This window comes from Acanthopagrus latus, chromosome 4 (assembly GCF_904848185.1).
Source record: "Acanthopagrus latus isolate v.2019 chromosome 4, fAcaLat1.1, whole genome shotgun sequence".
In the NCBI taxonomy this organism is placed as follows: domain Eukaryota; kingdom Metazoa; phylum Chordata; class Actinopteri; order Spariformes; family Sparidae; genus Acanthopagrus; species Acanthopagrus latus.
The window spans coordinates 15,437,257-15,713,857 of NC_051042.1; the positions used below are offsets into that span (position 1 = coordinate 15,437,257).

The 276,601-nt window shown below is 41.7% G+C and overlaps 10 protein-coding genes, 2 long non-coding RNA genes and 2 other non-coding genes across 35 annotated transcripts; 10 read left to right on the top strand and 4 right to left on the bottom strand.

Moving 5' to 3' along the window:
* Positions 1 to 6,435: 6,435 nt before the first annotated feature.
* On the top strand, positions 6,436 to 76,829 carry baz2ba (bromodomain adjacent to zinc finger domain, 2Ba). 11 transcript variants are annotated; one of them, XM_037094880.1, is made up of 38 exons: positions 6,436 to 6,707; positions 20,385 to 20,427; positions 43,572 to 43,757; positions 48,165 to 48,356; positions 48,445 to 48,606; positions 49,219 to 49,415; positions 49,602 to 49,802; positions 50,662 to 51,267; positions 53,241 to 54,006; positions 54,431 to 54,700; positions 55,913 to 55,973; positions 56,136 to 56,244; positions 57,009 to 57,110; positions 57,678 to 57,900; positions 58,914 to 59,006; positions 60,322 to 60,383; positions 60,662 to 60,727; positions 61,428 to 61,493; positions 61,755 to 61,799; positions 62,139 to 62,171; positions 64,054 to 64,119; positions 64,459 to 64,599; positions 65,245 to 65,499; positions 66,198 to 66,421; positions 66,926 to 67,000; positions 67,078 to 67,309; positions 67,395 to 67,457; positions 68,047 to 68,191; positions 68,517 to 69,319; positions 69,442 to 69,694; positions 69,940 to 70,095; positions 70,302 to 70,462; positions 71,059 to 71,291; positions 71,992 to 72,127; positions 73,161 to 73,307; positions 73,951 to 74,252; positions 75,047 to 75,190; positions 75,387 to 76,829. In XM_037094880.1, the coding sequence occupies exons 3-38, from the start codon at positions 43,574 to 43,576 to the stop codon at positions 75,541 to 75,543; spliced, it is 7,131 nt and encodes a 2,376-aa protein (XP_036950775.1). In that variant the 5' UTR covers positions 6,436 to 6,707; positions 20,385 to 20,427; positions 43,572 to 43,573; the 3' UTR covers positions 75,544 to 76,829. The 11 variants fall into 11 exon arrangements, with proteins under 11 accessions (XP_036950775.1, XP_036950771.1, XP_036950781.1 ...); XM_037094876.1 differs by having other exon boundaries at positions 62,139 to 62,165; positions 71,059 to 71,396; XM_037094886.1 differs by having other exon boundaries at positions 62,139 to 62,165.
* Positions 76,830 to 78,200: 1,371 nt separating this feature from the next.
* On the top strand, positions 78,201 to 90,170 carry wdsub1 (WD repeat, sterile alpha motif and U-box domain containing 1). Of its 4 annotated transcripts, none has more exons than XM_037095069.1 (13): positions 78,201 to 78,303; positions 79,848 to 80,260; positions 80,626 to 80,813; positions 81,820 to 81,906; positions 82,278 to 82,371; positions 83,170 to 83,203; positions 83,348 to 83,388; positions 86,986 to 87,092; positions 87,217 to 87,234; positions 87,727 to 87,786; positions 88,175 to 88,354; positions 89,725 to 89,859; positions 89,947 to 90,170. In XM_037095069.1, exons 2-13 carry the CDS (start codon positions 79,863 to 79,865, stop codon positions 90,096 to 90,098), a joined length of 1,494 nt encoding a protein of 497 aa, XP_036950964.1. In that variant the 5' UTR covers positions 78,201 to 78,303; positions 79,848 to 79,862; the 3' UTR covers positions 90,099 to 90,170. The 4 variants fall into 4 exon arrangements, with proteins under 4 accessions (XP_036950964.1, XP_036950968.1, XP_036950969.1 ...); XM_037095073.1 differs by having other exon boundaries at positions 87,727 to 87,753; XM_037095072.1 differs by having other exon boundaries at positions 78,237 to 78,303; positions 79,787 to 80,260.
* A 1,317-nt stretch (positions 90,171 to 91,487) lies between these two features.
* LOC119017906 (protein TANC1-like) lies at positions 91,488 to 132,128 on the bottom strand. Of its 4 annotated transcripts, none has more exons than XM_037095067.1 (29): positions 131,997 to 132,128; positions 131,650 to 131,765; positions 130,032 to 130,235; positions 127,520 to 127,612; positions 125,819 to 125,949; positions 121,492 to 121,792; positions 120,268 to 120,549; positions 113,884 to 114,000; positions 113,426 to 113,716; positions 112,431 to 112,558; positions 109,003 to 109,234; positions 107,988 to 108,154; positions 104,808 to 105,116; positions 101,486 to 101,686; positions 101,208 to 101,311; positions 100,995 to 101,103; positions 100,460 to 100,582; positions 99,257 to 99,493; positions 98,792 to 99,001; positions 98,479 to 98,560; positions 97,078 to 97,211; positions 96,866 to 96,989; positions 96,600 to 96,775; positions 95,861 to 95,993; positions 95,418 to 95,447; positions 95,243 to 95,334; positions 95,003 to 95,149; positions 93,845 to 93,945; positions 91,488 to 93,692 (listed from the first exon to the last, which is right to left on the bottom strand). In XM_037095067.1, exons 2-29 carry the CDS (start codon positions 131,723 to 131,725, stop codon positions 92,333 to 92,335), a joined length of 5,694 nt encoding a protein of 1,897 aa, XP_036950962.1. In that variant the 5' UTR covers positions 131,726 to 131,765; positions 131,997 to 132,128; the 3' UTR covers positions 91,488 to 92,332. The 4 variants fall into 4 exon arrangements, 3 of the variants coding, with proteins under 3 accessions (XP_036950962.1, XP_036950961.1, XP_036950963.1); XM_037095066.1 differs by having other exon boundaries at positions 130,032 to 130,280; XR_005074596.1 differs by lacking the exons at positions 91,488 to 93,692; positions 93,845 to 93,945 and adding exons at positions 94,507 to 94,523; positions 94,737 to 94,802 and having other exon boundaries at positions 130,032 to 130,280.
* A 1,816-nt stretch (positions 132,129 to 133,944) lies between these two features.
* LOC119018139 lies at positions 133,945 to 136,273 on the top strand. Its single transcript, XR_005074658.1, has 4 exons — positions 133,945 to 134,100; positions 135,002 to 135,209; positions 135,552 to 135,631; positions 136,061 to 136,273. It is a non-coding gene; the product is annotated as an uncharacterized LOC119018139 (long non-coding RNA).
* LOC119018839 lies at positions 135,275 to 135,408 on the top strand. The gene has a single exon (XR_005074874.1). It is a non-coding gene; the product is annotated as a small nucleolar RNA SNORA31 (small nucleolar RNA).
* Positions 135,666 to 135,798, top strand: LOC119018847. The gene has a single exon (XR_005074881.1). It is a non-coding gene; the product is annotated as a small nucleolar RNA SNORA31 (small nucleolar RNA).
* A 438-nt stretch (positions 136,274 to 136,711) lies between the features above and the next one.
* On the bottom strand, positions 136,712 to 143,912 carry LOC119018138 (general transcription factor IIF subunit 2-like). 2 transcript variants are annotated; one of them, XM_037095584.1, is made up of 9 exons: positions 143,761 to 143,912; positions 143,128 to 143,201; positions 142,860 to 142,884; positions 142,070 to 142,208; positions 140,436 to 140,495; positions 139,217 to 139,298; positions 138,310 to 138,409; positions 137,824 to 137,967; positions 136,712 to 137,655 (listed from the first exon to the last, which is right to left on the bottom strand). In XM_037095584.1, the coding sequence occupies exons 1-9, from the start codon at positions 143,824 to 143,826 to the stop codon at positions 137,533 to 137,535; spliced, it is 813 nt and encodes a 270-aa protein (XP_036951479.1). In that variant the 5' UTR covers positions 143,827 to 143,912; the 3' UTR covers positions 136,712 to 137,532. The 2 variants fall into 2 exon arrangements, with proteins under 2 accessions (XP_036951479.1, XP_036951481.1); XM_037095586.1 differs by lacking the exon at positions 140,436 to 140,495.
* Positions 143,913 to 144,004: 92 nt separating this feature from the next.
* Positions 144,005 to 146,653, bottom strand: gpalpp1 (GPALPP motifs containing 1). Its single transcript, XM_037095583.1, has 7 exons — positions 146,410 to 146,653; positions 146,153 to 146,282; positions 145,984 to 146,073; positions 145,628 to 145,883; positions 145,365 to 145,529; positions 145,164 to 145,265; positions 144,005 to 145,028 (listed from the first exon to the last, which is right to left on the bottom strand). Exons 1-7 carry the CDS (start codon positions 146,495 to 146,497, stop codon positions 144,810 to 144,812), a joined length of 1,050 nt encoding a protein of 349 aa, XP_036951478.1. The 5' UTR covers positions 146,498 to 146,653; the 3' UTR covers positions 144,005 to 144,809.
* A 557-nt stretch (positions 146,654 to 147,210) lies between these two features.
* On the top strand, positions 147,211 to 154,731 carry ercc3 (excision repair cross-complementation group 3). The gene is made up of 15 exons (XM_037095984.1): positions 147,211 to 147,364; positions 147,940 to 148,139; positions 148,271 to 148,507; positions 148,622 to 148,671; positions 148,770 to 148,905; positions 149,904 to 150,074; positions 150,382 to 150,586; positions 150,862 to 151,176; positions 151,322 to 151,506; positions 151,874 to 152,076; positions 152,183 to 152,279; positions 152,620 to 152,737; positions 152,863 to 152,981; positions 153,815 to 153,964; positions 154,069 to 154,731. Exons 1-15 carry the CDS (start codon positions 147,337 to 147,339, stop codon positions 154,204 to 154,206), a joined length of 2,352 nt encoding a protein of 783 aa, XP_036951879.1. The 5' UTR covers positions 147,211 to 147,336; the 3' UTR covers positions 154,207 to 154,731.
* Positions 154,732 to 156,283: 1,552 nt separating this feature from the next.
* Positions 156,284 to 167,014, top strand: LOC119018381 (cytochrome P450 27C1). Its single transcript, XM_037095985.1, has 9 exons — positions 156,284 to 156,814; positions 158,117 to 158,307; positions 158,631 to 158,830; positions 159,161 to 159,370; positions 161,305 to 161,468; positions 163,659 to 163,825; positions 164,101 to 164,179; positions 164,391 to 164,594; positions 165,474 to 167,014. The coding sequence occupies exons 1-9, from the start codon at positions 156,524 to 156,526 to the stop codon at positions 165,591 to 165,593; spliced, it is 1,626 nt and encodes a 541-aa protein (XP_036951880.1). The 5' UTR covers positions 156,284 to 156,523; the 3' UTR covers positions 165,594 to 167,014.
* Positions 167,015 to 167,507: 493 nt separating this feature from the next.
* rbm26 (RNA binding motif protein 26) lies at positions 167,508 to 178,785 on the top strand. Of its 4 annotated transcripts, none has more exons than XM_037096027.1 (22): positions 167,508 to 168,003; positions 168,219 to 168,337; positions 168,457 to 168,575; positions 168,688 to 168,779; positions 168,869 to 169,140; positions 169,725 to 169,997; positions 170,106 to 170,348; positions 171,306 to 171,455; positions 171,562 to 171,702; positions 171,959 to 172,067; positions 172,213 to 172,369; positions 173,512 to 173,709; positions 174,760 to 174,861; positions 174,956 to 175,024; positions 175,126 to 175,224; positions 175,312 to 175,386; positions 175,796 to 175,963; positions 176,234 to 176,338; positions 176,542 to 176,745; positions 177,343 to 177,429; positions 177,552 to 177,665; positions 178,055 to 178,785. In XM_037096027.1, the coding sequence occupies exons 1-22, from the start codon at positions 167,945 to 167,947 to the stop codon at positions 178,142 to 178,144; spliced, it is 3,045 nt and encodes a 1,014-aa protein (XP_036951922.1). In that variant the 5' UTR covers positions 167,508 to 167,944; the 3' UTR covers positions 178,145 to 178,785. The 4 variants fall into 4 exon arrangements, with proteins under 4 accessions (XP_036951922.1, XP_036951923.1, XP_036951924.1 ...); XM_037096028.1 differs by having other exon boundaries at positions 174,763 to 174,861; XM_037096029.1 differs by having other exon boundaries at positions 167,509 to 168,003; positions 171,306 to 171,446.
* Positions 178,786 to 194,873: 16,088 nt separating this feature from the next.
* LOC119018497 lies at positions 194,874 to 228,156 on the bottom strand. Its single transcript, XR_005074772.1, has 6 exons — positions 228,087 to 228,156; positions 222,181 to 222,317; positions 221,289 to 221,606; positions 206,451 to 206,539; positions 196,848 to 196,896; positions 194,874 to 195,657 (listed from the first exon to the last, which is right to left on the bottom strand). It is a non-coding gene; the product is annotated as an uncharacterized LOC119018497 (long non-coding RNA).
* Positions 228,157 to 228,191: 35 nt separating this feature from the next.
* On the top strand, positions 228,192 to 233,572 carry obi1 (ORC ubiquitin ligase 1). Of its 2 annotated transcripts, none has more exons than XM_037096199.1 (6): positions 228,192 to 228,406; positions 228,630 to 228,765; positions 230,494 to 230,585; positions 230,839 to 231,060; positions 231,613 to 231,701; positions 232,170 to 233,572. In XM_037096199.1, exons 1-6 carry the CDS (start codon positions 228,335 to 228,337, stop codon positions 233,503 to 233,505), a joined length of 1,947 nt encoding a protein of 648 aa, XP_036952094.1. In that variant the 5' UTR covers positions 228,192 to 228,334; the 3' UTR covers positions 233,506 to 233,572. The 2 variants fall into 2 exon arrangements, with proteins under 2 accessions (XP_036952094.1, XP_036952095.1); XM_037096200.1 differs by having other exon boundaries at positions 228,391 to 228,523.
* A 1,660-nt stretch (positions 233,573 to 235,232) lies between these two features.
* Positions 235,233 to 238,449, top strand: pou4f1 (POU class 4 homeobox 1). The gene is made up of 2 exons (XM_037095763.1): positions 235,233 to 235,555; positions 236,056 to 238,449. The coding sequence occupies exons 1-2, from the start codon at positions 235,433 to 235,435 to the stop codon at positions 237,040 to 237,042; spliced, it is 1,110 nt and encodes a 369-aa protein (XP_036951658.1). The 5' UTR covers positions 235,233 to 235,432; the 3' UTR covers positions 237,043 to 238,449.
* The last annotated feature ends 38,152 nt before the right edge of the window (positions 238,450 to 276,601 follow it).

Here is a 276,601-nt window from a genome sequence, read left to right on the forward strand (position 1 = left end):
CAAACAATCCATTATGGTGCAAAACTCACACCTTTTTCTCAATGCAGCAAACTTTCATAAAAATATGTGTCCCAGTGTTCAGCAACTAACTGTCCCAAACATTTGCTCTCATTTCATGCATTCGCTGATTAAAAAGAGTAGGCCAGCCTGCATTATGCGACGTTATATCTGCAGCGGGGGGCTTTTTTTCATACATTTTATAATAGCTCTTAGGGGTTTATGCGCAGTTCAAACACACCTCGAGAATGAATATGAAAGCTTGTTCAATAGATGGATTTTTGATGGCCTCGACTCTGAAAATAGCTCATGTGGTATGCGCGGACATTTTTTTTTCTCCTCCACATTCAAATGAGACTTTAAGGTCTATAATTAGACCATAAGTAGCATTTTGATATCTTAGCATCAAATTTACCTTGGATTTGTTTTTATGTTTCTTGTTTTGTTGGTGGGGGAAAAAAAAACATCTGTGAGAATCAACATGGTGGACAAACCAGAGCCTGATTGAAATACATATATGCTCTCAAAGGTTTTTTTTTTTTAATTTATGGCGTCTGCATTGAGATGCACACAGGTACTTTATGTTAAGTAAGCTATGCTTCACATGTGGTCACGTGTGGGCGTTGAAACCACTCGTATTTCAGGCAGCTCTTACCATTATTTATGTATGTGGCAACAATGATATTTTTTCTTATATAAGAGCGGAACAGTATCTTGACATGTCGTCAGATTATAGTTGAACACTGACATTCAAATCAAATGAAACAAGCTCGTGTTGTTCTCACTCAACCTTTCAGACGCACAATTTAATTATCCTTTTTATGCTGTCAAATAACTAATTCTCACACACAAACACTTTTCTCTTGAGTTCTTTTTTTTTAATCTTATCTAATTAAGTTTCAAAATAAGATGTTCCCAAAATGAGAGAGGTTCTTTGCTTCATAAATACTCGTTGGTTTCTTCAGTAGAACGGGAACTGATGCATTTCTCAATTTTTTAAAGTTAGCAATTTCAACATGACTCCAGCAAACTGTTCTTTTTTCATATTAGATGATTCACTTAGTTGCTTAGAGTTGTTGCATAATGAGGCCCGGTGTCCCTTCAATAAAGGTGCCAAATTCGCGCTCATATGTGTTTGTTGTGTCCCTAAAAAAGGTTGGTGTTCACACTAAATGCTGGTTGTGTATGACACAAGGCACATCTAATTTGAGATTAGTTACGAATTCCACTTTCAGCACACTGCGGTGTAAATAGCAGTATTCCTTTTCACCGCTTTGATCCAAATTTTCAGGGAACTCTCTGCCAAATCAAACTTGTCAAAGTCATCGCTTCAAAAGAAGAAGAGCGCTTTCCGCTTGCAGAGACTGAACACTGTTAAGTCTCTAATGACTGATTTTGCCAACAGTGATGTCTGTCAATATGAGTTGAGAGCCTCCTGTGGATTAGCATTTGAGTGGAATCCCATAAAAGGTAGCTTACCTTTGCATTACAAATCACTAGTGGTGACTTAAGAGAAGTAGGTCTGGTCTCCGTGGAATTACAATAATGTTTCTTATTTTACGGGGTAATGACCATGCGTTATTCAAGTAATATGAGTGTGTTTATGTATAATAGACCGTGTAAACTGAAAGAAAAATAAAACAAACTGGCTGGTGTTATACCTGCACTTTACTGTGGTCTGATATCATGCTTTTTTTATGTGGGTCAGAGAGGAGAGAAGAAAACAGACAAACCTCCGTAATGATGATAGAAAAAGTACATATATATCAAAGTATGCCTCATTGTCAGAGATGTGTGCTGGCTACAGTGGACAGAAATCAAAGCTAGTTATATGCAAACTATGATAAAGCAAGGCACTGAAGCTTGAAATTCAACTGTGAAAGTCATTTCCCGTGAAAAATCCCCTCAGCCTCATGTGTCTCAAAATGCAGAATAAGAGAAATGGTATAGTCACGCAGGATATAAGTAATGTCAGTTTGGGTGTGTTTTTCTTCTTCCTTTCTAAGTGTCGGCTTCATAAGTAAGGAAAATTTCACGCTATTTTAAATTGATTAAATTATAAGTAAGTAACTGTAGTTAGCTGTATTTAACAGCAGGGTTCCTCCAGGGTGATATTCAGGACTTGCAGGAAAATACTAGGTCGATTACCTGTGCTTAAACCCCTGCACTTAGGCACAGATTTAGCAAATGGAAAATGTGCTGACATTTTGTGCGGCGTGTGTACACACTGACGTGGGTAAGAGATGTGTTTTTATTTGATTCAAGGTCATTTGGCTTCGCTCAGGTTGGGGTGACATTTGCTTGTGATCTAATTCTTCACGGAGGGATGCATCACTGTGGGGCCGGGACTTGTTTCTCCACTTTCCTGGCACAAATGACTCCTCATTCCCAGAAAAGGAACATGCTAATGCTCTCTCTCTCACTCACTCTCTCTCTGTCTGTCTCTCTCTCTCTCTCTGTCTCTCCCTCTCTATCGGTCACACACTTACAACATGTGCACACAGACTGCATCTGCTCATTGAATGACAGTGTGAATGTACCTCATCAACGAATGAGTCACTCTACTACTCTGCTATTATAATGATTTCTCCCTTCTGTGTATTACATCATGCAACAGAGTGTTCTGCTCAGCTACATTCACCACAGTAAACAGCCTCCGAGTGCACTCATTTAGACCGTGCAGGGGTTTATTAGTCAACCTCGCATTGGAAAACATTATTCGGTGGATCTTCCAAATCACTTGTTATATAGTTAAATTTGTACCGAAAAATGTTTTTTTTTTTTTTTTTTACAAGCTGGCAGTTAATCACGATGCTCTAAAACATTTGTGTCACGGAAACACTCAACGTAACATCCCTGAACCTGCTTCCTGTAGATGTCTCCGGGGTTAAAGGTCAAGGATTAATGCATATGTCACTGTCAGATGGATTCTCATATGCCATTAGACGTAGTTTCGGCTTTCGGAATATTTGCGATTGGGTCCGCGCACTTGAGGCCATTACATTTATTGCAAACCTTTTTTCAGAAAGAGATGGCCGGATAGCAATCAATAACCGCGTTCATCCGGCATAATTGCTGAATTTCATGTCAGCGAGAGAATATGAGGGCTACTTGAGGCACACCGATATTCTACATATAGCAGCCGCAAATTGGTCCCTTGTGCTTTAATCACACAGGCAATTCGAATCATTGACTTTGCAAATCATTACATCTCACAAGACATTGTGTTCAAGACTACTGATGTATTGAAGGGATGCAACAAAGAGAAGATACTACATGCATGGGAAGAATAATTAGAGTCCAGTTGCGGGTTTTTTACAGTAATCCAAAACAAAAGATTAAATTAAACTCAACATTTATGGCGGTGTAAGACGTCAGCGGCAGAGACGAACAATAGAGCTCTTCTCGTTCTAAACAGCAGAACATTGTCTTAATTCAATTTATTGTGAGTGTTTATTTAATAGTTATTATGTAGGACACAACAATAAGTGAGGACTAATTCAATTGCATAAAAAAGGCATCCTTAGGCCACTTTTCTTGTGTGCGAACACTATTTTAAGCTCCATTTATGGTGTTCAAATTAAACATCTCGGAGTTGCTGGAAGCTTCTTGTGTTAATGGAATCCCACACAGCGGACTGTGCTGGGGAGGAGAGCAGATGAATCTGTATTCCCTGAATGTGTCTGGGCGAAAATCAATAAATGCAAGCACAGCTCCTCGCTTCTGACGGCTGTCCCTGTCTTTGCATGGTGGACTAATAGAAAAATAATAATTAAATCCAAATCACCAGATTAATTTGTTTTCCATCAGTCTCAGGAGAGATCTTCTTTTTTTCCTGTTTCTTTAGTGGCTCATTATACTTTCTAATCAAGAAAAAAAAAAGTCCCTCTTTTAGACAGACATGCTGTCTCCCTTCCCCCTTCCCTTCCCTGTGGTGTGCTTTCTCGCATTGCAGTCATTGTGCTGGCACTTATTATGTTACAAATGACCGAGGTACGGCAGGCATTCTCAGTGTGCATGCAAAGAGGGCCCACCCTTCTATGCTGCTAGTGCCTTCTCCTAATGACGATGCTCAGAGTGCCCCCCGACGCCTCCCCATGCAGCCCTCTCCCCCATTTCCCGCCCCCATGTGCTCTCTTTAATGAAGATTCTCCAATGCAATTAAAAATCCTTGCTTCTTGCTGCTACTGTATGACAAACAGAGCCACTGTCATTCCTCATGGCCTGTCATTCCTGCTCCAAGAGGCGGAGGAGATGGAGAAATACACCAGGGTGCCAGTGGCTAGAGAGACTGATATAGGGGATTGTGTACGTGTGTGTGTGTGTTTGTGTTTGTGTGTGTGGGCGTTGTGTGTGTGTGTTTGAAGAAGAGCAAAACCCCCTCATCTCAACAGGTAATGGAAAGGGGCAGAGAAGAAAATCAATGGCCAAAGAACATGGAGAGTGAGCTCATAAAATGGCTTTGACTGCACGCCACGAGCTGAATAAGGGGTTTCTGTGTCCATCCTCCAAAACGCGGGTGATCATGAATGTTTTATCAAACCCCCACCCTGCCACTAACACCGCCACCTTTTTTTTCCTTTCTTTCTTTTTTTTTTTTGCATTTATTTTTACATGTGAAAATGACTGACTTCTGAGCAACATCTTTGCAATTCTTGCAATAGCATAAAAAAAAATGTTCCGGTGACACTTTTGGATGTTGTGACATAACAGCAGCGAGACGCGGAGCGAGAGAGACAGGGAGAGAAAGAGTGAGAGAGAGAGAAGGAGAAGAAAATCAAGGATACATTTATGGTCATTTATAATGTTTATGAAGCATTAATATGAATGTGCCTGTAAAGCAACACTCCATCAAGCTGCTAACAATGAGTTCATTGTTTGCGCTTGATTTATGAGGTGTCTATAAACTAACAGTGAACAGTTTGTTAATCCGCTATAATACCTGTTAAAATGGATACAAGCAGGGCTGATGTGACGTGCAGACACACACCAGTTGGCTCAGGCTCTGTGACCCATCCTCATCCTCGTCATGGGTGGGGCATATAAGAACAGTTGCCCACTCCATCTGCAAAAAAAAAAAAAAACAAAAAACTCCCCTGCACCCCTCCACCCCCCTTGTTGTTTTCCAGTTGAATGAAATAATCTTCCTCCGTCTGGAAACCCAGTCTGGGTCAGAGGGCCTGCGTTCAGCCTGTTGCTTATTGTGTGTTCAGAAGAGGAGGTAAAGCATACAATTAGGCACAGATGGCTGTCTTTGCCAGGCAATGTATTGATCCCATCCTGAGGAAGAGCTGTCCCATTTCTGTTTTTGTTTCAGCAAACGCCTTCTAATTTGGAGCCCGTGTGGAACCCATTTGTATTTGTTTGATCGTGTATCATCTTCTGAGGGATGATCATTTGGTCAACTAACAGTGAGACAAGAGGAATTTTAGATAGATAGATAGATAGATAGATAGATAGATAGATAGATAGATAGATAGATAGATAGATAGATAGATAGATAGATAGATAGATGAGGTAATAATACAAACTCATAAGTACTTATTTTTGGCAGGGTCCGCCACACATAAACAAAGTAAAACAGTATGGAACTGTGTTGTCCTCTATGATCAGTTTGATCTTTCAGTCATGAAAACAAAAGGAGTTTATTCATTTAATCAGTCAATGAAGCTGTTTCTCTTATTAAAATGTCTTCCCCAAAGCTACATAGTGTACCTTTAATGTGTGTATCATAAGGTTACATTCATTCAAAAGTGATTTAATCACCTCAGACAAGCATCAACTTACAGTAATCGATTGGTCGATCGACGGGAAATGTATTAATCACTGTTTCGATTTAATCATTTAAGTCATTTAAAAAGTAAAAATGCCAAATTCTCTCAGTTCCAAGCTGTGATAATAATGAGCGCAACTTGTCTTATGTAGCACTTTTCAAAAATAAATCCATGAAGAAAACAAAAATCAAGTGTTTCTGTCTAAAATATGAAGAGGACTGTGCAACTTTCCTTTCCCCTGCGACCTGCAAAATCTCTGCACTCACGTATAATCTGATGTATTTTAGTAAAAAAATGCCTTTTTAATCAAAAAGAACGAAAAAAAATCCACACGATAATAATTAATCAAACTGATCAAAGTTGAATAAAAGTTGCGACTTTTCGATGAGCAATCACAAATTAATGTTGTTATTGTTATTATTTTTTCAACGCAGCCGATCTGCATTATTGTGTTATTTGTTTACACCGGTGGCCGATCGTCGCCATAAGGTCCGTGCGGTTTCAAAGATGCCACAAAACAAACAGCAGTAAATAAAGTTGCCGCTACGTCTCTGCAGGAGCCGCGGAGCTAAATGACAATGTCGCATTTAAAGTAATAACGGTCAGCGACTGTATCCTTCCTTTACTACAGCCGCTGCACAAATAATAAGTTTTCTTTGTGTGGCAGTAGTGAGCTGACGTCAGGTCGGTTCCTTGAAGTGGAGCTGAATAAACCTTGAGAAGAGTCTCCTTCAATCTGCTGTTAGTAACTAACACACACACTCACACACCGAGACTCAATTACTGCCCAATTCCCTTCTTTATCATTCGTCCCCGACCTCTTTCATAACCAAAACCGACCAAGGAAAAAAAGAGGCGAGAAGAAGACCACGCCGAAGTGTTAGTTGAACTAAAAACCCACGCTGGAAATAAGTAAAGTGTCGAAACTAAAAAAAGGTAAGTGTTTTATTTCACTGACGCTGTTTTGCCTTCACATCACAGAACAAGCGGTGAGCTGCGTAGAGCTGGCTCCGTTTCTAGTTTCTTAGCTTCTCTCTCTCTCTTTCTTTTTTTTTTACCCCTCAGCTTTGGCTAAACTGCTTTATAGATAGTTTCTTGTTTGGCTGTTACGCTTTAATTCATTCACCGAGTTTCTTCCGCGGCGGTACATTTGCTCGAATCCGTAAAGTTTCGTCTTGTTAATGTAGAAAAACGAAGTGTTTTTTTTCTCTTCCTCTTCTGTTCTGAGTGGTGACCTGATAGTGGGAATCGTCTTTGTGTCCCTCTCTCCGTTTTCTCTTTCCACTCGCGGCTATTGTATTTGATAACTCGTCTTTTATCGTGGGGATATTTAACTTTTTTTTTTATCGGTTAATAGTGTTGTCTGTCGTGCTTTTGGCAATCGTGTGGATGTGCTGTGCTCGGTTTTGGGTGCGTATTTTCGGTGCTGGATGTTGAAAACCGTCAACACGTAAAAGGGGGTAAACTACGAGGCGACCGGACTGCCGTTGGTCCGTCCGTTGAAAAGGAATCCATCCAGCTTAACAGTCCCTCGACGCGAAAATGAAACAATTAGCGACAAATACATAAATATCCCCTTCGGTTCGGATTAACTTTGACGTGTAATATTCATTTCTTTTCCCCACAGCGGGTCAGAGTTTGAGCTTTTCGTGTCGCTAGTCGTACTGCTGGCCAGCACTGCCTTGCCTGCCGGGGGGAGCTGCTATCGCGGTCGCTTCCTCAAACCGAGAGGCACGCAAGGCAAGCTAGCAGCCGCTTGGCCGAGTTGTTGAAATGTATCCCTTTGTGTATATTACAATATCCTCCATTTTTTTCTGCCCCTTCCAAAACAACAAGCCTCTCGCCATCTTGGTTATTTTAAAAATTCGCCCCCCTCCCTCAAAGTGCCCCCCCCCCGCCACAAACCTCTTGTCTCTCTCTCTCTCTCTCTCTCTCTCTCTCTCTCAACACACACACAAACACACGGGCTACTTTAAAAGGAAATGGATCCACGTTGTTTTTTTTTTCTTTCGCAAGTTTTTTTTTTTTTCACCAAAGTTTTAAAAGACTTAAATGAGGCAGCGGATCGCGCACTGCTCTGTGGTTTCAGGATGAAAATAAACGTGGTTAACAGATTGTCAGAGATGGGCTGAAGCCAATTTTTGTGTGTTTTTTTTTTTCATCTCCTCGAGAGGACAGTTTGTGTTCGTGCCCGAGACGTTTGCTTTAAAAAGCAGTTATAAGGTGACGTAGTGTTATATGTCAGGATGCTGGGCTCTTGTGTTTTTTTTTTTTTTTGGTTTGTTTTTTTCCGGAGAGGCAGGTGGACATGGCGGTATTTTTGTACAGCCACATCTAAATAAAAGTATTAATGCTATTTTGAACCCAGTGTGTTGTTCAATGTGATTTGTAAGTTTACTCAGTCCATGCAGGCATGAATGAATAAATGAAGGAGGGAGAGAAGGAAGAACGTAAGGAAGGAAGGAAGGATATTAATTACCAAGAATCCTATGAAGGGAAGATGAAGAGTCAAAATGAAATTTAACTGGATGCAACTGCCAAATATCAGTGATTAGACCGCCTTTGAATTACACAGGTGTTTGAAATAATTGTGTGATTAAAAAGGTGTCTGTTGGCGAATTAGTGTAATGTTGTTTACACAAAGGTGAATTGATGTATGGCTGGTAGATTTGCCAGATTGACACACATGCATCTGTTGTCATCATTACGCACACACACAGTTTGAATCACCCCCGACTGAGCTGTTGTACTGGTTTGCAACATTTAAGACAAGGAGACTCCTCGCAGCAAGAAACGGTGACCTTATTCCTGTCATCCATTTTACGAAAGGTGTTATTTCAGCACATGCGTTCGCTCTGTCCCTCAGAGTTAAAACTTGGGTCTCACTTTTTCTTCGCCGTGTCCTGTAAGCAGTTTAAAAGCAGGGGGGTTGGGGGGAGACAACCCGAACAAATGCTTTGAAATGGAAAATCTGATCATTTCACCTCCCACCTCTTTTGTTTGCCCGTTTATTGCTGCAAAGCTGGAGTGCAGAGGAGCAGATGTTTAGCCAAACATGAAGGCGCGGTGCCTCTGTCCTTATGGGGATGGCTCTCCCTCCTCTCACTGCTGATGCATCGACATGACAGCTGCTTGATTTCATGGAGCTGCTAAGAAGCCATTAGCGGTATCAGTGAATTGAGACGGAACAGTGTCTCTTATTCTATCACTATTACAACTGTCTACTGTTAGCATCATTTTGCGCAGATTGGTTTGAATGTGTGTGTGTGTGTGCATGCGTGTGTGCTCGTGTGTGTGCAAGTGCTGCAGCTGAACATACAAACCAACAAGAAGTACTAATATATTTGTGCAGTGTGTTTTCCCATAATTTGAGAGAGAGAGCAAGAGCAAAAGTGAAAAAAGGGGAACAAATCTGTCAGAGTTTGTTTGCCATGTTGGTTTGAAATGAAAGCACACTGTGCTACCTCAAGCACACTCAAATCAGAGATGTCTCTCCTTGCCAGGCCGAGAAAAAACATCAACTCTCGGCTGGAGTTTTATTCTCCCTCTCTCTGTCTTCCTCTCTCTGCTTCTCTTCCTCTCTCGCAAATTGGAACTGTTGTTTTTGAAGAGATAAAGGAGGACTTCCGCTTGACTTGAACATTCAGGAATTAAGGATAGACATAGTTAAGCCCTATTTGCATGTCTACCAAAGTCACAGCAAACGGTTGCTATTGACTAAGCTGATTAGGTGAAATTAGGTTCACGAGCTCTGTGTCTGGGGGTGCTGAATCTGACAGAACTTGGACAGCTTTTGAGCAGACAATCCCATGTGCACACATGGCTGTATTCTCCATAATCCCTTACTATTGAATATGGGGCTATCTTTTTAATTTTTTTTTTTTTTTTAAGGAAACACATCGTGTGCGTTTTGTGGAAAATGAAGTGAAGTGGGATTTATTAGGTGTGCATGATATATCGATCAAGTCAGTAAAAATATGATACAGTATGAGTTCATATCAGAATGATGTCCGATCTGCTGGCATGTGGATGATTCATCTGTTACTAAGTGAGCACTTAAACTTATTGTCGCCAGATCACACTCGTTCCGTTAAGTGTGACAACTGCTTGGCTTTCAATTCTACTTTTCTTGTGTGTCTGGAAACTTTTGTAATGAAGAGTTGTGAGGACAGCTCACTTGTGGCAACAGTTTAACAGGCAATAGTTAAAGGTCCATCAGCTGTAGGTATAAAAAGTAAAGACTAAACAAAATATATAAAAAGTGTCCTCATCTCCTTTAACCTTGAAACAGCTACATCTTAAATCTAGAGATGAAGTAGCCATGTAGTGATTTGAGGAGTTAAAATGTAATCTGATATTGATTATTCAATTTAGAGACGTAAAAATGGCAACAGAAATGGTCAGTTATCAGAAATTGTAGTAAATATATCAATATGATTGATCCCAGTGGGATTTTCGGTAACCCAGTCTATCACTGATTGTTATGGCTCTACCCTGTTAATATTCTGTATTCTTTAATATTCTCTAGAAGATGTATGATAATGTAAACAATGTGTGCTTTAGGAATGATAACGGAAAACTAAACTTTTGATGAGAGACAAATATATAGATAGATAGATAGATAGATAGATAGATAGATAGATAGATAGATATATAGATATAGATATATAGCTTAAGAGCCAGTCTCTGGATAACTCACAGCCCAAATATTTCAAGGAACTGATGTCAGTATTTTGAATTAATTAGACCTAAAAACAGTATATTGATAAAGGCCACCTGGGAGCCCTGTCAAATCTCTGCGCGTTAGAGCTACTGACACAGAGCTGTGAATGTTTGAGAGGAAGTGGAGATCTGCTCTGTGTTAACCAAAAGATTGAAGAACTAATGTTAGACAGAGACCCGATCATATTTCCTCCTCCCTCCCTCCCTCCCCATCGTTCAGCAATTTATATCTGAATGTTTATGCATGCACACAGAAAACAATAATGACAAATGAAATAATGTTCCAAGAAGCTCAGGACTTTAAACATGTTTTTGAAGGAGACATTAATCCTATAAGGACTAATGGTCCTTTGAGGAAAAAGCCATGTTTTAGTGAAAGCCCTAAAAGCTTCTCGGCATTAGATTGATTATGCTTTGTATTGTTCCAGATCAAACTGAGGCTGCTGTGTGTCTGTCTTGATGTGCTGTATTGTGCTGTGTGTTGCAGGACCATGCAGGCAGCTTGCTTATTGATACGTGTTTACACGGCCTGGCAGGTTAATGTCCTCTCAGCTGGAAAGTTGGTTAGCTCTCAGATGATCTACCTAACCTTGTGTTACCTTGCTATTTTGGTAACGTTGCATGTTCACTGGATGTCCTGATACTCATCAGGGTACACAAATAATTGTCTAAAGTGCAAGCTCAGTGACAGGCACTTTTAACATGAGCTGTGTCAAATATTCCGGCTGTCTTTGAACATAAATGTCTGCCTGAGTCTGGATAATGAGAAATGAATCTATATTGTGAAAACTAAGCTAATGAGATAGGGCACATATGCCCGCTGTTGTACAAACAAATGAACAATCTCAACTGTTAATTAGGACTAAACAACTCAACACCCATTTTAGTTTTCTCTACATTTCTGTGTGGATTACATATGGTGGATTAATTACCAAACAATAAGCAGTGTAAAGTGCAAGTGGGTCACCCCGTGTTGACTTTCAGGAGACAGAAGACAGAGCAGCCAAATTTGGGAGGGAAAGGCGATAAGCTTCTTCTTTGCTGTTCGTCCCCTGGGCCTCTATTTATCATTCAATGTGAGAATTTCCTTGATGAAAGTCAAGGTTGTTTGTGCATGCTCTGTCTCGTTGGGATGCCTGTTTTTCCACCAGCAAGGTGAAAAGGTTGATTTCCCCCTCCAAAGAGATGCCTTGTTTGGAAAGTCCAGGCTAGTTTCTTTTAATGAAGTCTCAAAAGGTCCTGATGATTTTTCCACTTCAGGGCTGTTTTTGTCTTGTACATTAGTGAGGGGGTGAAAATACAGATGTACTTCTTGTTTTGTGGAGCCATAGAGCTGATGCAAAAACCAGTCCTCATAATTTGTATCCATCGCACATTCATGTGGTAAGGACGCGGTGAAGAAGGTTATCACTTTATGTGAGCTGAAAGCACCCATTTAATGTGGTCTTTCTAAAACATCAGAGTGACAAAAAAAAAAACAAAAAACAGAAAGACATGGCAGCATTACGAACACTTTTCTTTGCTTTAAAAGAAATCACATCCGTGTTTTTTGGCTTCATGAAACACAGCCATTCAGAGTCTCTTAACATTAGCTGAACTGTGCTGAATTGGAACCGCCTAATGATGATGTTAGTGGATTTTGTTTTCTGAAGAAAACCAAACAAGATGTTTTCTGTCATTCTTCTCTCCTTCCTGTCTCGTCTAGTTGCCCGTCATTTTGTCTCAGGAGGAACTTGATAATGGAGATGGCGATGAGGTCTTGAAAAACCTGCTATTTAGTTTGATGTTTACCACACCTTGACATTCTCAATCTATAGCGGGGGGCTGTATTTACACTTCTCTCTAGCATCCACCCATGCTGGCTGCGCTCAGATGGGAAAAGGATACTGGGAATGGAAAAGAAATGGGAAGAAGGTTTTCGGAAGTGGCAATGGGAATGATATTGGTTTCTCTATTGGTGTGCCTCCTGGGTCAGTGGGGTTCCTGATGATACTATAGAATAGCTTGTAGCAGGCAGGGGAGCTGTGAGCCTTGGTGGGTTAAGATGCACGTAGACATGTACACACACAAGCATCCTCACACACACACACAGTTGCTGTCAGAGCACAGGCATTACGCATAGGGACAGGACAGACACGCATGCACACACACACAAATGCATGAGATTGCGCCTCGACAGCCCCCATTTATTGATCTTCTTCAGCATTTAAAATCTGGTCACTGCTGCCACAAAGGCTTTTTATTTTAGCTGTGCTGGCAAAGCCTGCTCCAAGCTAAGCCAGAATTTTAAATATTTAACTCCTACAGAACGCCATGAGAAATGACAAGGATAGTGAAAAACAAACAGGAGAGCAGTTTTGAGCCTCGCAATAGCTATATGTGTATTAGTTCAGAACCGTGTTTTATGTAAACTGCATTGGTACAATAAGATGTCAGTGTGTCCACGGTGTAAGCACTACAGTCTGGAGTGAAAATCTGCATATACAGCACCCTTTTTCCCTCATGAAGTTTTTATCTGGAATTCAGACGCATCTTTTATTCCTCGCCAGAAAAAAGTTATAGAAACAAAATACGCATTCACTCTGCATTTAGCTTTACTCACTGCTGACCTACACGGCCTTACCTTGTTAGTAGTGCAGGCTGAAATGCTAGCAGTCATTGGATTAGTCATTACTGGACTTGGGACATGCTGTTTTTAGCATTTTAAGGTTAAAAATGGATGCTTGTCTTTGAGGAGGCGACTTATCTAATCCGCAGAAGCCCTATAGCACAAAGTCTTGCAGGCATTACCATCTCTTTCCCTGAGAATGGTGTGTTTCTCTTTCTCGGTTTACACTGGACACAAAACAAGGTATTTAAAAAATGAATTTCCTCTTTTTCTTCTTAGGAAATCGTCAGAGTGTTCAGTTAGTCCCAGGTGGTGCAGAGGAAATGATCTGACTAGCTGTGTTCACACTACATTTCGAAATAATTTGTCTTGAAAAGGTCACAGCACGTTTAAGTGATTTCAAAATGCTTCCGCATTGTAGTGAAAATGTATGTTGCGTTAACATCTCTTATTAAAAGACACCAGCAGGCAGCCAAGCCACAAGGTTTCTACATCTAGTTCAACCTGCTGCTGTTGTTTTCCTCTTGTCCAGCTATGAAAGCCCAGTCCCGCTCTGTCTGTGGCATTGTCCCGCTTTCCCCCTCTCTCTCTGTCTGTCTCTCTCTCCCTCTATCTGTCTGTCTCTCTCTCCTGCTTGTGCTCTCTCTTTCTGAACGATGACACTGAGAGACAGCTGTAACGTGAGACGCCTCTCGATCCTGGCAGGGGCTTCGAAAGCCGAAGCAGAAGGGAGGGAGAGGGCCTTTATCTGAGACTGGGGGCGCTGACCTCCCTCGTTCCCCTTCTCTTTTTCTCCTGCTTTCTCTCCCTGTCTCTGCATCTGCGAGCATATCCTATCCTCCCCCCACCAACAGAAGCCGAGACTGCACTCCTATAAAAGTCTCCCATTAGCACAAACCGAATGAATGAAATAGTGTGGGTTGTTGGTTGAGGTTCTGGCATCTTTTTTCTTAGTTAGATGGATGCAACTAATTATTTTGTATCGTCTGTAGTGTTTACAGAATATAGTGAGTATTATTTGAGTGACATATGGTAGGATCTCTAGAAGGACACTTTTTGAGTGTGTGTGCGTGCGTGCGTGTGTGCTTGGATGTAGATGGAAACATCCACACACTCCCTGGACTGTAGGCTATGGCTGCTAAATCCTCTGTGAGAGCTCCCGTGTGTAATCCAAACATTTAGAGCTAATTTAAGCATGCAGGCAGGAGCAGCATCCTTTAGGAAACAACAGCTCTCTCTCTCTCTCTCTAGCTGTTGGTCTCTCCATCCTCCACTGTGTGTGTATGAGTGTGTGTGTGTGTGTGTGTGTGTGTGTGTGTGTGTGTGTGTGTGTGTGTGCGGTGTATGTGTTTGTGTGTGCGTGTCTTGTTGTCGCTGGAGGGAAATGAAAGCACTCAATCACTCACCTGTCAGAGTACTTCAAATTCTGTCCATAACACACACACACACACACACACACACACGCACACGGACATGGACACACATACGGACACATATGTGCATACACACTTACCCCTGAGGGTTTGACAGGACTGGCCCTTTATTGACTCCCTTGATCAAGGAGACAGCAGATCCATTTAATAGAAGCTTTGCACACACACAGGCATTGAAATCAAAGTGGATTCACATCTGCTCTCCACACAGCACTGCTGTAGCTTTTTCCTCTTATACAACAGAGCCGGTAGTCATTTAAAACTGTTGCTATACTGGGTGTTTAATTAAATTTTGAAAGCCAATACTGATAGACATAAGAGTGGAGAATCGCACAGTATCTCATGATATGAAACTATCAAGATACGTTGGACGTGATTAACAGTGGGCTCACAATATAGCGACAATGTCACAATGTCTTTGTAGCTTAAGAAAAAAAATACCCCTAACAAGTCGAAAAGAAGAAATTATGCATGGTAAATGCTAAATGGACTTGCAGTTATATAGTGTTTTTCCAGTCTACTGACCACTCAAAGTGCTTTACAACACGTGTCTTAAGCTGGGTATTCTAACCAGCGACCTTCCGATTACTGGACGACAACCGTCCAGTATTTATTCACTGCACTGCGGTGTCAATTTACCACAATTTGAAAAGTGAAAAAAAGCAGTAGACACACACACACACACACACACACACACACACACACACACACACACACACACACACACACACACACACACACACACACACACACACACACACACACACACTGACTGCAACTTGTCTACGTTTGTGTGCCGTTATTCCAATGTAAAATAGTCACAAACAGGAAAAAGATCATTTAACAGAGCATACGGACAGAATAAAACATTTAAAAAATGAATTTATGATATCAAGAGAGTTTGTGGAAACAATTGTGTTCAGGTTATTTCAAAGACGTCTATGTACCGTGTTGCAGACACACCTACCACTGACGCTAGAATGCTAAGCAGCTAGCCATGATCTGTCCTGTTGTGTAATACCACTTCATCAAGAGGTGACAGTTCAACAGTTTCAGCTAAGAGATGTAAAAGCAGCAAGTTCCCCAGACATTCCAATTAGTTAACAAAATAAACTCACAATTTGTCAGGAAAATAGATATTTCTTACTAAACAGAAAAATAAATTCTTACTACTTCGGAATTCAAGTTTTCCTCTTTTACTGAACTAGGACAAGCCTAATTGCCTCAGAACACACTTCTTCAAATTGACATGAATGAAATAAAACTGTCCACAATCACCTCTGGTTCTTCTCTGTCTCTCCTCTGCAGCTTCACGCTTCTTCTGTTCCCATCTGTATTGTTTTCTCTCCGTTCTTCTGTCCGTCTCAGAGGCTGTGTTTGATCCCAATGAGTAGCAAGTCCGGTTAAGTGAGTAGAAGTCATTTTACATGAAATAGCCCTAAACTGGAAAAAAAACAACCAAACTAACAGGAAACAAAACATTTAACATGTTTTTAGAATGTTTGAATAGAGCATCCAACTACGCCAAACCAAAATCTGTATAAATTCAATCAATGTAAATGAACTTCAGATAAGTTTACCTCACAAGTCATTCATGTTTTAGTAAAAATATCATAGTTGGCACCAGTGGTGAGACAGTATGTCGATTCCCCCTAGCGCCTTATGTGTTTTGTCCTACACCATGATGTTTTTTTATTGTGAGGAATACCAACAGTTTCCTTGTCAGATTTGCAATGTCATTAAACCGCTCAACAGCTCTGATTTGTCCCTTCACTACATCTAGTTGTATGGAGGGTAATCACGTCATGTTATGAGCCCAGCCTGGGCTATAGGCATGTTCTGTTGGCCTTGGCCCCTGCGCTCCCCAGTTGGTCGTGTTTTGTGCTGAGTGTTTTGGAAGGCCAGTTAGCCAAAAGGGTGCTGGGAGGATATGTGACAGCTGTGTTGGTCATGGCTACACTGACCTTCACACGTCATCTTGATGGATCATCAAGGCTGTAACGATACACCAAACCTGTTGTGTGGGCCTGTGCTAGCCTGATTATCCACTGGTGATGATCCGGTCACATACTGTACTGATATCATTGTTCCAACTGTGGACAGTCACCAGCAAGGCCAGCTTGACTGCATTTGTGAATGAGATTCTTGCAAAGAGAAGCGAGAAAAGGAAGTGAATTGGTTAATGCAGCAATGGGCTCTGTGCCATAAAGAGAAGAGTTATCATGGCAACACAAAACACGCATACGTACACGGACAAAAAAAAAAAAAAAAAAAGATGTGCACAATCCAGCCTGGTATTTCATATACCTCGTACAAATGGATCGCGCTAATGTTCTGAGCTTCTCGCCAGTCTCAAAGCGCTTTACTTTGTGTGTGTGCGGTGTAACCCGTTCCCTTGAGATGGCACTTGCTCCATCAAGTCAAGGAAGAAACCATTTAGTGGAATGACAAACACACACATATACTCGCACACGCACATGTACACAGCACCGGGAGGCTGGGAGGATTTGAATTGCACTTAGACAAACGTTTCTCACACACAAGTTCTTTATTCCTCCAACGGCTCCCTACTTTGCCCTGAACGTACACTTACACACATACAAAGGTACACGCACAGAGATTCCATTTTGTCAGCTTTCAGCCCCAGATCATGTAACAATAAAAGATGCTGCCCTGCAGTTAAACACTGCCAGTAAATCACAGGGCAAAGAAAGCTAGGAGAAGCACTTATTTTTAAGCAGCATGAGAGACCACACTGGGGGGGGAAGGGGTTGAGACAGATAGGGTAAGACAGAGGGAGAGGGGGAGAGAGAGAGAGGGGAAGAGAGAGCTTCTTTGTGCACTGTGTACTGGCATTGTGTGTGATGAAGAGATGAATCACTGCTATTTAGGGATTGGTTTCCTGCAACTGATTGTGTGACGACTCGGTGGCGGACAGACTGTCAAGACTTGCCTGTTTTGTTCTGGGGGCTTCAGGAAAATGTCTGCGGCCAAGTCTTACTAGCTCACTCCCACAGGGCCCGGTGTGCCAGAGATCAACAGAGACAACAGAGACAAACACCTCACCAGTGTTGCTCCTCTAACAAGGCATCAAATATTAAAAAGCAAGGGATTTTAGGCCAATCTCAATATGTGTATTTTCAGAGTACACTTGTTTTCCATGCTCAAATACCAACATTGTTTTTTGTGAAGAGGGCGCACATGAAACATGATGTGACCTTACTTTTTGTTTGTTTCTTTTCTTTTCTTTCTTTCGTTCTTTCTTTTCTTTCTTTCTTTCTTTCTTTCTTTCTTTCTTTCTTTCTTTCTTTCTTTCTTTCTTTCTTTCTGTCTTTCTTTCTGTCTTTCTTTCTTTCTGTCTTTCTTTCTTTCATTCTCTGTGTCTTGTCTGAGCACTGCTGTATGAATCCTAAAGTAAAGTCAACATATGTGTGGCTGAGGCAAGGCGGGTAGATTAGGGAAGCCAAACAAGACAATTCAGAGAGACATCATAACAGTGAGGTTTTACACTGTCCATGTGCATGCATGCCTGGAGTCTAAATGCAGGTAATTATAACTGCAGACAGTTCCTGTTTTTCCGTTTCTTCTTCTTCTTTTTTTTTTTTTTTAAAAGTAATAATGATCATTATAAAAATGACATTTGATTGTTACAAGTTCACTGACAACCTTTGGCAGTAATTGTTGTATCACTCTGCTGTTATAAGATATAACAAATAGCTTTGTGTAACTTCTTTACTCTCTCACATTAATGTTGTGCTGAGGCAAATCATTTCCCTTCTGTGATTAAAATAGTAAAATCTTTGTAATTATGTCAATTTTCATGCTATTTCTGTGCTATTATTTGACCATCCTGTAATCAGTCCAAACTATTGATGAAACATTTTAGTCATTTCTCAAAAAAAAAAAAGTCCCCCTTTTCTAGCTTCTCAGTTAAGATGCTTTCCTGACATTTTTTTTTCTTTTTTGATAGTAAACTAAATGTTTTAAGGTTCTGATTGTCAGTTGAGCAAAAAGAGCAATTTGATGATATATTGGGCTTTTAAAGATTTTAAATTGGCATTTTGTACTACTACTACATTTTATACACCTAATGAATAACTGATTAAATGAAAAAGTAATCTTCAGATTAATTGAAAATGAAAATAACTGTTAGTTGCAGTGATGTCATGTGGGAACGTGTACTGACATGATTTATGAGGACACTGCAGTTGAAGAAGGCGTCTTCAGAAAAAAAGGGATATTTTTGATATATTTTATCCATCTGCCATTGATGTAAAACTAGGAAGATCTTACAGTAAAATGAGGTTAATAGACTAACAGCCTGATTCTCAGTCAGGCAAATGATGGCAGACAGCACTGGCTTTCTTATCCAGCGTAATTCACCTGCCTCGTGGCTGGCAAATCATTTTCTGTGCTGAAACCCTATGAGCAGAGATCCTTTAATCATCCACTAATAGGCCTTTATGAAAAAGCTGAAGATGAATTCAGCCTACCTGGCTCTCTGTTATCATTATCACTGCGATGAGTTATCAAAGTATTTGTGTGTCTGTAGTCTGTGTGTGTGTGTGTATTTGTGTGTCTGTCTGTGTAAGAGGGTAGATAATGAACCATTTCAGTTCAGTGAGTATGGTTATTATCAACACCTTCAGTCGAGGTGATTTCTGGTCAGTGATAGATCGAGCTGTAATGACAGATGTGCATTGTATTATTTGCCACAGACTTTGGCTTATGTACATGAATATTCCCAGTTTCCTTTTTACCATGGCTGCGATTAAAACAAGTGACATTAACAGGAATTGCTAAAAAAAAAAAAAAAACAGCAGTAAAAGAACAGCAGTAAAAATGCTCTTTTGAACCCTGTCTCTAAAATAAGAAGTACAAATATAAGAGTTGGTCACATCTCGTGCTGATGAAGCGTCCACCAGACTTGGTTCTGTTGCTGTTGACCAGATGGATGTGTTTACTGTCAACAAAACCTTGTTAGATAGCTGCCCACACACGCTTTAACACTGTTTGTGTGTTGGTGTCTGTGTGTGTGTCTGAAAAAGTCTACAAAAGCCTGCTTTCCTGTATCTGTGTGCACGTGTGTGAGGAGGTTTCAAGTTTGTTTGAACTGTTTTTTGATACCATCTAATCATGCGAACACAGGTTATGACCGACAGTGTTAACACTGTAGCTGAAAACTCTTCTAGAGGATCAAAAGTGCAAGAATATGTTAAATGTCTATGTAAGTGGCATAAGTAAATGTTGTTAAATCTGAGGTATGATATACTGTGTGTAGCAGGGTGGCGTCTGTTTTGGTGAACTCCTCAGATTAGGCTCAGGCTGTAAGAGCACAGGAGGGCCTCAGAGACAATGCATGAGAGATGGGCGTGAGAACGCTCGTAAGGCTTGGTTCTCTACAAGAACTGTCTTGTGTTTGGGGAAAATATCCACACAGTCAAAGCTCCAGTGTCTAGATCCATTTCTAACAAACAGGTTTTGCAAGAAAAGGCTCGGGGAGAAAAAGACTTCTTGTGTGTGTGAATATCTTTCTCTGTGTGTGCATGTGTGTGCAGCCATGGCTGCAATTCAGACGTCACTGTATGTTCTTTTTGATGTTTTCGAAAGCCCTAAAATACTAAGCTGTGTTACTGGAACTTTGATACCCAGGTAGTTTTATTCATCTCCTTTGGGCTCTTAAAAGGAACGCTTTCAGACTTATCATAATGCTGTATATAATCTAAACATTTTATTATCTTATAAATCAGCCCATACTGGGGAAAAAAACCCAAAACATTTAATACCTATGACTCAGAACTTATTTTTAACCTGAGCCACAATCATCTTTTGTTTCTGCTTTTTCTCCAGGTGTTACAGCAGTTATGTCAAAGAGCTGAAGACATCTCTAACAGTGAGTACACAGTCAATCCTCTTGCTTTCCCTCCTGTGCCTCTGATATATGGTTGTGTGTTACAAAAGAGTCGATGCATGACTTTTTAAAATATATAGTCACCCACTTCTGCATTTTTTTTTTCATGGCACGCCAGAACAAACTTGCAGACTCCTCCAGTTTCAGGCCTAATTTGATTTTCATTCATTCAGTGAAAGAGGATGTTTTTTTTTTCTCCCCCAATTAAATTTAACAAGAGCCCCTTGAAAAGCAGTTGTTATGATTACATTACAAATTCGGGGTTCATTCAGTGAATCAAGCAATTAATTAGATTTCTCCCATTCTAATCAGAATATTTGTCTGAAACGTACGCGCCTAATAAACATCCTTTGAGTTCGCTATCTGTTCAGAGCCAACACTGAATGTAAATGGTTGTTAACTGTGCCCTACGGTGCTTTTAGGTTAGGATCATGGATGGGGATCCGTTGTTTATGTGGATTGCTACATACAGCAGTAATCTCTTCCCCTCTCTGTCCCTTCCTGTCGTTCTTTCTTCCATTTTCTCACTATCTCTCTCTTGGTGTGAGAGCTAGCTGTACTCAGGGGCGCGGCTGCCTCCTCAAGGCTTCATTTCACACACACCAAGGTGGCAGTTTGTTGTTCCACACACAGACAATGACTTGCACTTTTCTCTCCTGCCTGACTTGATGGCCTTGTGCCTGTGAGTGTGTCACTAGCTGAAATGGGATCTTTTCTAAGAAGGTTTTTCACTGAATGAAGAGTGCAGGGAAATACCTGTTTTGTTTATGACTGGCCTTTTTAGCGTTGTGTGTTAGCCGTTACTGCTTCATCTCTGGCTGTGAATGATACATGACATCCCCCGCAGGTTGGTGCGAGCCGGTTGTATCATTTATGATAAGTATTGATGAGTCCTCCCTTGGGGAATCAATTTCTCGGGGGTGTAGCCTTGTAGCTCATCCCCCACCGCTGGCGGTTCCTGACTGGTGTCTTGGCTTCCCGACTTTTCCTGCAGCCCCACAGAGAGCAAGCACAGCAGAGCACAGGGAAAGATGGAGCCCATCCAAACAGCTATGGTGTAATTAGCTGACATTTGTTGCTTGGAAGACAAGAGAAGGAAAAAGGAAAGAGCTGCTCAACTCAAACACCCAAAGGAATATGCAAATGTTGAGACTAGTGAGAGAAAATAAAAGAAAGACAGAAATGTGTCTAATGGCACGTAGATATAATTATATTACATTCACGTATGTGTCAATGTGTGTGTGGGTGTGTGTGTGTGTGTGTGTCTGTTTGTGTCAGTGTAATTGTGTGTGCTATGAACCCAGTGAACTTTGTGCTTGTATTTTTGTCAGTGTTTTACCGCTAGAGCATGAACTGCTGGTCTCCAGAAAAGGATAAAAAAATATACAAGGATAAGAACGACTAACTGGGAGATGATACCTCTGTCTGGTGTTTAGCGCTCTTACTTTGTAGAGCATGTCTTCAAGGTATTCAACTACATCAGATCGGCATTACACCACAGAGCTACACAGTACCCACGCGAATCAGCCATCCACAACCGGGCTGATTCTCCAGTTCCAGGAGGGTTGTGCGTGTGCATGGCGTGTGTTCACATGTGTGTTTGTGTGCATGGATTTTTCCGGGGAGAGCGCTACCTGTAATGCATGTGGACTATCTGTACTTAAGCCAAGGTGCTGCGCGAAGGAGCAGCAATGCTTACACAGCCCCATCTGCTTGATCCAAGCTTGAAATGCAATGCCTTTTAATGACAAAATACTGAGTGGCTGGGAGGTGTGCAGAAAAGAATGTGTGTGTGTGTGTGTGTGTATGTGTGAGTGAGGGTGTGTATCTGTGTGTGTGTTGTACCGAGTGTGAAATAGAGAGGAATAAAGGGAGAGGGAGAAGGAGAGAGAAAAACATCTCGAAGGTCAGGAGCAGCGGGCGGCCGTAGGGGAGAGACACGTGAGACAGAGATAGTCTTGCGTCAGCCCCACAGCAGTCCGCTCTTTATGTGCGCGCGCGTGTGTGTGTGTGTGTGTGTGTGTGTGTGTGTGTGTGTGTGTGTGTGTGTGTGTGTGTGTGTGTGTGTGTGTGTGTGTGTGTGTGTGTCCTATGGGGCCAGCATTTCCATCCGCATCCCACCGTGTGTTACAACGGAGAAGCATGCTAGTGTTACTATTCTGAGCGTCTCAATCCGCAAGAAGGATAGATAGATAGATAGATAGATAGATAGATAGATAGATAGATAGATAGATAGATAGATAGATACATGGATTTGTGCATACATGTTGTACATTACAAATGACTCTGAAGCAGTCAGTCATTGAGCTACAGATAATTTTTTACATGGCTCTTGTGACAGTGGAAGGGGAAATTACACCTTCTAGCCTGAGGGGAAAGAATTTGTGTGCCTCTCTGCCTGTCACAAAAACCTGAATAGGGTTTCATCAATCCCAGCAACTACTATCATTTTTCAGCTCTTATTCATGAGCCCTCTTTGTTTCCAACAGCGTCTTTTTCCCAGTGCCCTTTAAACTGGTGCTCTGTTAGATCGGGGAAGTGTTAGAGATAACGCCTAAACATTCAGTACTTTGTACTTGCCTCGGAGCTAAGATTGTTAAAAAGCTGCTGCGAGATTGTCCTCGGGATAGGGAGCAGTGTAGATTCAACAGACACACTCCAGCATTAGTTTGGGGCTTACCCATCCATGTCTCTCTTCTGTCTCCTTCACTCTGGCTCCCGCTCTTTCTCTACACACACACACACACACACACACACACACACACACACACACACACACACACACACACACACACACACACACTGACCGTTCCCCCTCTGCCTCAGCCCGCATGATCTCAACAGGGTTCAGTCCTCTAGCCAGACTTTTGATTCACCCCCATTGCCAAACAGCCCCTGCTCTCCTTGTCCCTATGAAGGGCTTCAGCGTGGGGCGAGGCTGCTCTTTTACAGACCCTTGTGCCATGAATCACTGCTCGCACCCAGGGAGCCTCAGTCCACTCGGGGGCTGCCTGCCCGGACGATAATGTGCATGGTCATGAGGGGGCCATTTTGAATGGAGGGCCAGACAAAACAGGAGCTAAAGAAACCAAGCTGTGAGCTTTCCCAGAGAGGGCAACAATGGGAGCAGGCTGTGTGTGTGAGTGTGTGTGTTAATGTGTTTGTTATAGCAGAGGGGAGATGTTGGACACACATTGCTGAGTTTTGGGTGTCATAATGTAACATAATTGCATGCCAGTAATTTATGAAACATTAGGAGTGGACCTTCAAACCCCATACATCACAAACCTTTTAGCCCCCACACAAACGGGATTGCAATTTGAGCTCCTTGGACTCAGCCCTAATGCCTGTTTCCCTGCTAGGTTTGAAAACAAGAGATGACCAAGCCCTTGCCCTCACTTGCACTTACCTATCAACCTACCAATTATGAAATACAGAATTGTTGATGTCTTAAGAAACATGTGATTTTGTCTAAAATAAAGTTGGCTACTCAACATACATTTGTAATAATGAAACTGTCACATGGTTTATTGAGCTCAAAGGTTAAAACCAGCTCGTATGCAATCACATTCTATGTTTTGTTGCTGGGTCCTAGCTGTTTTTATTGTCTCGTTCATTGAATATCTACATCTTGATTTACTTTTAACTAAATTTATTAACATGCGTGTTAGTGGGCCTAATTGGTTATTAGTAAAATATAGAGTATTATTTTCTGTTCTTAGTTCGAACATGCATGTAAGTATATTTTATAGAGATAATTAAGCAAACCACACACACACACACACACACTCATCGTTCTCTCTCTCTCTCTCTCTCTCTCTCTCACACACACACACACACACGCGCGCATGCACAATCCATGCTCACCCGATGCCAGCTGTTGCCCTATGAGAGCCTTCAGGTTTATTGGGTCTATCTGCTGGTTTATGGCCAAACCACATATCTTCAACTGTCTTTATGCCTTGCTCTCTGTCTCTACTGTGGCCTCTTGTCTTCTGACATCCTCTACAGCTTCCTGCCCCCTAACCCCCTTCCCCAGCTCTTCTTTCCTCCTTCTTCACTTCAAACACCCACACACTAAACACATAGTCCACTATGTTTCTGTTTTTTTGACTACAACATGTGCCTGTGGCTGCGAATAGTTTGTCCCTTCTGGGCCTGCCGGCCAGGCCAGGTTGTAACCTGGATACAGCTGCAGTCCAGAGGAGCCATTAGCAGTGCCAGGAGGCCCCCAGATCCCAGCGAGGGCTCATTACTGTATTTGTGCAGTCACACTTCTCCTATGAAACACAGCAGTGTTCCTGGTGAAACTAGCCTGGACATTGAGCCTCGGGGAAACCATTACGGCTCCATTTGGAGTTCTGAGAGAGTGAGAGAAAGAGACAGAGAGAGGGAAAGAGAGCAAGGTCTCATCGAAAGAGGAGAACGAATACTAAGAATTATATTAATCATTAAACACCCCCAGCTTTCCCTGTACTTAACTGTAAGAGTGTGAGTAGCTGTGTTTATTGGATTTCATTTGCTCTTTGTTCAGTGTGTGTGTGTGCATGTGTTTGTGTGCTCTCTGAGGCCCAGTTCAGCTGTCTGGTCTGGTGTGCAGATGGCCGAGTTGGGGCCTGCTGAACGAGATACCCCCTTTTCTTTCCTGTCTTTTTTTCTGTCTCTTTATCGTTCCTTGTTTCCTTTCCTCCCTTCTTTTCTACTCTCCTCTCCTCTTCAGCCTTTTCTGCTGGGTTTCATTTACCAGTTACATCCCTGGCTGCCTCCTCTCTTTCATCACTGCATCTGCTGAGGGCCATCTTGGGCAGAGGAGAGTTTTCCACTGCTCTATTTTCTCTCTCGCTCCTTCTTTATGTGCCTCTCAGGGCTCAGTGCGGCAGCTATACGCGGTGGCTTTGGAATGAAATGTCTCTTAACCGAGCCATGTGCCCCGGAGCTACGGTAATTGCAGGTGAAATTCAGCTTCCTCTTTAAAATGCCATCTCTCATTTCCAGTTACCGGCCCCCTCCGTATCTCTCTCTCTCTCTTTCTCTGCCTCCCTCCCCTCCTGCCCCCCCTCCCTCCCTCTGGCTGTCTTTCAGAGGCGTGTGAATCCCTCAGCCCCTGTCGCGTCTCTCTGCCCCAACAGACACTCCCACAATGCACAGCGCTGATGGTTGCACAGTGATATCAGCCATGCAGAGGAGAGGGAGGGCCGCTGCCTAGATGCATACACACTCAATATATGTGTGTGTGTCTGTGTGTATGAGAGCGAGAGAGAAAGTGCAAAGATAGCATGACAGTAACTGAAAGTGTGTGTTTGTTTGTGAGTGGCAGACAATGAGAATATATGCGTATACGGGAGGAAAAGGAATGTGTTGCTGTGCGCTTGAGAGTGTGTGTGTGTGTGTGTGTGTGTGTGTGTGTGTGTGTGTGTGTGTGTGTGTGTGTGTGTGTACAGCGTCAGCAAGGCGTGAGCCGTGTAGAGGTGACATCAAGGTGAACACGGCGTGCAGAATGCTCTGCCGACTCGGGAGGCAGCAAATGGCTCTGTGGCAGATGGAGTCTTTGTCAGGGAAGAAAAATGGCAGCTCAAGAGCGTCAGAGAGACCCCCCCCTACCCCCCCGTACCCCCCCACACACACACACACACACACACACACACACACACACCACCACCACTTTCTGTCCGTCTCTACCTCTGTCTTTTTTTTTGCACAGTTGGTCACACACACTCACACATGCATACATGCAATACATGCATGTACACACACACACAAACACACAACACATACACACACTCATATTGACACACATACATCCCCCTCTCGCTCACTCTCTCTGCTCCCCCCCTCCTTAGCGAGCTGGGCTGGCGGGCGGTGACCTTCCCCTGCTCGGAGGGTTCCCTGGCTGTTTGATCAATTATCCCTCTCCCATTGTTTACCAGGAAGCAGGAGTAGAGAGGAGAGAGAAGGCTCAAAATGGCCACTGTCAGGTGGAGGGATCCATTTCCCTGCCAGCGTGGGGGTGGGGGTTAGGGAGAGAGAGGGAGAGAAAGAGAGACCAGAGCTGTGAAGCATGTTTAGAGGGAAGGGAGGAGCGTCGCTCCCTGGCAGCTGGGATGATATGACATTATACTGAAGGTATAGCTCTGACAGTGGTTATGGTTTGTGATGCTGAATGTCATCTGTTAAAAGGTGAGAGTTAGATACCTAAACTCTGGATAATCAAACGTGTGTTGTCATATTTAAATCTCGAGAGAGAGTCTATTTTTCCTGCTCTTAAGGGCATGAATCAATCCTGAAATTTATTGTCATGTCTGTGCGAAGTTGCATACACACACGCATGTATGCATAATGCCACAGTACTGCAGGTACACTTCCTATTTTTAGCATGGAGAAGTGAAGGAGGGGGTACATACTCTAAAGGTCAGGTGGCAGAGAGGAAAAAAACGAGTGGGAACAAATGATGCACTAAGCGAATGACACTCTGAGGTCCTGCTTTAATATGTATGTATCGCAGGTTGATGGCTGATTTCATTAGCGCCTCTCATTGTTATGCATAGATTGTCCTCCTGCAGCAAAATGAATATTGTATTCACACACGCGTGCACACACACACACACACAGACACACACACACTGAGACTCATACACACACACAAAACAAACGGCGTTTTCCAGGGAATACTGTACGTTTGGATCTTGTAGAGGGCTTGAAGAAAAGGTTGATGTTTCCACAGGCTGTTATCTGTGTCGGCTATAATTAAAACAATTTACAGCGCTGTCATTTTAACACAGATTTTTGGCACTGCTGTGAACAATTCCTGTCAGGTAGCTGTTGTGATTATTTAGGTGTCCTTGTTGATATAAGAGTAAATTATTTCTAAAGCGGCAAAGAAAAGGCTATCTTCGTTTGAATGACTTGAGTGGAATAAGTCGTGCCGTGTCTGAGGGTTCAGATTACGTCACTTCAATTTACCTAAATCTGTGTGTGTGTGTGAGAGCGAGAGCAAGAGAGAGGAGGAGAGAGAGAGAAAGATGAGTGCAAAGCCATTAGTGACTATATGTGTTTGTGCGACGATATGCTCATCCGTACACACAGAGAATACATATGGAGAGTGCGTGAAAAAGCCTGACTGCCTCTTTCTAATCTTCTGAGATGACTGTGTTTCAGCAGGAATTCCAGTCCTTAGTGGGACATGAGCAAATGTTCAGTGTGAGATATTAATAGCTATTGTGGGCGGAAAAGGAAAAAAAAGCTTCTGCATTTTTCCATATGTTTTGTAAGGAAACAGTCCAGATGGATTATCTCTTGGTCTGGAGCTTTCTGTTGCCTCAACCAGCTCAAATCCAAGTGGCATTGGACTTGCCAGACTCTCACACAAACACACACATGCGCACGCGGGTGCACGCGCGCACACACACACACACACACACACACACACACACACACACACACACACACACACACACACACACACACACACACACCAATGTGCTCACACTCCTCCTGTCTGAAGTACAACAGGCTATTACTGATTAACATGTCTAAACTCAGTCAGTTCAAAAAGCCACTCTAATTCCTTTTCCATCTTGCTCTGGTATGAATCATGGGTGACATGACGGCCTTTCTTCCTAACATACCTCACGTTCCTCGCAGTCACAGAGATATGTTTGTCGCCTTTCTATTTGTTGCCTGAGAAACCATGTTGGCTTGTCTTCTCACATTTCACACTTGGTTTCATCCCCTTAACCCCTAATGCTCAGCATGGATGGGCTGCCTGACCTCTTGAGTCATGGATGTTAGACTCATCGACATCACAAGGGCCAGAGTTGGGCTTTATTTTGCCCAGTAATTGTGAGCACAGACGGGAGCAAACTTTCTTGGATCAAAGATTAAAAAAAAAAAAAAAAACAATGAATAAATGCCCGCACTCTTTGTCATGTCTCTGTTGCAGATTTTCATTTCAAAGCAGTGTGTTTGCTGCTTCTTTGATTGGCTCTTTGGATCTGGACAAGATAATTTCATAGTCCTTGTGTGAGCGTCAAGGTCTCTAGTATTTGAAGATGTATCAAGTTGTAAGACCTAAACATTCACACTTGGCTTTGTGCCTTTAATGCAGGAAGACAAAGCTAAACACCCACACTCACTCCTTTCCTGAGTTAGCACACGCACGCACACACATATACACATAGACACATTATGTGGTGTGACACGACGTCACATACTCGGAGATTCACAGCAGGCTGGCATTCCAGGACAGCAAAGAAGAGATAATGTCAGTGCACTGCTGGTTAACTCACTGTTTTATCCTGTTTCTGGGCCACAAAGCGTGAAGGGTGTCTGTTTATGACTCACACACACGCCTCACATGCACACGGTGCACGCGCGCACACACACAGCTCACATGCACACCGTGCGCACACACACACACACACACACACACACACACACACACACACACACCATTTCACAGACCACTTTGCCTCTCTCAGCCTGTTAGACGACAAAGGCTAAAAACAACCCACAAGTGACAAAAGATGCCCATAGACACGGCTGCCAGCATAGACAAAAGCTGTGTGTGTTGTGTGGATGCATCTGAGTTTTTCTGGAACCAGGAAGTGTGCCACAGTGACTGACAGGATGTAGGATGATGTTCGCGTTGGTGTTTGAATTGTGCTTTTAGAGGTCACAGTCCCCTAAAATAGCTTTTTGAGTATATTATTGTGCAACACATCTACTTAAAGAGCAGGCTTTGTGAGTGTGTTGATCCTCCACAACCCAGTGCAGCTATATTTAAATGAAGAAATCATGAAATTCACCTAGTCAGCAGCGGAAAAAAGAGCTTCCTCTCCTAACCGCCCACACTGCTTTCAGCCTTGTTGTGACTTGTTTGCCTGTCGTTTGAGGATTTCGGCTTCTTCCTGAACAATTGCACTTAAAAACCCTCAGCTCCTGAGGAGTTGGTTACACAGCAACGGAACAGAGCTAAAAACACAAAAATGCAAGAGGAGACTGTGAGACGGAAACTGGAAAGTACTCCCTTTCTGTGTGCATGTCAGGTGCATGCATGCTATTGTTGCTTTCATTACTGGTGTGTGTGTTGTCATGTGCAGCTGTTTGCTCTCCAGTAAGTGTACTGTGTGGTGAGATAGTGGAGATACAGCCGTGTGGAGCTTCTCTTCAGCGTAAGCTTCTCTCTGATTTATTCTTAACATCTGTCTTTGGCAGGTGTGTGGAACCACAAGGTCCTCTCTCTGAGCCTGTGATGTAGCTATCATTGCGTGCAGTGTGTGTGTGTGTGTGTGTGTGTGTGTGTGTGTGTGTGTGTGTGTGTGTGTGTGTGTGTGTGTGTGTGTGTGTGTGTGTGTGTGTGCGTGCGTGCGTGCGTGTGTGTGTGCGCACGCACATTTGTACAAAACAACAGACAGGGCCTTCCTCCACCCCCTCTCGTTGGGATGAGTCATATTTGAGCCCTGTGTAATCCAAGCCCGTGTTTCATGTGTGTGAACAGACAGACCCTGAGCAGTGGTCTTGGTCCTGACTCCCTCTGGGGCAGTGAGTGGGTGAGACACGGCTATCAACAACAGGCCCAGGCAGCTTTGGTTTCATCCTTGCCACACAAGAAATCCACTCGTCGTGACATATGCACAGACACACACACCAGACACAAGCATACATTCACATCAAGCCAGAGCTATTATTCTTTTCCCAGCTTGGCTCCTCCTTAAATGATATCAGGTAACAGAAGAGGCCTGATGGCGAGCTTTGTGATTGGTTCAACTATGAGGAAGTGTTAGGATCCAGAGGATGGGCCAGTGGATATAGTTTCACTTGAAAAGATAGTGTAACACGTTGGTGACGCTCAGTCTAACTCTGTGTGTGTGTGTGTGTGTGTGTGTGTGTGTGTGTGTGTTTTTGTCACGTGTGTATCCACCTGTGCGAGTGTGATTGCAAAGCAGTAATGTCAAGGCTGGGTTTGACACAGTCAACAATGGAGGCTCAAATATTTTGACTTTTTCTATGAAATCATGCGGGGGAAGTGTGGTGACACAGGAAATAGGGCCATGTCACAGGAAAAAAAAGGGAGCTCTATTTTGTGGATATTCGGCACAGCATTTCAAAGCACCCCATAGCTGGTGTGACCAACTCTTTTAAAGGCACAGCTGGACTTTTAAAAGGGTCTTCTACATTTGCCCCCAGGGGGGAGAAAAAGTGTCCTGGATAGAGCAGCAGAAAGGTGATACTGGCAAAATGGTAGAGCGAAGCTGTTTCCCATTATGACACCCGTTTATTATCTTTATATTCTGCATGTAAGGGCAAAAGTATCATATTTTGTTATACATTGGGCTACGGAGATACAATTAATGTAAATTATTTAGCTGAGATTTAAGTTTCCTGATTTATTGCCACTATTTTGTCATTTGACAATGATAAACGAGGGAGACATAAACATGAAACGAAACTGGACCGAGAAGTTTTCACAGGATGTTTATGGACCAGCTTTTTTCAGAAGTGCATTGAATCAGAAGTCACAATATCAGAGCAGAAAGAAAGAACAAACTGTGTGAAAGTAACTTTATGCATGCCTTGAGGCAAACTGCGGTGACCACCATGTTGTACAGCTCTGGTCTCAATCTCAGCTTGCTGAATTGTTGGTTTCCATGACTTGGTCTCATTTTAAGCCTCTCTCTCACACACAGTGGTCATGGATTTGCATCATATGATTACATTTCTTGTCATTTTTGTAGCACTTATTAAATTTTCACATTTTACAGTTATTTGTTTCAATTCACCACACTTTCATATGTTTCCTATTTCTGGCACTATTGAAATCCAAAAAGCCTGTTCAACATGTAACAACTGCATGGATTAGTGGAGCTCAATAGTGGACTGTTTATCATTTTTGATGCACGCTGAATTGACGTTATGCTTTAATTTACTGCCTAAATGTTTGGAAACACATGTGTGAAAGTGTCTGTGCTCTAGTTTCATCCTTGCCAGCATTTTGGCAGGTGACATAACCATTGCAACACTGTCATAAAAACTGAAAAAAACGCTTTCAACAAGAGATTTTATTAACGCAGTTACAGGCTTATGAGGGAAATGTTTCATATGAGGTGTCCAGATGACCCAGACAAAGTATTCACGACATCGCTGGTCTAATTCTGACTGGGGATCTTTGCTGCATGTCACTCACTCCAAAAGACATTTTATGTCATAAGTTTTGTTGTCTTGTAAATCCACACAAAGCAGTGTTTAGTCTGTGATTATAGACCACTTTCATTATGTGGGGAAGCAAAAGTCATTACAAGGCTTCGTGTCAGTGAAGTCAGTAAGCATCTCAGTGCTCAGAGCCTAGATGAGAAACGTCTTTTGGATACAAAACTAAAACCAAAATATGCAATGTGTTATGCAAAGCATAATTCTAAGTCGATATATTCAAATACTCACCTTGCAGGACTTCATATACTGTTTACATTTACACATCACGTTAACAGTGTATGTCGATTAGTTTCAAGTGATTATACATCAGTGAAAACAATACACATAAGGAATATTAAATCCCATTTCTGCCCTTTTATCCTACACACTGGACCTTTTAATAACTGGACCTGTGTAGGTTTGTATCGTGTTAACCTGGAAACACAGAAGAGGCACATTCGTCTGTCAATACCATTATTTGATGTTATCTCACCATTAGTTAAAATCCAACATTTCAGCTTTATCTTCAGGTCCTAATTTCAATGACTCACACAAACAGCAGTTAAAGTAATCAAGCCATTGGTCAGGCCCTAATGCCACTTTGTTCAATTTGGAAATGTGCAGCTCGATATAGACTTAATGAAAACCTTACAGTCACTTACCCAACAAATCAACATGTAGATGCTTGCCAGGAGTGCTGTGGGGTCTGAAAAAGGGACAGGTCAGCTTAATACAAGCAATTGTTTTGTTGAAGAGGAAACAAGGAGTGTCGTCACACATCGCCTGAGCGTCGAGTCGTGGAGTACCACGGGCGTGTATTGGCAAGTTTTTTTTTGTTTTTTTTAAGTGTTGAGATAGTTGAAGATTAGCTCTTGACACTGTCTTCCTCCCTTACTCTCTGTCTGCAGTGGCAGAGTGGGAGTGAATGCCAGGCTTTATTTGTCTGCTCAGTTCATCAGTAAAGGTTGAACAGATTTACCAACTGTCACAGATAGTTTACAGAGACTAAGCTGAGATATTTCATTTTAAAACCTACGCAAATACTGTTTCCCCTATTTTGTGTTTTGGTGGCATTTTGTCATTCTTGTGTAATATGGATGTAAATCAGTGCCTGATATTCCGCCTTATGCGCTTGTGTGTGTTTGTGTTTGCCTGTGTATTTGTGAATCTGTCTCTGAGTGCGTGGGCATGTGCGTGCATGTTTATGTGTGTTTTTTGTATCAGTACAAAGATGTCCCAAGGGTTTTTTCCCCTTTTCTCATTACAAATGCTAATGTCACATTAATGAAATCGGCTTAGTTTAAGGTTTATAGCGTAGCCTACACTCAGAGATTTGGCCTCAACACTTCCCACATATTTCAAGTTGAATCACATTTTTTCCTGTGGGCATACTATTCTGAGTTACTCTAAAATGTACCGGCCCTGAGTCAAACTTTGGGGGAAAAGTTTAGAGCACGGTTGCCAAGCTCTGTCATCGTTGTAAATTGTCGGGCCACAGGCTGTCGGCTGCCTGGTTCCCGAAGACGACTGTTAGCTTAGCTCCAGCAGTAATGGCTTCAATGAGAGGGTGGCTAATCTAAACATTGTGTTAATGTGCTAGCAGTGGTTTGTAGAGTCACTAGCTGTTAATCATTGCTCAACAGAGAGCTTGTCAGGCACAACAACATGCCTGAGAGTTAATCGTGGATATAGATCCCTGTTTTTCTGTGTGGAGGACATATTTAACAGCTGGGTTTCTAATTAATAGGCCTATCCAGTAAGTAATATCAGCCACCATGATTCCAAGGTTTAAATAAAGGTGTGAGAAAATGACAGCTTTCATGCGTAAAAAAAAGTGTTGAACATTTACTAGATTGCTGATTCATAATGTCAAATCAGAAAGAAAATACTCTTTCAGAAAAACCTGCAATTTAAACTATGATTTTCATGCCACCTATACCATTAATCTCATTCATTTCTCTCTTGAGGCAGAATGGCATTTTCTAACCTCTCACCAGTGTTTTACTTCTGGCCTCAGTTTGCTTTTTTTTTTTTCAAAAAATTAAAGACATTTAAAGCATTAACACAGAGTAAGAAGAAGAGATTGTTCTTTGTAATTAAAAGCCAATTTTGTAAAATTGATTAGATTATGCTAATCACGAGAGATTGTATCTTAAAAGCAGTGTGAGGGAGGGAGATAGAGGGAGTGTGAAGAGTGGAAAGGAGTGACAGTCCAGCCGCCATTACAAGCTGCTGATTTCTGCAGAGTGCTTCATAAAATGTCAGAGCGCTTCTCCCTGAGCAAGACACTGAAAAATGGCAGCGCTGTGATGTGCTGGCACCTCACCTGCTGCACTGTGTGTGTGTGTGTGTGTGTCTGTGTGTGTGAGCAAGTGCGCGCATGTGTGTGTCAGAGAGAGAGGGAGCGTGAGAGGAAGAGAGAGAATCAGCGTGTGTGCATTTGTGCAAGTGTGTGCTTGCCCGTGTGTACATGCCTGTATGTGTGTTTTACATCTGTGTTTGTGTATGCGTGTGTGTGTGTGTGTGTGTGTGTGTGTGTGTGTGTGTGTGTGTGTGTGTGTGTGTGTGTGTGTGTGTCCACGCTGGCCTCCCTCCCATGTTGCAGTGAAGCAGAACAGAGTGGCTGACTGCCCGCTGCTTTGCCTCCCTCTCTGTCAATACAACACTATTCTCTTCCAGCCAGTCATTTTCACATGTTTAACATTAAGTAAAGCAGCCGTTTGAACAGAGGAATACAAGTGATTGACATATTGAGTTTATTGCTGGTGGATTTTCTCTCGTCACTTTGCCATATCGTTCTTGTGAAACCGCTCAATAGCTTTTAAAACCTTAATTTGATTGATTTATGTATTCGTACACACACGTAACACTTTGGATTATGTGCCATTGAACATATTTTTTGTTTACCAGCGGCTGATGTTACGCACATGTTTACCTTCATTTAGCATTTGTCTGTTTGCACTGGAACAGAAAGCCAGGCTCCTATAATGAAGCCATTATGGTGAAGGTGTTATTAATGATGATTCTAACAAAAGACTAGAAAGGGTAAAAAGCAGAACAAGAGAGGAGAGGCTGGAGAGGTGTGAAGGTGGGGGGGGGAGGGGTCACAGAAGAGATAATAAACACAGCATCAAGCCACAGATGTGAACAGCCTTTTTTTCAGCAACTGTTGTATGCAAGTTATATGCATTTTATTTGTGTTTAGTACAACTGGAAGGATGTGACTGTGCCTAGACTGTGTATGGCGTTGATTTCAGGCTTTGCTGTGATATTGGGTATTGCAAAACAAACAAAAAAAAGTCAACAATTTCAAGATCATGTGTAAGGATGTTGTTTTGCATTAACTAACTGATAATTAGCCAAGGCCTTTGGACATTTTATGGTTGATATTAGGGCTGGAGCTGCAGTTTTTTATTCACGATTATCTGAAAGTTATTTCCCTGATTAAGCATTTAATCTATAAATGTCAGAAAGTGATGCCTGTAATTGCAAGATGACAGATTATGATTACACATAATAATAACAATTATTAATATGATTTACATCTTCTTTTCACTTTTTACACTTTTTGATGAACCATGTATTATGTTTAGTGTATTAGGTGTTATAATCCTCAGTCACAACTTTATAGGAAACAATTTCTTAATTAATGTTTTATAAAGCATTTCATTGTAACTAAATTAAGTATAGTTAACTCTAAATCTAATGACGGTTATTATGACTGATTGTGTTTAACATTTCTGTTTTTTGTGATGGCAACAGCTGGAAAAAGATAGAAAAGGGAGGGAAAGAGTGAGAGAGTGAGAGAGTGAGAGGGGATGACATGCAGCAAAGGGCATTAAGCTGAAATCAAACTCTACCTAGGTAGGCAACCAGTGCGCCCTGGAGATATTGAGCTTGATATACTTAATATTGTAAAACAAAGCAATGCTGGAGCAAAGTCATGATGGCTTTCTTGCTTGAAAACTAGCTCACAACATCTTTCAGTTACCAAAGTAGATGCTGATAAGTTATGGTTTGATCGACTTGTCATTCATTGTTAAACGAAAAGCTGTTATTTTTGTCATTTTTGTCACATACGTTTGTAAACAAAGCCTGCCCACGGTAAGGCGTTCATGATAGGTAGTTAACCCTCTGTGTTATTTTGCAGAGGTTACATTTGTACACAGATTAATTGTTCTGATCTATTAAAGTAAAGAAAAAAGATGAAACATGTTTTGTGTTGTCCACAACCTTAATATATCCAGTTTGCTCATATAGAAGAGTGAAGAAACCAGAGAAAAATGTCATTTAAGAGGCTGGAATCAGAGAATTTGAACTTTTCTTTCTTAAAAAATATTCAAAACCGATAGATTTTCAATGATATCGCTGGTTAATTTACTAGTTGACAACTAGTCATCGTATCTCTCTACAGTGCAGCTCTCTAGACAAGTGGCAGTTTACCCAGCGAAGAAGAAACATGACTATTGAAGCTCCGTGTGGTTGAGGGAGCAGTAAAAATTGGGCTCTGTGACTGTTCAACCTATTCCTCCAGACAACACGTGCACCAGAGCCAGTATTCATCCAGGCTCTTGTTACTGGTAGTCATGAATAAGCTATTTCTGCCATCACACCACTTATCTGAATTCTGTCACATTTACACAGCGATCTCACCTATCTCCTACAAGTAAAGTTTCAGCAGGACAGAACTGACTCTAAATGGTCTCTTCCCATGGAAATGGACAGAAGGGACTCCAACAACTGCACAAGCAAGGCTTGCCGCTCTCTGGCTATTCCATTGTTCTGTCACTGTCAGTTTGTTTTGCCATTTGACATGCATGTCATTTGCATTATGCATATCTGGAGTACTGCGCTCATTCTCCCGCCGCCCCCCCCCCCCCCCCCCCCCCCCCCCCCCCCCTTTCCTTGATATTCCCTGATAACTGATGCTATTTCCTGTTATTCAGTTTTATGTATTTTTGTATTTCCTGCATTTATTTCAATATGTGCAGCTCACAGAATGGGGGATATCTTATTCAGATTTAAAGAGGAAATCACTCTCAACAGTGATAATCCGTATAAGAAAGTTTGTGAAATGTTATATGACTGCTTTCGGTATGAGCTCAGAAATCACACAGTTTAAATAAGATAGCACATCTTTTAAAACGTAATTTTTTTTTGGATTATTATTATTTTGGGTTTTCTGGTCACAGTCACCTTCAAAAGTCCAAAACCCAAAGACTCTTCTTTTAGTATTGTGCACATAAAAAGAAAAGCAGCAACCTCTTACATTTATGAAGTGTTTGACATTGAAACATCTACTATCAAACCAAACGATTAATCTTCTAATCGTCTAAACCAAAACAGCTCAAACACATTAAGTGATTGTTGCTTTAAAGCTTTTGTTTGCTGTAGCTCGCCTGTGCTGCTCAAATCACAAGTACTGGTTTTACAGTCACTGGAAATTATAAGACACAATAAAAAATGCATTTGAAGTTGATTTAGTTCTGCGGGATTTTGCAAACGTCTGCAAGTGTCTTGTTAAATACTGGAGAATTTTAGCAACTGTGTTGAATATGTGGGATGTATTTTGTGAAGCGAGTTGCACACCTAATATCTAAGCTCAACGTTTGAGGCCTCGGGGTGCATTTTTTGCAAATCATCAGGTTTGCTCTTTGCACTGAGTTTCATGCAGTGACGCTTGGTTCTGAAAATCGGAGTGGAGCAAATGTAAAATACTGCAGTCTGTAATTTAAATGGTAAATAACCTCAACAGGCATTGATTTACCACTCACCTTGCCTCCAATGCATGGGGCGAGTGTGTGTGCGCACATGAATGTATGTGTGTATTCTCTGAGGCATTCAGATGGTGTTATTCTGCGCTTCCAAACTGCTCCAAAGTCATTATGGACTCTTGTAGACACATGCAGCCAGTGGCGAGCAGATCTGGTTCAGTCTGCAGAAAAACTGTAATGAGCAGTGAGACTGGCAGATGAGTGTGAGTGGCTAGCAGAGGGAGAAGGGCAGATTCATCAGGGATGATTGCCTGATGCACACTTCTGGTTTTTTGATGTGAAGACCCTGCTAGGTTACCATGGGGAGAATAATTAGCTTTGGCTGGATGCAGATGCGAATGAGCATAAGAGATGGGAATTTTCTTATTGAGCTTACTTTATGATACTCAGAATGGCGCATATGGGTGTGCTTGTGTGCGCACAGATACACATGTGCGCAGATAGTCTTTCTCAAACACACGCACAACACAGACACACACTCACTACCGGCTCATTCTCTTCTATTTATGGCTAGGAAATGGGAGTAGTGCTATGTCTGGTTGAGCTGAGTAACACTATTCTGTCACACATAGGTTTGACATCAAACACAAGTGACAAGCCTATCCTATTCCTCTCCACCAAGTCATCACCATGTCCCAAAATCACATTATTGTCACTGGGAACCCAGCAGAGACGGATGGTGAGTAGGGGTGTTGATTCCAGCCTTTGGCATCTACAGTATGCTTGAAAAGGCAAATAAAGCCATTTGGCAAGAGCTGATTTCTTGTCATTTCAAAAATATACAGAATGCGTGTGGCATGCCATTTGGTTTTATATTTTATCTAAAGCCTCTTAGAGCGACATGGATACGCATGTGGTTTTTTTTTTTTTTTTTAAAGCCAGGAATACTAAGGCTGGAAACTCTTCAATGCTATGCCATGCTCCACCATTCGCGACACACAGGACCATATCATTACCTTTTTTCCCTGGCAGGCAGTAAGCAGCTCTAGCGTGGTAAGCTCCAGTGTTACATGGAGGCAGGCAGGCAGGCAGTGGTGTGGCTGTAATAAGACCTGTGGCCAGCACCGCTGCCAAGGCTAGCTGAGGCGGGGTGAGAGATGGTGCCCATCCCCTACATGCCCTGCTCTGCCATCTGTCACTGGGCAGGAGTAGAGCCGAGGGAGGGGTCTGAGTCACTCTAGTTGTTGTCACCTAGACAGGCCACTCTGGGGCATGCTGTCTCTTTGTACTCCTTTCAGGCCTTGGCTCTGTCCTTTGTCAGTTTTCGAGCCACTTATGCAGTCCTACAAATATCCCATTTGATATCTTGATTCAGTATGGATTTTTTTATTTCATGAATTTAAAATGTACTTCATTAAGCTCTTTCCTCCAAAGTGTCATGAAGTGCTGCAGTGATATAACACAAGCAGCACAGGCCATTACACCACCACTAAAATAGAGCTGGAACGATCAGGCAATTAATAAAGTCATTTTCAATTAAAGATACCAAACATTTCCCGGTTCTAGCCTCTCAGTTTGGAAGATTTGCTGTTTTAAAACTTGCTTTCTTTGGGTTTTTGACAAAATAACCATGACATCACCTTGAGCAATTTTCACTTATTTATGGAGCAAATGATCAAACCACAGCTAGGATCAATCATACTCCTGCTGTTATGACCTTCAAGACTTTATAACCACTGGGTTTAGCATGATATCACTCAGGACATGCTGTCTCTTTAAATGTTCTCTGAGTTGGTGTTTGACTCTGGACAAAGGTTGTCACTTAATTTTTTGCCAAGACGCCTGGTTATGTCATTTCCTGGCTGACGGTGTGTGTGTGCAGGGACGGGGGTGGGGGTGGGTGAAGAGAGGAGAAAAGGGGTCAAGCGAGCTTGTGCGTGCACTCTGCTATAAGCAAGATGATCTTGCTCAGTTAGTGTTCATTGCCAACAAGCATGCAAAGTACAAACATCCACATCCATATGCACATGTCGTGCCTGCAAAGACAGCCAGCCACACGAACATAACGCAAACATAGGGAGAGAGATGAGCGGTCCAAACAATGTGCAGTGTGCAGAAATACAAGATGCTGCTGCTGATTCAGAATGAATGATCTCACTTTTACAATCACAAGGGCAACAGAAAGTACCTTTCTACGTGTGTCTGTGTTTGTGTATGTATGTTTGTGTGTGCATGTGTAGTGCCTCAGAGGGGTTTTCTTGAGAACTGACTGACAGTTGGCCACGTGCTAACCACCACTTGTGGATATTATCAGTTCTCAGAAAGTACTTCTTTATTTGCTGGAAATGTTAATATAAAAACAACTCAGTATGTTTGTTTCCAGTTATTCAGAGAAAAAACTGAGTGTGATTTAACAAGAAGTGCTAATGGTGGATTACTCATTCCGATCCTCTTCCTCACCAGCAACCTTCATCGTGACACACTTGCTATGTTGACATTTCTCTCGTTAGCTGCTCGGAGCAGGACACAGTTAAATAGAGGTCTGCGCTTGACACAGTTGCAGATCACAATAAAAGGCGGGGAGCGAGGGATCCAGAGGAGAGAGTGAATGTTGCAGAAGCAGCGATGAGACAGTCTTTGTCGGCTGCGGTACGGAGAAAAAAGTAAGAGTGCTGGGAGCCACCGTGTGTCTTTGAATGGGGTCAGGGCATCATGGGGAATAATGCATTTCCCTTCTCTTGCGCCAGGCGCTCCTTCCATTACGGCTGGAGAAGAGACATTGTGTCCACACTCTGATTACCACTGATCCATGCTGATGACTCTGTTGGCGGATTATCTCAGTTAGTATCAGCCATCTGTTACTGTGTGTGTGTGCGCGTGTGTGTGTGTGTGTGTGTTTTTTGTGTTTGTGCGTGTGTGTGTGTTGAAGGGGCGAGGAGGAAAAGGGGCAGGAGTGAGACACACAGGGGGTTGAATAGTTTGAGGCTGTGACACACACACACACACACACACACACACACACACACACACACACACCACGCACACACACACACACACACACACACACACACACACACACACACACACACACACACTTCTATAGGCACATGTATTGGCAGGCGTTTGTAAAACTGCAGCACGCGTAACCGAGCACCATTACATACACGCAACACAGACATACAACGCCACAAAACAAATGCGTGATGTAAGGCCACATACCAGGCAGCACAGGCCATTACACCACCACTGCCACCAAATGCACGCACTCCATCTCTCCTTTATACAATTCTGCTCTCCTTTCAGATGATCCTGACATGTGAAGGCTCCTATATGAAGGCCACATGCAATCATAAAACCGCAGAGCTGTTTATAGCTACACTATCTCCTGAAGGGCTGTTGCATCCAGCCACTATTAGCTGCATGCGTTGACAGCTGGGCGCTGTGGTGTATTTGTGGACGTGACTCTGAATCCGGCGCTGGAACACATCTTATAAATCATAGTTCAGTCATTAGCATAAATTCTCCCTCTCCTTGCATCTGCGGGACCTGCTGTTTCTGGTTGCACCGCTCCGTGTTGATTGGTTGGTGTTGTTCAAGTCAAATTGATTTAGCCGTTCACGGAGATTATAATGCTTGCCTTATACCGCCACTGTGGTGTGCCGTTAATTACCTATAAAATCAAGCTAATTCTGATGCTAAATCCATTTTAATTTCTCATAATTAAGTCAGGATTGGATCCTTAAATACCTTGGCGCTCCATTATTGTTGCAATCACTGTTGTGGCTGTGCATTTGGTGGTACATTGCTGAGCTCAATCTTATTATTGTTATTAGATTTAATTGCTCTAAGTGATCAGTTTGTAGGTGTCGGAAGAAGATGGACTTGCCTCGCAGTCGTTTTTTCCCCCGCTGTCCTTTCTCTCTACATCTCTCATCCCAGAAAGAGGCCCTTTGAGAGATTGTGAGAGATGAGAGGAGATGAGGGGGAGGGTAGCTCTGCTTTACACCTCTGCAAAGGAGGGATTGCGTTTTTGTTGTTTGTTAGAGGGGAAATCAATTCTGTTCACATCATCACGTTTTGACAAGGCGAGACATTAAGTGCAGATATTGAGAAACGACAGGAATGGTTTACAGCCTGTCCTTCATCTTCTCTACTTTTTTTTTTCGTTCTTCTGTCTTTTTCTTCACAACAAAATCAGAGCGCATTGTCTTGCTTATCCCTTTTCCCCCGTCTAAATCTCTCTCTTTTTCTCTCCTCTCTTCCTCTGTTTTTCCTTCCCCATGAAAAGGTAGGGAATGATCCGCTTCACTTACCAGCTGACACCACATAAGCTTGCTCGTCCTCGGAGACACGAGCCTTTTGTTTTCACGTGCATTATGATAATTATGAAGGGCCACAGCTCCTCTCCATTTTCATCACACGTCTAATGATACTTGCATTTTTTGTCAGGAGTAACCACGGAAAAACAACTCTTGTGAAAGACTTTATTCGTGTTTGTTTTTCACCCTAACCTGACATTTAAAGGGTGACAGGCGATGTGAAAGGAGCACCAAGTGTGACAGCCATTCATGCAACAAAAAGTGGCAGAGAGGCAACAGTTTTTCTTTAAGATTGCAATGAAACTCCTCATCTTCACTCAGCCAGAAAATGTTTAGCTGACATATAATGTTCATTTATTTGTTATTCGGGTTGATAATTTGGCTCTTTAACCCACATCTTGTCACCTCGCATGAGAGGCCGCTCGAAGGACCTTTGACCTTGCTCATAATTACACAACCACCGTCTTTTCACTGCAGCAATGGCAGTCATGGCTGCCCAAGTCCGATGGCACACCAGCCTCCTCCCCGTGGACTGCAGCAGGTTTTCTTGTCATCCTCGCCTCTCGCTCTCCCTCTCTCCCTCTCCCCCTCTCCCACTCTCCCTCTCTCTTGTCAGTGTTGCTCCTGGCGAAAGGCTGATACTTGATATTCAGAGGATAGCAGCTTTTGTCTCAGAGATTTAATCAGTGGCTCTGCTCCCACTGCAGAGGAGAGAGGGAGGGAGGGTGGCGGAGGGGTGGCAGGAGAGAGGGAAGGAAAGAGAGATGGAGGCAGAGACTGTTTATGTGTAATGACACAATAACAAAGCCTGCCTGTAAAACACAATCTGCAAACTGTGCTTTTGAAGGGGATTTTCAGTCCAGGATTAGTGTCAGGCAGAGGGATATGGAAAAGGAGAAGAGAGAAAAAGAGTCAGGTTGATGTGATAGACAGGGGAGGTGATTTTGTGTATGTGTGTGTGCAGTGGGGGTTGAATTGTGCGAAGTGTGCGTTCACGCGTGTGTGTACAAATTCATGTGTTTCGAGACTGTTTTGTATTTATTTAGCTGCACAAGTTAGCAGCAGTGTGGGCACAGGCACATTGTGTCCTCATTTGTAAGCAAAATGGGTTTAAAGTTGAAAAATGCAAGTGAAATATTCGGCTGCCAAATGACCAAATGTTTCTTGTGAGGGTTTATGTTGTTGGTTGGTTGATAATGGCTGGCATGATGACTGTGTGAGACTGATAATGGAGAGCTACAGTGTTGGTTAATGCACCCATCATCTAAAAGCCTCTCCATTTAGTTCTACTTCTGACTGTTAGGACTCCGGGAGCAATGTTGTCTTTAAAGGCCTCAAAGAGCTCTTAAATTTAAATGACAGTCTTTTTTATCAAGGGCGTGTAAAAGGATCTTAGTTGTCAAACACAGGTGTGCGTGTGTATTTGTGTGTGTGTGTTTGTTTGTACATGCACACCCCCGTGTTTGTCTGAGGGAGGGAGAATGACAGAAAAGTGAAAAATGTGTTATTTGTCCATTTGGTGTCTGACTTCTTTTGCTAACCTCTGTCAGTCCTAACATCCCACTTCAACACTTTACTGAGAAGGACTCCGGTAAAAAAGTGACTATCCCGTCTAAGCATTGGTATGTTTAATACTAGCTTTGTTGTCTTCTATCAGAGAAGATGCCATCCTCCTCCCGACCCCATATAGAATCAATGGAGGCTGGGAACCAGTGAGCATGGCTAAATAGAAATATTGTTCAGGGGAAGTGAGATGTGAAAGGAAAAGTGTCAGGAGATGTGTGTGTGCTGTGTAGGTGCGACAGTACGCATTGGTGTGTGTGTGTGTCTAAGTGCGTGTGTTTGCAAGTGTACGGGCGTGTGTGCTTTGCTATTGTAACCCTGCTGATTGGATTGTGTTTGACAGATATGGAGTCTGGAGAGCGGCTGGCCTCCCCTGCGCCCACCCTGTCTGCTGCTCGCACCTCCTCCCCTGCGGCCTCTTCCTCCTCCTCCTCCTCCTCTTCTTCCTCTTCGTCATCCCCTGCTCCCCACTCCAAGAGCAGCCTGGCCCCGAGCCCCTCAGCACTGGGATCCACCCTCAGCACCTCTGGTAAGAAACACTTTTTTTCTCCTTCTGTCAATCTTCTGTCTCCAGACCAGAAAAATACCAGAACACACTGCAAACAGTCTCTATGTAACCATAAAAACATGTCAAATATGGTCACCTTCATGTCTTGATAGCATTCACACTCCTCCTCATTTCTTTACCATGAAGAATGAGTTTCCTCCGGTATTAATTATACAGTTATTTTGCAGCCTGTGTGAATACACCTCTCTCCCAGCTACAAAGATTTTTTTTTTCCTGACAGCTTGGGTTGCAATTGAAAAGCTGCTGCATTAATGAATCCCAAACAATTAGGGGGCTCTTTTGTGTGAGAAACACACACATGCTTCGCCATGTCTCCTGACAACCTTCAGCTCTCTGGCTCCAGCTGCCTCAGAGTCAGGCTCAGCACGACACTGTGCATGCTTGTGTGTGTGTGTGTGTGTGTGTGTGTGTGTGTGTGTGTGTGTGTGTGTGTGTGTGAGAGAGAGAGAGAGAGAGAGAGAAAGAGAGAGAGCGAGAGAGAGAGACTCTGCCTGCATGATTTAACATTTGTCAGCCACTCAGTGTCTAGTCAGCCCTGTCCGGCATCCAGACTCCTTTCTATGTATTGGTCAAAGCCATTAGGCAAAGAGAAGTGTGTGTATATTTGGTGTTAGTGTGTGTGTATGTGTGTGTGTGTGTGTGTGTGTGTGTGTGTGTGTTTGCATCTATGTGTGTTTCTCAAATATCCCTTGTGAGAGTGAGTGAATCATTTGCTCATACTCTTTCTCCTCATTTCTTAATGTCTTGCCGTTTTTTCATAGGCCAACTACACACACGCACACCAACATACACACATACACAAATAAGCACACACATAAACCAAGTTTGCACAGAGGAGGGAATAACGTATCCAGCTTTTTCTTTTTTCTGTTACGAGAAGAGGAAGAGAGCAAAATAAAGCCCCTTGTTTTGTCCTCCATCTCCTCGGTGTTGCCCCAAAGAAGAAGCCATTAGGAGCATCTCCTCCTTATGCATTATACATCCCTCTTATCCCTCTGTGCCATTACGTGTGCTCAGATTTTCTAGATAAGCGATTTTGGACTGAACGTCAAATGAAATGCTGAGAGGCAGGCTGTTAGCGCTGAACTTCTGCCGCGCTTCGTGGGAATCAAGCGAGCCAATTCTTATTCATTTCATGCAATGTCTTGTACATTGTATGGGTTGTATGTCAAACAAGTATACATACGCACAAAAAAGCCAGAAGAGTTCAAGTCTTCGGTGTCGCTTTCCCACGGCCAAGAATCATAATTAAAAGAAAAGACATTCCCAATCAGAACAACGAGAATATGTCAAGTATGTTTTGTAAGCAGGTAACATCAGTAATTATGTATTGCAGAGATATAGTGTCATCACAGACTGTGCAGGCATTGATTCAAGGTCCTTTGCCAATGTGCCAATAACACTTAAGAAAATCTGACAAACTGAAAAATGAGCACGGATTCTGTGTGTGTGTGTGTGTGTGTGTGCATGCGCGCATGCACGCGTGTGTCATTGATGAGGATATCACTCGGAGAATAAAAGCTGATCGGCGCTTGTAGCACTCTCTTCTTCGGGGATCAACTCACGGATGCAATTAACTTAAATCTGTCTGTGGAAATTTGATTGACTGCAACAAACAACAAATTAATCCCCCTTCGGCAGCATCCAAACATGAAAAAAGCAGGCGGTGCAGTTTGTCAGAGTGGAGGAAGGATTGAAACAGAATGAGAAAGAGGGCGAGGGAGCGAGAGAGAGAGAGACAGAGACACCGAGTGAGGAAGAGAGAGTAGGTAATCCTAGGTATGTCTTTCCTGTGCTTCTGTCTCGCTTCAAATTTTTAGATTTAATTATTCGCCTTCTGGAAGCCTGCATTAATATTGAAAAGGCATTTGCAGATGCCTAGAAAGGAAAGGGTGTGTGTGTGTGTGTGTGTGGGGGGGGGGGGGGGGGAGAGAGAGAGGTGGGCACCCCAGGCATAAGTGAATGCTGTGGCTGGCCTTTCTGGGGGTTGCAATGCAGTCGTTTATCTTCGTATCCACTAGCTGACGCTGGCAAGGCGGCCTCTACATATTCAGCATATTCTAATGACATTCAAAAGGCAGATTTTGCTGTCTGGTGGTAGAGAGGGGCCTTGAAGGCAACACAAAGGACTATACTCTCACACTGCTGGCATGCAGACTCGGCTTTGTTTCTCGCCACATAACCACAAACGGTTTGATTCTCACTTTAAAAATACACTCTGAGATGTATCTGTAGCATCATGTTCATTTACAGTCTACCTCTGTGTTTTGGTATAGAGTACACATAACTGGCCCTACTGTGTCTCCCTCTGGATAATTAGATCCCAGACTGCATTAGTTCAGAAAACACAGTGCTCCAGTGTCACTCTGTTTTACATTTCTGTGGTGTGTGCAAGTGTATAGTCGTGTGACATTTTCATCCGCACTGTGTACAACACTTTCCTTTTCTTCAGTCATCACTTTTTCTTTTTTTTTGCATGTGCATTACCTGGCTTATGCGGAGGCATCAAGCAAGCTTGCTCTCCCTTTTTCTGGAATAGAAATTGAATTTGCATGAAATATGCTCACACCAAATTGCATCTGACTCTGGGAGGAGGTAATACGTGGCAGTCGACCCTGCCAGAAATGATTGTGCTCAGGAAAACGCTAGACGATGATGATGTTGATGAAGTATTCTTCTGTGCTGAAATTGAATGCCAAAAGGAGAGAAGGAGGTTAGCTTTTCACGCCTTATACACACACTTCTTTTTCTCAGCAACAACATCCAGTCTTTGTCACAGAACTCTAAACTGAAGAACTATCAATACACAAATAGTTGTACCCTCTGCTCAAATTGGATTATAGCAAAAGGCTGTAATTTGAATGTAAATGTTCCACTATATAGACATAAGCGTCATGCTGAAGCAATAGTCAGTCTGTCATGCTCAGAAACAGTACAGCTGCCTCTTAAAATTAGGTGCAATGTTCACTCTGTGAAAGCTAAATCTGAAGTTAATTCTCACACGAATAGAAGTCGGTCGTTCTGTATTTATTTCTTCTATAGTCAGGTGGATAAGAAGCGACACCTTCAAAGCTGTTTAAGTCTAGTTTTCACACACTGTCGGTCCTTAAATGAAAAGAGCTCAGTGGGATAATTTAAGAACAATGTTCTCGGTCTACACAAATAAACATATACAAAACTAACTGTAGGGCAATGAGTTGTGGTGAAGGTGCATTAAACAACTGTCACGCCGGTTGTACACTGATGTCACTTTATGTGCACTTTATGGATGAAAAGATTTATTAAACATGTACAGAAAATAAAATCAAGTTAGAGCTGAGTATTTTTAGACACTAAAGTTCGAACTGAAATTCAACCCCTGTATTGAAATATTCTTTTATTCCTGTGATATAGGACTTAAGTCAGTATGTGAAACTGAAACAGTAGTTTGAAACAACAAAAATACCTTTAAATACTACCAACTGTCAACAACAAAATGTGCATTTTTTACAAGTCAGACTGTCTCATTTGAATCAGCCTCTTACTTACTGTTAAAGAAGTAGGTCAGGGACACTCAACTTTCGCCCTGAGCCATTTTTGCAAAACAACAAGAGACTCGGGGCCAGTTTCTAAAAGAGCATTAAGAAAATGATCAGACAAATTTAACAAAGATTTAAAGGCCTTTAGCTCATCTTTCTTTGAATTCTTTATTTTCAATGTAATTAATTAACCGGCATGTTAACTTAAATTATTAACCAAATTAACTTGTTATACGGATTCAAACTGGGCATGCATGACAGATAACTCATGGCAGTGTTACATACACACTTGTCCTCATCTCGGTGTAACTTTTCCTTGTTTCCAGTTAGTAGTTGACTTCCCTACACAGCTCACTGTCTCATCCTACTGCATTTATTTTGCACAGCCTGAAAGGCATCACGCAAAAATCAACATTCTCTGTTAACAGCCCTATTTTACCCATCATCCAAAATCTGTCAGCCAATGGATAATGTTGAACTTTTACTAATTGGTATAAACAAACAAACAAACAAAGCCCAGCGGTGTGAATGAATTCATTTTCATTGTGAATTAGAAAATGGTTGGTGGGCGACCCGACACCTTAGCCAGATTTGGCTGGTCGGCCGTAAGTTGATTATCACTGAAGCAGGTGTAAAATTTTCAGCTGAAAGGGTGAAAATTCTTACAAACAGCATAATTTATCCTTTGAAAGAACAGATGTTTTATTAAAATGTAATCAGTCAAAAGTGGAGAACATATCTCCACTTGTTGCTCTGTATGAGTGGCCAGTGTTTCGTTACACACAAGTATTTGTTATGGATTGTATCTGACACATTTCAACATGTCCTCCTGGGTTTGGATTTATCTCAGGCCGTCTGTTTGGAGCAGCAGGAGAGCAGCCCTTCATTGGCTCCACATTGTCAAGTGCCTTCCCTCTGGTCAACCACCCAGCCTTCGGAGCCATTTACACTGCTGGAGCAGGCAGGCCTGAGTTCGGAGGCCTGGGTTCACTGGGCATGTCAGCTGCTCTGGCTGCCCACCCCCAGCTAGGAGCCCTCTCTGGTAAGACTGGGACTTTTGAGTTTTGGGCAGCACTTTGGCTAATGAGGAAAGAATCTTTAATCCTCTTCTCTCCTCTCCTCACTAACAGAGTGGTGGCGGGCTGCTGAAGCCCATGGACGGGGAGCTGCTGCCTTTCTCCCTTCTTTCATTGGCTTCCCTCCATTCTTCACCCCTCACATTCAGCCCAACCACAGCGCCAGTTCTGTTCAGATCAGGATGCCTGGCAAGAATAGCCACACCCCACCTAAAGGTACAGTGCCCACTGGGATGACTCATTAATCAATAAAAATGCTTATTATAATAGACTAATAGCAGGTGATTTCAATCTGTTTTAAATGAAATTTAATCATATCCATATAGTCGTCAACTTTGCCCTGTCGTATGTGTTATGTAGGTGTACACATGAGTATTAATTGCTTTGCTTCAAGGCACCATGCACTGCAAATAAATAACCTAACCTCTATTTCCCTCTCTCCCGTCTACCCTCCCTCTTCCACAACCGAAATCCACTTTTTCCCGTGATGAGATTTCTTCTTTTCAAGACACATTTAATGACTTTCAGCCCTCACTTAGTGATTCTGTCAACTTCCCTCTCCTTCCTTTTTTCTCCCATGTTCCCTGTCATAATCTCTGTTTCTTGCACTCTTTTAATTTCACAGTATCTTTTAATTTATCTTTTATTATGTAAACCACTCATGTTGGGCTTGTGCCTCGCGCAGGCAGCATGTTTGATGAGATACATGTATAAATCAATATTTTTATTCTCCAGTTCGTTCCAGATATTTCATTATCCTGCGTAGCAAAGTTCTCTGCAAAGATGGAGCTGATTAGTGATACAGTACATCTGTTTTGTGTTTTCTAGGGGTGAACGGGGCAGTGAATGGCAGCGGTGTCTGTCCTCCCACCACACAATCGGGGAGCTTTTCTGTGAGTCCGGCTCCTGTTCAGACATCGACCAAGCCAACCAAAAATTCAGACAGTTCCAACAGTCATCGTAGCAGCCCTCAGAACAATCCGGCAGAGTTGGTGGAAAAGCCGATCCAGAAAACTAAAGAGAAGGTCAGTGCAGAGAATATTTTTGTATTTACTTATCTCAATCGATCTGTACAGATTGTGAGGCCCTTAAGGCGAAATGGGATTTGTCATTCTGGGCTATAAATACAAAAATGACTCAAATTGACATGTGAAAAAGTTATGCGTTATACAGTGAAGCTGATTCATGCAGTTTTCTTTTTCTCAACTCAGAAGCCACGAAAGAAGCCGGCAGATACTTGTGTGGCGAGCAACAGTGAATCAGGCACATCCTCAGACAGCTCGAGTGACGGGTCCCTCAGCAGCGATCTGGAAGACCTAGCAGAGGATGATGAAGACGATGATGACGACGATGAGGATGATGAGGAAGAGGACAAACAGAGTGAATTATCAGACACAAAGAAGAAAACAAAGGTAAGAGAGATGTAGATAATAAATATGTTTTTGGTCATCTGAAAAGAGCTGCCAGGGTATTTGTATTTAGAAATGGGCTGTATCTAATCTGTCTCCTTTTGGATTACTTTTGGATTACTTCTGAATCAAAGATATTAAACTTTTACACCTATTACTAAAAAATGGACACAGAAAAATTAGTTCCACAAATGTTTTGTTTTTCTCTTTCATACATCTCATATAAAATGCAAATAAAATGCATTTTGCATATTCATCACATACAGAGAGTAAAGTCAAATTACCTTAAAAAAACAGTACTACAGTTGTACTGTGTTTATTCTGCAATACGTGGGATGCTGTTTCTTTCATGTATGTTTTTATTAAATGGTGCGTGTAGGACGTTGCTCTTGTAACACACAGCACATATCTTTATTTGTCAATGTCAGTATAAGTGAAACATTTTAATATTGACATATTTTAAAGACATAGTCAGAAAATGTAATTAAATGATCCCTGAAAATGAAACTATCCAAATGTCATCTGGACAATTTATAAGATTTACTCACATAAAATCATACAAGTTACAAAGTAGTGAATGTAGTTCTCTGCAATTAACCCATTCTGAAGGATTAGTGGGTGGCCAACATACAGTGTCTGGGGACCAACTCCAAGCTAGTGCCATGGTCGTACAGTCTGACTGGAGAATTTACCTCATAGACAAGCAAGCACAGGGACAACATGCAAACTACATACATATTAAATGTAATTCATTACTACTCATTCCTAGAGTCAGCTTGATCTCCGTGGCTTTATTTACTAAAATGAGGAATGAATTCTCTGTCCTTAACTGTAACAGTTCTTCACTAAATTTCATCTGCAGGTTTTGACATCAAGCACTGGAACTGCAAAGACTGAAAGACCTCTCTCTGGGGAGCCCCAGGACAAGAAGGTCTCCTCCAACCCCCCAACCCTCATGCCCTTACCCTGCTCTGTCTCCCCTCCTGCCTTGTCCCAAAACTCACCGCTGGCTCTACACAGCTCCAGGTCCCGGACCGAGGGGCCACAGCAGCACTTCAGTGTGATCCAGTCCACTGGTCTGGCTGCCAACTCAAAGCCCCTGGCACTCCTCGCCCAGCCCCGTAGGGAGTCTTCACCGTCTTCTTCCCCTATAGCCCTCACCACATCTCCAAAGGCAATCTCAAGCACTGCTTCTCCCAAACCTCCAAAACTGCTGCCCTCCACCTCCCCTCAGCACCTGCCTCTCTCCCTCTGCTCCTCCCCGAAGCCTCTCTCTGTCCCCTCTCCTCCCCGTTCGACTCTCCCGCCGTCTACCTCCCCCAAACCTTTCGGTTTGACCTCATCTGTTCCTAACTCCAAGAAGTCACTGAAGCCACCTCGGCAATCTGTTCCTGGCTCTGCCAAAGCCAACAAAAGGAAACAGCTGGAAGCTTCACTTGCGCAGATCAATGAGTTCAGACTCAAACAGGTAAGCAGACCTGATAACAACGGTTTTTACCGTAGCCACAGATTAGTTTGCATAAACACAGTAAGCAGTGAGACGTAGACAGGATAAATTTAGCTGCGTAGTCAGCTTAAGTGAACAAAGTTATTCAAAACAAATTGACAGTAATGAATTTATCCACTGGAGCTGAGTGTGCAGTTAGGTTAGCAGTTTCTCTCTTTTTCTTCATCATTACTACGCCATAACCAGCACCTCGTTTAATCTCATGGCCATTTAGACCATTTATTTAACATGAGATCCAAGCAGCTCACAGACAGCTACAGAACTGTAAGTGGCGAGGCTGTACAATCAATTTAGAAGTGAAACCTCAACATTGACTGTTTCATTTTCTCATTCACAAGAGGCTGGGATTTTGAATCAGAGATAAACATGTTCCAAAGGGCCTCTTAAAATTACAGCATGGCCTTAAGCAAAGTCTCACTAGTGTAGTTGGGCATCACAAATAATATTCATTTTATGTAGTTGATTAGGGAGGTGGGAGTCGTTTTAGTAAACTGGTTGGGCGCAAGGATTTGACGAAGAAAAACAGCAAAACATCGTAGACATTTAGATGTGTTAATAGCTATTACCAAGACATGTTTCTGTTATGTATTTGGTGTGACAGTCTTGAGTTTCTGTGCTAACCCTGGTTAGAAGAAAGGAATTTCAAATAAGTGATTATTTTGTCATCGTGTGCTGTTGTTCATGACTATATTTTTACACATTACATTGGTAATAAGTTATGTGTAATCAATAATAGGGATGTTCCAAATACGAACTCTGCAACCAATTCTCACTGATATCGTCCAGCCTTGTAGTGCTTAGTGCTTTGTTAGTGTCAGTTTATTTAGTGCTTACATGGGCTTTTTCCCCAAAGTTTTCTCCTGTACCAGCTTATTTGATTAAATGTGATTAGCCAGTTCTTTTCTCTCTGACATCTCACTCTTGAGGTGAACAGATAGTGTCCATCACACTCTCTCAGCTGGCAGTTTAACCTGATAGCTGCTCTAGGTCAAATATATTGTATCAAGTTCAAACTTTGTTTTATAAGAAAGCATATTAAGCTCTACGATCTTTGTGTTGTCATGGTGTTTTAGGTTTTGACAACTTTGCTTACAGCTGCAAAGATTAGCCTGTTGATAGCATGGTTAATGCTTTTACTTTCATTACCACTCTGTCTGCACACATGCTATTGTATTATTCATGTTTTTCAATCGGCTCAGATGAAATAGCATAAAAATTGACATTTTTCTTTGCTTTTATTCCACAAATCCCTTTTCCTCCTATGAAATACGAATGATAGCACAATAATCAATAAGCTAAACCTTTTGAGATCAGCTTATTCTGTGAAAATCATTTCCCCTTTCCTGTTTTACCAGTATAGAGAAGTTTACAACGAGCTAAATTCCCCCTGTGGTTTCAGCGCTGCTACTGTATTTCATGGTCTGTGAAATTGATTTGTTTCACTTCATATCACATCCAGTTGAAAGTGCAATGTTAAAGTCTAACCTGCCTTTGCTTAAACACATATTGAGCCAAACTTATCATCAGTGTAAAAGAGGCAAACATGCTCAGCTGCATGATAATAATGATGACGGAGCTTTTCAAATGTGCAGACGAGTAATTACAATTTTAGAGAGATACTCAGTGTCTCTTTTTGTGAACTTGGCCGAGTACAATGCCTTTGGTTATTGCATTTATGTTCTTTTTGTTTCTCAGAAAGGGGCTTAGACACAGTTAACTGTACCAGTGTTCAGCATTGTAGTTTTGTCACCTGCTCAAACAATCAACAGTGATGCAAACTGACAGCTAGAGCAACTCTACTTTGTCCCATTTCTTTTCTAATTTTTTCCAAATCGTTCATTGTTCCTCCCATTCTGCCATTCCCTCGCCCTCCCTCCCCACTGACTCCCTGCCTTTCCTTGTTTTCTCCCTCTCTCCTCCTCCTTCACTCCCAGACTCTCATGTCCCAAGGGCAGACGTTCCCAGCTGAGCTAAAGAAGCAGCAGCAGGGGCCAAACAAGTCTCCCAAGAGGACGTCTCTGTCTTCATCGCCATTGCCACCCGCTCCGCCTCCTCCGCCCCAGAACAATCACTCCAACCTCTTCCTCTCGAGTGCCCTGCTGGGGCTCCCTGAACCCCACCACCCCAATGGAGTCATCCAAAGCACCACTCAGGACGCACCTTTGGCCCTCATCACCAAACCTCGCAAAGACTCTGCCTCTCAAGGCAAGTCTCCTCAGTGCGACCCCGACGCTGGGTCGATGCCTGTCAATCTGAGCACAGGGGCGAGCAGGACCCAAGCTCCCGCCCAAGCTGGGGCTCCGTCACAGCCCTCCACTACCTCACCCCATGCCACAGGCCATGGATCCAGAAAGAACAAGACCCCGAAGGGTAAAGGACAGACACCAGGGCTGGGACAGGGACAAGGACAGGGGCAAGCAGACCCTTTAGCTGCCTGGAAGGGCTTCTCTCAGAACCACCTGGTACAGTCTCTAGTAGATTTGTTTCGTGGTGGAGAGTCCGGGATTGGGATTCCTGGAGTTAGTATCCCTGGAGTTGGAATTCCTGGAGTGGGGATCCCTGGGACGTGTAACCCCACAGCTGGTCTCCCGGCTAACAAGGAATCTGATGACTCGGGAGATGATGATGATGATGAGGATGATGACCTTGAGGAGGAGGAGGAGGAGGAGGATGAGGAGGACTCAGATGATAGTCTATCAGGTCTGCACTTTCTAGTAAAAGTACATTTCACAATTGAATAATGAGCTGACCATAAAATGTTTATGTCGCCGCTGAAATAACAGTTATTTTGATAACTGATTACACTTTTAATCCTTTTTTGATAAATCGTTCGGTCTATAAAGGTCCACATTGTGAAAAATATCTTGAAATGACCAAATGTCAATAATTAGAAATCACTTGAAATATAAAGAAGAGCAGCAAATCCTCAACAACTGAGAGGCTGAAACTAAAAAAACTAAAACTAAAAAAAACAATACATTATATTTCCCTGTAAAATAACTGAAAATATCTGAAGGTTATCGTTCTGTGTTATGGACTCATTAAAACTGCCTTTAAATTGATACCTCATTTAATCTGAACTATCAGCTCCTTACTTGCTTTGTGTCCCGGACTCCCATTTCAGAGTCTGACAGCAACTCAGACAGCGACATCTCTGGGAAGAAAGTGAAGGAGTTAAAGCTGCTGCCGTCTGGATCATCTAAGAAGGAAATGACTCCCCGCAGGCTAACCAAAGGCCAAGAACTACTGAACACCTCAACCAATCACACCGCCACCAGCTGCTCCCCTCTCAACCTACAGGTCATCAAGAGTCCCACCATTGTCACCAGCTCCAGTGCCTTGGCCTATCACAGCTCTCCAGGCTCGTCCTCTTACAGCCTGGCCTCTCCATTAGGTAATGTGTTTCAAAATCCTTTCACAGAAAATGAAAAATAAGGGATGGAGGATGGTTTTTAAAGGATCTCATATTAGATTTTTTTTTTAGAATAGGGTTGTGATGTGCTGCAGAAGGAAATGACTTTAGAAATTTAAGAACAGACTTTGAATAAATGCAAACCAAGCAAATTTCGACCTTTACTACGTATTCTGCCCATCTATTCTGATGTTTAATCTCCTCGTAAAGGCATATACTGTACAGAAACATTAGCTTTGTTTACCAAAGCAAAAACAGCTCATCATCCTCAGATGACTGTGAGAAGGGATTGTCACTGTAAGGGAGCTAGGGAAAAAGGAAGTTGGTTGTGATGACCTAACCGGAGATCTGAAGTCTTGTAGCTACACGCCTAAGAGCCCTGACAACTTGTTTGGCATGGTGACTGGGTTAATCTCCACCTTCTTTCGATGAGAGATTACTCAGATCAGACAAAATAGGACGTATGTGTAGCTTGCCAAGAATGTGTCAAGCAGACACTCCAGTTTTTCTTCTATTATAAGTTTTTTTTCCTCTTCTGCTTATATTTTTCAATGGACACTGTTCATCGCATATATAGAGGCTTAGCATTATGTATGTGATATGTATATATGTATATTTTCTGAATTAAATATGGCAAAATTGTGTCTATATTAAAGGAGAAATGTGTGTGGATGTTTTTTCCTTTTTTTGTGCATTTGTCAGTTTGGGGATTTTGCGCTGTTTTGTTTTTATTGTCTGCTGTGGACATAATTAGATTTGCTCATTTGCAATTTTAGACATGAAATTATTAAAAAAAAAAATTGTATTACCAAAAATAATTGTCTTAATCTAAGTAATCAACTGGACAAGTTTAATTGCTGCATGCTGTATTTTGTTGAAAAAATAAAAATCCCCTTTACTCACCATCTTTTGTCTTAAAAAGGATGGAATTTTACAATATACATGATTAAAGCAGATTTTTTATATTCTTTAAAAAAATATTTAGACATTCATTTCCAGAAAATATGTAATTCAAAAATATGTTTTTTGATGCAATCAACTGGGGAAGTTTCACAGTTGCAGTCATGTAGTTGCATTTTCTTTTACCCAAATGACCTGTTGTGTCTTCCCTTACCTCTGCTGCTACTGTATATGTATGGTTGCCAGTCACAGGCTGCGCTGTGAAAATGATGGCTGAACTCTGTCTCCTCACAGGCTTAGGGAAGAGGAAGAGGGTGATGGATGAGAAGGAGTTGATGATACCTCTGGAGTTGGGGTACGTGCAAGAGTCTGAGAAAACGAAAGCTCTCCTGAAGCAGTTCACTTCAGAGAGTGTTGAGTTCACTTTCATGATCACATCCTCACAATGACACAAATGCACGACACACACTGTGTTTCTGAACAACATTGCTCTTTTCCTCATTCTCAAAAAACCCAGGTGGAGGAGAGAAACAAGAATCAAATCAATGGCGGGGAAGCCGCAGGGCGAGGTGGCCTACTATGCCCCGTGTGGCAAGAAACTGAGGCAGTACCCAGATGTGATGAAGGTACTGCAGCCTCACAGTGCTGCAGTTTTAGTTAATGATACTGAAGCAAATGTTTTGAGAGATACAGATGAGCAGTTTGTAATAGGGGTTACAGTGGGAATCATTATTTCAGATTGATTAATGAAGGATGTCTTTGCTGATAATTGCTCATCCACATTGCTCAAACAGCTGCTTGTGTATCAGGTTTTGTTGTGTGTTTTCTCTGCTATTGTCCCGGCTGCAATCCACCCCCACCCCCACCCCACTTTCTGTGACCCTAATAGTGAGAGATGATTGTCTTAGATCCACTTCTTGTGTCCCTTTTCTCACCTCTCCTTCCCCTAATACAATGATTAATGGTTAGTGTTGGGATGCACAGCCTCAGCCCCTATTTGTACAATATTTTATAGTCCATAATCTTTGTTTTCTTCATCAAAAGCTCAACTACACTAATCGTCAGATCCGTCGTTGAGTATAGTGGCCCAAAGAGAAAAATGTGTGCTCATTCACTCACTACTAGTCATTCAGAAGGCAGTAAAAAGCCACAGATAAATAAGAAAGGGCCTGAATTGTGCACCCCAAGGTCAGAACCGTTTTTCTCCCCTGAGAGCTTTTGCTCTTTTTTTGTCCCCTGGCTTTTATAATGATTAGCAGCACTGCACAGATGCTCACTGTAACCTAACTCCCTCCAATCTAGTCCCTTCCCAGTTGCTTTTCAATGTCGCTAATTTCGCATTTTTTTTTCCCTGCCTAAACCAACGCCATTATTATTTTCTCTTCTGTAGTATCTATCCAGAAATGGAATAAGTGGCATCACGCGCGATAATTTTAGCTTCAGTGCAAAGATAAGGGTTGGTGACTTCTATGAAGCCAGAGAAGGACCCCAGGTGACTGCCTTTCATCTCTCTCTGTCTCTCCTTCTCCCTGATCCCTGTTCATCTTTTTCATCTAGCGGCAGGCAAAGCTTCATGCAGCAGTCACTGTCAGGGCATGGATAGGAATCAACCAAAACCCTCACTAGTCCTAGTTCATAGACCTCTCACTGTGCATGGATAAATGTAATAATCAGCTGACATTACTTCCACAGGTGACCAGTGATATATGCCATGTTATGTGTGTGTTACACAGAGATTAAAAAAAGAAAAGAAAAGAAAATAGACGTGTGTCTTATTTGAAGCAGAATAGAGAACATACTTGGTGCTGAGGGGCCAGAAATAACTAGATGATACATGACAGATCAGTAAATCTTTTTTTAATGCATCGTTTAGCCAGCTTTTTACTGTGCTATTGTAGAACATATAATAATGTATCATACCTCCTGATGAATACACTCAGATCAGTCCAGCTAATGATTGAATTGTCCTGTATCCACATGAACTGTCAACATGTTGTTCACTGTTTCATCTCTCGCTTCCCCTTCCAATCTCTCCATCGTTACGTCCCTCCCTCTCTAGGGTTTACAGTGGAGCCTGTTGAAGGAAGAGGAGGTAATTCCTCGTATTTTGGCCATGGAAGGTCGTAGGGGTCGCCCCCCTAATTCAGACCGTCAGTCAGCAGGCGACGGTGCCAAAGCTAGCCGACGGCGGAAGGGGCGGCCGCCCAATGTGGGCGATCCGCTTGTACCCGAAGGCCCCAGTCCCAGTGAGGTCAAACTTCTGCGCAAACTAGAGGCTCAAGGTTAGCAGAGGAAATGAGCCCTGAAATGTGTTTGTCATAAGTGTGTGTACCATTAATCAGCCAGCATTTATTCAGATAGCAGAGGCCAAGGAAGGAGTTGCTGTTTTAAATATGTTTTTAGTAACTCGAGAGCGGTGTCTTTTCTGATTCATGCTTGTCTGTAAGATCATCTCTCCAGTAACAGAGATACTTGTTGAGATGATTTGCTTTTAAAATAGCCAGTAATTATAATCAGTTATACCCTTGCAGAAATATTTTTTTCTGAATTATTTTTTATTACTTGACATGAGGCTAAAGATATAGGATCCAGAAGTAACACATATCAAAATTCATTCATATCAAAATTCATTCATATTTTCAAGGGAAAAAACAAACAGAACAAACAAAAGGGGGAATATTGGAGAAAACAAATGAACATCTTGCCTCAGTCTCATCTGTTCATAGTAGGTTGACATATCGACACAGCTTGTCTTAAAGGCAAAAGCATTAGACAATGAAGCAGAAAATAAAAACAGAAACTAAATAAAAAGACAGCATTTAGATTATAATACCCTCTCTCAGTCTCATCTGCTCATAATTGGTTTACATTGATTAAGTCTCATAAGCGAAAACATTAAAACGTATTAATAAAAACAGGTCAATACATTTAAAAAGAAGGCAGGCCAGCCTACATTGCAAAGGCATAGTTATGTAATGACAAATTTGACATTTTAAATAAGAACATTCTTTTGAACCTCTTAACATATCTATACTTTTTTAATTATAGATAATCTAATATAATAGGTAACAATATATCTTTTAGACAACAGAATCTTTCGGCAAGGCAAAATTGTTGTGAATGGAGTTATAGTGCTTTGTTTAGTATTCAAGAATTAGGACAAATTATTTAATAACCAAAAAATGGCAGTTTTTTTTCTTTTACAAGCCCCAGAAGAATTATCTCAGTCAAATGTGCTTAATCAGGATATAACAACATTGATATATTGTCCTGAAATGTCCCGTTATCTGTGCAGAAATCGCCCGACAGGCCGCCCAGATGAAACTGATGAGAAAACTGGAAAAGCAGGCGCTGGCGCGCGCAGCCAAAGAAGCTCGGAAACAGCAAGGTAAACGCAAGTCTTTCTCTGTTTGTTGTTAAGAGCACAGGGTGGCAAGTTTGCAAGCATTTTTTTTTTTTCCTTGGTCAGTTGGTCACTTCAAAGCACTTTGATGTATACGGGTGATGTATGAAGAACAGCAGCAGGGCCTCTGGAGACACTCACACTGCTTATATCGCCTTTGTTTGTATATATGTGCATATTTATTTTCATCACTTTACAGCACAAGCTTTAATCTTCTTTCTGCTCTAATCTTTATTGCTGCCGTGCCGCTGCTGGTTTCAAACATTATGCTTATGCATTTGTTATATTCCTATACACGGCATCGAAGATAAACAATCAAATCAACAAACATTCATAGGACTGTGTGCTTAACTCTTACCTAAACTCACAACTCGAACCAGAAATGTTATTCTCTAGAGCTGCGGCAATTCATTGATTGGTTGTTAACTTTTAAATAATAATCTGTTGTTGTTTTTGAATATTTTCTTCGTGAGAAAAAGATGATGATCTGATTCCAGCTTTTAAAATGTAAATATTTTATTATTTCAAACTAGCCTTTGGAGAACACCGATCAACATTTTTCAGCTTTTTCTTACATTTTATTGACCAAACAACCAATCAATTAATTGACATCCAGTAAAAGTAATCATTAATTTGTATCCCTAATCATTTGAAATGTATAATAAACAATAAACCCATTTAAACTGGTAAAGTAGGGATAAAGGATCTTATTACAAAATCACTGTTACACATTTCTAATTCAACTTTTGCTGCTGCTAAAATGAAAATGAGATGAGATTAATTGCATGAATTTGGTGAGACTGGTGACCTTAAAACTATCTGCCAATATCTAAGCTGTCCTGTCGGTCATATTGTGATTAAAAAGGTTAAGAAGAAAGTATATTTCCCTTGTTGCAGCTGGATGTGCTCCCTGCGGTCTAAAACTTTGGATATCGATCTTACAACATTTGTCAGATACATTTCTGTGTATGTTTGTTCTCTGTGCACCTTACTTGCAGACAGTCACTCATACCTCTAAGACAATGCAAAATTGAATATGCTGTTATTTTTAATTGTGTTTATTTTTTTAATGAGTGTGTCTGAGTGTTTCATTGCTGTTTGGCGTGACTGACTCTGAGTCGTGATCCAGTTCTCAGAATTGTTCTGCTTTTTTGTTTAAAATACATCTCGATCTCAGTGAGACCTCCTGAATAAATCACGCTTACCAACTGCAATTCTCTCAGATATGAATACAGTTTGTAGCGCAGCTTTGTAGGTCATTTCTGTCGACACTAATGTAACACCGACTTGACTCTTGTAGCTATCATGGCAGCGGAGGAGAGGAGGAAGCAGAAGGAGCAGATCAAGATTCTCAAGCAGCAGGTGGGTCTGCTTTTTATACCGAGTGTGCTGACAAATCTTTTTTTCTCCTTATCTAAGTGTCCTGACACACGTAGTCCCCGCGTTCACTGCAGAAAATGCTGAACGCTTATTTTGTGATGCTTTAAAGCTTTTTAATTACCATCATTTACTTCTCCTGCTGAAGTTATTGTTGTCTTTTTGCCCAGCCCAACCAGAGTAGAGTGGTTGGAAAGTGATTTTATCTCAGGATGTTTTCCGATGTCTAAAATATTAAGAGATTATGTTGTTTTTTTCTGCAGGAAAAGATCAAGCGTATTCAGCAGATTCGGATGGAAAAGGAACTCAGGGCGCAGCAAATTTTGGAGGTACAGAATCTGATCCAACAGCACCTCTGATTAAGCAGAACATTCCTGGATAGCTTCAGCCCCTCAGTCTATAGTGTTTTAATCTTCCTAAAGCTCATTACTGAACAGCAGCATGCATTGGAGGGAGTTGCGTCTTCTTAGGCATAATTCCACATGGAACTAATGCTAAATTGGTCTTGGTTGACGGCTGTTGAATATTAAAATGGCTGTTGCTGCCTCTTCAGACCTTATTTAAATTGGACAGAAAAGTCTTTTTTTTTCATCAGACAACAGTAACAGTTTAGCATAAGTGGGTCGAGAGAAAAAAAAAGGTGCTGTTTTTCCACACGCACAAACACACATGCAAAGATGCATGAACATCAAACTCACACACACACGCAGTCACACACACACATATGCAGGCGCACACAATTATACAGTAGGAGCTTCAAAGTGTTTTAGCAGGACTAAATCAATTTTGAGTTGACACGGTTGACAAGCCACTCTTAACGGGAGGCTTCAACATATTCACAATTAGGTGTTAAAGAGATACATTATTCATTCGCTGTGTTTTACAAATTTCACTGGCATTCAGAAGCATAAAATCTTTGCTCAAACCAGAAAACTGCAAACAATCAGTTAAAGTGCAGCGAAGCCCTCACCCAAGACTGATTGATATATGTCTGTGTGTGTGATTCTTGACCTTAATCTTTATTCATAGGCCAAACGCAGAAAGAAGCAAGAAGCCGCCAATGCCAAAATATTGGAGGCTGAGAAACGCATAAAGGTATGTCTTCTATTTTTAAATAAAACCCTTGCTATAAATATTCACACATGTGTGTCTTTTTAATCAAAATTCACATGGATTAAATTATTTCACATGTACCATGATGAGGGGCTTGTTCCATTTAAGAAGCAGCTGGCAATAAGATTAGAACGGCCCTTTGAAACGGGCTGAAATTCCATCAGTCTGTAGTGATTTTCGTAATATTGGCACAATGGAAGTATATTGATTTTTCCCTCATCTTCTCTTTTCTTGCCTTTCAAGGAGAAAGAGTTGAGGAGACAGCAGGCGGAGATTCTCAAACACCAGGTAGGCACTCACTACAACTTGCTCAGCCTCTTGAACGTTATAGTTACTGCTGAATACAGCTATTTACGCCAGACTTCACTTGAGTAGGAATGTGCAGGAGTGTGTTTGTGTGTGTGTGAGCGAGAGAGAGAGAGAGAGAGAGCAAGAGCAAGTGTGAACGTAAGTGTAAGTGTGAGTGTATTTGTGCATCTATATGCATTTAAATACAGGCATGTGTGAGTGTATATAAATGTGGTTAGTTAGCAAACATTCAGTGTTTCTCTTTATGATTAAACCCCATGCTTATTGGTGTTGGATATCACTTCTGTTCCATAATATTTTGCCAACTCTCTCTGCCAGGAGTTGGAGAGGCATAGACTAGATATGGTATGGGTATGTTTATTTTTGTACATCTAACACCTGCATCGTGTAACTGGTTGTGTTATGGTTGTCATAGCAATGCATTAAGTGTAGCACTGGCTGCTGTCATACTACATTCTTCTGCATGGCTTCCCAGCAAAACCAACAAAAGAGAAAAAGAGTCAGTATGCTGCCTCCATCTGCTCATCCTGAGGGACAACTGACCCTGTCACGGTGGCCAGGCAGCTTCTGTCCCCCTCCCCCGTCCTTCCCCCCTTCTACTCAGAATGCATTGCAAAGACTACTAGCCAATCCACACTCACTGTATGAAAGTGCACTGGAGGAGTTTCCATCCATCACATACATTGTCTAACTGTTGTATTGGAGTAGCCTGTGTTACCCATGAGTGCTTGACGATTTTCAGCGCAGACATTGAGCTTGTGTCTGTTCGTCCGTGCATCTGTTCTGCAGTCCACAGAGTGCTGGACTTTAACCTGCCCCATCCCAGCCTCTCTGTCATTCACTGTTTCTGTACTCTGCACAAAGAATGAAATCGGCTACTGAGAATCATTTTGTCTTTACGGTGGAGATACTTCAAATCAGATTCACCCCCCACGTACACAGTTTGGTGAGGGTACAGCAGAAGTGATGCTTGAAAATAGACCGGATAGAACAGAAATATAATCAATTCCACCATGGGGACAAACATGGTTCTGCGTAGCATTTTATTTTGGCCTGGCTGTCTTGCTTGTAGCCCTTCTCACTCATACACAGTCGCAGCTGAATCCACAGGTCTGCCTATCTGTTTCACAGTGGACTCTGAGCCCGTTGTCGTACCTTCGTACTGACTCAATGAAGGGGGGCAAATTGAGATACATGAAATAATCCTGGTATTATTGGTTGTCACATGCAATTGTATTGCTTTTGATTTATTCTAGTTTGTTATCATAGTGTCCCTCAACACATTTTAATGTTTTTGATGAATTGGAAAGCTAGAAAAAAGCAGAATGCCAAAGGCTTTATGTCCTTTTTGAAGTTGTCCTTTTTGAAGTTTTCCATTTGTAGATAAATCAAACCAAGAAGGACATAGAAATATTGTAGCCGAGTGCTTGGCATCTAGCCTGACAAAACAATCCTCCCAAACAGCACATTTTAGTCACTATGTGCTGGAAATGTCCTTGGCAAGCTCTAATAGTAGCAATTGTGTCTTTCTGGTGGATCACAGAGGGAATGACAGCCTGATACGGTGGAGCGGGAAACCTAAAGAGATCAAATGAAATGATAGTCAGTCACCGGTGATTCCTGTGCCCTTTTGCAGTAGACTGTGTATCATGCACCAAAGAACAACATAGATGTCTCATCCTCAGCAGTCGCATAGTGTGCTAATACTTAAGCTGCCAAACCCACTGACGTGGAACTGCTCTGTTTGAAGCTATCCTTTACCATCCGTTTGTATTTGTCGTCCCCTCACCAAATATTATGAGAATGATGTGTCAAATGAACATTAGCATCGACTCAAGTATTTATTATTTTGATTGTAACACCAATGTGGCATATCAGAAGACTTCTGGCAACCAGCATTTTGTTGCTTTTGTTGTGTCAGCTTTAGTTTAGAGGCGCCGTCACCGATCCCAGCTGCTTCTCTTTTTTGAGCCTGTCATCACATCTACTTTGTATCGCATCTATGTGTTGCTTTTTGGTTGTCATCGTACCACTGTACTCTTCACTTATGCTTCCACCATACATGTGAAAGTGTATACATGTGAAGCATCATTTTGTGTTTGTTCAAGTATGGTGCCTCTATTGAATTTTGTGCATCACAATTTCACATTAATACATGCTTTACAAAGTCGACCTTGAGTGTCGTATGCACAATGTGTGCTTGTTAATGTGCCTCTGTTTTCTGCCACTCTAGGAGAGGGAGAGGAGGAGGCAACATGTAATGCTGATGAAGGCTGTTGAGGCTCGCAAGAAAGCAGAGGTAGTCCATATGCACACAAATAAATGCAGGAATACACACACGCAGTCCACTCGATAAAGAGAGCCTAAGTCATTATTCCCTGGATGGATTCCTGCTTTCTCTCCTTTTTGTGCGCTCTTTCCCCCCATTCATTTTTTTCCTACACACTTACCAAGTCAAAAGATTTTGGCCCTCAAGCACTTTTCCTTTGAATGCACAGCAGCATTAGGCTGAATTCTAATACTGCTCAGCAAAGTCAAGCAAACCTTCTTGTCTGTTTTCACACGCACATGCACACAAATACGCACACACACGAACACTTTGCTTCCCTAATGCTCCCTTGAATTTTGGACTCTCTAGGAGCGAGAGCGCTTGCGGCAGGAGAAAAGGGATGAGAAGCGCCTGAACAAAGAGCGTAAACTGGAGCAACGGAGGCTGGAGCTGGAGATAGCGAGGGAGCTGAAGAAGCCAAATGAAGACATGTGTCTGTCTGATCATAAGGTAGTCGAGATAGTAGCTCATCCGGTCAGTGCTGTGAATGTTAAGTTGATCACAAAAAAAATTGAAGGTTTTAATCCATACACACTGTGTTACAAAAGGGGAGTCATTTTACCTTGTTTAAATGCTGCTAAATATGTGACATATCATCCTACTGCATGCTTCTTGGTATTATTATTATTATTATTATTATTATTATCATTATGTACTATTATTATTATCATTATGTACTATTATTATTATCATTATTATTATTATTAGTAGTAGTAGTAGTAGTATTGTTGTTGTTGTTGTAATTAACATTATTATTAAGATGAGCCTTTTCTTGGGGGTCAGTAAGTGCCATTGGACCTCATGGTGTTGAACACTTTTATATACGGAGGTGTGTGCCCCCAAGTGGTCAAAGGAGAGTACTGCTTAATGGTGAATTGATTTGTGAAAAAGATGAGAAGTCATTACTTTAAACTGGTAAAGCACCATCTTGGTAACAGTCAGGAGATGAAACGACAGCTCTCCACCAATTTCCCTGTTTGTATAATTCACACCTGCCTGTAGTTCAAAGTGGGTCTCATGTATTTCTCTCACCACAAAACAAACAACAAAAATCACATGAAACAATGATTAATTTACCAATTTTCCTTTGTCTAGCCTCTCCCTGAATTCTCAAGGATTCCTGGACTCATCCTACCAGGACGTGCTGTTTCCGACTGCCTGATGCTGATGCAGTTCCTGCGTGGCTTCGGGAAGGTTTTGGGTCTCGATTTGACTGCCGATGTGCCCACCCTGGGAATGCTACAGGAGGGCTTGCTCAATGTGGGGGACAGCATGGGACACGTCCAAGACCTTCTGGTCAAACTGCTGTCTCTGGCAGTCTGTGATCCTGGTTTGCCACCTGGCCAAAAGGTGAGCTTGTTCATTAAGTCATGCATTATACCTGAGATGAAAATATGACACTGACTGCTCTATCTAGTAGTCTTAGTCAGAAGCTGGATGTAACCAATTTAATTTACTCAAGTACTGAACTTGAGGAGATTTACTTGAGTGTTATTAATATTCTGCTACTTTATACTTAACCTCCCTTACATTTTGAACATCGCACTTTTTACTCCACTACATTTGAAAAACTTCAGTGACTTTCCAGATTGTATGCTGCATCAGAGCCAAAATAGCACATTTTAAAATGAATTTATCGTATCTGCCATTGAAATGAATAGAACAAAAACACTGATTTTGATAATCAGAAAAAATGCTGAATATTGGATCAGATAATATGAGATACAGTAGTCTGTGCCATAAAGTTTATTAGTACTGTTACATATTGTCTAAAGATATCTCACACTAGTCATTCATTTAATTGAAGTGCTAATCATTCTGTATTTTTCACTAAAGCAATTGTTGAATGCCGGACCATGTATAGGTTAGTTTTATCTATAGTGATATTCTTATTTTTGATTGTATTGCTTAGATTAAAGGTTTCCTTTAATGCAAATAAATGTACATGCACATTACTTTGATAATAGTGCTAAAATGGCAAATAACAAGCCTAAAGTTTAAATGTATAAAGCAAGTGTTCATAACTTCATCCTCTTCTTCTCCATCAGACAAAGACCATGCTAGGGGACCACCTGACCAATGTTGGCATCAACAGGGATAATGTGTCTGAGGTGCTACAGATGTACATGGGCGCCCATTGTGCCAACACAGAACTGGCCCCTTTGGCCCTCAGTCTGAAGACCAAGGCTTTCCAGGCCCACACGCCTGCCCAGAAGGCCTCCATCCTGGGCTTCCTGGCTAACGAGCTGGCCTGCAGCAAACCTGTTATCAGGTAAGAGAAGAAACTGAAGTGTGCAGTGCTTTCTTAACCTACTCTGCATCAGGGACACATTGTTGGATGGTTATAAAGTGGTGTGCAGTACTCCCTCTACTCTCTGGACTCACATAATTAAAAAAAACTAAATAAGAAATCTAACACTCTTGTTCACCACTGAAGGAATATATTCATCTGCCGTGCACTGTATGTGTTTATACATTGCTTAACCCTCTTCATTAGCCGATAATGGTATGTTTTATTGATGCAGTGGAGAATGCTTAATAAAGCTGCTGTAGGGAGCAGTAATTTGCAGGGTCCTTTTGATTGTAAGCAAATTATGCAAGTATTAATTTGTGCTTAGGGATACTAGCTTATTAAACTTTTTTACTTGGCCTGTAGCTAGTTTTGAGTCCCCCTTGAGTTATTATATTTTTCTCCATAAATTTGTCATTACTTTCTGAGAATACCCAAAATATGTACATTTACATGTCAAAAATGGGATTGCATTTTCTCCTGCAGCGAGATTGACAAGAGCCTGGATCAGATGGCAAACATGAGGAAGGACAAGATCATTATGGAGGGAAAACTGAAGAAGTAAGTTTACTTTAAAACTAAAATGAACTGATCTAATTCTCTCCGGACTATCATACTGAACCAAACTGTTTTCACAGACTGAGGACCATTTATGCCAAACGTACTGGGAGGAGGGAGGCCAGTATGGGTGTGGAAGAGAACCAGTCCATTTGCACTCCGTCCTCTGCCGCCAAACGCAAGAGGAAACTGGGTGGAGACAGCGATGACGATGATGACGATGATGACGACAGCGATGACCAGGCTGAGGATGAGGATGATGAGGAGGAAGAAGAGATGAAGAAGGTTAAAAAAGTGGAAACATATGACGAGGTAAAAACAGATCGACAGATCCATTATGAAAACTGACTTTTAATAGATACTCGCAGACATTTTAAATATTGTTTTGTCATGTCAGGATGAAGTTGATCAAGCCACCAGTCTGGAGGAGCTGGAGAAGCAGATTGAGAAATTAGCCAAGGTATGTTCTTCTTTAAATTGTGCAAGTGCTTGTACAAAGTTAGTACCCATTAACATAAATTTATAAGGCATCAGAAAATAAACGCATGCTTGGTTGACACTGATAATGTTCGATTAAAAAACGGGACAGACAGAGAGATAAAAAAATCTCTTGTGGCAACAACTATGAAGAGATAACCCACAGGGAAGTGGGGTGTAAATGTTGTTTGGCTGTACGGATCTTCACTGTATGTTAAGAGTTTAATGCAAAACCACAAATTCCTCCTACACTTTAGATGATGGATTACCTTTTGTAAAATGATGGAGAACTTATTTTCTTACAAAATCTGCAACCTATATATGCTGAGTATTAAAAACAACCACGTGTTTCTTACATTTTATCAACATGTATACTGTTGTAGGGCTATTTGCTAATGAAGGCATTAATTAGCTTAATAAATTACCTCATTAACATACCATGTAATGCTCAATATATCACCCTGATTACAAAAGGACATTAGGTACCATAATTGTCTTTTGTTTTCCTGACGGTCTATAGATCAAAATAAGGCATAGAAATCACAGTTTAAGTATGTTTTGTAACCTTGCAGCAACATCATCAGACCAGAAGAAAGCTGTTTGAAATATCCCATTCTCTGCGCTCCATGATGTATGGCCAGGACCGTTACCGACGCCGGTACTGGGTGCTTCCCCACTGTGGAGGGGTCTTCATTGAAGCCATGGAGAGTGGAGAAGGTAGTTACACACACAATTACATAACTTCATATATGAACATGCCACAAAGTACATAGAAAAAATACAAATCATGGTAACAGCATTGATGCTGCAGGAAGAGGAAGGAAGGACTATCGTCTGTGGATCTGTTTAGCTGTGTGTTTAGCTGTTATTCAAAGTGTGAGATGCACTGATGATCCTTTATTTGATCTTAAAACTTGAAGACTAGTTTGAGATTTCATCTCTAAACTGTGGCCATCTTACACAACTCCACTTATCTTCCAAAAGCAAGTGTGGAATAATGAGTACTCAATTGTTAGATCAACTACCTCTCATTTCCCTACAGCTCCAGAGGAACTGGAGGAGGAGCGACAGAGGAGGAGGAGAGCAGCAGAGGAGGTCAAGGTCAAAGAGGAACCTCAGGAGATCGAGGTGCAGAAGGAGCAACCCACTGCCAACCTTGATGCGAGTAACCCTCGAACACAAGGCTTGGAGCAGCAAAATGAGGAGGAAAAAGAGCATGATGAGGAGAAAACCTCACCGACACGCTTCTACCAGCAACCAGGCTGTGTATCTAAACTGTGCACGTTCCGGGACGTCACCAAGGATGTTGGCAAAGAAACTGTGAAGGGGGAGGACAAGGAGAGTCCCCATGTGAGGCAAAATGGCAGCCCCACGAGTACTCCTATTGCCACAGCCACAGTGACATCATCGTCCCCTGCTCACAATACCTCTGCGGTGACAGTAGCAACAACCTCCTCCATTGTGACCACTAATGACACTACAAACATCCTTCCCCTGGCCTCAACCTCTCTGTCTGTCCCACGTGAAAGCCCGGAGAACACTCCTCCAACCTCATCCCCGTCTCAATACCTTGCATTCCAAAACAATGACCAGCTACTCAGAGTCCTGACCGAGAGGAGCGGACACTGGTTCAGTCTGCTCCCTCGCAACCCCTGTGACCTCGCTTCCATCACCACGACTCCTACAGGAGCACCCCGCGTGTCTCCCCAGGCAGCGTCCACCCCAGCCAGGCCCAGATCCCCGCCTCAGTCCCCTGCCCTGCCTCTCACCCCTTCTGCTGCCTCAGCCTCTGCCAGCCCACACCACCCAGCTGGCCTCCTCAACTACCCGCTGTCTGCCCTGCAGGTGAGGCTGCTGGCCAAAAAAAGATAGCTGTGTTTTGTGTTGCCGAATGACGTCGTCTGGGACTTTTACTTTACTGTACCTCCACCTCCCTCACCCTTTTGTTTTTCCTCTTTTCTCCCCAGGTGAAGTCAGGTGGCTCATTGCTGGGAGTTTCTTTTGGAAGCTGGCCCAGTGGCATGATGAGTCCCAGCCTCCCTCTGTGCAGCAGCCCCAGCCCCATGCCAGGTCACTCTCTGGAGGGCAACACAGCAGCAAGTGTCTCCAGCAAGAGCGAATCACCTTTACCTCGCATTGAGAAAACCTCATCCATGCCCTCTCCTGCCCTGGAGATGCCCAAATCCCTGGACCATCCTTTACCTCGTCCTATTCCAGAGGGTGAGTGACACCGATACATTGAGAGGATTGAAAGTAGTCAACCCCCATGTTTTAATTGAAAAGATTTCACCTGCCTGAAAAGATTTCACTTGCTTGAATAATCCAATATAATTGGATTAGGGAATGTTCTGCTCTGCTGTACGCAATTTCATTTGGGTATAACAAAGCTGAACGAAGCACCTTTTTACAGTGATGTATGTTTAGTGTCTTCTGGCTTACATGCCTGTTTGTTCTCATTGTCTCAGAGATGCTGACAGGGTGGTGGCGGGTGTCTGACATCGAGGAGCTGAGGGCTTTAGTCAGTGCTCTACACAGCCGAGGCGCCAGAGAGAAGGGCCTCCAGAGGCAGATGCAGAAATACATAGAGATCATCCCCCAGGTCTGCACCAAGCACAGAGATGGTGAGTGTCTCAACACCTCTTCTCAGTACATAATCATTTTATGTAGCTTGGCTTCATGAAGAAGAAAATAGATTTCATACCCAGAGATGCAGGTAAATAAAAATAATATTAATGATCCCTGCCTCTCAAGCGGATGGATACCTGTGTTCAACTGCATTGGTGAGTGTATATCTGGCTGACTGATATCTGTCATTTCATCCATCTAGTGGCCATGATCGAGCTGCATGAGCTTGAGGAAAGCCAGGTCAGCGTGGAGTCGGTGCGGGGCTGGTGTGTTGAGGAGCAGGCAATGGAGATGGACATTGCCGTGCTACAGCAGGTGGAGGAGCTGGAGAGGAAGGTTACCGCAGCCAGCCTGCAGGTCAAGGTAAAAAATACTAACACAAGAACACAAATATCCCCTTTAAGTTTTGTTAGTAAGCGTAAGAAGTGTGTTTAACTCTCAAAGACCTCGACAGCTGCCGGCGGCTAAAAATAACTATTGTTCTAAAATGCTTAATCTGGTTTGAACCGCAAATCATATCCGTCTGCTTTAAAAACTCATGTGAAGTGGAGTTTCTCAGCTTTTTAGTGGTAGTTTATTCTTCCCTTGCTTCAGTGTCCTCTGTTATGATTAAATAAACCCTCCTACTTTCTCTCTAAACCTTTAAAAAATAGTTATAAGTTGCTTAGGAAAGGTCATATTGAAGTCTAGACCATCCAAGTAAGTAAAAAAACCCTAAACTTCCTGAGGTTCTTTTTGAGGTCACAGTAAAAAAATACCACGTTTTAACAATGTTAAATGGTAAATTCATCCATTCACAGACAAAGAAAATACAAGATTTGGACTTTAAATGAGCCAGACTGAAACTTAATGATGTATGACACTGTATGCTGTCTACATACTAAATAAATACAGGAGAGTCAGGCAGCCCAAAATAGTTATTGGTCTCAGAGGGTTAAACAGCTGATTTCCTCTCGCAGGGCTGGACGTTCCCGGACCCTCAGTCTGAGCGGGAGGACCTGGTGTATTACGAGCACAAGCCGCCAACCAAAACGACGCCAGCATCCGCAAACGCCGGAGATAAGGAACCCAAGGACTCCAAGGAGCATCCAGAGGAGCGGGGGGAGAAGGGCGGGGTGTTGCGTCACCCGGACAACCCGCTGGACATAGCAGTGACACGTCTGGCCGATCTGGAGCGCAACATCGAGAGAAGGTACCTGAGGAGCCCCTTAGGTACCACCATTCAGATCAGGCTGGATAATGTGGGTACGGTCACTGTCCCTGCCCCCGCCCCATCCACTAGTGCTGACAGGGAAGGGTAGGTCATTTCTCCAACCAAAGCTCCCCCCCTCTCCCACTGAGACCCTTTTCCTCTCTCTGTGTGTGCTTCATGTTTCCCATACTACTCAAAAAGTGAGGGTCTTTGCTGCTTTCACGGCAGGTTTTTTTTTGTGGTGGCTTGTTGCATTTTTTGTTCGTTTCTTTGGTCTTGTGCGGTTTTTGGGAGGGGTGGGGACTCCACTCAGCTTCATTTCCTCTATAGGTATTATTTACTGGTTCACTGTTATTTTCTGCAGTCATCTGCATGGTGTTGTGCATCAGTAACCTTGGTTATGGGCATACTCATGGCTCCCACTGTTCAGCATACACTTACACAGGTTTTACTCCTTCACTCTTTCTGCATGAACGTCCCCTTAACATAACAAAAATCGGTGTGAACTTCTCCCTGGTGCCCTACACCCCCTAAAATCCTCATGCCTGTCTCTGCACAGCTGGAGCTCTTTAAGGTCTGCTGTCTCGTTGGCGGCCAGTTCAACTGATACAGATTACTGCTTGTGCGTGTGTAAATACACAAGCATATTCACATATGTGTGTGCATTCTTGTTTCTCATCACCTCATTATCTTCCCCCAGTGGTGAGGAGGAGGTGGCCCATGGTATGAAGGTGTGGAGGAAGGCCCTGACTGAAGTGCGTAGTGCTGCCCAGTTGGCCATGTGTATCCAGCAACTGCAGAAGTCCATCGCCTGGGAGAGGTCCATTATGAAAGTGGTGAGCAGCAGATAAAATAGAGGGGTCAAGCCCTTTTGGTGGGATACCATGGGAACTTATTTAAGAAAAAAAAATGTAGTGAATGGCAAGAGACAAGAAATGTTTTGATCTTGACTTGTGCCATGAAGTACACATACCGGTATAATGTTTGTCAATTTAAAAGATAATTCTTAACTTGAGAACATTACAGTTTGTCATAAATGTAATGAAATATAAGACTGTACCAATATGCAATTTCAAAGATTTCACACCCAACAGCCGCACAAATGACATCGTCTCTTTAAAACCTGCAAACTGACAAAACCTTGGCAGCTCGGTCCTGTATATCAGCCAGCTCACTGAACTGACTAAGCCTGGTTTCATACAGTGTTTTTAAAAGTCATACTTTAATAAAAGTAAAGATATTGTGTTATATATGAGCATATATCCTTTTACAAAAGTGAGAGTCACCCATATGAATAGTACTTGAGTAAAAGTCTTGTATCTGATATTAAATGTACTTAAGTATCAAAAGTAATTTTCTGGCAAAACAAAAGTACAAGTCAAATTAAAAGCATATAATTTTTCAAATGTATGGAGATACTGTGTGCTACCAGTCGGCCAGTTACCTACCTGGACAATTATTGAATCCAATTGCAACATTTTTCTGACAATCAAAATGTGTTTTCTTTTCTTTAATTTTTTTTTTTCCTTTTCATCTGATTGATGAAAAAAAATATTTATGTAATCTGCAAAGTAACTGGTAACTAAAATTATCAAATAAATGTAGTGAGTAAAAAGGAAAATACTTTTTGACTCACAAAGCGTCTTTTAAGCTGACAAACATCATCATGTGTAATTCACGGCGCAATTCAAACAGCATCGAACGCTTATTTGGCTCCCCCATTGACTACTGTACGAAATAAGGTCACATAGGGCACACCCAAAGGGGCGGGACTTCTCTCTATAGAAATCAATTAAAGTCAAAGTCTATTCAAGAAGTGTACATTAGATTTTAATGGTTGCACTTTGGTTTTTTTTGTTTCTTTTTCAGTACTGTCAGATGTGCAGGAAGGGGGATAACGAGGACCTCCTCCTGCTGTGTGATGGCTGTGACAAAGGCTGCCACACTTACTGTCACAAACCCAAGATCACCAGTATCCCGGAGGGAGACTGGTACTGCCCAGCCTGCATATCCAAGGTAGCAGCGGCTTTTATAATGCATTGCCATCCACTCTCCAGTGGATCACTCCATGTGTTATTTGTGCATGTTTTGCATTTGAGTTACACTTGTTTAATTTAGAGGTTTAGGAAAATATTGGTATTACAGCCAAAACAGATATTTTGCTATTTTGCACCAGTACTCAATATTCAGCCACTTTCATGCTCAGGGATTTTATGTATTTATGTAAATATTTGAGGCATTTTATGCCTGTATTTGAAAGTGGACAGTAGAGAGCTGAGAGGAAATGAGAGGGAGATAAAACGACATATAACACAGGTTCAGCTGCATGGATTATACATTTCCCCTAAAGTTTTATTACGTTCCCTCTCATCTTTTATTGTCTGCAGCCTGGACTTGGCCTGTATCCCATTAAGTGACAATAAAATCATCCATTCATATTCATTCTAATAAACGTCTGAGAAGCTGGAGGCTATTTCAAGCTTTACAGAATGTTTTTTTTTATGTAGGTGTTGTCAGGGATGGAACAAAAGAATATTGGAGTTGTACGACATTGTTTAGAGAAGGCCAGTGTTAGTGTCATAAATCTGTGTAAGTGGATGCTGTTCTATTAGTTTTAATTGCAACAGAACTCAGTGAATGCATTTTTCACTCTGTGCAGGCAAGTGGTCCATCTCCAAAAAACAAAAAACCTCCAAGCAAACAAGTAGCATCGACTGCTGCAGGTGGTAAGAAAGGCGGAGAGATGAAGAAGAATGGGAAACAGGCGGGTAGCAGCGACGTGTCGGAGGACGACCCGGCCAGCGCCAGCAGCACACCCAAGAAAGGAGCAAAAGACACCAGCAGGAAGAGAAAAGCAGAGGAGAGCTCACCTGCTCCGCCAGCAGCCAATCAGGAGAGCCCTGCATGTGTGAAGCGAGCCAAGACGGCTCGAGACAACAACAGGGACCTGGGATTATGCAGGTATGCGTCTCTGGCCTGCTCGTACTTGTCTGTCTGTTGAATTCCTCATCAGTTCATCGCGCTCTTCTCAACTGTCGTACAGTGACCGCCGTCGTCTGTAAGACTGGATCAAGATTATTTTATTTATCAGTAAATCAAATTATTTGTTGGTTTAACCCTGTTCACTTGTTATTTTCTAGCAATGTTTACCTCTCATTTGTAGTAGCCATTAGTCTAATTTATTTTGAGGTGGTGTAGCTTGTTATTAGCTCATAAAAACACAGACATTACCTAATAGATTTTTGGCCACTTCAGGTCAGCAGGAACAAGCTGTAAACCAAAACACCGACATTATTATCACCTTTTGAGTCTATATGGCAAGCTTGTTTGCAAACAGCAGTTTACTTACACATCCAAGAGACGCTGAGCTACATCATCATTCATCTGGAGTTATGTGTGTGTGTGACCTGATGAATACAAATAGAATATTTACTGATTTCAAAGACATGAAAAACAAAAGCAAGCACACAAAAAGTTACAGATTAAGTTAAATTGGTTGTAAAACCCTGAGCTGAAGATGCTTCTAATCCCTGTAGAAGTGAGGAGGACAGAGCCAGCTGATAATTGGTGGTTCATTGCTACAAGCAACATATATGTGACTCACTGTTAACATAAACACATAGATAATAGTTGGAAGAACTATATGGAAGAAGGAATCCCAGTGAAAAGACAAAGAAGGCTTTTCCTCTCACAGATTAAATTCTGGGTTTGTGTCTAACTGTGTGTGTATGTGTGTGTGTTTGTGCTTCCATCAGGGTTCTCCTTGCTGAGTTGGAGCGGCATCAGGATGCATGGCCTTTTCTCACACCCGTCAACCTGAAATCGGTCCCCGGCTACAGGAAGGTCATCAAGAAACCGATGGACTTCTCCACCATACGTGAGAAGCTTGTGAGCAGCCAGTAAGTTCCCTTCACTTCTGTTTGTTCTCTCCTCTAGTGAAAGCCTTCTGGGCCTTTGCACAGAATTTAAAGTCGGTGTGGTGTTTCTGAGAAAATGAGTTTTAGTTACACTGCAGTATGGAATGCATCAGCTCTGAGTAAGTTGTACTAACAGTAAGATGTTTTTTTTTTTTTTTTGTTTTTTTTCTTATCTCAGGTATCAAAACCTCGAGACTTTCATCATTGACGTCAACTTGGTGTTTGATAACTGTGAAAAATTCAATGAAGACAATTCAGACATTGGTCGAGCTGGTCATAACATGAGGAAGTTCTTTGAGAAGCGCTGGACGGAGCTTCTGAAACAAACAAACTAAACGTCTGTTCAGATTCTCACCATAAACCCATTCAACTTTTCATACCGGAGCACCTGGTTTTACTTTGTTTTCTGACGGAGAACGCGGCATTGCAGGATGGAAGAAGGAGTCAAATCCTTAATAAGGAACCCGGGATGTCACCTTGAGAAGAAGGAAGAAAAAGTCGTTACATGAGGTGCACTGGATTTTATTACAACAGGGATAAAAGCCCCAAAGAGTCCCAGAGAAATGGGGTGTCGTAGTGCAATACCATTCCCTGTCTCAGAAACACTGCACTGAATTAATCCTCAACTGTCACTGATGTGTCTGCGCTAGAATACTTTCCACTACTTGTAAATAGTCTTTTGTTATTTAATCGTATTATAGTGAATGTATTTAATTTTGTAATAATTATTTATGAATCAAGGTCCACTTCATTTTCTATGAAAAGGAAGAATCAGCTGAACTGCTTTGAATTAAAAAAAAAAGGAATGTGTCTTTGTGTTATAATTTTTCTCCCAAATATCAAAAACAAAGCCAAGAAAAAAGAAACTGTTTACACTGTTCAGTGCTTTGGGGCATCAGAGGACTGTATTCATTTGATCAAACTGTAAAACTGCATTTATTTACAGGAACGGCAGAGGAACAGTTAGACAATGGCGATTCATGTGTATATACTGTTTATTAATGTCAATATTATGTCTTGTTTGGAACGATGTGTAAAAATTGTTTAAGAATATTAAGATATTGTTTATGCCTTAGAATGATTGTAGCATTCTATTTTAGTGAACGTGATGAAAACATTATCATAAATATTGTTTGTACAGTATATACATATCCTCTGCAAACACTGTGGTATCCTTAATCTTGGTAGTGCCTACCCTTCCAACAGGGGCATGTAGGGGATGTTATTGTTTTTAGTTTTTCATTCTTATCACAACGTTATTTTTTTAATATGAGTTCAATCCAACAAGGCCTCCAAAGTTGGACAGTGACACAGAAATCATTCCTCATCATAAGAAGAAGAAGAAAAAAGGAACAACAAGCATTCAGTTATGCTTCCATGATGCATTTCCTCGTAATCTGCCACAATACAGAGGACCTAAGGCCATTTGTAACCACTGTGTTGAACCTTGCTGTGTGTTGTGGCCTGATGGAGGCAGCTAGATTTTTTTGTACCCAAGTCAAGAGTACTTGAAGTTACTTTATTTAAGATATTGTGGAATAAAAGTATCATTCTTTTGTAGGAGCTTTATTTTTCACTAGTGTGTGGCACGGACCTATTAAAAGGATGTTTTTCAACGTAATTGACTCAAGCTTGTTTTATTTCTGTTCCCTCCTACAGAGCTGCTTTTATTTTGTGGATTCATCCTCTGTATTCTCTGAAGTTTGAAATCATAATTGCATCAGGCTCGGTGTCAATGTGTAGACTGTTGCATAAGGGCCACAGATAGATTAGACAGTGTTCAAACCCTGAGAAATCTGAAAGCTTTTCATTCGGTCGCCTGTCTCTCCTTCCAGGATCGAGAAGTCCCCAAACGAGACTATACGCAACATGAATAGAACGACCACGTCCTGAGTCACGTCAGAGTTTAATATTAAAAGTGATTGTTTAATGGTGCATTCACCAGCGGGGTGAGTTTTTCATTTGTGTTACTCGCAAGTGTTTTTCCCCACCTAATCATCTTTCACTTTACTTTGCATCAGCTGGAGTACACTGTGTTGGGATGAAAGGAAAAGTGAAAAAAAAGTGTGTATTCATCTGAAGACGCAACAGAATCTTCAGGGTTTATGTCATAATTTTAACTTTTTAACATAATTTTGATTCATTTAGTGTGTCATAGTTTATTATTAAGACAATTGCAATTACTAAATATTAGTTTACTCATAATTTTGTGGCTTTTTAAACCACATTTTGACTTTTAAATTAATTATTAAAATATATAATTATACGACTATTAGTTTTAAACTATAATTTCAACTTTTTATCTCATAGTCATTTTAAATCTCTGTTTCATCAATTAATTCTTCTTTTTTTAAATGCTCATGTTCGATAAGATATTATAAGATAATATTTTTTACGTCTTCATCAGTCTTTCTTTTTACTAGTGGAATGGCCTTTCTTATACTTATTGTATCATAACTAGGACTTCACATTATATTGATTTTTTATCTGACTATATTTCTTATTATCAATGCTTTCACTTTTCGGCTTGGCAGAAATAGGCTCCCTTTGTTTGTTTTTGTTTTACCTTGAAACTGAAAAGAGAACAGATTACAAAGACCAAACAGTAGCATGTAGAAAACACATTTAAGCCAAAATAAAGCTAGAATACAGACATCAAACAAGAAGAATACAAATATATGCATAAAAAGAGATATAAAGATATAAAGAGATTTTAGGGTAAAAGGGTAAAATTACTTAAATACGTTTTACATGCTTTGTGATTTAAGCGATTTTTGTAGTGAGTTTAGTTCTTAAAGGAAAAGTGACAACTTGGGAAGCCATCTAGAGAATTTCTGTTTGTGCATAAAATCTTTTGCATTCATTCTGATGAAGTTGATCACATCCTCATGAGCGCGATCATCTTGTTAAGCAATATATTTAAGGTTAGGGGAAAAAGACAAGCTGGCTCCTAAAACATGAGACTTCAGGTCAGAAACGAGCTGCCATACACTCAAGTCAGCAGAGAGGGTGACGTAACTCGCATGACGTCACGGTCAGCTGGTGGATGAGGAAGTAAACAACACTCGGCTGAACTCGCAGCACGACGGAGAAAGGTAAGACACGGCCGCTGCTGTCGCCGACACCTCAGTTAGACTAGATTTTGTGCCTGGGTTTGTCTGTCCGGACTCTTCTGTCTCTGCTGTGTCTGGAACGTGTTTGACTTTTAAAACCCTGAAGTAGAAAGTTTAGAAAGTCCTCTCGGCTCTGCTGCACGGTTAGCTTCCGCCCTAGCGACAGTATCTACAGACAACAGCCTCCGTTACTTCTCTGCCAGCTGGGTGTTCTTGTTATCTTAGCTAAGTGTTGGGACATTTTATCGTTTGACACAATTTGTGTATTACCACAAGGTGAATCCACTCGGGGTTTTCCTTGTTCCATGGTCTGCCTGTGAAGTGCTGTGCAAACAAATTGTTGTATACATGTTTAAATTAGCATCGTCTGCTGTAACTGTTTGTTCTGTAACTAACTAACTAGAGGCCAGAGCTGCAGACCTGAGAGGTCTGAGGACCTGACTTACTGGAGATTTCACTCCACTTCCTCAGGGAAGCAAATATGCATAAAGAAATGTAAAAGGAAATCCAGCACGAGGAACTTTGTGAACAATAATTCAGAGGTAAATACTTACATAGAAAATTAATACATCTTAGAATGACTAAATAAAAAGGACATTCAAATGGAAAGTAGATAAATAGCTGAATTAACACAAAGGTAAATAAATACAGAGGCGAATAAAAGCAGAAAAGTCTATTTAGTCACATTTCATAAATTAATTAATGTATAGATAATGAATAAGAAAAAAAGGAAGTAAATATGTTTTTTGAAATTAGAACTATTAAGGCAGACAGCCAAATGAACAGAAAATAAAGTAATATTAAAAATGATAATATAACAGTCTTGACACAATATACTAAAATAATTTTAAAATGATGCAGTTACTCCACATTAAAAGTAACATTAAAAAAAAGCTTTTTAATTAAAATTTTATTCAATGAAAAAAAGGACTTTATTAAATCCCTGCTGCTGCATGGGGGAAAATAAACTGGAGGAATATGTTGAATATGTTGTTATCACTTCTTTGTGAACCTGGCATGGAGATATTTACATTTAATGAAACACTTCACTTTTTGTATGTTTTTTACATCCTCTGTATGTTAAATTCAAGGCATGGCAAGTTTATGTAGCATCATACACACACAAGGCAGTTCAATGTGCTTTACAGGGGCACTGATATACAATAAAGATAAGAGTTTATAAGGGGCACTGTGTAGTTTTGGAGAAGAAATTAAAAGTCAGAATTTGAATATTAACAATATTAATGAGGTAATAATACAAATTCAGAATTTTTTTTTTTTTTCGCAACTGAACAAACTTAAATTAAATTGTGTTCTCCTCTCAGATCACTTCATTTAAATAGTTTGTTTAGGCATGAAAAACAGTTAATCAGTTCAGATATTAATCATTTTTTATTAAAATCTCTCCCCAAAACTACACAGTGCACCCATAATAAGATTTTAAAATGTATCCTTCGACTCACAGGAAGCCGGGGCGGTGATTTAAGTGCCGGTGTAACGTGCTCCACCATCTCTCTGATCCTCAGGAATCAGCTCTCCAAATGATGTCTCTGATTTGCACTTTACAAGACCATCGAGACGATGTCAACTGGTGTGCCTTCACCAGCAAGCTGTTAGCCACGTGTTCTGGGGACAAAACCCTCAGGATATACAACACCCGGGACTTCTCAGAGCTGCCCTTCTCGCCACTGACAGGACATGGCTACGGCGTCCACTGCTGCTGTTTCAGCGCCTGCGGACAGTTCCTCGCCTCGTGCTCGACTGATGCCACCACGCTGGTCTGGTCCATGGACACGGGGGAGATCGAGGCCGTCCTGGAACATCCCGGTCGCAGTCCTGTGAGGGTCTGTGCCATCTCCCCGGACTCTGCCCACCTGGTTTCCGGAGCGTCTGACGGCACTTTGGCTCTGTGGGATTTCCCCTCAAAACAGCTGCGCAGGTAAATATAACAGCTTGTTATGAAGCTGAAACAATCAGAATATCAATTGGCAGATGTAATATTGATCAATTACATGGGTGTAGATTGGTTTCTGAAAATGGTACATTTTATAGTTTACTATGTTTTAACATTTATAGACTAAATGATTGATTGATTCATTGGAAAAAATACCCAGCGGATGATGTTAATTTTGTAATTACAGGCTGAAAACCTCTACAAACAGCTCTCCTCACAACAGTGTGTGCAGTAACATGATCTGCACTGTCCCGACAGCACCCGGTTCTGGTGTTTTGTCAAACTTGAATAAAGGAATTAAAATGCACCGTGCCTGTTGATGCAGCTGATGTCTTTTTGCCTTTGTGCAGGACCGGAGCGGTGAATGACACAACAATGGTGGCCTGCTCCTTCAGCCCCTGCAGTCAGGTGTTCGTGACAGGCTCCACCTATGGAGACCTGCGTCTGTGGAACCTGGACATGAACCAGCTCCACACAGAGAAGAACGCCCACGACCTGGGGGTCACCTGCTGCACCTTCGCTCCCAGCATCCTCAGTGGTGAGATCTTGACAGATGATTCTGGTCAACATTTGAGAGTAAAGAAATCTGTATTCTTTTCTTTTTCATGTAAACTTCTGAATAACTGTTTCAAGATTTCCTCAAATCTGATTACACAATTGTTTTCACAGAGATTTGCACAGAGGCAGGACTTATTAGAACAATTGATATGAAATAAATTATTCCACATTACAATTTGACCCGTAATTCACTGGAAATTAGATGAAATTGTGTAACTATAAATAACCATGCAATTATTAAACTATGATTAAGAAAAATAAGTCTAGGTCAAAGTAATATGTATTATTCCTGAGGGAATGCAGCCAGCAGTAATGCAGTCAACACACTAATGAAGACACGGACACACAGGGAAAAAAAAAACAAAACACGGAATTACATAATGTTATGCAACACCCCAACAACAGGAGGCACCGGTGAGCTTAAATCTATTGGATCTCTGCAGACTGAATTTGGTGACAAAAAATAAGTTAGTAGTGATGTTCGAAAGGGTTATAAACCAACACACACACACACACACACACACACACACACACACAGCCGGTCCAGCTGCGTCTCCATTCAGTAACCAGCCTGTACGGGAAACCATAGCCCGTAAAACTTGCGGTCCTTTGCATTTATATCACCATATAAACTGATATCCCTACATTAGTCCTCTGGTGCACCATTTGTGTTTTACATGTCTACCAGATGTTAAATCTTAAACTCATATCATCATCACAAAATCTGCCAAAAGAATCCTAATATGATCTCTGCTTTGGATAGCGTTCAGCCTCACGCACGTCGTCTCTGATAGAGGATGCTGACGGTCATGTTGGAGCGAGCAGCACTGTAGTATTAACATCCGCCAGTCGAAGTCACACCAGATTTGGTGGAGCAGTGTTGATCTGTTTGGCCTTCCTGTAATTTGACTGCAAAATCTGACTGATTGCCTCTCATCGAAGCTGATTTCTTTTTTATTTTGTTTTCTTGTTTTTTTGTCTTTCAGGCGGTCAAGTTGTGCAGTTTCGTCTGGCGTCCTGCGGGCAAGACAGTCACCTGAAGATCTGGTCCATAAACAAGTCGAGCTCTGGAGGTAGAGGGGGCAAATTAATGCTTGACAATCTCTCTCTTTCTCTCTGTGGCTCATATGAACCTCTGTCATGATTACAACCTTTTATAGCTAAGATTGTAATGTACACGGTTCCCGTGTTTCTCACATCATGTATACACTAAGTAGTAAGTAATGATACTTCAAGAATTCTTTAATACCAAAGTTATAAAAAATTTAGATCTTCTTCCAGATTTTCTGTCAGAGCTGCACAGATAGTGACAGTGTTGTGGATGTGATCAGTATCTTTTTCTGTGCCAGCATTATGTGCAGAACTAAAGACAACAAAACCTATTGTGTTTGCGTGGACTTTATTTGAATTTGTGTGTTTAACTGCAGCTGTTTGTGTCTCGTAGCCTGTAAGATGCAGCTGCTGCACACATTAACTGGCCAGTCGGCTCCGGTCCTCTCCTGTGCGTACTCCTCAGACGGCCAGCTGCTCGTGTCTGGGTAGGATCTCCTCGAAGCATATGTGAAGTTTTAAATCGAGTTTGTTATTTTCCAGGCAGCCCATATTTTCTGTTTATGCCAGTGCTGTATGAAAGTGATGTTACTGGGACTGAAACTTGCTTGAAATAAGTCATCTTAGCGGATATGATTTACTCATCCTCAGTTTTTATCTGATAATATTGCGTTGGTAATGTTATTTTGAAGAGCGAGTGTCGCCATTGGGCAAATGCACCGGTCCCCGAGCTGTAAATGAAAGTCCCGTGTTCAGAAAGTAAGCCAAAGGTTGACGAAAGGAGTTTTCAAAATGCACACGAATAAGACAAAAAAAAAAAAAGGGCACAGTTGTTCACTGTGACGTTATATTGTCTATTTCAGGCTAGTGGCTGAAAATCAAAAATCCTCTGGTTCACTTTGAGAAACTGTCGGCTGTCCTATAAATAACATACCATTTGTATTAAATTGGCTAAAACATGTACAGTAAATACCACCATTGTTTTACTTTAAAAGACTCATTCAAAAGATTTCCAAACATCCCGATTCCCTTTGGAAAATTAAAAGAAGAAAAAGAAAAAGTAATAAAACTTTATTTCACATCAGATAAATAAATAAAGATGGTTTGTCTGGATTTTTTTAAGTAGGCCACCACCGACACATTTGTAAGAGTGCAGTACTGCAGTTTAACCACTGGAGGGAGTCATTGATTGCTGCATTCTTCGACCTGACCAGGCTTTACCAAATACTCTGTTACATCAACATCAACATGTTCCTGACAAAGTTTCATCTTTTTCTTTCTTTCAGCTCTGTGGACAAAACTGTTGCAGTCTATGATGCTGTAAGTTCTTTCATTTTTCACTGATTCATGTGGTTGTCAAAGGTTTTACCATAACACGTAACTTGTATTCTGCTCCAATCATAGCGTAATGTCATAAATATATATATATATGTATTTGTGTGCCACGCTTTGCCTGTTTTGCAGATAAATGCTGTTTTGCTGTACACACTCAACCAGCACGAGAGGTAAGCACTGACTTATATTTACTTATATTTACCTGATATTTCTGCTTGAATGTAAACATTATTTTGTCCTGAGGTAAATACATAAATCTCATCTTGGCAGTAGAGCCTGTCAAACATATCAGTTATCTGGGTATATGTTATGGACCGATGTGAAAATGTTTGTTTTTTTTGTTTTTTTTAAAAAATTATACAGAGATTATGATATAGAAAATTATACTTTGGATCATTTAAATTATATGTATATATCTATTTTTTAATCCCTTATATTGATATCAGCATCCACTTCAAAAAGTGGTAAAAAAAAAAAAATATCGATGAGGCTCTACTTGCCAGACAGAATGTGCAACAGTTGTCTTTATGTAATAGTGAAAATATCAATGAAATAGAAATATTACAATATATTGGTAATGGGACAAAAAACTCAATATTCCAGCTCACAGCGCGATATGACTGACACCAATTTATTAACAGTAACATTAGAACAACAACAAGCAAACTATGCATCTCACATGTTGCTTCATCACATTTGCTTTGTGTGCTTGATTACCAACAGTAGTTTCTTTAAATAATCAGGAGCTTATTAGCAGAGGATCTAACTAAGTCAAATTCTCCAATACAAACACTTTTTTTTTTTAAAGTCACAACAATAAAGAAAAGCCGGCAGAGTTCCACTGCACAGAACTATAAACATACTCTTCCATTTTACACAAGATGGCAAGAATCCGTCAATGTGAGAGGTTTTTTCGGAAGAAAACATGATTATTCTCTCGCAATATTACTTTTGCCCGTTCTGTCCACTGTTGTTTACACTCCACCACTCACACACTTGATGTTGTTTGTGCTGAAAAAGAGGTCTTTTCACACAGTTTCTCTGGCAACTGCCGGAACCTTTTCTGTTTGCACACAAATCATTCAGTCCGTCTTCAGTAAACATATTTTTGGTTGAAACCTGCTGCGAGATGAGTTTGTAATGCTGACATGTGAACAGCACAGGTATTCGTAGGGAATATTCGTGTTTCTGGACCTGTTTTGTTTGGTGTTTCAGTTAACTGGACAACTGATGAGGCAACACGTTGACATATTTCCAGACCGGTTTTATTAGGTTTTGATACCACAAATCGCTCAGTCGTATAAACGTGAGGGAAATGTGTAATTTACAGCAAGATATCACCTGCAGTGAAGGCAGAGATAGTCCCTTTCACAGATAACGACCCAGTGCGGTCATAAAACATGCTTTTTTTTTTTTCTTTTTTTTTTTAGAAAAAAGGTAGGACAGCTATCACTGTCTCTCTCCCTCCACACACACATAAATGCACATATAAGCCACAGCTGAATGATTGCACTTCCAAGCTATTTAAGTCCATCAAGCCACCTGTGATTGAAAGGCAGAAAGCTCAGTTCCTTTCAGTTGGAAAATGAAAGTCATGTAAGAAAATCACTCAGTGAAGTGGAAGTAGATGCGGCAAGTTGAGAGAAAGTGGATAAATGGCGAAAAGGTGAACGACAACACTTGACAAAATGCCTCCAGGAGGAGACTCATTTGACTTTAGACAAACTGATAATATAACAGAGCGTCTCGGGTTACTGCAGCCTTTCACCACATTCCTATGGGAGGTTTTTAGAGACATTCATTTGAAGCCAGTTAGCTTTAGTGGATCAACACCTCTGAGCGATCCAGCTTAGGTTTGAGAGAGATCGCCCCCCGTTAACGTTCTGACTTTCTTGAATCCACTGAAAATGTGATTTCAGTCCTTATTTAGATCACAGTGGAGTCTTTGACCTGGGAAGGCATCGCCAAATTGGCCCTTTGATGGAGAACATTTCAATCACTGCTACATATTTAAGTCTGTTATTGAGTCATAGTGCCCACTTGTTAACCTCGGGGCCTCGGGCTTCAGTCTCTGAATGCTTTAAATGGACCTGCTTGAAGAATCATTATTGTCTTTAAACTAACTTTAAAAAAAAAAACCTTTGACCTTTTTACTTTTTCCCATGAGTTCTCTTGCTTTGCCTATGATGGATATATTATCATTTGGGATGCATAATATTGGATTGTTACCTTCATCGAATATGGTCATTTTTTTTTCCAACTTGATTCCGGATATTGATGGATGGCAATTTTTTTCCCACCTAATTGCCAGGAACGTCAAGTCAACGGTTTTCATTGTGTGCGCGTAAGATGAGCATCATCTTTTCTGTCTGTCATATCAGCAGAAGTGTTCGTTCCATCCCGATGTGATATTTCATCTGAAAGCCTTTATCGGCTGATATTGATGATGTTGGGGGTAGAACGGTTAGCCGCCCCGACCTCATACTGCGGCTGACATTCATGCATTTCCGGTGTTGGTGATTTTTCCGTCAGATTGCCAATAAAACAGAGTCATTTGAAAATGTGGTGCTTTGGTTTTGATGCAACGTCCTCTCACACAAAGTCCCACCTGCAGCACTGTCTGATCTGTAACGTGTCACAATGAATAGCATAAAAACACTGAATAATCTGAATCTGAGGAGTTACTAGTAATTCAATTAATCAAATGAGTGTAGTGAAGACAAAGTGTAAAGTAGCACATAATGGAAACACTCATGTAAAATACCTCCAAGAACAGTACTTGTAGTATTTGAATTTTTACTACAAATAAATATCAGTCCCAACATTATTTTTCAGTCTCTTTGATTTCTATTAATCTGTATCGGCTGTGAAAAAGCCATATTGGTGATGATGTACCGATAATATAGCACCTCTCAAATTTAAGACATAATATGTAAGACTTCTGCATTCAGATGTCTAAAACCACAACCTTTGTTATATATTTTGCAGAGTTTTGTACTTACATTATCTCAGATGTTTCCGCTAATGTCCAAACCCCGAGAAACCCCCAGGTTTATTCAAGATAATGTGTGAATTGGTTGCCTGTTGCTGTAACTTCTGGGATAGAGTGAGTAAGGAAGTCTGCCTCATCTGTGAACATCTGTGCCCGAGTCATGTCGGAAAGATTTTCATCAGACAGTGATGCATGTTGAATAATGTGTTCACCACCAGTGAAGTTCGTTTGGCAGCAAGATTAATTGTTCAATTGTCAATTTACCCCAAGCAGCCAGATTACTTTACCATGCTTTAGTTGTAAGCTAGCCAGCAGCGGAACACACATAGGTTGTGTAGGTGTGTCGTCGTCGTTCAGTTCATGTCAACCTCTCACTAAACTCAGCACTCACCACTGACTTTCTTCAGTCTCTTCTTTTTCCCCTCTCATCTCTGTAACGTCATGTCTGTGAGGTAAAGTACATTTCTCCTGCAGCTCCAGTCAGCAGCACAGAAACGCAGAACATAAACACAAAGCAGTCAGGTTGATAAACGGGGGGTGAAGATGAATCCACAGAAAGTCATCTCTGCGCTCCCCTCCTGTCAGTTAATGACTCCCGATCAGAGCAGGATTCAGTGAGACTCCAGGTGTTTATTCCTCTGGAATGTCTGTAATCTCTAGTGGCAGAATGTACATATTGTGTGTAGGAGACTCAGCTGTTTTTGCCTTATGATTGATAGGTCTCTTTCTTTTTTAGTCTTTTACCTCTCTGTTCGATTTCTGTCCTCTGCTGCAGGTACGTGACAGCATGTGCCTTCTCTCCGACTTCACCGCTAATTGCTACAGGGTCTATGGATAAGACTGTAAACATCTGGAGGCTGGAGGACGGATGCAGCACCAACGGTGGGGAAAACACACACATTACTTAAAACGGAGTAACATCTAAAGTGTATTTTGACGATTAATTATATATTTTTTTTGGTCTTGTAATCTGCCTCCTTCACCCCACCTCGTGTCCGATGGAAAGGCGGGAAGTCGATTCCTGGTGAGTTTTTTTCTTTTACCGTTCTTTTTGTTCCGCAACATTTGAGACTTGAAAGGAAATCGCTTTTACAGTGACAATGTGCGCTAAGTAACAGCAAGCAGGATTCGGCAGTCACAGACCTGGTTTTATTGCTCCTGTCTTTATTCCCAGGTGCTGTGCTGTTTGCCAGCTGTAAAAATCTGCAGAAAATCTTTAAGAACCTGCGTGTACTTTCAGCTAAATATGGCTCTTCTAAGAAAAACCATCAAGTGAAGTCAGTTAAATCTTAAGTGGTCTTATTGGAAGAGTTGCACCTCAAAACCAGTCTCCCGTCGTGCGTCGGTGTCTTAAGATGTCTTGTGTTAAACTACGTTCATTTTGACTTGAAGGACACAGCTGCTGTGTGCTCTCTTTCCCTTAATCACCCTTCAGTCTCAAGTGTTGGAGGTTTGCTCAAGGATTGCGTGGCATCGCTCTTATTTACACTGACTAATTCCTTTTTTCTTGTTTCAGAGAGGTCTGCTCTAACATCAAGTGATGGTAGGAAGGACGAAAATATGTCTGTACTGCAGAGTAGGTCACACTGAGGTCTAAAAAGTAAAAATCAGTAATTCAGCCACTAGTCCTCATGTTATATGTTGATTAAAAAAAATAAAAATAATTTATAATTCTAAGGTTTTTTTTATCAGCAGGTGTCCAGACCAAGTTTGATCTGGCAATTTGTCTGCAATGTACACACTCCTTTTCCCCTTCTCTTTTCATCTTGTGTCAGATAAAACGTCGATGAAACCTCCAGACATTTATTTATATAACTGTACAAGCTGTGCCCGCCACGGCCTCCTAATCAATAATTAGTCTGCAGGATTCCAGAATATACTTGCATGGAGAATATTTGGCCATTTTTCAAAAGGTGCTGCAGCCGCTGAGGACTGACCGTTCTGCTTTGATTCATTACTCTCAGGGAGAACCACCGCGGGCCGATCGAAGCTGCTGGTCAGCGATTGGTCGGAGGAGGATGTGTCATCGTGGCTGGTGGAGGAAGGCCTCGGGGGATTGGTGGACAAATTCACGGCTAACAACATAGACGGGACAGAGCTGCTCAGTCTCACCAAGGAAACGCTGGCGTCAGAGCTACACATAGGTGAGGATGACAGGCACACACTGCTCAGCGGGTGCTATGCCACTTCTTCTGTCCCTCGTTGTGTCACAGACACTTGACCAAAATGTAAGAATGTAAACCCAGCCGTATGGGTGTTGCACGCCCGGTCTCTTTTAAGAACGAACATGTGCGGATTAGGGTTTTTGCACCTATTTACATGGATAAAAGTGACACATTAAATTAAAGTAAGGGTGAAGGAAGGATAGAAGGAATGAATGAATGATGATGGGGGTTTTACTCAGTGCGATTACATAATATTAGGCTGCCCTGCAAAAGTGCTCAGCTTTGGGGCTTCAGCAGTTGTGACTTTAATCTGGAGCACTTCATCAGTTACATAACCCAATCCCCAAAACAGTATTTCCCATAAGGTATGAAAGTGGATTTACACCTAATATCATAAAGGCCCCTTTTTTTTTGGTTGTTTCAAAGTCTTCCTGAACGTCAGGCTTGTATTTTTATTTCTATTTCTGCATCCTTTGATTGAACAGACTATATTTTTCTGCCTCTTCTACACGATTTGCAACCACTAAAGTAGGAGTGTTGTGCTGTCGATGTCAGTCTACCAGCTATCCCAGCATTCGTCATGTAGTTGTCAGCAAATGTTTGTTGTACTGCCATGCCGTCATTTCCATCCCACAGTCGCTGTCAATCACCCCGCAGTTTACACAGCTTCAGTGCTGCGACAGCTTGTGTTCACATTGTTCTGTTTTTAGTAACGGAGCATAAATCTCACCTATTTAGCAGAAACCAAACTTTCGAGAACAGTGCTGAGTAGCAGCGTGTTTCATCTACCACGATGAAAGACGGAGAAACAGGCATATTTGCCGAAGGTGGGAGTGAAATCAATAAAGCGTGCTTTTCTTCTGAAGAGGCAGAATGACAAAATGAAGCCCAGATGCACCAGTGAGATGATCACGGAGTCTACAAAGTGTGTTCCTGTTCAGCTGGGGTTAGCTCTTTATTTTTACGAGATCATTCATGGTGTAAATTATCTGAATAAATGCTTCTAGTTTCTCCGGCGGTCGATTTCTACGGAAAAATGTTATTAAAACAGCAGTATTCAAAATTAAAATGCCCTCGAGCACCTGCTTAGTATTTCACTTTGAATTGGACAGTAAGCAGACATGATCTGCTCCCACCATCTCACCCACACTTACATTCGTCCGTCCAAGAGTGGACAGAGCTAAACGCAGGAATTACAAATGTTCAGAACCTTGATATTGATATTTTTGTGTATCTAAGTGTGTGCTTCAGTTTATCTTGTCCCATTGTTTTAATGAGAGCACACAAAGTCTTGATTGTTCTCTTGTCTCCTCTGGCACATTTCCTTGTTCTCTTTCTTGCGTCTGTAGAGTCAGTCGGCCTGCGCAGTAAACTCCTGAGGAAGGTGGAGGAGCTGAAGAGTGAGTCAGTGTGTTCAGGCATTCCTGATGAGTTCCTTTGTCCGATTACCAGAGAGCTTATGAGGGAACCAGTCATTGCTGCAGGTAAGAGAGAACAGACTTGTCCAATTTACATGTAATGACACAACATATGAGTCCACTCATGAGTCAACTGTGGTCGTATCCCAACAGATGGATACTCATATGAAAGACAGGCCATCGAGAGCTGGATCAACACCAAGAACCGCTCCAGCCCCATGACCAACCTCCCATTACTGACCACTCTGCTCACCCCGAACCACACCCTGAAGATGGCCATCGGCCGCTGGAAAACCACCCACTAGCACCCAAAAGATGCCCCAAATACTTTCTCTAAAGTAGAAATCAAAATACAGTGCATGCATGGATGGCAGCCACAGGTGTGTCGGATTTTGTTCCATTGAGGCATCTGCACAGCGTGCACAGTTGTCGTTCAAAAACATGCCATTTTTGATTGCCGCGGAGCCGAAAGGCAAAATTGAAACAACAGGTGTAAATATTCTTTCATCTCATTGAGTTTTTATGGCTAAAATCTTGGTAATCGGTTGCCTGTTGACACATTGGGTAGAAACAGAACAATACGGACATCCCAGGGGAGTGCTTCTTTTGGCTACCCGAAGAATGCACATTCAAAGCGGTTATAATCAATATTTTTATACAATCAAAGCTTTATAGTGAGATCAAGTTGTCCTGTTTACAGTGGGGGGAAAAAGTAAACTCTACGAACCCTCTGCACACCACTGGCTCAGCATCAAGTGTCAGACAGACACAGTTAACAACTACTTGGCGAACATGGTGGAGCATTTAGCAGCTGAAGAGCCAGATATTTCACACAGGAGATGTTGGAGACCAAAAATGGAGCTAAAAGACCGCAAATATTGGACTTACATTTACCAGGTTTCCACAAACCTGATTCTGAAACTGCTATATGTGTAAGTTAGTTACTGCTTGCTAACAAGTTAGCCTTATCAATTTTAGATGTGCTGATACGTCATTGTTGTGCTCGCAGCTTGTTTCTGCTGGCCCCAAGTGGCAAAGAAATCGCCAGTTTAATCATAACTTGACTTAGATCTAAGGCTTGGTCTGCCAACTCCTCACAAACGCAACTTGGTCTCTTTGCCTTGCTAAACTCGCAGATCATTGTGCACAAGTGTTTTCTTTTGGCTAACACTCACCAAGTTTCCTTCTTTTGAATTGGAGCTGTAAGGGTCTGAAAGCTACACAGAGCTACTGACAGGGGTGCTGATTAGCAGTGGGATCAGTAATACTATCAACCCCTAGAAATATAGCTCAATGGAGCTTGCAATGAAAATGAGTAATATTAGTCATTTTACTGTAAACACTATTTGCACTATTTGCTGGTAAGCATTACATATCATACATTCATCTACGCGTTTTTCAGATTGTCTTAACATTTCTTATTACAAACCCTGTGGGAGTCATACTCGGCGAGTAGTTTAGGGTTAACCTCCCTGCACAAGCTAACACCCATCTTTAAAAGACATATTTGTAAAATATTTAGAAAGTGCACTGTCGACATTTTTATACAATTCGGTTTATTTTGATGGCTTGGTTAAATGTCAGTTTAGATACGTTTCTAAAGGACAAGATCATTTATCCATCCATCCATACACATTCTGAACCTTAGCAAACATTTTATGGATTATACTGAGAAAGAAGTAGATGTTGCGATGTAGTCCTCCATTAATATTTTTATTATACCACAATGATAATGTGGTAACAATCTGTAATCCATAGTATGAGTCTGAAAAGGGAATATAACAACTATGGACAAACAGCGATGTGAGAAGTCTCTTAAGATTTGTTATCCTCGACTGTTGCTCTTGTAACTGCTCCGTGTCCAAATAAACCAATACACACTCCATATGAATATGTTTTCTGCTATGCAAAAATAAATAACATATACTGTGAATATTGAAGCAGTCAACTCAATATTAGATTATGACAAGAAGTTTCCAACAATGTCATGTACAGTGCGTTTTTTTTTCTTGTTTTTTTTCTATCAAATGTACCAAGAAAAAGGATCTCGAGTACACAAAGTAATTTCTTTTGAAGCCTGTAATGCCGACAGATAACCACTTACAGGGAAATATATAATCTGCAAATATAGTGTACACCGTACAAATATAAATGTTTTTTAAAAGACACTTGACAATAGAAATGGTCATATTCTGCAACTAAATAGCATGAGGTTTTTTTTCATATTCGTGCACAAAGCTTTCTCTGACTTCTATATTTGATATAATAAATTAAATGTTTAGACAATATAATACTTATTTTTTTTTAAATCCCTACTTAAGGTATGTCTGGTTTTCTTCAATACACTAGCTGTAGACATGTAAGCAAAAGCATAGTAGCCTGAGTTGAACACTGGTTCTAGATTGTAAGTGCAGTGCAGCAGCATAACTCTACAAAACAGGCTCAGGGAAGGGAGCTGTTCTCAAACCAGCCTCCCTTGCTACCTTATGTGGCACAGTTTGTTGAAAACAGCCTGTATCTGTGCTTTGATAAAATACACTCAGACGTTGGACTCTATAAATGAGCGTTTGGGTTTGATGGGAGCCATATGCAGGGCCGGGTTGTCTCTTGTCAAGCTCGCCTGTCTGTGCCTCCCATCGGGGAAGCGTAGCTGGGAGGACGAGGTGCCTCTGGCCTCTCTCTGGTGGAGCCGCTCTCCAAAGTCCCGGCCTGGCTGGCTGTTGGCCTGACTTCCGGGGAGCTGCTCCTGGAAAGAAGCGCGCTTGTACTCGTTGTTGAATCCTTGAAACTCCATCACTGACATGCTGAAACTCTCCACTCCTCCTCCTCCCCCTCCTCCCTGCCGGTTCATGCCAGAGGTCTGCTGGCCCTGGACTCGCACTGATTTGTCCATTACTCCCATGAAGGGCCGGGGCTTTAGCTCTGGTTTCGTCTTGAAGCTACCGCTGCTCTTGATGGGGCATGGGGCGTCCGGCACCTGCTGCCTGCCGCCGTCTGAAAGGTTCCCACTGGAGGCCTGACTGGAGCTGGAGCCCCTCGAGCCTGCTGTTCCTCCACCACCACCACCCTCCCTCCTAACCTCCATACTAGACCCCAGAGCGAGGGCCAGGCCATCGAGAGCCACAGAGTGGGTGGAGAGTCTGTCAGAGCCCCTGGAGAAGCTGGAGGAGCGGGGCTGGTACATCTGGAGGTGCCCAGGTGGGGAGGAGCTGTTGGGGGACATGGGATGGTAGTGCTCGGTGGGACTGTGTCCAGAGTGTTCACTGGCTGATCCGGGGCCGATGTCAATACCCATCACCGGCGCAGGCCTCAGGGAGGTGGACATGTGTCTGCCTGGCAGAGGGCTGGATGGGCCACACAGAGACAGAGGCCTGCCTCCAACTCTGCCCCCTGACTGGAGGGAGTGGCAGTGGTGATGAGTCCTGCTGCTCTGGCTCTGCCTGTTGATGGCAGGAACAGGCTCGGGCAGGTCCACAAACAGTTGTTCCCGCACATACTCCTCTTGAGGGAAACACGGCGACTGATCGCCAAAGGCCACACCTCCAGGGAGAGTCCTGTTCGGAGCGTACGGATTCAGAGGCCAAAACTCTGGACTTTTCCCACACTGCAGGCTCACCTCCTCACCCTCCTCCTTCTCCTCCTCCTTCTCTGCATCGGTCTGCTCTGCAGGGACTTGCCTCTCCAGACTTCCCTGTGAATAGACGTCTGCCTCCTCCTCTGTGGCTTGATGGTGGTGGGTGTGAGAGTCCCTGTTGTAACCTTGTGTCATGTTGTTGCTGGATGCCTTCAGATGATGCTTGCATTCCTCCTCTACCCGTACCAGCAGGCGGCGGATCTCTCGGTTGGACGGGGAGAGTCGTGCTGCTTCGTGGAGGTCTGCCAGCGCTGCAGTAAACTGCCTGGGGAGTATGGAGAAAATGAACAAAGAAACTTTGAAAATACTTAATTTACAGAGATACGCAGAGATGCTGATTCTCGCAAAAAAAATAACTTTCGATGGAGCAAAACGACTGTGCTCTGAATTAATATGCTTCATTTAATATGGTTGTACCTGCTACTCCTCTTGGCTCGTGCTCTGGCGTAATACGCCTCGTAAGACCTGGGTTTGAGTTCCAGGGCTTTGGTTGCAAACTCCTCAGCTATGCCAAAATCCTGTGTTTTCAGATCAGAAAAGCGCATTTAGAGTTTGAATTTCATAAATTTAAATATTACACTCAGCACAATAAGAAAAAAACAAAAAAAAAACAAAGCCACTGTATGATCAGCTGTGAGTTTAAGGGACCAGACTGGAAAGTGTTTGTTTTGCAGAAATAGTCTGAGCCAATTTCAATAAAAATAGTGTTTGTGTTCGCATCTTCATACACGGATCAGAGAATCGAAGCCTGTTTAATGAGACAGAGCTCGCACTGCAATCATTTTTATTGACCGGAAAGAGAGAAGGAGAGGGGGAGAAACAGACAGAGAGCAGCTTGTTTTTCTGTCGTCTTTTTTTTTTTTTTGTTTCTGCTCTCATCATCACACTCAGGTGAATATTTAATGACACCAACACATTGTGATTCTGTCCTTGAGAGGAAGGTCAAAATGGCAGCCTTGAATGTGAGATTGTGAGCGTTGCTGCTGAATGTTTAATGATGGTATCGTGTAGACTCTCTGCTGGCCCTTACTGCCTGCATTCTGATATAATATGTGGATTTAGCCGGCCCACTCGCTCGTCCACTGTAAATAACCCCCTGTGGAGACAGAGAAGGAGAGTGTGCTTGGTCTGCCAGAGAGAGTGACCTTATCACATCACATTATCTGCTCCATTATTCATCGGCCACAGTGACCCCAAGGATGGCATTTTTACACAGTCTGTTAGGACGTCTGTCATCACCAGGGCGGGTTCCAAACTGGCTGCAGGCCACACACATCTATCTCCACACTAACGGCGCACCGTTATTCACCATGTCACCACCTGCTTCCAGGTCTTGCACGTACATTCTGTTTACCAGGGAGATGTGAAATTAGATCTGAAAAGCAGAGATATTTTTACAGTGAGCTATACCACTGCTGACATTATCTTTTCATGCCGATACCGATAAATTATATATCTTAAGGAGGCACCTGCCTCGCCTTGCCTTGCCAGCTCTCCTGCCATCCCCTCAGCGCCTAATGAACCTACCGGTGCTAAATAGTGCATGAGCAGTTTGATAGAGCTGTGGGGCCTTACATTGGTTTTCCTGCGGCAGCGGGAGAGGTTCAGATAGAGGGAGACCCGCAGGTCTTTGAGCCCTTTCAGCTCCTCCCCTTGCCCCTCGCGAGGTAGCTTCCTCAAGGCGTACTGATAACGCTGGCCTGCCTCCTTCATACGTCCCTTCTGAGAAACACACGGGGGGGGGGGTGTAAATTGACAACCTGTGATGTTTTCCACACTCTCACAACCCACTCTTTAACATTCATCATAACACACCTTGTAAAGCATGTTTCCTTCCTCCATCAGCTTCTGCAGCAGGATGAGGAGAATATCTGGTTTGGAGGAAGCCATAGCCCACGTAGCGTGACCTGATGGAGGGGTACAAATATTTATCTTTCTGTCATCTGTCTCGCTCGTCTCTTTTACTTTGTGTCTTACATAAATCATGTACCTGATCGATCGTGTGGAGCCGTTCTATAGCCTTTCGGTTGATGGAGAGACAGAGAAAGAGAGAGGGAGTGGAGAAGAGGGAGTTAGAGGAGTGGATGTAAACCTGCAGGTGCTGCAGAATACTGAGTAACCGTACACTGTGTGAGAGTAAAATACAAATAAATTTGCTAGTATAGCAAATAACACCAATCTACCCAAGTGAGCCGAGACTTCATTGATTGGTCAAAGTCAGATAGAAATATGAATCCACTCTGGGAAAAGGGGCTTTAGCCAAAGAGGTGCTGATTTAACTTCATGCTCATTTTACTGTCCACACTGCACTTTGTGGAGCCACTTAACTGTGTCGTATAATGTTAAATGGCTCGTGGACCATCTTGTTTGAATACCAAATTCCTAAAGGTGGGGTTTACTGCAGGGCTGTTATGGTAGGCATGGTGACTATACCCGTCTTGGATCCTTTCTTAAGCAGCGAGGCCACCAGGGCCGGGTTCTGGCAGCCAGGCGCCCGTTCCGAGCCTCTGGTTCCGTTGTTGTCGGCTCTCTCCAGCACCGCTCCGTGTTCCACCAGGCAATGAACCTGGTCGTGCAGAGAATAACAACAACATACATTTTAGATTTAAATTTAAGATTCGAGCAATTACAAAAGTTGTTTGATATTTTAATCATTAAGCTGATGACACACTACGCTTCGCTACATCACCAACACAGCTGTCTGCTCCTCCGTTCCCTGATGACTGAAGTTTTTAATCATTAGATATTTTTGATTACTGTCCCGCTGATAATTAGATTACATGAGTCGCAAGTTTTCCACTCCACATGAACTCTGATTGCAAATTGATGTCCTGTGTTGCAGGTACAGATGATAATTATAATTATTTTAGTAATTATGATTATTATGATTTATTCCGTTTGTCAAAAATAGCTAAAATTGTGTCGCTGTGCGTGAGAGATAATTATATATTGTACTTTGCTAATCATCTTTTATTGATTACAATATTAAGCAGCCTGTTGCCAAGTGTACACTTCTATGCCAAGGTCTTCAAACTGCATCCAAACCACGCAGGGAAAGGAAAATTAACATTTTTGTTGAGGAACATTTACGGGTAAAAATTTTTAAATAAAGACCCCATTTTTCTTTTCCTCTATCAACAAGATTCCATCCAAACAACAGCATGAAACCCACTGTATCTGCGTCCCCGTTCAGGGCAGCGAGGTCGAGAGGAGTCCGTCCCTGCCTGTCCGGTTGGTTCAGGTCTGCGCCTGCCTCCACCAGAAGCTGCACGGCACCCTTCGGTCCCTTCATACAGGCCCAGCTGAGCGCAGTCAGCCCCTCCTGATCAGCAGTGGACAGAGAGGCACCTGCAACCACAACAGATACAAATATTGCCTAATTCAAATACATTCAGTAAACATGTTAAGTTATTAGTAGGCAAGTCGGGGGACTCTGACCCTTTGACAGCAGGAGTTCTGCAGTGCTCATATGGCCCTCACAGGCAGCCAGCATCAGTGCGGTGCGACCCAGCTTGTCTGTGACATTGATATCCGCACCTTGTTTTAGCAGCAGCTCCACAATCTGGAAAAGAGAGAGAGATTAATCCAAAAAACTGTATTAATAAAAAAAATAAAAAATAATATCCCATTCCAGTCAGCAGACTCCTCACCTGCGTGTGTCCATGTTTGGCGGCGCTAAGCAGCGGGACCATCCCCCGGCGGTTGGGTATCTCCAAGTCTGGCTCTCGCTCCAGGAGGAACGCACACACCTCCATCCTCCCTCTCCCCGAGGCTGCGCTCAGCACTGACAGAGGGTCGGCACAGAGAGAGACGGTGAGGTGGAGAGGAAAATGTAATTGACGCATTTGGGATGGAAGAAGCACAAGTGAGAAACGGAGAGAAAAACGAGGCTGGGTATTCCTATAACCTTTATGATTCTTGAATTATTTTATAAATCTAGATATCTGAAATTGATGAAGGACACTTGCACTTTCTAGTCCACAACAAGAGCAAAGAAAATACAGTCATTTCCAGTCCTAGCTCCACACACTGGATAAATTGTACCCTAAGCAGCACAGTGTAACTATGACAAACGGCACTGGTCCGAGTCCTAAGCTAATTGAGCAGCTGGGGCGAGGTATTGATGTCATTTTCCAACCTTGTCTTAGTTCTTGTGATTAATGTCATCATGTCTCATGTGGCCACATGCTTCAGCGAACAAATCAATATGTATAATATTGCCTTTAAAGAGAAGTTAGCGTCATATGTGAAACAAACGTAGGTTTAGTTTGAGGTGACTTTTTGCAGTGAAGCTCCTGCTTAAAATACACGAACTGAGTCAGTAAGGTTATTATCGTTACAAGGGAGTATGTTCAAAAGCTGTGGTATGAAGCTGTAAGCACTGTCCCTGGCTGAGTAACATGCTTCCTTTACTGATCATTTTATCTGTGCAAATGGACTGTGATCAAATCACACTAACACTAAACATAAACATGACACAAAGCCCTTGTGGTGTACATGTGAAGGTGAACATTTCAGAGGGTATTTCATGCTCTCACTGTTTCTATCTCGGCACTGGAGGGGACTGTGTAATAGAATTATACTCTAATGGTGCTGCAGGCAGAGATACAGGCTTCATCCGACATGCTCTCAGGAAATGGACCTAACAGAATTCTGCACGCTGCGCTATCGCATCCGCGATAGAGGTAAAAGTATTACAATTGAATAACAGCTGCTTTTTAGATGCTACAAATGTGGCAGGACAAGATGTCCTGTGTGATAAATGTGATGCTTCATTTTTGCCAACCATTAAAAACTATTTACAATCGAATCAACTGTTTCATATCAAACACAGCATCCAGAAATCATAATAAGGAAACCAGTGAGTGGGTAATATTCTGGGCTCCTCCAGCTCCGTTCAAAGGTGAGTTAGCTGTTTAATATTTCTCCATTGCACAGAGCTAAGATGTGCCCATGCAACCCTCAAGCCTCTGAGTCTGACTCTAGACCCACACTGATGGACAGAAAGAGGTGAGAAAGCTAAATTTATCCGACTGATAGGAGAAATGTACCCGTTTCTCCCCAGAGAGAGTCGTGAGCGTCCATCTGCACTGCCAGCTGTTCATCTTTCAAGTCCAGCAAGCTCTTCACCACCTGCAGGAAAACACAATTTACAGCCCTCTGTATTGTTGGCCTGCTGTGCACAAAGAAAACAAAAGAACCCGAAGACCCTCGACCGGAGCGAACAGCACATTGCATCTAATAAATCCTCTGAATCAAGCGAGAGCAGGCACTGTTCTCTACATAAAAAAAAAAAAAAAAAAAATCTATTTCAGCCAAGACTTAAAGGTGTTTCTGTCATTAGGACCTTGAGATGATTCGTACCTGTGTGTGTCCAACGCTAGCTGCAGCTGTAACCGCCTGCTGTGCCGCCTGTTTCTTCCCAGTCACAGGCTCGTTGCCGTGATGCGGCTGTGGGTCGGTGGGGATCTCAGCTCCCCAATCCTGGCCCAGCAAGATGTTGATGATTTCAGCATGGCCCTTCAGTCCGGCATGGACCAGCGCACACTGGCCATTCTTATCAGCATGTCCCACCTGGCACAGAGGGGGGACACAGAAGGACTTACTAACGCTGGTCCTAGCTGGTGCTTGTAATGCGCTGGCCTAGATTAGGCCTGTTTATGTCATCTGTCTCCCAGAATAGAACCCAAAACTGGTGTGAATGTGAAACCGGGGCTGTTCAGGATCACTGCTGTAAAGATACTGAGGCACAGAGGGTTCTGTCACAGATGAATCTGTGGTAATTATGCTGGTCACGCCCACCAGATCCACACCGTCTGTGACACTGACCTTGGCCCCTTTCTTGCAGAGCAGGGTGACAATGTCGGCGTGTCCTGCAGCAGCCGCCAGACAGAGGGGTGTCATGCCACTGTCAGTCATCCCCTCTATAGGAGCGCCCATTTCAAGCAGCAGGGCTACCATCTCCACATGCCCCAGGTGGGCGTGGACGGCCAGAATGGGGCCGCGTCCCACCACCTCCGTACACCAGGTCACACTAGCGCCACCTAGCATCAGCAGTCGACTCACCTGCAGAATGGAAAAGATGAACAAAATGTTTCCGAGTATATATTTGGGTGTTTGTTTGTTTGTTTTTTTTTAAAGATGTAACGTGGTAGGATACAGCCACCTGTTGAAGTTAGCTCCAAAAATATAGGGGACAGCATATTACCAGAGAAACTGATAACTGCTGCTCGCTATACTCTTTGCCATGGCTGTAGCCACCATCGATATAACAAATTAATATTTGGATACAGCATTGGAGGTGGTGCCACATTCATTCCTATAAAAAGCTGCTCAGTGGCGCATGAAGCCAAGAAAGCTCGACTTGCAAGGTATACAAATTCCTGATCCTGAGCGTGCGCACTGGAGGCCTCCGCCAAGTGAGCTAGCGGTTCAAGTTCAAGTTTAGTGCCCCGCTTATTAAATAGAGATACAATCATTTAGTTTTGCTGCTTTTTTTTAGGTTTTCCCAAATTCATTGGACTGAATGGCTCAAATTATGCTAGAGAAATTCATAATTTTGTGGGGCTTGTGATGCCGAAATCTTTTCTCATTCTTGGGGCTTGATATCCACCAGCTACCATTATCTCGTTAGCTCAGTTAGCCGTGCAGCTCTATTTGCTAACTCTAGCCTGCCTGGACTGTGACCTCGAGATCATGAGGGGAGTCGTCTTTTACACCAAAATCGGAGAGCTTGTGAAAACATAGTGAACTTGCTGCTTGCATACTCCAGCTGTAACTGCAGGACTGTCGCCTCCTGAGGTAAAAATGGTATTACCAGACAGGACAAGCAGGGGCGAGCTGGTTAGCGCGTTAACAGTAGACAATCTGTGACACTGTCAATCTGTGATATCAACACTGTTGTTTCTTTATATTCATTTGATGAGGTTGATAATAATGATGATTTTTTTTTTTTTTTTTTAAATGCTTTAAACCAAAAGTCTGGCCATATCTCGCACACTGCACCTTTAATGTAGAGCACATAAATGTCACCTTGATGTTGGGTGTATAGAGGTTCCTCAGGGAGGCCAGCGCAGCGGACAGACTGTCTGTGCTGCAGTTCACCCACATGGCCTGAAGAACGCTGGAGGACACGCCTGTCTTTTTACTCAGACCCTGTGAATGTGTGAGAGAGAAACAGAGAGACGGAGAGAGAGAGAGAGAGGGAGAGAGAGAGAGAGAGAGCGGGGGGGATTACACCCGCTCAGATGAGACCACTGGTGCAGAATTGAAATTGTATCCCAGGAGCACAGCGGTACGTACAGAGTGCAAGCCATGCATGCAAACGGAACAATATTTGTGTTTGTCTATACGAGTAGTGCTAATGTGTGTGGGTGACAGGAGGGACACGGGTTCACGCATGTATGTGTGTTTCTATGCTGTAGTGATATACAGTGAAGTGCAGGACCTTGTTTGCGTGAAGCCTTCGGGAATCCAGGGGCTCCAGAGGGGTTTACTGTAGGAACAATCTGTTCCAGTAGCAAACCTACATAGCAAGTTGCATGCAGAGAATCCCAGTTCCTGTTACCTTGAATATGTGAGCCTTGAGAATGTGGTGTCCCAGTTCCATTGTCTGCTGCCGGTTCAGCTTGCCCTCCTGTCTGGAGAACATGAAGGCCAGGAGAGCATGGCCGCTTCTGTGAACGCGCGCACAAGGCTTATTAATCAGAAACGGCCTCTTTGCCAATGAAGACGTCTTGTTACACACGTTTTTCTTGGTACGTTCACATATTAGACTCACCTAGGGTCACAGAGGAAGTCTGAGCTCTCTCCATCTGCTCTCCAAACCAGCCACTCCCTGAAGGAGGGATGACACAGCATCCGTGTGCCATCCCTGCGTCTCACCTGCAAACACAAATGGTACAGAAGTTTATTAAATGGAAATGATCGGCCTCCCGAGATAGATTTAAAGTGAAACTGACATCCTTCATCGCAAAAACAAACACGACAGTCAAACCTCTGAAACAAATGCATTAAAACATTATGATCCCGTCCATGTAGTCATATCAAGAGTCTTACCATGAATCCAGTCAGGCTGTCTAATCTCTGCTGGAAGTCCTTCCATTCCAGCTCCCCCCTCACACTGCCTGCATTCAGTGCCCTGAACATTTGTTCATCAGTCAGCGGGTGCAGAGAAGCCAGCGCCACATTTAGCACCGGAAGTATCCGTTCAAAGAGCTCTTTATCCGGAAAGCTCACACGACACATCAGCAGGTACACCTAACAGAGATTCAGGAGTCAGCGCGAGTCATTAATGATGTTGTTGTCAGACTGTCAGGGATTTCCATTGTTCCTTAACCAGTGACACGTTAGAAAGTTAAGAAAATGTGCAGCATTATAGTGACAAAACGAAAAACCCCCCTGATGTAATTAGTCAGTCCAGTTACGATTGCGTAAAAAAATGAACATATCAGTATATTCAGTGCTTTTTTAGGTTGTACAATATTTCTGCGTGACAGTTGAGTGCTTTATTATGTTGTCACATATTAAGTTGTAACATCAGTAGTTGATATCTTAAAGACATTTCTGCGCATCTGTGTTGGCCTGGCATGACTAGATTTGATTCAGCCCTGCGCGGCAGGGATCTGCATTGCCATTACAACAACTTTAACTGATGCCTTGCCTGTCTTCAGCAGCGGTCAAAACAAGCGGCTGAACATCCTCGACCTCCCCGCAGCACCATCGAAGGAAAGCTGCTTACGCTTATCTTATATTATGAAGCAGAAAATTCAGGAAATCTCAAGTTTGAATTTTTTTTACACTTCTGACTTCTGAAATAGCCAAAAGCAAATGGGATGAAACAGAAATTAACAGCAGGTATCTGAAAGCACCAACGGCGGCACTGGAGAGAAACTAAACTTCAAACCACAGGGATTCAGTCAGAAGCTGCAAAATGTCTGAGAGCTGTACACAGACACTTTCTCTCTCTCATGTTTCCTGCACAGACTTGTGTTGAGTCTCGCAGCACGCGCCTGTGTTGACGTCACTGCAGCCTGCTTGGAGACAGGACGAGCGCACTTTGACCCTTCTCCGGAGAAGGTCCTTCACGGGCATGACTCAGTCCGAGGCGGCGAAGTAAAGCTGGTAATGGAAATGCAAATCAGTGCGGCCCGGTTTGACTAGGCGCGGCCAAAAGTGCCAGTGGAAAAATACCAATTATGTGACCTTGGATTAGGTGAAAAATCCTGAAGGTAACGATTTATTAAATCAATAACAATAATAGTTTGTCTGGTAAATGGGGATCACTTGGAGTTCATTCATTTATATAAATTGTTAAATTTGCTCTGTTTTTCATGTCGCACTAATACACAGTTTCTGTTCACTCCCATCTTAAGCACACCTTTCTCCACATCCATTATCCAGTAATTGAATCATCCCATTTCCAGGCCTTTGTGTGTGTGTAATAACACTTGCTCATCTGTTGTCCCATTTTACACTGATGATTATGTAACATTAAAATGCGTCTGTCATTTACTTAGTCACTGTAGAGTATTTTTGGCACTTTGTTTAAAAGTCTTTGATCCTGTCATTTTTGTCTTTTGTGGATCTGAACAGCATGCGAGTACACGCTCGCCTCTTTTTTGGTGAAAAACATGCCTGAACAGTGGTTGTCGCTTGTGTACCTTGTGCAGGGATTTTATGTACATTTCAAGGTTAAACATGTCCCTTTAGCTCAAGAGGATTAACCGCTCCGGTTTACATAGCGGATGAACTGGTTACTTAATGAAACACGCATTGCTAACGTTTTTTTGGGGCTTGGGGAGGCGATTCGTTGGACGTTGCAAACATTTATATAATACCAGTGTTGCTTGGCAGTTTTTGGTCACATCTTGTAGGGTTCAGTGGGCAGGTGGGCCAGATTTGAGCTGGTTTACCGTGACTGTGTCAGGTTTTAAAGTAAGTTACATTGCGGTATATTAAGTATTCATTAGGCTCGTTAAGCTAACACATCCAGTCCCTCAGCACAGCCCACCTGTGGCTCACCCTGTACACACACACACATGAGCTGCAGTGTATTTGCAAATCTGTATTTTCTTTTCAACAGAACCTTCTATGCTTCCAACATTACAGCATTATTTGCTTGGCTTTTTGATAGCACGGGATTGTGTCCATCCTTTTCTCTCCTTATTTATCTCCCTTCCCTTTGTGTGTGTGTGACATAATGTAAATTTGTTGCAGTTTATTAAGTCAGATGAAACTGATCATTTTTGCAATTCGAGCTGTCCTTTTTCATTTCTTAATCTTTAAGGCAGAGAGCAGAAATGGAAAAAACTAAATAATCATGATTTAATTGTACGATGGAGCCTCCTGACTGCGTTGGAGTGCACTTGTAGACACTTATCGCGTTTTATTGTTATGCCATGTTGTAAAATTGTGATGAACCACAATGCTGTTGCTATCTGTCATGAATTCAGCATTTATTTTGCTGGAAGACGTCAAACAAATCTGGCAACTATTACCTTTATCTGCTACAACATCACTTTCAGTTAGGTGTGTTGCCGATAACCGGATTTGAAAATGACTGTGACATTCAAAAAAATAGACACTGATATTGTGTTCCTAATAGACATGTGATAATATCATGTAAATAATCCAGCGCCTCTCAAATCTTTACTGTTTCTTTCTGTTCTTGCTTTGTTATAGTGGGTGGTGGTAATACGTCTTAACACGTACAATGATTACCAACCACCATACAGCGGAACAACCACCATACAGCGGAAGAAGAAGAAAAAGCTGCGGTAACAGTTACCTGTTAGCTCTGTAGCATGGATCTGGTGTGTAGTGACAGATATTGATGGTTACATAGACTCTCTTTTAAAATGTACAATAAACAAAGTCAAGAACATTTCTATACGTATAATTCGTTAGCTAATGTTAATTATTTCAGTTTTTCAGCTATTTCAACCATTTAGTGATCACTTTAGTCAACTGTTTCAACTTTTTATCCATCTTGGGCTTTTTTAGCTAACTAACCACATATACAGCAATCTAGCTAACTATTTTGACTGTTTCTGGTTTTTTTTTGCCAACTGTTTCAACTGTCGTTTAATTAGGTTACTTATTAAAGCTAACAATTCCTTACATTTATCCATTATTTTTAACTATTTGACAGTTTTGTCATGTTTTTGCAGTGCATTTCAACCATTTATCCATTACTTAACTGTTTGCTTCCTAGTTTTCCTGCACTCACGGTCACAAGATGTGTTTTTATATATATTTTTCAATCTTTTCAAATAAGCTGAGGATCTTTCCACATAACCCTGTTAAATTAAAATACAAGTACGCCCCTGGGGTACATATGGCCCTCGCTTGTTGTGGATCAATTCTCTCAGTGTCTGACCTCTGACAGCGATACAGGCACCACCAGGTAGTTTCCTCCTTTAAGAGTCAGGTGGCCCTTGTGGAACAGATCCAGGGTCAGCTGAAGGTAGAGGATAGAGCCGTGGCTCCGTGTTGACAGGTGGCTGCTGAACTTGCTGAGGAGCAGCTGATCGGGGGCTGTGCCCGTTGGGGTGGTGACGTTGGCGGCGACCTGAGTGCTGCTGTTGACCCGGTGATGGATGTAGTCGCTCAGGTCAGCTCCCAGATCACTGCTGTCTGGCAGGATGTCCAGAGAGATGCCAGAGAATGGAAGGAGGGTAGTGATTTCCTGCAGGAGAAGAACGCAGGTAAACCACGCGTGCTTGTTGGTAAAAACAGAAACGACACACAAGCACAGACACCTCAATATTAAAAGAACAGTGGGCAGCACGTCTGTGGTGTATTAGCTAAGGACAAATTAAAAGCACAAAAAAAACAAGACCCATTCCTCGGATGCTGTTGCCTCTGACTCACGCAGAGCCATGGGATACAGTACAGTAAATAGTGTGACAATGACTCAAGCTCCAACATTGCTCACAGGCATCTCTCAGAGTCACATTTCATCTCCCCTCTTGCCATCCTCAACTGCTCAACACCGGCCAAAACCAGCCATGAGATAAATAAAAATCCATGTTATTGCGGCTCAGTTCCTCATTAACGACTGACATTTTAGTGCAACGACAAGTAATTGACTCGTGGTCGTGGACTGTGCTCCACTTAACCCTTTCGCAATGGTTTGTGAAATACTCAGGCTCTTATAAAACACTCTCCCTGAAACGGCTGTTGAAAAGGGGAAGGTTGACTGACGATCCAATCGGGAAGTGGGGTTACTGGGAGGGTGGTATAATAGCTGTATACGTCATTTCAAATTTTGGTGTTTAATGCTCGCTGACTTCAACGTGTCACGAAAAAAATGACGTGAAATGTGTTTTGTGTATTCCCAAACACTAATCAAATTATGTAACCGGTTGGCTGGCTGTCAAGCTCCAGACTCCCAGCAGACTCCCAGTAGTATTACCATCTATTCAAGGCATAATCCTTGCAGCATTTGGAGGCTTGGCTTTGGCACTGGACAGATGCGTCTGCTGTTTGGTGGGATTACCAACCGGATTGAGAAAAATACATCAGACTAGAGAGAGTAGTGCCGCCAAAAAAACAAAAACAAACACGCTGTCTATACCATGGCAGTAAAAGCACAACAGTGAACTACAGCGGCTATGCAGGGAACTGAGACCAAAAGACACAGCTGGTGGGAATACCTTTATAATTTGTTTAAGGTAAGACAGTGAAATTCAATTTAATTAGTTAAATAGTTCACCCAAATACACAGGACAAAATAAAACTTCTTATTTCAAATCCCTCTAGTGGTATACAGTCATCTAGATAGATCTATTATTTGCCCAGTTTAAGATGTCTACCTACATCCAAACAAGTGCTCAGTGCTCACCTGCATAAAGTCTCTAAGGGCAGTAAGCAGTCGACATCCCGATACGTCAGAGATGAACAGAATATAATTTGTAATATTTAGAAATCAGAGTGTCCTTGATTCCTTTCATAATCCACAGACCTCACTCTCAAAAGCTATCAGAGACCAGACATATTTTGGTAAAAACAAGTTTCACTGAACATTGTTCACAATGAGATCTGTGAACTATCCAGAGACTTTATGTCTGGAGCTACCAAGCGACAATCAGGGCTAAAAAATGAAGCCAAGGCAGAAAAACATGTGGTGTCTTAAATGGTCACTTGAGTCATGCTCCAAAGACAAGTCAATCCCAATAGACCCTGAAGCTATTTTCCTATATCATGACAACTTTCTGTGGGTTGAAATTTTATGTAACTCACTTGGTTTAGATTCTATGACATACATCTAGCAAGACAGCTAGCCACTCGCTCTCTTGCTAGATGTCAGCATCCAGACTTCATTATGTTAAGCGGAATCAGGCAATGCCAAGATGGCTTGCCAGCTTGGGCTTCACAACGGCTCTCCAGAAAAACCAATGGGTGACGTCACAGGAGATTACGTCCATGTTTTATACAGCCTTTGGGAAACACACATCCAACTTTCTTAATCTTTAAAGGACTGCAGGAGCTGGAACATATCACAGCAAACACTGAGATGAGGTCGATGTCCATAAAAGACTGCTACCTGCAGAGTTACTGCATATTTACGCCATTGGCCAACTGTGGTACTGCAAAAAAAAAAAATAAAATCCTCTGGGCCTCAATATTTTACTCTATGAAGAACCATCCTTATAATTTTTGACAGGTCACCTCATTATAAAAATTGAAACCACAAAGGTATAACATTTGCATCCAGAATGGCCCCATGTGCACACTGGGCATGGCCGGGAACATAACTTCTGTGTTGGAGGAAGTCAACGGGAGATGCTTGGAGAAAAACACTAAAAACCCAACATATCTCAGTGAGACTTGTGATGAAGTAATGCCAAGCACCAATGATTGACAAGGCTATTAATAATATTGTGATCAAATGTGGCGGGTCCAACTGATTTCTGCTGACAAGACCGAAGTCTCATAGCGAACAGCATCCTGAACAGGAGCCTTTCCTGAATCATCTGGAGAAAAAAATCTGCTGTTAACCTTCTCTCTGAAGTGTGTTCTTTCATTTTCTGAATGCTTGTTTTCATCAAAAGTCATACAATGTAGATAGGTTGGGTTATATTGTGTTCCTCTATGCATCTCATATTGACTTCAATACAACTGTCACCAAAGAGAATAAAGATCATAACATCACCAAATTTTGCTTTGGTGTCGGACCCAAAGCAATATTTGGTGATGCAATGATCTTTATTCTCTTTTAGGATCCTTGGGCAGAGGTAAAACATATGTGTGTGACATCGTCCCAACCTGAAATCAATTGGCTGACAGGACTGAGTTGGCAGGGACAGGAAGGGGATCATTCATGCACATATGCAGGGCGATCTTTAATTCCAGTATCAGGCTGCTGTCATACTCTCGGGGACAAACACATAAAAATCCCAGTAACATCCATTGTATAAGGGTTGAAGCTAGCAGTGTGGCTGGATACAACTAGTGATAAGTGAGAAATGTTAACTGTGATTTGGGTGAACCAACCCTTTTAAACAGGTGTGCTGCGGTTGTGGTAATGCTAAAAATTCAAAATGATCTCACTTACCACTAGCCCGGTCCTCACTGTGACTACCAGCTTGAGCCAGAGTGGAAATTTGGAGATTATTTTGGTGATGAAAGTGGCAATGGTGTCCCCATAGTCTGGTTTATGGAACTCTGCCTCATTAAGACTGTCAACCAATATGATGTAGTCTTCTTCAGGTAGCCTGCGCTCTGCGGACACAAAGCAAAAATCAGAGAAAAAGAGGTCCAGGCATGTTAAAAGACCAGACATATTACATTAGCCAGAGAGAAGATGGTATGATAACAGAGCCTCTGATAGGTGCATCTGTGTTTTCCAGCATAGGATTCTCTGAGAAAAGTACCCACTGTTGATATTGATTATATCCTGCTGAAAGGGGCCACAGGCCATTGTTGTTTATTAGCTGGAAACAGGACATATCCATCATGTTTCACATTATCTAAGCTGTCAATGCATCCCTGCAAGCCCGTGAGGACTCACACACTCAAGCACAAGGGCTCTTCCTAACCTGCTTAATAGTGATGGAGTAGACAAAACACTCCTCTGCCCAGACTGTGGAGGACCTGGCCATAATAACACATCAATCTAGCTGACTGACTGTATCATGAGAAACTGAGCTGGCTAATGTGTCCGTAACATTCACGCCCCCTCTGGAGTATTTTGTGACCTTGATATCCTGTGGGATGCTGATGATTCACCGGGGCAAAAATAACACTCATCATTGCCCTGTGTAAATGACCGAACATCTGCTTCACACTCTGCCGTGTTTCCAATCATTGACCTTAACTAGGGAAAATAATCTATGGGCCCATCACAGAGTCATTAATGGGCTATTTCACACAGGAGATGGCAGTCGGCTCCCTAATTGCGTGGTGAAGGAAGCAGACAGTTTTCCACCTTAAAACTGATCCCCTTTTAAAATTTAAAAGGGTCTTTAAAGTTGAATATCACATTTTTCTTAAAGCGTGTGTGTGTGTGTGTGTGTGTGTGTGTGTGTGTGTGTGTGTGTGTGCGCGCGTGTGCGTGTAGGCTTCATTACCCTTGCGCAGGCCAGCCATGGGTTCGAGGATACCCTTACGGAAGGCAGCGATGGGGTCTTGAACGCAGGATCGCAGGCTCAGTGTGTTTTGTAGGTGCGGCTCTTGCACCAGCAGCTCCCTGTATGGAGCAAGCTGCGGTGCTCTGGCCAACAGGGCGGCAACGCTGTGCACAAACTCCGGCACCAGGCAGGTGTAAGTGTTGTCAGCCTGACAGAAATGGTAGGCTACCACCTGAGAGGAGAAAAAAGCAGGTGAAATGAAATGAACACTCACAGAATTATCTGTATTCTGCTCTGTAAATAAAAATAAAAGCTGTGTAACTGTTAGTGGTCTGGATGGAAATGAAAGGGGAAACAGAACAGAGATGGAGGTGGAGGTGCTGAAATGAAAGGAACCCCATGTGAATGTTAAGCTTGTCCGAAATGACCATGAAAAGGCGAGAAAGCTATTCAGAACAACCTGAAAAGCTGTCTCGCTTATTTTGACTGCAGACTTAAAAGCACATATAGGTTATCGTCTACTGTGAAGTTAATGCTGGCTTCAGTATCTGGAAAAAAGATTAAACATCGCATAATGTCTGAGTATTCAACTTGAAACTATTTACACCTCTACAGAGGGCCGCAATTAATTATTATTTTCATGGTTGATTAGTCAATTGAACGGTTGCGTGGTCTATGAAATGTCAGGAAAAGGAGATAAATGTTCACCAGTGTTTCTCAAAGCCCAGTATGACGTCCTTAAATGCCTCGTTTAATAAGTGTACTGTCATAGAGGAGCAAACCAATCAGAAAATTCAAGTAACATGAACATAACAGTATTATTTTCTTATTCTGAAAAAATGAATTAATGTAGCTCTGCCTCAGTGTATTCAGAATACGGTAATACTAGTCAAGCTGCTTTGACGAGAAAATGATCAGCAGATTAACTGCAGTCTAATACAGAATAAATCAAAGATGAGCTCCACCTCAACCGACCACAACAGCACAATCTAAGCTTTTCTATTAATGCACTATCAACAATAATCTAATGATAGAAATATCATAATCACAGGGGCCTCATAATTTAATTTTTCCTGCTAATACTTTTACAGTATTACAGAATTATATTAGCATTTTTACCTAAGTAAAGGATCTGAAAACTTTTCCCACTACTGGTTATATGTGTAACACGAGGTGCTGTGCTACTTGATAAATGGTATCAACTGAGTGACCTGTCAGTAGGGCGAGAGGAGGAGAGGGGGACAAATACCCCTGCACATGTTCAGATGTTGTTTGTACAGCATCTGTTCCGAGTGCAGAGAGTGCATCTGTTCATATCCTTATGAGAAAGACATAAAAAGACAAAAAAAAAAAAAAGATCTGAGACTAATTACACTCACTATAAAAACAACAGTCACAACAGACTAACACCAGGATGTAAACACAGATATTTGCAGAAATCATTGAGGTAGCTGAGTCATAACTTAGTTTCCGCCCTTGAAACTCAACAACAAGAGCTTAATTCAACATATTACTGCAGAGTTTCTACAAAACACATCCAGCAAATCGACATGGTGGTTTATTCAGGCAGCGGGCTGAATAATAAACAAGAGTCTGAGAAATGTATCGCATGTGTATTGTAAATCGTATGTAACATTATGAATGATTGTACTTTTGAGCGAACATCCTCACCATCATAAGTGGTCTGACTAGTTCCCATGGAAACTCTTATTGAGGCCAAGTTAGTAAATTTAGAAGCTTCCATGTCATCTATGTGATGCAATCAGCAGCATGTTCTACATGTGCCCACAAAAAAAAGAGAGAGAGGAACACTCTGACATTAAAATCTCATGTCACAAATGTGCAGGCCCCCAGCTCTTTGAAAAACGGCACTCCCGCTGATGTGTGTTTATCGCTTTGAACTGATCCCTCTTCAGTCTTTGGTGAAGGCTCTTAAAAGTCATAGCTCCCTTCAGTACTGTTTATCATGCTGTGCTTTATTACCCTACCCCCAAGTCTGGTGAGAGAAGTGTGGGAATAAAAAAATCCAGGGCAATCAAAAGAGCCATAATGAGAAAGCCAAACCCAAGAGCATTTCTTTAATGTAAACATAATATCTTTTTTTTTGTCTGTTTTGACTGCAGGTGAGTCGGCAGGCTGCTCAGCCACAGGATAAATAGCAAGGACCTTTATACAGAAGGGAATAGTGCGGTTATGTGTGTATTGTATCTATGTGAGGACCAAACCAAGTTAGAAGTTTATTTTCTTATTTAAGTCCTTTACAGTAAACATTTGGGACAGCGGTATTTGCTTCTTTAAAGTGCTGTTTGGTGGGAATAGGGGCATGTTGTTCTGACAGTTAGCTAGTATATTATTTTGTATTAGTTAGGTATAGTTTGACATTTTTGGTATTTGCACTTAGTTTAAGCTGCTGTAAGTGTTCTGTTGTTCTAGCTAACTCCATGTCTGTGTTGTGGTGGTAAGTGTCAGACATAGCAGCAAACAGGAGGATCCTGCTTTTTATGCAGTTCTCTGTCCTGATTGGATAAAGTGGGCGGGGATACCAGAAAATGTCTTTTTTCTTTTACTGCATGAGCATGGGGACGAGAGACATGGGTTACTGAGCAAACACTCTATAACAGTGTTTACTGCTGGAAAATAGGGCTAATTAACACTTATTTTAAAAAGTCACTTACAGCAGCTTTAAATATAAAAAATACTAGCTAGCTGCTACCTTAGCATAGCATAAAGACTAAAAACAAAACAGGTGGGAACAGCTAGCCTGGCGCTGTCCTCTCAAGCTGAAAAATAGCTCAGTGAAGCTTGACCTAAGCTACATTCATCACTGAGGGTTTGCGAGTGTCTTCAGGGCCAAAGTGACGTTGTGCGATCAGACACCACGCGGCGGGTTTTTGTCTGTGTGTTGCGCGCCCAACGACGTGCATGTGGATGGGCGGAGAAAATGAAGAACCTCGAGGAGCTGCTTCTCGTCAAGATAGAAACCCGCACATAGTGTATAAAAGTCCAAAAGTCTCCTTTCCTCAACTCTGTTCATGTCCTCGCCACCACTCACATGGAAGGCACGACTGAAGCTTAAGATTTGAGCTTTTCTTAAGTGATTATTGTTGCTATTTTTTTTGGAGGGTTTCTAGGCAACATGCAGCAAAGGGCCACAGGCTGGAATCAAACCTGGGATAAAGCCTCTGCAGGCTCTACCAATTGAGCTACCGGGTGTGAACACAATTGCAGTCTTTATGCTAAGCTAAGCTAACTGTCTCCTTGCTTGCTGCTTGCTTGCATCCAAACATGAGAGTGGCATTCATCTTCTAATTTAACTGCCAAAATGTCGAACTATTGCTTCAAGGTAGGGGGGCTGGAATGGGATTTTTTTTTTTCAGCTGAGGAGTATAGAGATAACAAAATGTGTGTGCATGTGTGTTTTGAGGTACCTTGGCAGCAAGGCACCTGACTGCCTCCTTCCTCTGTGCAGCACTATCGCCTGTTCCTGCGGCAGCACTCTGGTTGGGCTGGGAATCAGCTGGCTGTTTGGAGCTGGCTTTTCCCTGCCAATCAGCACCTGAACAGAGCAACAAAGCAACCACAAACAAACGCAAAGCTGCCATTTACACTCGTCAGATGAAGTCTCTGGCGTGAGTGTCAGGAGCGAAGTCTATGAAGAAACACAATTAAAATGCCGCGATTAATTAGTGCATCTGTAAGCAAGACTGCGCAAAACCACATTAGGTGGCGGCGAGGGAGCGCTGGTCGACGTGTCTGCACACCTCATGCTACACCCTCTGTTAAACTTAAATCAAAATGACAAGATACAGTGCAGATATCAATGAATAATGCAATGATGCTGAAAAATGGATAGCACGGTATTCCTTTTGAACACTATCTATGTTTCGCTTATTCTATACTGCTTTCCCTCATCCTGTAATCTTAACAATACTCATTTGCACACACCAGGGATAGGCTGAAAGACGGCGAAAATCTTTATTTGTCGCAGTTCTCCTTTTTTTATGACTCCAGGTGCATCACAATTTATTCAGAAAACGAAAATCACCAGCGCATCAGAGCATGCATTTACAACGCAATGAGCGGAATCTGGTTGAGTGAGAGTTGTTTTCTTTTTTTTTTCCCCAGACAAAAAGTAGCATACCAGTGCCACTCATGATGGGAAAAAAAAACAACAATTTCAGTCCCCTTACACAACTGCAATCAGCAGCGAAACCTCAGGGGAGAACTTGAAAGGAAAGTGCGTGACCCAGTTACCAACTGCTTCCCAAAAAAATAAAGTGATATTTCATCCAGTAGCTTGCGAGACTCTGCGAGTGCTTCACTGGAGCGCACGTATAAATTCGACTTCGAGCATTCTTCTTTAACGCTCTGAGATGCACGCCAGAGCGAATTACACCGCTGTGAGTAAAGAGAGGAGTCTTACATTTGGGGGAGGAGCTGGGGCTGTGAGGGATGCTGGGACCTCCCTGTGCCGTGCGCATGCCGTGACAGCTGAGCGTCACCAGCCGCCAGATGATGGCAGTCTTGCCCGAGCCTGCGTTCCCCACTATGACGGCGCCGCGTCCGTCACAGCTGCTCGTTCTTCTCAGGACCTCGTCCAGGCGAGTGAAGAGCCAATCCCGGCCGACGAAAGGCGTGTCCGCGGTGATGCCGGGGACCTCGAACAGCAGCGGTTTTAGCATGATGTCGGCTTGTTTGAATGGCACCAGTCTCCCTGGATGAAGTGAGAGGACAGAGTTAAACCTGTATGGGAATGGCTGACTTCATGTAATTTAAGCTGTGACTTTGGGGAAGTGCATACATGGCCCACACAGGCCTGCAGCTGTGCCAAGCTGTATTTACACACTACATTTCAACCCCGAGGATTAAGCCACAAAATACCTTTGGAGTCATCATTTGTGCGTCCAGCTGTGTTGTGTTTACGGACGGAGCTCCTGTGTCCAGCAGCCCTTTGGTTGTCCAGATAATTCAAATCCTCAAGCCGAGTAGAGCTGGTTGCTGCAAAGAGCAGAGCGGGTGGGGAATGGAGTGAGGGTGTGAGTGAGATGCAGGAATTGTGCAAAGATACACATGTATACCACACAAGTGTCAAATTCATTGCTCGAGTCAAATGATTGTTGCCATGGCGACGGGAGACATAAACAGTTGTTGCGCTCAATGATAAATGCTCAGTGCCCTTGAGGAGAGAAGAGGGAGCAAGAAGAAAGGAAAACAACTCCTCTCGCGTTGTGTAATCTCAAGTTAACACTAACTCGAGATCTGCAATGACCAAATGTTTCATACCGTCTCACACATCAGGGCACCAAATCGGTGATAATGACCAAAAACTCATCGCCAACAGTAATGTAAAAAAAATTTTTTAAAAATGCCTCGACTGTCAATACCAGGATTAGAAAACATTCTTCGAAAATGACTAAATACGCCAAATAAATGCGAGCATGATAAGTAAAAATAAAAGAACGTGTCGTACAGTAGGGAAAGAAACAAAAAGAAAGAGTTGTTTACTCCTACATTCGCCTATCCATCCACCCACTCAGACTACAGAGATTACAGGTCAGCCTGGCTTACTTTCTGCAGTTTTCAAGACATTTATTAGAGTCTTTATTGCAGACTGTTTTGAAAAAGAAAGGAAAGGGCTTCATGTAATCCACCGGTTCTTAAATGCATCCCCTGCAACAATTAATATTCTATCATGCAGCAAGACATGGAAAGTGCTGCACCATGAAATACAATCCATAACGACAGTCTTGTAATAAATATACTCACAACAACACTGTCGTCGTCATTTTTGAGACTGTAGTTTCTGCTGGCTGTTGTATTTGATTGCACTCTGCTGTGAAGAGTTTGTATATCATGTTTGTGGACAAAATATTTTTCAATATCTTTTAGACAATGTATGTTGCAGATAACATTGTGAACATAGTTTGATATATTGCGGTAAGTACTAAAGTATATCAGTATAAGTAATAGTTTAAAAACAGTCCATTTAACATGACAGTCTGAAAACTGATCTGAGCATTTTAAATAAGGCTGAATTTGCTTCAGGGCTATTTGATTACATTGCACTTTCCTCAGTTTTTGTTGTTGTTGTTGTTGTTTTGCCAGTTTTGCCTTTATTTAATCTCTGCCAGGATTCACCTGGGGGACATAACAAAGATGGATATAATTCAAACCCTAAAAACTAACTTTCGTGTCAGAGCGTCCAGGAAAGTTAAATTCTTCCTGTACTAAATGTTGCTCGCTCTCACAAGCAGACCTCCTCACATCAAGGCTCCAACAGTAAAATGTCAGTCTTGGTCAGAGGCTCATCTGTCCTTGCAGCGGTTGGCAAGCGAAAAGGTCAAGAAGTGCTGTTCTGGTCTGGTCTCAGACTGTTCCTAGTTCCCTTTCTCTCTGTTAATGAAGGGGAATCTAATCCGAGTGGTTTATGAATCCAGGCATGGCAGAGTAGCAGCCAACTAAATTACAGTCGCTGCAGCCGGAAGTATCTATTGGGAGGTCTGAGCTCGTGATGATATTGGTTTGCTCTTATTTATATTATTGGGTTTTGTTTCAGGAGGGATGCATCTACACTGTTGTGAATAGTACTGTATGCTAAAAAAAGGCCCAAGCTGCCTGGAAAAAATGTGTCTGACAGGAAAACTATTGTTTTTTTCCCAACAGTTTGTTTTCAATGGCAAGTGACAGACTGGTCCATTTCATTCATTTATTTCTGTAATATATTTAAAAAAAAATCCTCTGTAAAATCTGACAATCTGGCATTACTTCTGCCTCTAATCCCTCAGAGTGGGATATAAAAAAGGGCCTGTGTCACGTTGCACTCATGTACTGTATAACATACTGTAGACAGACCAGACCAACAGGCACAGGAAAGCGCAGCCACTGGACAGATGATGAGCTCACGTAAATAGTCATGTACAGCACATGTTAAATGCAGTCATTGGTAATCTCAGAGAATCTGAGGGAGCTGCGCTACATCTCTGAGCTGTTACAGGCTTAAAGCTTTAAAGCGGCAATTCAGGTCACAGCCTGAAGATGCTGGCCAGTGATGCTCATAAGCACCCTCCATCATGAGGAAATCTCTGAATGCATTGCATTGCAGATGCAAGCATTTGTGGTCTTTCACCCGATGTATCATGTTAACAACAGGTGTAACACAGGTCTGTTACCCGCTGCAATTTATCTGAACAGACTGGCCATCCTTTTTTGCAACACCGGTACAAAGAGTTCCACCACCACCAGCCCCTTGTTCAGCACTCGAGCAAATCACATCACATCTGATACATCTAGCATCCCTGCATGTGTCCATCAGTCCTGCGACATCAGAGTGAGAGCGTGGATGAAAGCCACTGAGGCCGTCTTATAATCTAAAGTAGCTGTAAAGAGCACATGGAACCTGTGGGTAAAGAGGCACTCCTTGCATTCAAAACGAGTCAAAGTGTGAACCCCAGTCATGGTGAAAAATAAAAATCAAATCTTAGACGAGCAAATGATAAACAAGAAATCCATTTCAACAGGAGGAAAGGAGCTTTAAAGACAAGGGAACATGAAGGATACTGTCATAATAATCGAGCCAGAGCTGAAGTGAAGAGCCGAGGATTTGAAAGAACATCCACAGTGAGAGGATGAAGAACAGTCTGTAGCAGAACGGTGTGAAGGAGGTGTGGAGTGGGATGAGAAAGACTGCTGACTAAAGACAGCCGGGCCAAATGGCTGAGTGGACCAAGGATTCGGCGAAAGAGTTAAATCACGTTTTCAGCCGCCTTGACACCGGGACAGCTCATCCCTCCACCCCTGACAGCCCGGCCCGATGGGAACCTGTTCACCGCCACCCATTCCAAGCGCACCGCCTACCTTTATGTTCCCCTGGACATAAAGGACAGTGTGCTTGATTATCCTGCAACCCCTGCTGATCCGTCAGTGGTTTAAAAGGTCAACTGTGCAGCACTGGAACCAAGCTCCCAGCATCCCTGATAACATCCGCCACAGAACACGTCAATCATGAGCAGCCCACCTTGTGCCTATTCACACATAAAGGGACAGTTCCACATTTTGTAAAAGCTAGGGTTAATTGATTAGATTGATGCGTTTCACACAACTGTCAAATATAAGACAACATCCTTATACAAGACCGGACACTGGGGGAAAGAGCTAGCCTGGTTCTGTCCAAAGGAAGTTGAAGCTGCTTATCTTTTTTGTTTAATCTGTACAAGGCAAGGTTTGAGCGAGTACCCATCCGAACCAAGTGACCAGTAAAGATTTTTTATCAGTGTCACAGATGCAAAATGTGTCAACATCTGTACTCGCAAAGAGGAAAAATTCGTATTGGGTACCTGAACAAAGCTTATTCACTCAAGTCTATAAAAAAATAGTTCTGTTAATTTTTCACTACCCCTTGTGATAAAAGAAAAACATGAATCTGAATATCAGTTCTGAGGTAGCTCTGGGAATAGTCTTTCTAAAACAATAATAATAGCAACTTCTCATCAACCTTTGTCAATTTCAGGCTTAAACCAGAATGACACACAGTAAAGTGCAAAGTCCACCAAGGCCCAACAGTCTCCTTTAACTCAAGCCTATTTAAATATACTATACATTAAAAAAAAACATATTTAAATCTGCTAGATCCAGATTTCTTTGGAGCTGTATCAAACTGTACTTGCTCATAGATATGTTTGTTTTTTGGGAGGTTTTTTTAAACAAGATTATTCCCAGAACAATTAACAAAAATGTTGAAAAGCGCCCCATCTCACAGTGGTAGTAGGTGAGAAAATAACTCCTGGATCTGACCGTTTATCCAGATCCGCACCAAAAGAAATAATGATCTATTTTGGGCTGAGACCCATCCATCATCCAAGATCTGTGGAAATGCATTCAGCAGTTTTTGTGTTATCCCGCTAACAAACCAACCAACTAACTAAATGGAAAAATGCAAAAATATAGCCTCCTTAGGGGAAGTAAACATCAAGGCTCTCATCTAACTTTTAACTCCAAGCTTATTTCCTAAAATGCACAACACTTCCTTTAACTTGAATTTGACGACGCTCCCTCCACTGTGGAAAACCTTTTGCACTGTCTCATTATAAAAAAAATGGGACACTCCAGTGCTCTTCGAGGCCGGTGGCACTGAAACCTCTCATAGTAAAAACCTTTAACAGGCTGCTACTGAATCACCTAGTGTAAGCAGATTTTAACACCAGGAAAACAAAGTGAGAGCATGAACACTAAACATCGTGTTTGTAGCTGATGCAGCTAATGCGCATCTTCTGCCTCCAACTTGTTCACAAAGGAAGAGGCGCTCTTTCTGCTGACAGCCGTCATGCTGCACAATGCTTCCTGCCAAAATGGCCCCAATATCAGCCCACTAGGGGGGTGATGAGGCAGGTAGCTCTTACTGATTCTTTAAACTGTCTCCGGGTACCTTTAGTGCTCCTGTGATTGTGACAATCAGCATTTATCTCGGGGAACGTAAAGAACATGAGCTACTCCCATGCACTCAGAGAATTACGATTATAAAGATGTTAACGAGGACAGGCAGTGAAGAACAAGCACATTGCACATGCAGTGACTAACTGCCAAATTAAACCTGAACATATGCAACTCTACATTTATTAATATATACGGAACATGCGCGGATTGTATTCTACATATTCCGAGTTCATTTGTTTGCTCTTGATGTTGTGCTGCTGTTAATGTTGCTGTTTCGCATGCACGATGCATTGCACGTAGCACATTTTCATTAAACACGATACATCATACTTTTTCTGTAGTGTTTGTTTGAAATTTTAACAACACCGGAGCAAATTCTTCACCACAGCCCGTCAATGTTGCTGCTATAACAACTAATCTTTCCATCTGTGAATAATTAAAGTTTAATCCTATCTCCTAATGTGCATCATAATGTATATTTGTGGCCTCACTCTATGGTCTAATGTAGAGAAAATTTCTAGCGGCCACAGTACTCCGTGGCTCGCTTCATCTATATTCTGAATTTCATCAAGAGCGCCTAAATGAAAGCACCAGCTGACAGAAGAAACTGGCAGGCGTTACTGTGAATCCACTCCTTAGGGAATCTCTTCTTTTGCTCCCACCACAAATGAACTGACATCTAAGGAAAGAAAAAGAGGCGAGTGCACCAGCAAAGATCGTGACTAGAGAGGGAGGGGGGGTATTTTTATGACAACTGGAGTCCTCCCAGGACATTTAACTGGTACTGCTCATAGTGTGTATCCAGCCTCTGTGGTAAGTAGAGCACCAGCACATGGTGCAACGAAGTTTAGTTCTGCATCACGGAGATTTGGCAAATTATGCTCTTCTCTGCGTCGGATGAATAGCTTAAAATGGCAAGTCAACAGTCAATCCAATCAGTTTGTCATTCAGTCAATATTTATCAGAGTGTTAATAAATCACTCAGGTCACAGCTGCCACATTTATTCCTTCATTAACCCACTTCATCTACAAAATAATGCAAGCTTTAGCAGCTCACTCAATAGCTCACTAATTAAAACATTAAGTCTCGTTTGTTTAATACGTACAAAAACGGAAGTGTAAAAATGACACAGTGGTTTTATGGGGAGGAGTTCGAGTGGGACTATTTCCTGGCTGGGAGCAGTGACTTCCTGGAACTGAACTTGTAAATAAATGAGCCTAAGAGGTGCTCGCAGATTGAGTTTGTTCCCTTTAAAACAAGCTAACTGTGATGCAAGGCCTCTGTACCTGTCTTTCTGTTGCCCAAATATCTTGAAAACCGTTTATGGAATGTACTTCACACTTGACAGGTTTGCTGCCGAGGACCCACAGAAGTGCGGTGTCGAATTTGTTACAATTTTGGACATGCGACACGTCGAATATTAATAAATCTTGAATAAACAGCAAACACCACTCTGTGCAGCAGTGGGGGTGGGGGTGTGGTTTCAGGAGAATAGCATGAGGTGAAAACAAAAGGAGAAGTTTTAAACGAGCCTGGATGTATGAGTGGGGTGTGGTGTGACCCGATCAACACTATTACATATCTATTCTTCAGCAAGAACTGGTGGTGAGATTTGTTGTTGCCAATGTTCACCTCAAGGGCTACAATGTCGATGTTATCATCCAGATTTTAAACTGTGAATGTCAATATTATATTTCAAGTGAAGGTCAACCCTTACTCTGTGAACCCCTCACAGTGCCAGATAATCTGTGCCGAACAGCTTGTTTTGAACGGGCACCGCACTACTTCCTGTAATCACAGAACAAAAGGTGGCTGCCGGAGAAAAGTTCACATACCTGCCACAGAATTTGGCCGGGGCATCACGAGGGAGGAAATGCTGTGAAGGTGGTGCTGTGGGAGTGGTCTTTTCGGTGCTGGAGGAGTCCTGGGCTCCATGATCTCAGTCCTAGGTAAGGCCTCATCTGGTTGGGCGGACAGGTTGTCCCTGGTTGGCCCAGGATGGCGGTCCTCGCTTGCGTGGCCCATTACACCAGCACTGCCTCCCAGGCCTTCATCTTTAGTCAGAACCTCACTGGAGGCGCTGCGCTCCTCATTCTCAGAGGAGCTGGTGATGGTTGCTGAGCCGAATCAAGAACATATGGGTTAGGTAAGACAGCCAAGAACGGAACATATGGCATGCAAAAACTTGGTTGTATTTTCTTCAGAGCCTGACTGACTGTTTTGGGGCCAATGCCAATACAAAAAATTCAGATGTTGACAATTATTACAACATACAGAATAAATGCATAAATGCACATTTTATTTAAGCTCACTGTGAATCTAATAATTAGAAATGATCCCAAATGTCCTTTTCTATAATACGGGCACATATCGGACAACATATTAAACAACACCGATATATCTGTGAAAGGCCAATATCAGCGAAAAGTCCAACATTTAGCATTACCTTCAAATTCAAGAAATCACATTACCTCGATGAACGATAAAATACACCTAACTGTTTGTTCAGCTGCACACTCAAACCTCTTCAAACATGTTGTTTTACTGTACTTGGTGTGCCCTTTGCACTTTTGTATTTAACTATAAATACAAACTCTATTTAGGGAGGAGAAAAAAAGTGTCCTATTTTAAGAGAATCAGACCCATAAGCAACAAAGACAGCAGTGTCCCAGTTTTGACAGGAGGGAGCCGAAGCCTTGAGGCTGAAGTGGCACAGGCGACACAGACAAACTAGCTGTGGGGTAGGGGTCCACACTTGACATACAACTGAGTGATGTGGCATCTAACTCCCTATCAGCACTAAGGAAGGTGTGGCATTTTAATGACATCACCCAGATTTGGGATTGCAAATAAGGTAAGAGGTTCCACATTGAGTTAAATAGGCCATTGCTGTTTTTTTGGCTCACTTTTTTTTTCTACTTCCACTGATGCATGGCTCAGCTTTTGTGCTGGACATGCTTCGCCTAGTGTGAAAACCAATCACGGCACATACAATGTGGGTGGACATAATGTGAAAAACTGGCCAGGATGTCAAACAAATTCGCCGCGGCACCTCTCACCTATGATTCCACTATCCTTGCTCTCCAGGGTGGAGGTCGGGCTTTGAGAGGGAGGTACAGGGCTGCTCCCAGTGAGGGGTCCAGGAGTGGGGCAAGGAGCCGGGCTGGGTACGGGGCTGGAGAGGGTTCCACTGGGGCTGGTGCTGGAGCTGCAGAGCGGTGAAGGTAAGGATAAAGGCTGGGGCAAAGTCTGGCCTCCAGCACTGGTGCTCAGGGTGGAGGAGGGGCTCTCTGAACAGGGGGAGGCAGTGCTGCAGGTCAGAGTGGAGCTGGGACTCCCCCCCTGAGCGGAGGTGTCGCACTGAGAAAGGGAGAGCAGAAAGAGGGTGAGACATGACCAAGAAGTTAGAAATATGAATCCCCAAATCAAAAACACATATTGTCCCTGCTACCTGTAGTCCTACTTGTCCATCTGGACTGTTTTGATGTTAGTTTCACCGTTTTGAAGACAACATCTGTAGAGATCTCTGATTTCTCTCAAACATAGTGGAGCTAGATGGGACTCGTGGTGCTCAAAGTGGCCAAAAATGATTCAAAAGGCAATCCAGGCGAAATGACACAGAAAAAAAAAAATTCACATGCTTAAGACATACAGAATAGACACCCATACGGATAAAATGGAAAAAGGAGGAAAAGTGGTGTTTAGAGTGGCAAAAGAAATAGATTTGAAACACTCTGCAGCAATGGCTCTTTCCAGATACCATGACCCCGTTACTCAAGGAAATCCACAGACATCGCTGTGAGCAGTTTCATGTGGGAACTATTGTCTTTCTACCAAACTACACCTGCCAACTGAATCATCGCGCAGATGGACGCGTCGATCTACTCATGGATGAGAGGCTTGTGCTCGTGACAGTGCGGTATGTAAACTTTAATGGCGTCCTCCTCGGCGTGAGACTATGGACTATTCTGACTATCGGGTTCATGATTTTGTTTTAGAAAAGGACATTCCTGTTGAGTCTTTCAAATGTATTTTATGGGTGTTTTGAGCATCACATGCCAAGTGCAGTTTAGTTCAGCTATATTTGAGGGAAGGCAGACATCTCTACCTCCAAAACTCAGCAACTCACACTATAGGCTTCTAGGCGAATAAACAGTCTTACAGGTAATTTTCAGTTTGGGTGAACTGTCCCTTTGAGATACACAAATGGACTCAACCTTCAACATTCTGCGCCAGGAGAACAAGGAGAGAACGAGCAGAAACACACCCAAAGTGATACTATCCTGTTTGAAAAATGTAGTAAATTAACAGCGTCGGTTGTCACCCCTGCTTAGCACTACTCCACTCTGCATGACAGTGTTTGTCTTCATGCACACTTTTCTGTGTGTTTGTGACTGAGCGTGTTTGTGTGCACACAGATGGGAAATGAAACGATAATTCCAGTTATTTCCGCCCTGGCTGTCATTTTTCCCACTTTTTCATAATGACGGCTGGCTGTGTTCAAAAGTAAATCACTCGCTATAGACATGTACTGCAAAAGTCACTGAACGCACATTCTTCTGTTCCACACAGGCCCGATTTCACAGAGACGGAAATGAAATGTGAACCGTTTTCACAGTTGCCAGGGTGTATTTTAAGTATGAAAAATCAAAAGAACACATGCACACAGCATCAGACTTCCTGAATGAGGATACCAGTTCAAATCACACATCTAACTTCACAATACATGCAAGTTTCATGAAATGGGAAATCTGATGTTCGATGAAGGCATCATTACAGTGTGTGTTACTGTGTTAAGGTGCTTTTTGGAGTTATCACAGTGTGTGTGTGTGTGTGTGTGTGTGTGTGTGTGTGTGTTTTGGATAGCAATGTGCAGCAACCGCATGTGAAGCTCTACATCAAAGCAAAATACAAATTGATTTTGAACACAGTAAGTCATCAGGCTGGAGAAACAACTACAAAAACAAGAGCTGAGGGGATTTTTCAAACTGTTATCCGGGCTCCATCTCACATCGATTGATGCAGGGCCTTCTTAGTCCATGTTTTAAGAGTCAAGTACATATAAACCTGGTGTATACATAATAACAAGTATATATACTCAATATATCGCTACATGCTTTGGTAGCTGTGCAAAAAAACATACTTTTAAGAAGCTTGTGTATAATAAGAGTGAGAGACACAAATGCTGCCTTTATTTTAGTGCATACCCATGTCTGTTGAATGCACCATGCACCCAGATCAAAATAATTAAAACAAAAGATGTAGTTCAATGATGATAGCATGAAATAGCATTTGATCATGGGAGTTCCTGTCTTGATTGTTAAACATCCATCACTGCTGATGAAAATCCATGTATGTGACATTTCAGGCAGAAATGGCCACACATACTTTTAATGTAGAAAGGATTCTTCAAAGCATTGAAAGTCCTGCAATGTGTGGTTTTAAAGAATATTCTGCATTCGGTTTCCCAAAAGAACTTTGAACAACAGGGAAAGGGTTCTTATGCATACATGGTTCTCCAGAGGACGCAAAGTGCTTCAGAGCACTTATCAAGAACTATTTTTTTGAGTTTATGCTGTGTCACATTTGCAGACTTCCCTTTAAAAACTAAAAGATACAGCGATAGGTGACCAAATGGAATGCACCATTGACTCGAGTCAAATTCCGGGATGATGTGTAAGTACACAAACTAAACTATATATATATATATATATATATATACACATATAACATATGTAACACAGGTCTAGTCAATTTAAGACATTTTAATGCAGAAATGTTGCATATCATGTCTTAACAAGGATTTTTTTTCACTGGTCTTTTGATTTTATATTGTTGCTGACATTTGTATTTATTAAAGCCTGACGGATATATCTCTTGGTTGGTAATGGCAGATTACAGATGTATCAGTAATGGTGTATATGTTGTCCAATATGAAGACATTTTTTTATTCTTTCACACCATTAGGATGACAGGTGCATAAGAGACTCCTGCACATTATCCACTTCACTTGCAGTTATCTCTGATAACGCGTTAGGGCCCGTGTCCACATTGCTTTTTTTATTCTGAGTGCCACATTTTCTTTTACTCTTTTGAACTGTTCCCCTCTGCGGCAGCAGGTGACCACCCTTTTTGTGCAGCTGCTCCAAGCGCTACCAGTTGAAAATCTAAACTTTTCAATAAGGCCACTGGTGACGTCACCACCACTCATTTTCTTCTTCCTGGCTTGGATGCATCCACATCCTCTTTGCTCTGATGTCCCAATGTCAAAAAAAACAAAAACAAAAAGATGGCAAACCACAGCGGGGCAGTGTCGATCATATAGCAGCAGTTGTCAAGATATTGTTGTCATAGAGACAGGATGCATGTGCATCGTTTTTTCTCTCGGCACACAAATGTTTCATCTCAACGCTCTCGAGCGCACAGCCAGCGCTTTTCTGCTCCCCTAGAAAATCCTATGTGGACGCAGGCCCTTAATTTATAATTAATAAATTCCCTGCAAGTTTACTGTCTCAGTGTTCTGGTGTAATTTTAGATAATAAAATAAATTCAAAATATCCTGCCTCTGGTACATCTTTGTTACAAGTGTTTGATAACCACATTTAAATGATCAGTATTGGCATCGAAGTATTGATTGGGCTTTAGTATTTATTACACATTCATTTCACAACATCGAGAGGTTTGTGTGAATGAATGCACGTTTTCTAAGAATAACCGGTAGTATTTATTTTATATTCCTGATCCTTGTAGTTTGATCACGTGCATTTCAGGTCTCCTCATTACTGATGCAACATTTCTGCAACACAGAGAGTGTAGAGAGACGAGGCAGCAGAGTTGAAACAGCTCACTGTTATTCCCTTTATACCAGAGCCTCATCTATCTTAGCCAGGACAACCCACATTCCTCATATGAGAGTCGCTATCTCTGTGAAACTGACTGAATCTGGAGCTCAGGTGGTGGAATGAGGCTGAGAAAATGGGCCATGGCTGAGCAACACAAAGGCAAAGAGATGGAGAGACGTAAGCACATACAATAACCCTCATACAGGTTAAACTAATAGGGCACCGAGCAGAGAAAAGGAGCCCTGCTGAGGCATGGCAACACAGTTTATAATGTTTCTGAATATATATTGATCCATGTCTCCAAGGGGGACTTGAGTGCTCATATCACACACAGTATCAAACACAGTATTTTTCCTCGGACACAACTTGATTTCAAGAACACAATCAACTAATCTTGTGTAGATGATGCTTAAACGTTTGAAAAAGAAACTAAGACCCTGATGGCAGTGTGACGGCTGAAAACTGAAGGTCGTTTCGTAAACCATCCATCATCTTTTCATGAGACATGACAGCAAAGGGCCACTAAATCAATATGCTGCCCTACCTTCTTTTCCCTCCTGTCCTCCATAGGGGAGCTAGCAGTGCCAGGTGTTACTTCTCCCAATAAGAAGCATAGTCTGGTCATCAGTTCCTGGGTAGAAAGGGAGGAGCCCGGCTGGGGCTCCACGTGGAGATCTGGAAGACACACACATTCAGGACACACACCTTAACAATCATACAGAAACGTGGCTGGCCAGATGAAACCGCCATCTAACTGAGGCTCCCGTTCCAGCTCGGCTCGCTCAGAAGGTTCCCACCCAACAGCGTTGCTAGTGGACTGCAAGAAACGTCTGCATCCACAGGTCAGCACAGCCCCAGCTGCCCTGATTACACATGCACAGACAGTGGCTTTCCAGTCCCTGGTTGAGGCAGCAGCGAGAGGTTGTGTGAGGTTGTGAGTTTGCCTGTGCACACGCCTGCCAGGTGCTCCCGGTTAAGAGACGGGTTGTGAATTTCAATGAGCTCGGTGTCGACTCCGGAGCAGAGAGAAGGAGTGCCTTGGCTCTGCCTTCGTTGTTGCTCCAGGAGAGATTGGCTGACACAGGCCATGTGCTGCATTCATTTATCACTGTTTAAGGCTCCCTGGTGCTTTGACCTCCAACCCCGGCTCCTCCACGCTCACCTCTGCAAAGGGAGGCTGTAGCATCTCTGTGTTTCAGCCAGCCGAGCAATACATCCCTCCATTCTCACGCCTCACCTATGTGCTGTTATCAGCTGAGTAACATGCATACTGAGTAGGCATAATAACAGGATGACAGGACATCATGGATTACAGGAACAGCTCACTCCTCCTCACAAACATCTTTGCATTCAGACATCACATTCATTTTCGCACTCCCTCCACTGCTTCTTTCTCAATCCGTCTTGCTGGATCACGCTCTCCTTTGAAAGGTACTGCATCACATCGCTTTCACATTCAATTGTGTGAGAACACAAGCCTAGCCTTGAGAGGATCAAGGTCAATTTTGAGAGCCGAGCCTGGCAACTTTTGTTCCACACAGCGCCCCAGTGATAGTCTTTGTCAATACTCTTTTCACTTCGCAGCTTGAAGAGCTGCTGAAGACTTGGGTAAGGAAGGGTGTATGTGTGTTTGAGAGAAGGGGGTGGGGGTGGGGGGTGGGGGGGGTGGTGAGGGAAGACTTTGCAATTGTCAGCAGACCACTGAGATCCAATCTGGAGTAACATGAGGACAAACTGAATGTCCAGTACTTTTCATCAAACCACCTAGCAGTTGCCATTGGAAACGGGAAGCTGAGAGGTGCCTGGCAACCAGGATGGAAGATGCTTCATAAAATGTGTTTAGCCTAAGGGTAGCCCTCTGGTCAAAAACACAGAGAGAGCTGGCTGAGATGAGGGTATTTACACCATTACTGCTTTAATCTAACTATAACTATACACGCCGCATGCAGATAAGTCAGGACAAAGACTCAGGAGAAACTGTAATAAAACAAATCCGCTCAGAATAATACACTGAGGATTACACGGACATCACACGCACACACACACATCTGAAACCAAAAACTTACTGCCAAGCCTTTTAGCTGTTATTAAAAACACTACCACACACTGACTTTTTCTCCAATATCTCATCCTTCACTCTCCTCTCATCACCTCCACCCCGACTCATTCTCATTCAGCTCCCCCGATCAATACCTGGATAAACAGACATGACGCGAAACACACAGCAACACGCTCCCGTTCTCACCTCTGTAGTCTGCCTTGCCACGGCACGAGGCAAAGACAGGAGGTTCTCGCACACTGGAAGAGCCATCCACGTACTCCAGCCTCCCTACCCGTCCTTTGGCCACGGCACATAGAGGGAGAAAGGGGAGAGGGAGGGTGAGCAGGCAGGGCGGGTGGGAGGGAGGGATTGAGGGAGGAGATAAGGATGGATATGAAAGAAAGTGAGAGAGAGAGAGAGAGAGAGAGAGAGAGAGAGAGAGAGAGAGAGATTAAGCCTCCCCAGATGAGATCTGTGGTGCAGAATTTGAATTGTGTCCCAGGAGCATAAAGCAGTATGTACAGAGTGCAAGCCACACATGGAAACAGTACAATATTCACTGTACCGTGGGTGTTTATCTATAATATATTAACATTGCTAATGTGTGTGTGTTTGTGTGTGTGTGTGTGTGTGTGTGTGTGTGTGTGTGTGTGTGTGTGTGTGTGTGTGAGTGAGTGAGTGTTTGCGAGATGGCAGGGACAGCGGTGCACTCATATTGATGTGTGTGGGTGTGTCTCAATTTATGCAAATACATCTGAGGGGTTCTTGGAGGCACAGATTCTTTAGGATTGGAGATCATTTCACAGGGACGAGGTGTTTGCGGAACACTCGGGCGCACTGAATTTTTTACACTCAAGGTTATTCTGCGTTTGAGTCATGAGTGTCGACAGACGCAGAAACAGTCCGTGCAATCTAACAGGCAGCTCGGTGTCTGATTTTGCATGACTACTGGAGGCATGAACACCATGACAGTGTATATTTTTACTTGCCGTAAATTTCCCTGTCATGTTCGTTCTGTGCACCGGGGGTGGGGGGGCGGGAGACAAGGCAGTGCTGCATGAGATGAAATGTAAGGGCACATTTTCTGAATGGCGGGACTTGCTGCAGAACACTGCCACCTAGTGCTTCTTTCAAAGGGAAGCCTCCCCCAGGTGAACATGGAGTTTTACTTTCCAGACAACAATTATTTACTTTACATGATAAAAAAAAATGTCCCAGAGCTTATAAGGATTATTTTTTTGTTTAAGAAAATAATACTTTTAAAATAACCTACATTTCCTGAAATGCATGTTTAAGTTTGTTTTTGTTTACTGGTCACAAAAAGTACCAAAACACTAGATAACATCTTTGTGAATTTTATTGTCTTAACTGGTAATGTGCGCATGGATGTGGCAAAATGTGCCAGTTTGATTGAGCTATGAAATATTTAACAAGCAATATGTGCACTGTAGAAAAGTTTGACCCATTTTCTATTAATAGATGCTATAGAATAAAATCAGAATTCAACATTTTTAAAGCCCCCCCCTCCACCCAAAGTTGTGTTTTGCTTTCAGTCATATTCATTACATTTAACCTTCACCCTGTAGGATGATGCATGCACAGATTTTGACACCAGAAGGCAGTTTTGTCAATCTCATCTGCTGACGGGGAATTCCCTCTGTGCTCATCTTTAATCTGACTTTAAGTGCAGTCATGGCACATTTACATGAACATTGCGCAGCTATGTACACACAGATCTATCTACTGTTTTGAGCATTTCAATTCTACTTTATCTTATCTGTTTCCGTATATCTTTATTTTATTCTATCGGATTTTTCTCTTAGCCAGTTACTTCCTTTTCCTTTGTTTGCACACTGTTTGTTCCCTTGTGCTGCTGCGTTAAAATGCATTTCTCCTTCAGGGGATCTAATCTTATCTCATCTTATCTTAACATTAACAAGTATAATTTCATGATATCCCAACTAGATTGGAGACAAATCCTCATCCAGTATGCAACTTAAAGAAGTGTGACATGTTAATCCTGGTTACAGACATACACTGAGAACAGACTTTTTTTTTTAATGAAGTTTCTGTTGAGCAGTTAATACTTTTTAAATGAACTATATTTGCATATTTATTCATTGTGGATTTCTTTTAATGTGGAAGGATTAGAGGACCTTATTCTTTTTTTATTGGACAGTCGATTGTAGAAACCTGACACGGAACATGAGCAATTAAATCCCCATTTGTGTAGGTCAAAGTAACACGACACACTCGCATCACTACACTTTGCTTAAAGTCACCTGCCAATAAAGATTCTTTCAGTACAGACAGACCAAAGAAAAGTTGAAAGCACAAAAACTCATGAGCAGACCTTGAGCGTAATTCTTCATTATGATAAGTCATCTTCGATCATGTCTTTGTGGATCAAAACTAATAAAATGTTTCAATAATGGACCTACCTAATTGGGGTCCCTTGCCTTGAGTTATCTTGTTCAATCATTTACTCTGACAATCTGTCACATGGTTTTGGGCCCAGAGGGCACAGTCTGTATGCTCTTGTATTTGCTGTCACATGTATGGAACAGCTGAACGCACAGAAGCTCTCTGCTAATCAAGGCGAACCCATGAAAGCATTCTGCTATTTTCTGCCATCTATTCCCTGATGCACAGCTTCTCGTCACTCTCTGCGTCTTGTAATGAGACCGCGCTCTGTTTGTATTTCACTTGAACCCACCTGTGAACTTGACGCACGACTGGGAGGGGACGATGTCAGCCTGGCGGGGGAGAAGAGGGGAGGACGGCAAAGAAATGGACACGCCCTTGGTCAGCCTCGTCAGCTTCACTGGGCTGTCGGTGTAGCCGCTGTCATGGTCCCGGAAGCGCGTGGCGTGACCGCCGCTGCTCCTCTGCAAGGTGCTGTGGGTGTACACCTCACCACCTGCGTGGGAGTGAGGAGGGAAGACAGAGAAGGGAAGGTGCTCAGCTTGAAAAAAAAAAACAAAAAAAACACAATCAGTAGAGTTCAAAAGGCCGAGTTGTTTCGACAGGACAGATTTAACATATCGCATGTTTTAAAATATGTGTCACATAAGGCTGCGGCAGAGCGAACATATCTTGTCTTGGAGGCATTTTGCTGGATGAGGTAATGGAAAGTCGGCAATGCCAGAACATCTATTTAAAGGAATGGGATCACGCTCAATAAAGAGGCTACACTTATTATATTTCAATTCAGTATCTGAATCATTTTTACTTCCACTCGTATCGCAGCCATTAAGCCTCATCCTGCACCTTCGAATAAACATTATGCACGGGAACTCACAAAGCCGGGTGATTATAGGGACCTTATTGCTACTTATAATGGTTACACCAGATTGCAGTAGTTTCCCCCTGTGGTATAATTCAGCCATTCACTTTGTGGTTCCTTAAATGAGGCAGTTTCTGTTGAGCAGGAGGGGGATTCAGAGGTTCACCATCTGATATTACAAATTCAAATGATATGCTGTTGAGGGCCATGCCTGGGAAGACCATTGCCTTGAAACCTTTCACGATAAGCTTATGAGGAGATGTGATATCTCTTTGCTAATGATCAGAGCCATCCTGTAAACACACTATATCACTTTAATGAGACTGACACAGTTCTCTATCATCCTCTCCGTTCTTGCTTCCCAGAGCAGCAAATTATCAAATATTAATGGGCAACATGGTTGCTCTAATACTGAGCTCCACTCATGTTCATCTATCTCCACTGCGCAGTCTGAAATCTCCTCTGTGCTGCAGCAAGTTGTCAAGTTCCTCCCTTACGAGGAATGCAAACAGCTTTGCTTTATCTGAACAGCAAAATGTTCAGTTTTTGTTCACTGTTCACTGACAATGTGACAACGAAAACGTTCAGTTTGTGCACAACAGATCTAACACATTCATAATGAGGGTGCAGACTCCTCTCATTTAGTTGTCGCCCACTCATAGATTCTTGTGAAATTCAGTATGTTTTTTTTTTTTTTTTTTTTTAGTAGGTCAGGATGTTTGCCTAACCCACTCTAACTTCTCCTGACACACTTTAAACGCAAGCAGCGGGACACTGTGTGAAGGACAGAACAGGCTGATGAATTAGGCTAATTGAAATGGCTCTACTTAAATCACGGGAGAGGAGAGAACCTGAATATTGCCATCAAATAATGCAAGAGCCGCTGTATATACATCACTGTGATCAGAGACACGCACAAAAAGAAAGCATCCACATGATAAAAACTGGAATAAATGTCATTAGGATGCCAGCCCACAGGTGCAATATTGGCTCATTGCTGTGTTGACATCCCACAGTTTTGTCACACAGGTAGTTTTTTTCCTCTTACCTTGGTGCCTGTGGCTCTTCTTATCTCCTCGTTTTCCTCCTCCCTCTTTCTTGTTTCCAAACACTGCCCTGAACATAGCTGGGCTGCTGCTTTCACTATCTACCGCCTGTGGAAGACTGAGCAAAATGTTAATTTGAATTAGGAACACATTATTTCAGGCATCATTAAGTCCCCCACCCCCTGTTAGTTCTTGATTCAGCTGCTGGGTTAAACCAGAATGAATTGATGGGTTTTGAGAGAATGATTAATAATAATAACAATAATAATAAAGTCATTTCTTTAAATTAAGCATCACCTAAAAGGCTAATCACATCACACATAACAGCCACGATGGGGCTTGAAGTTACCTGCTCTCGAGTCTCCTTTGAAGCCTGCGTGTCGTCACATAAATCCACAGGAAGCTGATGGAGGAGGAACCATTGAAACTCGATGGAGTCCAATTAAGAAGTGCTGCAGCTCCTCAGTCAACTCACGCAGGGCTGGAGGAGGAGGCGGGCGCGCGCCTCGGGCCCGCGCGCGTTTTGCCATATGTTCCACATTGGATGTTGATCTCCACGCGCTGCCTTCCTCTGACCTGCAAGTGTGGGCTACTTTTTCTTTTGAACTTCTTTATGCCACAACACCGCGAATAACGGGCCTAATTACCTGATAAATAAATAAATAAATAAATAAATAAATAGTCTGTGTTGAACCCTTGTTGACTACTTTACATAACATTTGCTGAAATTGACTGCAGCATATTTAATCCTCGAGCAACTGATGATTTAAAAAAATAATAATTATACTCAGACAACATGCAGAAGAAAACATTTTCTATGTCAGAAGACTATATATTAATATAACATTCAACCAATATCAGTACTGACAATTATTAATAAATATTCATTAGCTCTCGGGATTTCAACCCTTTACATAAAAGTTTTTGTTTTTTTTTACATGATGCCACTCTGTTTAGTTGAATAACCAAAAAACAACAAAAACAACAAAACAAATAATGGTTGTTTTCCATATACTTGATAAATAGTATTTTTACGGCAGTTTTTGACATGGAAGTTTTTTGGTACTAAATGTGGTCTCTCTTCTCTTCTTTATTGTCTTTATTCCTTTAAATATTTCTATTTTTTTAATGATTTATTAATGTATTTTCTTCTCTCTCTTCCTTCTCTGTGATTTTGTCTATCAACAGCATTCCTTTTACTTGTAATGACCCATTTTGACTTTGTGTGTTTTTACACTTTCTGTTCTGCCCTCTTGTTTTAACTCCTTCCACTGGACTTCCTTATGTTTGACTTGACTTTTGGACGTTTGTTCTGTTATAGTCTTCCTGTGTTTCCTAATTTAATTGATTGTCAAAGCACTTAGCAAACTCTGTTTTGACAGGTACTATATAAATAAAGGTTTATTATCATTTATTATCAAAGCCCCCTATAGGACACAATGGAAATAGCATGCACCTGGACTGAGGGCCAACATGCAGGTAAAATGCCCTATCTAATGAAAAATAGTAAACATTGTAAGAACTCATCCAGGACCACATAATATGAGCTCAGGTATAAATAAAACAAACAAGAAACAACTTTGCCAAAATGTATGCAATATGCATTGATACAGAAAAAGAATTTTAAAAAAATCAAAAGTTAAATGTTTCTTTTTTAAAAAAAAAAAAAAACGCTTTGCACTCTGCCTTCAACTATTTTTACTGTTTACTTTGTATACTGACGCTGTTTGTTGTGTTTGTGTTTCTTTCCATTTTACTTGTATCCCACATCATAGTTACATGTTTATGTTTATAGTTGCTTTATTGTCTTTACTTTTAGATGTATGTCAATTTCTGTTTGTCCTCCTGTAAATCGTTACCAGAACTGTGTGCAACATTGGTATCTTTGGAAAAATATTGAATGTCTACACATGATTGACTCTTACAAAGGTTCAGATTCTGACTCTTTGTGAAAATATCAGCATGACCAAAAAGACAACCTAAGCCAAATTTGATCGCAACGCAGCCTGTTTAAAGATAAAGTGAATCCTGGATATGACAGTGGTTTTACTTAGGGAAAGGTTTAATCCAGTGCACTTACACTTACAATTAATGTAAATATCTTTTGTGTAAATATCTTTGAAGTTGTGCTTGTTTGTTTGTTTTTTATTCTTTTATAATTACTATTGTTAATTGATGCTCTCTTGTGTAATAATTCTTATTTCCCTGGTGTTGACACTTTGAACATCACCAGACATGTCCACCTGTGAACACCAGGGGGCGACAATGTAAAGTTCCGTCTCCGTCCTCAAGGGGGCGGAAATGAGCCATAACCTATTTAAACAGGAGGCTTCTTCTCACCAGCCCTTTCACTAGCTCTGCTCTCAGTGGAAGCAAAGGCTCAGAAAACCGTCTTCATTAAACCATGCAAAACGATATCAGCAGTCCAGTCATCAATACTGGCGAGCTCTGTTGTAAGTATATAACGTCGCATATTGTTAAGAGAAGACAAGTTAACAGGGGCGTTTGAATTTTGAGTTTAAAATCTCAAGCTGTTGCCACGTGTTGGTGCCATTTTTAAAATCACCGTGTGAATCAGTTTCATAGTTCACTTTTCGAGGATACCACAGCAAAGTTAGCCCTCGTAATGATAAAATCAGCGAAGTTAAATTGACGACGACGAGCTATGGCCCGGTACCGAAGGGCATTTTCTGGGAAGGGGCGCGCATATCCAGCAGGCACACGAGAGTCAGCAATGCCTCGTTGCTAGCATATCATGTAGCTAGCTAACGGTAATGCTAACATGAGTTTTGTAGCAAGTGCTAACTAACGTGTGCTAACTAATGTGTTAACTTAACTATCATAGTTTTCATATTGCGTTAACAACTCAGCCTAAAACAAGCTAACGTCAAAGATGGATTCACTTATTTATCATTTCAATGCGTTCATTGACGTAGCGTAGCATACCATGTTCGTAGTATTTCTAATATTAAGGTTTTAATCTGTGTATACGTGTGTGTGCGCATATCTTTTTCTTAATTACTATTTTCATTCAGTCTTTTTAACCTGTACTCGGTTCTCACTTAATGAGACTTGCAGCTCGATGTGACTTCCTGATTGAATAAAGTATAATAATTCACCCATGTGATGGCAGATTAACCACTTAATTTTCTGCACAGATGCTAAACTGCTATCACTTCGCCCAATAGCTGTGATGTATTTATTTTTACTTCAGTGTGTACTTCTATTCTGTGTCGGAAATGCAGATTTGGCTTGATAAACTTTACTTTAAAAGCGCACTGTGTGGCTGCAGCATATACATATATCTGTTTCTCTGGCAATTAATGGCTTTTCTCTTGCACTTTTTCCTATTAGATCAGATGGCATGTGCTGGACACCCGTATGAGACAGATGGAGGAGGAGGATGATGGCTGTGTACCCGTTCTGACATGAAGTGTCAGATGATGGTGCTGATGTAACGTGACAGGCTGCCATGGCAGTATAATTACTGGAAAAATGGACCCAAGAAAGGAGCTCCTGCAAGAGGACTGCGACCAGCTGCATCAAGTCCTGTGCAAAAAATGTATGTAAAGTTTTTATGTAAAGTCGTATGCTTGGGTATAAGGTTTGACTAACCTCGATCAATAGCTGCATCTTTGACAGCCTGGGCTCTCTGGTGTGAGATATCCTGGGTTTTACTATTTCAGATGCAACATTAAATGTCCCTGCGCTTTCTGCCCGCCTCTTCTATGGCGTCTCAGATTGAATCGGGGAGGATAAATCCAAAATAATGTCTAAAAACATGTAATTTCCAATAAATCTGAAATATTTTTTAGTTTTTAAATCCTTTAATTGGTGCATACATCACAGATGCCATACTGTAAAGTTAATGTAATTTTATTTTTTTTTCCTTCCCATTTTCCAGTCTGAAGGTTCAAGTGTGTGGAGATAAACCTGGAATTGATACTGCAGCAGATCTTGTGGTCAGAACTTCACCTTTTAAAGGTGAGCACATGAAATGTCTTTGGTTGTAGTGAACTTGCATCCACTGATAGACCTAAAGCGAGCATTATTGGCTTTTGGGTTTGCATAGAGATGCTAAACTAAGCTTTCCTCGCGCTTTCTGACTGCTGAATTCTATAGCAGTACAGATTGAATTGAGGAATACATGCAGGCTTTCCCAGATCACATTTCTAGTGTGACCTGTGGAGATTTTTTTTTTTTTCATCACCCACAAAATTTTTAAATGTATTCCTTCTCTTGCATCAAAAACAGTGCATGAATGACGTAAATAGCGCAAGCAGCTTATTAAAGCATTTTGACATTTACAAGTTATCTTATGATCTGGAGGCTAAACTGCTTGTTGCAGAATTACTGTTTTTGTGATTCATATGCTATGGTGCATCCTTAATAGTTTTTTCCATTTTCTTGCAGCAAATAAGTGAGACAATGTAAAGCCCTGATGGAGATCTGGACAAGTGGAACATCTTCTCTTCCCCTGATGCCAAACCAAACTCCAACATTTGCATTCAGTTTGCCATATCTGATCACTGGCAATCATTTTTTTTTTTTTTAAATCTGTCTGCACAGTTGTACAGTTCCTTATGCTACACATGTAACATATTTTAAACAAACCTTTAAACTCCATCTGATGCAGTTGTGAATTTATTCTATCTTTTTGCATAATGTTGGTCTTGAATCAATGCATGGCAGTCTTGCAGTCAACATAAGCAGAGTGAGCAAACTGTACTTTCAGCTACTCTTCCATACTTTAAATGGACCTGACTAAGATAGGCCTGTTTGGCATATTGTCAGATCTGCTGAACTCTTGTCAGTGCACTATCATTTTAGACAGTTTAAAGTGAAAAATGTCCTTACATGACATTTGGCACAAGTGGCAAACTGCAAATGAGGGATCATTGCAAGAATATTGGCAGATTAATCAGAATTTTATTCTGTGGTATCAAATGCTCTCTGCTCTGAACAGTAGATTTCAATAGTGAACAGAGGTTTGAGGCATTTAGCAAATTCAAGTGTTTATGCATTGTCATTGATAGCCAATTTAAAAACGAATGCCAAGTCAGATTAGAACAATGTAAACTCAGAATTTCATTCAAATAAAAACTGAACTTTAGGAAAAATATGTAATAGCTGTTGGTTAGTACATTGTTTTCATTGATTGTGATTAACACAACTGCAGAGGTGTACTGTGATGCTGTTCTAGTAAAAATTCAATTTTCTTTTTATTGAAACATTACATAAGACATTAAAATTTACAGTGAAAATGGGCAAATGCAAAGACAGGATGACAGCAATGGTTTTGTCAACATAAATTCTGGCTAAATTTGTTTCCCAAGACAAGAGTAGAGACATGAGCAGATATGGTTTTTTTTTGTTTTCTTAAAAAAAAAAAAGCATCACAGACTCAGATGTCAGATTATAAAATATCTAGAAAAAAAAACTTTCTCTGCACATATCAAATTAGTGGTGAGGGCCATTACCTGTGTCAAATCCTTTGTGGTCTTTAGGTGCATCACTTAAACATAAAGCCCCTTTCTTCTGGAAATACTTGTCAAACATATTAAAACATACTTCTATGCTAAGAACCAGAGTGCTACCTCCCTTGCCTCTGACCGAGTTAATTCAAAATACAGGCTGGTTTTCCTTGGAGGGAGTGCGGGAGCTGTGACAAACCACATCAGGAAGAGCCCATTTGTTTCCCAGTGCCTCTTCTTCTTCATACAAAGTAAAAACACACAACATCTCCCTGTAAAACTAAACATACACTTGTGTGTTTTGAGACCTGATGTACAGAATTCAGGAGAGAGCTTCAAGGTCCAACCAAGGCCTGGTCTGAGAAGGCTTCACCGCCAAAACAAATGGTGGTGGATCCGCCTTAGGAGAAACTATTCGTCAGTCTTTTCCTCGGCCTGGTAATGTCGGTATTCTGGCCTGAGCTCCCAGGTGTTCTTGTGTGTTCCCTTCACGTTGTAAATGCCGATATCACGCAAGATTTCCTTCAAATAAATCTGGAAGAGGAAAAAATTCAAATTAGAAGAAATTAATAACTCTCAGAGCTCCCGTTCTGTTTGACTGAAAGCTATATTAACGAAGAATATTCTGCACTGAATAGTGGCCAGTGGTGTTGTTTGAAATCAGTCGGCATTAACAGCCCCCATTTTGCCCTCCAGTCTTACCACAGGCTGTTTGGTGATATCCACCAGGTCTTTGATGTTGTAGTACTGGTGCTTCTCAAAAGCAGAAAACAACATGTCCAACACCTGCTGTTTGTCAGCTCTTGCTCTCTTGCCCTCCTCCTTCTTTTTCCTCTCATACTCAAGCTGCAACAAAAAAGCAAACAGAAAACAGATTCTGTATCACATAGAGACCTACACATTACAGAACAGTACCAGTGGCTTTGCACATCATGTAGCTTATAACTGACGACCATTTTCTGAAGAATGCAGTAGGGTTTTTCTTCTTCTAGTTTTGTATGAGCAGTAAATGTTACAGGAATATTAAGAATACATGATTTGTAGTAACTGGTCATAAACTCGCAAAAATATATCCATAGGCTTTTCATTATACTGAGAATACTTGTCCAGTGTCAATAAACTGTGTTGTGTGTGCTGGCTATGTGACTAAAAAATAATGAAAGAAACAGTATAAGATTTATTTCTTACATTGTACGTATGGTTGGCCACAGGTTTGTAGTTGTTAGTGACAGGACTTTGCAACTGTTGTGAGAGCCTGACTGGCTTGGAGGACTCTTCAATTTGTAACCTGTTGGAAAATGATAATGATTTTAATTGACAACAACAATATGACAGTGTGTACAGTAACCCTAACCCTGAAAAAATACAAGAAATAGAAACACCAGTTTGATGTAATAAATTGTAATACGAATTTAACCCTAACCCAGCTTAAATTAGAATTTTAAAAGTGTCAGACTTTGTAATTTGAATGATTCAAATCACAGCAAAGGCTATAATGTATACTGTATTATACAGGGGATTCCATTTTTCAACTAATCGAGTTTACCCCAATGCGTGGACATGATTAAGAGCAAACATGCAACATACATGAAGCAATGACATAAGTAATGTACATCCACATACAATTCCAGACCTCCTTGCACAATAAGTTAGAATGAAAGGGGAAATTCTGGGGCCTGTATTTATTGAAATATAAGATTAAAAATACCAGAATTCCCTTTAAAATGTCATGTCATTGTCCGAACCGCTTATCCCTTTCCATGGGGTTGCGGGGTGTTGCTGCTGGAGCCAATCCCAGCCTTGTCTCAGGGCGAGGGCAGGGTACTCCCTGGATGAGTCGCCAGATCATTGCAGGGCCCTCACTAGTGAGCAATGTGGGGTTCAGTATCTTGCTGGAGGACACTTAGACATGCAGCCCAGCCCTGCCCGGAGCTGGGATTTGAACCAGTGACCTTCCGTTCACTAGTCGACCTGCTCTACCCGCTGAGCTACAGCCGCCCCATTCCCTTTAAAATGATCATCAATGTTCATTAGTCTAACATTGCAAACTGACTGAAGGTTCAGGTTCCTGACACACTATTTTGGAAGTACTCACCTCTTCAGCCTCATGTAGCTCTCACTGACAGCAGGCCTGCACTCTGCTCTCTGTACTACCACTCCCTCCAAGGCTATTTTATCTGAAAAATAAAGGTGTTAATTAATATCTCAAATGAAGTCCATGTGTCACAGTGCCATTTTAATGTGCATCTTTACTTCATAGACAGTGAAGGTTGACCTGTTGCATGTGTGTAAAAGAGAAGTGATGAAAGAATACACTACGAGTGAGTCAGTTTGTAGAGAAAAAAAAAATACAATCAAACAGTTAATTTTCCAAGTGACGTGAAACTAGTTGAGCCTGGGCGCTAAGACGTTAGAGCCATCCAGAGTCAGTTTCTCAAACTCCACAACAGAGTGTTTACTATTACTACTATTCCTCCCATGATTGACTCCAGTTCAGTCAACGCATTTCTACCAAAAACATTCCAGTACAGTGCAATTATCCTTTATTGGACAAGAAAATGATGGTAGGTTTTAGTAAAAATGTTTGAGCCAGAACTAAAAGGTTCATGCAAAATTCTATAGAGCTCTTTAATGAAACAAATATTTCATCAACATTTTAGCAAATAGCATTAAAAAAAAGCTTTTGGACTGCTTCATATGCATTATGTGAAGCCCTTTTTAGGCTGCTGGGCATTTGGATACATAAACAGCTTTATTAGTTTCACCCATCAAAAAGAAAATCATGTGAATGAGTGATTCTGTACATATTAGTTTTGTAAAAACTAAGCAAGTAAAAGAAGAAAAGAAAAAAAACAAACATCCAAATCATCAGCAAATCTTAAAAGTGGCACTTGATTACAGCCTATTTACATGTTGTTTTGAGGAAGCTTGCTAATGTATTGTATAGTAGATCTAAACTAACATTTAGAGCAGTCAAATATTAATTATTTTTGCCAACACAATGTCACAGCTGGACTGATATTACAACCACCACGAGCAGGGAGCACTCTCCTCCAAGCCAAGGGAGCAGAAGCTCCATAAGGATATAATTGTGCTCAAAAACAGAAAAGTCCTGTGAGCTGCGTCAGGTCAAAACTGGGCGCTGCATGGGCACAAGGTGTCCACAGTTTTGATACCAATACACGCATTTTCCAAAGCATGTATGTGGGTTACTACTGTGGCACTACAAACACTATTTATTAATAAAAATAACAGACACTCAGTATGTCTGAAGAGTGCAACTTTGTCACCTGCTGGCGAAACGGAGGACTCACCTGGACCTGCCCCCGCCCCAGACCCTGAGCTGGTGCCATCAGATCTCTCTTCTGATTGGCCTACAGGAAGGGAGGGAGGGATGGTGAACATGAAAATACAGGGGATGGAAGACGAAGGGAGGAGGGGATCGAACAGTGAGAACCACACCCAGGGTTTAGTCGCATACGAAAACGTTTGATCACACAGAGCCGCTCGGCAAAATGTGACGACACGCGTGCGTATGAGCAAAGCAAGCATGCCCTTAAAATAAGCGAACACAGATGCCCTATCCCACCAGAGAGGGCTGCACAAACGCCAAAGTCCCGCTGCTAGACACATGCTGCGTAACACCCACCAGGATTAGAAATTCTTGTCTTGGTGGGTTTCTGCAGGTGTAGAAACTCAAACTGTTCTCTGCCATCGACTTAATCTTACATTTGTTTTTATGTTTTACAGCCCCATAAAATGATGAAATGTCCATTTTAAATCATAACATTTTGACCACATGGTCTTCGTGTGCCACATAGTCAATACATTTATAGTGGTTATATCACACTTGATACCATGTAGCATATCTGTTTAACAAATCTGAAAATGTAAATTGATCTATTGATCTTTACAAACTTTAATTAAATTAATTGGTAATCAAAAATGGTGCCAGTGCTGATTTTTATTTTTTATCAGATCAAATGAAATCAAGCTGGAACCTTAAACTCAAAAGTAAAATCAAATCATGTATTTGGTCAATTGTGGCCTAGTTGCGATGTTGTATTATGTACAACTTTTTTTTCTTATCAGCTGCCTTCTTGGCCAAGCCCTCCATTAAGGAATGAGTCGATGTCAAGTAATCCCTTTTAAATGCATATAAAAATAAGAAAACAAGCAAAAACAACAATTCAAATGTGCAGCCCTAAAACACGCACACACAAGTCGGTGTCCCGTATAAATAAGGACAGCAGCAAAAGCTCACCAGCACCCATAGCAACAAAACACCTACATCACAGAGGGCAGACAAGGCTGGTGAAATTCAAACCAAACCGAAGAAAACACATGCAAAAATTAAATCAACAACAAATTCAGTGAAGATTTGTGTTGATATTGATCTACTCTATGTTAAAAGAATCCCAAATCGGGCCATTGCGCCTGATCAGATGCCCAATCTGCTGAGGTGATTGGCAGTGGACCGATAAGGTCAAACCACAAGGAAATGACTGACAGAAGCTCAAACACTGAAACAAAAATTCCCATATACGTAGAGACAGAAACACAGATCAGACTGGATGAAAACAATTTCCAACAGACCGGCTCTCCTCTGTGTGCCACTGAGTGTCACTTATCCACTGTGAACAGTACATTTCTCATATGTATTCTGTTAGGACTGTGGACAACCTCACACTCTGTTTAGAGTTCACAACACACAGAGAGAAGCAGGGCAGGCAAAAAAAGACTGTGCGCGAAGAGCAAGCGGTACAAAGAGCAGCAGGATGGGTGCCTCAGCCACCTGACCACACAGAACTTACCTCTTGGCTCAAACACAAACAGATATTTCACGTCACAGAAAACGTATAAATGAATTTGTGGTTTGTCACGAGCACCTCGTCTTGCAGCTGAGGTGTTGGAATCAGACACACAGCACATGAAAACAGCAACTCACCTGATGAGTTCTCAGTGAAGACCGCCAGCGTCTGACCGCCCACTGACTGCATGGTGAAGGGGTGCTCGCGAGGTGCGGACACCGTCTTATCTTCTATACCCTCTATCACAGTCAGCTCTTCGTTCAAAGTGAAAGACACCTGTAAGGAGCAGCAACGTTTACATTTAATCTTTTCAGCCCCTTTCCAGATTTTAATCTTATTCTGTCATTATCACAAATCCAGTACAGTAATATAGGTACAGACAGGTACACATAAACTCAATTGTTGTGGATGCTCTGAAACAAAAGATGAGATAACCTACCTAATCTATCACATAATTATGTGAAAAGAAAACTGATGTTTAAGACCACTTTTTTTTTTTCTTTCAGAGCTATAAATAGGCATTCTTATATAACAAAAGAATGGCTATCATAAAAGGCATGGCATAATTCCAACAATCTCCTGGGGTGTGTAATGAATCTAAATAAAATATTTCATTATTGCAATATAGGTAAGTGCTATTTCCAATAAAATAGTAGCTGCAAATGTATGATAAGGATAAAATGAAGGATTATAATTAAGTACTGTGGGGCTATAGATGCTCCAGCCAACAAATCTTGCTTTACAGAATAAATGTCACATCTTCATGATTTTGATACTTTGATAAGTTGAATTAAATCAGTGATGCAAAAGATATCATTCTTACTAGTCAATAATCATTTAGCAGTCACAATATCTGTCAAAATAATCACAATATGATTAACTTTCACACAATCATTTCACTGAGCAACTTCTTTCATTATCACTTACCTCTGCTTTTCCTTGGTTTCCCTTCCTGAGAAATAAAAATGATGAGCAAAATTAGAATCAATTGATTGTCGAGAATAACTGTATTAGTGCAAGTATAACAACAAAACACTCCTAGCATAGCCTTTAATCAGCACACACAAAATGTGCCCTTCCCTCTTCAACTTCCAAGCGTATATTCAAATGCTGTGACAACACGTAGATTAAACTAAAATGCCATAAACTACGCAGGCTAGCCTCTATTTAATTGATGATCAGTTGCTTCACATACTTGCAGATTCGGAGTTTCCCGACCTCTCCTCTTCCAGTCGCTTTTGCCCATTGTTGAGAGAGGTATTTGGGCACCTACATGAAGAAACATGGGTATATTTTTACTTGGGCTACTTTCTCACACAAGTCATTGTGGCTATGACATAAATATAATGAGCAAATAAATTACATTTCTTCAAATTTGGGCGAAAACGTGACGTTAACTAAAACTGTATTTCACTCTACAAAATGCTTTGTCAGCTACATGATGGACTGTGCAAAGTTACTTATTCTGTCCATTGAGTTGCCGAACATATCTCCATACAAAGTGCATCTCCCTCCAGGGCGCACCGATCGTTTCCCCTGCTAACAGGCTTTAACTTTGACCACCTTTTGCTTACTTTGGTTGAATTACCTGCATTTAAAATAATAGAAGAATTGCAGTGTAGTGCATAAATAATAAATACACGATGGGTAGTTAAGACCAGTTTAACTTGTCAAGCTAACATAAAGTTAGCCAACGTTAGCTCAACGCAAGGCATCTTTCATTGTAGAGGCTAATGCTAAGCTACATTAATATTAGCCTTCGCTGTTTAAATGAATAACTGTCCCTATAGCCCATGAACTGGTGTTACCAAAAAGGCCATATACGCACCTTTACAAGCCACACGCCCGTGTTCTGCTTGGCACCAGTTAAATCCACTTCTCCTTTTTCTGACATGTTTTAAAATGATGCTTCTCCTAGCTTATCAACACAACCGCCACACGCATGCGTGAAAGAAATACGACAGTACGGCGATCCTGAAGGTCCATATCAACTGCGCGCTTTGAGTTTCTTGCCAACATGTAACCAATACTCTCTTATACAAGAATGTATGTGCAAAACAGTAACAAATATATGAAAAAAAACAAAGTTTAATCAACTTTTTAAAAACACTGTCAGAAGCAGACACATGAAAGATTGCAAAGGAACATGATAATGCAGCATAACAATGCATTTTACAGCAAACTGTAAAAGGTTTGATGAATAAAAACAAATAAATCAATGACAAATGTATAAACGGCCACATCACTAGCACGGCTGAACATTGAGATACTGATACTTTTTTTAATTGATTTGGTGGGCCGAAGGGTAATTAGGTTTTGTTTCGCTCTACAAAGCCACTCATATATAAAACAATATTAGAGCTTAATGAATAAGAATGAAGGGTTGTACTTTCACAGGCTTGTTAAATATTTCTCAGAACTTGAGCTATATTAAAAAAGGAGATGATCTCATGCAGAACTGAACAATCCAGCATAACAGTAACCCTGTTTATCAAAAACTGACTGCCAACCGACATCAGTCCAACAAGATTAAAATCTAGTGAATTAAATTCAACTGCTAATTTTACAGTTTTCAAAAGATAACCTGACAAACTGCATACCAATGTAGGAAAAAATATTGAATTTATTTGAATATATGCGTCTATGTCGTCAGGCTTGAGAGTGCTTCCCGAAAAAATACAAGCTCAAACATTTGCCCAGCCAGTGACATTAAGTCCAGTTTACCTTACCTTATAGACAATCAAAAAGAAAAGAAATCTCCATTTGTGTAACACAACTATCCACACAAACATAGTCCATATTGTACAACCCCTGAATGAAAATATCCCCAGCCAGACTGTAACTGGAAGCAACACATTTCTGACATTCTGACAAGTGTTACAGGAACATCTTCTCCTTGCTGTGGGAGAACCGTGTGTTCAGTTCCTGAGATTTCTTCAGCAGCCGCTGCTTCTGTGCTTCATCAAAGCGATTCACTTGCAGGTCTTCATCTCGGTCGAATGGTCTCCTCTCCACTGGTTTGTCAGCCTTCTCTTTTGCTTTTTCCTTCATCGTCTTTGTGTGCAAAGTCATCAGAGACTCGGCACGTTTCGTCTCCTGGTGGCAGGGAGAGGACAGAGATCGTTTTAGAGCTGAGTTTAATATGAAGGCTTCTAAAATGTACATTACATCTGGCTTAAATTATGTGTTGGGACATTGAGGAGAAAGAAAAGATAACGTAATGACACTTACATTATATTTTGACACTTTCTCTGCCATTTCCAACTCCTTTCTGGAGAGTCGTGGGCCATCATCTTTCTCCACCTCACCTTTCTTCTTTCCCTCAAGGCGTTCCTATTGGTCAAAGAAAGATCCATAAAATACAGGAAAGTAATGGCTGAAAAGAACTGACAATATTAAGTAAATAGACATTAGTCATTTTGAATTGATTACCCTGATCTTGCGCTCCCTGTCTGCTGGTGTATCTGTCCACATAGAGCGATCCTTGTTTTCCGGACCTGACTTCTTCTTGAAAGTTCGAGCCCCCAAGCCAATGTGCTGCAGTTCTGGTGGGAGCTCGGTCATCCACGTTTCTCTGGTGAGCACCTCAGGGGTGTCCTGTTTACACAGATATACACAAGGGAACATATTCAGCTAGCAGAAGTGGACAACTTTAAAAAGGCACAAAAGAGGAGCAGGAAGAGTGAAGGACTCACGTCTCCTGTCAGCTTCTCTTTCATCCTTCGTGCTCTGCGCTCGAAGTCCAGAGCCACAGAGTCTTGGACGGGCCCTCCGGACGGCATGGGTCCGATCAGGTCCTCATCCTCTCCCTCGCTGCTGGAGGGCTCGGCCTGGTAGCCTGGGGGTAGGGCAGGCCCTGGGATGTCCTCTCCTTCTTCACCATCATCATCGTCGTTTTCATGTGCTGCTCTGCGAAATCCAGGAGGCAAAGCTGGTCCCAGTACAGGTGGCCTAAGAGAACACCAGGGAGTTACAACTTCCATGATTAACAAACTAACTATTTACACTCATCATAATTTACTGGGATGCATCATAGTATTTGATTGCTCACCTTTCTGGTGAATTCTGTTGTTTCTTGAATCCTGGTGGCAGGGCTGGTCCAAAGAAACCATCATCTTCTTCCTCTTTAGTGCTCTCAACTCTATTCAAAAGTGAACTGTTACTGTTTTGTTTGTTGAGACGTTTATTTCTGTCCTTTTTTCAGTCTTCATTAAACCTACTTTTCTGTAGATCTGTCCGCATCTGTGTGCCTTGTTTTCGCTCTTTTCACCGCCACCTCCGGTTCACTCTGATCCGAGGAGCTCGACGGTTCCCCCCGTTTGTAACCGGGAGGCAAAGCAGGGCCCGAGACTACAACAGGTTGAGAGACGGAAGAACATGAACCACCACGGGAAAAGCAACCTATAATATTAGTATTAAAAAGATTAATACTGTTGATTTACATTGCACTGTAAACTGTATTTTGTCTGACACTTACACCCGTTATCACTATCAGAGTCTTCATCGCTCTCCTCCTGTCTGAACCTCGGTGGTAAGGCAGGTCCGATTAGTTTATCGGACGACATTATGTTAAATAGTCAAGCACGCTCTCAAAGCAATTTAAAAAAAAGACTGCCCCATAAACTAGAGGAAACCCGACAGACGTTTTCGAACTTTCACCCCGGAAGTAAACAACAGGCTTTAGCATCTTTTATAAAACTAGCTTAAGTTAGCAGCGCTGACAACAGACGTAAGCTGTCCCGCTGCAAGAATAAAAGCACAGTAAATATTATGTGACAGCTGCTACAGCGACTGTCCTCGTGTACTGCTCTTCGACATGCAGCCACGAGTACGATGTCTGGTGTTTCATATGCTAACGAGTAGTCTATATATCGTTTTCGCTATAAATGGTGAATATTGTCTTTATTTGTAATGTCTTTAACTTTTATGTGTGTACCATAGACTGAAATAAAAAGGCATGTATTCGTTTTTTTTCTTAGACATTAGGTAAAACAAAGATATTTTCATGAATTGAAGTGTCCCATAATAACAACAACGACAATAATAATAATAATAATAATAATAATAATAATAATAATAATATAATTATTATTACTATTTTATCATTATTATTATTATTACTAGTAGTAGTAGTAGTAGTTGTAGTAGTGGTAGTAGTAGTAGTGGTAGTAGTAGTGGTATCATCATTATCATCATTATCTAATTTTTATTTTTTATCACGTCAGTGCTTTAAAGTACTTTTTTTGTATTATTTTTTATTTTGAAGTCTGGGGCCGGAAGTACTGGACACGGGTACCGGCGGTGCCACCTTCACGTCGCACTACGCAGCCTCGCTTCAGAGTACAACAAACTGGTTGTGAGGATATAACTGGCATGTTGGACGTATAAAACCAAACATTGTGAAATGGGCAAAAAGGACAGAGGCGATCGAGGTGAGTTGCTAACGTTACAGCCCAACCAAAGCTATCGTCTGCTAGCTGTTAGCTAACTGTGTGGCGAGTCGGCAGATGATGATGTTGAGGGAGAAGTGCTAACTGAAACTCACATCTCTCTGTTGTATATTGTTGAACACACTTGTCTTTGGACGCCTCATTTGATGATCAAAGATGGCAGATAGATAGTGAAGTGGTTTCTCACGGTAATATATTGAGATGTATGTCTTGCTGTACTTTGTGGCTACCTCTTGTATCATCACTATGTTCAAATGAGGACATAATACATGCGAGGCTCAACGATGGGCTTCATATGGATGTCACTGATATCCACCTAACTGTGAAGAATTAACTGCAGCCTAGAACGGTAAATTATATTTAGAAAAGCATGAATAAGCCACAAACCCTATAACTTTTTCACGGAAATATGTCCTTTATCAAACAACGTAACTGGTTTTAAGATGAGAAAAATAAACATCATGATATTGTTTTGGAATGTGAGAATCTACAAATACTTCACTTGTATTTCCACCCTGTTACCATGGATGTTTTTGACCCATACTGTCTGGCTACAGATAAGAAGTCCAAAAAGCGCTTCTATGAGGAAGAAGATGATGAAGAAGAGGCGGGGGGCAGTGAGTCTCAGGAAGCCATCCCGGCTGCTGCAGGAAAACAAGTGGATGAGTCCAGTACAAAGCTGGATGAGTACGGAGCCAAAGACTACCGTGCCCAGATGCTGCTGAAGAATGATCACTCGTCACGCCCCCTCTGGGTGGTAAGACATGTTTGGATTGTTGCTGTCTTCATACAGGCAGTTTACAAAATATTTTGCTCCCCTTCCTGCAATTTTACACATTTTATTTGTACATTTTTATCTCTTTTTTTTGTCATTTTCCTCCCCTCCAGGCCCCAGATGGGCACATCTTTCTCGAAGCCTTCTCACCAGTGTATAAGTACGCCCAGGATTTCTTGGTGGCCATCGCGGAGCCAGTGTGCAGGCCTAACCATGTCCACGAGTACAAGCTGACAGCCTATTCCCTGTATGCAGCTGTCAGTGTGGGGCTGCAGACCTCTGACATTGTGGAGTATCTGCAGAAACTCAGCAAGACATCTGTACCTGATGGGATCGTGCAGTTCATTCAGGTCTGAATGAGAGACGTTCTGGTGGTTTGAGGGAAGAGAGGACACAAAGAACATGTTTTTGATGTCATGTATGCAAAATGTGGTTGTTTAATCCCTGCTTTCAATTCCTTTCAGCTCTGCACAGTGAGCTACGGCAAAGTCAAGCTGGTGCTCAAGCACAACAGGTAAAGACATTTCAACAAGCATTCCTTCTGTCTTTGCATCATGAATGATCCCTTCGGCGCAGTGCTCCTCCTGAACCGTGCTACTTAATTACCCTCAGGTATTTTGTTGAGAGCGCCTTCCCTGATGTGATCCAGCGGCTTCTGCAGGACAATGTGATCCGTGAATGTCGTCTCCGCACTGCAGACGGGGCAGACACAGAGCTTATTACTGAAGTCATCCACAGCAAGTCTGCGGTATGCAATACAACACCTTATCTACCCCCATACAGTTTTATCATTTCAATAAAAATTATAATATAAATACACTATGATCGAAGGACGAAGGTGCTATATGAAATAAACTTTACCAATATGTAGAATAACATATAAATAATTTCTTAATTTAAACATGTTTTAATCTGCTACATGTTTGTGTTTATCACCCAGTGTTGGCTAGGGATACACTTTAGGGCTGCGTTTGACAGTTACTATAATCAGCAGATATCATTGATTTATTTGGTGATTATTTTTATGATTAATCCATTAATTGTTTAGTCTGTAAATGTAAAAGACATGCTAACTCAAGTTTTCCCAGCCGTACAACTTCCCCAAACCCCAAAAGACTCTGCTGAGACCTGCTAATGTTTAACATGTTTGCATGAAAAGTGACAAATCAACTTATCAGCTATCAAAATAGCTGGAAATTGATCAACCAATCACTGACTAATTGTTACCGCTGTAGCCCAGGTACAAAAAGACTAAACTTACTGCCACGTCATTGTGTTAATGACGGTTTTAAGTTACTACAAACACCACTGTAAATCTTTTTGGGATTAAATTTGTTGTTCATGAGACCTCTGGATGGTTAGAAATGTCTGCTACACTTCTGACAAAGACTGATATTGCTCATGTGTGGTGTAGTGTTGCACTACAGTGCAGTGCTGTGTGCTGTACTTCGCAGGTCTGAGACAGTTCATGCAGCTGCAGCTAGGTGGCAGCACAACCAGGGTTTTGGACCTGTGGGCAGCTACTCTTGAAACTGTCATCATGCACACATTTAAAAAAGACAAATACTATTGGTGAAATGAGGAAGGATGTCTGATGTAGGGAGTGAACAGTCATATCAGTAATCAGTCTTTTAGTAAATTATTGAAAAGCAATTGAAAAACAATGCCAGTCAAGTTTTGGCAATGGTTTTGTAGTTTGCCTTAATCATACATTGACAGATGTCGCCGTGTGTCTCTTTCTGACAGATCTCAAAGTCTGTTCAGGATAAGGGAGGTACTTCTACCTCACAGCAGCCGGCCGATGAGCAGACGTCGGCCCAGCAAGTTCCGGATGACATCTTCAGCTACTATGAACAGATGGATAAAGAGGAGGAGGAGGAGGAAGAGACTCAGACTGTGTCCTTTGAGATCCGCCAGGTAGTCATCTGATTTCTTCTTCAGTCTGTGCTGTTTGACCCTAAAAGACATTATTACAGCTGACCGTTTTTCAAACTGACTTCCTGTTTCTCTTGAAATGAATGTAGCAGTATCCATTACTTTAATCTTTTTTTTTTTCTTAAATGTTGTGAAGCTCTAATATCTGGCTCTCTACTTGCAATTGTATTACTACAAGATGATAGTGTTTTATCGTGGTTTTATTTCAAATTAAGTGCCATTCATAAAAAACATGAAATCATATGACCGTGCACTACTCTGAACTGTTTTCTTCTCTGATCTGGAGTAGGAGATGATTGAAGAGCTGCAGAAGCGCTGCATTCAGCTGGAGTACCCCCTCCTGGCAGAGTACGACTTTCGCAACGACACGGTCAACCCCGACATCAACATAGACCTGAAGCCCACTGCTGTGCTGCGGCCCTACCAGGAAAAGAGTCTGCGCAAGATGTTTGGAAATGGACGCGCTCGCTCCGGGGTCATTGTGCTGCCCTGCGGTGAGACAGCTAGATTGTAACACTGAGTGCCGAAACAGAAAAGACACCAGCAGAGCATTTCATCTGAATAAAAACACAAACCAGAAATGGGAAAATGGTAGCGCTTGTATATGAAATGATGTATGGTGTAAAGTGTTCAACAAGTATTTGCTTAGCCCTTATGAAAAAAGGATGTACTCTATTTTTATATTAATATGACAGCAACCCGGCCTATTACTAACTCTTTTGAATGTTTCTGTACGTTTCAATTATTTTATCTCCCCTTTGCTTTCCAGGAGCTGGCAAATCTCTGGTGGGTGTGACGGCGGCGTGCACGGTGCGTAAACGCTGCCTGGTGTTGGGTAACTCCTCGGTGTCAGTGGAGCAGTGGAAGTCTCAGTTCAAGATGTGGTCCACTATCGACGACTCCCAGATCTGCCGCTTCACCTCCGACGCCAAGGACAAGCCCATCGGCTGTTCTGTGGCCATCAGCACCTACTCTATGCTGGGCCACACCACCAAGCGCTCCTGGGAGGCTGAGAGGGTCATGGAGTGGATGCGGAGCCAGGAGTGGGGACTCATTATCCTGGATGAGGTGCACACTATCCCCGGTGAGCTGTTACAGTACATCGCACTCTCAGTGTAACTTTCTCATGCCAAGAATATTTTTGAAATAATGTTTTGGGACACAGTGGGATGTGTATGCATAATTTGGTAACAAAATGCTTACATATTAACCCTGCGTTTAATCTGTAGCCAAGATGTTCCGTCGTGTTCTGACCATCGTCCAGGCGCACTGCAAGCTGGGGCTCACTGCCACACTGGTCAGGGAAGATGACAAGATTGTGGACCTCAACTTCCTAATCGGGCCAAAGCTGTACGAGGCCAACTGGATGGAGTTGCAGAACAACGGCTACATCGCCAAAGTCCAGTGTGCAGAAGTGAGTCTTGTAGAAATACAAGAGCAATTAAGATAAAGGAATGTAAACGTAATATTTTTAATGAATTACGTGGTTTATGTGTGCTCTTCTTCTTGCAGACATACATGATTGATGTAGAGCTGTCTTGTGTCATCGTGGTGCATGCAGACTTTGTAATCATTGAATAAATTGGGCTCATGTCTCACATATTTAACTACTATAATGAAGTGCACTACATCTGTACTGTTAAGCCTTGAACTACCACTTTTACTCCTGCATAAATTGTTCTTATTACTGCCATGATGACAGGAGACTGAATTACCAAGGGAGCATGATCCACATCGATAAAGCCATCTGAACAATGTACCCCCTGTGTCTGTTTCTTCAGGTGTGGTGCCCGATGTCTCCGGAGTTTTACAGAGAGTACGTGGCCATCAAGACGAAGAAGCGCATCCTGCTGTACACGATGAACCCCAACAAGTTCCGTGCTTGCCAGTTTCTCATTCGCTTTCACGAGCGGCGTAACGACAAGATCATCGTCTTTGCTGACAACGTGTTTGCCTTGAAGGAATACGCCATCCGCCTCAACAAGTAAATTATTCACGAACAAGAGCGGCGCTTTGAATGTTTCCGTAAATTGCCTGTTGAGATGAGATTTCTTCATGCTTTTTAATTCTGTTCTTAATTTCCTCCCAAGGCCGTACATCTACGGTCCGACCTCTCAGGGGGAGCGTATGCAGATTTTGCAGAACTTCAAACACAACCCCAAGATCAACACCATTTTCATCTCCAAGGTAAACCGATCAATCTGGAATGGATTGTGTGTATATAATACGGATTTATTCAGCCACCATGCAACATGTTCTTATGGCCGATGGGGGGCAGACCCAGAGTTTCTAGATGGCTAACTAACCATGATAAACATTCTGTGCCTATATTTTTGTTATTTCTTCATGTAAGTATGATGAAAGGTTCGAAAGGCCAATTTTCACCTTCAGAGATTTAGATCTTTTTGTAAGAGAAAACCTGAAACATGTTTACCTTTTCTTAAAACGGCAAATGCGTGCAGACACAGTGATGAAGTGGTGATATTTCAAGTATTTTAATTCATACCATGTCTCCCGTGCCGAACAGGTTGGAGACACTTCATTTGACTTGCCAGAAGCCAACGTCCTGATCCAAATCTCCTCCCATGGTGGATCACGCAGACAGGAGGCCCAGAGGCTTGGCAGAGTCTTACGAGCCAAAAAAGGTTGTTTTGCAAAAATGTTTTTTATTTATTATTTTTTTAAAGTTGTTGATTCACGTCACACAAACTGACATAACTGTCATGACCATAAATAAAGTTTTTCTCACCACATCTGTGCGTTTGTTTAGGGATGGTAGCAGAGGAGTACAATGCATACTTCTATTCACTGGTGTCCCAGGACACTCAGGAGATGGCTTACTCCACCAAGAGGCAGAGGTTCCTGGTGGATCAGGGATACAGCTTTAAGGTGTGTTAACCCTCTACAGCGTCTCAATTCACGTTATTTCTGTGTCCTCACAACAGTGCACCGCTAATTTCACCCCTCTTTGAACACCAGAAGGATTCATACAGAAGTGACGTTAGGCACAGAATCTGAAGATTTATTTCTGTTTTGAACAGCCTGATTTAAGTACAGTATCAGATTTTGAATGTTGGATTTCCTTTGTTTCCGTTTCTGTTGTGGATACACTTGCCCCAGCCTAGTTGGAGCCTGATGTTAGATGCTTTTAAATGTGTTTGGTTTCATCCGATCCGGTCTGGCAGGCACTGTGTAGTGTGAGGCTGGCCAAGACGAGCCAAGACTGAAATCTTAGAGTCATTCTGGCAGGTTTACAGGGACAAAACAAAGAATGAACTAGAAAATGCTCTGGTTTGAGAAAGAGCATCTTTTAGTCACAGAAATGGTTAACTCTGTTGTCGATACTTTATACTCTAAAGGCTTACTTAAAGGCTAACTGTGAAAAATATGTTTACAGGTCTTGTGGAGTACGACTGCATATGTGAAAAGGTAGTTTAAAGCATTTTATGGCTCCAGAGGAAGCTGCGTTTAATCTGAGGAATCGTCTACAGTGATCTCACTCATTGGCTAAGTTGCATTGTGGGTAGTACTGCCAAGACCTGTAAACACGTTTTAAACATGGAAGATTGATGGAGTTACCCTTAAAATGTATCTGTGATAAATCCTTCCGGACAAATAGGAAAATGTTTATGGATGCGGAAACGTTGTGTTTCATCCTCGATCACCTCGTTCCTGTTCTATTTACAATCACCGTTTCTTACTTGTCATGTTCTTCCTCACAGGTCATCACAAAGTTGGCAGGTATGGAGGAAGAGGACCTGATGTTCTCCTGCAGAGAGGACCAGCAGCAGCTGCTTCAGAAGGTCCTAGCTGCTTCCGATCTGGATGCCGAGGAGGAAGTGGTGGCGGGAGAGCTGGGCGGGAGACCACAGGTGAGCACATGCACCAAGCACGGATTCAAATCCTCTGCATGACTGCTGTGGTGCTATGGCATGTTGAAATATTCCCGCATTTTTTTTCTCTGTCTCCTTAACAGTTCTCAAGGCGAACAGGCACCATGAGCTCCATGTCGGGTGCAGACGACACCGTCTACATGGAATATCAGAGTCGAGGCAGCAAAGCGGCCACACAAGCAAAGGGCGTTCATCCGCTCTTCAAGCGCTTCAGAAAGTAGACGCGCTGACTGGAAACTTAACTCAGCTACAAGGCGGCAATAGGATGAAGTTAAAGAAAGCTAAGGAGCAAGTCACAAGCAGCATGTTCGGATAGTCCGGTTTTTGTCCTGGAGAACAGAGTAAAGCCTTGAAATCATCGGGCACTGAATATCATCTGAAACTACTGACGATGCACTGTACATTGCTTTTCTGATGAAGAGGCTGAAATGACCTCCTCATTTGGTTAAGCGTACGATTCCCGCAGGGCTCCATGTGGTAAATGTGTGCGTGTCAGCTCCAGTTTCCTCAAACACCTACATGCATGACATTTGCAGGTGAAATGCAAACTCTCTGCAAAGTGTTGACAGCTGTTTAAAAAAAAAAAAAAAGGAAAAACAATGTTGCTTCTAAGCTTGTCATTTTTCTGGCTGTCTGATCATAGCCAATTGTCTTTTGTTTATGAAATTCAAATAAATTCCACAAAACATGAAGGCTTCAAAATGCTATTTGGAGTGCATTTCAGCCACAAATGTCCGTGCGGAGGATGGGTACTGGAGTATGACCGTCAGATAGGTGAGCCCTTGAAGTAGCTAATGATCAGCTCTCAGAGGAATAAGGTGTCCTATGTACTGCCAGCAGTTGCTTCACTGACAACTGTGTCTGAGATGGAAAAGCGAGGACGCGTGTTGGACGCGTGTTTTTTTTTTTTTACAGTAAAACTATCAAAACACATAAATAACTGTTGTTCCTACCATCAAATGAAGGCTACGCATCACATTTTCTTCCGCTGTACACACATTTCTTTTCATTTGTTCTAGTAAGCAAAGTGCAGCTGCAAGATTCCTCTCCCTTGAAAACTGAAAGAAGGGAAACATTGAGCCTTTTTTGGACTTGGCACGAGTAAAAGCCGGGGCCACAGAGGGGAAAGGGGTTTGGGGGGGGGGGCTCTACCTTCTTTGCTTGGTAATTACTTGCCAAGAAAACAACATCTACAGCCGGATGCCTTGTGCTAGCTGCCAATGTAGTGAGTGTGGGAAAATACCCACCTCTGCCCAGCCACCCTTCAGCAGACCCCAGGGCACAATCCCCTCTTGTTAATCCTTGTTATGTGTCCCCTGGAGACTTGAGGCTTACTGGCTCGGAGGGGGCGATGAGTAGATCTGAACTCACGTGTCCACCGAGGTGAGAAGAGTGAGAGGATGTTCAATCCCAGTGAAGTACATTTATCAAAATGTACACAGAGGGCATTGGGAGATCTAGTATGGCGACGCATATCCTAACTGACGCATGGTTCATGAGATCTTCGTGATACCGTTCTAGCTCAGTTTTGATATGTCAGAAAGCCGATAAAGTTCAAAAGCAGTGATGAGCTGAGGGTCCAAACCCTCCACCTCGAGATCTGCAAAAGTTTGAGAAGTTCAACAGAGAGAGAATCAGCCCAAGTTCTTATCAGCATGAATACTTCCTGAGACAGAGACAAGACTAATGTGCAAATATTTTACATTAGCTGAGCTGCCATCTCGCCCCGGCATTCCATTTATCTTTGGGAAAGTTTTAATCACCTCTCATGTTCAGGAGAAATGTGGCCCGTGTAAATGAGCTCCAGCCTTGGATAACTGTTCTATTTCCACAGTGTTGTCAGCATCTCCTTAAATATATCAGCTAAACATTAACAGACCAGTGCGCTCTTACATGTGTAGGTTTAAACAGCTGATGATTTGTGCCTGTGCTTACACAAGCCAGGCTGTGGGAGAGATTCTCCTTTTTTTGTTTTATGATCAGTGTATACTATGCACTGTGGTTTCATGTGACTTTAATCACTTTAAGGTTAATTCAGTGTGTGTGTGTGTGTGTGTGTGTGTGTGTGTGTGTGTGTGTGTGTGTGTGTGTGTGTGTGTGTGTGTGTCTCAGGCTGATTGATTGGTGTGATGTAACTGCGTTTTGGCACGTTGTGATCCACTCCTTTTGCAACGACAGGATGGATCCCGCAGCTTTTGTGTGTGTGTGTGTGTGTGTGTGTGGTTGGGGGGAAACGCCCACAACCGAATACAGAGTTATCCCTCCCTTCTTTTGAGGCGAACATCCAATCCTCTTCCACTTCAGAGGTTGTACAAGCAACTATTTAAAAAGCGTCCCACAACACAATCCCATCTGACATTACATTACCACACACGGAGGACTGCGTCTCTGCACGTGCCAGGAACGTGCATTTTGCAGATGTGAACTCTGCTGCCCGTCGACATTGCGGGAGACTCAATCATCATACAGACTCATCATACACCGCTTTTTGCTCTCGGAAGAAGAAGAAAAAAAAAAACCCCGATAGATATCTACACAATGGCAATCCTGAATAAATTTACGACAGCATGTTGGAGGAATTTTCAAGGCGACCGGCCAAACAGGCAGCTGTTCTCCATTTTACGCGCCTTACACAAGTCAGCAGCCAGCGAGGCTTTAGGGATCTCCGCGGCTGGAGAGGAATCCATGGCTGAGAGACTGATCGCGCCGGCGGATGTCGGCGAGAAAGCAACAGTCAAGACCCTGAAGGAGATGCCTGGTCCCAGCACCTTATCCAACTTGATCGAGTTCTTCTGGAGAGACGGGTTCAGCAGAATTCACGAAATTCAGGTAACGACGGCCTCCAGCTTGAAATCATCTCTTTGTTTCCAACCAGTGGCGAAGAGTCTGCCAAATTTGCCACCTATGCGTAAAATGGCACGGACCGTTGCGTAAAAGCGCACCAGGCGTTTGGCCGCCCGTCACTTTTCCACTCCAAGGAACGAAGTGAGGTGTCAATCCACATGACAAAACACGACACACGAGTGCCTGTGTCGTTACCCTCTGATTGGTCCTGTTGCTGATCTTGTCTGGAGACTTGACAGAATCTGATAATGAGACATATTATATCATCACACATCTCCATTTATTCCTTTAATGTGTGTGAATATTCTTTATTTCCAAACCAGTGTACTGAATTCTAAAAGTAGAGTACACACATACCTTTTGTTTCATTTTTTTTTTCATGTTTCATTTGAGAAATTTCTTAATTTAATCTGGAGATAAATCCAAGTGATAGGATTGGAAAGTGTCTTAACACATTTTTGTGTGACTTGAGTACTTAAGAAGTCAGGACAGAGGATAAGATCAGATCAAATGCAGATGGCACATCAGCATTCTTCCTCAGCAGGGGTTTATTTAGTAACAGCTGTTTGAACAGCACCATTTTCCATTCAAATATAGATAATCCACTTTTACTTAATCAACACTACACAATTCAACACATAGGCCTATATTTGGATGGTGGGTAATTGAAGATTTTAAATCATGCCATTATTGCTGTGCGGTTTGGCTGGCTGGCATACAATACCACTCTATTCAACACAAGTATTATTTCTGCACTAGTTAGATACAATAAAATCAATTCTTTAGTAAATTGTTGGAATACATTTACATATCTGATCCTAATAGCCAAAATGTTCCACATTACCCTGTAGATTTCTAATATAATATGCCAGTCAAAAGCAACATTATGCAGGAATTTCCTTTTTGTGCCATCTGGCACGCCCCACAGTTTCGCAGTGCAACACCACTGCCATAAATCCAAATCCCAGGTCTGTAGCAGCTCCTCAGAAGTAATGTAAGTGCTGACTTTAAACAAAACTCATTACGTCATAACAATGTTGTGTGATGTGTTGAAAACTTGTCTGCGACGCTGTGATCCTACCCGCTCACTGGAGTGACACAGTGCAGAAACAAGTGGCTGAGACAGAGACACCATTCACCCTGTTACGAGACACTGTACCATTAACATTGATTTTAAAGGGGTTATTTAAGGTGAAAAAGTCACAATGTTGCCTCATAAGGTGAAGTTAGTCAAACAAGAAATGCGTACGACAATTTATTTACTGATGTCCCTACTGCCTTTTACAGATGAAGCACAGGCAGATGTATGGCAAAATTTTCAAATCCCGTTTCGGGCCCCAGCTGGTGGTGTCGGTTGCTGACCGTGATCTGGTGGCGGAAGTCCTCAGGGCCGAGGGTGTGGCCCCTCAGAGAGCCAACATGGAGTCCTGGAAGGAGTACAGAGACATGAGAGGCCGTTCCACCGGACTCATCTCAGCGTGAGTCCCCCTTTTTAACCTTTGAGTCTGGACAAGCAGTATTGACTTGAGAGTTGACGGGATTATCACTTCAGTTACCACATATACAGATGGGCACAGTGCAAAGCTTCTGTGGGATACATTTCCAGGATCAGCACATGTCTAGCGTGCATGCTCTATACTCCTCTAAACTCTGCTCTTCTATCTTTAAACTTCTGGTATCAGTAATTGCAGCTCTTAACAGATGCACAGCTATGTCTGTGAATGTGCTATGTTGTTATAAGACAGTTCACGAGAATGCCTGAAGTTCACCTTGTCTCCCATTTCCTGTTTTTTTTTTCCAGAGAGGGAGAGGATTGGTTGAAGATGCGCAGCGTGCTCAGGCAGCTCATCATGCGCCCGCGTGACGTCGCCGTCTTCTCCGATGACGTGAACGAGGTGGTAGATGACCTGATAAAGAAAATTTGCATCCTGCGCACCGAGCACTCTGACGGCGCGACTGTCTTCAATGTGAATGACCTCTTCTTCAAATATGCCATGGAAGGTTGGTAAATGTTGTCTGTGAAGCAATTCAAAGTCGACATGGTGGATTTGAAAAGAAGAGTGCAGATGTACAAGTAATAGCAGAGAGAAAGTTGTCAGGAATAAGAAAAGTACTTTTTAATCATCTAAAATGTAGGCATTCCTCATGATGAAGCTCGTCACGTCCTGACAATTAACAACTGCTCAAGCTGCCAAGGCGCTAATGCTCAAAAGCACAAACTACTGATGTATCCAGTGATGGGACAGGAATCCTTTTGAATGCTTTCCAAATGCGTAGAAAAGCATGAAACTTCGTCTTCCCTTTTCCTCGTCATCGTGTTCGTCTTCACAGGTGTAGCGGCCATTTTGTACGAGTGCCGACTAGGCTGTTTGGAAAACCACATTCCCCAGGAAACCCAAGACTACATCAGTGCGCTGCACCTCATGTTCAGCTCCTTCAAGACGACCATGTACGCCGGGGCGATCCCCAAGTGGCTCCGACCTATCATCCCCAAACCGTGGGAGGAGTTCTGTCTCTCCTGGGACGGCCTCTTCAAATTCAGTAAGTGGTCCAAAGCTTATGAAGCTCTAGGTGCCCCAGTCCGTGGAGCAAACTGCCCCCATACGTCAGATCTGCCCCCTCTATTGAGTTGTACACCTCAAGACCCACTTCTTTTCTTTGGCTTCAGTCATACTTAACTTGTGATAGATAAATAAGCCTTCATAATAGCTGTGTTACTAGTTTTTATACTACCTCAAACTGAACTCTGGGTATATGCATGATCTTTATTCTGTCTGTTCTGATGATCTTACTTTAATTTGCCTTTGTTTGTAAAGCACTCTAGTCAGCTCATGTAGATTTAAAGGTGCTATGTGTAAGAATTTTAGTTGAAAACATTCAAACATTAACTTAAATTACTAACAGACTGGTTAGAAGTGACAGTTTTGAGGTTATGATGTCTATGTATTGTGCTGTAGGGCTGTCTCCTGAAGTTATGCTAACTCCATAACCATACTAGCTCCTGTGCTAGCTGTGTAAACACCAACATGCCCAATTTGTGCCACTAGATGAATTCCAAACTGAGCTAACTATCTAATAGACCATCTTCACATGGTAGCCATTTTCCTGTGATGGGATAATGTTATGCTGCTTGTGCTCCAAATTGCAAGTCAACTGAAGAAATGATGGAAAGTACCCGTTAGCTAACGTTAGTATTCAGCCACTTCCTAGCTAACATTTCCGTTTCAATTATATCTCAATTTTAGTTACACCTTCAGATACATGTGTCGAAAATGTATGTTTGATATACATCAAACATACGCCTTTCCCCTCATGTTGTGTGACATGTATCAAACAGTAATGTCAGCTAGGAAGTGGCTGAATGCTAACACTAGCTGTTTTGCTATCAAATATATTATATATATAAATATTGTTTTATCTTGAAATATGGCCAGATGTACTTCAGGATTTTAACTACCCATCATATTTTCAGTTGCTGATCAACCAGAAAGCAGTGAAATTATAACAACTTGTCAGACTCCCTACTTTATAGGAATTGCAACCAGGAACACAGCACTACAACATCCCTGATGTGAAGTCAGAGGAACAGGGTGGCCCTATGATTATGGTCTATGACAGCTACAGTTGGAAGCAGTTAGCGATTACTCTGTTGATATGGCACCCCGTTTGTTTTTAGTATGAAATCGACAAGTGGCCAAGTCTTACATATTGTTGTTTCAGTGACCGATTTCAACTGTCTGCCTACATTACCCTGAGTACATTCATAATAATAGGGTATCCCAGAAGTTTAGTGCTGCACCTCCAAAAAGCTGGAGGCAAAGGAAACATTTAAAAAATGGAAGTCTTGGCAGAGGACAGAGATGTATTCTGACAGGTCCAAAAACACTTGATGCCGTGGAGTCTTTGTTAAGTACTTGTGGTATCCAAGCAGAAGCCGATATAACTAAAGCCAACATCAAGAGTTATCTTTTCAGACTTGACAAAGCTCCTCCAGAGCCCCAAAAGACGTTATACAAATATGTTCACAGGGTGCGGCGCAATGTAATGCCCCTGTAAGATTTTCCATTTTCCAGTGGCAACGAGGGCTTTGAATCTTAAAGTGTGAAGTTTATTCATCCTTTTTTGTCCTTTTTTTTGTATTATCCAAAAAAGTAAAGTATCATGTTAGATCTGTACTAGATTGTGTCCGTGTTGTAAACATATTAGATGATACTAGTTCTGTAGGGCTTTGTGAAATATAAATAAGTAAAAGTTGAGGTCTGCACCTTTTTTTTTAATTTTTTGGACAAACAGACTGGCGTCAATAGAAAGGAATGTTGATTTGCATGTAAATCTCCATTGCTTTACCATGGGGGCTGTGGCAGTGTGGGGTTCCTCTGTTACATAACTTTCATTTCCCTCACTACCATCCCTCACCTCCCCACTCCCCCTCTTTCCTATTCATCCCACCTTCTCCATCTTTTATCCGATCGCAGGCCGCATTCACGTTGATAAGAGGCTTGCGGAGATCAAGTCCCAGCTGGAGCGGGGAGAGGAGGTGCAGGGAGGGCTGCTCACACACATGCTCGTTACCAGGGAGATGAGCGTAGAGGAGATCTACGCCAACGTAACGGAGATGCTACTGGCCGGGGTCGACACGGTGTGTGTTGTGTGTGTGTGTGTGTGTGTGCGCGTGTGTGTATGTGTTTATGCAGAAGCTTTAAAGGATATGCAGAGAAAAATTTGAGGAGTGTAGAGATGCAGTGACTATGGCTTTAGCCAGAAGTGCAGGGGTTGGGAGGCGAATGTGTGCGTCTCTGTCTTTGTGTGTGTGAGTCAGTGTTGAGTTTCAAGGGTTGGGTTTCTGGCGCCATATCTGTGCCTGTGTAGCTGTGCCAGCGTCAGGTCAGAGCAGTGAATCGGGGGGTTACACGGTGTCCCACTGACAAACTTGTTCTCGCTCGGATTTAGTTTCTTGTCATTTGTCTCTGTCTGTTAGATCTACACAGGGGGGCTTTTGTCTTCTTCTTTTTTTTTTTTTTCCTCTGCGAGACATCTGTGTTGTGTGTTCACGTGTTGCCACATCAGAACTTAATTAGATGGCACTGGTGAATGATTAAGACTGTTGATCTCATGTCAGTGAAGTATCATTTCTGGGAGAGTTTTGTGCCTTCTTTTTAATTGGCAGAAATTTACAGAAGTGGGGAAACACTGGGTAGGAGCAAGGTTTTGACATATGAGAAAGGTCCTGGGTCAGAGCTGGATCCAGGATGTTAGTTTTGCATGGTTGGCGCCTCAGCCCACTGAGTCATCAGACACCTCCACAGGACACAATTCAGTCAGAAAATTAAAGATATTTTTGAATTAAACCTTGAAACCAAAAAAACAAGTTCTTTACCCATGAGAATGATTTTTCAACTCTGTGAGACTCATTGGGTACATATGTGTGTGCATTTGCATCTGTCTGCGCACTGAGTGCACATGTGCATAGCTACTGCCTAATTTGTTTGGGGTACTGTCAGATTAATGAGAATTGTGTTTGCAGAGTGTTTTGTTCTGATCTGGGGGCTACGGGATGAAAGGGTGTGTGTGTTTTTGTTGAACTTGTTGCAACGGCCACGTCTCGGCAGGGGGTGGACTTAGCTGAGCCATTACCTGACCCCTTGGTGCATTTGCCTTTACTCAGCACACACAAGAGCTGTCAAGACACGTTAGCCACAGCCAGAGTTATAGCACAGACTGGGCAGAGGTGAGACGAGGGGGAGAATAAAGGGGGTGCACTCAAGGAAGAGGGACGCTGTCGTGAAACAGCGAAGATTGAGGAATTGGCGTCACGCGGGGGGGATGGTGGTTGGGGTTGGGAGTACGATGGTTGTTAGGAAATGAAGAGAAGACGTGGGGTGATAGCGGGGAGAGGCCTAAGTCTTTTAAGAGCTGTGTTTGGATGAGCTTGTGTCATATGATTCCTCCCCTCTGGCTTTGTCTGAGGTGTTGCCAGCATCTGTCCCAGCTGGGGTTGATTAGGTGCAAGTTGGTTAGATGGGAAGAGGGTGATGACAAAGTGGGAGGAAGAGCAGGGGTAAGAGGGCTGGATGGAAAGAGACAGGATGCCAGGAAGAGAAGTGAGATGTGGGGGTGGGCAACAATGTGTACGGTAAAGACAGGGCATCGATACGGGAAAGATGATTTTCATATCGTTTTTTTCTCATCTGCCCACGTCATTGAAATTTGAAATGTCAGTGACGTGCGAGTCAGAAGAAGGAAGAGTTGGGACAATTGAGAGCAGGGAGATAACTGTAATGAGAGCGTAGGGTGGTTGCAATAACGGAAAGAGGAAATGAAAATGATCAGGGTGGCACAACATGTGTGGGAGAGGATTTAGGAGGAAAAGCTTGAGTAATGATGTATTGGACATTTGAAAAATAGAGGGAGGGAGAAATGGCCTAAAATTCCATTTGATTTCTGTGATTTTTTTTTTTTTTTTTTTTTTTTTATTTATTGGATTGTTTTAAATTCTGTGCATGCTGGTTACATTCGATGTAAACTGCACACTGCACTGCTCCAAAATGTGTGGCACACCTCAGTGCTTTTTGGGATAAAGGGCCGGGAGTGCAGCTGGTCGAGTGGACTTTTTTTTTCAGTCTGTTTGTCTGCTCAGCACGTGGAATTGGCCCCCTCTCCCTCAAAGCCCCTCACTGTTTCCTAACCCTTACGCAACATCACAGCCACTCTTATATCAGCTAGTATTGCAGTCAAACCTGCTACATAACAGATTTAATAGATGAGCTCATGAACAATAGTAGTATACCAAACGTCTTTTTTTTTTTAATACCCTTTTCTGTTCTCCTAGACATCCTTCACTCTTTCGTGGGCCTGCTATCTGTTAGCGCAGCACCCTCATATACAGCAGCAAATCTTTGCAGAGGTGACGAGGACTCTGGGACCTGGAGCAGTGGCGACAGCCGATGATGTACCTCATCTGCCTCTCATCAGAGGGTTGGTCAAAGAGACTCTGAGGTGCGGGCTGCATGGATTTTTAAACTGTTCTATTGTGTTTTTGAAGGTTTTTGTATTTGCTGTCCCTCGTCATGTTAGAAACGATTCGGCAACAGACTTTTAAAATTAGAGGTCACCTTTTGCTATACGTGTTCACATGAGTATTTTTAATTTGTTCATAATCCTTCTCAGTGTGTTGCTTCCCTTTGTCCAATAATCTAAAATGGAAACTTTGTAATGGACTAATGTATAGTGCTGTTGAATAACACTCTCTGTGTGCCCCTCCCTGGGAGCAGGCTTTTTCCAGTTCTCCCAGGCAACGGACGGATTACCCAGGATGACTTGGTGGTGGGCGGATACTTCATCCCCAAAGGGGTAAGACTGATGAAGACATAAGAGATGCGAGCCTTCCAGTGTGTGCATGTGTTGAAGAGAAAGCGTGACCATTAGCGTTGGCCAAAAATAATTACAGTGGAACGAGATGTAACGTGATCCTGCATTACTCATCTCTCGTACAGATGCATGTACAATAGTCCAGCTGTTTTCATGACCCAACTCACTTTTTTCTGTTTATTCCCTCTGTTAGACTCAGTTGGCCCTGTGTCACTACTCCACATCTTTGGAGGAAGAGAACTTCCCTGATGCTTTAGACTTCCGACCAGAGCGCTGGATAAGGAAACATACCGCAGATCGTGTTGACAACTTTGGCTCAATTCCCTTTGGCTACGGCATCAGAAGCTGTATTGGCCGGAGAATAGCAGAGTTGGAAATGCATCTACTTCTCACAAGGGTAGGCTGCAGGAACATTTAAAAGTTGTCTTCAAACAAGTTGTCTCTCTTTCTCTCTCTGTGTCTGTAATGCATACAGCTTCACTGACTGCAATACAAATTACAGACAAAAAGTTTTACAATGTAACATTGCAGAGGTCATAGTAAATACTCTTTAAAGGGTAACCAATTTTACACACTAAAATGTGTTTCAGGGCTTGGGGGAATGCTACCGCATATGTGGGGAAAAAAACTAGATTAAAGCCTTTTGTTTCCAGAGGAAACTACATAATGTGATAAATTGCTTCCAGGGATGTTGCTCACTGGCCAAGCTGCGTTGTGGGTAATGTAGGCACCACGTTTCAAAAAGAAAGAAGAATATATAGATTTAAAAAGGCGGTTGCATGCATCTTTCCCTGGAGCCACAAATAAAATGTGGTGGAGTGACCCTTTAAGTTTGTCTTTTTAATGCTTTGGAGACAAACTTGGCAAACCTAAAATAGGCTATCATTACAATTGTTGTCATCCTCTCTCAAAATATTTTTTTTTATTATATATGTATTTCACCAGAATAGGCTCCATTGAGATTAAAACTCCTGTGTTCAAGGGAATGCTGGTTGCAGCACAAGATTAAAAAAAATTGTCATAAGTGTAGTATTTTCTAGTCTGAGGGTGTAGAGTACCTAAAAGTCATCGTGTGCAAAGTGCAAAAACATGGGACTCACTTTCTCCTTCTCCCACATCATATAGCTCACAGTCACTGAATATTTCTGAATGTCCCAACCCTTGAGGAAGCACCAGTTCCTAGATGTGCCCCATAAGATCTTTAGTTTAAATATTATACTTGCTGTAAACATGAGTCTGACAATCTGACTGACCTCTCTGTGGCTTTGCTCCTCAGCTCATTCAAAAGTTCCACATCAGCATGTCTCCTCTCACTGATGATGTCAAGGCCAAAACCCACGGCCTGCTCTGCCCTGCTGCCCCCATCCACCTGCAGTTCATCGACAGGGAAACTTAGACACTGACTCTTCTCCACAAGGACTAATGTACTGTATGTGTCTAAAGCGCTGATTTATTATCATTTTTTATTTTATTTTTTTAGAAATACACTGCTTTTAGTACACCTTTGATTGTCGATAGTGAGCTGATGCTGAGGTTTTACTCAGGCAAGAAATGTGTCTCAGCTTCTCCCGTCAGTGAGGAGGACACAGAAATAGTACTGGATTGAAAATGTAAAGATAAAGGCTGTTCTTGTATGTCTTAACTGTTTGTACTTTGTGAAAACCACTGCAGTGTGGACTGGTACTCCTGCCATCCATTCTATTCAAAATAGTAAGTGGAATGGAACTATAATCTTTGTACTCAAAATGTATTATTTTCATATCATGTGCATGCATGTATATAATGATGTGTGCACACACATTAATACATAATCAAACTGTTTTCATCCCTATGTTTGAGAGAGTTATTCACTAAGAATGTTGAGGGGCAACTATGAATGTACTGAAAATGAGCTGTTTTAAGAGGTTGAGTATGTATATAATGAGCTTTATTTTAAGACTGTATTGCAAACCAAAATTTTGTTGCAGGTCGCTCTTTTTTGTTTTTTCTTGGCATCACCATGTTTTTAATCAGACCAGGACAGAACATTTAAACATTATGTAACAGTTTTTTGGGGGGTTTTTGTTTTACCATAAATCACAGCCTCCAAATCATTTTGATGGCACGGTGTCATGTAACAGGGTGAATAGTTTCTCTGTCTCAGCCACTCTGCCCCCCATCACTTGTTTGTGCACTTCAGTGAGAGAGTAGGATCACAGCATTACATGTTTACTTCAAGATACAATGTCTTAACACATAACATTGTGAACACGTAATGGGTTTTGTTTGTGATCAGCACCTACATTACGTCCGTGTAAGTACAATCCCAGGTCTGTGACAATTTGTCAGACATTGGCCCTGCACTCGGAAACTGGGGGCGAGAGGATACATGTTTTAATTCATGTACTATATACCCCTGGAACTGTTCAATAGTATTTTAAAATGTAAACATGTAATTGTAAGAACAAAAGCTTTTTAAAATATAAAGCCGATCACCCTTTGCATTTTTATTTTTTATGCACGATATATTTGGATCCAAAAAAGTCTTGAGTTTTTGGATTATATGCTGTTTGTGTGGAGTATTGTCAGATTATGGGTGACATTACGATTTTATTGAGAGAGCTAATGTATGTTACAGAACAGTTTGTGCAAGGGGGAAGAGACAAGTTGCTGGACTGTGTCATAATGAAGAATCACACTGGTTTGCTTATAGGAAAATGGAAACATTTTATATCTTTGTATTTATCTTGATTTCTTTTGTCTTTCTGTACCTTTTTACTGTAGTTCCAGTGAAACTGGGAAACAATAAAAAAAAATCTAATTATTATTTTAACATTACCTGTGTTGTCTTTGTCAAGATCTTTGTGTCCACAAATCAGAAGTTTATTTAAAAAAAAAATACTACAGAGAGTAATGGATGAAAACAAGGAACAACTCAATAGAATGAATCTTTTGAGTAGTTTTTTTGAGAGTTGTCACCAATAAGTGAATTATTCCAGTGACTCAATGGTGTGTGTCCAAGGTTTTTAAAAATATAATTCCTTATTAAGTTCCCAAGGTGCCCAACAATGCCGCATACTGTATGTCATGTAAATCACAAGGTAATTTGCACAAAATGGTGGACAATACGTCTAAATAGGTAATATATCCACATAATGTAATCATACTATGCTATAAAAATCATGTATCTCTGATTTAGTCGAAATATTTCACTCACTGTGTATTATTTGGCCTTGAGTCATAAGGAGCTACAATCAAGAAACATCCTGAGTGTGACTTTACAGAATGCTAAAAATACACAGCATAAACTTCCTCTCGCGATATTTGGCCAACGAGAGCACAAGCGGAAGTAAATAGTTGCCATGGCATGGCTAGCTAGTGAGAGGGGATAAAGTAGCAAGTGAAGCGTGGATGCTCCTCACATTTAACGGATAAAGTCATTTCCAGTCGTCAGAATTAGTGGGTTGAACGTTGTTGAATGATAGACTCGCTCCGTCAGCATTTCCATCATAACTACGACACGAGAGTAGAGGAATCGTGTTGCACGTTTGGGGCCTGGAAAGACGTATGCTAACGTGGCTAGTCTGGGCAGCGTTAACGCGGCGGTTTCGCTAACGTTGCCTTTAGCTTCGCAGCCTAGCCGAAGACCACAAGTGGCTAGTTTCACCGGTTTATCTGTCCTAACGCTAGCCTTTTGGGCATAATTAACGTCACCCCAGCTAGTGTTAACTCTGGCCGCGGTGGAGGGAAAGCTCGGCTGGATTTAAAATGATAATTGAAAACCTCGATGCCTTGAAAACATGGCTGTCTGATACCCTCGAGCCTATGTGAGTAACGATAGCTAGTCGCGACACAACTATTTTCTCAACTCCCCTTTAGCCTCTTTGAGTCAGTCTGTTACTCAAGCTAATGCTAATTTAAACAAACACACACAGTGTAACAATTGCTAGAGTATCGTTCACTTACAGATAACGCAGTTTATTTAAATGATGACTTATTTTTCTGTTCATGTGTCTTATGTTAATTCCCTCTTCAATTCCAGCTGTGACGCAGACCCCTCTGCCCTTGCCAAGTATGTTGTTGCTTTGGTGAAGAAGGACAAAAGTGAGAAGGAACTCAAAGCCCTGTGTATAGACCAGTTGGATGTATTTCTTCAGAAAGGTAATTAATCCACATGTTTCATTAAAGTGGTATTGCACAAGCCTCCTTACTAAACCTGTAATTCAGCCTGTTCTGTCACTTGTCTGTGTATTAACCTATGCATTACTGCCTTTTCTCAGAGACCCAGCCATTTGTGGATAGGCTGTTTGAAGCCATTAACAACAAAAACTACCTCCCGCAGCCAGAGCAGGCATCCTCACTGGCCAAGGCTGAAAAAGATGAGCCGAAGAAAGATGAGGTAATCTTTTTATAACGTCCATCACACATGCATCTAAAGATGACAATAAATGTGGAGGGCACATCATGCCAGTGGCTATCTTTCTAATAGTTATGTCTTTTTCTTTGTTCAGACAAATCGGGATGACGAGCGGGAGAAGAAGTTTTCTCGACGAGTGAATCACAGCCCTCCACAATCAAGCTCTCGCTACAGCAGAGATGGCAGGTGTGTGCAAGTACAAGTTTCCTATTTTCTCTTTCAGTGTGTTTGTCCTTCTTGCTAATTGTCACATTTTTGCTTACCCAATTTTTCAGGAGAGGAGATGATCGTAAGAGAGACGATCGTCCACGGAAGAGGGAATATGACCGCAACCCACCAAGGAGGGATTCATACCGTGATCGCTACAACCGCAGGAGAGGTCGCAGCCGCAGTTACAGTCGTAGCCGCAGCCGGAGTTGGAGCAAGGATCACATCCGAGACCGCGACAGAGAGAGGGACAGGGATAGAGAGAGGGACAGAGACCGGGATCGAGATCGCAGCAGGAGCCCATCCCACAGCAGAACTCGGTCTAGAAGCAGGAGTAGAGGTAAGAAGTGAAAGGCGGATTTGAAATGACCTAAGGTGCTTCACATGTTCACCAGTAGGATCTGTTTTTTGCAAGTTGAAACTATCTATTGCTGGAGAGAGCAATGACACCAAAACTCAGGTTTTGAGACACGACTTGCATAATATCTTGCAGTGTGCTCAAAGTTCAATTCATTTGAACTATGACCCTGTTATTTTGCTGACATTTGTGGGTCCAGACAGATTACAACTGACCAAAAAGCTTCTGAAGCGACACAAAGCGTATCACAGGTATTTGGGTTTCAACCAGTATCATTATTGATTGATCCTCCGGTTATTTTCTCCCTTATTTGACGATATACAGTATAGAAGCAGCCCATTTTTACTTGAGACCTGTAGTGAGCTGAGCATTGGGAGATGACTCATTCCAACAGTGATGGCAGCTGCGATGGCTGATCATAAGTAGATGATACAGATAAACAATGACAATTACAATGGATCAACTAAGGTCAAAAACTATGAACACACAGTTTTTAGGTTCTCATAGGTTTGCTTGCCATAATGAAACTCATTTTAATCTTCAACCTGGCTGTTGTGTTTTCACAGAGAGAGACTCTGGGAAGTTGAAGTATGATCACGATCACAGGTCAGAGAGTGGTGATGGCTACACCCCAGCAGCCCTGGTCTCAACTGCAACCACGTCGCACTTCCCTGTGCCAACACTGAGCAGCACCATTACAGTCATCGCCCCCACCCATCATCACAGTAACAACACCACTGAGAGCTGGTCAAACTTTCGCCCTGAGCACGCTGTGGATCGTGGTCCTTTCATTCGGGGACCTCCCCCTCAACAGAGGAAACGATGTCGTGACTATGATGGTAGGGAAGTTGATTAAATATATTTTTTTCCTGTTTGTGGACTGGTATTGTGTTATTGTTATGGTTCTGTGTGTTTGATGTTCTACATGTGTCTAATCCCTTTCCTAGAGAAGGGCTTCTGCATGAGAGGGGACATGTGTCCTTTCGACCATGGAAGTGACCCAGTTGTGGTGGAGGATGTGAATTTGCCCAGTATGCTGCCCTTCCAACCTCCACCAATCCCAGGTGTAGACGCACCGCCACCCCCAGGTCTCCCACCACCCCCACCGCTCATGAACCCCCCACCTGTGAACCTGCGGCCCCCTGTGCCCCCACCAGGCGCCCTCCCACCCAGCCTTCCACCTGTTGCAGGTAGGGATTTAGATATTACTCTGAAATTATAAATTTTTTTTGATGCCACATGAGTTTAGGATTAAGTAAACATATATGCATTAAAAATTAATGTTAATATTAATTAATATTAAAAAATATATGCACTTTTAAAAAAGTGAGTTACAGTGAAAGCATTTAACACAATGTTAAACAAGCAGAATAGGCAGACAGAATGGTAACAAGAGAAAATAGAAGTTACAGAAAACCAATATGGAAGAGTGACAAATGTGACTGCATAAATTAAATAACATGCTAATGTCAAGCAACCTCTTTTTTAACATATAAATAATGGCAAGCTTCTCTGGTTGCAAAACCAAATGTAACTTAGCCAGTTTTGGAACCTCTTGGCTTTCAACTAAATGAAAAGTGAGAGCCAGCCACTTTAGACAAGGCCATATGCAAAATCTACATTCAAGGATGGCCAGGCTGAAAAGACTCGACACAACAAAAACGCTTTAAGGAGGGTAACAGAAGGATTCCCTCTCAGAAATTCAGAGCACAACAGTGTCCCAGGCTGTGCTCTGAATTGTATTGCCACACAGGAGTTAATCATGTAGCTTCAGGCTCAGTTGCCGTGGTGCTCCCGACTGGAAAAAAACAACAGTGTTTTTTTTTTTTTTTTTGCATAATCAACGACTGGTCTGCTAATTAATCCAATTCACCACAGCTGTGGAGTTTTCGTCCCACGGCTGACAGACTCAGGAGGCAGGAGATGAGAGAGTGCAGGTGATTAGTGAATGCAGATACCAAGATGAACCACTGAATTAACTAAGACACCATTATTTCACTAAAGGAGCCCAATTTAAAAACACAAATGAAAGAAGAACGAAATACTGCACACCGTGATCTCTAGCAGATTTGCGTAATCACCATGACAGCCCTTCAAATGTCAATTAAATTGGAATGTAAGATTTTGTTTCACTCTGTCTGACACAGGTCCCCCTCCTCCGCTTCCTCCGCTGCAACCGTCAGGCATGGATGCTCCTCCCAATTCCATCACCAGCTCTGTTCCCACCATTGTCACCTCTGGGATGCGCCCCTCTCTTCCCCAGGCATCAGTGCCGCTCTTCCCCCCTGGTAATGACTGTGGGTTTTTTTTAAGTTACAGATTTGATTTTGTACCAATAGATTGCTGCTGCTCTAGCTTGCCTTTCAGTTTTATGAGTTAAATTATCCTCTCTCTCCTGACCAGACAACTATGAGACAGATGTGTACAATCCTGAGGCTCCCAGCATCACTAATACCTCCAGGCCGATCTACCGCCACCGGGTCAATGCCCAGAGACCCAATCTGATTGGCCTCACAATGGGGGAGGTGGACCAGCCGCAGAGAGGTATTGTTCGCATCAACTGAACAATCTACGCTTTGAACAGATTGTCTAAAAACGTGCTTGTCCTGCCCCTTCTACCATTAACATGCAGAGTACTTTGGCCATTTTGATGACCTGTTGCTGCTTTACAAACAGTAGTAGTCAGTACAAGCTGCTGTAATTGTGATTCAGCTGAGTGTTTAGAAGTTTTCCCCTAGAGCTGTGATCTTTTTGAACTGTGTGCTGTAGAACTGACATGTCAGTGTTTGTCCCTTACCAGACAAGATTCCAAACAACAGTATGAGGATCGTGATGGAGTCTGATTCTAGGAAAAGACCATCAATGCCCCACGATGTAGGCCTTCCTCCCAAGAAACCTTGGTTTGACAAGTAAGACGCCTTTTTCTTATAATACCAGTATCAATTTAAAAGTAATATGTTGTCTTTAAAGTGGCTGTTAAAGCTCATTTGACAGAGGTATGTTTGAGAGCATCCGCATTAAATTGCTTGATGATTTCTCTCCTCTGCTGTTCAGACCCAACTTTAACAAACCCAACCACCAGGGCTACCACAAAAGACCTCCATTCTTTCCTAACGCCAAGCTGCTGGTTCGGCAGATTCCCACCGAGCTCAACAACATCAGCAAACTCAATGAACATTTCAGCAAGTTTGGCACCATCGTCAACCTACAGGTCAGTCCCTTTGTGGTGCTGTCCATATGAGTCACAGGTTTGATGGTTAGCAATGGATAAAGTATGTTGTTACTATGCAGTACCATAGGTAGAGGTGCTCTGATCTGGATAATATGGGCCAGTCATCAATTGCTGGAAGCAGTATCAGCTGAGACCTATCACGGATGATCAAAAGGACGTTTCTTTACTTTATTGTCATCTAAAGTTATTTTAGTCACTCTATCGGTCTATCGATCGATCATATATATCGATCGATGGATAGATGTGAGTAAATGGGACACAGAATTCAGTAACCGGAATTTGGGAATTTTTCTGTGTCTCAGTCATCTCAGTCCTGATGGATGGATGGATGGATGGATGGATGGATGGATGTAGTGATGTAGTGATGTATTTGTGCACCGAAGCACCCCACCGTCTGGTCACTATATGAATCTTGTTACATTCATCTCTGACAGATGATAAATTGTACACTGATGTAAAGTGTTTGTAACTCCAAACTCATGTCAACTGTACTTAGCATAAGTATTCTACCTCAGTACATTTATTTAGTTTAAACGATTTGTGTTGTCACATTAAACTGCAGTTCACTGATAAACACTTTATGTTCCTCCAAATAGAAACTCTCATTCTCATTTTGTTCCTCTGCTGTAAGCTGTTAGCTCTGGTTGCTGTTAGCTGCCATGCTGTAAGGCTCGAAACAAACAGCGTTAATTCGTCCTTCCACACAGGACGACAGAAAATGTACTAATCACAAAGAAAATTCCAAAAAGTATATCAAACAGACTACTTAAAACTCCAACAGAGCGTGTCTTCTCTAGTTAGTTACTTAGTTGGTTAGTTGGTTAGCTGTTAGCAGCCAGTGAGCAGCAGAGTGTGTGTGTTTCTATGTGTGTGTGTGTGGCTGTGACATAGCACATAGACAAACTGTCTCCTGTATTTATCTGATCAGGTTTTATAGAGACCACCGATCGAACTTTATACAATGTTTTTCAGCCGATAACGATCGGTGCCCAATCAATCGGAGCACCCTTGACTATAGGTCGCTAATATGTGAACAACAATGTGTGAATCCAGAATCATAACTTGAAGGAGCTTTAAAAGAACATTTCAATTAGGATCACCACTGTTTTTTTTCTTTACAGGTGGCCTACCAGAATGACCCAGAAGGTGCACTGATTCAGTTTGCCTCGCCCGACGAGGCCAAGCGGGCTATGCAAAGCACAGAGGCTGTCCTCAATAACCGCTTCATCAGGGTGCACTGGTATCGCGACGATGGGAGTGATGGGCAGGGCCAGGGCCAGTCACACTCACAGCAGCAGCCTCAGACACAACCAATCATGGTAAAAAGTTAATTTAAAACTGTCATTCGTAACATTAGGTTCTTGAATAATTTTTTTTTGTCAACACTAGCAAAAAAAGTTGTCGGTGTTTGCATCAACTTACCCAGTAAGACTAAATATCTGTAAGGAAGGAGCACTTGAAGTGTATTTCATGGGATTCTTTCCAGAATGAGTGATCCTATTGTGTATTGGGAGAATCACATCAACCCTAATTTGCTTCTGTATTGAACTTAAATTGGTGATTAACTGGCCAAACGTGAATAACATCATGTTTGCATTACATTGCAGGGTCAGGAAGATTTACTGACATTGATGAATTAACCACATTAATCGATATGTCTAATGCAGATTTAAACACATCTACTGGTTGCAGAGTGATACGTTCTGGTAGTAAACAATAGCTTTTTTTTACACTTAATTATAATTCTTTTATTGCTGTGATTTTGCTCCAAGTATTTACTGAGCTCTTACTAATCAAGACTGGCAACATGGTGACCATGTGCCAGAAACAGACACATTTTTGAGTCCAACTTCAGTACAGTTTTTTACATTAATAGTCATGTTTAATTTTAGGGCTTCCAACAGTCTTCTTTTGATTTGAGAAATCCATTGTTGGGTGAGGCAGAGATGTTATTGATTCTTCTGTCATCAGATTGAATAGAGCATAATTCAGTGCAGCCACAGCTTGCTTTGTTGTTGCTCTGTCATTTTTGCTGTTTGAAATGTAACACCCCGCTTCAAGGGTGTTTTTGATCATCTGTAAAACTGGGCAAGGCACACCACATCTGTGTTCTCTTCTGCTTTTCACTTTTGTCACTTGGAAAAACCTGTTGCATTAATGCCAATGCTGCCTCCATTTACAGTCATTCAATGAGGGGTTTTGTGAATTATTATAGCAAATGTCAGAAGACAGTTAATAAAGTAGATGTAGATACACCTAAAATTCAGGATGGCAAGAAAACTGGAAGATTTAAACATCAGAGTTGATTTCTGACAGTTGGTGTGTTAAGATGCACTAGACTTAATGTCATTAATGTCTTTGTTGTTCAGCAGCCCTCAGCCACGTCTCTGAAGCAGTCTGTGAAAGACCGCCTCGGACCCCTGCTCTCTGCGAACTCTGAGCCCTCCCAAGACTCCAGTGTAGCCTCTCAGGTATGTGATGGTGTCGAGGCTGAGCTTTTTCACGTACACTTGTCCATATCTGCAGTAGGTGTGTATAAACATTATGTATTTTCTCCTCCTGCAGAATCCTTCCAAAGTGTCAGTGAAGGACCGTCTGGGTTTCTCTGCCAAACCAGCAGCTCCTGTTGAAAAAGTAAGCATTCACTCACTGTTCAGGATTACTGATTTCCGTTTTGAATCCGCCCTCATTCAAATTGTGTAATTGTTATTTTTTAATTTGTCTCCCCTTTTCAGGTGTTTTCAACATCCATGGGCCTCACAAAGACTGTATACAATCCTGCTGCACTGAAGGCAGCCCAGAAAACCTCAGAGGAAGCCCTGAAGAAGAAGCAGGTAAGGAAAATGGAAGAACAAGCAACTCCGATTCTTGTACTAAGAACAGAAGGCGGTGCCTAATCATTATCCATATTTCCTCCACAGGAAGCTCTAAGGCTACAGCAGGATGTGCGGAAGAAGAAGCAGGAAATACTGGAAAAGCACATCGAGACACAGAAGGTAAGATTTTTAAACATTCAAATGCCCCTTTTTCTGCTCTGCATTTAGATTCAGATACAGCCTCTCAATAATTGATTTAAATGTCAGTGTGTGAGTTATAAAAGAGTGTGACTCACCACTTAAGCAACATGCATAGTCCCCGGGCCAGTCTGTGGAGTCTTCTCTGGTTCAGATGATTTAACAACAGTGTTTGAATGCTTTGTGTGGGTTCTGTGACTCATTACTCATCACTAAGAACATGTGTCAACTTGTAATAGACAGCTTGTTGTTGAGAGTGAAATCATCCATATTGTCACAACAATCATATTAATCTTACAGTCTCCCATCCAGTTTATTTGATTAGAGTTATTCAAGTACAAACAATAGTCAAACTTGTGATTCTCTGTTTTTCTGCCCCCGTCCTCTCCAGCTCCTGATATCTAAACTCGAGAAGAATAAAGCAATGAAGGCAGAGGATAAAGCCAAGATCATGGAAACTTTGGGAATGTTAACAAAGAGTATCACCAAACTACAAGAGGAGATAAAGGGAATCTCAGGCAGCAGCAACCCACTACGTGCATCCAAGAGCAAGGCTCAGGTAGTGTTTTCCATGCAGTACACAGACACCCAGACATCGAACTAACAAGATGTTATATGCAGAATTACATTCTTACAGTTTACATTGCCTCTGTAAACAACTTTGATTCTGAATTTTTGTTCCTTTGACCTTGCAGAAAATGTGCCTTTATTTGTCTCGAAATCAGATGCAACTTGATTTTCTGTCATTCGGCCTAGCCAGATGCCTTTTGACTTACTGCTATTGATCTGCAGTGCCGTCTTTCCTGATGTGAGTTTATTTTGTGGTCAGGCTCAGAAGGAACTGCTGGATGCAGAGCTTGACTTGTACAAGAAGACTCAGTCCGGAGAGGACACTGCAACGTTGAAGATCAAGTATACCCAGCTGCAAATTGAGGTAATCACTTGATCTTGATTATGAAAACGTATCCTGAAGCTTATAATCAAGTGCTAAAATACTACTTACACACCTGCCACTTGAGGACAATTGTGCTCTCGTAGCTTGAAATGATCTCAAGCATTATCTCAGGAACTCTAATCATGTGTTCAATCACTGGTCCTCTGTCTGACTTCTTTTCATCCCTGTTTTTGTTTGCTCAGGCAGCTAAAAGGGGAATCCTCTCACCTGGGCGAGGCCGAGGGGTCCACCCTCGGGGCCGCGGGGCTCTCAGAGCCCGGGGAAGGGGCTCCAGAGGTCGGGGGAGAGGTGTGCCAGTGCATGCAGTCGTGGACCATCGACCAAGAGCACTGGAGATTTCTGGTTTCATTGGAACGGACTGTGTAGATTTGCTGCCACACTTTGCTGTAAGTTAGACTGAAACTCACTGAAAATTAGATTTAGTATCCACAGTTGACAACAGGACATTTTTAGGTGTCAGTTCAGAGGACTGTGTTAAAGGGTGCTGCGAGCTTAAATGTTGAGAAGATAAATTCAGATCTTACTTTGAATGAATACAAATCTAAACATCAACACAGACCAGAAATCCCATGTGCAGTTTTACTGTGTCTACAAAAGTGATGACACAAATGAGGATTAAGAAAAAATGATTGGACTTAAATTTAACTCATCTAATATTATTGATATGTTCTATACAGTAATACCAAGAACATTGGATTAGTGCTATTTTTCAGTTTAGCAGAAACAATCAACAGTGTCCTCTGGTGGTTACAATTGCACAGTGCACACACAACCACAGGCCAGCCTGTGTAGATACAAATGCTACAATGGCACATCACATCCTTAGCATAATAACTTATTTGATAATTAAATTGAGATCTTTTTGGGTCATTAGGTACTAATGACAGAGGATGCATATGATAAGTTCTAATACTTGCACAGGTGTTTTTATTTTTTTTGTTTTTATAAAGTGACCAACATGTTTTGTGTTCACAATTTTGAAGCAATATGGAGAGATTGAAGATTGCCAGATTGATGAAAACAACTTGTCTGCAGTCATCACTTACAAGTCGAGAGCAGAGGCAGAACAGGTGAGTCCTACCAGCCATACCACACTTTGTTTAAGCCCATTGTTCTATTTGTTTAAACTTCATAATCTCCTCTGACCATGTTTTTTTCTCCTCCTGCCTCTTGTGTTCTGACTGTCCGTCAGGCGGCTATTCATGGAGTAAGGTTAAACAACCAGATCTTACGCCTGGCCTGGCATAAGGCTGTAATGAATCTCAGTGCTACAGAAGCTGATGAAGCAGAACCAGAAGACGATGAGGTTTGTAGACAGTTCTCTCTTTGCATACATGAGATGATGAGGCTTAAGAAAAAAAGGACCAGTGGAGACATTTGGATGATTTTTGTTCAGATATCCTCTCAGATAAGCTTATTATAATTTCTGTTGTGTTATATTAAGAAAACACAAGAGGGAGCCATTACACACGACAGAAAGAATTCTCACCATGCCGTCAGGTGGCTCTTGCATGGCCACTTTTATTAAGCATCTGGTCTGTCTGCAGCATGGTATACTCAAGCTGAGAATGTAGTGTCTGTTGAGACATTTAAGTACATGGTGAAAGTGTTGCTGAGCTTGAAATAGAATGTGTTGAGTTTTGTTCCCTTTTGTCATCTATAAAGTCACTAAGCTCAATTTTCTTCTCCCATTAGTACCCAGAAGAGTCACTGAGTGACGATGCGTTGTTGCAGGATGACGATGAGGAAGAGGATGACAACGAGCCTCGCTCCTGGCGCAGATGAAGATCAGTCGGACGCTCTTCCCCGATGTTCAGCATTGGAAAAGGAGCAACAATCCAGCAAATTTATAAGATTTCAATGCCTGTTTATAAATGAACAAGGCACATTTTCTCTTTGGCTAGACATTTTTTTTTCTCCTTCACAAATGTTTAACTGGCAGAACAACCGAGTGTGAGTTTGATTCATTTTAACAGTTGTGATTTTTTTAATGCTCTTAATGTAGAATTAGTTATGTATTTTTTTTGGTTTTCTTTTTGGTTGACAATACACAAATAGTTTGTCAGGACACTTGACAGCTGATCACTGGTTGAACGGTCCGTTTAAGAAAACAAAACCTGTGTTGTAATTTAACTGAATAACAGACAGTAGCATTTGCGGAGTAGTATTAAGTTGACTGGTTTAAATGCTCACATGTAAATATTTTATGTCTGTGTTTAAATGATTTGTATGAAAGCTTGGCTTCTCAGTTCTTGGCTTTACTTGGGATTGTACAAAAAAATAAAGAATTGAAATGGTCTGAAAACATCCTGCCCAAAACAAACAAAAAAAGAGAGAAAAAAAAAAGACAAAGTGCTGTGGCAGTGAAAAAAGAACACTTCAAAAAGAGTTTGAAAAAAAAGACCATTTCAAAAAACAAAAAACTTCCTCCTCCCCTAAAGAGAGCAAACTTCCTATAAAATTCCTACCTCAAGACACTTTTTTTTTATTTTCGTAAAGGATCGGTAAGGTAATCAAATGTATACAACTGATGCCGAGGTAAGACTGTGACATAAGCTGACTATAGTTTTGCTAAAATGAGTTCTAACTTTTGCCCATCTTAACGGTAATCTTCAATTGCGAAGGTCTGACACATATTTGATGTAAATACTAATACAACAATAACTAATGTTTGTGTTCTCTTTGTTGCAGGAGCAGTCATCCAGCGCAGCAACGCTTGTGTCTATGAAAATTATCATTATTTTTTAATATTTACTGTAACAGTATTTATTTGGTGTCAAACAAAAAGCTGCTGTATTAAAATCCATTGTTTACTCATAATGGTTGTTGTCTGTCATAATAGCCTGAGCTCCCCTTTACCTGTGGGTTAGTGAAATGCAACAATAACCTGATATTTTAGTAACTAAACTTTTTTTTTTTTTTACATTAAACAAAGTTGAAAAGCACCTATGTGGAGAGCTTTTGCTCAGTAAACTGTGCCAGGTGTGTTAAAAGTTCTCCATATTGATCCTTGGTTGAAATTTGGGTGATCAAATTTATCAAAGCCCCCAAAGTCTTGGTTTGAAACACTACTTAATTACGAAGAACAACGTCTTGAAAATAGCATGATTTTATTGTTGAGTATCAATGTGAACGTGACCGGAGCACGACTTTTATCCGAGGATATATTATTTTGATCCATCACTTTCTAAATACAGAAGATGCTGGAAACAAAAATAAGAGCACATTGCATTAACCAGATGTAATTAAAGACAAATTTAGTGGGAGTGTGTACTGATGTCTCACCTGGTTAACCCTGTAATCATAAAACCATCTTGATGTCATAAAATCACAACATCTACTGTATAAAAGGCCTCTCCTATTCATTTTAAACCATCACTGCATGCCCAGCTAACATGGGTTTATATGTACTTCACAACTAGTTCTCCTTGGATTTCTTCTAACCACGAGTGAATCTGAGTCCCTGTGTTTAGGGAAAGGGGATTTTGCTTTCTGTAAGGGGTTGGTTCACACCTGCAGAGAGGCCTCTCCTCAGTCCAGCTCCCACAATCCCTCAGCCTCGAATAAGAGAGGACAAATAACCCAATCAATGTCCACCAGTTCAGTGCTCCTGGCCCACCCCTGGTGCCTGTCGGGCTCGCAGAGATAATTGTGAGAAATCCGATTTGCGCTTGCAGAATATCTGCTGTTTATCATTTAAGCCTTTTTCCCCTGCGCCGCCACCAAAGATACCCTCCGTCTCAGTGTGGGAGTGTTAAATGCCCCCTCCTGCCGTCTCATTTACCTACTGTGGTGCCACCGGACTCAGAAGAAAATTTCACATGTGTGGTGGCGCCGTGTAACCCATAAGTCTTATTTGATTGACACATTTACCACATTACCTGACAATTGTTGAGTGGCTCCTCGTGGAAAGACAATGGGATGGACTGTGGCTCACGTCGTCTTCAGTGTAGATGTGAGCGGCATGCTGGAGTGTCTGAGAGCTCTGCCCGCCGCCCTGTGTGCCTCAGCGGGCCGAGGATGTTTATGTGCTCTGTGTGAGCTCAGAAGATATGGGCTAACAAGTTTACAGCATCCCTGTCATCAATTATACAAATCTTTACTTTCTGATTTGTGTCAGGGAGACAAATGGCGTGGATTTTTGGAGCGAGCGGTTTTTTTTTTTGGACGTGGAAGATGAAATTGAAAGTTTGTGTCTCAAAAATAAATAAATAAATAAAAAAACAGAACATAGAATACGTTTGTTCAAAGTCTCACTTTTGTTTTCTTGGAGATTTGCTGCTTGTCACCAAAAATGATTGTAGTTTCTTTCAGAAGCCCCCGGGAGCTCAAGAAGTCGGTCATATGGATACGCAACAACTAGGAGAATGCATAACATTACACACTTCTAATGTATTTATTCAGCTTCATTTGAATATCACCCCCTCATTTTCACAACACAAAAACATCGCTACGTGCCCATTTATGCCAATTACCGCTTAACCAATTTTGTAGAATAATACTTACAAAATTCATCCTAATGGGAAGGTAATGTGCAGTAACACAATATTTGGTTCGAAGTCACTTTTCCACTCCAGGTGAAGATATAAATAAGGTATTTCTGGTCTCACATGAACAGTGACCACCCCCCCGCGCCCAAAAACACTGCTCTGTGCTTTCACACGCCTTGCCCCCATCGCTACAATGCCAGCCCTCTGTAAAGCCATTAATATTTTATGTGTTCATGGGCCTCCATAAGCAAATTTCACTCGCTAGCAAGTTGAGCCAAAGCATGATTAATTTAGTATTTATACCCCGACAACCCTTTAAACAACACAGGGCCCCCAGCCACAAAGCAAGGCACAGTTTGAAACAAAACCAGCAGCCCCTAAATCATAATCAGCATAGCCATTCAGGATCATTCGAGTCTCGGGACACATTTATTTCTGTAACACCGGCTGCAGCTTTTGGTGTGGAATCTGCACGAGGAAGGCAGCTCCGATTGTAAAGCTCCGCTAGCACGATTGAGTGTAACACAGAAGAGATCTTCGTTATCAATCAGCCGCAAGACAAAAAAAAAACAAAAACAAAAAAACCTCTCCATCGTCCTCAGTTTGTCTGGAAATACTGCTGCGTTGGACATAACAAAAGCCCTTTAACCTTGTCTACTGACCACAGAACCCAGGTAACTCTGCTAGCAGGGAAGTGCCATCAATAAATCAACACATGGCTGCCCCGAACCTGCAGATCACAATAAATCTCCCCCAGTCATGATTCCACAACCAGGAGCTGCAGCTAATCTGTTTACAACTGAAAACACTTTGAGCCAGTTTATCCTGAACTTTCACTTTTTGTTTTGTGTGTGTGTGTGTGTGTGTGTGTGTGTGTTTGTGTGTGCATTTTTGGGGGATGGCGGTCCAGACAGGTCTCATGGAAATTGAGAAGTATTACACTTTCACTATAATCTACCAATTCAATCCCCATTTCATGATCTAGAATGAATAAGAATGATGATTCCGCCCGTTTCATTTCAATTTTATCTTCAAATGTGCTTCAACGAGGAGGTATAAAATGACTTTGTTACATGCATAACGATCCAAAACCCATAGTACAAAGCCTCCCTTTTTGATGTGGGGCCACTGTGTCTCGGTAATTGTAATCTTTGGGGATATTTTGAAGGATACCTTGGGAATATTTCCCTGGTGACAAAAAACTGATCATTTTGACAGGAAGTTCGATAATCTGCAGCTTTGTCTGTAGTGCTAAAACAGGTATTGTACGCCAAAACGTGACGTTTTCGCAATTCTAACCAAGTGCTTTTATGCCTTAACCCATCCAGAGCACAAGCACAACAATGTGACAAGGAAAAGATAAAACTGAGTAAAGAAACGTAACTTTGCAACATCACGTCACGGAAAAGTCATGTGGGTTTTGCAGAAATGGTGAACATTTTTTCTGGGGATTGGGTTGACTAATAGGAAAAAGCACAGGTTCAACTAGTCTCATTAAAAATGCTGTTATTCAAGTGTCCCAGTAAGACAATTTAGAGCATCAGTGATCCAACATGCACAATACCAAGACCCTAAAACTGAGGCAGCTAAAAGGAATTCAGCCAGAATGAATTGTATTATTTGTGTTTTTCCTTCCTGTGACATGACAGTGAGGAAACTCTCTCAGTCGCAACAAGAGCTGCAGATCTTCCTCACGTTGGTTGTGTAACACCAACGGGAAGCTTTCATTTGACACAGCTTTGGAGCATCTTCTTTAACATGCACATTTGCATAACTAATAGCTAAATTGAAAACAAATCATGTGACTGGACATTGCGGGTGGCTCCCTGATACGTTATCTGCACTTTCCTTCTCCCTGCAAGGATGAGTGTGTGTTATTGCTGCAGGTCATTCACAATCTAATTAGGCTTTACACTAACATGATCACTGTACAGTTCAACTCCATTAAAGGTAATCTCTGTACAGATGCGGCCGGGCGCAGCAGGCCCCTCCCTCTGCCCCGGCCTCCTGTCATTGATTGGTGGAGTGATTTGCAGCATGTAATCCAATGCTCTGTGACAGGTTGTAACTGAGGTTAAAGATGGCAATTTAATTATGTGTCAGAGGTCACATTAAAGGCTGACCCCTGACCCCTCACCACAGGACCCTGCTGATTAGTAACAACCTTGTGTTATTCTTCGAAATGAACAGAAGAACAGACAAATACGGGTTTAGACAACAGGTCACTGATGCAGGATCAGTGCTTTTAACGGGTCTCTGAAATAATAAATCAAAACAACCAATCTGCAGGTTGATTCCTCAGTACTGTACAGCTTATGGTTTGGAGAAACCATTTTTTATGATTTTTTTTCCACATTTGTCATCCATTGATCAAATAGTCTTTATTGAAAAAAGAGATAAGATACCTTTAGCCGATAAACAAACATTGCTTTGAAATCCCCAGACAAAGAAACATCTCTCATATTACCATGTCAAACGTACTCTTATACAAAGACCTAATTCAAGAGTTTGGTTAAAATATACAGTTTTAACGAAATATGCCTAGATTGACTAATTAACCCAAGTCCTGTCAATGACCACACAGTCAGGCAGCTGGTGACGCTACAGTGTCTTTATTAGCTCCTCACGAAAACATACAATCATGAAACATTTTCAGGCTAAAATTGCCGTTAAATCCTTTATTTAAAACGTCTGGGTCTGCAATTCTTAAAGAATCAACATGCTCAACGTGACATTTAACACCTCAGCTGGGTTTCTGTGTCAATACTCATCCTGAATCATCAAAGTCATGTTGCACTTTAAATAATCAATGAGTCATTTGAATTTACACATCTGCATACACACACAGCCAGCTAGAGCAGCGGTAAAGGAACAGTTCGACATTTTGGGGATTATGCGTGCTCGCTCTTTGCCCGGTAACATCTTCTGGCCAAGAAATGGTGAGGCACACACCGAAGAAATCCTGTTGAGTCTGATTTATCGGAGGTTGAATGAGCAGTGTAAGAAGATACCACTCTAGACCTTTCACACATGATGTCCACTACTACTTGGAAGCCCTTTCAACCATTTAAGATGGAGTTTTAGGTCCAAACTACCAGACAGAGGAGCCCCAAAGTCAGTCATTTGAGATACATCATCATAAATGTGAAATGGCATAGACAAGAGGGCGATGCAGGAAGTACCACAGGGATAACTGTTTATTCCTCTTATTCTCAGAAAGCCAGATAGTTTCCAGTAAATTAGGTGTTAGAAATACTATTATCCAACATTCCCATCAGTCTTCAGATATCAACTAATTTTAGGCCCAAGTGGCAGAGGACACCCTTTAGTGCACAACATCCACTGCACAAGAAAAAATATCATTACAATCTGGACAAAAAGTATTTATAGGATATTTTTTGGTTGAAAAATATTGTTTTGTATCCTGTGAATTCATGGTGGCCACTGTGGGGGACATCGAACTCCTTCAAAATAACATATTAAAAAAAGTTGTTGGAAAGATTTTCCCCTTTTTGGTTAATAATTCATGCCTGAAAGGGCAAGAGGTCAGTCAGGTGATTATGTTTGAACCGTAGACAATAAAAAATGACCAGGAGAAATGTGCAATCATGGCATGTCGATGGGTTTATGTGTTTTGAACACTTCAGACCTCCCGCTGCTTTGTTTCAATTTGACCTAAATGATCCATCGGTTTTTGTTTAATTTTTTTTTTTTAGGATTAAACGAAACGTGTCTCTGACTTGTTTATGATGCTGTGAGTGAGCATAAAGTTGCTCTGTTGTGTCGTTAGGCCCCCGGGTGAAAGCACCGGCTAACATTTCTATAGCCGGCCACATATGCAAATGATGGAGCAATTGTAGATATACAAATATGTACCCATGGTCCGCACGCCCTAATGGCCTCCCTCCCTCTGGCTAGCTCAATGGCTCATTTAGATATCTGCTCGGTTTATTATGTGAATAAGTCACGCCTGGCTTGTTACGACCCTCTGGGTTCCTGTTTCTGCTGTGTAGCTGAGATGTGTGGTGCTCAATTAGGCTGCCTGGCTAGCGGAGTTAACCCTTCGCGCCAGATAAGCGTTTTTTTCTCCTCAGCCAGATGGGGTCGGTACAGTGCAGGGGGTTCCAGGCAGGGATCAAAAGATCAATCCTAATACAGTGCTACCAAGCTGACCTCTCAGATGTAATAAAGGTGCCATCTCTCACCCTTGGGGCCTATTCAGAGCCCCCCACCACATGAACACAACCTGGTATCTTTAAATTAGCTGACTTGCTTGCCCTGCAGGTAATTGCATTAGTTTATCAATGTTCGCCACAATTTATTACACACTCCGGCACCAGTAGGACCCTGGTGTTAATGTCCTCTGTGAGGAGACAGGAATGAGAGGTCTTTGTGTCGGAGTGTGTGTGTGTTTATGTGTCTTTTTGCAAATAAAGAAAAGTAAACACAACGCAATGACGCCGAGAAGTGAAATTCCAGTTTTATTGCTAGTGGTAGATTTCATCTTTACAGGTCTGGTCGTAATGATGGCCAAGGTCTTATATGTGCATATCTGGAGCGAATTATAACCTCACATTTTATTATATATGAGTTTACATCCATATTGCAAAATCCATATCATTCAGGTGACCTTACCGCCACTGATTAACTCCTCCCGCTCTCTCTCTCTCTCTCTGCTCACCTGGGCTCTTCTAAAAACTTTATGTGACAGCCGCCTTATTCGCCTTAATAGGTGCTTAAATCAGATTGCCTTTGATTCACACTAAAAACAATATTACTGTCTGTACTTTTTCAACGGGGGCCCTCTGGCCAGAGGCTGCTGCATGCCTCCCTCACATCTGTATGCATTATGGATCTGTCTGCGGTAATAAACAGACCCTGCTCTTATTCCTGCTTCCTGGTATCATTATTCCTTGCCCCCTCAGATGGATTATAGCCCACTGTGCAACATGTAGATGAGTGGCGCTACTCTGATTGCCTTATGGCCATCAGGCTTTGCATATTTACTGCCCATGAATCACGGCGCGCAGAGAAAAAACCCATAGCAACATATTCCGATCTTCCTCCCTCCTCCACTTTTCTACCCTCTTCCCTGTTTTACACTTTCTTTGTCAGTCGGGCCTCTCAATTCTTTTCCTTCAGCTGTCTCTCTCTCTCACTGCCTCACCCCCCCTCACTCATCTCCACCACTCACCCCGTCGTTCCCCGTGCCTTGGTCCTGCTCCACGCATTCCCAGCTGCTTAATTAAAGCATGTATTATTAATACTGCTATATCTTTGTCCATCCCTCTTCCCTGTTCATATGACTGCTACATTAAGTGTAAATTGTTTCGCTGTAATTCCCTTTTAATGTCCCTGTTATAATCAGTGTTTCTGGTGTGCGGAGGCAAGGGGGGGGGGATGGCGACCGAGATCACAGGCTTTTACTGTAACTTACTGTTTGATGTGTGGCTCGCATACTACAGGCCCTGTAATTAGGTCTGTTTTACAAGTCAAATGTATATGGCGGCAATCTGCAAAATATGAGATTAATAAAAGAGAGTTGTCACATGTGGCCGGGTATGATGCGCCGGCTGTTTCTCCAAGGCCGCAGGGAAAGAGCAGCACACTTCACTGCCAACAGACTTCCTCATAAAGGCTGCCCATTGTCCTGTGAAAACTGAACTAACTCGGACTTAAAGACCTGCATGATTTGTAAAGATCTGAGATGTTTTTTTTTGTTTGCCAAGAATTGTGAGCTTTCAGGCTTCAACAGGGCATGTGTGTCATATCATGTGCCTTCCCTTGACTGTTGTTTTTGGAGCCAGTTAACAAATATTGCCAAGGGAACCCCACTGTGACCTCAAGTGGCTTCTACCCATGCTAACAGTTTTTGGTTTTATTGCCCAAGTCTTAAGATTTCTGGATTTCTGCCTCCACCTGCCTTACAATAGCTCTGAACTGTCCCTTGCAGTGCATGCAAGCATGAAGATGTTACATTTGAAAAATCTGAATTTACCTTTGTTTTCACAATGCATTTCATATACCAACAAAGACGTTGCTGTCAACTGTTCTTCTATTTGAATTTTTTTTTATCAGTGCTAGTTTAGAGGCTTTATTGATGATCATAATAGGGTTTTTTCTTTGGTCCAAATTGAAATAATTCAACAATTACTGGATGAATGTTTTTTGCGCAGGCATTCACGCTGCCCAAAAGATGAATCTGAATGAATCTGGTGATCCTTTGACTAAATTCCCTGTTGTGCCACTGTGACGGGCCGATCCACTCTGTTGGTGACTTCTTTGTGTCGCTGTTTAGTGACAGAGGTGCGTCAGGAGAATGAACCACACCTGAATCAACTCCTCCCGAATGCTCCACCTGATATAAGAGAGCTGGATATCTCTTTTCCTTGTTGCCTCCTAGCTGGCAGGGTTTGAGCTTGGCTGTAAATGTTTGTCATGGTACATTCTCCCTTCTTGTTGCGACCTCCTGAGCCGCATCATGGGCTTATCATTTGTGCTTTTGCATTTGAATAAAATGTGTCAACAAGCATTGGTTGACATGCACATATCCCCTTCAAAAGGATTACTAATAACATCAGTGATCTAAAAGTTTAATGTCATGCCATCATCAGGTCAAAATATAAACATGTAGAGTACTTTGGTTTGTGACTAAATATCTGAAGAACTCACATCGTCAGCCTTAGATGCATTTTGTACTAATTGCCAGTTCGCAAATGTTGCATGCTAACTAACTAAATCAAGACAGTGATCAGAGTTAACACTCAGCCCAGTCCCCAGGATATAATGTAGCAATTAATGTTTCTGCAAACCGCAGATGGCTCAAAGGTTGACATCTGTACCGAACATGGCATATCATGTCTACATTTAATGGTTATTAGCTGACTTCCACGTAAGGGGGTGGAGGGGAAGGATATATATATATATATATTTTTTATGGTGAACAAGGTTGCCCAACAGCCTGCTGCAGCTCGAGTCACACCAGTGGATATTTCCATCCATTTTGCCGTGACAAATGCGGATGTTTTTTAAGGAGACCTGTGGACACGTCCAGCAGATTTTGTGGCAACCAAAACCGGGGTAATCGGGCAATCTTCATCCGCGACAGCGGCGACCAAGACAGGTATCTTAAGACAAAACCTAAGCAGAGCTCGAGCGCAGAGTCATGACAAGAGAGAAACAGAAACAAACATACACACTGCAAAATAAGGAAGAGTTCAGTTTTAACTCATCTGTGGTTTTGCAGAAACACACCTGGCTAACATTTATTCTGGGGTTGTAAAAATTACACCTGCTTGGCATCAGTCTGTTAGTGAGCATCTTAACCAACCACAGCCACACAGTTTAAATTTAAATGTTGTTGTTGTTAAATGTTATTTTTAGTACCACAAATGAAATTCCATTAATTTCATTTGTGTCGGACTGGAAGCAGAAATCTCAGAGTTGCTCACAACCTGAGCAAACAAACTAAAAGTACAAGAATGGCTAAAGTCAGAAGAAGTGGATGCTTTTTCCAAAACTGAGTGAGCAGATCCATCTAAAGTGTCATCCATCCTTTGCACATGACAGTTTTGCGATATGTATTATCAGCTCATGAGATATCTGTCCCCTAGCAAAGGCACACCCTCCTCTCACCATCACCACCATCACCACGTCTAATGAAATGGTGTTGATGCTTTACCATTTATCAGTCGCAGAGCGCTTCGTCCGCCATTATTGATTCGAGGGGGCCAATTGGCTGGGAGGGCGCTGTAAACTGGGCAATTTAAAACCTGCATCCTTCACTGTCACATGATGGGCGCAGAATGAGATCGTAAGAGGCCGAATGACTGTAGAGGCAATAAATAACAGGAAGGAAATATAACCTGGCAGATGGACAGGAGCTGTCGATAAGACAGGCGTCTCTGATGTCCTCGAAGTGATCATCGGGGCTGGGATGATTAGCGATGGTGTGAGGTACTGTAAAAGTGTAGCGCGGGGGACATTTCCTCTTTGTATCCGGGGCCCTGTCTTTGGTGAGACAGATGTTGTGCATGAGTAATGACACAACTATCATGTCACGTGGAGGCCGGCCTGCTCCGTGTAGCGAGTAGGTAACAGGGAGTGAGTGTGAGGGCCCGGTAATATCGTAAAACAGTGTTTAAATATTTTAATTTCATTTGTCAGAGGGGCCCCTCCCTTGCACTCCATTACCCTGCCAACCATCCTTCATCAGCTGAATGAGTGCATTATTCATTAGCACTAATTATTTTCACATAACGTCTGCCCCGATATATTTAACCTCCACATTACACCCGGGATAATGGCCTTGTAAAATTGAATTGCGAGAAAGAAGTGGAGTTGGAAAGCTCATTTAAAGAACATAAGAGGGTGGAAAAAAGAGTGAGCGAGGTGCAGGAGGGGTTTTTGAAGCAGCTGGAGTGGGGGGGAGTTGACAGGAAGAGTGTTAAGCACTTTGGGACATGGAGCCCCAGAAGTGACGGGACATTTGTTCCTGTCTCATTTGCATGCTAAGAGAAGAGCCCGGTGGTTCTCTGTTGGGTTGAAGAGATACCTAAATGGCCCGTGGGTTGAAGGTGCCCTCCAGCCACGGAGTTAAGATTAGCTCTCCCTGACCTGACACATGACCTCAAACCATTAATATAAAAAAAAAAAAAACGTGTGACCCGGGACAGCAGGAGCAGAGAGCGGACAGCCGAGGCTTTGTCTCTTTCACCCCTCTTTCCCGGACTCCATCTCTGCTGTCTTGTCGCCTCCTCCTCTGTCTTCATCTCAGCTGGCACCTCAGTTTTTCTCCTTCCTCCTCTTCTTCCTCCTCTTCCTTCTTTTGCCTTTCATTCAGCTACTTACCTGCAGAAGCCCCGCTGATGATTGAAATGGGGTCAAATCGACCCACTCGGGCCCCGTATTCCCCGCTGAGACGGACAAACTTCAAAACAAACCGAGGACCAAGGAAGGCTTTATTCCTTCTTTGCTTTATTCATGAGACTGACATTCACCGGCATGCAAAATTTAGACCCAAACAGGGCTTGCTGCTCCACTTGCTTTATCTCTGCTCTCTTTTGGGCAGGAGTTGTGACCCCATGCCAATAGCTAAGCCAAACTCTCGCCCACGCACAAATAAACAGAGGAGTACACATGCATACGCATGCTTGAATAAATCACTCACAGGCAATAGTGAGTTAAGTTGCAAAACTTGAAGAAGTTATGCTGCCAATAAACGCATTTGTATGCAGGCTTAGGGAGTGTTGGAAAAACATGTCACAGGATAACGTAATTAGGATACAAAAAAAGGTTAACTCTATTTCGGTGCACTATCATAGGCAAGTGGACTTGTTCTAGTTTCTTGCAGATGTTTCAGGCTTCAAACCCTGAGCGGGTGTGTGCTTACTTAGTTATTAAGGTCACATGTGAACTCTCAGTTTCACGGTCGACTCTGAAACTCTGAAACTGCAACTCCCCTCCAGTTGTTGGCACTGAAGAAGCTTCTTAGACGAGAGGTGAAACGTCCAGTTGCCTATGATACAGCACTTAGTATTTACCGTGACCTAGATGACTGAGAACCTTCATCAACATACTTCAGTAAAGTTACAGAAAAAAAAGATTACTGATGCATTCCGTAAAACTAAAAGAGTGTTACTATAATGTAGTGTAAAAAAACAAAACAAAACAAAAACACAACAAACCCTCACATTTGAAAAGCTGCACTGTTTGGCATTCTGGCCTGAAAAATCAGTAAGATAATTAAAATACAATAAACTCAATACAACTCAGTTGCATATTGCATAGTCTCTGTTTTTCCCTTTGGCATAGAAAAAAAAGCAACAACACATTTTTTGCTTCCGTTCTGCTTCTCTCTCTCTGATTTCCTGAGTAATGTTGCAAACAGTGACCACGCTCCTCTCCGGGCTATGTGAGTGTGCGAGCATACTGCTTTGTATGCCTGATGCCGGGTAATTGCAGTTCATTTCAACTGGGAAAAAATATTATTCTCACGCCTTTCTGTGTTACGCCCAGAAGGCAGCGCTCTCTATGTGTAAAGTATCTGTCTCTCTGACATTTAGATTTGCCTTTTAAAGATGACATTTTTCAAAACTGGCATTTCTTCATACGTTTTCTAGAGGCGACAAAATTATTCTTTTTACATCCCAGTCAGAGTGTTTGTATAAGTGTGTGATTCATCCAATCTTAAGTTGTTTTTGTTTTCCTTGGTTATGTTGATGTTGTTTCATGATGAAGTGAAAGTGTTATCATTGCCTGATGCTGATATTTGATAGCTGAACCTGTCTGAGCATTGTTTTTACTCACCTTGCCTTAAGAATCCATGCTTGTTTTTAATGTATGCTTCAATTTTGCATTCAACGTTGAAGTCACAGGTACGTCGGTGTATAAGTTACCATTTCCTCGCCGTGCTGGCTGTGACTGGACTGAGGCTGGGAAATCGTACGGCTCGTCTGCAACAAAAAAAACAAAAACAGAACAACACACAGTGCACATTTGTCACAAGTGTGATTTATACGTGGCACAAACAGCCTACATGGCAAGAGCTTGATAGGTTTGGATGGCACTTGACGGTTTATTTGGGTGTCTGACGGAGGATTGATGGTGTACTGAACGCACAGCTCTCGGACCGACATGCTCATCTTTGAACGACTCCTTTGAATCACTGGAGATTTCCAATTACTGACACTCTGGTGCCGCGCAATGAACCTTTATCCATTCAGCAAATGAGCATGCTATCCCTAAATAATTTCCTCAACAAAGATGGTGCCACACATTATGAAATATTCAGAACTCAATTTTCCTGCTCTATCAGACTTTGGAAAGATCCATAATTACATGATAATCCAGAATGTAATTTATTTCCGGGGCACTTTGGGAATCTGAATTCTCTTCGCGGGGAAACGTTAAATATGTTGGTGAAATGGGATAAAGCGGCTTTGTGGGTATTTGGGGGTTTGTTTTTAGGGGATTATGTATGACAATCTTGTTTGAGCATTATTTTTCACAAGGCTGACATCTTCAGGGTCATTCAAAAAGTCAAGACTAATGAAATACTGTAGCCAGACAGCTGATACATTAGTGGGTACCACTGGAAAGACTTACAGACAATAATAGAGTACATAAACGAGCAGAGAGACGAGATTTAAAACAGCGATAACAGAAAACACAGAGCTATTTAGACACATACGTTTTCTTCATAAGTGGCTGTAATCTTCTGAGAATGGCAGGTTTATGTTAAAAAAAAACTAACAGTGCCCCATTACAGTGTAATTTCAGATACAGCATAATAATATAAAGTAATAGGACAGTATCAAAAACAAAGAGGTGTGGAATGGCAGTTTATGGTGCGCTGGCCAGAGATGTGGGGTTAAAGTTCAGCTAATGTTCAGTACACATCTACGCTCAGAACAGGCACGTGTCACATATACTGGCAACATAAAGGTAAACAGAATGGGTCGGGACAGAAGACCATTCGGCCAACACGGTCGTTGCCCATCTGTGTGAGCATACAGTGGTCCACAAATGAGGATAAGCATATTATCTGCACATTAATTTACATTGAATTGTGCGCCATAAAGAGTCACATTCCCTGCGTAGCTGCCGCCATGTATAAGTTTATAATGTATAATACAATTTAGTCAGCACTATCTCACCGTAAGATATTTAAGAAAGTGGGCCATAAAAAAATCCCTTAGCCACTGGCTTTAAAACCAATAAAGTTAAATGGAGCCGCTGACATTTTTAGTATTGCGTTATTGTAAAGTCAGCCCTCCGACTGCACGTGTGTGTGTGCAGCCGAAGAGGTAGAGAGTGTCAAAACAGCTGTCAGTCACCGCGACAGAACGCTCGCGCGGGATGACGTTAACGGCGCTCTTGTTAAAATGCGAAGCCCGAGTGATAACAGTGCTGAGCTTAAAGGCCAAAGCTGTCACAGCAGAGGAGAACACGAGGCAGAGCAGTGCAGCGAGGTGGAGAGGAGCGAGGGAGGCTGCCGGAGTTCACAGATACAGAACACCCAACTGACTGTACAGGTGAGCCATGTTGAGTCTACAGCTCTGATTCCAAATAAGGTGGAGAAAATGGTCCACAGGTCAACAAGTTGATTAACAGGTGACAGTACCATGACTGAGTGGGATAGGTCCAGATTCCCCACTTTTGCACAAAGGATGTTGGCATGTGGCCTCAGGAACACTTTATAAAACTGTTGTCGATAAACACAGTTCGTTTGCAAATAATTGCATTCTGTTTTTTTTTTTGTTTTTTTTATGTTTTACACAGTGTCCCAACTTTTTGGGGAATCAGGGTTGTATCTATCTATATATAAAAAGTATTCATCTATCCTGAAAGTTTTCATCTTTTATTGTTTAAAACACTGATCAGAGTGGATTTAATGTGGCTTTTCGCTCAACATCCCTCAAATCCAAGAATATGAAAGTACAGTGTGGCACAGCTGTAAACCTGCCTGAAAAAAATATGTAAATAAAATATATACAACTGTACCACAGCCATGATTACCAGCTGTAGCAGCATTATTTTTGATCACACTACCTTGCTTGGCATGAACCACCCTACTCTGGCTCTGATTGGCTACATCCTGCCCATTAAGTAAGGCATATGTGCAACTCTCACCACAGATTGAACTAGACGTGAGATGTCCACTCTTTAACTAAAACACAGTGTGAAAGGGGTGCTGCAGCAAGTAACCATATGAGAGAGATGATGTATTTTTTGAAAATGAATGTATGTAAACTTATTCTACTAGGACCTCCAAATAAAAGTATGAACCTGAAATTAAGCATGACATGACCTCTTTGAGACATAAACATAACTCTGATTACCAGCACAGGTAATAAAACAATTCCTCCAGTGAAGTTCTGATGAAAACAGATGCCGTCAGAATGTGAGGTGACATAATACAAAGAGGGAGAAATTCAAGTACGGTGGACGTTCATGTTGGTGGATTGATCAAACAAATACAGACTTTCACCAAGGAGACTGGTGTACGTGTCCTGTGTGAACCCAAAAGTCAACATTTACCCTTTTCAACTTACGTCACATATGTCAAGTTATCTTTCCCTGAACCTAAACAAACAGTCTGTTGGATAAACCCAACGAAACTGAGACTGTTACATGTCTTTTTGTTACTGGGATGGCAAGGGTCAACTGGCTATGGATCTCCTCCCCACAGAGGTTAATATGAAGTATTAGAGTATCACCTGCATGCAAACAGGACTTTACACATTCACATTTCAGTAGTTACTGAATGTTTTGAACTAAAATTTTTACACATTGATTCAAGGTGATCAGACTAAATGCCATGTTACACACTGCACATGATCACAAAAATACTGACCCATCCACATGAGAAAGCCGTATTAACTCTGTTTTAGCTCTAGTTTTGGTCTCTTTATAAACTTCTCAGAGAAATATTTGGCTTTCAGTCACTAAATGTTCCACGATGTGCAAATCTGATTGGAACCTATCAACATAGATTCAAGGTTGTGACCACTGCAGAATCAAACAAATCTAAATTCTGAACTGGAGGGGTGGAAACTTATGCAAACAATTCTTCATATTTGCCACTGGATCGGTTTCCACTTTAACATGAAAAGGTATTGGTTGTACAAAGTGTAAAGTGTAAAATGTGTTTTTATCTGTCTTTGATCAGACGTGGTGAAATTCATCCTAGCACACCTCAGTCTGTTGTTAACAACATTACTCACTTCCCTCTGAAAAAAGACATTTTTGTCAGTGTAATCAAACCCTGATGTCCCTCATTTTCTCAACGCCATTTTGTGATGAATTCCCATCTGCAAAGTATTTCCGAATACTTTGCCCAAGGAGGTGTAATTTAAATAATATCAGTCACCGTGCTGCTGCCAGAATAAGAATTATGTCTGCACTAATATCTCATCTGACAGGCAGCAGAGGAAAGACTTTCCTCCTGAATAACAAAAATGCAATAATTCACCCGGCGTTATTATCAACCTAATTATAATGGGAAATATAGTTGAGTGCCTTTTCCTGCTTGATTTCGGAACAAATTAGCAAAATGATCAGTTATGTTAATCTTGTTCAGGATGGTTGACTATCATTCATTTGAAGACCACAACAGAGATGTTTAATGGGTGTGAATCACCAGAGGAACTGGGTAACATGAGGCCACAAACTAAAACACACACTCAACAATTCCTCCTCCCTGGACTCATTTAAAGGTCACACGAACCACATAAATATTAAACATTCATATCAAATTTACCATAGTCTGCAAACTAACCACACACCAAGAGTCATCCCATTTTGCAGACATATTTTCATAATTATATCACTGTAACAAATTTAATGAGAGCAATCAGCACTGAACATTTTTGCCTCCAAGGAAGCAGAGGTCCCAGTCAGTCACAGAGGTACTTCTTGGTCATTCTCTATTAATTTGCACAGTGTGTTCTCCGAGTGTCAGGGTCTCGGCAGTGTCGTTCCCCAATGACTCCTACCTCCTAGCCCGCTGCACGAGGGGGGCCCTAATTAGACTCTCATGTGTATTTAATGGACTCGCTGCCTTTGGTCCTGCGAGAGAGCGCCTGATGCTACAACCTCTGTGCAAAAGGTCCCTCCACACAAGGGAGTCACTTTGGGGAGGAACTCTGTGTGTAACGTGTGTGTGTGTGTGTGTGTGTGTGTGTGTGTGTGTGTGATTGTGTGTGTTTGTGCCCTCAACAGGGCCCAAACCTGAAACCAAACTGCAGCAGTCCATTGTTTTGTGTCATTCTTCTGGCTTTGTCCTTTCTTTGGGCTCCAGGCAGTCTGTAAAGTACACACACACACACACACACAAAAACACATCTTTCATTGTAATCTTTCCCTCATTCTTCTCTCTTTTTGTTTTGTTGGCATTGGCTTTACGTCCTCATTGCTTTATGTGTTATTCCAAAATCAATAATATTTTACCATGCAATGTTTTTTTGGTTTCTTCTGGACTTATTAAAACCAATATGTAGGACGTTATTTAAGTGGTAATACTGCCCTTTGCCACAAGCTGGGCTTTCACATTTAATGAAGATGGCATAATACCATAATACCATTACCATAAAACAGTTTTATCACACAAAATAAATAAATATTTTATGTTGTTCAATTAAAAAAGGCTATGGGTGAACAAATATATCACCAAAAAGTCATTCAGAAAGACAGAAATGTACAGTATGCCATTCTAAATTGTGATGTAACTTGTGTCTTAGGGTCAGGCAGACACCCTTTAGACCTGTTATGAACAGACGTTTTAAAACGCGGAGATTCCCTTATAATCATGTGTTTGAAGGGGGCCAGAGTCAAAACAAACAAACAAAAGATTGGGTTGCAGGTTAAAGGGTCAGCTCACCCCAAATTATGAAAACATATTTTCTGTCTTAGCCTGAAAGAACTGGGTGAATAGTTTCATTGCGCTGCTCATACAGCACTGAGAAGTTACATCTGAATTAAACAGCAACATGTCTTTAGAAAACACAAACAAATGTTAAAAATGTCTACTATTTCTTCAGCGAAGTGAACATTAAAAAATAAAAAATAAAAATAAGAAAAAAAAACTGCTCACAGTGAGGAGGGCGTTGCTGAATATTTGCAGTCATTTTTAAAATTGCTATTTTGGTGTTTTATTGGCCTTTATTAGACATCTGTCAGTAGAGACAGACAGGAAAGCAGGAGAGAAAGCGACAGGCACACCACAAATGTGTGAGACTACAATTGAACTGGGGATTTTGCAGTTATATAGTACACATTTAAACACTCTGTGCCACCAGGACACCTTTTCATATATCTATTTAATGCTTTTAACACTGCAAAAGTGTTACTGTTTGTGTATTACGTTTCTGTGCTGCCTTATTATGTAGTTTTTATTGTTTGTTTGTTACGTCCTGCATTTTTCCTCACTGCTTGCATTGTGCAACAACTTGTAAGTCTGGTTATGAGAAATGCTTTATAAATCAAGTTTTACTTACTTACACATTACCTGCAGTTCACATCCATGTCTTGTGGAAAGGCAGAAATCTGAAAAACACACAAAGCACATCTCTAAATATGGACAAACACAACCAAAACTGACTGGAATATTGTTAGAGAGAAATTATGTGAGAAAAAAAGACGTGTGAAGTGACTCGTTGAACAAAACGCACTGATAAATCCACTCATGAATCTTCCACACGCAGAAACACTGTGCAACACCGCCACAGTTTGGATTCTGCACGCGGCCGAGTGGCTGCTTAACTCTCACCCATTTGAAGGTTTTCACATTTAGACGCGGCCTCTTTTAATGAGGACAGACATCTGGACTGATGTAACAATGCAGGGCTGTGATGAATGTGACCCCTGTGGTAAGCCCTTGCCCCCAACCCCACCAGGACACATAAAGCAGTAGCACAGCCCCTGTTAAAGGGCTGCACAGGAACATAAATTGGTGCGGGTGCTTCTTAACTGTCCAATTTGCATGGCCCCTACACAAAGAGGCTAACGATGTTTTACAAGACAAACATGCACAAACGTGTCCACAGAAACATCCGCGCAGGTAGAGGAAAGGTTGTACGTGTTTGTGTTTCTGTGGGAAGTATGCGGTCTTCTTTTGTGAATACACGAAGAAAATTCAAGTTTGCCTGATGTGACTTTTTAATGGGACTAAACCTTGAAACTACAAACTCAAATTATGCGGGGAAAAAGAACAACTGATCAGATACAAAAGATTAAGTCTTTGAAAGAAAAAAGATTTTTTTTTTGAAGGGACTGAAAAAGAAAAAAAAAGACAGGAAATAGAGAAAGACTGCCGATGGGAAAAGGCAAGATGAAGAGGGTGGTAAGCTGGGACTCTGGGTAGTTTTATCTGGTGGGCAGGGAGACGGTGGCGGGAGGATCTGTCTCTGTTAGAGAGAACACGGCCCTGTTATTAAAGCCATTCATCACTGGCTGAATATTCTCCCTTTAATAGGCTCTGTCGTTAATTACCCAACTTTGTCAAGATAAGGAGTCGGGGGCTCTTTGTTTTTTGCGGCCAGTATACAGACAGGCTCACAAGTACACACATAGACACAATCTTATGTACAAACTTGAACACATCACGAGATGATGGGACACATTTTCACAGATGCAAAAGACAAAGAAGGCCCCGCACACTCACAAGCACACATCAGAAGAAGCATTTTCTACCAGGTTCACATGCAACAACACCTGCCCCTCTGCAATATAATGTAAAGAAATACAGCAGCGCTGGAACAAATACTTCCTTTATGAAACGCACGATATTCAGTTTTTTGCAAAGGACTGTCAGGGATGTGTTTATTCAACCATCCCTGCTGCTCCTTTTTTACAGTGGGGTCAAAACTACTAGTTCATTCATTACAAATTAGCAGACAGGAAATCAAACAACTACAATCAAGATCATGATTGATTTGATCCTTTATGCAAAAAAGCCCCAAATTAATTGGTTTCAGTGTCTAAAGTGTGTGTTATCTGTTTTTTTAGTCTGCAGCAGTTGTTGAGGGACTGTATGTAACTTAGTTCATTTACACAAGCACTGCCCAAAATCAAAAGTGTAGGGAGGTGGAGAGGTTGTAACCATTACTGTAAATTAAAAAGAATAAAAAATACAGTCAGATATTAAATTCACAAAGCTGAACATCTGGATTATTCACATGATATTACTATATCTTTATTAATAACTCTATATTCATATAACACTGTTTAATATTGTGGTTATTGTGAATATCATAATACCCCTCCTTTAGTATAAAACTGAGTTTTCTTTCTTATTGTACTTTACTAAAAATACAGTGGAGCATGTATATATAGAATCTATATTTTTGTGGCAGCTGTAGTTGCTAATTATGTTTCAGATGAAGACTTTACAATAAAAAAATCGTCTTATAAAATATGACTTTTTTAATAGATTGAATTACAAAACAGTATAAGAAGTAGTTACAATTTGATATTTTGTTATAATGGTCTGGACCCTAATGAAGAAATAATGGTCAAAACACACTGACTCTTATAATCTCTGGACTTTTTATGATTTATCCTCTATATTAAAAGGCCTTTATATAAATATTTACTTAATTGTATTCCATTTACTTTTTTCTTATTTTAAGTGCTTGTTTTTTCTCTGTATTTTGAAGTAGTTACAGTTTGGTCCCACTACAACAGCAATATAAAGTAATCCAGTTACATACTGTAATATATAAAGGTTTTCTGTATTACGAGTACTTTTAGTTGTAACTGTATATTTCAGGTACAGGAGGACAACAAGACACATGAAGACATCTCTCTGATCAATCAATAAATAAAAATGATCAAGAGATTAATGGACAATGAAAACAATCGTGTATAGTGTATAATAGTGTATAATACTGTGGTGGAAAAGGATCACACTGAGGTCTAACCATCCCTCCTTTATCAAAGTGTTTCCACTTGCATCAACGCAAGTCATACAAGCACTTAACAGGCAGTAATATGGAGTTAATCTACTCTCTACACGTCCTTGGGCAGTTTCATCAGCGGTTCTTTATTTGTGTTGAGTAAACTGCCCTGTATAGAAGGCTATAGGACCACAACATCCTCCCTCTCCTCTTCCCCTTTATCCCTAATCAGACTCTTTTGTGCGCCTTTTATAATTAGCCACTTAACTATCCGGCAGAATGGAACTGTGGCTGTAAAGCATTTACAAGGGTACTCGACATGACACACCAGCACCTTTTGTTTAGCAATTAGTTTGTCTGTGAAAGGGACAAGACAGATAGGCTGGGAGAGCATCTGGTGGCCTCGTAGCTCTCACTGCCTGAGAGGGAGAGAGAGGAAGAGGAGAGCAGCGTCAGAGAAAAAGGGGAAGAAAAGCGGTTCAGAGCCTATCAGCAACAATAAGGATCGTACCACAAGGATTTGCTACAAGGGCTGTAAAGTTTACAGTCTGAGGAAACTGATCTGGAAATGAATAAAGCAGCTCTGACAAATATGATGATAAGAGACTCAGAGAGGGCTGTGTAATAGGGACCTATTTTTTGCACACTACTGATTAAGAACTGGCTAAGTGTCTGTAGAGATTCCCATGTGCACAATGCAGCACAGGCAGAGTTTAGTATGCGTCCCAGTAGAGTTTCCTTTACTACCCAGTCATTTACATTGTAGTTACCCGAAGATGGAGGAAATGCAAGGCAGCGTGACAGCCGCTCCATTGATCCCTTTGGCCTGATTAGCTCACCAGTGTACCGTCAAAAGCAAACTAATCAGATACATTGATCATGGAATACTTTTTAACGCTTCCCCTGGCAATAACGGGATTTTTCTCAAGTCAAATCACTCGTTAGTTATCTGTCGAGATGTGACGCCAGACGTTTGGGATTTTAACATTTCCTGTGAGAGTCAACGGCTCGATTTCAAACTCCATAACTGTTGAGCAGCGATGCAGTAATGACAATGAAATGCCATTTCATTTCCTGAAGCGACGTCATAATTTCTGTGAGTGGAGTTTTGTCAGACTCATAGTGGTCTCATAATAGGTCTCACTTCTGTTAATGCTGGCTTCATCAATGCACTCCCTGCTACTTTCACTTTTGTCCAGAAGAGGTTGCTGTGTTCCCTGCATACAGCAGGAGGTGGACGGTCATGACACATCCCAAACACTTCATTTGAGGAGACGGAGAGGGAATGACAAGGAAGCGATGGTTGTGAAATTCCTGGAACTGAAGCTCCCTTAAAACTAGCTGAATTTAAACTGTCCAAATAAAACATTACAACTGCAATCAAAGGCAGATCCAAATCGAACCTGGGTTGGGCTTATGCACCATCTGCATTTGTATTTGTTCGCTGTTTGTCTTCAGTTTGTATTTTACGGTATATATTGTCCACAGAAATCCTTATCCTTGTACTGTTTTACCTCCCTTTCAATCACATTGTATTTGCTGGATGTTAGCCTTGTGTACAATCTGCTTTTATGTTACTCTATTTGTATTATCTAAAGTAATCATTACTCTTGAACTATTCTTACTGTTCCATTCGATACACATGTTTACCACTGATATATTGGTTAGCCTATATTCGGCCGATATCGGCCTGTGTTGTCTGATTTGGGCCAATATGAAACCGTGTATTTTTAAAGAATGTAATTTAGAAAAGATCCTTGGGGTCATTTATTTTTATTAAATTCCCTGTGAAGTGTAATGTTGTCAGTGCAGATGTCATTTTAGACAATAAAGTACCTATACAGTTAAACTGTAAGATATCCTGCCTTCATTACATATCTTTTGATAACCACATTTCAGGGATCATTAATAAAAACGTTTGTATAATGGCCAAAATAATAATATACAGATATACAATATGTTATATTGACATCTGCTCCATTTTTTTATTACTTAACACTATTATTTTTACAGCTCTCTGTTATGGTGGCTGGACTTCACTTTTTTCTTCCTCTTATATTCTGGTTTTTATTTTTGTATTCTCTTGTGTGCTGGCGTTTTTTAAAGTGCTGTAAGAGCTACTGAATTTCTAGATTTCCCTCAGGATCAATTCAGTTTCTATCTACAGTTTCTATCTGTAATGTACTCTCTATATGCGCCATATTTGGTGGCTGTTTGGTGGCTGGACAGCAGAGCTTTCTTCCAAATGAGATAAATATTTCTGTTGATTGTTTTCTGCCTGCAGCCCCTCAAAAACAGAACATCCACTAATTGATTATTGATGTCATTTTCATCATTGACAGTAGGGGGCAGGATCCATACATCGATGAGACTTCCATTATGTGCAGGTCAAGTAATTGCGCTGTGATGCCTATTAACACAGAGTTAACACAATTACGCAGCTTTGGAGGATAATATTTTGCCTGATGACTCACGCGTGCCTTGATCGTCTATTTAGCCTCAAAGACTGGCTCTGACTGTACAGCACATGACTTTTAAAAAGGATGTAAAGGAAGAGGAGCTCGGCTCACATTTTCAGTGTTAGATATTCCACATCCCATTTACACCAATATCTAAACAAGCCTTTGCGACAGAACCTGAACAGCTGTGAGAGATACGAGACTCTCTCTGATACCTGTGTTCCCCATGATGCCGGTGATCAAACGCTGTGATGGCATAACATCCCTTCCTGTCTGTCACACCCTCAGGCTAAACATCAGCAGAGCGCCTTGCAGCTGGCAAATGTTCTCATGACAAAGTTAAAATGTCTCGATTAATATCTGACTACTCTGCTTTTTTTTGTCACTCATCCTTCTCTCTGTTCTAGCTGCTTATTCGCCTTGTGATTTCTGCTGGATTCATCCACCTCGCGAGTGTTACTGTATCAGCGGGGAGAGGATACAACCAAGATCTGGTTCAGAAGAACTGAGGAATACATCTCTAGTTGTTTGATGAGTGTGCTTTGTACTTAGGCTGCTCTGATGACTGTCTCCATCCAGATTCAAAGACATTTGTACCTGTAAAATCCTGTCAAAATGATATCTGAATGTTTAGAGTAGAATGATTTAACAGTGGATGATTAAATATTTTGTTATTACAGTATGAGACCACCAACTTACAAATGACAGAAACAAGGTGAAAACCAGGGCCCACCCAAACACCAAAAAAATGTTGGCATTTTACATTCCAGCAAAATTGTGCAGTATGTTCATTTCTATGTTTTGATTTTATGTTGTGACAATGCTGTGCTTATGGCGTGGTTAGGTTTACAACATTTGGTTAAGGTAAGGAAAACATTATGTCTCAGCTCAAAAATATCTGGTTTTGTCGCAATAAACGCGACTGGAACTGTCCCAACATCTCATTAAAATACCCAGTTTTGTCAATTGAAACTTGGTCTGGCACCAACTTCCCCTCTTGTCTCGATCCACACCGCCTCTTCAGCTGATATACATCTAATCTAAACATAATTATATGTATTTTGTTCTGGTGAGTGGGCTGTTGTTTCACCAGGAAAATGTTCCTAAAGGCCTTCTCGATCAGTGGCTCCCCAATGTTTTTGAATTGTATCCCCTTAAAAAAAGCAGTGGCTCCCTGTAACTCCAGTATGTATATGTGACCGTCCTACGTATCTAGGATGTTTAATTTGAACATGTATTTCAAACATTTCTATCTAAAATTCATACTGAGGATATATACATAATAATATATATAATAATATATAATATATATATTGTTTCTGCATTGGCTCTTCTCTTTTTTTTCACAGCCTATTGTGTGGTATGTATTATAAATGTAGGTGTAAATATTCTGTATGTTGGGTGTATGTAAAATGTTTCTGTGTTATCTGTTATCTTGTTTTGTTGTTTTGTTATATTCTTTATTTGTTTCCCCAGTTACGTTATCATCTATGTCATGTGATTGCCTCCTATTGGCTGTGGCCACAACATAAGGTCAAAAACATGCTGAAGACCTAGTGATAGCTTTTTTCTAATAAATTATTTAGCCAGAAGTTTGTTTTTTCAAACATATTTCCATTATTCGTGACCTGTTTTTATATTTAGATTTCCTGGATTGCCTTCATGTTTTGACGATGAGTCTTTCATGCATTTCCCAAGAAAAAGCATTTCAGATACATCTGAAAAATAAACATAATCTTGTGAAGCAGAGTATGCTTTGAATATGTGCTGACATTAATCATCTCAGGACCCCTCAGATATATTCTGCAGCCCCTCTGGAGGGTCTCGACCCACAGGCTGGGAACCCCTGCCCTAGATGGTGTCCACCCGTGCCAGGAAGTGAAAGACCCATCAGTGGTGTCTCTCCTTCTCGACAGCTAATGTCTCAGCCATCTATCTACTTTTAACCAGGCCTCACGCATGATGCCGTGTGACTTAAAAGCCTGGCTAGTCAGACCTAATTAGCTGACGCCTAATCAGACAAAGTCCCAGTACAAGGACACAAAGTGGGTTGTAGGGAGCAGTAAAGGCCTTTGACTCAGCAAGAGGAGCACAAAGAGATACCAGCAGATGATGAGCCCATCTGCACTGCAAAAGCCCCGAACAACATGAAAAATATTTGATGGTGTGATGGCACGTGAGCTCATCTAACTGCAAATAAGCCTAAATAACTTCTTCTCACTCTTCAAACAATCTCCCCTCTGTAAATGTCTGTGTTCCTCTTGTGTCTCTGTTTCCACATCTGTTCAATAGCCCCCCTGTTAATCATTTCTGTGGTGTTGCCTTTTTTACTGGACCTCTGAGACCCAAGCCCTGGTGTACCTGTTTGGGTTTTGATTAACACCGCATTTTAGCACACACTATTCAAACCCAGCGGAGGGAGCTTAAAAGGGTTGTGCGCCGGAGCTAACGCAGCCTGTGGTACAGGACAGATGGGGAAGTGATAAATGGGGAGGGAAGGGATGGTTGCGAGTCAATTCTTGTTTGGTTTCATTGTGTCAAAATCGGTCTGACACGGAGATGCTGAGTGGAGAGGGGTTTTTGAGGTGGTGTTTTTCAGGGCGGCGTAATCTAAGAGGAGAGGCGAGCACTTCAGGGGACGGGAGGAGAGAGGACAGGACGCCGGCTTGGAGAGGACGAGACAGGAGGAGGCAGAACAGCGGTACAACAGCCATGTCTCCTCACTCTGTCAGTCCCTGTGCTCTGAAATATTGAAAAGCTTTTGTTTTGCCTAGTTAAACATGCACTGATGTGACACAAACTGTGAACAATGCCATTTCACACACGCGGGAGCCGCTCCTTTTTATAATTCATGATTGAGTGACGACGGCAGCCATGCCCCACAGTTTGCTCTCAACATTATACAGCTGGTACATACATACTTTAAAAAAACATTTAGCTCAGCAAAGATATAACGGTGTAAAAATGAATGGGTGTGATGTGCTTGTTAATTTTAATGATCTCAAACTGTATTTTCAGGAACAACTGTGCAAAAACAACCTGTTTCAACGGGCTGAGGTTGTTTGTCTCCTTCAGAGAGGCAAGTGAAGAAAGATTTTATTGTACTGGCTGCTTCTCTGTGACATCGTTTGTCTAAATAGAGAATTAAATTAATTGAAAAGTTGAAAAAGGTCAGTTTAAGCCCTATATAACTTTTTTTCCCCCAACAGCGGCACATTTTCTTGCTGAAAAGGGACAGCACTGTGGTAATATGAAACTCTGTAAGATGCGAGTACAGATGTTTTTTTGAGCGTATAGGTGAGTCTGCAATTCTCAGCGGACCGGACTGCAGTCACACAGAATAGTTTAAAGAAAAATCCTGAAAGGTTATCTGAGAAAAAAGAGGAAGAATAGGTTTTAAGAAGTTATTAAAGGCTCCGAAGTGCAATTATGTGTTGTTCCCTGACATCAATCTCATCTGTTACAAGACTTCCCTTCCTCAGCTGCAACCGGTTTAGGCTTGGCCCAGAAAACAGCACTTTATGGTGGCTTTATTTATGTTGACTTCAGGTACCTGACTATAGAAGGAGGCAATGAAGATGGTTACTACCTCGAGGCTTAAAAACAACTGAGTTTAAATGCTTACTTTGCTAAATTCTTTTCACAAGACACAGAACAAAATAAAACAGTGAATAGATGAATGAATGAGCTGTGCGGGTATGTTGGGGCTATCAGGTATTGGTGTTGTTATATATGTCCGACTTATATGGAAATAAGAAATCACAGTACATTAAAGCCAAACATACTGTCTAGTCAATTAGGCAATATAGGCAATTTGTTCATTTTTAACAGGGTGCGTGGACTCGGTTCAAATCATTCATCATGTTCTAGCGAACTTACTCTTTTGGTTCTTGTGGTTTCAGAGACATGGCTCAGGCCCTCGATTCTAACTTGCACAAGTGTCAGTCGGATGAAGGAAAAGTGAGTCAGGCAGACTACACTAACATATTCTACGAAACAACCCCTCTTCCCCTGCACTTTCTCTGATAATATGGACAGGGGAGACGTCGGGCAAATAAGGGGGATGCATTTTAGTCAAGAAGGTATGAAAGTTTAGAGGCAAATTTGCAATTAATTTTTTAAAAATTTTATTGTCCTGCTCAGTGCGCATGTTGGTAAAAATAATGTGTTTATGCATTCACATATGATTATCAGTACTAATGTACTGACACTGAACAATCCAATATAAGTTTTGACTATAGAACATTTTTTATGAAATTATAAAATATATCATATATTGATGATGAGGGTAAAGGTAATATGTATAGTGAGGATAATATATAGTAATGTGTATAACAAGACTGTATATATTGGCATTAAATAATTGCATTTATGGTGTTATCTTATATGCTGCTAAGTTGGCCCATTTACTATTGCTCGTTCACTGTATCTTTGTATTTATTAATTTTGTAAGTTCAGATACCTTCATCAGGTAGCTGTGCAATTGTATTTAAGTAAGGCCCAAGTTTATATTTAGGAAAAATCAGACAGCAATATTTTGATGTAGTGAAACCTTTTTTCAAGGCTTATAATGAAAATATTTCATCTTTGTGAATCTGGCAGCCTAGATCTTTTGTTTTCTATATTATACATGTTCTCAGGAAGAACTCATGTTGGCTCTGAGATTCAGTGCTAACAGTGACTGTTACAACAAATACAATATTCACAAAGTCACAGCTCACCTGTGAAATAAATAATGTCCCACCTCAACCTTAAGTGAAGAAAGAGAGAATCCCGCCATGACAGACTCAGGTCTTGGCGCCGGCTAAATCCAGTCTGTTGGCTACCTGGACCCTAAAGACATGAAGAGGGGGATTCAGCAAATACACAGTGATCATCCTACACACACCTACACACACACACACACACACAAGCACAAGCTCACACAAGCACAAGCTAACACACAGAATGTCTGTATGTTCTGTTATGTCGTGAGCATGAATTATACATCTCCCTGGAGGATTTCCTCTTTTTGCCCTTCTCTTTTTATCTTCTTTATTATTTTTCCATCTTATTTTACCTCTTTGTAAAAATCAGCAGCAATATTAAGGATTAAACTAATACTAATACGATGGAAGCAGTGTTTTTACCATCCAAACGCTTGATCAGTCAGTGTGATCTGCATCAAAGACACATGAGCAGGAGTAAAGCAATCTTAGCCCGTCACGGATACCCCTATGATCATATCTCTAGTATCTGCTTTTCTGTGTCTGCATGTGTAAATGTAAGTAAAACCTTTTATTTTTGACATTCATATAAAAAAAAAGAAAGAAATTAAGCCATCTAAAGCACCAAAACATACAGGTTCATAGTGAAAGTCACTCATGATGAATAAATTATTTCATCAGCACTACGGGGAGCCTGATTTCGACTGACATTCGACGAACATGTTTTCAGGAGATGTAGAGGTATGGGTCAGCAAATTAAACTGTAGCAGTACACAGCCTGCGCGTGTGTGTGTGTTCACGTGTGAGTCGGTGTGTGTGAGACCATGGCCATCTCAGATAAAACAAACCCTTCCATACACCGGCCCAGGGACACTCCAACCATAATTGTGCAGGTGGCATTTTAGAAATACTCACACAACAGGGGTCAATTCCTCTTCAGGTCACTGAGAATGACATCATCAAACTACTATTAACTCTGCAAACAATCCTAGCCCTGCTGCGTCTGTATTGACAATGGATTCCTTCAAAACAAACAGCAGTCTCCAGGCTTTGCCCTCAATCTAAAACCATAACCTCGGAGTGAATAACAGAGAAATGTCCATCTGGGCAGGAAGGGCCGACGCGGAGGAGAGGAGAACTAAAAATGACACGGCAAACAAATCTGAGCAGCCACTTCCCCCTCACCTCCACAGCTCCCTGTTCTTTCTAGCAGGGCATGTCGCTCCTCCTCTATACCTGTCTGCCTGTATTACTTTCTCTCTCACACACACACAAGCACCATTTAAAAGAGCAACGCATGTGCTTACAATGGTGGGACAAGCAGGCAGACAGCCCATAAAGAGCTTTACTTTCCTCCCATCTAGCATCTCATCTGATTAACCCGTTAGCTGGATGTTTGAACACAGAGAACGGGCTTTCTTGTGAATGTGACCTATACAGTGCGCCCTTGTTTTAAGATGTGAGCTCCACAGTGGTTGGGCGCGCTCACAAGGGCAAGGTGTGTATTGACATACAAACGCGAGGAAAGCGTCCAGATGCAGTCCACTGTTTTTCTGTAATAACAGCTAGCAGCCCTGCCGCTAAATTATTAATGTGGTCTCTCCAATACAAAGTGGACGCCACGCAGACTGCACTTGGCTGCTCTCCATCTCATCCTCTATCTCCCCCGATAGACACAATGCGCATGACTGTGCTTATTCTTGTATGCTTTGTTTGTAGTTTCAGCACTCAAACTATTACAACAAGTTGGTGGTATTGTAATAACAATGGCAATGACAGTACAACCTTCCAAAGCAACAACTAAGAGCTACATAAGACAGTAAAATCAAATTAAAATAGGCACTATTGTCACTAATACCACAAATATAACCCAGATGCTCACAACTGCTTAGACTATCATAAATAACTCATCAGGATCAGTTTAAAAGCTTTATAAATGTGTTACATTTTTGGCAACACTTAATGATAAAGATACGCAACATCTGCTTCAGAAATGCTTGACTAATGCATGACTCATGATGATTTAATGCAGGATGTATCATGAATGTGTGATGAAGCCATTAGGACTTCACGTGATTAGTTCACACGTAAAAGAGCGCGTGTTAATTCACATCTACTTCATACATTAATTGATATGCATCAAGCTAGCTGGACGTCAGTTGCATCAAAGTTTTTAAAAAAAGATTTTTTAATGAAGTTTCAGTGCCCATTTCGTGCAGAATTGATACACGCACATCATTTTTTAAAGCCTGATGTAAAGAGAAAAAAGTGTGATATTTGCCATGTTATCATCTTCTTTTAGTTCTCTGCTGCTGGCCAGGAAAAGCTATAGCCCATTGTCATGTTATAGCCTCGTTATATATATCCTTTAATAAAAATCTAAAGTTTCCTGCCTTCATTTTCGTGCCAAATTCAGCCCACTTGGTACTGAATTTATATTATTAAAAGGTATTGTATCTAAGTTAGAAATTTCTGCATCATGGCACCACTACTATTACGTGTGAACTCATCACTTATCACACAAAGTCACAGTTACTTGATGATTTGTTAATGAAGAGCCACAGGAATTCATGATACATCATGCAAATACACATGCATTGAATCATAATGAGTCACACATTACAGAGCATCACATTACCACTTTCTTCTCAAAATGTTCTTGCACTTTCAGTCACAATTCCTGACTTAACGTTAAGAATAGCATTTGTACCCTCAGTATAAAGTGTGAATATTTTTCTCTTTATTTACTGGGGTAAAAATCATGTTGAAATCAAAATATCTCCTTCAAGAGACACCAAGACAAAAGATGACATGGTTAAAACAATTAATAAATCATGAATATATATAATGTAAATATAAATAAGAGTATATAACAATAGTAGAGAAGGAGTAGAGAAAGTCCCATTACAATGACGTGTTTTATGTTAATGTTATGTGTTACGTTATGTTAATGATATTAAAAATATAGGAAAATATGTTCAAAAGTATTGATGCATTTAAGTATAAATATTACTGACAGTCCTACTTTGTACAGAAGAATACGCTCTGTGACATAACCTTTGTCAAGGCCAAAGAGTTAATTAAAAAGGTACAAGCTGATCCTAATGAGTGAACCAAATCTAAACGATTCATCGCCTCATCCTGCCCTCTCATTGAGCACATGTTGTTTTTCTTTGCTGTTTTTACAAGCAACAATCCTAAATCGCATTACAGTGCAATAAAGGCACAGAAGCATATCGGGGGTTATGGCAGTAGCAGCAGTCACATGATCAATACCCTCACGACCCTCCTCTCCTTGCCCCTTCCACCACTTTTCTTCCTTTCTCCCCTTCACCACCTTTCCTCCCAATCAATTAACTTCCCCAAGTAAACAGATCTGTCCCCATGCTCGCTGCTCCCTGCTGTAACCGGATATTCCTCCTCCTCCTCCTCCTGCTTCACCTCCTTGTCCCAGTCAAGTCAGGGAGAGAAACCAGATATCTGGCAGAATAATACTGTTAGCTCTCGTCCAGTGTGTGTTGAGGTAAGAGGGCTAAATAAAGATCAGTGACATCATCTGCATAATCTTCATCCTCATCCTCAGCACTGACATCGTGACCTCTGAGGGGGTCACGGACCAAACATACAGCAATGTGGGTAACAATGACCCTGCTGTCTCTGCATAAACACTTGATGACAGCACGATTATGAAATAAGTATCCCTAATTAGTTGTTTAATTTAGTTGATTAGGTGTTTAGCTTCATGCCTATGATTTTTTTCAGTTAATTTACTGTATTTTGAGATGTTTTCACAAATCTTGTTGACACTTTATAATAACCATCATTAACGAATGGTTACATTGTAGTTAATCAAATTTCAGCTAGAGATCATTTCACTAAAACACAATGAAAGTCATGAGCAGTTGTAACGGTTTATGAACATGACTTGCAACTTTGTAATGTTTATAGATGAACTACACAGCATTTATGAACTATTTGCATTACAATACGTATTATAAACATCAGTTGCTCCATTGCAAGAAACTATTAATTCATGCTTTTTTTTGTAAAGCATTTCATTGTAAAAAGCCAGATAACTATAAACTACTGTTACATTAACCATCGATTTAACACTCAGATTCAGACTCAGAAGATTCTTCCCTCATATTTTGAACATAATACTATAAAATAAAGATGTGGTTTCATTTATAACAGTAACAAAATAACAAAACATGAGAAAATAATCTTAATCAAAAATATATATTTTTTTATTAAAAAGTTTTAATCTCAAATCAAAAGACTGTACTGAAGCCCCGCTCTACACACGTTTGTGTTTCTATCAAAGAAGAGTATCATCAAATGAATCACAGTAATCTGACATCACATTATCAGTCAAAAGAACATTTTAACGTCAACTTAAATAATTAGCAAACTGTGACAATATAATTTTCACTTAACACAAAAATGGCTCTAACAGTGTATACCACTTTCTTTTCACATGTCACTGTACGGTTCAGTCCTGAGCCTTCACTATTCCACAGTCTTTGTTTCTGGCTGTGTGAATATTTCTGTGTGGTGCACCGAGAGCAACATACACCACAGTCAATTTGAGTCAACACCATTCTGAATCTGATCATACCTGATTCAACTACTGATAGTTACACACTACTACTACTACTCCACTACTTTACTTCATTACATTTGTCAGCTGTTACAAGTTACATTATACAAAAGGTGATTGCATTTCAAATTATGATCTATCGTCATAGATTAAACATCTGTGGGATGTATTATTGGCATATAAATTACTTTAAATAATCTCTTGACATGTTAATACATCAGAAATAGTAATAATCCAATGATAGAATATACGTACAAAAATCAGTACATTAAGTAACTTTGCTTTTGACAGTTTAATTACATTTGCTGCTACAGTTAGTATAATTTGGGGTGCAATGGAGTTTTTTACACAATGATATTGCTCATTTTTCTGACATAAAGCATTTGAATCCATCTTCCACAGCTGCTTCCACAGCTTTGTATGAAAAGACGGACATCATCACAGCACAGATTCACAGAGTGGACGACTTCTCTTTTATTTAGGCCTCCATCTGGAAAGCCAGGCTGCCCAGACAATGCTGCAAATGTCCTGTTTGTTTATTAATGCAATATGTCCTCTCCTCTTAGAAGTAACTGAGGCCTGAGCAGGCGCCAAATGTATTTACACTAGATTTATGAAATGCATTGTTTTTCTTTTCCAGAGTTGTTAGGTGAGCAAAATGTTGAAAGTGAAAAGGATCTGCTAAAATGTCACAAAAACACACACTGTGAAAGAAAAGCCTCAAAATGAACCCACCTTCCCCATTATCTCGCATGCTCAATAAACTAGGTGACTACAGCAGATATTCCCATGAGTCCTTGAACATAAAATTGTTCATTCTTGCAACACCCCAGCCAGACTGAGAGCGGAGAGGCAGGCAGGACCAGGATCTATATCTCCTGTGACCCTCAGCAACATGTCGTTATGCTTGCTAATCAGATTTAGAGACAACAAGTGAAAGGATGGCCTCTCTGGGCCGTTTGCTTTCACAAATGGATCTGCTTAATATGGGAGATTAATAGACTACTATCTAATCTTCTCTGTGATTGAAGCTATGATCTGGTTACAGGGAAACATGATGGATGTCGAGGTGGCGGCACGTGAGAGTCACGTTAACCCTTTCAAGACACGATGCAAGGTTGCTCGTGAGTTATTGACTGTTAAAAGACAACGCGGAGCAGCAATCACAGTAATGAAGATGTCTTCAGGGCTGTTGGATTATTAGCAGCAGCAGTATGCAAAATTGCTTCTTTCAGCTCCCAGCTGTGTCAGATTAGAATGTGAATTAATTCTCGGAGGTTGTAAGAAAATAATGAGGCTTCTCTTGAGTATTTTGATTGTGCTGTTTGTCCTGCGATAATGTGTGATGGGGCACCTTTCTTTGCAGAGGCAGATTCATATAAGAAATATCAGATATATCAGAGAAAAATCTTTCCTATTCATATTCTTTATGAGTCTTCACATTGGTAAAGAACTACAAAGCTCTAAAAAAATATATGCAATCAAGCTGATGCTACCTGCAGAAAAACATAATCATAATTATAAGAGACGGTGTCAGCGGTGAGATGAGGGTTTGTAATTATGTTTACTGGATCTAAAGACCAATATTTTCTCTTATGATAATGGAATTCTCTCCTTCAATTGTCTCAGGTCTTTTGATGTTGAACAGGTTTGAGAAATTAAAAGATATCCCATTGTACACAGAAGGTAACAACTGAACATAACAATGATTTCCCCCATCTGTGTCATGCTGTTTTTATACATTATGATTATACTTTTTAATATGCGTGATATGTATGGTAATGACATCATTATTTGGTGAGCTGTCTCATAGTCTCCTGTGTATTGCTGAAAGGAGAGACTCAAGGTAACTACTTAACAGTGTCTGTACCGGCTGTGCCTGAGATATCCTTGAGAGAAAGACAACATCCATGAGTACCTGGACCAATCAATACACAGGCAGAGAGAATATATTCACATGACCTGTTGAAACAAGAACAATGCCAGCGAGTGACTGGAAATCATACAGTACATCCAGTTCTTAAAAAACGTGTGTGATGGAGTTGGAAAATTCCAGCTACGACGTCCATTTGTGACAAATTTAATTTAAGCCTCATTCACGTCCCACATTTTAGCCCAGTCACTAAAATAAAATGTTGGTAGTGTATGTTTCGGCAAACCAGGGACAGAAAACAATGTATATACATTTGTAGCGTTCATATTTCACGCACACGAGGAGGGTATGGTGGTGGTGCTACAGCTGGGTAACATGAGACAGCTGCCAAGAGCAAAGTTTGAGACAATGTTTGAACATTTGTAAGCACGGAACCACTGGATATTTTTAAAGATGTCATGTTATGCTAATTTTCAGGATCATACTTATTTCCACACATCTGATATAACATTTTTCATGGAGGTTGCAGTGGGCAAGCAAGGCTCCCCCTTGTGGCAATTAAAAAATATGGCAGGAAATCGTAAGAGCACACGTTAACAAGTGAAACTGTGAATTTGAAAGGTGACTTTGCTTTTAAAAAGGAGGTCAAATGATCACCTCAGAATTACCAAGCAAAGACTTTAAGCCATATGAGCTGAAAAGTTTTAACAACTCAAAATCATCAGTCCTGGCAATTCTGAGGGAATGTTTCGTTTGATTTTTTTAAGCAGTCACTTTGTCAAATTTGACAGTGAAGACAGTGAAGTCACTCATGTGAGAAAATTCACGACTTTCCTGTTAAGGGAAATTCATAATGATCAACTTCTCCTGAGTGTTTTCTTTTCAAATGCACGATAACATCTTATATCTTCCCATCCAATTGCCACATCACAAAATTGAAAATTGAAGCAACGAAGATACAAAAAGTGTCAACAAATCCCTGGTTTGCAGAGACAGTTATTGCCTGAATTTATTCTGACAACTGAGTTGCACATTTTATTTTTTGGTTAACTTGCTATTTCCAAGTTCAATAGCGAACCTTTAGGGCTTGTGGTTCACATTTTGGGGTAAAAAAGCTGCCGGTGGCTCTCAGTTAGAGTCGTTCTCATTTCTGCAGTAATGTTCTGTTGCCTTTAAAAAAAAAAAAAGCGATCTGGGGGGTGTAGCAACATCACTGTAAGAACCTGTGTAAATCACAGAGAAAAGCTGTCATCCCCAACAGGGCCTTGTTAGTCGCTACAGAACCATAATGACTGATGCCTCACAGGCAAACTAATTATCAGGTACTTAACAGTCCGAACCTACAATACATCTGCCATAGGCCGAGAGGGAGGTGAGGCTCATGACCACCTCCCTCATCTCTTCTTCTTTACCTCACTGTTGATCTCTTGTTCTATCCCTTGTTATTTCCCTCCCTCCCTCTCTCTCTCTCTCTCTCTCTCTCTCTCTCTCATGCATCTCCTTTTCTTTTTGCTCTCCCTGTATCTGCTCTTCTGTGTCTTTCCCCCTTCTCACTGTTCTCTCAGGGAACCAGCTGGGAAACTGGCCTTGGGATACAAGCTAGAAGCATCCAACCATATGCTAGATATTTTCATGGAAGGTGTGTGTATGTGTGTGTGTGTGTGTGCGTGTGTGCGTGCGTGTGTGCGTATAAAAAGTAAGTGGGGGAGGGGTCTGACTTCTCAAAGCGGCTACACTACAGTGTAATAGCTAAGTAGGACATTTATCTGGCAGTGGTTTGTCTTCCCCTGTTGTGCTTGTGCGTGAGTTCCTGAGTTCCCTCTCCATCCCACAGCTAAATGCCTTCAACATAGAGGATTTCTGTTGCTTTCAAACACACACACACGCGCACATATTGCAAACTGTACAGGCAGACTGCTGAGAGGGAGCTGCAAGAGACACAGCTTGCTCATTAGACAGTTTCTTCTTGGATTGAGGCCAAATATCTGCAGGTCATAAACTCACTGATGTAACAGGCAGTGTAACTCGCTGATCTAGGGATGTGTTCAAAAGCCACACGTCTCTTTTTAGGACTGCCTTTTATCATCATTTACTACAGTCATGTTGCAATTTTTGTTCATGAATTTAAAGGGAGACAACATACAGCGAAGGAGTAAAACCGTCGCGGTGAGCAGATCATCTTCATAAAGACACCTTTTTTCTCACTGTCATTACACTGCAAATGATCATCCTGCCAGTCTCAATAACTGCTGTTAAAACCCAGCCTAAATAGTTTGGTTTATCACACTGTTTCCTTCATTTTAAGTGTCTGTTGACCTGTGGAGGGTGTAAACAAATACATGCCTCCTCCAATAAACAGAGCACATCCTCACCAGAAAAAGGGCTGTCTAGGTCGCCTGTGCAAGCCGGTCAATACAACACATATTTACATTCATATTTAGACGGAAATGTCTAGTCGCTTCAGAAGTCATGAGGGGAGCAAAGGCGGAAATCAGGTAACGTAGTATAAGAGTGGCTGAGTCTGTGCAAGGAGGATGTGACTGGTTGCGCTGACAAAGGGTTTTCAGTCAGGAGATCACTGTTCGCGTCCCTTGTGAAACCAAAAGTCACTTTTTCTAAATCATATAACATACTTAAAGTATGTCACATGTAACGGAACTTTAAAATGAGTAGTATAGATTACTTATTAAAACCCACACAATGACCTTTCCTGAAACCTAACCATGTGGTTCTGTCGCCCAGCCAAACTGCGATTATTTCACAACCTTAGCCCCGCGATGATGAAGGCCCAGTCCAGTTTGTTTTACATGACGCTCCTTTTCCCCAGTTGTCATAGTTTTTATGCCGCTTGGGGAGCCATCAGCATGCTGTTGAAGACGTTGTAGGAGTCAAGGTGTCACCGGCCTCTCATTTTTACCTGCCTGAACATTTAGCAGGAGGTTTATCTTCACCTCAGTCCTCATCTATTCCACTGAAGACTGACCCAACCAACCTATAGGAGTCATTAACACAGCTACACAGAGATGATGCCTCACTGGGCTCCCACCAGTAAAAAAAAAAAAGAAAAAGAAAAAGTCTATTGTTTGTTTGATTGCCAAACAAAATGAGTTTTAAGCAGAGTCCATCCCTTGAGTCCCTGTGATAAACATTTTTTATTTGCTTTCTTGCCGAGAGACAGACGAGAACATCGATATCACTAATATGTTTGTCAGTCAAGTATGAAGCTGTGGTCAGCAGACAGTTAGCTTAGCACTGCTCTGAGCTCACAGCCTACCATTTTCACAAACAATAATAATTATATGTACTTAAAAAATAAGCTATAACTTTTTTATGAATGTGGATGGTGCCCGGCCAGCTGTGTCCTCCTGTTTCCAGTCTTTACATTAAGATAAACTAACCATCTTCTGGCCTTGGCTTTAAATTAATATGACAGACATGAGTTGTAGTGACCTTCTTGTCCAACACTTGCCAAGTGAATGAGCATTTTTCCAAAATGAGGAAGTATTCCTTTAAATAATTAAGTTATTTTACCAATATTAAACGGTCATTTCTCAAACAAGCTTTTTAGTTTATGTGCAGTATACAAACATTTAGAGCTGATAACTCCTGAGAGAACTGGAGTCTTTTTGCCTATTTAGGACACATCCTGTAGCCCCCTTCTCATTCCAATCCACCCCGTTCACATGCACACGTTTTCAGCCCCTCAGGGTAAGAGTAAAGAGGCAGGCTCCGTCTCTCATTAACCTACTGGTTGAATAAATCAAAGAGCAGGGCAGAGAGGAGAACCTCGGCCCCGGCCATTCAGATAAGAAGAACACCCTACACCGGCTCATAGCCTACAGCTCAGTGATATATGGATCTGCAGAGGCTAATAGCAAAGTATTGACAGGGAAATGGTGTGCTTATCCTGCTCATGCATGCTGAGGAGAGGTCCCCAAAGCAGATGGGACACACTTTAGGGAGAGGGGAAGAGGAGGAGGAGGCTGAGAGGATGAGGTAGAACTGTACAGGGACAAATTAAGAGTCTTTATTGCTTTATTTCAACTAATTTGTCTCTGAGTTTGACTCTACAGAGAGACAACAATAGATTTCAGTTAACTTAGGTTCAAACAACTAGATTTGTTTTGTCTGTATTAGTGCTTACTTTTGACTTGTTTTGACTTTCTAGAGAGTCATCGTTGAGTGAAGCTCCTCAAACTTTTAAACTTTCTCCTGATTTTCTAAGCATTTCCCTGTCAATCATAGAGGTATATTCTTAACACGGTACCAAGAAGTATAAAATACACAAGCTACAGCCAGCAATACTCTTCTTGGACAAGAGGCAATAGATCAAGATGTAGGCCGACCTCCCATTGGTGAGGTCTTTTATGCTGGAGTCAGTAGGTTATCGCTGTGGGGCCTGCACCTTGTTCTAAGTGCCATGCTTTATCAAGCACAGCAAATTCTTCTTCTGATGCAGCTCTAGACGCAGGAGACGGGCCCTAATGGCAACACTTCATCAACCTCAGAGAAGATGCACAGAGAAACTGCAACCTGTGATGTCAGATAAAGATGTTGATACTGTTCAGTTGCCGGACCACCAGGGATCGTTTGGTTAAAGCCTGCAGTGCACTGCTGCTGGAGTGGTTAAGACCTCACAACTGCCGAGCGACATTCTTAAAGACTGATCCAACAATGTTGAGACTGTCTGACGGACACGTACAAGATTCACTATAGGAGCTGAGAGTGATGCTGTAATTCAAACAAGGACACACTGAGTTCTGGATCAGAACAACAGCAGTGTTATAGAGAAGGCACGTGATTGATCCTGGTTTGGTGTGACATCTGGAGACATCGTAATACTGCTGTGTGACCACCAGGGGAAGGAAAGACTGACCCATTCCACAGGAGAAGTCATATCCTTTACACCTACAGCCAGTCAGTGTCTCAAAAGAAGGATCACTCGAAGTTCATCACAAAACTACCTGTAAGTGCTGGAACTTCTCATTTTTTGCATAAGAATTAAATTGCACTTTTTTTTTTTTTCCTTTTTGGTCAAGTACGAACAGATGACTTGTTCACATGTTGTTGGAAAAAACAAACATGTTCTCATTCCCAACTCCTGACTTATGGCTGATTTAATCGGTGGCCCTATGTTACAAACTATAACACGACAGGTATACCTCCAGTATTTTGCACACACGCTCTCCAGACAATTCAGCAATACAACATATGTCCTTTAGGGTTTTTAAAATAAAGCCTGCTGAAAACAATTTGAATATTATGGTTTTTGGACAATCAACATTGTGATGGTGACAGTTTGGTTAGTTTTGAGCACCAAAACTACTTGGTTTGGTTCATCACAGTTTGGGTTAAAATGACACAGAGTAAGTTTATGTTAGTGGACTCCATTTCTACTGAAATTGAACGGAAAGAGGCACTGATACGAGGCACTCCAGAATGTGCATAAAGTTGCAGAAAATCTGACCCAAGTCCTTCACAAAGAAATCCACAGCCCAGCAGCATTGACCGACTCAAACAAATGGTACAGTCCTCACACATAAAAAAGCGACATTAATTCATGTAAATTGCACAAATTGTTACACAGCGCTGTTTTAAGTCAGGTTACATAAGAGAAAAGCAAGTCAACTTTGACTTTTGATTACACTGGGATTCAAACTGAGGTCTCCTGAGTGAAACTCATGTGACTGATCCACCCAATCACCCCTACCCCATCCTGATGCAGACGGTTCTCATCTTTACACTCCAATGCAAAGGACTGCTCCAGAAATGACTCTGCAGGGGTACCTGCAGCGTCATAGTTGAAGCGTTGGACCACTGACCAAGTTGTTGTACTTGGTTCTTCATTAGTAGTGACAACAGGCCAGGAGAGCCATTACTACTCACTATGAAATCTTGTCTACAATCTGAATCAGCATTTTTGTGGTTTATCTATTCATGAGAGGATCCAAAATGCATTTGAAAACTAATATCATAGTCAACACTGGAATGTAATGAGTATGCATCTGCATCAATGAGCACCACGGGGAAACACAATGAACCACCCTACTCTTCTAAATGCCTTTGTTTCTCTAAAGGACACCACATATAAGCATCTCTACATCTGGACGCTGAGCACTGTACCGGGGCCAGTCTGTGACCATGATTACCCACTTGACATCTTTATAGCTCCGTGGCAGACATCCTCTTTCGGCAGAGCTAGAGAGAGCAATGCAGAATGCCAAAGTGGCCCCACAGTGCTGGTGTGGGACATCAGAGTTTTGTGTTGAAATAATTAGCCTGTTTAGCTGCCATCTGGGCTCTGGTTGCTGGCGTGTGGCACGAGCCAGGTGCTTCATGGGTAATACCACAGAGAGACATACAGCAGATGCTCATGGGTAGAGCTAGCCATCTTGGCACAGATCTGGAATCAGCTAACCTCCATTCAAATCTGAAGCACAACCACATGGACGGAATAATGGAAGGACTGAGTTGAGGACAGTTTCCTGAAGCATTTAAAGAGTTTAAGCCATTACAAGACAATTACTGTAAAGTCTGCGTGAAGCAAAAAGTTAACTTTATGATTCTGTTAAGAGTAACTCAGCAACTTTACAATCTATCCCAAGTGCATTCTGCTCAGAACTGAATCTGCGATAACCCCACTCCGTCCGACATAAAACACAAGGCAAACCAACCAAACAATCAACACTCTTATCTATGAAGAGCAGGTGCCATTTAATGACTGCCCAGCCTCTTTGCAGCTCAAAATCTGAGGCTGTCTAAACATTTTTTGAGCAGTTCAGTAGGCCAGTAACTTGATAAGGCCCCTGGATTTACTCGATGAGGTAGAAAGTTCCTGAGCAAGCAGCAGGCATGCGGTTGTTGTTCCCAGAGGGCTGGGAAACTGTATCTGCCCTGGAGGAGCATCCTCTTTGGTAAGCACTTCTTATCCAGGCCATCACTGCAGGCCGATAGCGGCAGGGTAATATCCAGTAACTGCAGCTTTATGTGCGATCCAATACTTGGATCAATCCCTGGGACAGGAGGATTGCCATTAACCCCTGAGATCTCTCTCTCTCTCTCTCTCTCTCTCTCTCTCTCTCTCTCGCTCTCTCTTGTTTTGTCTGTCTTCTGATGAATCTTTCCTCACACACAACACAATTCATGAAATCATTTTTTGGCTGAGGGGAAAACTGATCCATAGATTACTCTGTAGCGGGAGGACAGAGCACCACACTTGCTTTGAATTTCACACAAAAAGTGTGTCGTTAACATAAACTGTTCATCATTTCAACATTCTTAAAAATAAAATGAACAAAACCTTGTGCATTTGTGTGATTATATTACAGTATGTCCACGTGCAGGAGTGTGTATGATCCGTTTGTATGGGGAGGTGAAACAATGCACAAGTTTGTATTTCTGTATCTACAGTGTGATTAAGCGTGCGTGTGTGCGTGTGCTTGCAGGCGTGTGTGTACTGTGTAGAGAAAGCTAGAAAGACACTTATAAAGAGAGATGGTGTGAACAGGAAAGAGGCAGTGGGTTTGAGACTTTGTTTGAAACTCCCAATACTTTGGGGAGTATTGCCCCATATATTGTCCCATGTGACTGAGAAGAAGAAAGATAGACTGAGCCAAAGATATGTAGCTCTTGCACAGGATTTCTCTTGCTCTCTCGCTGAATATAAATGGATAAATAGTCACCGAAATTAGTTTAACGTGCACCTCCACTCACATATAAACGTTGCATGCTACAAAAATTGGGCATTATACATGCTGTTCAGAGGTGACACCTTCAACAAAGATTCATCGAGCAAAGGCAGGAACATCTTAAGATATGAGTATCGGTTATTGCAAAAGAATGCTATTTTTTTGTACGTTATATATGTAAATGTCAACTTTGCAATTTCAATTTTGCTCTCATCGCTCCAGAATTATTCAGATTGATCTAAAAGAGGAATAGACTGCAGCATGTGTGATACAGGTGGGATGAATCCACTTAATATCTGCCATAAATTACATGGCAGAAATGATCAGTTCATAAATGATTTAACGAGAGAATCAGTTTATCATCACCGCTGGGAAAGCTTCATAAAATATAGTCAAACAAACGCATTATATCAGAAAAAGAAAGGTGTCTTCTTTCTCTTTTAGAGTAGTTTGACAGTAGTTTGAGTTTTGTCATAGAGCAGTAATATGCCATTCATGTGATACTGCTACAAGCTAAATAGATTATATTTTTAGACTAATGAAGAGTTGAGAGTGAATAAAAATAAAGTTTTCATGCAGTGAATTGGAAGTTGAGAATATTCAAATTGCAGGCAAAAGAGGCAAAAACATTCAAATTATTAGACAATCATCACTGTCAAATTCACAGCAGACAGGCAGTTTAAGCCCAATTAGAAGTCTGAGAAGTTTCACTTACCTCCAGTGATTCTTTTTTTTTTTTTTACGGAGGGTCAAGACCCCAGAGCATAAACGCAGGTGTAGAACAGGAAGGTCGAGCATGTCCTCTCTCTTTTCCAGGCAAACGTCAGAGGCCACGAGGCAGCTAACTGCGCTCGGCTGCATCACGTTAACAGGCGTGATGGGTGCGAGGGAGCCGTCCGGGCGAGCCGGCAGCTGGGTCTGTCGGAGAGGCTGGTCAATCAGCCCCGGCAGCGGAGACAAGGGGACAGGCACACAGGGAGAAGGGCTGAGCCGGAGTGGGGCTCTGCTGGAAGGCTTTTTCGCCTCTCCTTCCCTGAATGAAAGCAATCCCTAAGAGTGAATGGGTAATGAGAGACCGGCTCCTGAGATTTTAGCTTTCTTAATCATGTTCATAATTAATTCAAGAACATTGATAATTTCATTACATTCTTTTTGTCTTATCAATAAATGATGTGCCTGCACTTTTGGTCTTGTGTATACGGGGAGAGAGGGAGGAAGAGAGGGAGAGAGAGGGACAAGAGAAGTAATACTGCACTAAAAGCACAGGAGATGGAAAATGATACAAACAGGGAAGTGGTAATTATAATCTTTGACCAAGCCACTGGCAGCACAATATGAAGTCAAGTGGCTACAAATAATTAATAAGGCCTCCTGATGTGTGTGTGTGTGTGTGTGTGTGTGGTGAGGGTGAGGATTCTGGGGGGGGGGGGGTGACAAATGTGGTTGTTGAACATTATTTCACTGGCCCCTCTTTGTGCAATTGTTTTTACAAAAAAACAAAACAAAACAAAACACAAAACAACTATTAAAACATCACTGTGTTTTCACCGACATGATGTCAGACACACTGTTAGATAGCTCCTAACACACTCACCTTTAATCCTCACCTTAAAACAGAGGGTGTGGAGAATGTTGTAATGCCCTTCAGATCCAATATGGGTTCAGGTTTCAGGGACATTAGTGCACCGAAGCAGTTTTTAAAAGACCACTCTCCTCCCTCCCCTCTCGCCTCTTCACGTGCCCTCTGTCAGGTCAAGACAAGGAAAAAAAAAAAAAGACAAGAACCATTTTCTGTCTCCTCGTGGCATATATGGTTTCCAGCTATTTGGCAGCGGGAATAATGAGATAATATGCATTTTTAATAGTTCGTCTTCGGAATATTCAATAACCCTTCACCTCTGTGCATGCTGTTATAGATTCTGTGCTTTATCAATCGAAGTTTTCTGTTCAAAAACTGGGCTGGAAATAGAATGAGACTGAGGGCACGGGGAGGGGGAAAAAAAAAGGGGAGTAATGGATATCTCTGTTTCCTAAAAATACTGTGAGGATGATGGAGGCTCTGATTCACAGTCTGCTCCTTCTGCTCCAAAACAAGACAAGCAGATGAATGGCTCTGAGCAGCCTAATCTGACAGTGAGTGATTGACCGCTCTGTCAAAGGTCTAATCTGCTACCAGAATAGTGGAGTAGGCTGTTTATTCTGATCAGACCTTCTTGATATATAATCATTAATCTGTCGCAAAACGGGTGTTTAGAGCGGCGTTGAAACGTGTGATGCGGGAGTTTCTCACTGAATGTTACGCGACTTTAAAAAATAAAGTGTTTAAACAAAATTGGTTGGAGATTTTTTTTTCTTTTTTTGCATGAAATCAAGGTAATTTGACCCTAAAAGCAGCACGGTTGCACAACAGCGAGGCTATTTAATTTTCGGTCACTTCGTAATGGATTTCCAGCTCGTGACACACTACAATATAGATTGGTAAAGCTATATGAGGCATTAGAGATTCAAGTACTTTATGTCCTATTTATTCCTTATGTGCCACAGGCCGCCTGTCTTGAGATATGACCGGCTCAACACAAGAAACCTTTAATAAAATAAAAAAAGTAAAGAGGGGAAAATAGAGATTTACAGCGGGCCATTTTGACAGTGGACTTGATATAAGGTGTTCATAACAAGTTTTGCATTTTATTCCTGGTCCCCTCACACACATTTTAATCATATTTTACGTGATCTATGTATGCAGCACTCATCCTCTCTCTGTCACCCAACCTCTCCAATGTGTCCCTCTTAAACAGATTGCTACAATACTTGTAATGATGGTCCTTCCCAGCTGTGCTGCAGGAGAGGGGAAGGGAGCAGCAGGCTATAGTATTACCATAATACCCGCTCCCTCCCTCCACTGTCCCAAGGGCCCAAGTGGGGCTGCATGGGGATGTGGGGTAACTCTGCTGTGGTGGGGACTCAACTGGCTGCTGGTCCTGCAGGCTGTGTGGATGTGTGTGTGTGTCTGACTGTGTGTGTGTGTGACAGGGCTGAACCTGCCTGTGGGCGATGTAATAAAAGCGCCACACACTGCTGGTAGTGATGGTGGCACTGCTGCTGTAGCTGCAGAGGAGGGGATAAATATAAACCAGGCCTGCATCAAGGAGACGGCCCTCCAGTCACAGCCTGACTTACATCCTAATAATTAGGCCCCCTTTCCAATAAAACATGGATTTGTAGCCGTGCATCTATTTTACTTGTGTTTGCCACTGCAGTGGGAGGGATGCATGATCTGCTGCAGTCTCTGGGTGAAGCCGAGGCTTCGAGAGGGTTTAATTTCAGCAGCGCTAAAAAGTGATCAGCAGCGTTCGCATCACATTTACCTCCTACCATTTGAACTTCAGAGGAAATCTTATTTTTTTCTGAGCAGCATCTTATGGGGTTCACATCTATATATTTAATCATTTCTTTTCAAATATGACATGATTTCTCCATGAAAGCTGTAACCAAAAATTCACGAGGGGTTCTTTCCAGTTCTTGCTCTTGTCTGAAGCCTATACATTCTGCACACAAACACACTTGTGCACACACACTCATCTGTCTCTGATAGTGGCTAATCAATACATGAGGTCTGCAGGTTGCTGTTACATGTTATCTTAAACCTCCTCATGTGCACTGGCTAATCTTTTTACTTTTGTGCGCTCTCTCCTACCTTATCTTTTTTCTTTGTTTTGTTCTCCTTTTTTTGTCCCAAATTTAAATACAGTCCTGGATTGTTTATGTTTTCATCATAGAAAACAAGAAAACAAATGAGTAAGTCTAAATATGTTATACTGTTTGTTTCAAAAATAATTTTGTGAGTAACATACTGTAATTCCCATAACAAACAGTAGTATTAGAGTAGCGCACCATCTTCTCCTTGTTTAATACTTCCAATCCATATGTGAAAAGAAATCAATCACATACAGTTTACATACAGTGATGTGATTCAAACATAATCTTATCTAAACTGGACTGATGTTGCTTTAAAGAGTAATATGGTGTAATTTCCAACCATTGAGGAACTTTTTAGGCATAATAATAAAAAGTGATGTAACACCTCTTTCACTTATATCCAGTAGTTCTTATCTGGCATGTACACATGGAAATTCAAATATGTAAATTATTTTCTTTTCACCTGTTAAAGATTTAGGTCGCAGTCACGTGTGAAAATGTAGAATTCATATGTGAAGCAAATTTCAAATGATTTCATGGCTGTGTTTCTGTATCTTTGTCAGCATATGATGTTTGTTAGTTAGTTGGTTTTTCAGTGGGATTACACAAAAACTACTTTGCACCATTACTTGCATAAAAACTTTGGGTGCAAATCCACAAATTTTACCGCACTTTCTTTAACATTGCGAGATAGGGCCTTCATCTTTTTCATTTATTTCTCAGAATAATGCATGACTATTGAATGAAAAAAAGTTTTATGAGTACAAAACGAAACTGTTGGGCCTTGGCAGTGGTATGCTCTTAAGTGAATGCCCTTCTAGTTTTCACATTCACAAATTCTAATCAAAATGTGAATAAAAAAGCCAAATGCAAATTCATTTCAGTTTCACAGGTGAAAATGTTCCTTCATATGCTGAAAAGTAAATAACTTATAACATCCAGTTCACACCTGAAAAGGCAAAATTGTCATGTGAAAGAGACCGAGAGAGAGAGAGAGAGAGAGAGAGAGAGAGAGAGAGAGAGAGAGAGAGAGAGAGAGAGAGAGAGAGAGAGAGAGAGAGAGAGGTGCTATGTGGGCTGGTGGTCCAGGCAGGGGGTATCAGGCTAATTAAAGCAAGCATTTGTCAGAGATTAAGCCTTAAACAGAAAAGGTCATCTGAGCACCAGAGCGCACTGTTTCGCTGCTGTGCTCTTAGGGCAGTCTAAACCTTTCCAAGCTAAATGGTAAAGATGCTATTTGCCAGGGATGGGGGAGGGGATCCCGACCTGGGGTAGGAATGACACTCGGGTCATTGGTTCTTCACTGTCCATTACACACGCTGGTCAAATCTGGCAATCGGTGTCATTTAGGGATGAAAAATAAGTGCTTGAACAAGATCAATAGATGCAGCCGTCTGTACCAGCTGTGATTAATTGACTGTCACCAATTAATGACTGGCTTGTTGCAAAGCAATGCAACCTTACAGGGAAAGTGGGACCACTTCCGTGGTACGGAAAATGGCTATTTCTTTCATTTCAGCCTGTTATTATTATTTTTTTCATTCTAGAGTGAGTTTCCCAGTAAGAAATTCATGAACCACTTCACTTACAATTTGCAGATTTACTATGCCACACTAGAAAGCCTCTCTGACAGCATCTTGCATGTCAGGTGCTCTTTGAAGTCACTTGTGCTATTGAGACGAATGTGCACTTGAATGAAAGCTTGACTGCAAACAAACCCACATAGTTTTTTTTTAGTTCAATCGGAAACAGTCCCTAAAAATATTTGAATATTTTCTTGTTTGTATACACCTGCTCTTTGTCTGTATGAGTCCATATGCATTTAAATAAAGCCTCATTATACAGAGATAATGAAAGTGACATAGTATAATTTCACAAAAATGTACACAATTTTGCTCAGTTTATTTGACTTGATGATTTTTATATTCATTCCAAACAATCTCATGAAACCAGCAGTGCAATGACGAATGAGCGAGAACAAGTGGTGGCCTGTGATCCATTTAATATTCTGTTGAAAACAACCAAACAAATACTGGTGATGTTTTCAAAGTGGGGTGAGTGTACAAGCTTTGGTTGCAGTCAATCAATGCTAATCACATTGGATCCTGAGAAGATGTCCTGGTTTAAGATGCAATGAAGCACAGGACATGTTGGTTTAGATATGAGTAATGACTCTGGAGGGTTTAACTGTGGTGGATGCTACTTGAAATATTTGTAGTGGAAATTATGCTAATACTAGATCACTCGGTATCGTTACAAATTAGATCGTTTACCTGAGTTGAAGGCTTGCAAAAATATTGCAATCTTCATTATTGGCAAGCTTAAAATTAATGAATGTGCTGTTGGTGTCGTATAGATAAGGGTTTGACATGTTTCTTTTTCTATCTGCAATACGCAGATAGAAAGCATGCTGCTTAGGATTTGTTAATCTCTCATTTTAAAGAAACAAAGCTAACTATGTACAGACATTACTTTGTTAGTTGTTATTGGGAGCTCTTTGACCTATAGTGACCTAGTTTTTAATGTGAGACCTCCTCAGTAAGTCTTTGTTCTGCTGAAAGTTTCACCTGACTGTGGAAATAATATGAAGGCGTTTTACTCGAAGAAGAGCTATATTTGTTTAAAAGATAATTTTAACCCACATAGAGAGCATTTTTATGCTGCTGTCTTTAGGTGTAATGTTTATTTATTTATTCATTTTTTTTCTTCCAAGGCCATCATTTCCAGTTTCATTTCTAAAATTAATTTCCCAATATATGACGCGCAGATCACACCCCAATTTCTGCATCCTCCTGGATGACTGGTTTATTTACAGAATTTTAAACTGGTTTCTTTATAGGAACAGTCTTTCCCCATCAGACCCGTTACTTTACTTTTTGCTCTAGAGAATGCTGTAGTTGGTTGGTGTGCTGAAAAATGGATATATCATGAGGACTTTCAGACAGTTCAGACAAATAATGATCATTAAAATAAAATCTGGGAAATGTGAGTTAATTTGTGGTTAGTGAAGGTCACATCAAGTGTTAATGGTGAATAAATTAGAAAATGGGACTTGGTAAAATTTAGACAACAGATAAATCAAGTCTGCCCTTCAAACAAAAACACACACACACAAAAAGAAACATAGAGAACCAGAGTCTCTGGTTACTAAGTTAAGTGAAAGTCGACCTGAATTTAAGGGGTTGACCTGAATTTAAGGGTGTTATTGATAAAGGTCAGCCATTGAATTTGGCACTCTATTTCCCACCTACCATTGCACTGAAGTCAAAACACGACTGTTGATCAAATCCTCTGCCCCTTCAAGAGGTGGCCAGTGAACATAGCTAACGCTAGTGAGCTAATGGAAAGGTTGCTAACACTACTTCACGTTAAAAGCTTTTAGTAGGAGTTTGAAACAATAGGTCGACTTCAAAACAGGAGCTTCAGATGCTTTCAGTGCGTGTGAAATCATGTATTCACAATCATTATAATGCTTTAAAGAAAATAAATACTATTCTGCATAAAAATGTTATCAATATAACCTTTAAACAAATACACTCCCTTGGTGCCTGTTGTTAATGTTACGTTATTATACAGTAATGTCACTGTTTGCAATTCTTACATATTATTTATTTAATACTAGTTGATTTTATATTGTGTATTAGTCTGCATCCGTAAACTAGCCTTGTAAGAGCTTAAGAGCTGCTGGTTAAATGTCGTTATCCTCATTATAACAGTAAATAAATAAATAAATAAATAAATAAATAAAAAAAAATAGAAAATACTCAAGTAGACTCTAAGGGCCTCAGATCTGTTTAAGTATAGTATGCCTACTTACTCAAGTGAGAGTATTCCACCTCTGCCATAGTTGCAGCGGAGAGTAAACGGCTAACAAGCGTTAAATGTTTGCGCATGTTCACTCTTTTAGACCTTTTGGCTTTCCGTAGTTTTGAGACTGGGCGCGCGGCGGAGCGGGTCCTGGTGGGAAATTTGTATCTCCTCGGGGAAAGAGTCTGTTTTTGTTGTGTGGGTGGTGTGTGTGTGTGTGCGTGTGTGTGTGTGCGCGCTGTGTAAGCCCTTCAAAGCATGGCTCTCAACTTTCAGACATCGACCCTTTCTCTGACTTTACCGATTTCGTGTCAGATATGTCTCGGAAAGGTAACGCTGTCCTGTTTTCAAATCGTCCGTCAGCCGTTAAACAAAGATCGTGTGTGCAGGAGACAACCGGCTGCCCGGTGACCGAAGTTGTTAGGTTACCGGTTCAACGCAGCTAACGTTAGCTACTGTTATCAACTCAGATGTTGTTTCTTGGCGTTAAATTGCCTTGTAGCCGATGCTAGCTAACAACCTGCTCGTGTTTTTTTTTCCTTCCTCCAAGCAGGTCAGGCAGCCGGTCATTTGTGCCAACCACCACGTGTTCTGTTCGTCCTGCATGGAAATGTGGTTAAAGAAAGCCAGCCAGTGTCCCACCTGCAGAGTCCCCATCACAGCAGAGAACCCCTGCAGGGAAATCATCGGTGAGTAACGTTAGCTGCTCGGAAGCGAAGGGAAACCGACTTACAGCGAGAGAGGAGATGTGAAAGCATCACTTGACTCATCATGACATCACATTGACTAAGTAAACCACGTTGTTAAAGCGGCTTTACGCTTATGTTTGCTTTATCACAATAACAGTACATAGTTACTCAGTGTTTAGATCGTGTGTATGAAGGCATTTCATGGTATGATAATCAACAGTTATAGTACAATGTACGAATTCTACCATGTTATTGTTTGTTTGTTTGTTTGTTTGTTTGTTTGTTTTTTAAAATATGTGTATTTCTGGTTTATATCAAGTTTCCTGTCTGTCAGGGTGTTAATATTTTGTCATATAACATCATAGCCCATTACAACACTAATGATGACCTCTGGTAGCTCCTTCTCACCCGTCTGACAGTGGTTTGGCTCATGATTTTCACACTCTTCATGGAGAATTGTGTCACTGCAGTTTAGTAAACTTAAGATGAACTCTGTTGCTTGTTACTTATTATATAGGAATAGTTTGTTTTAAGTTGTTGAAACTTTTTATGTTGCTGTTTTGGCAGGGATTCCTATGGAAGATAGATTTCGAATGTCAGTGGGAATATTTCTGGTGAAATAAAAAGCTAAAATGAAAACTTATCTTAAGCCATTAAAACCGTTTTTCCTCTTCCACTGAACCAGACACTTTGAGGAGTGACAGCCAGGTTCAACCCAGGAGAAGTGATGTTAAAATGCAAGTTATCTTGCATGCATTGATTTCCTTTTGTGTTTTTGCATACATGTTTAAACATATTCTTGATTACACAAAGCCATGGCTCCCTTTCTTCCTTGTTGCTTATTGATAATTTATGGATAACAGTGCAAAAAAGACAAAAGACAAATCTGCACTCTGCAAACTTTTAGCTCAGCGGCAGCTAATGGATTGCAACCTTTGATACTTTGAGTTGTCCGCTGGAATATGGAAGTTCAGTGGCAGTTTGGGAAACAAAAGAGGTAGCAGAGCTTTTATTACTGCAGTTTTGGCCTCTGTGAAGCCTGAACTTTATCACACTGTAAAAAACTGCAATGAAATACCTTTTGATCTCAGGTTGTGAATACGACTTGAATTCTGATCAGCTGGAGTTACTGGCTGCAGACAGTTACTCAAAAGTCCTATTGTCTTTGCACACTTTATATAATTAAAACCAAGGTGATTCTTGAATATATTGATATCTTGCTGGTAACCAATATGCAAAGTAAGACCTGCTTGGCACTGTGGGTAGTCACATTGTTCGTTTTAGTCTCAGGCTAGCTGGTTTTATGTGGTCTTAAAATGTCCTGGACTGATTTCTTCTTCAAATTGTGATAAGAAATGAAAATGATCAATTCTTTCTGCCAACTTTGGGGAAAATAGCCAACAACCAAATTTCCCAAAATGTGTAGTAATGCGAATTCATTAAGGGCTACAAGGACAGACAAGACTTCAGGTTTTCATGTCAAAGAGGGGCAGATGGGTTTGGCAGTCCAAGATGACGGTACCCTCAACTTAAAAAGCAGTACCTCTGCTTAACACTGTTCATGTGTTTTTTTTTTTTTTTTTTACATGTTTTTGAGTAGCAGCACCGTTGTAATCCGACTTATACATTTTTTAACCTCCATCAAAGTTGAGTGACTGTGGAACAGCACTTCAAGTTGTGTTGTGTTGTCAAGCATGTTGATCTGTTCCTTTATTCATGTATTCACAGGAGGCACAAATGAGAGTGATCACAGTGATAGTCCGTCCACGAGGAAATGTCTCCGAAAAACCAGAGGGGAGCTGCTTTTACGGGAGTACGAGGTACGGCTCCATCATGCATGGGGTTTATTTTCATGTTTTCATTGCAATAACAAGCAGGTTGATGCATCTGTAAAGACTTACCTAAGAATGTATCAACATAAACTATGCAGTCAGCATAATTAGAGGAGTTTCAACTGCAGTCCCAACACCTTCATACAGATTTTCTTTCTTTTCAACACAGTGTATCATAGTGAAACAGTAATGTTAGGTGGTGTTGTCCTGGTTTGAGTTTCACAGTATTTCTCTCCAACAGGAGGAGATTGATGGGCTCATCAGAGAAAACGAGGAGCTGAAAACCAAAAATCAAAATCTGGAGTCACGGCTGAAGACTGCTTTGGATCCCTGCAGCATGAATGCAGCGCAAACGGATGACAAACGAGTTGACCCTTGTGTTCTGGAAGAGTGGACGAACAAGTTGCGAGCTGCCACGGAGGTCTGCGATGAAGTAAAGCAGGACATGGACAAGCTGAAGGAGGTATAGAGACTTTAATATTTTAGAAGTTGCATGAGTGTTTTGATTTGATTATTTTATTTTTGACTTCTTTGGCAATAAAACAAATATAGAGCATCCACCACTGTTGCACAAAATAATAAAGACAGGTGATTCATATTGCATGAATTTGCATGATTTTAATACTACAGTATATTGATGGTAAAAGAAGAAATGTGACTTTGAGCGTCCTCTATAAGGAGATTAGAGTACAGGATTCCCATGATGATAATTGTTTACTTTAATTGTATTCAAGTAAAGAAAATGCTTACGTAAGTTAGCTCTCACGTACTAAAAAACAAGACAAAATGTTATTCGCATGTACTCCTCATTCTAATTCTTCATTTCATATTAAGGAATAGGGTAAACAGTATCACAGTGTTGTTTATTTTCCTGTATGGTGATCATCTTTCAGCAGAAGTGTTTTTAAAGATGAGCTTACTCGATGCTTCTGTGTCTGTATAACAAATTGTAAATACTGTTTTTATTTGCTACATCTGGAATAATGCGCAACATACTGCAAATGTTTATCCTCAGGCAAACAAGGCATTACGATCTCAGAACGTCGACCTCGTACAAGAGAATATGAGACTGAAAGCAGAGGTGGTGAGCAGATCTCCTCAGAAGTAAGTGTCCTTTTTGTGTGAATGACACACGAATGCTTTTGATTCCGTCTTGGACTCACCTTCAGTCAGAAAGTTGTAACAAAAGATGTGGAAGTGTTTGAAATGTCCCTGTAAGTCACTGTCATGGGTAGCTGTACAGGCAAGATATGGAGCAATGACAAATCAGTTCCAGTTCAGTGTTTTTTTCCAATGAAAATGACTGTAGTATGAGGCAGTGACTAGCTTTCATGTATGTCCCCTTGTCAGATCAACTCCATCAACAGACAACTTTCTAAATGAAAACTCTTGAAGACAACAAAAAAAAGATGTTATATTTATCACTTGGCACTCAACCTTCTTGTATAAGCCAACTCGCATGAAGTACATTTACTTTATCAAGCATGTGACAAAACAAATAGTGTATTTTGCTGGTTTCTTTTGTCATAACAATCTTGAACAGCTTAAAGACACGATATGATCTGTCCCCAGGTTCGGTCGTTACACAGTGGCAGCACTGGAAGCTAAAATCCAGCAGTATGAGCGTGAGGTGGACCACTTGAAGAAGGCGCTGGAGCGCAGTGACCAGTACATCGAAGAGCTGGAGTCTCAGGCCAGGAAACTCGAGAAGAGACATGCCGAAATGGAGGTGTGTGGAAAGGATGGGTCGGAGGCTCTCACACAGCAACAGAAGATCAACATGATGATGAGAAGCTTGAGTGACAACGAGCGGACGTCAATCTGCAGCAATCCAGAGGCAACATGTCGAACATTTTCAAGAAATCACAGTTTGATCTTCAAAGAGTTCAGTAAGAATCTCACTGAGGAGCAGAAAAACGAGGACTTGGAAAGCACCTCCTCTGACTTTCTGCCCACCACACCGTCCTCTGCCTTCCGGTCCCTGACTCTTAGAAGTCCTGGCATCCGCGAGAAGAAAGTTGCTTTTAAAGCTGCGCCTTATCTGAGGAGGCTTGATTTTGATGAATTTCCTAGTCTGGCCAGCAGCAGCAGCAGCAGCAGCACCATTGAAAACCAGTTCAGCAGCCTTGAGAAGTTCGCCAAAGGCTTACCTCCAGGTACTGACATGGAACCCTCAAAGTCTGTCTTCTGGGGTGGTTGGCAGAGATCTGAATCCAACGAGCCACGTCCAAGTGAAGAAAGCTCAGTTAAAGGAGCCACTTCGGCTAATCTTATAGCTCACAAGCCTGATGGTGTCCAGACGTCCAGTGAGGCCTCCATGGATGCAGCTTATCTGGACAAAATCTCAGAGTTGGACTCCATGATGCTGGATGGAGAGAGTTCCAGCAGTCGGGGATCGCAGCTCTCCCTGATGTCCTCCCCTCCCGCAGACTTGGACAACACCCTCGTCCCGGAACAACAAACCTGCCCTGACGTCTTGTCAAGCCAGGGAGACCAGAAGATCCACCTGCCACGTGACAGCGCGGACGGCCCCGCCAATGACAGAGAGGCTCTCGGCGGCTCTGAAGAGCAAAGTTTTGCTCCTCCAGGGTCAGACGGGGAGAGCGATGCCCATGTCCCTAGCTGTGCAGGTCAGCGAGCGCCCTCGCAAACCGATGAACTCTCTTTTGATTTGCTGTTTGATGCACTGGAAGAAAATAAAGCCGGCCCCTCTGGCTCTCTCAGTCCAACAAGCCAGGACAACGATGATATAAACCTCTCCTCTTCCTCCTCCTCCAGCTGCATTGGTAAACCTGCGAACACAACGACAAGAGACAGACACGGACTGAACATCAGCCAGCCAACAAAGAGAAAGTCTCACAGTCCCTTTAACACAAACAGTCCTACCAAGCTTTCAAAGCTCATGTGAAGTTATTAAAATGTGTTTTGGTCAGGCCTCACAGCCATGTTGCTTCGGAATAAATTTGTGAATGTGATGCTTGTGTGTTACTTATCATCTGTTACTGTCATTTTGTCTGTTTCACTACTGTGTAGATTAAGACAAAAATATACAAAAAAGTTTGTCAGGTAGGGTATTTTTTGTAGTCTACTTGGAGGTCTCTCGATGAAGTGCTTTTAAAGGATAAGTTCACCCAAACACTGAGATTCATTTATTTTCTGCTTAATGTTAGAAAGTTGGGTTAAGGTTTCATAATCCACAAAACATGATCCTTTAGGTGTTTACCTTGTAGCTGGAGAGACACTGCTCTGCTACGTTCAAGTGCATCAGTTTTGGCACCAAGACATTTCAAACATACTTTCAGCCATGGTAATCCTTTAACGACAATACTGAACACAGACAACATGTCTACTATATATATTTAAACAAACAAAAAAAAAAAAGATAATTAGAATTAAGTATTGCAATGTAAAGCTGCGTTAAGAAATAAAATGTTAATGCCACAAGAAATGAGGTATGAAACTTTTCTTCTGTTCTTGCAGTGCTTTGCTGACATGATGCAGGTCAGTCTGGTGACTACTATACATTATATAAAACTGCTTTGTGGTGAATTTCACGTGTTAAAATCTAGTATTACTTTTACATTATCATATTCCTCATCTGTGATGTTTTCCCTGGTGATATATATATATATATATATATATATATATATATATATATATATATATATATATATATATATATATATATATATATATATATATATATATATATATATATATATATATATATATATATATATATTTTAATGACTCTGCTGCCAGGCCAGCCCGGCCCCTTCGCTGCCACAGAATAGCATGTTGCCGCCTGTAACGACGCGCGTCACGGACCGCACACCGCAGTCACCCAGTCGCAGCGGAGCGCGCCTTATTTATTATGCAAATTTAACGATATCATGTATATTTCACATACCTCTTAATCGCGGCATGAAAATTTAATTGGGTAGCCGTTGCGGCTTGAATAAATGAAGCGTTAATTCATTGGGATTAATTAATTTAGGTAAAGACTGTGTACAAGGTGACGCTGGTGCATTAAATCAATTTGTTTAGTGCTCATCTGGCCGTGATGGCGGCGGTGCCATCACTGGTGAGGGGTTAAGATGAGGGACAAAGGCGCGTAAATACGTGGCACGGGTGTGAACAACTGCCACAGTCAATAAGATTACTATATACATCTTATATTTACACACTGGTGCGTCTGTTACGCATCGCTGTTGTGCTTGATTTTTCACACGTTTCACACACTTTTCCACACTTCCCCTCCGTTTCATTCTATATCAAAAACAATTTCCTGAAATGTTGTGGTGTTTGGGTGCTAAAATAAACAGTGTTAAGTCAGTGGTTTACGGCCTCTGTGTAAAGAATAAGGCCTAAAGGCGCTGGGACCCGCGCATTTCCGTGGCTGGATGGAGAGTGAGTGAGCCCCTTAAAAACGCAGGCGTCTAGTCTCCAGATGTTACTGCCTGCCCTGTGAGCAGTTTTTTTTTTTTTTTTTTTTTTTTTATCTGTCAGCCTGCTCACTGTTCTGGCAGTTTATGTCTCGCGAGAGCAGCCGAGCACGGGCTTGACGAGATCTGAGGCGCTCAGGTGTAAGAGCCTCTCTCATCCCCAGCAGTGGGAAACAGTAGACAGATAAGTGCGTCTGAGAGACTGCAGGCATCTCTGTGATCTCCGGGCTCAAGGCTGCACTCGGCGAACTACACAGCGAACTACAGCGCATCATTACCGGATAAGGCAAAAGGATCGCCGTGTATCTATGACTATTCTCCTGCTCTTGTAGCCGGTTTTTTTTCCCCCTCCCTTCTTCCCGTGCACTTTAATTGGAGAAGCTCGCCAAGATGATGTCCATGAACAGCAAACAGCCGCACTTCGCGATGCATCCCTCTTTACCCGAGCACAAGTACACCACCCTGCATTCCAGCTCGGAAGCTATAAGGAGAGCCTGTCTACAAACTCCACAGGTAAATTATTTCCCCCCTAAAAAAAACTTCTACTTTGTCTTTTGAGCGTGTGTGTGTGTATGTGTGTATATGTGTGTATGTGTGTGTGTGTGCCCGGGCTGCATGTCGCTCTGAACGCTGTCTGTGCGTAATAACAAGGGGCGCTCCGAGGCACATTCAGCCAAGACGCGCGCTTAATGTTTTTTTCATGTATTCCACGGCAATCACTCGAAGAGTCTTCTTTTCTGAAAGCTTGCTCACGCAAAGGCTGCCTTTTGTATTAATTTTTATGACTTTGCCGCTTCTGAAGGAATACTCCGGCTGTGTTATGCGTCGCCAAAAGTCCCGACTGACAGACACATTTATTTGTGTTTTATTTCTGACGCTTTCCCTTCTCTTTTTCTTTCCTCCGTGCCTTTCCCCGTTTCTCACCCATTTCGCACCCCTTAATTCTACCCTCCTCTACCCCCCCTCTTTCTTTTTTTTCTTTTTTTTTTTTTTTTTAATATCCGCCCTTGCAGCTGCAGAGCAACATATTTGCCAGCCTGGATGAGACCCTGCTGGCCCGGGCTGAGGCTTTGGCGGCCGTGGACATCGCCGTGTCCCAGGGCAAGACGCACCCGTTCAAGCCCGACGCCACATACCACACGATGAGCACCGTGCCATGCTCGTCGACGTCCACTGTCCCCTTGGCCCACCACCACCACCACCATCACCACCACCACCACCAGAACCTGGAGCCGCCGGACATCATGGACCACCTCTCGTCGCCGTCGCTCGCCCTGATGTCCAGCGCGCACGACGGGACCGGCGGCGGTGGAGGCGGCGGGGGCGGCGGAGGCGGCGGCGGAGGGCTCATCTCCTCCTCCTCCCACCCGCACTCCCACATGCACGGCTTGGGCCACCTCTCCCACCAGGCCATGAGCATGAACTCGCCTCTCACTCACCACGGGCTCTTACCGGGCCACCACGGGGGGAGTCAAGGCGGCCCAGGGCTCACTAACGCCGGACTCCCCTCCATCAACGACTCGGACACAGACCCAAGGGAGCTGGAGGCGTTCGCGGAGCGCTTTAAGCAGCGGAGGATCAAGCTGGGGGTGACCCAGGCGGACGTGGGAGGCGCACTGGCTAATCTGAAAATCCCCGGCGTGGGATCGCTGAGCCAAAGTACAATTTGTCGATTCGAGTCGTTAACTCTCTCCCACAACAACATGATTGCGCTCAAACCTATCCTCCAGGCCTGGCTGGAGGAGGCCGAGGGGGCCCAGAGGGAGAAAATGAGCAAACCTGACATTTTCAACGGAGGAGAGAAGAAGCGCAAGAGGACCTCGATAGCGGCCCCGGAAAAGAGGTCTTTGGAGGCTTACTTCGCCGTGCAGCCTCGGCCGTCGTCCGAGAAAATAGCAGCTATCGCTGAAAAGTTGGACCTGAAAAAAAACGTGGTGCGCGTGTGGTTTTGTAACCAAAGACAGAAGCAGAAGAGGTTGAAATTTTCCGCTGCTCACTGATGGGAGAGGAAAAAAAAAAAGATTTAAACAAACAAAAAACGAACAGACAAACGGACAAAGAGGAAAAAGAAAAAAACAAAACAAAACAAAAAAAGTTGTGTGACTGAATTTGGGGACCAAGGGACATTAAAGACACCATTTTCAGTCTTTTGTCTCCAGCGATTTTACACGTTGGCGCACAAATGGGCTTTAGATTCCCATTTTCTGAGGCTTCATATATCTCGTTTATTTTTCACGTTATCGGTGAATGTGAAGTATGCAAATAACAGATTACACGAGTTTCGCTCAGTTGTTTCGAGGAGGGGAAAAAAAGAGGAAGTTTTTAGCAACATTTGCCTTTTAAAAACACGTTGGAAAGAGGTGGTCTGCTTGATAACTACAGCGAGTTGTTTTATCTCCGAATAGGCCTATTATTTGAAGTATAGCCATTTACGAATTACCTCATTGATTGTTGAACTGTGTTTTTTTTTCTCGGTTTGATCTCTTGTTCGTTGTTTGGTATAGAATAATTCATGAGTCTGTTTCATTTATTCATCCGTTGGTTTATTCTTATTTGGAGGCTGCTATGAACTCAGATTTAGTTGCAGAACTTTTTAATGGCTGACGAGAAGAATAACGTAGGCCTGCATGAAGTCCTGACTCACGGGCAAGTTAATCGAGCCTCTCCAGGCTGTCACATCTAGAGATATATTTATTTTGAATTTGCACAAAAGGACCCTTTAGATCGCTTGTGTTTCGAGACGGTTTTGTACATACAGACATCACTTTGTCACTTATCAGAGGTGAGCTGCGTGTTTTTGGATATAAATTAAAGGGTTCTGTCGACACCATTGGCCTCACCTGGAAAAAAAAAGAAAAAGAAAAAGAAAAGTTTTTCAAATCAGATCCGGAAAAGCACGAGAGCCTTTTTCCCCCTGCTTCATCGAGGAGAAAAAAAAATCCAATCTCTCGTGTGTGTTTCAGTTTGCAGTGCAAACACTCTATGCATTGGAAGAAAAAAAATAAAAAAAGATTCACTGCGTACAGTGAGGCTGTCTGCTGACAGACCTCATGTTGTGGATGGTGTAAGTCACTGTTTAAATGCCTGTTTTGTTTTTTTTTCTTCTTCTCCACATCAAGATCACCACGTTGTTTGTCGTGTTAACTGTTACGAAAAAAACGTTGTGTAAGTAATATTTTACTTTGTGCACAAGTATGTTTACAAAAAAAAAAAAAAAACTGCGGCGACGTGTGCATCATTCATGGTTTAAAAAAAAAAAAGAAAAAAAAAAGATGTCCCACTGTCTCCTCCTTCCTTCCCTCTGTGACAACTCCTCCGCTCTCCTCTGTTGTCCTCTCTTACTTTCATTGGTACTCTTCATCCTGTAAGCCAAATTCAACAGGGAGGTGTGTTCCAGCAATCTTCTAATAAACCCAAGAAAGAAAACTGTTTTACTATTATTATTATTATTATTATTATTATTTTACATTTGATTTTTCCTGGTTGTGACTGGGCCCTGCACTCAACAGAAATATTATTCTAAATATCTGTGTTAAAGCTTTAACGTGTTTCTGTGGCTACAATTTATATAATTGTTTTTATTTCTTTAAATTATAGATGTCACTTTTGAAGTGATTTAAAATGTTCCACATTTTAACTTTCTTTTTTTTTTTTTTTTTTTTTGTAACATCGAGATGAAATGTTAATCAATCGAAAATAAGGCTTGGATGTCTTATTTATAAGCTCAGGAGAAGAGAAATACTGCGAGCCCCTATCACAATTTAAAAAATGACCTTTTTTCCACCTTTAAACACATTTTTGTCCATTAAATAAATAAATAAATAAATAAATAAATAAATAAATATATATATATGTAGAAATTAAAATAAACTGGACGTTAAAAATGTAATTTTTAAAACGGGGCAACGGAACAAGTTAATTAATTTAATTACAAACATAGATTGAAATAGGTGATTGGTATTTATGAGGGTTTTGTGTGCGTGTGTATTTGAGTGTTTGCACATACAGTACATGTGCTTGATCACAACAGAGCAGGCTGTTAAATGACACATTGATTTACATGTCTTGAAACCTTCACTTAAGATAAAGTTACCGCCTTTCCACACAGCAGAGTCAGAATAGCTCAACACAGAGAGAGAGAGATTAAGGAAAAGAAGAAGAAAAGTTAATTATTTTTATTAATGACCACAGTGTGACCTCTAACCCTCCTCCAAATATTCCCATCCACTCTGCAGATTTTTTTTTCTCAGCTTCACTTTCCGCTCCATTTTTATATATGAAGGTGTTTTTTTTTTTTTTTTTTTTTTTTAAAGCTCAGGTAATGCAATATTAATCGCCATTTGCTGATATAAAATGCAATATTGTCAGACAGCTATCGGGGGTTTCAGGGAGGGAAGCAGGCGGATGGAGGGAATCCGCTGCTAGAGAGCAGAGACATGCTCCTTATTGCTTTTTCCTTCTTTAGCTGTCGGCTGCATGGACAGAAGATGTTAACGTGAGTAAAACCTCATTTTTTTTTGTGAACTGGTAACAAACGTTTACCGCTCATGTGTCTGTTAGCCTGTGGATGCTACACGTTTAGCACAGATCCAGACAAGCACGGCGACTTCAGACACCAGCGTCAGTCTGTTAAAAGCTCATTTTTAAACAGTAATGTGTAGTTCACTGAACCACTCGGTGGTGTAGTCGATTTATTTTTATTTATTTATTTTTTCTAATTTTAGATTTGCAGGGAAAATCATTTGTAACGCAAAGACAGTTTTTTTTTATTTAAAGGAAAATACTTTACTCTTTTACAATTTTTTAATTTTTATTTTATTTTTTATCGCAGCGCAGTTTGAAACTTCAACTTGTGATTGCAGTAATTGCCGTTTTCTTGATTTAGTTTATTTACATCTCCGATTCTGAATAGATTCGGACTTCTCCCATGACTGAACACAGCTCAGGCAGCATCTATCTATCTATCTATCTATCTATCTATCTATCTATCTATCTATCTATCTATCTATCTATCTAGTTTTCGTATGTTTTCTATCCACGGTTCAAAGTTTCTCCATCTGATCCAACCTGCCGACAGAAGCGCAGCACCGCTGGCGCTCAACACGCTCCGCGCGCGGCAGCACGCGCGCCACATGGCAATAACTCGAGCACCGCGAACAGCTCCGGCGGCGGACTGGAGACTGATGCATTATTGAAAGCCTATATCAAACAGCTCTGGGGTGCTGTCTCTCTGCACAAGGGCTCTGGATGAAGTCGGACTGTCTGTCTGCACAATAGCCTCTAATATGTTAATGGCTGTAGGGAATGCCCGAGGTACCGTCCCCAGCTGCCTCGCCTACCATATGTCAGCCCGTTACGACAGAGGCCTCTATTAATCAGGGGGGGTATTTCATCAGCGACTTCACCGATATCATAACCCTTAAAGCCCCATCAATAGCGGGCCAGGTAGCGTTTTAGTCTGGAGGATTTTGCTCCCGTCCCATGATGCCCCTGTCCTGTGAGCCTCACAGCGAACCAACACCACCTTATATCCAGAACTGATCGCGTAAAGACACTAGCGATCGTTTTACATGTTAATTATTATTATTATTATTATTATTATTATTATTATTATTATTATTATTATTATTATTATTATCATCATTACGTAACAGTGTTGACGCTCCTCCGTCGCCAGCCTTCCTCCCGTCCTCCTCCCTGCGCGCAGGCCGCGACGGATTAATCACCGAAACCTACCAAAGGATCTCATAACTTAATTCCTCCAGGCTACCAGTCGGGGGAGTAATTAATCTATACCGTGGATGTAAATAAAAGGAAATTGGATTCCTGACAGACGAGACGGGAGAGTCTGTGACACCACGTCGCCAAATAATGATTTCAGCGCACGTTATGGTAACGCAGGCGCGTTTAGATTTACGAGCGCACGACTTTTTACTACAGCTCTGAGCGGAAGGGAGTGGGCCTGCCCTAATCGCAGCTGTTAGGCGCCCAGGTTAAGATGGATTAGATCATTATAATTATAAGACTACACGCTAAAGTGACGAGGAAAAGGGAGAGCGCGCGGTTCTTTTTGACTTATTCCTCGTTCTCGTCTTTGGTTTTTTTTTTTGGCATTGTTCTACTTCTGCGGTATCTTAAAAAAAAAAAGATAGAATAAAATAAGAGCTCCCATGGAGGGCTCCGTTGATCTAACAATGCGCAGGGAAGTTGGCCTTTGGACGGAAATGTCAAACCGGGGATGTGGATGGGTAGATCCCCCAGATCTGCACTCATTTCCCACTTATATTTGCTCAGTAATCCGCTGTGGTAGCCCTCCATCGCCCGGGACCCGGTCTGAGAGGCGCTGCTGTTGACACAGGGGTATATTTCAATCACAGAGGGTTCAGAGTCAGACGAGCAACTTATTTGTCTAATAAATCCGTCATTTAGTAAGAAAAATATTTGATCTTGAGGGGCTGACCTCTTGTCATGTAGCTTCTGACGGATGAAAAAAAAAATGGGTATGCATGCAGGTAGCCTGCATAGCAAAAAGCACAATTTAGATTCCTATTTATATGGAGCACACACACACACACACACACACACACACACACACACACACACACACACACACACACACACAACAAACAGATCAAAGTCTGCCAGCACACATCTGCCTATTGTAGGTTTTGCAGACAACAACAAAAAAAGAAAACTAGAGATGGAGGACATCAAAAAGTTTTCTGTAGTCTAGAGGAGAAGTGGAGAATGAAACAGTGCAGAAACAGACGTTGAAAAACAGGATTATTTGGAAATAGTGAAAGATGGAATGGACTTTTTTTCCCCCCCACCATCATAATTACTCTTTCTGTTTAGTACTTTTAAGATTAAGATAATGAAGAAAGACCAATTTCATGTCTTGTCAAGAGTCATCACTTTGACTCCATAACTGCAAGCTGGAATCCATCTGCGGAGCAGTTTGGACACCGGGAGCAAATAAAATGAGGTTGCAGCTTTAATTAGAGCACAGTATCATCCAAAATGAGTCGAGCAGCTGAAGTCCACAGAATGCCAAATTGACATTTTACGCTGCTTTATGGAATTTCATTAAATTAGTCCAGTGTGCCGTTAAAAGTTGTGAAATCAAAACCCTCCATAAAAGCTGCTCGTTTTGCTCTGCTTCAACCATCCCGAGCTGCACCATCTGCTGCAGCGCTCGAATCTCTCCTGCACTTCTTTCGTATATGCAGTCCGGAGCATGAATACTTTAAAATCGAATCGTCAAGTTATTGGAAATCTTTTTACTGCTCGATGCTTCCCAGAGTCTACGCTCTAAAATTTACACGGAACCAAAGGAGCACTGAGGCTTTCTGCGCCTCTGCAGCTTTTGGGATCAGGATCAACCTGAGACTGAAACACTGCTTCTCTACGGCTGATCTTTATAAATCATCACCATCCACGTGCCAAACAGAACCAGGAGCATGTACACGATGTGACTTTAGCTGGATCAGAACCTGACGTGTCCCTGCAGAGCCCTGAATTCCCTCAGAAGAGTTCTGTGATGGTAGTTGATGTTGACGATGGCACTTTTTGTCCACTTTGCAGCGCGCGCACACACACACACACACACACACACTTGTGTCGCACAAACGTTTGACACCCACACTGATAAAGCGACGCATTAAAACATCAAAACACTCGTCGACGTCTGCGCTCATTCATCGTGAGATGTTTCACCTTGTTCAAAAAAGAAAAAAAAAAAAGAAAGAAAGAAACATAGGCTACGTATTGCCACCTAAATGTCACTTTATGCTAAATCTGCCTCACTACCTAAATGTCATTTATTTCCCAAGTCCTGCCTGTTAAGAGCTGTCATGGCCCCGGGCAGGGTGCTCTTTGAACCCCGTGTATTGAACCCATTTCCCCGTCGTCATTACGCACACGTGCTGCAGACAGAAGGTGCACGGCAAAGAGAGGGGCACGCCACCGGAAGCAAGAGGCGAGACAACACCACAGAGGAAGATTCAACATAAAAGCCAGTGATTGAAGGGGGGATCAGTCACGCAGTCATGAATGATCTTGTGCTTCTTGTTTTACAGCAATGTGTTTTATCCTGTTACATCTGTTTTTTTTTTTTTTTTTAATATTTTTCTTTCTGTATTTTCCTGTAAAGGTTGTGTTTGTACTGTTTATTTGTGTGTTTGTTGTCAAGCTGTTAGTATTTTAAAAGGGCCCAACTTCTTATTGGCGTTGCAAAACAGCTCAGGCTATAAATGCTGTGGTGTGTGGCGTCAGTTTACGCATTCATAAATATCTGAAATGTTTTTTTTTCCGCCACGGTATTCAACATCATCATTTTTCAAGGTATAATATCGAAGTGAGAAACATTAAGTATAGTCACAACAATACTACATACTTGTCCCTAATACACATTAATTAGATAATTAAACAAAGCAATCAATTCAGGCAATGCAAGCCCATTTAAGCGACTTGACATATATACAGTATTGCTGCAATTTAATGTGTAATCAAGAAAATATGATGTTTTGCCATATTTCGTCACTGCATTCCATTATTAGTTGCTGTTATGCCACATGATTTAAACCCACTGTCTTAAGCGCACACTAGAAAAACGGAGACTAGCCAAAGTTGTAAAAATGAGCGCTTATCAGATGCCCGCTCCCGCAGATTTATCCACTACAGAGCAGAAAGATGTTCTCTACTTCTGTTCTCCAGCTCCACATTTGAAATTGGCTCCTTAGCTGTCATCGTGTGCTTCTGATACCACACATTCGTGAGAGGATTGGTAAATCGCTCGCAACTTCAATGAGCCTGTGATGACAGGCTGAACTCCTTCTACATGAAGCACAGGTGGTTCAGCTGATGTTCCGCTGCTCTGAATATTCAGCTTTGAGAACCACCGGGGAGAAACGCACGGGACTAATGCAACGGTGCATGTACAGACGAATGGCAACGGAGGAAAAACCCTGCAGGCCTGAGTGCTGGTCTACGTCGCTGACCGTGGTGCTGAACATCACTCCGCTCCACTGTGCGGTGGTGCATCAACGGTGCGAACCTGACTGTTCTTCTTGTCCGGACAGCTGTAGATTATACTAAAGATGGAGATGGAGGGGAAAAGGTGGCATTCTTCAGAAGGTTTAGTGCTTTAAAGTTTATGGTTTGTTTATGGTTTCATTCATTTAATCAAGTGCGTGGTTTAGAAGTTAGATGATTAATCTCAAGTGAAATGTTGACACCCAGGTTGCACCATCACCAACCAAACTATGATTTGACTTTGTTTAAATTCTGAATGCTTAAAGTTGGGTCTACTTTCTATAAATGACATCAAGCCTACAGTATATTCTGTTATTGCTTATTTTACTGATGCGTGAATGATTGCTTCCCCATAAATGAAACATTTCTCCAGCTCCACATATATAACATCTAGTTTTTCTCAGCTCAGGAGCTGTGGGGGCATTTCATGCGGCTGAGAGAGGCCAGTCCCCCATCGGTAGATATTGAATATCTCCCTCTGTACACATGGACTTCGATAATGAGGAGAGTGTCGGCCACCGTTTGCCCGCCGCCACGCCATCAAATATTCATCACTGTTGATTAAACAGCCGGCAGCTGCCGATCGGCCGGGTGTCAAATTTGTATCCAGCTTTACCTCTGTGCACACCCAGCCTGAATACAATGAAATGGGACTGAAATCCTCCACGAAATGATACAGCACCGTAGAGCGGAGGTTCACCAAGTGTGTGTGTGTGTGTGTGCGGGCGGCTCGATACAGTATTACTTGCACTGTAAAAAAATCTAGTGGGGATTAAGCAGACATTAATGTTTCCATCCAGTGACCATCAGCCAGAATGGTGGAAAGAAAACTGTGAAAGAGAAGGACAGCGAGAGAGAGAGAGAGAGAGAGAGAGAGAGAGAGAGGTGTGTGTATCTGTGTGTACGTGTGTGTATGCGTGTGTGGGAGGGGGGCTACTGTGAGGCACGTTAAATATTTCATGAGTGGTTGGAGTCGAGAGAAAAGAGTGCCCAGGAAGGTTGGTTCAACTCATTTGCTGAACTCAGGCTGAGAAGCATGCAGGGGAACAAATGTTGATGTGGGCCTTCACACACACACGCACGCACGCACGCACGCACGCACGCACACACACACACACACACACACACACACACACACTCGCTGTATTGGTTGAATAGTTATCCCCTTAAATGTCAGTGACGATCCACATAGTGGTACAATAATAGCATGTACAGGCCTGTTTGTCACGTACCAGTCTCTCGCCTCCCCCCTGCTCCCCCTCCCTCTGAAGATGCAAACTCCACTGAGCTGTGCTACTTCAAAGTCCCACGGCTCATTTAGCAAGACAACAGAAGTCTAATTGGATGATTGATGGCAATTTGATTTTTCTGCTCCCATGATGGGGACAAAAAAAAACATCGCAATTTTCTTACTCCCTCCTGCTTCTAAACACACTCAAACGCCACAACTTAGATTCAGCATCTACCCATTCATCAGTATCTGTGTTTTTTGGGTCTGACTGCAGATACAATAACAATAAGTTGCAAATGTTTATCGGCTTCAACTATATATGATCGGGTTTTCACAACCTGATTATCGTGGTCAATCAATCTGTAACTTTGTTTTCTGTGTGTTTTGTCTCTTTTATGGCTAAAAAAATATTCTGAATATAGGTGTAAGGAAGTGGAGAGAGTCTGTGACCACAACTGCCAAAATATGAATAAAAAATGAATAACTGCACTTAATTGTTATTGAAAATGCAACCAGATGGATTAATAAAGCAAAAGATGCACAAGGCCGAACATCTTCGCTGGATTATTCACAAGATATTATCATTTCCACTGTTAACAGTATATCAACATTCAGTTTGCTCATGTAATGATTATAGTGAACATTGTGAGATTGTGACATCCCTGAAACAAACCCAAAACCAATTCACGATTTGAAAGATATTAAGTGATCAAATTTGGTATAGTAACGCCACCTTTAGGGATGAAAACCTGAACCTTAAACCTTCTCTTAATGCAAACCCAAACACTCACAGTTACCATTAGCTTAATGTAGAACTTAACCTATAGGCCCTAAAAAAAGAAATAACCTGACACTTTAAATCACTGTAAGGCTGCAAATTACTATTATTTTCATTATGTTAACAATAATGCCAATTGTCAATTGTCTCAATCAATCAATATGTTTTATGGTCCTTCAAAATGTAAGATAATGTCAAGTTGCAAATAGCAAAAGTCAATGAGTCCAATATGACGTCTTCATTAATCGTATTCTGTTGGATCTCAATAAAAAAAAGAGAGAATCCTCACAGGAGAGGAGCGGTGAGAAAACTTGCCTGAAAAATGAATCAGAAGATTAATCGATTATCAAAATAGTTGCCAATTAATTTCCTGTCAATCAAGTAAACGTTGCCGAATGTTTCAGCTCTGAATCCTCGTGCTTCTCCCCGAGCCCGAGCTTAATTTCAAAGCCAAACAGATTTACACCCATGTGACCAAAGCCCTTCACTTGATACATCACCCCAAAATAACTCTGAATGACCTCAATCAAAAACCAGTCCCACAAAGATGCGAGTGCAACAGCATGTGCTCAACACGTTCCCACATCTGAACACCAAGCCTGTTTTTTTTTATTTTTATTGCATGTAGTACAACCCGAATTTAAAAACAGACCTTAAGCGTCTGCGGCACGTTCAGGGAATTGTAGAGGACGTTTATGAGAGCGATGCAAAATCAGACGGCATTCAACAGCAAGAGGAAACAAGTGTCTGAGAGGAGAGGGAGAGGGAGACAAAAAGAGGGCTCAGCTTACTGGCCATTGATCGTCTCTCTGTGATCTTATTAGCCTCTTGTTACTCAGACTGGAATATCATCCCGCAGATCCCCTTACTGGAATATCCGACTCAGTTGTTAGATCAGCACCTCAACTGGTGTCACCGATCAACCAGCCGACACACAATAAAGATGACAAGTGCTGCACCATTGGGTGATGTTCATGTTTCTGCAAAAAAAACCCCAAAAAACAGCCTCCTGCCTCGACGTTGTATAAAGTGAGAGAGTTTAACAGAATAAAAAGCGAGCAGGTAAAAGTTTGATTTTTTTTTGTTATTTTTTTTTCCTCAAGGGCACTTCACCGAGATCCTGGGACTTCCCGGTGACTGGGACAGTCTCCTCTGCAGCCAACAGATCCCACTGCAGCTGCCTTACATCACCGTTATACCGCTCGAAAAAACATTCTGTATTAATCACGATCACGCCCAAGAGACACCCGCCGAGTGCCTGCAGGGTCCAACGCTAAGTTCCGGCCATTTCTGACATCTTTCATCAATACCGCATGTTCTGACATTGATTGTTGTGTCCTCGGTGTCCTGACTTCGTACCTCGCAGGTCACGCGGTGTGAAATCAGCTCCCCCGCTTTATTACTCGGGGGACGTCGTCGGCCCCACAGAAGATGGTTAGCTTTGACAGGTGGAGCTGCAGTCGACGTTGACAAAGCACTGATTAGCCTGTCACTCAAAACTAAGTTAAAATTCACTCATCGACTGCCTGTGAGACAGACAGATAGCCGACTGTACGCGTCACCTCGTCGAGCTGGATAAATTGAGATGAGTAATTGTGCTTGAGTAATAAGCACCGCTCACATCGACACATCTGCGCGAGTGTTTGAGAGCATGGTTTCTGTGTCATTTTGGTAATTTACTCGCCAGTTAATTAATCAACAGGTTGTAATTATCTAGATGAATTAACAATGTGAATTTGATCAGAAAACCTTCACCTTGCAAAGTGCTGCAAATTGAATCATATATTTGAGTTAATGCAGTTTTCTGGCATCATATTTTGTGTCACATAATGTCTCACAACTCTGGGTGACCTACTGTTTTTGTTTCGTTATCAACACAGCCTAGTCGGCAGCATAAAACTTTAGCAGTTAACGTGTCCTCAAACCACAGATACATTCAAATTTGTGTGCGTCACAGTCTACATAAATTACTGACATTTCCACAAAATGTGCCATATCAAGTTCACGTCGCATGTTTATTATCTCACTGTCATGTCAGGAGGTGGAGGATGGTTATGAAGTGCAGGCCACAAGGCTAAACCAGTGTTTCAATTTTTTGTAAGCGTGACGCCACAGGATACATTTAACGAAATCTTGGGATCATTTCTAACTTTGTGGATGTCAGGCCATCTCCCGCCATGTTTGTACTAACCAAAGGAGGCATTTTAAGCCAAAAAATGTGATCTTTTCTAAACCCTAACCAAGAGGTTTTTGTGCCTAAACCTAACCAGAGCAGACCCAGAGAAATTGAAAACTGAACCTAAACAAACCCAGAGTTGTTAACATAAAGTAATGTAAAGGTTTACCTCGTCTTTGATTTTGCAGAAAAAGTTTGATCAGTGATCATGATCCAGAACAAAGGACCTCATAAAATAATAATAAAAAAAATTGTGAAAGCATTTTGATTGTTGATTTATTGTAGTATTGATGTATTGAACTGAACATCTGGGGTTTTGGACTGCTGATTGCACCTAACAAGACATTCAAAGACACCATTTTCTGCTCTAACACCACTCATTGTTCAATTGAAAAAACAAAACAAAACAGGGAGATTGATGGAGCCCTTTGTTGGAATCCTTTGGCGTGCTGGATTGGGTGTGTCCTGTCATCTGAACAAGAGGGGGATATGCTGATATTGATGTGCATTTTTTGGGGGGATTTGACTTTTAGCTGGGATTGTTGGACCTGTGCTTTTCTTTTGCAGTGGAGTTGGAGGTGTTATGCTTGGGACAGCGGCATGTTGGAGGTGTTGGTTTGTGGACTCTGACTTTTTGACCCTACTGTATGTATTTTATTAATTACAGTGTTTTATTCAATTATTTAACCAATGACAGTGTTTTATTCCTGTATTTTATAAATGTCTGTGTTTTATTCGTTTTCAGTGTGTGAGGCACTTTCTGTTATTTTTGCTGTATGAAAAGTGCTATGCAAATAAAATCTGATTGATGGATTGATTCATTTGTATTTGAAACAGCACTTTCCAACCTGACAATCAGATGCAGTCATCAAATGACTCTTGCTACAAATTCATTAAATGAAACATTTTAAAGATTCGTTTTTGCAATTTCATTTCAACATAAATGTGTTACAGAATCTTCAGCACAAGTCTGAAGAAGAGCTCCCTCACTCATTGGAGAGAATAAATGAAGGAGATCCTAAGAATAGCACGAACTTCGACACATCCTTTACCTCAAACCTCGGCGGACCAGACTACTGTTGATACCTCCTCTAATTACAGTGATTGACTGTTGTGCAATATTATCTGTCTGGGTCCCCCCGCCCTCCCATCCACACCCTACAAGTCACCCTGTCCCGCTCAGTCAGGATCCAAATTTCACCCACTTATTGACCAATGTGACAAATGGTATGGTGAGAGGGGGGTAGCTGGTGGGTTGCAGTCCGGGGAGAAGGGGAAGGTGAGGAGATAAAGTGTACTGCTGAATAATTCAGAATGAAAACACAGAGGAAATCGATCATGAGGCCAAAATCTGATATTAGCAGCAAATTACACCATGATGTTAGGTGGGAGGTAGCGCAGTGTGTGCGTGTGTGTGTGTGAGAAAGAGAGTGTTACTGCGGCAGCTAATTTAGTGTCTGTCATGCTGATCAAACTCACTCTGGGAACTCACTTGGCTTTTCGTTTTATGACTTTTAAAATAACCAGCTGCGGTGAAGTGTAATGTTCTCGGTGTTAGTCAGACGCTTAAGAGTTGCTAACTAATTAGCGCTACACTGGATTTCATAATTGGCTATCATGCGCCTTTATTGGTCAATTACCCCGTTCAAATCAAGTGACTCAGCCAAATGTAGCAGTCTTATTATGACTCAATTAAAACAAATGCTCTCTGTGGTAGGGGCTCCGAGAGCGAGAGAGAGATGTGTGGGAGGTGGAGGTAGCGGGGCGGGTGGGTGGTGGGACTCCAGATTCCCAGTATATCATCAGGTAATTAATATTTTCATTAACTCGCTCTGTGTTGAGCTGCGACCTGCCTCCGATCATTTCATTTCCTCTCCGTGGGTTCGATACTGTAGTGGCTCCATAATTAGTTTGATTTATATCTGGCCCCTGTAATGAAGGAGAGCACTCATTCCTTCCCACTTCCTCCTGCCTGGCACTGCCGCTTCTAATGTCCGATAAATACGCGGGGCAGTGCTCCGTGAAAGGAATAGGCCTCTGTGTATTGAGGCGGCTCATGAACAAGAAGCAGAGACATGGCTTGTGAAAAATTCACACCACGGTCTTTGAGGGATGGAGTAAGGGCTGGTGTGTAACACGGTGAGGAAACATGGCTTATTAAAGATTGAAGCCGCGATTCTTTTCTGTCTCAAGACTGAAATTCTTGATACCGATGCCCAAAAACCTTAGGGACTAAGAGGAATGTAGAGAGAGAAGATAGTAAAGGGGAGTCGAGGGCCTCTGGAGGATCTGTTCTATGTTAATAGTTCATGATCAGTGCAAACAATACGGTCTCTGGGTGATTAAACACAAAAAATCCAGATTTTAACACAAGTCCTGTGATGAATTTTGGATAAATATAGATCTCAGGTCAGTACATGTGGCTATGATAGGTGCACAATCCTTCCATGTAATGCAGCACATATAATGCAATCCTACCGTACGGGGCTGCATGACTTCAGTGGCTTTACACTCAGCAGGGTAACACAGGAGTGCACATGAATGATCTCAGCATTAATAATGCTCCATTGATTATTGTTCTGCTGTTTAAAGGTGAATAGCAAAGCTTTCTGAGCAGCAGGGGAGGCAGGGGCCTGTGTGTCTCAGGTAAGGCCTGATTTACATTTTGGAAAGTGCACCTTACTCCCGTGGGGTTCGCCTATCGTTTTCAGTCAATACTGACTCTGAACTTTCTTTGTTGTGGAAGACTCTCCAGTCCTTTGCACAGAGGCTGCATTATGGCTGCTTCACAATTTATTGACTGCTCGTGTGTCGCTGAGAACCCATGTCCGAATCCACAGATATGTGTTGTGTAACCTGCATGGTTGGTGATGGTTTATTCAGAAAAATATAAATGTATAAATGACTGCTTCAAAGGACTTTGCACTACAACATATCTCAGGTTTGCTTCAGTTCCATAAAGCAGGAGGCTTAAAGGTAAGTCTCCCCTCAGTAGGTTCACTCTGTTTTTTTTTTTTGTTTTTTTTGCTGATCACATTATTCATAGGCATGATTGGACTGCAATAGATCTCTGGCCTATTTCAGAGGTGCGCTCCCTCCTCTGAAGGTACGAGCAACAGCTCTTGCCAACAACTGCCCTCCAGCTAACTCCGCATTAAGGTTATCTCCGCTTCAAGATTTCTAGAAAGGTAATCGTCAGCATAATATACACAGAAGTAAAGAAGAAGCAACATTCGCTTGATCTTGATCCTTGCATCTGGAGACATGGCCTGCTACAAATGTGAATGTAAGTGTACAACAGAAATTAATATCTGTAAAAAAGACCCTCATTTATATATCATATGTTCACTATGAAATAAGGCCTGCTTTATTCCTGTAAACTTTCTATGATGATGGTATCAATTACCTGTACATTTGTATTAGCATCCTTTTATATAATAAAGTCAAAGGCTCTCATTCATGAATGAGTTTAGTGTGCCCTGCTACAGGAAGAGACGTGCATTTCACTTTATGTTGTTTTGATGCTCTTTGGGATCAATATGTACCACCAAACAACTGATAAATGGCAATGACAGGAAACACTACGCGCTCTCATTGCAGGTTTCATAAGAGCCAAAGCTAAGCGGGTGGAAACATAAAGATAATCTTCAGTGCCACATAAAAAGGAGCCAAATTAGCTAGCTAGCCAGACTGTCCATCTCAGCATCTCTCAGGCACATTTAGCGAGCATCGAATGCTGCTCTCTCCACCATTTCCCCTCACTCAATTATTGATGGTAATTATCATGGCGTGCTTAGTCTGCACCATAACAATATATTCTTAACAAGAAGCAAGTCAGTGGGCATTCTCTCAAATTATCTTTTATTTCTAATGGGACGCTCTTTGGGTTTTTTCCCCCCTCCTGACTGAAAACTCTGATTGTGGTGATTCTTCTACATGTGATCATTTATGTGGCTACAGAGTCACTTGGAAAAGTGAGAAAGAAAGAAAAAACTGTCTAACACTTTAATAACACCAGAGCAGAAGGTTCATGCCTGGGACATCCTTAAGGTCGTTTTCTGTAAGGATGCTCACAGAGGACTATGCTCAACTGACTGTGAAGATAAAAAATAAACTTACCATCTCAGTATATTATAAATAAATAACATGTTTGGTGTTTCCTGTCAAAGATGCTATAAATTCCTTAGTACGTCTACAATCAATTGATCTACATTTGTGTTGCATATTTTTCATCTTTTAGACTTTAAATGGTAACACGTCATAATAGCTATGATTTATAAATGGTAAATGTAAAGATAATTAAACTTAAGTTAATAATAGGGCTGGGAAATATATATATATATGATATGTATCGTTATCATGATATGAGACTATATACTATTGTTATATCACGGTATATCATCAGTGTTGTCTTTTCCTGGTTTTAAAGGCTGCATCACAGTAAAGTGATGTCATTTGCTCCACTGGTTCTTATAGTTGTCTTTACCACTTGGTCATTATATCCACATTACTTATGATTATTGATCAGAATCTAATTGTGTTAAGATAGAAAAGTCATCCTTACACAGTATTTATGATGAGGTTTTCTGTAAAATGAATGAGATTTGATTTAAATGCTCAATCCTTGCATTTTTATTTCATTAAGTAACAGTAATGGTTTATAGACATCAGTTGCAACCTTATAATAATGAGTTGCTTGGTTTATAAGCCTTTCATTGTTTGTTAATAGTGAAATAACTATCAATCAAGTTATGATTAACTTCAAACGGATAATTCATAAATGATGGTTATCATAAAACGTTTCTGTTAATACTTTTAGTGAGGCTGAGCAAATACATGGGGTCACAGTAGATAATGTGTTAATGGTGAGCAACAGAATTCATAATACATCCTGCACTGATTCATGTATTAGATCCTCATGAGTCATGCATTAGTTAAATATTACATAATCACATGATTTGCTCCCTGAGTGTACAGAGTTGCCAATGTTTTACTTTATCTCATGAGATAAAGGTCCCGATGATATCAAAATATTTCTTTCAGACCAAGTGAAAAAGACAACATTAAAACATGGTTAAAACAACAAATACTAACAATATCAACGACTGTCCTTTATGTAATTTATTTTTTACCATTCATTGTAAAATTGCAACTGATAATTAGATTTTAAATCAATTAACAATAGCGTGTCATTATTTAAAGTTTTAACAATAAAACTAAATATTTTAAAATGGTAATTCTTTTTATGGGTACATATTTTATGGTTCCATTTCTTTAAGGCTACTTGACCTACTGAACTGATTCACTAAAAATCATGATAAGTATCATAACTTCAGCTCCACCACAGGTAAGATACCTGTATACCAAATACCCATAGTTATGACGGACATCATTGCCCTTCAGAAAAAGACTGGAAAGTGAGCAAAAAACGAAAGCAAAATATGTCACCCAACAAGCAGCGTGTCTCATGTATGTAAAATCACACTGTGCCACACATGTAAACAGACAAAAGTGACAGAAACTAAACAGCTTCCTTCCTCCTGATTATGATCTAGGCCTTTCCTGTCCTCTATTTCCCCTTCTATTCCGGAGGAAGGCCCTAGCTCTCCGTCTTCCAGCGCCGCAGGGCATGGAGCTAGCCGGCGGTGAGTTTCCATCAATTAGTGCACCCCTGCGGCCTCGTGGCAGAACCCACCTTTGACTGCAGAGAGATATTGATTAGTTCAGCTGCACTGTCAGGTCTGGAGTGAGCAGGGCCGGGTGATCCAAGGCCTTCACCGGAGACAAGATCATGTCGAGTTTCTGACACATGTAAGCGCACACGTATACACACAGACACATGCATGCAGGCGAGCATGTACACACACGCACACACACACACACACACACACACACACACACACACACACACACACACACACACACAAATGTGCACACACACACAAACACACACACACACACACACACACACACACACAGGTACACACAAACGTGCACGTTCCCACTTGTACACACATACAAATGCAATGAAATGTGCTCTCTCAGATGACTGCAAGGTGAGAGAGAGGGAAGATAAGAGGAGAAGTCCACCAGAGTGGCTTGTCAGGAGAGTGATGGCTGAGAACTGACAAGTGCTTGTTAGTTTTTTTCTCATCCTGGTGGAGTTCCTATGAAAACAATAAGCTGGAGAGCCTCTAGACTCCCAGAAAGGTGGAATACCACAAGTAAAAGCGATATATTGAAAAAAAGCCGGTGGATACGAGGCCATCATACAAACAAACAAACAAATAAAAAAAAAGAAACAATACATTCCAGGTGAATATATTCTATGTTACTGCTGCTTGAAAATTCAAAAATCCCACACAATGTATGACAGCAAATTAGAGACAGGAAACATATGTGACTGATGCAGTGCTGCGAAGAAATAATGGCTTTATTTCTGCCGTACATCACTATAGCAGCAATAATAAAGAGCAGCACATAAACCCAGATAATAAACTCATTGTCATTAAAAGAACACTACCTCTTAGAGAACTGAGGGTGCATTGAAAACACATCTATCTATGCCAATATGTGTATTTCAGGCTGACTCTCGAGTACTTGTTATTCGAGTACTGACAGACACTGTATATTCTTCAAGTCTGTGTTTGCAATGATGCAATCAATTGCAACTCCACAGGTGCTCACCTGTAGAGAAAAACACTCTATATCTTACTTCTCAGTAAAAGTCCTTCGGAGCACCTCCACTGAAAATGATTCAAAGCCACACAGGGCTACACGACTTCCCTGTTGAAATTTACTTTCAGTTTGTTTGACGGACCTCATGGTTCTCAGTCAGAAGCTCGGACAGACACAATAACATGTCACATCGCAATAATGCAAAAGTTAACCAGTCAAACCAGCACAACTCAGACGACAAAACAACATGTTGCAACTTAAGAAACAAAAGCAATAAAGTATGACACAGATCTGAAGAGGGCGGCTGAAACAACACACTGTATTTTTACTGTGATGTCTGAATTGAAGGAGCCTGTGATCCAAAACATCTAGTATGGAGTAAGCACAAATTCAAAGCAAGAAAACAGAACAAATGAGGAAAAGCTACTTGAGTCGGAATGCACGGAGAGGTACAATACTGTCTCCCAAAAAACTGCTTTTATCACCAGCAGGTATTTGTCTTGGATCTTGGATACGTTTGTCTCATGTGACTGACATGCAGGCTCTGCATACACAGCGAACCACAATCATTCAGATCATTGCTTAATGGATTTATCAAACGGAACATGGCCGGCTTTGGTTCATTCATCCATGAATGATTGATTCTTTTCAAATACAGCTATTCAGGTTTTGGGAAGAAATTGATGTATTCTATCATACTGCAGAAAACCAAAATATTACAATGATAGTTTTTTTCCCCCTACTTGTCCGCGGGGACAACAATATGACAAACTACATCTATTGAAGCATAATCTATGAATTAGGGAGATCACTGCTTAATGGGACAAACCTTTTCACAATATCCACCAAACATGGCAAAAATATAAAACTGTGTCTCGTCTACTAAACATTCTGGCCACTTCGTTATCGAACCAGGAGCTCTGTGCAGCCGAAACAGAAAATACATTTGGGGTGAGACGAATTTAAACGACCCTTCCTTGCTCATCTAAAAACTTCAGATTAGCCTCCCTTCAGCACAGAGAAAAATACAAAACCCTCGCCTCCTTTATTGACCTCCTCTCTCCACCTAATAATTGTGGCACAGTCCCTAAAGCTCTAATGAAGTCTCTTTTGCCAGTAAGTTGTCTGCAGTAAAAATAAAGCTCAGGGTATTGCTGAATCATTTTAAGACCTTTGCTAAGAAACTATCCTTCCAGTAAAAGATCCTCTGTAAAATATCAGTATTGATTACCAAATGCCCATAAATTATTTATTCATGTATTTAAAGTTGTGTTCAGTAATGAAACTTTCCAAATAACTGAAAAAAGTAAATGTAATATCACTTAAAGAGAAACTCTCGCCAAAATGCAACCTAGGCTTCTTTTGTGAATGTGCATGAGTCAAACCTTTGTGTTAAAGCATAATTACGACGAAAGAGGCGTATTTTCATTTTTGGGTCAAATTCATTTTCAATGGGAGTGCTTCGGGCACTTTTACGATAGCATCAAAATCGCTATTTTTAAAACACTAAGAAGGCTCAACACAAGTTTCACGAGTTTGCTAAAAAGTAAGTTCTTGACAAACTCACCTTAGCAGTAGCTTGTTTTGCTAGCTGCTGTCATGGCAGCTGAGAAGTAACGATCTAAGAATGCAATGTAACCTGGAGGACAGTTAACAACTATCCATGTGATATCTCACGTGACTTTTCCATCTTTTTATTTTAATATTGTTTGTTATATGAGGCTCCTTGTGTTTTTCACTAATGACAAAACAACAAATTATCCGTGCATTTATATGGAGCTAAGCTTTAGGAGTGTTCCACCTTAACTCTCGTCCAAGTTACGTCGCATTCGGAAATTGACACTTCTCCACTTGCAGGACGGCGGTTAGCGGAACAAGCAACTGCTAACTTTCCCTTTAGCAAGCTCTGTGTACACAAACAATGTTCTCAACGCTCGTGTTCATGTGTTGAGATCCTGGTGATACTACGAGCAAAGTTTCATGCTGTGTCATGTTGTTAGCGATTTTGATGCTATCGTAAAAGCGCCTCATGCACTCCCATTGAAAATGAGTTTGACCGAAAAATTAAAATACGGTAAATCCTTTGACTAGGTCACATTTTGGCGAGAGTTTGGCTTTAACCAAGGCCTGGAGCAGACTATAAGGTTTATACAGACTATTCTCCTTGCATGAATTGACTGAAGACTGAGTGAAATGCAGCATCTGCAGTTTGTGCATCTAAGAACTTAAATCAGTTCAACACCTAAACGGGACGCAGCCTTGATGTGTGGCCTGCCTGCTGTGTGCCCTGTACCACACCGGTCTGTTTGGAGCAAAGGGGTGAGCAAACGACTTCCTGTCTCCTCTCTACTTTATCCAAGCAGAACAAAGTTACTGATGGAGAACTGAACCCCCCTGCAGTTCCTTGCTCTCTGTCGGTTAAATAATCCATTTCACCTTCTTTTCATCCCCCTCGCTCCGCTCACATGAGCTGTCATCCTATTATGGCGAGACGCTGAGTGCTGGAGCTGTGCGTACAGAGGTTACGGGGGTTTATCTGAGGAGAGTTCCTGTGCTTTATGTCGTTCAAATGTTGCACAACAGATATAAAAAAAACCAAAACACTGAGCTTGTTCCCAACTGTCTACTGGAAATTTTACCATGCTCCAGGAAATCTTTGGCATGCTATGTCTTCTCAAGGATGCTTCAACATGCAGCGATATGATACAAGCTCGCTACCATGACACTGTTTCAATGTTATTGCCGATTTGAGAGTTTTCACAAAAATATAACCTGTACATTTTGATGCAGTCTAATAAAATATTGCTATAGTAACAACTGCCTTTGTGAAACATGTCATTTATCAAAGTTTATACCCTGTGCAGCCCAGTCGCCTGGATAAAATGTTGGCAAAGTCTCTACAAACCGTTCAGATTTGGCTATGTGCCATTTTGACATGTCTACAAAACGTGTACCGTAATATCACGTCCATACATGTTTAGTAGCTGACTTTCATATTTTTGATGGTGAGTTGAGCCATACAACAGGTATTTTAAGTTAAAACATTATATTTTTCTAACCCTTACCAAGTGTTTTATGCACTGTTACCTACCATAATAACCTTATAACATAATTTGACCTCAATAGCCTGAAGTTGCAACATGCACAAACATACTTTGCTAACATTTATTCTGGTGATTGAGTTGCACTGTGTCAACTTGATGGACATTTTTTGAGGTGGTAACGCCATTGTCTTGGACTGGATTATACTGTAATTCCTCTGATTATAACAAATCGCAGCCTTTAAAACATGAAATGTGAACATTAATAATTATGGCTTCACCATCACTCAGTTTACTGATTATTTCATGGGTCAATCTTTATATCTGTAAATTAAGCCCTGACGTATTCTAATGTAAATGAATAAATGTATTATCACAAGGGACATCGAAAAGCAGCAAATCCTCACAACTGAGAGGCAAAACTAAGGAATCATAGAGTTGCTGTTTAATTCGTGTCAATCAACTAAGCCACTGATTTACTGATTTATTTGTTTATTGCGTTGCTTTATATGTATGTTACTGTTGAGTTTTGTGTATCTTAAAGGTCCATTTGGTACAGTGCGTCACATAGGTCTGTGCACCAAACCAATCATGCAAATACTTCCTCATAAAAAATGCTGATTGGATAAATATATAATCGCTTGAGTTAATGCACAAACAAATAAAGTAGTAGTCTTATTAAATACTGACAATTTGAAGCCATTATTTATTGGTCATTTGACTGGATTGAGTTGCATCGTCACGGTCTTCCTGTTTTCTTTATAATAACGTTTATATTTTCTCAGGAATTTACATAGAAAACAGCCAAATGTTTCATTTCTGTGTGTATTTTTTTTCCCCCTATATGTCTTTGTCACTTTGGGAGAGTTTTCACATGATGTCCTTCCCCTGTCACACGATCACATCATTGTGCATGCAAGTCAACACTGAGGGGATCATCTGCGCTGCCCGCCTGTGATGTGCAGCATCCGGACGGTGTCATTTCCCTGCCAAAAATGTATACCCCTGCTCAAATTGATTGTGTCGCTTCATTGCCTCCGAGGCCAACAGGTCAAAGGAATGGTCATAATTGAGAGGAGAATTAGCAAAACCTTAAATATATGGCAGGTGATATATCATTACCCATAGACTTGACCCTGACTGACCCCTCCCTACTCCCATGTGGGCTCCCCGCTCAGGCTGGCGTGCGGTAGACGGAGGGGCCTGCTGCCTCTCTAACAGCTAAATCAACAGCGTCTCGCCACAGCTCATGTCGGAGCGTTTTGCTTGAATGGTTCCATGAAAAACTAATCATCTGTTCATCATGGAGATCAAACATACTCAGGGTGCAATGATTAGGAAAAGCAATCTGATAAACCTTGAGGAGTCACTAGTCCAGCTATAATAATTTTCAGATTAAAATGCCGCCTCCCCCCTCCTCCGCCTCCTTATCATTCTCATCCTCAGCCCTCATGTCAGCTCTTATACCCTCCTCCAAGTTCAAGCACCGAAGCAAAATTGTTATCTTGTTTGTAATTGCCGCTCAATTGGCTTCTGTGCGGCCTCAGTCTATCTCTATTTCCGGAAATTTTGTCAAACAGAGATAAGCCAGATTTATTGAGACTAATTTCTATTCCTCGTAGCGGCAATTTCCAATTATTATAATTCAATTTCAGCCCGCTTATTATATCGGTTCATACCCGGACTACATAAGATGTACCTGATGCTTTTAGAAAGCTGTCATAAATGATACAGAACAAAGCAAACACTGTGTCTCCGGGATGATTATTCAAATTTCTAATATCTATATGCTGTCTTTAATCTTGTATAGTACCATTTTCCCGTTTCACATAAAGAACGCGTCCAGTAATTAGAACGGACCTTGTCGACAGGCGGGCCACTCAGTTATCTATTTCCCACTTTTGATGCAAACATGTGAAGTAAGACAGAGGTCAAAGCAATCTCCCCGCTGCTCTAATAGCCTGCTCCAACAAAAAAAAAATAATTGGGATGAGAAAGTTTTACAAAGTGACTGCGAAGAAAAGTGGAGTTGTTCCAAGGAAACCATTTAAAGTTGGCCAGTGTCAAGGTTCCCAAGAGATCAGAAGAGAAAAAGATGATTTTTCATGTAGAGAGACTCACTCAAGCCTTAAACCAATTACCTGCAGATGCCCCTGTGTTACTTAAGCAAATAGAGTGAAAATAAATAGTGGCTATGTAATGTTGGATACACCCGCTGAACGTAATAACATTCTGTCGTTTCCACAAAGTGGACTGGAATGAAATTAGAGGTCCCTGTAGTCCGTAATGAAATGTGGTGCCTCTCGACTCTAATGCATTTTGTCATCATGAGGACATATTAATGCTCTTCTATAACTTTCTCTTGATTGATGCAGGCTTTGGAAATAAAGACAAGCAAAAACATTAACATCAAGGGACTCCGGCTGGATAGTGCTGTGCGATTCATTTAAAGATATGAAATATGATATGAACAGCTACGATGAGATTTGTAACATTATATACACAAACTTGTTTTAGATGCGTATTAGATATGGTGCATGGCTTAAATGGTCCTTCGGTTCAGTAATGCATATTGAATTGCATTGTTTTAAACTTCATCAACTTGTTGGCGACATTTTTAATGTCAGTAAAAGGGCAGAAAGATTCATGACGGCTTGTCATCGGGTCATGATGTTCAAAAGTTAGGAACGCAATTTCTCACTTTAATCATTCTCAAAAACTCCAAGGACGATTCTCTGTAAGGCCGTATTCTTTTCGGACTCTTTGTCCTGTAAAAACATTATCTTGAGTCACTTGCTGCTTGTTTTATGTCAGTCACTTGTCTCCTCTAAGTTGTTGTTTGTTCATTCATGCTACTGTCTTGGCCAGGACACCCTTGTCAGTGATTTAGTGTATCAATAGAAATATTCCTGGTAAAATAAAAGTGATAGAAAAAATGAATAAGAGAATTAAGATTTGCAGTGGAGAAAGTGGCTGTGTACAGAGCCATACCTCAAAGAGGCAGTCTGATATATCTCATAGCTCAAGAGCAAAATAAGAATCCTCACAGTCAGTATTCCAGTGTCGTTAACACACGTTTTACTGTTATTTGTTCCATCTAAACTCAAAAATAAGTTTTCTTGAAAATGTAAAGTTTCTCTGTGCTCTGTGCTTAAAAATCAGATTTTAAGAGGCGGGCCTACAAGCATGTTGGTGACATCACCAATAATTTGGAAGTCATATAGTCATATATTCATATATTCTGGAATTTTTTAAATTGTAAGTGCTGCTTAAAGGATTTTAATGTGGTAATCATACTTTTTTTGTCCAGCAAAAAAAAACGTGGATGTGCCAGTACGATTAATCACTGTCATATTAAAAATCGTGATACTGTAAACATAAGTTGATCATACTATACCTTTTACTCAAATGTAAACCCTGTACTTGTTGCCAAGGCAACCACTAATGGGGATCCAAATAAACAATGAACTTGACCATCTGATGTCATGCTATAGAAGCTGAGGGTAAATATTTTGAAGCTTTGGGTGAGTTATTCTAAACAATGAGTCAACAGACATTAAACGACAGCCTCTTTTGTCAGGTGTCTCTTTTATAATTCCCCAACAGAGCTTCACGGCTCGTATTCTCCGTGGACGCAGCTGACGGAGACTCTCTCCTCACCAGAGACGGCTGGTGTTCAAATGGACCACCGGACATCCCACTGGGATCAGAAAAGATAAAATACAGTGGGGCCACAATGGAGTCGGCAACTACAAATCCCCAAGGCTGCAGTATCACTCGCACCTCTATTACATTACCACTCATTACAAAAACCCACCTCGGGGCAAAACTGGCTAATAAACAGGGCAAACTTTATCTGTGGCCACATTATCTTACACAAAATCTTGAATTTACTTGTCCTCTGGTGGTAATAGCTTCATTTATTGTTACTGCGAGGCTAAAGAAATCACAAATAAAGCTTAGTGTGTCTAATTTTACTGTCACCCACCCAGTGCTAGATTAGGAGGAGAAAGGGAGGTCATTATCGGGTGACGGGGAGGCGTTGGTTAATCTGTGAATAATGTCAGGGGGTGAGGGTGGAGTAATGTGTGAGGGAGGGGTTTCTTTTTTGGCGGAGGGGTGCATAGATTGTGTCGTCTGGCAGCTCATCTATATTTTATGCCGCCACTCAGACAAATGAAACCGGAGCCACCCGGAACAAGGGGGGACCCTCTGACACTTCAAAGGGAAGTCCTATGGGTGGTTTCTTATTGAAGCTGGGCCTGCACCAACCCCGACCCACATACATAACCCCCCCCATCCCATGCTGAGAAGCTGCTGGGGCCTCATTAACCCTTAAACAGGCTTGTGAGGGGTGCGATGTACGGGAGACTAATTACCCCTCCGACACACTTAAAGAAAAAAAACGCTCCTGCATCCGACACACAAACACAAACACACACCGCACGCACAGCGCCGGTAGTGGTGATGATAACAGCCATGGTGGTGATGATGGTGGTGGTGGTGGTGGTGGTGATGGAAGCTCCCCTTAATTGAAAAACCCAGATCCCCTGTTCTTTTCTTCCTGTTATGATTAGCAGTTTCAGAGCCTTGCTCCCCCCCTGCCCCTCCCCTCCGCACCCCATCTTTGCTGTCATACAATAGCGGTATTTCATGATTAGCGAAATCTGACAGTAGTAATGAGGAGAAAGGAAAGATGAAAGGGGAGAAAAGAGAAGGGACACAGAACGAGAGAAAAAGAGGCAGATATCAAAGAAGGGTCTAATTGAGGTAACACAGCCAGCCAAATCCACAGCACCCCCCCCCCTCCATTTGCATAAAACAGTGCAGCTTCATTTGGCCATCTCTAACGACGCTAATGTCTTAACAAATTAATTTTGCTAATTAGGCACGCCCAGTGGAGCTCACCAGCAGATTAAGCAGATTAAACAAACAGATGCTGATTACCCCTGGGCGGGCTGAGAGGTGCGTTTCTCTGGGCATGCTCCGCCACGCATCCTTCACCATTCCAGGTCTTACACAGTGACACGCATGATGCAGCGGCACTGTTTTAGGGTTTTGTGCGAACTGTTAGACGCTGCACACCTGTCGAATATCATTTTCGTTTTTGTGCCCATTTTTCCAGCCAGATGTTGTTTCTACTCTAGTGAAGATTGCCTGTTATTTACCATAATGCTTCTCATCAACCTCTAGATATGGTTGTGAACTTGTTGCACCGGGGTTACAGTTTTTCAGATTTTCTAGCTGTATGATGTCACACCAATGATATTACATACGTGAAGAACATAAACGCCTTTCAAACTCTGTCTCTATTTACAAAAGTTTCTTATTCACAAGAAAAAACAAATCCTGAATGTGTTAGGTCTTCATGCATGCATCAATAAAACCTTTCAGACTAAGTTTCATTTGTCATAAGACACGCAAAAACAAGGAACTGTGGAATAAGCTTTTTTCTATTGTTTTCACTTCACTTCTACCGAGATGATTTAATCGTTAAATTAAAGGGATTGCAGCCCAGTAGGCAGAATAAAACGCTGGAACGTAACGTTTCTGCAAACCACAGATATGTTCTCATTTGCATGTGTCATAGGCACAAAACCGTTCACATTACATGTCTATGGCCTAAATGATATCAGGAGATGGAAGAGACAGTGGTGGAGTTACTGGTGAGACGGCTGCCAAGCCAATGACTGTGATTTGAGCCAACATTTGTAAGTGTCAAACCACTGGATATTTTTAACAAGGGACCGTGGCGTGAATGAGGGACCACTTGGAAATGTTTAAGGCGACCGCGGGAAATGTTTGAGGTTCCAAAACTAGAGGGTTTAGACGAGACACTGGCCCCACGCTTCGGCGACCAAAACCGGAACAGAATCTTAATGCCTAAACATGGTCTTTTTCAAAGGAAGTGGTTTAGTGGCTTAACCTACCCAGCCCATAAACACAGTGTTGCCACAACGAAAAAATGGTAAAGTTGCAACATAAAGAAATGTAAAGTTTCAAACTCCCTGTGGTTTGCACGAAGGTACGTTGCCAACATTATTCTGCCAAATGGGTTGGGGGATTCATACCAACACAGAATGTGTGAGTCATCTGTTTGATTGGGAACTTTGCTAAATTAAACACATTTGAAGAAACACTTGAGCATTCTGTAAGTCACTCACCACTTCAGAGGCGAACCTGAATCATTAACAGAGTGATAGACACAGTAGAAAAGGTAACCCGATTTTCACCTCATCAGTGTACATCATGAGCCCCCTCTCGTCTGCATAATATTTTGTGCTTTCTCCGTTTTATATAATGTACAAGCACAAAGTCATAACCTGCACATGTGACTGAAGCACTTGAAAATCAAAGGTTTAATGGCAGCAACAGCACACTGCAGGGTCTGACTGAGTTATTAAGTCTCAACAATCTCACTGTGACAAACAGCGAGGGAAAACTCTGAGTGTGTTTGCCCTTTTGCCTCTGACTTCCAAAACAACACACTTTACTTCCACCAGAATACTTCTGCTCAGTGGCAGCCTGAGAGTTGAAGTGCAACCCTGAGCTGCAACATCCAGAAAACATCTCCATCACACATCAAAATTTATATATGTTTTTTTTTTTTTTTTTTTTGGAATTTGAGCAAAACATGTTCAGCCCGAAGCCCTCTGAGGAGTGATTGTTATCGTTGCTGCCATCAAGCCGTCAGTCTTTCCTTTAAGTTTTAATCCTCACCCTCATCACGGGTTTCCTGCCCCAGTATCCCAGTATCCCTCCTCCAGTCCCCTGGTAGTGTGTTGTGTGACAGCTGCTGCCCTCTTTGGCGGTGGTGAAATGAATAGATTATGAGCAGTAATTAGGTATACAGCAGAATCAATGTGCTCTGGGGCAAGGCCTGGGGGTGGGGTAGGAGGTAGGGGGTATGAGGGAGATGGGTGTGTGTGTGTGTGTGTGTGTGTGTGTGAGGGAGAGAGGGGGAGAGGGAGACGGGAGGGACCAGCAGGGGAGTCAGGAAGAAGCCATAAGGGGGTAGGCGGGGTGGGGTTCACAAACCAAAATCAAGAATCATGGCGTGACTAAGGTTTACTGCTTGCTGGAGGCTTGTTCAAAGATAAATCTGCTTTATTACAACATCAGTCTTGTGCTCATAGTTTGGGCCATTTGGAGACGGTAGTATCTCGGTGCAAAAGCGTGGCTGAGATTAGTCCAATGGTTAATATCATCACACCACAGTCAAACTTACAGGAAGAGAGGAGAGGATGAAGGAGCATAGTAGAAATGATTAACCAAACCGGTGCACAACCATGGGAGTCTTTTGAAGAGACCAACTGTGGAGGACTGAAACAGCCAAAATAGTACATTTACAAAATGTTACACAACTTCCTTTATTTGTTTTTGCAGTTACTTACATTTGTATTAATTCTCTATTCATCTATGTTCCCACTTAATTTCAATTTTCTTTGTCAATGTATTATATCTAAATTTAAATGTATATCTAAATTAAATCTATTTGCATATTCATTTATGTATGATCCTCACTTACTCTTTATTTTATTTCAAACCAACATTTGTATTTCCACTGAGGCTGTGTAGAGCTGGTCCTAGCAGGGACAGCAGCGGTACACATGACACGTGACTGAGTTCAGGGGCCTTGCCAGCTTGTCTACACGCAGCACAAGAAGGGAGACGTCAGACAATAACACACCACATCAGCCGGCTGCATATCTTTCTTCTTTTACCTCTGTGTAGACAAACCATGATTGGATCAATGTTAACATTTTCAAATGTGAAGCAAACTAAACTTCTAGCACGCAACCTCGCTCCAACATGTCAATATCAGTCAATTTTGGTATTGACATTGTATTTAATATCAATATTTGTATTGCTAATGTGTGGAAGTTAGAAACCCGTGACAAACGTGACTGCAAACCAAACTTCCAGTTTCAAAGATAAAATACTTTCTAATCTCTGTCCAATAATCTATACAACGTCGTCAACACCTCAGTGAGGTCTGATTATATCAATAACTGGTGGTCAGACAAAGCTGGGAGACGTTGCATTGAGACGCCCTCCATCTTTATCATGGTTGTGTGCACACCAGCTTTCCTTGTGTTACCAAAATGTCGAGTGCACTCGGCTCAACCTCAGAGCGGGGCTCTGAGTGAGTGCTCTAATAATTTGATTAAGCTGTTTGTTCATTGATTACCTGACATGTTGCCCGGACTTCATACAGTAATCTAACAGCAATAACACGCAAAAACTTTGAGGATGAAAATGAGAAAGACTCGCTAGGAAGACGCTTTAATTCCATTCCTAATGTAAAAAAAATCTGAGGGTTGAAACATAAAAATCCTTCCTGCAGTTTTATTTGATGTCAGAGGAGGACAGTGGACATCATTAACGAAATAAAAAACTTTGAAGAAGGGGAACATTTTGGGGGGAAGTCTTTAAAGGCACAACAAATGAAAAAGATGATGATGAGGGAGGGAGGGAGGGAGGGGTGGTGTTGAGAAAAGGAGGAGGCTGGGTAAAGAGAGAGAGGTGGTGGCGTAGGATGGTGTTATACCCATCCCCAGCCCCGGATATGCCCTCCAGTAATGCATCTTTCTCCTTTTTTTAGTGGCAGAGTGCTGGGTGACCTGCCTGTGATCTCCTCCATAATTAACATATGCTTGTTAGTCAAGGTTGGTTGGAGGCTCTGCGACCCATGCGCACACACAAGACACACGAAATGAAGATCTGCTCCTCACACTGTTACTTAGAGAGGAATGAGGCAGACTCTGGGTTATATAACACTTAGTTAAAGAAGTGCAGCCACACAGGCCACATGGTTTGCTTTTATGAAAAAAAAAAAAAAAAAAAAAAATCACTGCGTGTCTGTCACTTTGAGCACATTATAGCACATGTGTTAATTTCCGCAGCCTCTTTCATTTCGTCCCGAGTTCAAATAACACTCATCAGTGCTGATGCCTTGGGTAGATCTGATCAAATTTGCTCTGAAAATGACTCCGGACCACTTTAATAGGGTTCATGAATATGAAGTGCCGAATGCACACGTGTCGTATTTGTCCAATCTCTCCCAACCTCATTTGGACATAATGAAGACACGGCCCTCGACTGATTATTCCCTTCATTTCCCAGAGCTCTTGACCTCTCTGTGAGAAGATAAATGGAATCTCCTTAACCTATTGGGATAATAGATGGGAATCAGTGTGTATCCCGGGCTAAGTTGTGCCAATTTACTCTCCTAACCAGGCTGTCCAAAAATTGTGACGGGGTGTTTTCAGCATGACAGCTACATTATCAGGCGTCGGTGGGGTTGGAGACTTAAATCAAATAGCACGCCTTCCTTATGAGAACGGATGAAGGAAGCTGTGTTGTCATGGGTCAGAACGACTGCTGCAGCCACAAGCGCATCTGCACTGTATGAATGTTTAGATGTGTGTATACGAGAGAGGGGTTTTCATGCTGTCTGCTTATGTAGAGGTGTCTAGTGAGTGTGTGTGTGTGTGTGTGTGTGTGTGTTTGCTCTCACAGCATCTCAATGACATCAAAGCGCTGTGCAAACTGAGCCCCTGGCAGCTCTTTAGAATCCCATCTCCCCTTCTCTGTTTAAAGCGGGCAAGAGAGAAAAGACCCGAACTAATAAAAGAGGTGTAATTCAAAAGAGGAATAGACTGCTCACGTGTGTGTCATGTTTGCGTGCGCGCGCCGAGCCTGAGATCCAGAGAGAGGAAGAAGAAATGTTGAGCGAGGAGGAGAGGAAAGCGGTAGATAGAAGACCGGAGAGATAATAGAGAAGGATGGTGGGAGCGGGGGTGATACAGAGGGAAGAAAAGGAGGGCACAGGGAGCAAATAGGGGAGCGCGGCAGAAAAAAGGAAGGAAGTGGATGTTTCCCCAAAGCCTGGCTCTTTTCACAGAGCTCTTCATCGCTCACACCTCCTTGTGATGCTGACACAAAAAGGTGAAGCGATTGTTTGTATAATCAAACAAAGCACAGGCCAGAAAGCTCCCATTTTATCGGCTTTGTTCCGCGGCAAAGGTGGTTCTGAGCGCTGTCAGCGATAGTTTTATGCTTAAACGGAGCGGCAGCGAAGAGAAGAAAGGGAAGGAAACGGTTGTTTTCGTGAATAATCTGGGTTTGAGCCAGTCAAAACACTGACCTGCTTGAAGAACTCGCCCCGTGAATACATTTTCACTGTCGTCTTTTTGTTGTTGTTTTCTGGATTAAGCCTATCTGGGGGGAATCAAGTACAGCAGTCGGCTACACGTCACCGTTTGTGTCTTTAATCATGTGTTATTTTCTCTTTTCCTTTTTAATGGCTGCCAATCCCTTGCATAACCTGACACGAGTTTCCTGAAAAATGAGCTGAGCGTGTTTAAAACGCTGCTTTGTTTTTTTGTTCTTCTTCTTCTTTTTTTTTACGGTTCTCTCCGACTTAAGAGGCGGTGACCGAGAAAATCGAAAGCACGAGACAAGACGAAGGAGTGCAGAGGGGAGAGAAGAGCCCAGTTCAATTGACGTTGTAAAATAAAATACTTTGTAAAGGGGAAATAAATGCTGCAGTGAGTGGAAGATTCATGCGCTCAAATAAACTGGGGCTTCTGAATTTTTAATTGGCGCGGCCCTAATTATGGCCATCAGACAGTACTTCTAAACACACTCACTGCACTTTCTCCCCATTGCTCTTTTCCCCCAGCCTCTCCAGTTTGGCTGTGGACGAAGCCTCAGTCCGGGTGTATTTTTCCATGCCATTAATATTTGATGAAAATGGGCCAGGCTGCATCAGCTGCTCATCGCCACTAAGAACATGGCCTCCATTATGAGCCCCGCGCTTCCTCTCACCCGCGTACATTAGCGAGATGACAGAACGCAACGGAACACACGGACGGATGAGGAGGTGTGAATGCACGTGCGCACGTATCGAGCCCCCCCGTGCGCGCGAATGTGTGTGTATGTGTGCGTGAGTGCGACTGCTGGCTCGTCAACCATCCCTGTCGATTGATGCTATTAGATGTTGAGAAACAGTTGGGTGTGAGCTATAATTGAGCTGACACTAATAATGAAAGCAGATACTGTCTGGAAGCCCTTGGCAATATGCTAAAGATATTGATGCCCCTAATAATTCAGGGGCTCGACAGAGTGGAGGAGAAATCTTTTTTTTTTCTCTTTCAGATCTTGCCCAGGAAGCAGGGAAATAAGATTTAAAATGGCTCTAAAATGCAGCGAGCTCCATCTTTTAAAGCTTTTTCTGGTCTGGTAATCAGTCATTATGAATCACTGACAAATGCACGGGGACGTTCAGACAGTATAGATTACAGTGTGATGGAGCTCTGAGGAAATTGCTTCTCGTTTTATTGAGGTTGTATTGTAGTTAGCGATGAGAACAACATGCTGGTCATATTCGATTTGACAGGGCAGGTAGAGCAGGCATGCGCACACGCACGCACACACACACACACGTTTTGTTTCCATGTATCATCCACTGGGGATTGTCAGAGGCCAATGTTAGGGATTGTACGTTTGTGTTGAGCTTTAGTCAAGGACCTCCATAATGACCGACTCAACCTTGTGACTCCTGTCTGAGAGCTGTGTCCCTGGGGGTGATATGAGTGTGTGTGTGTGTGTGTGTGTGTGTGTGTGACCCCATAATCTGAAGATAAGGGTCCAGTGGATAAGGGAAATAAAGTTAGAGAACATAGATTCATAGGTCTGACATGTCTCCCACGCTTGAATATTTATGTCCATCATTGTCACATTGACAGAAATAATAATCAGGAAACACGTTTGAATTATCCATACACTATGTACACCCGACTGAAACAAATTTAAACACTTTCCATATCAGTGGCTCACGAAAATCCACAGCTTGCATTTTCCTCTCGCAAGCCTTTCTCATTAATCAGTTTAATTATTCAGGGGGGGCCAGAATCAGTCACAGTCATGCACTTTGGTCAAAACCATAAATACTGCTAAAACGTGAAATGACTGATTGGCAAGTTCCATTTGACGGGGCTAAAAAGGGCAACATTTGAGTCGGAGCTCGGTGGTGATGCCAAATGGAAAGAGACTGGGGTAAGTAGAGTAGAAAGCACCTGTCATCTCCAGCTCTCAGCCTGCTTGATTATCATCAAATTTTAATTTTTCTCTGAGTTGGGCTCTGGAAGGCTGTTATGCTCCTGCTGCACAAGCTCCCGTCTCCGTGCGTTTGTAGGTTACAGGGCTAATGCAAACCAGGGAGAGCGACACCATATGACGCGTGTGCATGCGTGTGTGTGTTTGCCTGCGTGAAACAGCGACAGAGAGGATGCAGAAAATATTTCCACGCTCAGACACGCATGCTCTCGATGACTAGATGCTATTTAAATGAATTGTGCGTTTGTGAATACAATATCCATCTGTTACATACTAATAGACCCGACTTCATTAAAATAAAAATTCCCATCCGTCCTCGATTTATTGTCTATTGACTTAAACTGTATCTCAACATGTAAAAAAAAAAAAAAGAAAAAACAAAACAAAACAAACCCTATCTGGGGAAATATAGAACACAATTACTTCAAAGGCCTCCACGAAAGCACAAGGCGAAGCTACACGAACGCAGGACCCCAAACAACTCTAAACGGTCGCAGTCCCAACATGGTGGCTGTAATATTTCTTAATTGGATGATGGAAATCACACGGGCCTTTTGTTTAGCGCCATGCACCAGCAACACGCCACTCTCCTTCCTCTCTGACTCGCTCCCTGTTTCTCATTTGCATATTCATTGAGATATCAATTATTTATTCCTCGGCACAATGACTGGCTGCATTACTATGTGCCTCCATACAGTATAACATACCGGCATACGCATCTCACTGAATAATACATTGGATAAGTGGAATAAATCTATATGTAATAATACCAAATAACAGCACCAGGATATTGTAAAAACAATGAAAAAAAAAAATAGTATAAGACAATAATAAAAATATAGAAGAAAGAAAGATGCATTGATTTGAATTTTGTTATTTTTGTGTATTTTAATCCTGCTGATATTTGTTAATCTCCCCCCAAAAATGTACATAATTTTGAGCAATTTTATAGCAAAAATATATGGTTTAATTTTTTTCCATCGACCAAAATAAATAAAATTAACTTAGGCTGATTTACATTAAATAAATCAGTTTAGAATGAGTTCAGCATAGATGAAGAATGGCAGGGAATAGAGAGATAATTAAAATTCCCATGATCTTTTCAGATCACTTTCACCAGATTGTACATTTTAATGCGTTTGCTTATTGTTGCATGCACACACACACACACACACACACACACACACACACACACATACACACACACCTCCTTACAGCTGAATTGCCCTTTTCTTGCATGCAATGTACGTGTGTTTATATTAGGAGGCGTTAGAGCGCATGCAAAGTTAAGAATAGGACACAATATTCGAGAGCCTCCCATACAATAACCCCATTACCCCCCCGAGACACATTCCCCTTTACACACTGTTGCCCCTGTGAGCTGCTCTCGTCGTATAGTTATTATTGTGGGAAACAATAAGACTAATCAAAACATAATTTCGGCGGCGCGAAGCAACTCTCACTACAACAGCTGCACCTCAACCAACTATGACCTGAGGAAAGAGAAAAAAAAAAAATCATGGCCTCACCAGCCAATACTCTTTCTCCTTCAAGCCAGCTCACACACACCCATACACACACACAGACACACACACACACACAGACACACAGACACACACACACACACACACCAGTACACACTCTCGCACGGATACACACACTTGCACGGCAACACACACCATCGCCCGTTGCCGTAACACAGAATAGATGACCGCACTTACTTTAAATGTCCCGTGAAGGAAAGTTTTCAGATTTTTTTCTTCTCTCCTCCGCCTCCCTCAGACCTACTCCGCTCTCAGTGCCTCGGCAAAGAGGAGCCTAGAGAAAGTGTAGCCGCCATAGGCACCCCCGAGCTGTTAGCCTCTCTTATCAGATATCTATGGCTTAAAAAAAGCAGGTGGCTCCCTATCATTTTATACATTTTCCCTTGTATGGTCTTCCACCTTGCACGGATGCAGACTGTGCTCTCTGCATCTGGTTGCACAAGCACAATCAATATGGAAGGGGAGAGCTATTTTATGATTGGAGAAGTTGTTGTGTTTTTGGTGGTGAAATTCATTATTTAGTATCTGAACCTTCAGCAATTCAGTATCATTTATTCATAAAGTCCCTTTTTGCCAGGAGGAAATGGATACAGCTGCAGCAACCGAGAGAGAGAGAGTGAGAGAGAGGGAGAGAGAGAGAGAGAGAGTGGGGGGGGGAGAGAGAGGGAGCGAGAGAAGTAAAGAAAGAGAACGATGGGGGAGAGATGAAGAGAAAGAACATGCGGGGAGTGCGAGCAGGGGAGGTGGATGGATTGATGATATTGATCAGGCACCTCTTGAAATAAAGGCATCGGGGCTTTATTTTTTCAAGCTCGCATGATTGACAGATAAAGAGAGGAGATGGCTGGGAGGAGGAGCGGGCCTTGAACATCACATGCCGGCACTGAGCGATTAAAGGGGCTCTTCTGACAAGCACAGCGAGGCAGGCTCAAGCACACTACAGAGGCAGAGGGCTGGATTGTGAGGAATCACTCGAAAATGATGTTTGTTTACTTTGCAAAAAAAAAACAAAAAACAAAAAACACAGGAGAGAAAGAAACGCAGAGAGGGGGAGAGTAGTTAGGTGGAGGAGTTGTGTGTGTGTGTGTGTGTGTGAGCGAAACAGCTTGCTTTGTGAATTTGTTCCTCAGAAGCTGCAGCCATGGACCGTACAAATGCTGACTAATGTCGAAGCTGCTGCACCGTTCTTTGAAAGGGAGAGAGAAAAAAAAAAGGCTGCAATAAAGGCTGTGTTTAGAAAAAAATGGCATGCATTCAGTGAAAGCCTGAATCCACAGTGTGTAGTATATTACAGAAATGAGACGAGATGTATGAAATCATTTACCACGCAGTGTTTTCCCGTGCTTTCGTCTGTGACAAGGAAATCTTTCTGCGCTCACAGAAAAAGGGGTGAACAGGCGGGGTTTGTTTTTTTCATTGTCTGTTTTGTATTCTGCTCAAAATAAAAGCAATTTGAAAATCGTTCCAGGTCTTGAATTATTTAGATTCAACTTAGTGCAACGCTAGCACCAGAAATTGCTGAGATCCATCTCAGTCAGCCGGTAAAGGATGAGGCGTACCTGTAGCTGCCATGGCCTTTGGCTTCAGAGCTGCCATTGGCTGCCGTGACTTCATGTTTTGTATGTGTGGGATGCTGTGTGTTCAAGTGTGTGTGTCTGTAGCAACAAATGTTAAGAAAGATATAAATACAAAGTCGTTTAAATTCAACTCAACTGATTACTTCTTTTAACTGAAGGCCACACGCATCTTATGCCTGAGCTGGAAAACAACAAATAAACCCTTTGACTTACAGGCCAAACAAAATTAAAGGTGAATTAATGGCTTTTTATTCATAAAATAATATTAAAATGAAACAAAGAAGCTTTATGACTTCTCACCTCTAGTACTAGTTCTATGTTTTTTAAGATGTGTCTGTGCAGCTGATGTTACGGGGGGGTGTAACCTGCGTGGAAGGTTGTCAATGTGTAGAATTTGATGGTTTTAAAAAAACTTCTTTATTAATTCGCTGTCATCGATCATTTTAGCCGAGGTGCCTGCCCATGTTCTGCTCTCCACCGCGGCTCTGTTGTGATTTATAAAGCACAAAGCGGTCAGATGAAGGCTGCAGGCCACACGAGAAACATCGAAACCTTTAGCAGGACGCATTTTCGCTTCCGATTACAATGTGTTCGAAATGCTCAAGTGGATTGATACCTATTAACATCATTTCAAATTCAAGTAAATTTCGTTGTGTTCAGTTGTTGTTTAAACCATAAACAAAACTTATAGTCCTCCATTATTTTACGATGGAAAAAAAAGATATAATTGAATTGTCAAAAATGCGTACACTGTAGCTTTATATCTTTTACCGTTTCCAAGAAAATTTCTATAGCGTCTCCTCGGTCTGCAAATGCGTAAAATGCAACCACATTTGTGAGAAAAGGACTTTGTGGGAAAACCTACAGGGTGCTGTAAAAGCCTGGAAAAAAACATTTTGAATTTATAGACTGTAGCCATAGTCTAAATGCTGGCAAGTCTGCTAGAATGTGAGACTTACTGTATGGCTTTTATTTTCCTATGAAATGATTGGCAATTTAGAGCTGTGTGAATTACCCACAGCTCTCGATTTGGTGGTAATATTTCCAACGATATGTGAGTGAAACTGATCCACATTCACGTTTCAGCCGTGTGAAAAAAAAAAAAAAAGTTCTAAACCATGTTGTGAGTAAAAGGTGAATAAAAACAAAATCAGACACGCAGTAGCAGATGTAAAGACGGGTCGGTGCTACACAAAGCGACACATATCACGGGCACGACCTGTGAACAGAATGTAGGGCAACAATAGCTCCTTGCGCCGTCTTTCTGTTGGAGGAATTCCATTATTTAATCTCATATTTAAGAGGATCAAAGTGATGTTTTCTGTCAATCTAAAAGCTTACATTTTACAAATTTGTCTGTCAGTATACCTACAACTGAAGCAAAAAACTCGAAAACTCCCTTTTCACTCTCCAATGTCTCTGTCCTTGTCTGATGACACTACAGCTTGTAGCTGACAGGTGAACAGATTATTAGGTGAATGGACACACCCTTGTGAATTCGAACAGAAGCTTAAAAAGCCAAGACTGGGTAAGAGAGCGGGTGTTTCCTCCAGGTTTGTCGGGGCTTAAATCATTTTGAGGTCTACTTTTTTTCTCTCCTTTTGTTGGCTACATCTCAGTTAAATAAATGCAGCCCAGTGTAAAACATCCATTGTATCCAACTTGTTTAACTCTCAACAGGGAGAACTGTCATTTGGAGTTACAACGTAAGTAATACCTCAACGTGTATTTTACTGATATAAATGTTTTAGGGCCGTATATTAAACAGGATTCCCTTTTTCCTCCTGACATCTTAAAAGGTTATCCTCTGCAGAGTGAGGCTGACTTGATGAATGGTTTTTGTTGAACAAGAGCAAACTATATATTGATCACGGCCCATAATACAGTAGATTAATAGAGCAGTCATGTGATTATTTTTTTTTTTTGTCTCAGTCTGTCTGCTTGTTAATGCTCAGGGGAGTCTGCTGCCTTCTCTCTGACGTCGTGGATGCAACACGGAGTGCGTTTAGACGCTGAAGAAAGAGGCCGAATGCTGAATTACACTGTCTGTTACCTCATAAGGCGGAGATGATTTATGAGTGTCACGTAATTAAATCCGTCATTTAAGTCGCCTGGTAACCTGGCATCGCTGCGAGCGAAGCAGAAACCTGGACACCGAATCTCTCGCTGTAAAACTTTGCAAAGAGTAGTTCCGCAAACTTCCGCAGTGTCCAGAGGATACTGTTGCAACATGGAGTTGATCACTCTCAGCAGAGTGAGAGAGAGAGAGAGAGAGAGAGAGCGAGAAGACAACAAGACTATACAGGTATGGAAAAAAAAAAAAAAAATCCTTTCAACTTCCTCTTGATCGGCAGACACTTGCAATGGGGGCTACTTTCAGCCGCGGATTGACTGGCAACTCCTGAGCCACTCATGTCAGCTGTCGATCAAACTGTCAAAGCACAAGAGTCTGGTTCCACAGCCTCCATGACTGCGCGTGGTGAGCAGCACAGGACTACCAGGGGCCAACCGCATTAAAGCACTCGCCTCTCTCTTTTTTTTTTTTTTTACCAGAGGGACACAATCGCTCTGCCTGCCAAAACCCCTGTGAATTCACGCTTTTTTTTTTTTTTTTTTTTTCCAAATTACATGTACCTGCAGCCCGATGTGATACAATTAGGAGTTGATTATGTGTAAATCAAACGATGACAGCCTGACCGCGCGGCTGTCTGGCATGTTGTCATTCCCTGGTAGCCAATCCACTGCCTCGGGAGAGAGGTAATTGATTCCCAGGCCCCCCCCAGTGGGAATGCTTGCTCCCCTCATCTTGCATGGCGCAGTAGCACAAGTATCCCCCGACACGAGAATTTTCAACCAGCACATGTATCCACGTCATTATATCTCCGCGAACTCTGACCCCTCTACACTTTGGATCTCGAAATTGGAGGATTTCGTGTCCTGTTGCACCAGCGAGAATGGAAAATAGGAGAGACGTGTGTTCTACACACAAATGTCGACATAAATGTGCGCACGCATACATTTTGGCAAATTATTTGATTTTGGAAAGTGTTTTATGTTTAAGTTTTTTTTATGTGATGCGTGTGTGTGTATGTGTGCTTGTGTGCATTTGTGGCTCGTGCTGAATCACTGACTTCTTTCTGAAGCCTCTTTGAAAGATTTATGAGATGTTGAACCATTGTGTCTCTGTGTGCACACCCTGAAGTGTGTGTGTGTGTGTGTGTGTTTGCTTACTTCAAAGCATAAGTGTGCATGTTAACCTTTACTGTTTTTTCGCTTTCTACCTGAAGCCCTGACGTTCACTGTAATGTGACTTGTAGTTTATTATCTGCTCGAGGTATCTGCTATCAAACTGCATCCTCTGTGGGCCTGAAACATCAA

Coding starts and splice junctions, on each gene's coding strand:
- LOC119018138 (XM_037095584.1), bottom strand. CDS start 143,826: ATGTCAGAAAAAGGAGAAGTGGATTTAACTGGTGCCAAGCAGAACACG. Junction 140,496..142,069: donor CTTCACTGAGAACTCATCAG/GTGAGTTGCTGT, acceptor CCCTTCCTGTAG/GCCAATCAGAAGAGAGATCT. Junction 138,410..139,216: donor AGCTACATGAGGCTGAAGAG/GTGAGTACTTCC, acceptor ATTTTCCAACAG/GTTACAAATTGAAGAGTCCT.
- LOC119017906 (XM_037095066.1), bottom strand. CDS start 131,725: ATGTTCAGGGCAGTGTTTGGAAACAAGAAAGAGGGAGGAGGAAAACGA. Junction 114,001..120,267: donor CCGGCCAAATTCTGTGGCAG/GTATGTGAACTT, acceptor TGCTCTTTGCAG/CAACCAGCTCTACTCGGCTT. Junction 95,335..95,417: donor GGCTCCACACGATCGATCAG/GTACATGATTTA, acceptor CCCCTCCATCAG/GTCACGCTACGTGGGCTATG.
- pou4f1 (XM_037095763.1), top strand. CDS start 235,433: ATGATGTCCATGAACAGCAAACAGCCGCACTTCGCGATGCATCCCTCT. Junction 235,556..236,055: donor CCTGTCTACAAACTCCACAG/GTAAATTATTTC, acceptor CCGCCCTTGCAG/CTGCAGAGCAACATATTTGC.
- gpalpp1 (XM_037095583.1), bottom strand. CDS start 146,497: ATGTCGTCCGATAAACTAATCGGACCTGCCTTACCACCGAGGTTCAGA. Junction 146,074..146,152: donor GCGGACAGATCTACAGAAAA/GTAGGTTTAATG, acceptor ACTTTTGAATAG/AGTTGAGAGCACTAAAGAGG. Junction 145,530..145,627: donor AAGAGAAGCTGACAGGAGAC/GTGAGTCCTTCA, acceptor CTGTGTAAACAG/GACACCCCTGAGGTGCTCAC.
- rbm26 (XM_037096027.1), top strand. CDS start 167,945: ATGATAATTGAAAACCTCGATGCCTTGAAAACATGGCTGTCTGATACC. Junction 175,225..175,311: donor AAGCCCTGAAGAAGAAGCAG/GTAAGGAAAATG, acceptor TTTCCTCCACAG/GAAGCTCTAAGGCTACAGCA. Junction 176,746..177,342: donor ATTTGCTGCCACACTTTGCT/GTAAGTTAGACT, acceptor ACAATTTTGAAG/CAATATGGAGAGATTGAAGA.
- LOC119018381 (XM_037095985.1), top strand. CDS start 156,524: ATGGCAATCCTGAATAAATTTACGACAGCATGTTGGAGGAATTTTCAA. Junction 161,469..163,658: donor TACTGGCCGGGGTCGACACG/GTGTGTGTTGTG, acceptor CTGTTCTCCTAG/ACATCCTTCACTCTTTCGTG. Junction 164,595..165,473: donor TGCATCTACTTCTCACAAGG/GTAGGCTGCAGG, acceptor TTTGCTCCTCAG/CTCATTCAAAAGTTCCACAT.
- obi1 (XM_037096199.1), top strand. CDS start 228,335: ATGGCTCTCAACTTTCAGACATCGACCCTTTCTCTGACTTTACCGATT. Junction 228,407..228,629: donor GTCAGATATGTCTCGGAAAG/GTAACGCTGTCC, acceptor TCCTCCAAGCAG/GTCAGGCAGCCGGTCATTTG. Junction 228,766..230,493: donor CCCCTGCAGGGAAATCATCG/GTGAGTAACGTT, acceptor ATGTATTCACAG/GAGGCACAAATGAGAGTGAT.
- baz2ba (XM_037094875.1), top strand. CDS start 43,574: ATGGAGTCTGGAGAGCGGCTGGCCTCCCCTGCGCCCACCCTGTCTGCT. Junction 62,172..64,053: donor ATAGACTAGATATGGTATGG/GTATGTTTATTT, acceptor CTGCCACTCTAG/GAGAGGGAGAGGAGGAGGCA. Junction 69,695..69,939: donor ACCTCGTCCTATTCCAGAGG/GTGAGTGACACC, acceptor TCATTGTCTCAG/AGATGCTGACAGGGTGGTGG.
- wdsub1 (XM_037095069.1), top strand. CDS start 79,863: ATGATGTCTCTGATTTGCACTTTACAAGACCATCGAGACGATGTCAAC. Junction 80,814..81,819: donor CGCTCCCAGCATCCTCAGTG/GTGAGATCTTGA, acceptor TTTGTCTTTCAG/GCGGTCAAGTTGTGCAGTTT. Junction 83,389..86,985: donor ACACTCAACCAGCACGAGAG/GTAAGCACTGAC, acceptor CCTCTGCTGCAG/GTACGTGACAGCATGTGCCT.
- ercc3 (XM_037095984.1), top strand. CDS start 147,337: ATGGGCAAAAAGGACAGAGGCGATCGAG. Junction 147,365..147,939: donor AAAGGACAGAGGCGATCGAG/GTGAGTTGCTAA, acceptor GTCTGGCTACAG/ATAAGAAGTCCAAAAAGCGC. Junction 151,177..151,321: donor TGAGGTGCACACTATCCCCG/GTGAGCTGTTAC, acceptor TTTAATCTGTAG/CCAAGATGTTCCGTCGTGTT.